The sequence below is a fragment of the Thunnus albacares genome, chromosome 3 (genome assembly GCF_914725855.1).
Source record: "Thunnus albacares chromosome 3, fThuAlb1.1, whole genome shotgun sequence".
Lineage (NCBI taxonomy): Eukaryota > Metazoa > Chordata > Actinopteri > Scombriformes > Scombridae > Thunnus > Thunnus albacares.
The window spans coordinates 27,416,608-27,703,557 of NC_058108.1; the positions used below are offsets into that span (position 1 = coordinate 27,416,608).

Here is a 286,950-nt window from a genome sequence, read left to right on the forward strand (position 1 = left end):
TCAGGGTCAAAATTTTAACCTGAAAAGTGAATTAAAAGGATTAAAAGTGTAATTTTTCTCTCTGAAATGTAGAGGAGTAGACATATACAGTTACTGAAAATGGAATATTCAAGAAGGCTATACAAATTTGTACTTATGTATAGCTTACTTGAGTAATAAATTGTCTTCACTCAATTTATAAGCATATTATAATTAACATGTTTCTTATGAACTTTTATCAGAGAAAATACTTATACGTATATTTTACAGTAGCTGCGGTGATATCCAAGGGCAGAGAGTCAAAAAGGCAGAAAAGATATCCTCAGACTTGAAATAGTGCTGACACTCAACTACTGTTCATTTTTCTTGGGGCCTCATGCAACTCCCTGATGGCCCCGCTGGTGGTCCCTGGATCCCACTTTGGGAAATAATATTAGACTTGCAGTATCGTGTAGGTCTAATCAAACAGCTTACAGTGAGTACTAGTCTTAAATGCTCTCCTGCTAATTTTTAAAATATCTACACATGGCCTCCAAATTTGATGTTTACACTCCATTAGACAGAAAACAAGAGTCCCACAGTAGAGGCTCTGTGAGGCTGTAATGCTCATTAAACACAGGAAAACAGAGTTGCTAAATGGATTAAAAATAGACAGGCAATTTTGCTATTCTTAGATGCTACTAGCAGAGCAAAAGATTTAAATGTTGGCCTACGTATGATACCAGAGGAAAAAAAAAACATGTACATGAGGGTATCTCAGTCTCAGCTTGTGAGGCTCAGCTCTACATTGTCAAGGCACCTGAACATGAGGAGGATTTTAGTGGCTGCATGATTTCATGTTAAGTCAACTTGAGCGCAGAATTTGCACTTATCTCAAGGATGTATGACTTTAAATGAGTGGAGACAAGAAGAAAAAGGAGAAACTAGAGAACAAGACTGAGAGTCTCTGTGAGGCTGTATTTGAGCTAAATGTTCATATCATCATGCTAACACACTCACATGATAATGCTAGCATGTTGATGTTTAGCAGGTGTAATGTTTACCATGTTGACAGTGTTGATTTGTGTGTTCATATGCATTTACCATCGTAATAAACACAACCAACTTTCACAGGAATCCATCCAGTAGTTGTCCAGATATTTCAATAAAGAAGTATAAAGTCAACCTGCTGGTGCCGCTATAGAAACATCAAGGAATCACCGTTCACAGAGTCATTAGAGTACATTGTGAATGTCGATGAATGTCCTTACAAAATTTTGTGCCAATCCACCACATATCACAGCATAAGTGGAAACTTTGACCTGCTGGTGGCACTAGAGATAAATTCAGAGGATCACTAAAGTCGTTAAAATAAATCCTCTACGGATCCCATCTGGTGTAAATTTCATGGTAATCCATCAAATAGTTGTCAAGATTTTTCAGTCTGACCCACAAATGTCAACCTCATGGTGACACTAGAGGAAACATCAGGGGTTCACCAAAGTCAGTGAACGTTATCCTCTGGGGACCATGAATGTCTGTACAAAATTTCATAGAAATCCATCCAATAGTTGTCCAGATATTTAAGTGGCACAACAGATCGACTGTCAGATCAAAATAGCATGGCTAAAAATAGGAAAGAGGAACAGAGTTCTTGGTGAGTTTAGAGATGTTGTTATTTATCATGTTAACATGCTCACAGTTAGCTTGTAATATTATTTAGAATATTTGCTTATTAGAATGCGAACATTATCAAATTTTACTTTTATCATGTTAGCATGTTAACTTGCTAACATTCAGCATGTCATCACACCATACTTAGATCTAGCATGTTAGCATGTTATGTTACCATTAATCTCAAAGTACAACTGATTTTGATGGAAATTTGGTCATTGGTTATAGAGATTAGGACCTTAGGACGGGTGAAAAATGAAAAGGAAACTTGAATAAATTAGTGGAGAAACATGACAAAAAGGATTCGTCCATACAGGGCATGAGGGGTCACTGAATGGTTTAATGACCAACATGATAGAAAGCACACCCCACCACTCTCATTTAAACACCAAATGAGGGAATCTTTTGTAATAATGGTGTTCATCCCTCCAGTTACAGACACTTGGAAAATCTATTTCAAGGAGCACTGAAGCTGTTCTGGAGACTTGTGGTGGACCAACACCTTATTAAGACACTATGATGTTGGGTTTTTTTTTTAATTTGTCGCCCAACTGTATGTTGTCATGGACTAAATGGAAATTGTGGCCTGTTGGTGGCACAAGATGAAAAGTCAGGGGATCCCCAAAGTCAATTGGATTGATCCTCAGGGCACAATCATTTCCCTGCACCAAATTGTTGAGATATTTCACCCTGCATGTTGGACTGCCAAACTAACAGACCAGCACACAAACCGTTTCACCGTTAGTGTGGCTAAAAACTGAGATGAGTTTTTCACTCAGAGTAGGGAAACACCGTGCAATACCCAATCAACACACACAGCAGACAGACTGCTCGCAGCCATCATAATGACTCTAACAGCAGCAGCATACATCAAACATTTAGTGTACCTCAACAACAGAGTTTAAGAATCTAGGACACATTGAACCACACAAAGGCTCACACAGACCTCTTGAACTAATATCTTACTCTCCCTGGGAAGAGAAGCGATGGGCATTGTTGTAAGCCTCTTTGTATGTGTGTGTTTGCGTGTGTGTTGGTAGTAATCAGTTGTTGTAGGTTCTCCCTGGCTGTGTATGTCCACTCCCATTCCCATTTGTTTTCCCTCTCCTTCCAGCTCGTCTCATCCTTCTCACACTTACTGTCTCGTGTAACTCATGCAAGACTCTTTCTGCTCCACAGAATCATTTCATGCATTTTTTACTCCAGCTCTGTCAGTGTGGTGTGTTCAAATGCTGGTTTACATTAGTCACTGAAATGCACACACACACATACACACACACACAAAAATACATTCCCTCTGTTATCAGTTGAGGATGAGTATCTAGGCCAAACATTATTATCAGTGAGTGGTAGGCGCCCCATGGGTGTGTTTCCATGATGACCGTTACATAACATAATATATGGGGAAGTGTTTTATTCCATGCCATTGTCAGCAATACGCACACACACACTGTGGGAATTCGATTACAGATCAATAATCTTGATCGGTCGTTGAAATTGCCATGACAACCACCTGAGGGCACATCCTGATACAGAGCATGAACACACACACACACACACACATACTGTACATGCACACACGTGTGCAGGAACACAGGAGCAGTGTGACACTGAGCCTGCCTATTTTACTTGACCTGGTTACAGTAGTAGTGCATGAAGAGGTGACGGAGTGTGAGCACACACGCACACGCACGCACACACATACACACACACACACACACACACACACACATACACACACACCGTGGTCAGAGGTGTCAGTGTCAACGTCTTAAAGCATCAGTTTTCAGAGTAGGGCGACAAAGAAGACAACAGTAATTATGTGTCTCTGTTGACAGTAAATTTGTTTCTTCTGCCCTTCAGTCTTTGCCTTAATGTTTACTTACACTGTTGTAGGCATTTATGGAAACTCGTTAGATTAAAGCCTGCAAGTCACATTGTTTGTATATACACTACGTATCAATAAAATACTCATAAGATTTATTTAATTGAGGATGATATGCAATAAGAGAGCAATAAATTTGCAAGACCTAGAAATAAATTAAGTACTTTTTTAAAGTAGCTCATTAGAGAAGATGTTAAAGAGTGGTACGAAAGTGTTTCATAGTAACAAATTACAGGTTACATACAAGAGACCAACATGAAGTGTAGGTAAAACAGGGAGACAATACTGATATACTTTTATGTATGAGGGACTCAAAAAGTAGTTATAGTATAAATAAATTAGAAAAATTACAGTATAATCATTAGTTTGACTATATTCATGGTGTGATATAGTAAATGGATGAAAACTACATGATACTTGGGCTAGAAAAATCAGCAAGAAGCATATTCTAAGAAACATTAATGAAATAGGTATTTTTTTAGCCACGTTAGTGTCACTTTTGTCCAGACTGAAATATCCCAACAACTAAGGGACTGCCATGAAATTCATGGCCCCCAGAGGGTGAATCCTATTAGTGATGTCTTAACTTTTCCTCTAGCGCCATCATCAGGTCAAAATCTTAATTTGTCCATATCAGGTTTCTGACCAAATATCCATGGTAAACACTGTACCCGCTGCTAATCACCAGCATGTTAGCTTTGTCATTGTGAGCATATTAAAATGTAAATATTAGCATAAAGTGCTCATGTGCCTTAGTACAGCCTCACTGAGGCACTTCCATGGCTGTAGACTCATAATATTGTTATACAGGGAATACCATTTAGGTTTTTGACTATATTTCATTGATACATTCCTGTGATGTATGTGTTAAATCCTGTTCTGCAAACCAAATTTCCTTCAGGATAATACCTTATAGACCCATATTTATATTCTATACTGTACTATGATACTGTTAGTCCAGGAGAAAAGAGTCCTTGTTGAATTGTTGAATTCTTGTTGTTCAGTTGCCAGTTTATTAGGTCCACCTAGCATAGACTAAAGTGGTCTAATGCAACAACCCTGCAAAAATCCTACCTGAATTAAGGTTTTCATAGATAGGTGTTGATTCAACGTTATGGTCATTTTGGAGACTGTAGTTTTGTGGTGCTGCACAACTGTATGGTAAACTGTCTCACTCATGAAAACAGGGTGCATGTCTTGTTGCCCAGTAACAATATCACCCTGCCTTGTTATTACTGAATCGGTACTCTGTAATTTAAAAAAATATTTGTAACCCTCTTATTCCCTGACCTCCTGTCCTCTCCTACATGTGTCCTTACACCTTGTAAGTGTTTTATTGATTCTCTGTATGCACAAAATATTTACACTGTAATTTGTGGTCTGTAATCTAAAGTATGGCTGCAACTAATGATTATTTTCATTATCGTTTAATCTGTCCTTCATCCTGACAGTCAACAACCCAAAGATATTCAGAGTACTGTCATAGAGGAGTAAAGAAACCAGAAAATATTCACATTTAAGAAGCTGGAATCAGAGAATTTGGATTTTCTGCTTCATCACTTGATTATCAAAATAGTTGGTGATTGATTTGATTGTTGTCAACTAATTGATTCATCAACTAATCATTGCAGCATTTTAAAAAAGCAGTTGCTTTCAGAATCACAAATCAAAGACGTAAGCAACTTTTTCAGCAGCATAATAAACATCTCAACCTCAGATGTCTTGCTGTATTTTAGACAAACAACTGAAGAGATTCACATGCAGCAACATTACTGACTTCTCCTCTTTATTAGTTCTAGGAGTCAGACAATACATCCTCTTTCTCTCACCTTTTATCCTGCTCCGTGTATGCGAGCACAAATGCACACTGGTCCATACAAATGTGAAATCATGCGCACAAAGCCAGCTTCTCCCTTAGACATTACATTTATGACGAGAGGCATAAGAGAGAGTTAGGTTGCGAGCCAGTCAGAGGAGAGAAGCCGGAGAAGCATCTTTTCTGACAATCGGCAGAAATGAAGTTGCTTAGCAACCTTTGGCCTTGATGACAGGAAATGATGTCATGCTTGTAAGACAAAACACAAGCAGACACACAAATGCTCAAGCAGATAACAGGTGCACACATGCGCGCACACGTGTGGACCCGCAGACACACACACACACACACACACACACACACACACACACACATTCAGAGTAAACCTTGCAGGATGGCAGATGAGAGGAATAATGAGTTGTGATGATAATCTGGGGTTAAAACAATATATTAATCTTCTCTAATGGTCTCACTGATCTCTGAGTCCATTAAGGATGACCTTATATATATATATGTGCATGCACGTGGACGCACACACACACACACACACACACACACACACACACACACACACACACACACACACAATGTATGGACTAAGCTGTCAAGCTGTGAGTGTGCTTTTATGTACTGCTGTACTGTTATACATCTGCTGCTCTCTTGTTTCTCAGTGTTCCCTCAACCCGTCTGTGAACCCATCTCCTGCCTTCAGTCTGTTTTCTGTGTGATCCACCAGTCACGCCATCGCACTGACAAGGTACACACACTTACCACATACACACACACACACACGCACACAAACACACACTAACACAATGAAGCTTATTACTGTGTACTCTGGGAGAGAGAGAGAGAGGTAGTGACATGTGGGGTTATATTTTAGAGATGAGGCATATGAGAGAAATTTTTTTATTGTTAATCGGCTTCCCCCTCACGTTATAAGTTGTAGGAGTTACAGCTCCACACAGTGTTCACTTTGTCTCACTGCACTCGTCTCCCTCTGGGACGTTTTATTTTAATTATTCATGTTTGTAAAGGAATGAGCTGCCAAAGACTCTGGAACTCACCATTGTGTCTGAAGAACTGCTTTCGAGGACGTACTCCATCCTCTCTGAAAAATCTAGTTATTTCCAAATATATCTGACACTCAATGTGCTGCAGTACATCTTATTTTGTCACCCGTACTGTATGTGCAGTATGTGTTGTTTGTCTTCCTGTAACAAATATCTGTGGTACATATTTCAGTACTAAAAACAGAAGCACATAATTAAATATTCAAAAAGGTCTAGTCATCATGTCCATGTTGCTGTCGTTGCATGGAAGATCATCATTCACATTAAAAGCAAGTTAATACAGAATAACACATAAAAATCAGTTTTATTGATACATTTTTTTGTATTAGCTTTAAAGTAGGTTTTTATAATCTTGGCTGAAATAATTTTGATTATAATGTTAATGCTTGTAAGTTGATATTACTTAAATATCATCGATATTAATATAATTTTGGTTGAAAGGTCATCAGCCTACCGCTCTACTCAGCTATAATGAACAAAAATCTACTTTCATCTCAAAATGAAGATGTAGATCATTAAAAGAGGATAAATTATCATGCAAAAGAGGAAGGAGGGGGAAAAAAGGAAAAAAGCTGCAACTATAGTAAATTTTAATTACACAGTGTTAGATGGTGGGATCACAGAGGAACAGAATGAGCCCTGGAAAGCACAGGAAACTAATGTGTGATCATGTCATTTTTTATTTATACAGCCCAATATCACACAAATCACACACACCACAAATTTGCCAAAGGGGGCTTTACAGTCTTAAAGCATACGACATCCTCTATCCTGTGACCCTGCATCTATGTAAGTAAAAACTCAGGAGGAGCAACAGAGGAGGACGGATTCCTCTTCCAGGACAGACAGACGTGCAACAGATGTTGAGGGTACAGATAGACCAAGATAGCAAAATTACAGTATGGAAAAAGGACAATTAAAATTATAGATTGATATATATATAGCTACAAAGAAGAAAGAACACACAACTGACAGTCAAACTGATTCAAGTCTCCACTAGAAACATGACTATTTTAATTTGAAGAATATAAAACTGCAATAAACACAAGGAACATGAATACAGAGTAGTCAGCTGTCTTTGGATGAGCACTCAAAATCATTTTATGGTGCTTGTTTTACACTTTCAGATAAGATCAATGAGGGCACTCGTAAAAAAACACGCTGAAATCAAGAGAGTGCATCAAGAATAAAACATTATCGCTTATATATTTAAGCATATTCTCCTTCCTAGTAACACTATTGTAACCTTAGTTACTGTACAAATTACTTTGTGGTTTATTTATAACAACCTTACAGATTTATGTTGTTTAATAAATCTGTATTAGACTGTGGTAAAATACAGTATTTTGGCAGAAATTATTCCACTATATTATTTTGGACTGTTGCAGTTATCTTTAATACTCCAGATATTTTAAGTTAATTTCATTATCACTGACAGCACTATAACTACTGTATTATATTATATAACACTTGAGCTGCTGATGCCCACTGATGAGCGTTGAACAGTGACAGGTTGTCACGTCAAGAGGCTGATGTGATGTTTAAAAACAGGGTTTTACAGTGTGTTGACATCAACAAAAGATTACTGGAAGATAAACCGTTTGCTTTTTATGACCAATCCAGAGCAAAGGTACTACACATCAAGAATTCAGGGTTACACTGTATTTACATTTTTATTTTAACAAATTTTTAAAAATATTTCTTTCTATATCAGTGTGATCATTTTCACTGTTCCTCATAGCCTCATGATTGGGCTTCATGTGAATCACTTATACTTTCTGGTCTGTATAAAATGTAATTATAAAAACCTGAAATATTTCAACGTTGCACTTAAATGTCCAAATGTTTCCACTTTGCCAATTTAGCACAACGCAGTACATTTAACCTTCATATGTGTAGTGATTATACACTAGTAACTCAGTGATTGATAAAATACAACTCAGACATTTTCATGAGGTCAAAACATTTTAATTAAAAAAAAAGGAACAACTCATTTGTAAGAACACCAGTCCTCCCATTTGTCTCATTTCTGTCACATTTCACTTTCACTCCGACACACACACACACACACATTCACTCACACACACACACATTCACTCACACACATTCACTCACACACACACACACACACACACACACAACGTGATAGACAACCACTGCACCTTGGGAACAAAAACATGCAGACTGATTTGTCATTATTAATAAACACATCCTAGATAATACAATCCAGTGTAGCATGAATGCATAAACGTCTGCTTTAACGTCAAAGACCATTACTGTTAATTTTGCAAGTTTTAGCCGATTAATCACAAATAAATTACTGCTGATAATCTCCGAATAATTCCATAATATTTCAGGAAAGTACAAGATTTCCATCATGTTAAACTTGAAAAATGGACTTGCGGTGACTTAACCTCTGTGTAGACAGGTCATCCATCTGAGAGCATTTGTCACCTTCATTTAAAAGTCACATGACGTTTTTCCCAGTGTCTATGTTTGCTTAAATGTTTTCCAAACAAGCTGAGTTTTTAAGTCTTTACATGAAATAGTAACACAACTTAAACCAAAAACTTAAAAAATAATAACTGTACTGACATATCCTGAAACCAATATCTGCCTGAAGATGAGATTATCAAGGTGGAAAATGGTTAGCAGTAATGGAAAGTACACACAATCTGTAGTTAATGTGCTAAAACATGCAAAACCGCTCGTAAGATCCTTCAAAAAGAGCTTACAATGGCCCTCACAGCAATGAAGGTTATTCCGTATTTAAGCCTTGAACAGCACACAGGGATGTGAGCAAAACAAACTGAGGAAAAATTATGTGGAGGAACAGTTCATCTCTATTTACAATGAATCAGAGGCAAAGAAACAGTAATTTCTCCTCTACAAAGAAGCAATCACATCCCTGAGTACAGTGTTTGTTATTCCTATCCGTTTAGATTCACTGCTGTGTGATCAGTTATTATCATCAAGTCCTTTCTGGCTGATGACAACAGTGCAGTACAACAGCACTCTTTCTGTTTTTCTGACCCAGAGTCACCGAAGACGTTCATAAGAACATTAAAGAGACCTCAGCAGCGCTCATAATGCTGCGATTCAGGCACAACAAAAGTACCGTGTAGGTTTGGAAAGCTGCAGTAACAGTAAGTGTTAGAATAACAGCCAGACAGACGGCCCTCCACCAGTGTCCTGCAAGGTCATAGACAGCTAAAGACCTATTCTGTCTATTCCCTGGCACAGAGAGGGGCTTGCAAATGTTAGCAGATTTATCATTTTCTCCTTATTAATACACAAGGTTACAGATTTCAGCCAGCAGGCTTAGTTTAGCCCCTGTTAGCAAGGTGCGCCCTCCTCTGCTTTCTCTTCCTTTTCCTCTCCATCTTTGTCTTTGTTCTTTTTGTGTTTCTTCTTCTTGTGTTTGTGCTTGTGCTCCTTGGGTTCTCCCTCTTTCTCCTGGCTGTTGTGCTTCTTGTGCTTTTTGTGTTTTTTGTGTTTCTTGTGTTTCTTCTTCTTCTTGTCCGCTGTGGTGGTGGAGGTGGTTGCCGAGTCGCTGTGGTTGCTAGGGGAGGGGCTGTGGGATTGTTGGCCGATGGACGGGCTGGGGCTGCCGCTCCTCCCTCTCTCCGTGTCCGAGCCTTCTCCTTCGCTGTAGTCCGGGACGAAGGCGGCCTCGTCGGTCTCACGACCCAGGTCAGAGCACAAACGCTGTCTCCTGGGCTCTGGGCCACGACTCTCCTCTCGTCCTCCTCCTCCGCCGCCTCTGCCTTCTGCTGCTCTCTCCTCCTTTCCAGGCATTCCTCTTCCCTCCTCTCGTCCTCCTCCCCCTCTTCCTTCCTCTCTTGCTCCAGCTCTCCCTTCTTCTCGGACGCCTCTCCCCTCCTCCCTCATGATTTTAGTTTTGGTTGGTTTGTCAGAATTTGCCTGCGCTGCCCTGCCACCTTTACCTTCCTCCCTTGGCGCTCTCCCTTTCTTCTCCTCCCTCACTACTCCTCTCCTCTCCTCCCTTGCAGCATCCCGGCCCTCGCTCCTGACAGGTTTAGGTGCTTCAGTCTGCCCCTCTCTGCCTCGGCCCCTCTGCGGCAACGGTGAGGGCTCCTTAGGTGCACTTAGTCCGTTTTCCTGCCCCTCTTCATCGTCTTCTCTCTCCCACTTGGAGCGAGGGGGAGCTTGAATGAGCGGCTCCTCCCTGGCAGGGCTGGGAGCCGGGCTGATGCTGGGGCTGCGGCTGCGGCTGCGGCCACGGCTGTTCACGGGGCTAGGCAGAGGCTGCTCTGTAGGTTTGGAGGATGCACTCCTCTGGTCTTTTTCCGAGTCCTGTTTCGTCTCTTGACTTGACCTACTGTTTAGAAAAAACAAACAAAAAAAAATGCATATTGAAAATTATTTATGAAAATGCCTGATCATGTCCAATCAATCTTCCTAATACAATATAAGACCTGTGCTTGGTTACAGATACCAAAAACATTCTTGTATTAGACTTAGTCAGCCCAAAAAGTGTTTTGTCAGCCCAGTTGAACCTAAAGGAGTTTCTAATGGCTTGTGAAACACATTTTGCTGCCACAGAGGAAATCAATTTCTGATGAGTTAAAAAGAGTCGAAAAGCATCTCCTTTGTTGCAGAAACGGATCAGAGAGCTCAAAAAGACTTTCAGAAAAACTGAAAAATGCTTATTGTCGGGGGAAATCCTTCCAACGGCTTCAAAAGAGCCTGACTGGAGAGTATATGACTGATGACAGATTAATGGAATGAGCTGTAACTAAAAATCATACATGATCAAGTGAGACGAATGTAAGATTCATGCATTTGAAGTATTTTATGTTTCACTTTTACAAGAGAAAAGGCTGCAAGGTGAAGACTTCTTTTCTCCTTCGACTGAGTGTGGCTGTGTACTCCATCAGACATGCTTATCGAACGGTGGAAAAGCCAATTAAACCCCCTCCTTTGGCTTTGCACAGCCATTTCTGTAACTTTCCGAAACAGACAAGCCAACATTTACACCCACTTCACTATACTAAAACACACTAATGGTATTTTAGTATAGTACAGAATATCTATTTAGGCCAATTATGTATTATCCTGAAGGACATCTGGTGTGCAGCCAGGGATTTAACAAATACATCACAGGAACGCATCCGTGACAACAAACAACACAGTCAGAAACATAAAAGCAACAAACAATATAACAATAATAAGAGTCTACAGCGATTAAAGTGGCTCTGTGATGCTGTATTTAGGCACATCAGTGCTTTGAGCTAAATACGAACATCAGCATGCTAATATGACCAATGAGCAATGACCAGGCCATGTTTACTGTGTACACCTTAGTTTAGCATGTTAGCATGCTAAGAACAGCTAATTCACAGTAAACAAACCACAGCTGAGGCTGTGGGAACAGTTTTTCAAGTATTTAGTCATAAACCAACATATTGGACAAATTGAACCAACTGATCCATGCCTCCAACACATATTAGGAATATAAAATAAAATCCTTGCTTTACAAAATGTACTCACCTGCTGGAGCTCCCACTGTGGCTTGTCAGAGCCTTTCGACTAATCCTGGGTTTGCTCTTCACAGAAGACACCTCAGCATCTTTCACTGCTGAATAGGAGGGGGAAGGAGAAGAGAAACTCAGGTTTAATCTATGCCTAATTACACCGCACAAGACAAAATCAAAGTTATCATCTCTTCACATGGGTGCACACAGTCAGTGATTCAAATTACCTTCTCTGTGAGCAGCAGCTGGTTTCTCTCCTGAGGGGACACTCCTCTCTGTTCTGTCCTTGGACACACTCCTGGGAAATAAAGAGAAAATAATTACATGCTTTAACAACTGTATTTACAGATAAAAGTACTATATCATGCTTTCTTTTGATCATACTATGCATAACAAGCAGCGAGTAAATAAATTAAACAGACCTGTCAGATTTAGCGGCTCTTTCTGACCCCTCTCCTCTCTTAGAGGACACGCTTGGTTTCTCCTCAGGGTCTACTACTTTCTTGGTGCTGGCTGATTTTTCTGCGATGGTCAGTTTATCCAGAGAGACCGACCTCCCGCCTCCACTTCTACCACTGGAGTTCTTTCGTTCCGTCCTCCCTGACCTCTCTCCTTCGGCATCTCTCTCCACTGTAACTGATGCCTTCTGTGAGCCTGACGCTGAGGCTCTGTCCCTCTCTCTTTCAGACCCCAGACCTCTGTCTCTGTCTCTGTCTCGGTCCCTTTCCCTTTCCCTGTCAAGTCCTGAAGCTCTCTCCCGCTCTCTGTCCAGTCCCGAGCTTCTGTCCGACACTCTGTCCGAGCCCAGCAGTCTCTCCCCAGCGCTCCCTGGTCTCTCTCTGGAGACTCCTCTCTCGCCAGAGGTTGACCTCTCTTTTCTTCCTGCACCTTCTGCTGCGCTGCTCGGTCGGTCTCCTTCTGGGATGTTGGCGGCAGTTGATCGGTCTGAGGTAGAGCTCGTCTTCTCGGGGCCTGAGGATGATCTGTCTGAGGGTGCCGTCTCTGTGCTGCCTTTTCTCCCCAGCTCTCTGTTCAACTTGATCCTCCTCTGAGTCTGACTCAGTGGCTTCACCTGGATGTAGACAAAGGATATGTGAAACATTAAAAAAGGGTTGAATCACAGATTAGTCGATTAACCGATTAGCAAATTTATTTATTTAGATTAAAAAAAAAAAAATATTGGCAGGTTCCAGCTATTCAAAGATAAGAATTTGTTGCTTCACTCTCTGCTTTTATATGATTGAAACTTGAATATCATTGGGTTAGGATTAAGACGAAGATTGGTTTTGAACTGTAAAGATATCAAAATGGCATGAAAAAATTTTTTTAAAAAATAATCACATCACAAATTTTCTGGTATAAATTGATACACCATGTAACATGACCCACCTGAAGGTCCATGAGAGGCCTGATGGATCCTCGATCTGTGTCTCCTCGGCCCATCTCACGGCTCCCCGGTAAGGGAAGAAGACCGGGCCTGTCAGAGGGGTGTGGGAGTCTCTGGAGCGGAGGCTGATGAGAGATGTGTGAGTGCGAGAGGACGTCACCTCCGCCCCCCGGCCCGTCTATTCTCCTCAGCTTTCCAGGTGGAGGCCCGAGTAAGGAGCGACTCTCTTCTCCCATCCTTCTCCGACTGTCTCCTGGGGAGGGAGGGAGGTGGAGGAGTGGGTGATGGGGGAGGGGAAGGAGACCACCGCTCGGAGGAAGATCTCTTCTCCCTCGTATGTCGTGGCTGGATCGAGGGCCGTCGTGGAGAGAGGGATGAGGTAGAGGTAGGTTCTGGGAGGACAGTGGAGGGGTCTTAGGCCGGGCAGGTCTCGCTGCGGAGCTTTTACTCTTTTCCTTTTTAGGGGTAGTTGAGTTGGGGGCATCTTCTGGTTTGGCTTTGGTGGTCTTTAATGGTTTTGCGACAGAGGAGGACGAGGATGAGGAGTCTTTCTTTTTGGTCACTACTCCCTCTCCTGTCTTCTTCTTCACCTTGTCACTCTTGACCTTCACACCCTCTGTTTTTACTTTAGCTTTTACCTTCTGACCCTTGTCCTTCTTGGTCTTGTCAGACTGAGTCTTCGATGTTGACTTGGCAGGTGGTTTAACAGGTGCAGCAGTGCTTTTAGAGGCTGGAGCCTTAGTGGTTGCAGTGCCAACTGGAGGCTTTGAGGAGATGGGAGGTGTTTTAGTAAGTGAAGGGATTTCGTCCATTGGTTCGTCTCTGACGGGTGTAGCATCGCCTCTGTCCACTGACTGGTGTGATGGCTCAGGCTCTTCCCCGGTCTTCTTCTTTTTGACTTTCTTTGTCTTTAGGACTTTAGTGCTGGACTTGGTCCCTGATGAGGACGATGATGGAGGATGGTGAGGTGGAGCGCCTCTCTCTTCTCTCCCTCTCCTCCCTCGCCCCTGGGGGGAGTAATCTCTGGATAATGGGGACATTCTGTCTCTCTCCCTGTCTCTGCTGCCACGACCTCTGTGATGCAGCGGCGGATGTTGGTTGTCGTAGTCTTTGTAGTACTTGTTGTACCAGTCTCTGTACTCCTTCTCCCACTGTCGATAGCTATCTCTATCCCAGCGCTCATGGCCTCCAGGGCTCGGACCCTTTAGTTCATATGGTACTACGTCTCGTGGAGGTGGCTTTCGTCCACCGGGACTGCGGCTCCGGTAGCCGCCTGGGGAGCGAGACCGTGACCTAGACCTGTAGGGTCCTGCTGCTTCCGCTCCCTCCCAGCCTCCTCCCCGGAAGGACGGAGGAGACCGTGGTGAGCCAGAGCGCCGATAACCGTAAGACCTGGAACGCGAGCGGGACCTCGTTCGTGAGCGTCCATAACTGCGTCCATTGCGTCGAGAATAAGGAGAACGGGGATAAGACCGGCCATGAGAGCGTGAACGGGATCGGCTGGGGGAATAAGAGTAAGACCGGGATCTTGATCTGGATCTAGATCTTGATCTGGATCTAGATCGAGTGTAAGGAGAGCGGCTGAACGGAGAGCGGCTGTATGACCGGGACCTAGAGATGGAAATGGTTGAGAAGACACGGGAAGAAAGAAGGCAGATTATGTAAAAAAAACTGCAAATGGCATGAAGGATTATGTGTTTGTAATCCATGTAAAAACTAAAACCCTTTAAATGACGTTACCTGGAATAAGACGGTCTTCGCCTCTTTGGTGCATTTCTGTACTTCATAAGCTCTTTGTGGAAGTCTTTAGTAAATTCATCCAGTTTAGATGTAACTCTGCGTATAAAAAGATAAAAAACAATGAAACCTTTAAACTAATCCAGTGTCAAACTTCAATAGTTTTGATGTTAAGTATATTCTATCTGTATAAATGCCACATAATCAGTCAGTAGCTGTTTGAAGACCCGAAATGGAAAAGAAATGACTCACTTGTCCTGACGGTGGTGCCGCTGCCTGTAGAAATCTTCTTTTGAGAGAGGGGGCTGAGTGAGGGAGGGTGGAAGAGGGAGGAGAGGGGGCTGTGCACCAGGGGCAACCCAGGGAGGGTTGAGTCCCGGTGGTCCAGGGGCATAGACAGGCTGGGGCTGGTAACTGATAGGAGGAGGCACAAGGCCGGGGCCAGTGGCGTACGGAGGGGGGTAGGGCTGTGGTGGCGGCGGGTACATGGACGGTGCTGGATAGACTGGAGGAGCAGCTACAGGAGGCGGAGCTGTCTGGAGGTGAGCGGAGGGGTGCTCTCCTCTACTTCTGTAGGGCCTGACACACGGAGTAACAAAGAGAACGATAAAAAGATTTATGATATTGATACATTAAGAGTTCGTATTGTAATATATCAGACAATCCCATAGATAGGTCTCACCTGTCCCAGTGTCTGCTGCCGCCTCCTCTGTGAGAGTGGTGAGGCCGTGACTGGTGACCTAATAGACCACAGACAGCTGGTTAGTTACTGAATGCATTTCCGTCAAGCTCTCTTAATCTCCTGAAATGGCTTGAAGTTAACCTCTTACCTGATGGATGAGGTGGCCTTGGAGGTGGCGGGTGGCCAATAACAGTTAAATGGTAGCCCTGAGGGAGAAATCACAGTGAGAAAAATGTAAGAGTTACAGTTTCTCTTGATCAGGGATGGCGAGTATGGGCTGAGGATAACACATCTAACAGCGTAGGGGGAAATTGTGTCTGCCATTTTATAATTGCCAACATGCATTATTTAACCTGGCTCCAACCTATAATCCCAAATTGGATTAAACACGGGTCTGCACCTGCACAGCTTTGGTATACAAGGCCTAACCAACATTACTAACCAACTACATGATTACTGAAGTGAACATTTAGATTCATTAATACTCAAAATAGTAGGTATGGGTGGAAACGAGAAGCTCTTTCAGTTCAACAGTCTTAATCAGGTCAAGTTGTTGCATTTGATTGGCATAAATTGACTAATGAAATAAATTACAGCGTTATCAAGTTGAATCTCTTGTCGTAGCAACCGCTGTTACAAGTGAGAAACAACAATCTTGATAAAGTGCAAGTAGAGCAAGATCAAAGTTTGGAGCAACTGCTGAAATGATATCAAACCAGTGCAACATTATTCAGGGTCAATAAGGCGAACTCACCTGGGATCCACTTTCAGATGGTCCACGATCAGATGGACCAGATGAGTCTGGTTTCACAGTAGGCTCCGGGTCGGTCTCACTAACACACAAACAAACAGACACATATTGTTACCAATAAATTCCTCTTGACTAGGAGATTCTATTCATTTTCAACCAAACATCCGTTCTGGAGTGTGTGGATTTATTTTGGTGTATATTGTATAGTACGTGGATGGAAATTTGCTCAACCTACCAGCCATGGTGGCCGACATGCTGTAAGATTACGAATCAACAGTGAGTCTCTGCTACGGTTCATATCATTTAGTTTTAGCTTGTGTGTGACTGTGATGTTACAGTCTATGCTGCTGTGTGCGCCATGTGAACCATGGTTTGGCTATGTGCTGCACATGTGTGTAATTTGACCAGCTAAAAATCTGATATACGAGACTGATCAGAGCCAGTACATCTCTACAAACAGCTATTGTGGGCACCAAGAATTTAAAACTGGTGGCTATCAAGGACCACAAAGCCTCCAAATGCCACAAGGAGGTGATCTGCATCTTACAAGGAAAGTCCATAACTTCCAACACTGGTAAATACTCACCCTGGTGGGGGCGGTTCACCCTGGCTGGTCGAGTGCATAGGAGAATGGCGGTCGACGACGGGTGCGGGAGCTGGTGAAGCATCTCGCTCTTCAACAGTAGCAGCATGCGGAGGAGTAGGAGCAGCAGTGGTAGCAGCAGGTGGTGCAGGGGTCGGGGCCTGTACTTGAGGAGCGGTGGTGGGTACGCTTGTAGAAGGAGGGTGAGAGATATTAGCCATCAGCGGGTCCTGCTGTCTGGAGTGCAGAGGCCTGACCAACAGAGGGCGCGGTGGAGGCGGGGCTGTATGTTGGACCTGCTTCCTCACATGTTTGGTGTATCCCGTCTCGTTCTTAAAATTGTTCACAGCCTGCATGATGACAAATGACAAAAAACATAATCAACCTCTTGTGAATTGCTGTCTTTATCTAATCTCATGTATAATGAACCAAACAATGCAAAACATCAAAGTGTAAGAATTTGAGTGGGTTACCTGTCGAAGGAACTTATTGGCTATGAGATTATCAGGTGAAACATCCGACTGTTTGCATGTATAGCAGACGTGCTCCTCTGAGTCCAGCAAGGCCGTCCTGATACCTGAAAACAAATAAGTCCTTAAATTAGCTGAATGCTCACACTGAAAACTTGTTCATCTTTATACTGTTAATACTGTGATAACTTGAAAAAAACCTCCCATCACCCTGCCTCATCTACATCTTCCAAACTTTACATGTTGGAAGTGAAATCTTTCTGACACACTGGAATGTAAGCACATATATTTTTTCCAATAAACAAAAAAGTTTTCTACTTCAAATACAGCATTGCTTGGGGGCGGGGTACTGCTCTAATTAGGCCACATTTGTATAAATCTGCATTTGTATCATGTCCAGTGGTTTCCTGAATGACAAAATGGAGCTCAGAATGATACATATGGGTGGCAGGAAAATGTATTTGTTATCTGTTTTATGGCGACCAAGACACCACATTTTTTATCGTTATCACACTATATGATTATAACAACTCACAATCATCGCAGTAACTGTTTCCACAGCAGGGTATAACTACAGCGTCGGTCATCAGGTCGTTGCAGATGGGACACAGGAGTTCATCAGGGATCGGGTCTGAATCATCCTCAGAGGACGACTGGTCATGAGGAACAAACGGAGGGCGCTCCTTCTTTCCTTGTGCGTACGCCTCCCTGTATTAACACAGATTTGTTTATTTTTTTGTTAATTCTAGAGGACTGTTTGTACCAAAACCAAAAAGAAACAGCAGTTATCTTGAGTGTGTTTGTGAATAGTTAACATTGAGGAGGACACAGATACAAACAGGGCTACGACAAATATGACGCTACTGACAAGTACACTAAACAGAGTGTATTTGTGGATGTCCTTGATGACACGTACGCATCTATAGCAGGTATAGCATATTCTCCGGTGCTGGTTAACATGGCTCCCTTAGTGCCAGGCTCTGCTTTCACCATGAAGCTCTGAGGGATCCCTTTACTAGTCCTTACTGACTTGGGACCCTCCACACTCTTATCCTGGACCTAAGCAGAATAAAACAGAGTCATTACAATTATCATTCAAAAAGCACACATCATCATTACTTACACTGCAATGCAGTTAAAATTAACGCCACAGGCTACAAAAATCAAGTGATACATAATAATTACCATCAGCATGGGACACTGCCGAATGTAGTGACCGGCTTTTCCACAACGATAGCAGGTGTAGTGAGCAGGAGGAGGTCCAACTGCCTTTTTGGAGTAACTATGAAGAAAAGCTCAGTTTTTAAAACTACCTACAGCTGGAGAATAATAATGTTTAGTTCACAGATATTTGTGTGCGTGTACTAACTGTATCGGGTCATATTCATGGTTCGACTGAGTCATCATGGCTTTAATCTTGTCTTCCTCTGATGCATTTGCGTCAACCAGGTTAGCAGTCTAAAGCACATAACGGAGAGATAAAAAGAGGGATATTAACCTCACAAGAAGAAGAAAAGGAAAGTGTTTATCTGTTCAACTTGAGAAATACTATCTGGAAGTGTTAACCAGCATGTTCAGCAACAGTACCTTGGTCAGTTGGGCGAGTGACATAGAAGGAGAAGAATCAGTCTGCAGGAGAATCAGAGTACAGATATTAAAAGTTTTAACATGATATCTTATAGACATACAGTGGAAGATAAGAGCCCAGATAGTTCCCCACCACATCTGTGTCCAGTGCCTTAAGAGTCTCCATCTAATCCTTCGCACCAAAAATTAAGTTCTCAAAGCGCACGAAATAACGCAGGTACACGGGAGTGAGCGTTTAAGCCGAGACATGGATCACTAGGCTTGTGTGTGACGTTCATTCCTCTTCTGACAGCGGTGTGTCATAATCTCGAAAAAGTTAACGGACATGAAAACCTCATCTAGGGTTGTCTTTTCAGAGCTGTTTACATGGAAGAGATCTAAACTGTTTGCAGAGTAAATAGATTAAGAAATTACCCAAACGTTGGAATATAATTACACAAAAGCTGATGTTTAAAAGAAAAGAATAACAAATTCATGTCCAAGGGTTAAAAAAAATCTATCTGTCCTCAAGGTATTGTCTATTCCCTTGCCAGATGATATAAAGTATACAGCTAGTACACAACATGCAACTTTTGTGCATTTAGTTGAACTCATCCTGAAAAAATTTACAGTATAGACACATTTATGATTGTCACTGTATGAAAATCCTAGAGGAAGTCAACGCTGCTGAACATTAAGTTGCAATTACTATCAATAATTAAAGCTGATGTTTACTCCGACAACTCTTCCATATAAACAAGTTTTGTATTCTACACCTTTAAGTTCTATCTGTAACGTCCAAGAGCGTCTGCTTAAACACCTTCCTTGCTATTTGGGTCTGAATTTACACCACTGGAACATCCCTCTATGGAAATCCTACATCTTCTCCTGCTATTAAAAGGGAGAGGGGCCAATTTTCTCAAAGGAATACTTGACATTTAATTTTAGCATGCAGTTTCCCCTTCACCAGGCCACACTGATTGAAGTTTCTGCACCGACCTGTCAAAAGAAGTTGTCATGAGTGCTAGAAACTCTCATCAAAACCAGGCTACTAGTTGTAAACTAATGAGCTAGCTAGGAGTGGTGCCAATAAAAAATGCAAACACTGTAAAGTGTCAAACATGTAGGGCTGATACAACACAATGAAATGCCTAATGAAGAAAAAAAAAGAAAGAAACTAACAAGAGTTGTCAAGAGTTCTTTCAAATTTTTCCCTAAAAACAGCCCCTACACCACTACAGGGTGAAAGCAAGTGGTGGGATGTCTCTAATGCAGGTCAGGAGTCAATGAACTATGAATAAAGTCTCATGCACAGACAAAAAAAAGTAATTTTATAAGAGCAAAAAGGCTGTTCTGCCTGATTCTTGTGAAAAACTACATAAAATAAACAAGCGGGGCAGGGTGGGTTGTCCATCGTGATACGCAGGAAAGACTGGTTATTGCAGAATGCTGCGGAGGGAACACACAGGGATCTGGTGCAAGCGGTTCTGACACTGAACCACTGAACAACTTTATTGACAGGTTCTGCAGCTTACAGCTTACAGGACACACTACACCAGTATTACTTCTCACTGCAGCAACCATGGAAGGCCTCCAGAGATTGACAAGATATTTACTGATAATGTGTCATTGTACTTTGTGATCATGTCACAGCATTATACGTCAGCGGCCAAGTCTAGCTTCTTACTGACCCCCAAACCACAGTTTTAACAATACACTTTGAGCTGGTACCCTCTTCTTTTTAAAAACAGACACTTAGGACTCATTTAACTCAGCAGGATGAAATCTGTGAGCCTTCAAAGACTAAGGGTTATGTGCAGTCCATACTCAATGCAGAATTGACATCTTCATCAACATCTTCAAGATTAAAATTGTACAGGACAAAACAATTGACATTGGCAAATGTTACTGAACAACAGATTTGAGTATATTAAAGTTTAGCAGGGTAAGATTTAAAAATAAAAATCACTGACGAGCCTATTCCATTCACACAACTTTAGTCTGGTAATTGTAATCAAAGTTAATTACAATCAATCCCAGCCATACTTTACTTCATTGGGTTCTTAAACCATATAAAATATTTTCACAGAAAATAAAATGACAATGAATTATCAATACAAAAATAGCATATTTTCCTTTTACAACCCTTTTAAAAAATACATTTGCCTGACCTGAAGCAGGCTACAAAACCCATTTCATTATGAAATACAGTCATAACAGTTTAAATGATTTCTCAACCAGTTATAAAGTGGCAACAGTTCAACATTTGGTCAGTTCAGAGCATTAAAAAACAATGATGGCTAGTCTGTTGTTTCTCTTATCAACCTCATCTCACTCAGCCACAATTAAAACATTTAAATGAGCTAATATTAATAATGTATTAAAAACAGAAAACCAGGGTTTTGAAGAGAAACAACAAACTGCTTTAAACTGTGGTGACTCCAGGAAACCCTCTCAAAAAAGACATCAAATAACACAAATGTAGCCAACACACAGTGAACAGAAGATACACACGACTCGATCATTGTTGACAGAATGTTCTCGAGAAAGGTGACTAAAGCCAGAAAGAGGGGGAGAGAGAGAGAGGTGAGAGGAGGAGGAGAGAGTGTTGATTTTGGGTTTGTTTTACATACGGGTCTAGAAGATCCCACCACAGCTGTGTCAGAACGATCTCTGCAGAAACAAACACAGGACAGAAAGGAATTATCAGTTACTGACTGAACTCGACAGACAAATTAACTCAATGTAGGATGAATTTTTCACCTATAGTTGTTTACAGAAAAATCTCTGATCTATATTTAAAAGAAAACTAGAAGAGATCTGGTGTAAACCTATTCATGGCTTTAACTGGTAAGTTATTGTGCTGTTCACTCATGTTTCCAGTAATAAATTTTAAAATAATACATACACAATGAACGTCCTGCCAGCAGGTTTTACTCCACCAATCGGAGTGCGGCGGACGATCACGGACGAGTGTTTCGGGATGTGGGCTTCATCATCTGTGTATTCTATAAAACAGGAGACAAAGATCATTAGAAAACATAAAACATGACGCCTAAACAACACAACCAAGATTCAATCAACAAAAGAGGTAACATTTATGGGTCAAGATAACAAAAGAGAGGTGTAAAGTATATCAGATGTGTGTAAACAGTATCAAAAAGTCTAAAAATGCAAAAGTTACTCCCACATGAAGATGTAACATCTTTTTGTTAAGTAAGAAAAGAAACATAATGCTCATAATTTATAACCACACCTGTAAAAAAAAATCATAAATAAAAATATAGAGATGAAACAATTAGTCATTGAAGTAATTTTTAGTAGAAATTTAAAACATGATCTGGATCATCTTGAGAGATTTTGCTGCTTTTCTTCATCTTAAACTGTAGTTATTAGAATATATCCAAGTGTTGGTAAGGCAAAAAAACCCAAACAAACAAATAATCTGAAGGTGTCAACAAGTGCTCTGGGAAATTTTAATGGGCATTCATCTCCGTTTTAATGAGCAAACTATTAACTGATCTATGTACAATTTTTTATAAATGGAAAAAAAAATCTAACTATGTAGTTGTTGTGATAGGAAGTCATAGGTAGATAGATAGGGAAAATATGACTTAGGAAATGTTTTGATGTTACTTTCTTCGACTTTATCACCATTTCCTTTATTTGTGTGGTGGTGACTGTGATATAATACAAACATGGTTGTCTTGAAGCTGCTTAATCACATTTCCCACTCATTTTTGCTACAAACTTTTAGAGCTGCAAAAATTAGGTGATTGAGAGAAAATTAATCTTCAACAATTTTGATAATCAAATACTCTTTTGTCATATTTCAAGCAAATATACCAAACACCTGATGGTTCAAACTTCTCAAATGTGGGCAGTTGTTGCTTTTCTTGGTCTTAACTTGTTGTAATCTAGATATATTTTTTGTTTTGGACTGTCGATCAGACAAATCAAGATTTTTTTCAAGATGTCACTGTGAGCTCTGTGAAATTGTGATGAGCAAGAAATATCTTATCTCACTTGATAAAGAGAGTAATGAAGAAAACCACCATTAGTTGCAGCTCTACAAACCTTACTGTTGAGACAACTGAACCTGTCCTATCACTGTAACTATTAAAAGAAAAATAATGTATGACATGTTAGTCACATATAAATGAGAGTGAGTCATGTGTCAGATGATAACTTACCTTCTCGAGTCTGCGCATTGGTGATCTGCAGGTCGCAGTCTGTGGCCTTGAGGCGCTCCCGGCCCATAATCTGCCTTTTAAGCTCACTGAGGGTGATATGCAGCCCATCGAAAGTTACTGTGTTGTAGTCCAGTTTGGAAGAAAACTTATAGTGAACACACGACATTTTTACAGGTCTAAGCACTTAAGTCAATCAAGCACAAGAAGGAAAAAAACACAGGCCTGGTATGATAACAAAATAAAACAGCGTCAACACTGAACACAGGAGGCTAAATCTGGTGACTTTAATGAGTAAACCCTCTTTATATTTCGTTGAAAACACTGTGGACAAAGAAAGGACTAAGATAGGGAAGGGTTCAGCTCGCAGATGACGACAGAGTCCTTGTTTTTGCCAAAGAAAAATATCGAGGTGAGAGGCCAGAGCGCCATTGATCGGCGCTGTGTGCCTCGTCAGTTCTTTAAAGTCCAATAAATCACAACAGGATGCCACCAAATCCAAGACAGTCCATGCAGCACCGTGTAAATCTGTCACATGGATGTAAATGAGGACAGGTCCGTCGTAAATTGTCCTTGGCGGAAAGCCCGGGCGGCCGCGCTGCAAGCCGCTAATGTCGCTAGCAGCGGGCCTGGGATTTCCTGAACATCAGTCCTAGGCAATGTTTTGCTTTTTTTGTTGTTTTGGGGGGGTACAGTTCGTATTCTTCAAGACAAGACAAACAAAATCGAGCTCCACAAAAGAGTCCACAAAACTGCGTGAAAGCTTCCGCACCGAGTCCACCAGTTTCCTCTTTATCGTTGTTTAAGACCTCAAAGGAGATGATTGTGAAACCGCAATCTACCGTTTAACCGTTGAATTAGCTCGTTAGCTAATGCCAAGGCTAACATGCAAGCACCTCGAGATTAGCTAACGTCGCCTCGCCGCAGTTTAACGGAAACAAGAGCTAACAGCTAACGGGGATGCTAACCGTTGCTATGCTAACAATGTTGTTCAACGTAGTTGTCGAATAATCTAACTAAATCCACCAGTTACGCAGACAGGGCGTAGAGTTTCCTCTTCCGTCCACGGTTATTTTCCATCATGCGAAGAAAAGTTGTGTTATCCGGGTGTATTTTTCACAATTTAATTTAATCCATAAAATCCAGAATCGCAGGTCGAAGCTTCTTCTCTCCTCGCTGTTTCATCAAAATGGCGCATGACGGAACCGGAAGTATCCAGGGTTCTTCCAAAGAGTACAAGAAGCAAGAGAATTCCGTTCAATACAAAGAAGGGACTTTTTATTATGGGATTAAGTTTGTGCCACAAGCACGAATAGCATCAAAAATAAATAAATAGATTGAATGTTGAATACAAATAAATTGAAAGCGAACAATTTACCATAAAGGCAAAACTTACAATAAAACTTTTGTGGTCACTTTTTTCAGTTCCAGTTCAGAATTTTTCAGTTTCAGGTCTGATCATAGACTGTATATAAAGATATATATAGTCTATGGTTCTGACACAAAGGGCATGTTGGTACGTGTTACAGGGCTGCGTCCCCATTAATCAGTTAAGTTTGAAGGGGCAGGTCAATGGTAAGTTTGTACTACTTGTTGCACTTCTAGACCATTGAAACTGAAAAATTCTGACCTGAAACTGAAAAGTTTAACAGCGAAACTGAAAAATTAAGCAGCAAAAAGAGACAACAAAAGAAAAATCCTGATCAGTGAAAGAAAAGTGGAAAATATTGTAATCAAATTTTTACTCTTGTATAGCTTTATCAAAACTATCTTTCACTTTCAGATTTTGTTCATACTTGTTTGGCATTGGAAACATATGTTTAATTGCCAAAGCAAGTGTGAAATAAAACAAAAAATGTACATACTATAAGTAAAGAGCAACCAGAATAGAGAAATGTGTAAACAAAATGTGTCACATTGCAAGATTGTAGTCAAATATACAAATAAGAAATAAGTATATACATTCCTTTTATATCTTTCTTAAGATCTTTGTGTTGTGTGTGAATACATTGAGAGCCACTAAACAGGAGTCAAATTACTTGTATGCGTAAACATACTTGGCCAATAAAGATGATTCTGATTTTAAGTAACAAGTAAATATAACTTAAAATAAAATAGAAAAATGTAGAAATTGTAGTTCAAAAACAATAAATACAAACAAGTGGGAACTGTATAAGCACTGCAACATTTTTTTTGAGAAATGTATTTAAAGATATCTACATTCAGTCTTGTTATAATGATTATTTACCTTATTTGTCTCCTGGTTCCTGACCTCTACCCAGGTCGCCAGTGCCCACATTTGCTATTCAAATGGTATGCGTTGAAATTAAACCAAAACTTAAACCTTGAATGTGACCCTCCCTACATAAATACTGTAGACAGGGTCAAACATTTTGTTAGTTGTGAGAGCAGAAACTAGTGCCCAGGAGTTGAGATTTTCCTGTCTGACCTGTCAATATTAGGTCATCTAATTATATCTAACACATATTTTAAACCCAAATAACCTACTCATAACCCTTTAAATTTCTCTATAGTTACATCTATAGAGTCACAGAATCTGATGGGACATGCAGTAGATTTCCTTTGCTAACACTGATGTGCAAGGTGTGAACTATCTTGACTTCCTGGTGTTCTTTGATTGTTCCATGCTGAAAAACAGCTTTTTATGTCTCATTACAACATTCAACAGTCAAACATTACTTTTATAGTCAACCTTTAATGTATTCAACAAAATAATGTACAGTCACTGGAACCGATAGTGTTCTGGGCTGATGCAGAGGTAGCGTGGCCGAGCGGTCTAAGGCGCTGGATTAAGGCTCCAGTCTCTTCGGGGGCGTGGGTTCGAATCCCACCGCTGCCAAGGTTTTGTCCTGAGGAGTATCTGAAATGATATCATCATGAATTAAAATCACATAATAGGGAACATACGTCTGATTTACAAGTCATTCCGTCTTCCTGTGGGACTATAGAAACTGTGGAATAGGAAATAAACGCCAATCCTTCCAAAATGTTCAAAGTCTCCCTCCAATAAGAAAAAATTGGATATTTGAGCAGAATGATGTCGTCTATGTGCAGAGTTTGACACTAGAAGGTGGTTTTCACATTAATTTGCTGGAAGTGGAAAGTTTCTGTAGCTTATTTTGTGTGCCTATGAGCATGATTTGTGACATCACAACAAGTTTGGAGCCAATTGTGATTCTGAGAATCACTGAGAATGGACTTTTCAGTGAAGAAGGAGACATATTATATCCAGCAGTTCAACTTTTTAAATTAACAATATTTGCATATTCATAGATTCTTGATTTTTAACAAGGTAAATTTCTTTTCTTTTTTTCTGTGGAAAAAACATATCAGACACAATTGATTATTCCAAGAAGATTATTTTTCAATATCTTAAAACATGACCAGAGGTGTTAAGTGGTTTGTACTGTTGACATGGCAACTTTAGTATGTGTAATGGTGATGTCAGGTAATTTCTTGTGTGGTCACTGTGAGTTTATTCATGTTCACCTGAGGGACAGTGAATAACCTAGACACACACACACACACACACACACACACATGCATAGGATATACTGTATATATACATATATGATTATGTATATCATATATATATATATATATATATATATATATATATGAATCCTAATGTTGTGTTAATGTTGTTTTGTTTCATTGATTCTTGATGCTTTGGCAATATCATTGTTGTGACATTCATGCCGATAAAGCAAAATTTGATTTGATTTTGGTAACACATCATGTTTCAGTCTGCCTGCTGTTCAGCAGCTGTAGGTCTGTCCTTCCATCATCTGTTCGTGCGTGTTCACACATGAAGGTCACAATATTTTTCAGCACACGGGGTCAGTTATTTTTGAGAAATTGTTTGTGCCTTTGTTTATATATTTGCATTTGGCTTGGACATTTGCTTGTGAGCCCACTCATGCAAGGACACATTTGAATATTCTCTCTCACTTTCTCTTATACACGCACACACCTGAGATGTGTGCGCTGTGCAACACAAGAGCAACAGCACAACACTGCACCTTGAACCACACTTATCCCTCCGAAAAGAACATTTTGTGAAATCCTATCATTTATAAGCTTTATTTGATGTAAACACAGACTCAGTAACATAACCGTCAGGACAGAACCTTTGTTACACTTATGCATGCTCACACACACGCTTACGCAACACACACACACAGACACGTAAAACACACGCAGTGACAGACAGATAGAGAGAGTTCTAATGCATTTAATGGGGTTTCGATTTTGAGCTTAGGTCCACAGAAAGGAGGACAAAAACAGGACATAGTTAGTTATGTCATTTCCCGGATGCCTGTATTTGTGTGTCTTGTATTTCTATACGATAATTTCTTATTTTCATTGACAACTCTCCCTTTCTGTCTCTCTCTGCATGTCTGTCTGTGTCACACACACATTCCTGTTATTATACACACTCATCCGCACACACACTACAGATATACTGTAGATATAGCTACTTTAATAGCATAGCAGTACGACACACAAAGAGCACAAACATGTTAGATGTCAAAATTGTGTTCTTGTTTACTTCATTTCTTCATCTTAGAGCTTGTCAACAGTAAATCATAGATACAGGTTGCTTCAGTCTCCAAACACTTTCCTCTTTCTTCTCTGAGAAAAGGAAACAACCTCCTCTAATTAGATGTTTGAGTTGCTGTTATAACCGTCTCCTCCTCCTGTTCCTCGTCTCTCAGACCGGTGTGGTCCTTCTGTTGGCGGCACAGTTTCCAGGCAGTATCTCTGTGTTGTTGTGAGCTGCTGCAGTGGTTAAATCATCCACAGCCATGTCAATTTTACCGTCTTTCAGAGGCGAGGTCAACGTGTAGAGCATGAAGTCTGAGCCCATTGTCGGCACACCTGGCACGACCTTGGATTCAGCAGAGATGGACGGCTCTCGGTCTCGCATCAAGGATGCTCGAAAGGAGTGTGATGTCGAGTCCCCGGCACTGTGGTTACTCCTGTAACTGCATCGGCGGGAGCGGTTATGGTAGTAACGGTTTCGGTAGTAAGATGAGGTGCGGGAGATGGGCGGCTTAATGAGTGAAGGCCGGCCTTTAGTGCGCAGCTGCCTGTGCTTCTCTATGAACACATGCACTGCCAGGACGCCAACCATCTCAGCCAGCACAAAGGACAGAGCTCCAAAATAAAAAGACCAGCCGTAGGAGTAGCTCTTCTTGTTGTCACTCTGGCTGGGGTCACCTGAGTTGGCTGATATGTACACGATGATGCCAATGATGTTACTGAGACCTGAAGAGGTGAGGGCGATAGGGAGAATCAGGTGTGATGATACACAGTGTAGGAAACGCACATAATGGAGAAATCAGTGTGTGGAGGTTTTGTTTCTGACCTGCAGAGACGAAGAGTATACCCGCACTGAGGATGACGTTGTAGCGCGACTTGTAGAACTCGCTGGCAGCGACGCACACACCTCCGAGAAATAATAAACCCACACTGAGGATGGGGAAGAGGCTGGAGGCTCGCACTGCTCCTGAGAGAGAGGAGAGGAGAATCAGTTATATATTACATTTGAATTCCCGTGACTTGTATTTCTGTTGTTAAGTCTCACAGTCACACGTGTTACTCACGTAGTAAATACTCTGCAGCGTCCTGCTCGTAGTCTGCATCTTCGGGAAAGTGATCGATGTCTTTGCAAACGCCCCGAAATGTTCCTGCAGAGAAACAAAGAAGTTCATCACAAGGTTCCTCCTCATCTCTCTGCTCTGTGTGTCATTTCATTACATGACATATTTACTGCACAATTATTAGAACCCACATCCTCTTTGACCCAGTACACTTTGCATACTCTCTCTAACAATGACTTGCATAATGCTTAATGTGATTCCGACCATTTGATGGGCTGTTTTGTATTGATTTTCAGTTCAATTCAGTTCCAAGCCTAACTGAGAATATTTTGTATGTCTGCCAAGAGGAGGTGGGGAGTTATTTATCTAAACTTGGATCTATTCTACAGAGTTGCCACCGGAAGTGTGTTTTTTCATGTCTCCTGGAAAATATCTTTGTAAATTACTAACATTTATTGATTATGTTGATAAAAAATTAAATTCAGGTGGCTTTGCGTTTCTCTCGAAATGTATTTGCTGTCGTAAATGAGTATAATGTATAATTTCTAGGAAACAGGGTTGCTTCTTTCACTTCCTGTTAGGGCTGCGAGTAACTGTCTAATCTGTCGATTATTTTCTCAATTAATCGATTAGTTGTTTGCTCTTATAAAATGTCAGAAAATGGTGAAAAATATCAATAACTGTTTCCAAAAGCCCAAGGTGATGTCCTCAAATGTCTAGTTTTGTCCTGAGCAACAGTCCACAACCCAAAGATATTCAGTTTACTGTCAAAGAAGACTAAAGAAACCAGAAAATATTCACATTTGAGCAGCTGGAATCAGAGAATTTGGACATTTTCTTCTCAAAAAATGACTGACTGTGATTAACCAACTATCAAAATAGCTGGTGATTAATTTAATAGTTGGCAACTAATTGCTTAATCAACTAATTGGTGCAGCTCTACTTCCTGTGTACATTCTGGACACGTAAAAGTAGCACTGACATATTGTCAAGTTTGATAATGGTTGATTTAAGTTATGCATATTCTTCTATTTTAATAACAATGTTTAAAAAAGTGTATCATTGGCTACATTGTGTGTTTTCTCTGAACATAACAGATTAACAGGGGTGCAGGAGCTAATTGCAAATGGAGTAATTTTTATTTAGCTTGTTTCTTGTTCACATGGATGTTTGCCTGATAAAAACCCTGCAGGTTGAAAAATTGCAATAAATACTTGGGAGTTTGCAAATTTCCTGGTTAGTTTAGTTAAGTCAATGCTAATTTTGACATTTCCTTCATTTAAATGTTGGTTCACTGGAACTCAAATTAAGATTAAGTACAGTTTGTCTTTTTTCTGCAAAACCTGGACAATAAAGCAGATTCACTACACAGCACACAACAACAGTTGCATGCTAGCAACAGTCCAGCATGTCCAAATTGCTGAAGACAAAACATCATAGTGGTCACATAGTAGTTCAGTAGACACCCAGCATGTTCAAGGGTCTGGATATAATGTATGTTGGCTTCACAAAGTCCAGTTCTGCCATAAAACTGGCATTTTAAACATTTTAAACTTAGCAAGCGTCACCAGCTCTTCACATTTCACATTCAAAGCACAGAGGAACCTCAAATTAGCTTTAATGAAGCCTTTGTTTGGTTTTCACGTCATCTATATGTGCACATACATTGCACATTAGCCTACATGTTCTCACTTTTCTGTAGCTCCTGTCCTTTTCTTTCTGTGTAGACGTATCACTGACTGGTTACCGTAAGACCTACAATGATATTCTACATACAGTAAGTAAATGTGACAATGTCACTGGGGTCAAACAGACATGAGTTAACTCACAGATGTTCTGTAGGAGAGGAAACATCCTCTGGCACTATATGTTGGCGAGAATCCAAACCATCGCAAACACTAACTGGTCCCACCAACCATAAAACTTCCAAACAGACAAACCCGTCAAGACGTATTTGAATTTGAACAAATTAGTTGTTTTTGTGAACAACTGAAATCAGCTGCACTTACGTTTCCTGCTCTTACTAACCTTTGGTGCCTTTCAACATTTGCACACACAGAGGATATATATTGATAAATGTGTCCCTATGTGCTGCACTGATTGACCGGTATTGATGATGTGACTCGGTCACCATGGTTACCAAAACAAAACTCATTCAGTGGTTAAAACTCGGCCGCGGTGAACAGGTCAGAGAGAAAATTCACCAGTGAGAAAAGATTTATTTCAAATGATAGAAAACAAAGGGAGACAAGGATTTCCATCAGTTCACACCTTTATACTCTATAGAATTTTTTTCTTGCAGCATGTGTGACTGTCAGCTCTGCATTTCTTTAAGCTCTTATACAAAATCTGGTTGTAGTTTGACATGAATGAAACTACGGCTCTGTGCCCAAACTCTGCACTAGGATACACTAACTGTAATAAATGCAAACAACCAATCAACAAATATAATCCTAAAGAAATCTACTCCGCCTGCCTCATCTTATTATAATTTATTGCACATAATGTACAGACGACCTGCAGCCGTCTGTGTCTGATACAAAGACAGACAGACACACAAGATTGTTGAGGCATTGATGTCCTCTGCATGCTTTGTTACCTCTCCATTAAACCATTTTGGAGCTTAGCGATAGTGGGGCAGCAGAGGGAGGGGGTTTGGGAGGAAGGAGGGATGAGAGAGACGTGTGTGTGTGTGTGTGTGTGTGTGTGTGTGTGTGAGGGAGAAAAGAGAGAGCTGAATATTATAATTATAATATAAGCAAAGCAAACAGAGGATATAGGATAAGAGAATGAGAGATGCTATTTAAAAATTATAAATAATTGATGAATGTCATTTTCATCCATCACCAGATTTAACCCTTTAAGCTTCACGTGATCTGCTGCATTTTCTCTAACAACTAAAGCAGAAATAAAAACTGAAAAAGAGGTAACTTCAATGTGTTTTTAAATGAGCCTTCTTGGTTCAGCAGGCTGGTTAATTAAAGCTGGTTTAGGTCTATTTTACCTCGATCATCAGTATCAGATCAGCTGCCACATTTAAAGAAGCTTTTACAGATTTTTCCGTAGAGACATAAGAAGCATTTCTATAACCCCAAAGATTTGATGTTGTTTTCTTTTCTTTTCTTTTCTTGATATCGCTGCGTTATTTCATGGTACAGTATTTATATGAAGACTTAAAGCACTTTCTAACTTTATGAAAGTTACTGTAGAAATAAACCAGAAACCACAGTAAAACGTTTCTTTTTAACTTTGTTTCAGCCTATCTCTTTTCTTGACAGCTCAGTTTATAGAACATCGTGTCAAAACTGTTTGGGTGCTAAAAATAAAGTTTGCCAATACTCTCATTTAGTCTAGTCAATTCTACAAGATCATGAACTTGGTTGTAATGATTAGCCGCAGAGGCAATGTTCTCTAATGATATCCTAGCCTATTTCCTATCTGTAGCATTTATAAGTCAATACAATGACATGGTGCTTTATAGTACATTTTTACTTCAGTGAAAGTAAAAGGCCTGATAAGAATGTACGCTGTCTTTGAATAAACTGATCTTGTATTTATAATATTATTGCTATAATTTACAGTTTTTCCGTTGAGTGAGTTTTGGTTGCAAATCCTAATAATCCGTGAAAGAGTGAAGCTGTAAAGTGAGTTTTGCCATCACAGACGGGGGCACAGTTCATATGTTTACCCTCAGTGCAGCAGGTCCTCCACAGACCTGAGTGCGTCAGGACCTCCTCGTTCTTGCGGACGGTCTCGTTGTCGTTCTGGCTCTTGGAGCGGCACATCCCGCGGGAGTACAGCCAGTAGTCCGTTCCCACGGCGATGGTCATGAGGCTGAAGGCGCAGAAAGCCCCCGCCGTGGTCAGCAGCATCATCACACCCCGGTTACACAGCCTCATGTCGGCCTCCTCCTCTTCCTCCTCCTCCTCCTCCTCCAGTTGACAGAGACCAGCAAGGTTTAGAAACTCTTAAAAACTTTCCCCCGGTGTCTTATCTTTGTGTGGATCCAGCCGGCTGAATTAAAATCAACTTCTGTGCACATCTTCTGCAACCTGCGCTAAACTCGCATCGTTGGACAACTGTGGAGGTTTTTCCCTCTAAACCAAACATTCACAGGACTTTGTTCACAAAGTTGAGGTGTTTCCATGTCAAGGGCGCAGAAGAGGATCACGGGATGTTTCTGATTTGATTTCAGTTGTGCAATAATAGTAGAAACAGAGCAGAAAGAGCAGCTGAGTGGAGAAAAAGTGGATAAATCTAGAGCCGAGATAAAAAGAAAAAAACAGCAACACCAGCGCCTCTCTGACACGATCTAGTTTGATGTAGCTCAACTCTGCGTGGCACTCACTGCAGTATGACCCCGCCTCCCTTTGTGTGTGTGAGTGTGTGAGTGTGTGTGTAAATGAGTGTGTGACACCTGCTGCCTTCATCTGCATCAGTCCAGCGGTGCAGCCAGTTCAGCACCATGGACAGCAGCTCGTTGGTTCCAGTGACTTATGTTCTTTAATGTAACCCAGTATAACCAGTGGTGGAAGTTTTATAAAACTTCACACACTGGAGAAACACTTTAACCAAGTTTAAGCCCTGAAGCCAGAATTTGACCCCTTGCACTTACAGCTTTACTTAATAAGTCCTATTTATCTAGTAGTCTATTTATTTCTCTGTATTCATCTTTTTAGTGTCATTTTAAAACATGTTTCTAACTTTCTAATTTGCATGTTAATGTTTTATGCTGCTTTTTATATTTTCTAAATGCATTATGTAAAGCACTTTGAAATGCCTTTGTGTATGAGAGGCACTCTGCAAATGAACTTGCCTTGCCTTATTCAAAGATCCCCTCCAGACATGTTTTATGACATCTAAAAATAATCTGCTTTGTATAATAATTTATGTCTGATATGGCTTTTCAACAAACTGTTCAATTGCCTTGTTAGATTAATCCTAAAAAATGACATCTTCTTCTTCTCCCTTATTGAAAAATTCAGAATCTATGAATATGTGAATATTGTTCATTTCAGAAGTTTAACCTTTATATTCTCAAGTAATCAATAAATTGTTTAATGTATAAAATGTCAAATGGGGTGTGATGGGCTTTATCACATTTTTCTGACATTTTATAGACTTAACAATTTATTGAGGAAATAATAAACACATTAATCCATAATGTCTATCTATAATCTATAATTAATCTATAACTGTTAGTTGCAGCCCTAATGTTTTTCCAGTATTTTGCTCCTCCATGTATGTAAATGAAGTGTACAAAATAAGAGCCAGAAATGTTAATTTCCAAAGAGCGTTTTGGCAGATATCACAGCTGTTTACTCATTACACGTCCTTCATATTAATATCCTCATCAGGATTCCATCCAACAGTAAATGGGACAGGAGCTGTCCAAGATACTCGCAGGCCCCCTCATATCAATGAATAAAAAATAAATGAGAATATGAATATTTACAGATTTGAATATAAAGTGGGAGAGCATGTGTGTGGAAAAGCCAAAGCAATCAATGCACAAACCAAAAAATATGGTGCCTCGTCATAAAATAATTTTAAATACATTTTTCACATCTTATGTTGCAGTAAAATATCCGGTTTGCATAGTGTTATTGAAAATATACAGCAGCTCACTTGTGTTTACAGTGCAGTATTTGACACTCAATTTTATATTATATTTTATATTTAAATTAGATATTTTGTACTTTTGGATACTGACATATAATAGAAGTGACAAACATTGCCACCTGGAAGCTGCCAGATACAACCACAGTCTCCTCTGGAGCAGTTAGGGATTGAGGGACTTGCTCAAGGGCATCTCAGCAAGCGCAGCTCTTTCACTTTGTCCTCCTAGATTTATGCTTTCAGTCCATGAATCAACCAAATCAGCTGGCACAGACTGACACTGTCAGGCAGGGACCTTTTCACCATCCTGAGTCCGAGGCAAAATGTCATCATCAGTAAACAAATTTGGTTTTGAAACAGTGTCTTCATAAAGTCGTGATTAAAGTCTATTTTGAAAGAATGAGTCATCACTGAATCACTTTTTGTAGCTGTTGCTAATTGTACAATATATGTGGTTGTACTTCATTTCAAGATAAAAGGATGATCACAATTTTTCAAGTCTGTCTTTAAACAACAGTCAGGTGCCCAAATGTACATTGAAACAGTTTTTTCTTGCTGTAATCATTCTTCCTCTTTATACTGGCCATTAAAATATCCTTTCCTAAAGGAAAATTGGAAAAATGTATGTTTATCTGAAGATAATATGATGCTTCAGGCATCCAAATTAGTCAAATCAATTTAATATCTTCCAAAGTTTCTATCATTTTAGTACGAAATTCCCTATTTTTGTTACTGTTCTTCCACTGCAGCTCAACAGGGAAACACAAAGGGGGGATTGTACTAAAAACACAGTAACTTTATTATTAACTCAGACTGCTGAAGCCTCATATTATCATCATATAAACTTTCAAATACATTTTTGAAACTCAGAACCAGGACTGTAGATTTTGTCTTCCATCACTTACATTGAAAGCACATTAGGAAGAAATATTTTAATAGCTAATATGAACAAGAGGAATAATTACAGCGAGCTAAACCTCCTTCAATCTTCACATGAGCATCTGACTATTGTTTTAAAGACACACACATATATATATATATATATATATATATATATATATATATGAATCTGTCCTTTAAGTGGAGATACATTGATAAAGAGAGTGAAAACACAGGAGCCAGAGTTACTGAAATGGTATTATGATAATTCATTTTAATGAAGGTATCATACTGTAGGTGTCTCTCACGCGCAGGTTAAGACAGCGCATGCAACACAAGATTACTGTCCTGTTACACAATTTCTTTAGGTCACTTTATAAAAGTTGCCTTCCTCTCTCCAACTCTTCTTCTTCTTCTTCTTCTTCTTCTTCTGCCTTTTGCATAGTAAAACGTTTTATTTTCCCCTCCTCTCCTCTCCCTCTTGTCTTTCTTATCTCATTCCCCAGTTCCTTCTCCTCAAAACTTACTTAACGTGAGTGTTAGTTGGGGACCGGAGAGGGAAAAAGAAAAGATATGAAATGGAGATTTTATAGAAAGAGGAGGAGAAAATAGGTCAAACAAAGAAAAAAAAATTGACAGGTGAGGGTGCTGGCAGGGGTAAAATAAAACAGAAAAAGGGGGGATGGGGTGGTGAGGAGTTAAATAGAGAAGTGTACGATAACATGAAAACCACTTCTAGCTCTATATCCCATTCCTATGTACATATACACTGAAACACAAGTCATACAGAATTATTACGACTACTTTATATGTTCATTCCACAGAATCTCATATTTTCTTGTCATGGACAGCCAAAAACAGTCTTTGTTCCGTGCTTTGTACTGTAAAGCAAACTCTTATTGACATTATTAGAGATAGCGTACACAGCATTCGGAGTGGAAACTGAAACTTGATTTGGATATCGGATGAATATTTCAAAACTGACTTGCATCGATTAAATTCAAGACACAAAAGGTTTTTTTTTTTGTTTTGTTTTTAATCTCTGATATGTCAAAAAGTAAATCTTTAAAGAACTACTTGTACCTACAAATATGGCATGCATAGAGGAGCTGCACCACAAAGACTGTATAGGCCTACACAGCACTAACCCACCGCGTACACAGTGCCATAGAGAAGGGAGAGATTAAGCAAGAAGAAAGACAGAGACATTTTTTTAAATATCGCTGCCAAACAGGCATTTTGGGGGATTTCTCTCTTTTTTTTTTTCTCTTTTCTTTTTTTTTTTTTTTGCATCAATTTGGAAGACGAGACGTGCTTAAGACTAAGTTCAGGACTAACTTAGACATGAGGTTATAAATCAGGACTTTCAAAATCCTTCCTTCTCTCAAAACCGCAGCCTGCACAGACACATGTTTGTGTGTGTGTTTGAACACATACATGACACATATTGATCATGGAATGTTCATGACGCAACTTTTACAGGCCGAAGAGAAGGAAATCGAGTAAACAAACACACACACACTGTCGCTGATCGATGGAGCAAATACACACAGTTACACGTTGGCTGTGACTCTTGACCGCTGGCCTCTGTATTGACGAGGTCCCGTGAATACTACACACGCCTGCAGTTTTCCGGAAACTGGTTTGTTACCATGTGGCTACTGGTCAAGCTCAGTCCCACTGTGACCAACCAGCAGCTAAAGCCAGTTTGTTTTATTCTGTTTCTTCTGTGTGTGTGTGTTTTTAGACGTCAGTGGGAGTGTAAATATGTTTAAGGTGCTGATGTGAGTCTGAGGATTTGTATGTATGAGACGTTTTGGCTTCAGGTTCAGTGGTTTGAGTCCAGGTGATGGCGATGAGATGCGGGATGGGTCTTCGATGAAATGTAACCGGTCTGTGCGGGTTTGGAGTTAAATCTTGGCTGGGCTGCGTCTAACCAACAGGAATTCCTCAGACTTGTATGATGAATTCAGGGTTGGTGTAAGAGAAGCCTTGAAACTCGTTCTGGTCCAGATTCATGATGAAGAGCTTGTCTGTTGGCGTCAGCTCCACCGCCATCTTTGTGAACTCCTTGTCGAAGTTGCCCACGTCACGGCGAGATTTCTGCCGCAGAGAGACGGAGACGGAGAGAGAAAGAGTCAGAAAAATGAAGTTGGAATGAATTTTACACAGCGTTAAAAGGCATTTTTAACAAGTTTGACAACAAGCAAAAAGAAACAACTTTCCCATAGAAGCACAATGACGACGGGTAGAGAAGGAGGAAAGGGAAGTCCACTTTTTCAGCACACAGAAAGACATATTTTAATAATAATCTGCAGAGGTGGGACAGAGTCAGTGATTTGCAAGTCACAAGTGAGTCTCAAGTCTATGAAGTGCAGAGTCAAGTCCAAGTAGAGGGACCATGTTGGAAATAAGTGTTTTCACTTTAGCAAACAGATACCCATTTATACATCAGACAGACATAAAGCAACATTTTCATGACAATGGGTATGACATGCAACAAGGGTTCGTGGCTGGAATTGAAGCAGTGATGTTGCAGTTATGTCATATGCACATTCGGCTAGTGGGGAGCTCCAACTAGAGCTCTTTTTTTTTGCTGAAAACAGCTGCCTGGTGCTGCTGGAAACGATGTGTGTGAGAATGGAAAAACAAAACAATGAGCTGAAAGACGCTAAAAGCTGGGGGAATGCTGAAGGAAACTTAGTTAATATTAATTCCCTGTGGGAGTTAAAAACTACACTATTAAAAATCCCATTGACATTACAGGTCGCCATTTGATCCACTTTAAAACAAAGATATTAATAAATGCAGCTTTTGTAAGCTTTTGGACTTATGGTGGTCTTAAGTCTAAAGTCAAAGTGAAGTCACAAGTCATTGGTGTTAAAGTCGTTTGTTAAGTCTATCTTGATTTTGTCAAATCTAAAGTCATCAGATTCACGACTTGAGTCTACACCTCTGATAATCTGTCAATGGGTGGCACCACAAGGATGACTCTGAAGTCTGGACTCAGCACAACACACCAATGACTCCATACAGGACTGGGGGGAGCAAGTCGACAAAAACAAAAACACACCCTGCCAACAAACCCAGAAACACAGTCGAGAGATGGAGAAGACCCCCTGAAACAGTTCAACAGCACAGATGCAGATAGATCCAAGACAAACTTCCAGAGCCAGAGAGAGGAAATGTTCCAGTACAGACAAGGATCGATAAAACAGACCAGCTGCAGACCAAACCACAACCGGAAAAGATTTCACACAGGGAGGAGAAGCAGTGAGCCTCAGGCAAGACACATGTATCAAACACACACAGATCACACAGAGCGTTTAGTTTCCTACCTCCTCCTTTTGTCTCATCACAGGGCTTCCAGCTGAACTGAGGAGGGACCGGAAACTTTCCCATCTCTACCACTGGTCCTCGTACACTAATTCAGCTCATTTTTTGTATGTGAAGCAGATGTGAGCTGCATGTTTTATGTTTACAGTGTGTGTGTTTTGTTTTCTTTGTGGGTAAAATTTTATTTAACCCTCCATATTTAGCATTTTTAAGCACTTTATAACAATTAATAAATGGTTTAAAGCACACTATAATGTAGTTAAAGCAAGAACATTTAGTGTTTGTTAATGTCTTTGACAACTATAACTGTGTATAAATTGTGAATCACCATAACTGGTGTATAAACATTTAATAAATGAACAATATGACACTTCTATTCACATATGTCTTCATATTTTATATTAAGTATTTATTATATTTATTAATGAAGTATTAATCTTTTTATAAAGAAACTGAGCAGTGGACATAAAGTTAAGATTTTTTACTACTACTATTATTATTATTATAATTATGATGATGATGATGATGATGACTATAGTTTGACTATTTCATGAATAAAAGTTTGAAGGTCAACATGTCTTCATAAGTTTTGAACACATTTGTTAAAACATTTGAAACTCGCCTGTGATAAATTGTGTGTATTAGTTAAATGTAATAAATTTATAAAACATTCTAAGGATTTGTTCATGTGTAATTAAATATAATTACAGCTATGTTGTGTTATCAATCATTTATTAAAGAGACACATTATTATTATTTTGCACTGTACACACAGTCACATCAATTCTTGTTTGCATATTATATTAAAACAGGTGATTTTTCCCAACAGTTTTCATAGTAAGTTGCTGCTAAACTTAACTTGCTTTAAAGGTCAGTTAAGATGAATTTTCCCTCTTCAACTGTGACAAAATAGTCAATACTCGCTAGCAGCTGCCGCACTAAGCAGAACATTACCTCACTCGCTCTTTTACATGTAGAATATATATATACTTTAAGTCATTAAGGTAACAGATACCAAAATATTCCTGAAGTGAGTTGAATTGAAAATCATCATCTAAGCTTCAGAGAACTAACGGGAGCTAACGTTAGCTTCCATTAACAACACCAGAAATCAAGGGTTCATAATCTCCAACTGTTGATTGACCCGTTATGAAGTTATAACTGTTAACAAATGCATTAATAAATATTTTGAAATGCCCTTATATCAGCTTACAACTAAACCATAGTGCGTTATGAACTTTTTTTGTTGATATTGCTTATAAATGCTAAATAGGAGAGTTCAAGCAATAGTGAGACATTTTGGATATTATTACACTTATTGACTAAGTAAGATGAGAAGATTGATAAACACTCTCAGTGGCATCAATCTTCTCGTCTAACTCTCAGCAAGAAACCAAATATGTCCCAAAAAGTTGCTCTACTTCTTTTAGTGTTTTTTGGGTGTAACAGCAGTAACAAGGCAGACACAGCAGAAGTAGTCTGGTAGGCACCAGTGAGTATATTATCAGTTTCCAGTCATACAGGACAGTTACACAATCCACAGAAGCATCTCTCTCATCCATAACAATTTATCCAAATATCTCTCTGATGTAGAACTTGATATATATATATATGTATATGTTTTCTCTCATACTATATCTCGTTATATCATAAATGTTTCGTCACCGTTGCCGTCATCACAATAAACGCTCACTTTCTTCACCTGGCAGCATCATCTGTCATCTTTGTATAACATAAATTTTGTCATGACAACAAAAAGTGATGTCATCATGCCGCCACCTCCCCTTTTTGATACAGTACAAGCTCAAAGAACTAGATTTGACACGTTACTACCCTGCATCATTACACAGTTACAAAAAGATAATACAACCAGTCTCACATTGAAACACACTTTGTCTTCTCGGACAGTTTGTTTTATATATGAAAATGACTTTAAAAGGGTTGTATTGTCGGAGAACAGATAAGCTATAATGCATATTCTAATAATCATACATGTACTGTAAAATGGCACAAGATGGCTGCCCTTCATCACAGTTGTTAAGGACATATTTTGACTGCACCCTCATGAAGCTGAACTGTATTTTGGCACTTTTGGACATCGTGTTTCTGTATGCTAACAAACTACCAGCTTCACAAGACTATACAGGGCTTCACGGAAAGTGAAATTCCTCCAAAAATGGTTGTTTACAAGCGAAAAGATATGCCCTCTGTATCGTTAAAAACACAGTGTAATGCTTTGAGTAATGAATCAGGAGAAAAGTGATGAGTTTTCAGTCAAAAAACAGTAACTTGACGTTGACCTACATCCTTGCTGACTGCATGTATAGAGACTTCTATCCTCTGACTGGTTAAAAATGAAAATCAGCAAAATTTTCCGATAAGCTCACCACAACACTGACTGAACAGAAAGTGTAGAAGTATTTGGTCCTATAGACAAAAGTAAAGTCAACATTAGGAAACTGATTAGTACTCAAACAATCAAAGCAAAGCAATTGGTCAGTTTTCACTTACACAGTATGAATATTACCAATATGTGATCATAGTACACTCATCAATATTACTGATAGGTCATAGTCAATATGCAATTATAGGGAGGGTGACACAGAGAGAGAGAGCAGGTTCAGATCGGCCCCGAGGTCGGACTCCGACCTGAACCTGCTGGTGTTGTAAGGAGCCGGGCAGCATTCAGGAGTGAGCAACGTTTGTGCACTGAAGATAGAAATACAGCCAGTAGAGCTGATATGAGAGCAGCAGGATAACATGACGTGCTAATCCACAGTGAACTGAAAACAGAGTGACCGCTAGAAACAAGCCTAGTCTCCTACTGGCAACTTGACACGTGATTATCTGTTTATTTCTCCTGATTGTTAGCGTTTGAGCACCTGTCTGCATTTCCATCTGGATGTTATTTAAAGAAGTAGTTTGACATTTTGGGAAATGTGCTCATTCTTTCTTTCTGAGAGTGAGGTGAAAAGAGAACTCCACAGATTTAGTATCTCTCTACTACGACATTGTCGGACTCACGATGGACAGTTTAAAAAAAAAAAAAAGATCGAAACTGATGCAGCAGAACGTCTTTTATTCCATGAATTCTTACTCCTTGTCCAAACATGGCGCCTACGTTGCCCACAATGCAACTTCACAACCGACAATTCGGTTGGAGATTCAAGTCTATTATGCTAGTAGCAGCTAATGTAACCTCGAGCTGAGATGAGGAGCGAGCTGCAGAGGTCTGATAACCTCACTTCTGTCTAACTCCACAGCCCCAGATTTTATTCATTTTCAAACTTGTAGTCTTCAGCCCAAACTGAAAGTGACATCACTCAAAGCAATTCATCAGACGTCTGGAGCCACAACGAGGCTTCAGAAGACTTTTTTCACATATGCAGTAGACCTGTAAACAGACTTTGATTTGTTAAATTGGTGGAATTCCCCTTTAAGTACAGAACTAGAGCAAGGGGGTGATAATCCTGGCTTAGCATAAAGACTGAAACAGCTGGCTGTCTGCAGAGTTCAAATATTCACCTACCAGCACCTCTAAAGCTCAAAGAGATATTTAATGTGGTTTTCAAAATGTGGTTACCTAGACATCATGTTTGCAAGAATACTTATGAAGGGTATAAAGTCATATTTCTGCGCTACACGTCCATTTATTTTTTTGATTACCTTCGAATCACAGTGGTAAGGTAAAGCTACTGGTTTGTCAAAACTTAATAAAAAAATAAAGAAACACGGCTTTACTGTGTTTTCTCTTCACTGCAGAGAATATTACTCTCCTTGGGCACTTATTGTGTTACGAGCTTCTTCATGGACAACCCTTTCACAGGACCATAAGACTAGCTAGCAAGGCTACTGAAAATTAGACCACTGGCTGTCTCTGATGGTCACGTGACCCTCACCTTGCGGGTCCTGGGCGACCCTCGTGAGTCTGTCGGTTTTAGGGGGAATTACATGGCGTGTATTTGATGACAAGGCTTTGAGAAGTCACTGCACCTGGCTGTTGTTCGCCAAGAAATAGTTAAATCACGTATCTACCCTTAAAACCGCGAATGATCATTTTTACATCTTAAACAAACGAGATACAACATGTTAGCTTTAGAGGTGTTGGTAGGCGTATTTTTGAATTTTGGAGAGATCCAAGCGATCTGTTTCCCCCAGCTTCCAGTCTTTATGCTAAGCCAGGCTAATCTCACATGGGAGTAGTATCAATCTTCTCTTGTAACTCTCAGAAAGAAAGCAAGGGAGCACATTTCCCAAAGTGTTGAACTCTTCCTTTAACCTTTTCACCCTGCCGAATACAGCCTGGATATGATTTTTTTTTTTCTTTTCATTTTTGTGTGTATGTGTCTGAGGTGGGGGGTTTACTAGTGCAGCCCAGTGATATGTGGCATGGTCAGTGAGTTGTGTGAGGGTACTCAGGGTTAACAAATGAGAAGCCTTGGAATTCTTCCTGGTCCAGGTTGGCTATAAGCTCCTGATCTGGGGGGGTCAGCTCTGGGGGGTGGCGTGTGAAAAAACGATCAAAGTTCTCCGCATCACGCCCACACTGCCATGGAAAGGAGAGGAGAGAGAGAGAGAGAGATGTGGGGAGGGGGATGGAGTGAGTATGATGAGGGATGTAAGAAAAAAAGGACAACAACAAACAAAGAGAAAAAAGAGAAATACAACTAAAACATGGCATCAACCAATAAAATCACTCACAGCCGAAACTGTGGATTTCCATTGGTCCATATATGAGCCAGTGATATTTCAGCGTTATCATTGGTGACTACAATCACAAACTCTGCATTTGTCAGAGTAGTGACCAATGGCAGGTGATGGTTGGGTTCGGGGAGGATGAGCGATCTAATCGTTTCTACGACTTACCTCCAGAGTTTGACCTAATCGTATGTGTCATTTCCTTCAGTGTTTGTAACCAATTTCTGTGGCGATCAGTGAGTTTCAGGTTATAATCAACAGCTGAAGAGTGAGAATGTGTAAAATACTCACAGCTTTAGGTTTGAAAGGCGGCTGGACCTCTTTATTCTCCAGTTTTTCCCAGTCTATATAGCGGAAGAAGGCGTGCTCCTTGATGTCTCTCTCCCCCTCTGGACCACAGCCCAGACGCTTACCTGGGTGCTTGGTCATCAGCTAAAATCACACACAGACACCATGTGAGAGGAGTGTGTGTGTGTGTGTGTGTGTGTGTGTGTGTGTGTGTGTGTGTGTGTGTGGGTGTGTGTGTCTGTGTGTATAACGTCTCTTTCCCTACCCACTAGTCCTTCACTACATCTGCATTAAAGCTACAATAAGTGATGTTTTGGGGGCAAGTTGTGACCTTTTAGGTTGATATATTGAACTTGTTAGCTGATAGTTGCTTATTTATACATCCAGCAGTTACGGAGCAACATTATCATCATTCATCTGGAGTTATGTTTCTGTCCACACGGTGAATATAAGTCATATATGTAAATATTAACTCTCTTTTAGCTCTGTTTTTGGTCTCTATCAACTCCTGAGGGAAATATGTGGTTCTTTAGTTGCTAAATGCTTCAATATGTTCACCAGTTAGTCACTAACTGTGTCTGTGTGCCATTTGGTGCCGAGCAGGTAGTGTACAGCAGAGTTTTAGCTCTTTTTCTCTGAAAACAGCTGCCTGCTGTGGCTGAAAATGACATTATGAGAGAAGTGATAGTGAACCACAAAGGTAAATGTGCAGGCAGACAGCTAAACAATGAGCTGGAACTCGCTATAAAGCTCTTTACACCTGCAGAGTTGGGTGATAATTCTCGGCAGGTTCATCACTACAAGCAACGCCTCTCACATTGCGTAGTCATTATAAAAATATCCATTATAGCTGCTTTAAGTCACACTCAGGGGGTAAAGAAGGATGAGATAAATAAAGAGGTAAATAGGATAAACATATCAGAAGGGAGGAAATACATGAACACATTCATAAAAATGCAGTTTGTTAGTTTTTAAGGTAAAGCTGATAATTTATCTTGACAGATTCTTACAATTTATATGCTTTGGCAGAGCTGCTGTATTAGACTGCATTAAGTTGTACAGAACTAGAGCTGCAACATTTAGTAGATTAATCACAACTAGTTTTATAATAGAATGAAAAGTACAGTTATTTTTCAAGCAAAAATGCCAAAAATTTGCTGGTTCAAGGCTCTAAAAAGGGGGGAATTTGTTGCTTTTCTTGTTCTTACATCACTGTAGATTTAATATTTTGGAGTTTTGGACTGTTGGTCGGACAAAATAAGACATTTAAGGACGTCACCTTGAACTCCAGGATGTTGTGATGAGCATTTTATCATTATTTTTCTGATGTGTTATTGACCAAATGAAAAATGGTGAAAATAATCAGCAGATTAATCAATAATAAAAATAATCTTTTCTTGCAGCCATATACAGGTGTAGCTAATAAAGTGGCCAGCAAGTGTACATTTATGTGTTAATTTAAATTTTTAACATTTCCTCCATTATTCGTAACTTGCAGTTTTACAGCAATTAGTGGAGAATCAGCTCTGATGAACGCTGCAGTGTTCAGAGCAGACAGGAGGGATTAGGGGTCAGATTGAGTCTGTATGTATACAGTATGTGCATTTGAGCATGTGTTCTCACCCCCTTGCAGATTGCAACAGCTTCTTTGGACATGGATTTCGGATAAGAGACATGATGCTCCATGATCGACTGGAACAGCTCATCTTCGTCCTCCCCGTCAAAAGGCGGCTGGACACAGAAATATACTTTAGCGTTTTCAGTTCTTGTCACAGTTGTGTGTTTTCAATTATAAAGGAACTATAGTTAATGGATACAAACCTGTCCAGCGAGCATTTCATAGAGCAGTACTCCAAAGGCCCACCAGTCCACAGACTTCCCATAAGGCTGATAGGCGATGATCTACAAAACACAAAGTCAGAAAGGATCAAGTATCAAGTTAAAAAGGATGAAAACAAGACCAGTTACCACACAGCATGTAAACACACCTCAGGGGCGATGTAGTCTGGTGTTCCACAGAAAGTCTTTGTGGTAACTCCATCAAGCATGTTCTCCTTGCACATGCCGAAGTCGGCGATCTTTATATGGCCTTCAGAGTCCAGCATCACGTTGTCCAGCTTCAGATCCCTGCAAACACACACACACACAAGTGATAAACACACAAACTACTCCGAGATGTTTGTGAATAATCACATAGAAGATTTGATTCACAAACGAACTCACCGATACACAATGCCTTTGGAGTGAAGGAAGAAGAGTCCGATGGCAATCTCTGCAGCATAGAACCTGAAATACACAAACACCAGTTTATAGATATGGACACACGATAGAGTGTGTGTTAGATGTGAGACAACAATACAGCTGCATATAGAAAAATACGTAAGTACATACAATATAGGTAGATAATCTACATACACAAATACACTACTGTACCCCTTGAACACAGAGTTTACACTATTCCTAAATGATAAAACACAGTAACCAGTGGTCAGTAAAGTGGGAGAGTATATTTAAATAAAAGGAAAAAAGGTGCGGACAATATGGGTAAAAGATGCTGTAATATCCCAATATAATATCTGATGACACTCATAAATGATGAGAGGTGCTATTGTGAGAGTTATTCAAGATGATGTTATTGTGAACTACTTCATATTGTCGTCACCAACCTACATAATAACATTACTAGAGCTATTTTGATAATCAAATAGTCGTTTTAGTCATTTTTTAACCATAGATGCCAAATGTTCAGTGGTTGCAGCTTCTCAAATGTGAGAATTTGAAGGTTTTCTGTGTCATACATGATAGTAAACTGAATAACGTTGGATTTTGGACGGTTGATTGGACAAAATAGGGTAACTGACGACGTCTCTTTGACCTTTAAGAAATTTTAACAGCCATTTTTCTCTCTTTTCTGACATTTTATAGATAAAATGATGAATCGACTAGTCATGAAAATATTTGTATACATCTTAATAAGCCTTTTAAGAACTTACAACTATCATGCTTTGCTTTTGCATAAAAGTAAATGAGCTGAGTTAAATGCAAAGTGTTCAAATAATGTATTAACTATCAATACAGTAGCTCTTTTACTGTGAAGCAGCTGCAGGCACCTGACACATACTATGTAAATAAAAGGGTTATCTAAATCTAAATTTGTACATCCTTTAAAATGTTTTGTCAGATTAGCCCAAAATATTGCAAAAGAGGAACAGATATCAGTGAAACAGAGCATAACACAGAAAAAACAAATTTTAAAGGCTCAATAAGAACAGGAGATCACACTGTACTGGATAATACATGATACTGTTTTTAGCAGAAAGGCGATATTCATACTATAACATAAAACATGTTGTTGTTTTGGTGTGTTTACTCACACAGCATGAGGCTCTTTGAACTTTCCAACCTGTTGGATCTGGTACATGAGGTCTCCTCCATTAATATACTCCATCACAAAATACAATCGGTCCTGGAGAACAAGGACAAAGGAATAAGGAAGGAGATGAGAATGAAGGATCAGGGATGAATAAGTCATCATCTATCTATAAAATAGTTGTGTGTTCTCATGTTTCTGTTGATGCGAGACGTCGTGTCGTACCATTGTCTGGAAACAGGAGTGCAGCTGAGTGAGGAAAGGCGGTTTCCCAGACAGAGCGAGGACTCTCTTCTCCACCATGGTGCACTCCACGTCATCGTCCTGGATCACCACGTCTTTCTTTAGGATTTTTATGGCGTACAGCTCGTCCGTACCCTTCCTCTCAGCCAGCATCACCTGAGAAGAGTCCGTGAGAAGTAAACAGGTGAGATTCACGCTGCTGATTCAATGTGACTCACAAACGTCTGTGAACGTGCATCACCTTGCCAAAGCTGCCCTTTCCCAGAACCATGATGAAGTTGAAGTCAGAGAGCTTGACGCGGTCCTGATTGCCATTGCTGTCGTATTTGCAGACTGAGGAAGAGGAAGAGGAGTCTGTGGGCTTCCCTGGACCTACCTTCGCCCTCTGAAGAGATGAAGGGAAAGGAAGGAACGGAAGATGATTATAAGGGAAGAAAAAATAATCCTGATATTTAAAAAAAACAAAACAACTGTTGTTATTCTGCGTTGTTAAGCCTGTGTGCATCACCTCAAACTTTTGTCGTAGCTCCTCGTTACCATCCTCTCCATCTGGCTGGACGGGAACGTTAAAGTATTCTCCTTCCTCCTGGGACAGCATCTTAAACCTAAACCCCAGAATAAAAAAAAAGAGCGATGTCAGATAAAGTCCAGGATTAACACCAGACGATGACAATAAAGCCCTTAAATATTCACATCCTTGTTTTGGACACATGTTCAACTTCAACATCTTACCATCCATCTACTCCTTGCTTTTGTAGCTCTGAGATCCCAAAGGACAGAGATCCCATGAAGTCATTCCTGCTGGTCAAATCCCAGTCCCAGACCTCCACCGACAGACGGCGGTCTTTGTCACTTTCTTTTAGGTTGCTGATAAATGAGGAAAGAGGAGGGAGAAAGATCAGATGTAAAAGAAAAAGAGTCACGTTCGTAAAAGAGTAAAAACGAAAATCAGTGAGATCACACTTTTATTTCAAAGCCACATTCTCAGTATCTCTCACTGTCATATTTTTAAACTGGTGAACTCTAACAATAGACAGTTTTCATGCCTACGCAGTCACAGTAACCCAGAATAGCTTCGATGACAACAAGCAAAAACAGGAGAGAGATTGAGGACATGAGCTCCAGTTCACTTTGTGCTCATGTGAGTGAAAATGAGGCCAAGTTTAAAATAAACAGGTTTCCTTCCAACAACGCCAAAAATAAAAATTTTTGTTCTGAATGACAAAATGTCTCACAAGTTGAAGGTCTCGTTCCAGGTGGGGTTGAGGCAGCATTTGATGGTCTTGGTCTTCTGCTTGCTCTCGCTCTTGGGATCTGGGATCAGCTTGAGCTTCACGTAGGGGTCTGACAGGCCGTTGGGGTCCATGGGCACCAGGTTCTTCGCCTCTTTGACTGTGAGGGGATGAGATGAAATAAGTGGTGGAAGTAGAAGAAAGAAGAACATCCAGGATATGCAAACATTTCATTTTCTTGGTGATAAAGGACCAGATTTACTAAGACTTTTGTGGCAGTTTTTCAGGTACAGATGGAACACGTTCTGTTCCAAACACACTTGATTTATCAAAACTGGAACCGCAGTGTCATTTGTGCGAGTGTGTGCGAGGTGCGTCTCTTTTTATTGCACATGCATTTAAGGGAGGATTGCGCAAATAACAAGAGGAGACATGTTAACAGATGATGATTATGTATTACGCTGGATTTAATAAATTCACTCAATTTTGCAAGGAAAATTCCCTCTTTGCCTCTGAAAACCAGACGTAAACATACTTCAACATGTTATGTAATGTTACAGAACAACAAGGAAGGTTAGTGGTGAAAAAGTGCATTAAGTATTGTCTTGTATGTGACTAAAAAAACAATTTGAGACAAAAATGAAGCAGTTAGACTTTTCTTAATGAGCACAATATCTGATTACTGTAAACACAATAGAATAGTGGATTTGAGAGTTTTGGTTTGTGTTTATCAAACCTGAATTTGAACTCCACTGTAGGCTGCAACTAAACTACTCCTTCCTTTCTTAAGTGAGCGAAGCGGCATTTACCTCAGTATTAACATCCATATAAACAGCATCTCCAACTGCTCCTTTTCTCTCTTTCTCCACCTGCTCCAGTAGCTTGAGTATATTTTGTGTGTCTTTGTCTTATTATATCACTTTATCTAGTCTGCTTTTTGTTTCCCATGAACATGTTTATTGCCTTCTAATGTATTAAGTCTTATAATTAGATACAAGCTAAAGATTGTAATCTCAGAGTTTTCAGAGTAATATTGTCCTCCTCCTCGTCTTGTCTTGCTTTATTACTCTAGAGCCGTTGTGGCTCAGGAGGTAGAGCAGGTCGTCCACTAATCACAGGGTCAGTGATTGGCACTGAACCCCCAGTTGCTCCCGATGGTCAGGCTGGGACATTGCATGGTAGCTCGCTGCCGTCAGTGTGTGAGCATGAACGGGTGAATGAGAGGCAAATTGTAAAGTGCTTTGTAAATGCTGAGTCACTCAATGTTTGAGTAACAGTTTTTTTTTCTCAGGTGCATCTGAACTGCATCCAAAGTATATGTTATGTAATGAAAATCACTACGTTGTTATTTCTTTTCTGAGCTTGATGATCTTATAGAAATCCTACAACTGACTTGCACCTGCCGAGCTCTCCTTCCCTCGCAGAATGTGTCCGCGTAATGAGCTGCTGTCTTAGTAAATCTGGCTCTGAATACGCACAGATTGCAGCCACAAACTCAACGTAAATGCCGTTTACTCATTAAATCTGGCCCGGAGTCTGTTATTTGTCCTTTTGCAGAGGACAGCAGGACGTGAACCTGCAACACTCCTACATCTAAAGCTGTGAATCCGGCTCTGGCCTGCCCCAAATAACTCTGGCTACATTTGACAACACTTAACAACAGTTTAGTTTCTGTTCCATAATCAATCCGCAGCTGTCTGAGAGAGAGAGAGCTGGCACGTGGACACATGTCCTAGTGGAGATGTGGGTCAATCGTTGGATCATTGATCGACTAATGGACTTTCCAGTTTTAGTCTTGGGCTGATAGAGCTTTGAGAGGCGCTTTCCCTCTCGGTGGACCAACTGTCTGTGTCTGTGTGTGTGTGGCAGAGAGAAAAAGTGAAAATGAAGGGATGGACGGACAGAGAGAGCACTCACTGGTGACGGTGAGAGTGTCCTTAGTGATTTGGGCAGAGATGTGGATGCGTCCTCTCCTCTCGGTGTGATCTGTCCCACACAGGCTCGGGACGTTGGCCACACACCGCTTGTGGATGTTCATCATACAATCTAAACACACACACACACAAAATGCATTATTACTCTCATTATTACAGCACCATCAGTTACTTATTGTATTATCAAGCACTTGTTCATAAACAACACGTCTGATTATCATTAACTAAATTACTTTTTCAAATCTGGCAGCTTAAAAATCCATTTTAACGTGACAGTAATTTAACGTCGTACACTATTGTGATGATACAATGGTGAGGAGTGTCAAATGAATTTTATTTACATAACCCAAAATCACAAAATGTCTCAGATGCAGCACCCTCCATTCATAAAAAAATACTCCTAAAATACTAAAGAAATACTCCACAAAGAAACCCTCAGAAAGAGAAACAGAGGAGGACAGACAGACATTTAATAGTTATTAGATTTACAGACTAGACAGAAGTGGAATCGGTAGAATAACAGTATAGTCACAGAATAAAGTAAATAAAGGGCATGAAATACACAATAATATAAAGTATATAGTAAGTTTAAGTTAATGTTAAAGTGTTGAACTGACACCATTTGAGGAATATCTTAGATTCTACTTGTAAAAAAATATAATAATATTTCTGTTGGAGGGGAATAGACTCAACCGCTGTGTATGTAATAACTGAGACTGTCCACTAGATGTCAGACTGCTCTGGACAAACAACATTTGAGGTCAATCACTCACATCAGTGGGTGGTGTTGTGGCTCTGCAGAGGTGGAGAATGAGGTAATTTATTGCCTTGTGTGCGTGCGTGTGTGTGTGTGTGTGTGTGTGTGTGTGTGTGTGTTATGTTGCATGAGAGTGACCTTTGAAATGATCATTTCTTTGCATGAATGTTATTCTGTATCTCCATCAAACAGTTCCTCAAACCAGTCATGCACACACGCATCTTTACGTCGCTATTCAGCTTAAACCAGCTACACGTGCTGTTAAAACCTTTACAGAGTCTAAAAACAGCTGCCTCAGAAAAAAAACAAGCATTTAAATGAACAACACATCTTATCTCAGAGGCAAATCTTATTTCTTATAACTTTTTTACGCGCTGATTCAAGTCAAATTGGCGGTTTTGGTTTTAGTGAACTTGTGTTCTTGCTTCCTGCAAAAAAAAATTCAAATATCTGTTTCACAGAGAGAGAAGGTCATCATTGGTTGTATGAGGAATCATGTTTCTGTTTTATTAGATCATATACTGACTAACTGGCTAAGTGGCGTCTGCTGTAGAAGGAACTGCTCTCCTGAGACTGTAAATGTGATTGCTGTTATTACTCTGCTGTTTCTAAACAAACTACGGAAGCCATTAGCCCAGTTTGGCTCATTAATGTGTTTTTAATTGTTTTGGCCAACAACAGAGGTCTACACACAGGGGGATGCGATATATCAGATTTTGGATGCACACACAATACTTGTAAGTAGGGTCAATTCATTGCTGGTTCGGCTCTGCACATGAGATTTATTGACAATAAGAAAACTATAGAATATCACCAGAGACATATCCTTTAACGGTGAATATACTGTATGGAAAAAAAATGTAATTATTACAGAAAACATCAAAAATGCATTCATTCATTCATTCAAAATGCATTCATTCATTTTTAATGCTGTTTGATAATTATGATTTTTACATATTTATTAATGTAACATTAGCAAGTAGAATTCAGGAACAAGTCTATAAAGTGTGCATTTCCACTATTTAGTATATCTTTGATAACATGAATCAAATTTGCAAGAATTGACCTTGAAGTTGTATGTTGACGTGAACGAAAACATATAACCTACAAACATATTTGTAAATTGTGTTAATTAAACTCTCAAACCCAAGAATTTTTCTATTTTCTTTCTTTGTGTACACCTGCTGACTAAAAATAAATGAATAAAAACTGTGGTATTCCCAGGGGCCGAGTCAAAGTCCATCAAACACATACATGACACTGATACAATGAGGAACTGTCTCCCCACTAAATAATGGCGGTGACAGCTGGAGGCAGCACTACAGAGAGTTTACCCACTTCCTGTTTGCGTTGTATTTGCAAACAGCAGGCAAATGGTCAGCGGTAAAAATGGCACAGGAACTACAGGAATGTTAAACTATTCGCTCAGTACTAAGAGAAGCCGATTGTACGGTTTCTGTTCAACCGTCCGTCATTGTGACTCACGAGCAGGTCGATTGTTTTAAATGATGTACGCCATCTCATTTCAATATATCTGGTAATCTGGGGTTTAAATGCTTAAACGCAAAATAGCATAAACTGGTACCAAAACAAAGTCAATTTCGTTTCAATATTTGTTCATTTTCTGAGTAACAGCTTTGACATTTGACCAAATGAAATGTTGCAAGATTTCTGAGAATGTGTTAATCTGGTCTAAGCCAAAGTTTGTATGATGTGTACGTGTTTACGAAAGGTCACGATGCTCTTATGAACATTGAAACAGGTTTTGCTTTTCTCTCTTTCTGTTTACCATCCTTCTACTGCCACTCAACAGGGAAACACAAAGAGGACAGTTTGCAATAATACGACTAACTTTGGAAGAAGATTTGACTTATTCAGACTGCTGAAGTCTCATATTAGCTTCAGATAAACTTTGAAATACATGTTTTGGATTTTGTCACCCATCACTTAAACTGAAAGCATGTTAGGACAAGAGGAACGATAACAACAACAAAAAACTAGCTTCACATGAGCACCTGATCATTGTTTTAAGACAGACTTCAAACCTCTCCTTTAATTTCATAAGTCAGCATGCACATGTTGACCTCAGGTAAATTAGCAGAAACAGAAAGTTTGTCAATATGTGAAAAGGTCAACAGTTAAAGGCCAGAAAGTGATTTGTTTGAAATGTGTACAGGTACTTTTAGGAAGTGTAAAGAGCTTTTATAAACACTACTGAGCAAAGAAAAGCAGATAAACTTTACACTTCAGTAAGCAGGGGTTTGTGGGTAACTGGGGAAGATGTTATTGTAAATCTGCGTGTACATGCCACAGATCAGTAACCAGATTACTCCCCTGTCATCAGCCTTAGTTTGGAAGCACGGCTCACTGATTTTTGACTTCTTTTTTTTTTTTTTTTTTTTGGGTGAGCGCGTCTGTGTCGGAGCAGCCTGACAGTTCGGAGAGAGAGAGTAAACTGTTTAGTGTTGGAAACTGACTCATTTAGACTTCTACAGGCTGCTTTGTTTTAAATCGGACACGTCGCTCTGTGTAATGATCTATCCTTTCATCCAGCTGCTCTGTGTTGTGCTTTCTCTGTCTGCTGTCTTTTGTTATGCACATGCATACTCATAAAAAGCTCATATTTATAAATACTGAGTCTATTTTAAACATATCTGTGACATTTTATTCACCAGAAGTTGTTTAGATTTCTCTAAATCCATCTTTCCTTACAGCCCAAATTCTCCTCTGTCCTCCAGCAGGCTGTTTCTGAAGCCATTTACATAAAATCGGCATATTTTATGACCACCTACTTCCTACTACCTAATGAATAATGCAAGTGCCGTTACGCCATGTCTCAACATGGAGTAACGGCTGCAGCTGAACGGTATACAGCGGTTTATGAACCTGAGTGTGATCATGAATGAAGAGGAAGAACCTGATGTTGCAAAGAGATTTCAACAGGATGTTTCAAAACAGTAAGATTGTGTTTCCCAACAAGTAAGAGTCATTTTTTCAAAGGGCTCCCAACGTCACCCTAATCCATACCAAAGCTATTCTTGTTTTCCACAATATCAGCTCTTTAAGAAATCGGCTCTCTGTAGAAAACCGACTGTAACGCGGTTACTTCAGTGCCTGTAAATACACCAGCTTTAACTTTTTAAACTTAAATTGAGACATCCAACTCATGTTTTCCTGCAGGTATGATGAAATGAGGGGATGAAGAAATAGAAAATGTGGTTTTGATGACAGAATAGTTTAACAGAAATTGAAAATGAAAATTGTATCTGCAGATCTTTAACTTAAGCAATCACAGAAAAAGGAGAAGTTCGTTGATACATAAATAGTTTACAGGAAGAAGGAGAAAGAGAGAAAGAAAATAAGAACTACAAAATGATTAGGGTGAAGGTGCAACTTTTGTAGTTGACCTTCTAATTACTCTTAGATTCAGCTAATATAAAAAGAAAACACCTGAAGATAAGCTCTGACAACAAAGAAAGCATGCACTGAGAGGTACTTTGACCATATCTGTTTAACACACCCTTATATGTGGTATTTTTCTAAAAGGCCATTCATGTTGCCCACAGAGGATTTAGACTTACAAACCAAATAGTAGAGATGCTACCCTTTGGCATACAAAGCAGGTAAACCAACAAGTTCTGCATATGGCCTCAATAACACAAGCCTTTATTTGTGTCACAGCCTCAAACTGTGTTAGCTCACACACACACACACACACACACACACACACACACACACACACACACACACACACACACACACACACACACACACACACACACACACACACACACACACACACACATACACACACACACACACACACACACACACATACACACAGGCGCAGGTGTACATACGGTCACATTTCATTCCCTGGTGTATCAGCCCGTAGAGAAGCGAGCCACAGTGGTCACAGAAGGTGGGACTGGAGTAAGTGTGGACCTTAAACTTGTGTTTACTACGAGGATCCTGCAGAGAAGAAAGAGAGAGAGAGAGAAACATGTGAAGTTCAGGAACAAATTTCAATTTTGTATAAAGTAATCGAGGCATCATCAGTGGTTGGACAACATAAAAAGTGTAAATGACCCTAATACACTATGTGGTTCATGTGTGTACAATTTATATTGCTTAAATTTTGTTGTTTCTCGTGAACACAGAAGACGTAGGTAACAGAAAGAGAGGTAACGAAAAAGGTCAACAGTACAGTAACGTTAACACACGGAGATAAAACTGAAGTTATTGTGCTTGGCCTTAAACACCTTAGAAACACATTATCTAATAATATAACTACTCTAGATGGCATTACCCTGGCCTCCAGCACCACTGTAAGGAATCTGGGAGTTATCTTTGGTCAGGATACGTCCTTTAACTCCCACATAAATCAAATCTCAAGGACTGCCTTTTTTCACTAACGTAATATCACAAAAATCAGGCACATCCTGTCCCAAAAAGATGCAGAAAAACTAGTCCACGCATTTGTTACTTCTAGGCTGGATTATTGCAATTCCTTATTATCAGGCTGCCCCAACAAGTCTCTAAAGACTCTCCAGCTGGTCCAGAATGCAGCTGCATGTGTACTGACTAAAACCAGGAAAAGAGATCATATTTCTCCCATTTTAGCTTCACTACATTGGCTTCCTGTAAAATCTAGAATATAATATAAAATCCTTCTCCTAACTTACAAAGCCCTTAATGGTCAGGCACTATCATATCTTGAAGAGCTCATAGTACCGCATTATCCCACTAGAACATTGCGCTCCCAGTATGCAGGCTTACTGGTGGTTCCTACAGTCTTTAAAAGTAGAATGGGAGGCAGAGCCTTCAGCTATCAGGCTCCTCTCTTGTGGAACCATCTTCCAGATTCGGTCCGGGGTGCAGACACCCTCTCTATGTTTAAGAGTAGGCTTAAAACTTTCCTTTTTGATAAAGCTTATAGTTAGGGCCGACCAGGCTCACCTTGGATCAGCCCTTAGTTATGCTGCTATAGGCCTAGACTGCTGGGGGACTTCCCATGATGCACTGAGCTCCTCTCTCCTCCTCCTCCTCTCCATCTGTATGCATTCATGTAACATCAATGCATGTCACTAACTTTGCTTCTTCCCCAGAGTTTTTTTTTGTTTTTGTGCTTTCTCATCTCACAGGAAACCCTGGGTTCTGGGCCGAGCCATCACGGTCCTTCACAGTCCTGTTGGCATCCTTCCCTGGCTGCTGCTGTTGTCGTTGTTGTTATGATTGTTGTTATGATTGATTGTCCCTCTTTCTCTCTCTCAACCCAATCGGTCAAAGCAGATGGCCGCCCACCAAGAGCCGGGTTCTGCTTGAGGTTTCTACCCGTTAAAGGGGAGTTTGCTCATGGGGGGAATTGTTGGGTCTCTGTAAATTAAAGAGTGCGGTCTTGACCTGCTCTATGTTAAAAGTGCCTTGAGATGACTTTTGTTGTGATTTGGCGCTATATAAATAAAAATAGATTGATTGAAACGTCATAAGAAGGAACAGGGAGAGTATAATGAGAGTAGAAACGAGGTAGTTTAACTGTATTTATTTGTGTTTAATAATTTTCAGTTTATTCTATGTGTCAACTTTCTGGTGCTAACGAGTTTACTAGTTACTGTAATTTCTTTTTTTCGACTGGGACGCTACAGAAAGCTTAAAATCTGGAGGTTTTGATGTTCTCAGTTGTCCTATCAGGTTAAAGGGTCAGTTCGCCCAAAATTACAAAACAATATTTTCTTGATTACCACTAATGTTACCTGGCTGAGCAGATAGTTTTGGATTTTCTTGCCCAGGTTTTCAGAAACACTACGTGGACAATAGTATGTGTACACCTGCACACTGCACCCATATGTGACATATTTTAAATTTCATGGGCATTAATCTGTTGCTGTAACAGCCTCCGCACTCCTGAGAAGGTTTTCGACAAGATATTGGAACCTGGCTGCGTGGATCGGCTCTTACGTCATTTGAATCTGCATGTACGCATGAATCACCCACCTGAAGAGATCCGCAACCATTCACACATTACCTTTATTGCTCAGTGGGATATCTGTAAGTGTGATGATATGGTTACATATTACACTGAGGTAGGCTGGTTTTAAATAAACATTTATTTATAGTAAAATTCTTCCTTTTTGGCGTCGTAGTGTGTACAGGGAAAACAGAGCTTTGCAGAAACGTTGACATATTGGTGACAAAGAAGAAGAAACAACAACGTTGGTGGACGTCTTCATGTGAGTGTTGTTCTCTTTATTGTCTACTAATATTAATATTATTAATATTTTCCTCATTAATGATATATTATTTCGCTCACCCACAACCCATTCGCCATTAATCGCCATTAATCAGTGGCTGCAGCGATTTGCTCCCATAGACCTTTTTCACAGAAGATATTCTGACGTGATCGCAGGAAAAGCAAAGGTGTAAATTATAAAATAAATGATTCACTTTAGCTGCTTCAGTTTCTGGGTCCTGGTATTGTGTAAGAGTGAGAATCACAGATGAACTCACAAAACGAAACTATTACGATATTGTTCCCACGATAACGATATATTATCACAATAAAGGCGATTCTGCAATACACGATATATCACAAAGAAGTAATCTACAATATATTACAATATCTGTAACTGAAGAAATAAAAAGTTATTTCAAATTAATAATACATTAGTTTCACAGAAAAGAAACCTCAGTTTGTGCCTTTCACAAAGGCTGCTGGTAGGTCTGATAAGAGACGGCAGAAAGGTGACGTTGTGCTAACAACCCAAAGATTTATTATTTTTCTGTGGCAGTAAACACAACACGCGACCCACCAATAACTTACTGTGCTACATTCAGAGCTTTACAAGATATTCAGGGCTGACGAGTGACGGCGGTGACGACAGTGTTGTAGTAACTCAGCTACAACAACAGGTATCACACAGAAACTTTCACAAAGCGCCACAGATGTGCTTCTAGTGACTGTCGAAGCTCCGGCGGACTCTCTGTGTTTCCAGCACGGACACGGAGAGTCTGACAGCAGCTGCTCATGGTGCATTTCTTCTTTGTTGTCACCTACAACTGCTGTTCATCTGACCTTCATCAGTCTGTTCAGCACCTCCAGGAGGTGGAGGGTAGTGGCGCTCTGGTAGCGGTGAGCCAAAGTAGTTGAATCTATTCTGAGCGGTTTAAAAAAAAATTTATCGATATATGGCCAGTGTACGGAAAACACAGTGGAAATATCACGATATGTTGCAATATCGGTTTTTGTCCCACCCCTAGTGTTGTGTCACACTATCATGGTTTACTTACTTAATGTTACTGGAAGTGTTTTACACATGACAAGTCAAAATGTCTGCAGTGAGAAAGACGTCTCCTGCAACAACAGTATCAGCGAGATCATTGATCCAAAGGCGTTGGATGAGGTTGAGGTCAGACTAAACTCAGACAATCATTTTTTTATGGACCTCACTTTGTGCACGGGGTCATGTTGAAACAGCAAAGGGTCTTACCTAAACTGTTGCCACAAGAGTTGGAAGCACACTATTGCTTAAAATATCACTGGTAACACTTTACTGTAAGTCCCCATATTTAGCATTTATAAGCAGAACGTACACATTTAATTAATGTTAGATTTGAAGGAATCACATTTTCTTTTGTACCTTTTGTACCGTTTAAGATTACTAATATTAAGTAAAATGTTGCAGTTGTAAAAGTCGTGTGTCCTCAAAAAAGCTGATTTTTGGGTCAGTGGTTACAGTTACAGGTTATGGTTTGACAAGTAGTGGTTACTGTTAGGGTTGAGTCTCCAGGAAATGAATGTAAGCCAATGTAATGTCCCCAAAAGTGAGCATGGTGTGTGTGTGTGTGTGTGTGTGTGTGTGTGTGTGTGTGTGTGTGTGTACACGTCTGAAAGAGATATTGGCTCATTAACCTGGGGCAGCCAGGCAGCACATTCTCTCTTTACTGACACGTCTCAATGTGATTTGGAGCCGACAGGTCAGCGGGAGAGAGGTCAAGTGACTGTGTGTGTGTGTGTGTGTGTGTGTGTGTGTGTGTTTTCATCTAACATCACACACAGGAACTACACAGAGGTACTAAAGCGAGTGCTGACCTGGCTAATTTTATTAATAACCTAAAATCCATCATTCAACAGCAAAACAATCAGTGACCGCGCGCATAATGAATATTTAACTTGAACACAAACACATCGACTGATCTGCTTCACTGTGAATTCACAGACAAACAGGAAACAATCTGCTTTTCTATATGTAAAAAAAATAAAGGAAGAGAGATGTGTGAATCTTTTTCAGGTGTTTGCTTTACTTACGTCGGAGGCGGGCCCCTTGTCGGCCCCCGGACAGGAGAAGGTGACAAATTCATGACAGCGCTTATGGACCACAAAACAGCACACTGTGGAGGGAGAAGAAAGAGCGAATGTCACCTCAGGCTTCCTTGCAATGTCAAAAAAAGGCAACACAACAAAAACAGATGAATCAATACATCAATTATGTGGCATTAGTCATTGCGCAATAGGCTACTCATATTTTAGCAGTTTCCGTTTGCCCCCTTCCTCGCCGTCGACGTCTATATTTAGTTTTTATTGCTTCGGTTTAGATGATTTCAAATTTAACCACAGCATGATGGTGGGACATCTCAAAAAATCACGCCACATAATATTAAAGCTGCCGCGGGAATCTTCACACATTGGCAGCTCCAAATGGCAGCGAGCTCCACACCTGGTGATTTGACTGTGTGATCCCGCTCGCTGCTTGATGTTGTGCTAAAAATCACCCAGTGTAGTGACGGACTGAAATAAATACCCTGAATACTCTCGGCCTAATTTAACACATGGTTGCTGATCCTCTTTATAGGGAAACTAAATGGAGAGAAAAAAAAATGCTAAATATCTTTGGATGGATGGCGGAAGCACTTACATAACAACACCTGTAAGATAGTCGGGTTTTTGGGGGGAAATTTTAGGACATTTTAAGCTCAGTTCATGACTGTCAAGAGAAGCAGCAGCTGTGCTCGAAAACAGGGAAATACAATGAAACTCTCTCACATTAGAAATCCTCTGAAGATAAATAGCTGGTCTAAGTGAAGTGCATGTTTATAAAACTGCTTATTTCTACAGCTGCTTCCATAAAGGCTATGATTTAAATCACTGGTCAGGAACATCTGAATCAGACAGAAAAATGTGGGATAAAAAGACGGTTTAATAGCCAAGTCTTGGCTCAAATGTCTAAAAAAAGTCTAAAAACATCTTGTTGCATTTTGAGCGTCTTAAAGCTCAAGTAAACAGTGAAACACCAGGTAATAAGTGATGAACTCACATGCAGTCACGTATGGCTCTCAGATGTTTCACACAGGAAAAGAAAAACTTTGCATGACATCGCCACATGTGGGTTTAAGACATATTCAAATTTCATTTGAGAAATAGGATTTAAGATTTTTTACAGAAAACATGTTTTTTCAGAATTTTCGAATGCTTTTCATAAGAGGTTTCTGTTTCTATGAGCTGACTTTTACAGGCTGAACGACGGCAAAGACGCACAAGTATCTACACAGGAGTTGAGGAAGAGAGTCGGACTAATTCAGTCTGGAGTGTCTGATATGTCTTTGTCATATTGATTAATTGTTGGACTTTAAAATTGTGAAAAAAGTCTGTCACATTTTCCTAAAGCCCAAGTCGACGTATTCAACTTGCTTGTTTTGTTCAACCAACAGTCGAAAACCCAAATATATCCAGTTTACTATCATACAAGATGAAGAAAAACAGAAAATATTTACATTTGAGAAGCTGGGACGAGTAAATCTTTTGTATTTTTCAGTTAAACTATGACTTGAATCATTACTCGATTAACAAAATTGTTGCCAGTAAAAAGATCGCCGTTTCCAAAAGCCCAAGATGACGTCTTCAAATGTCTCGTTTTGTCCCGACCAACAGTTCACAGCTCAAAGATATTCAGATTACTGTCACAGAAGACTAAAAAAACAGAAAATATTCACATTTAAGAAGCTGGAATCAGAGAAATTTAAAAAACGATTATTTGATGATTAAAATAGTGATTAGCGATACATTTTCTGTCAATCAATTAATCATTGCAGCTCTAATATGAATATGAATTAAGATCATTTCTCAGAACGGCTTTAAGCTGAACACAAGAGTCAAACAGAAACACGTCCCTGAGTTTGTCTCACTGTGGGTCAGATGGAAATATAGTACAATCCATCCCTTTAAATTTTGATCAGTCGCTTCCCCACAGACAAAGACGTGAACATGACCAAACACCAGAACTCCATTTGGATAAATAGGGCAGATCAGTGAAGGACAATCTTCTCTACTGCAGCTCGTCTTCGTATCAGCGCTGTATTTTTACACAGAGCTGATTTAAACTACTTTTACTTCACGATGACTCGCAGCGTCAACAAGAAATGGAATTAAGACATCAATACAGTTAACATTTCTAACAAACTGACAACCATGATTATGAAAATATCAGCACACATGTGGCAACTTTCAGACTAAGAAGGAACAAACACACACACACACACACACACACACACACACACACACACACACACACACACACACACACACACACACACACACACACACACACACACAAGTTGTCCTAGGTCACTTTTGGGGACATTGCTTAGACTTACATTCATTTTCTGGAGACTTTCCCCTAAACTTCAACCACTGACCTAAAAATCAGCTTTTCCCCCAATTAGGGACATAGCTTCCGTCCCCTGGCTGGACAAACCGTCCCCAAATTACTGGTCTTTAGTCTGAAATTTGTCCCTGAAAGTAGCCTATGACAGACCACTCCCCCATTCCCCCCCCAAACACACACACACACACACACACACACACACACACACACACAGTGACATCACGCTCTGGTTTGATCTTAATTATTCACATTCTCATTACATTTTCATGAGTAACCGTGGCGACTGGCGGCATTTTCCGAGGGTTTCTCCCAGTTAAGCAACAGAGCGCTGATGTTTACGTGTGTGAAAGGTCGTGAAGGTGAATCACATCAGCGGTAAAGTAAGATCACCAGTTTAAACCAGGTTTTACTTTAGTGAATCAGACTTATTTTCTTATTAATTAATTAATATTAATCCGATTTTCAGGAAATCCCGTTTCATGAAGTCTGAGCTCAGTTACCATGGAAACGCATCCCTCCAGACTAACGTGGTTAGTTTTCAGACGAAATCACCCCCTACGTTCACCCATTCACTACTCCGTACATCATAAACACCCAACGGTGAGCAGTAAATTGAGATTTCGGACATTAATTCATCAAATCAATTCTTTTGTTCTCTCTTTTTATTCTCTCAATTATTTTCATTATCGATTAATCTGTTGATCATTTCCTCGATTAATCAATTAGTGGTTTGGGCTATAAAATGTCAGAAAATGGTGAAACATGTCGATCACTGTTTTCAAAGGCTAAAGGTGACGTTGTTAAATTTTTTTTTTTTTTTGTCAACAACCCAAAGATATTCAGTTCACTGTCATAAAGGACTAAAGAAACCAGAGAATATTCACGTTTAAGAAGCTGGAATGAGATAATTTGGACATTTTTTTCTTCTTAAAAAACTCACAATGATTCATTGATTATCAAAATGGTTGGCAATTAATTTTAATTATTGTCAACTAATCAATTAACCGACAAGTTGATTAATCGTCACAGCGTTACTTTCTTTAAACGTCACTTCACAAGTTCATTAAAAGGGTCAGACAGCCAATCTGAATGTCTTTAAACAGCATTTCCACCATATGGAGGCTTTTATTCCACTCGTGTAAACCAAAAATGTTCTCAGTTTTAAAGTTAGTGAAGATGTCGGTATCATATGAAACTAGACGACCTGAGGTTTCCACTGCAGACCTGCCAACCCTGGATGAATTTTTACGATGAGTACCACATCAGCGACCTGGACGCGTCAGATGCAAATCACAGCTGTCAGCACAATGAATTATTGTACATAATTTGAATACATACACATAACAGCACATCATTTGCATACATGCAGCAGTCGGACAGACAAAAAAAAAGTGAGGGAAGCACTGATATGAAAATTCTTGATACCAATAAAAGATTGTTTACAGAAATATTTGCAGATATTGTTAGTTGGTCATTAATGCCTGTTTGTTCATTTGTCTTTCACACCCTGAACATAGTTGACTAAGGAACGCAATTTCACTCAGGCGACACACTAAACTACCACTACTGCTGCATTTATATAGTTTCTATTGTTTACACATCTACAATAATCAAACTTTAAGCCAATTTGATTTTTGAAAATATGATTTTCGGCTGATTTGAAAAGACTAAACCAGCCTAAACAGATAGATAGATAAGACATAAATATTTCAGAGCTAATTAATTAACTGTTCTCGTTATAGGAAGGCTCTTACTTAATGGTGACCTAATAACAATACAGGCTGAATATGAACAAGGCTGTTTAAAGTGTAGAAGTCATCACATTCACATCCTTACATATTGGACTTAATTTGCAATGGCAGGTGTTTCCTTTCCTTGAAATTTTCCTGGAGTAGTTATAGACTACAGCGCCAACACACACACGCACGCAAGTTATTTCTGCGGCACATAAACTCACTTTGTTTTCCCATCCTGCCATGATCTGCTCTCCTCAGTACGGTTACGAGTTTGGCTGCGATAACGATTATGAATGAAAAGTCACGTTTAACAATCTGCAACACACGGATAATATAACTTTATTAACGTTATTTTGCCAAATTAAATGCCTGGTGAACAAGCAAGCTGGCTTGCAAACGAGATAACTTTAGGCAAACGTTGTTAACGTTAAATATCTTCCCATGGTTGGCAGGTCTGCGTTAACTCAAGTTAATTCAATTCACAATTTTAACTCTCCACATTCACCGCAGTCTGTTCACCAGGATATTGTTCTTTTTTCATATTTGCCTGATTTATTGTGGACTTTGTTGAAATTCAACTGGCACTTGAACACAGAACACATTTATTGTTTTTAATTACCATTTAGATTAAAGGCACATAAGAAATTATAACCTTCTAAGCTGATATCTAATTTTAATGGCCTTAATGGTTTTGTTATTATTTCTGTTAGTGCATATAAGAAATACAGTCAATAGCATTGATGGTTTTATTGGAAATCTGTCAAAGTTAAAAAGATGCTATTAATCAACAGTATTTGAATTTACTTCCTTGGTGTTGATTCTACATTAATTCAATTTTAATATTCATTATTACAAGCTTCAATATTAAGGAGAAAAATGCTATTAATCGCGTTTAATCACAGCAAATTAGTTAATTTTTTTAATCGATTGACAACCATAAAAATAAATGACCTGTCTGTGGTCCTTTTAGTTGTTTAAAGGTATGTTTCATCTAATAAATGTTCATTTTCAGCACTTATGATACAAAGAAAAGTTCACGCAGCTCAAGTGGGACTTAAACCCACAAAGTTTAAGTTTAAATCACAAGCGGAGCGACACGCAGAGCTGTCAGAGGAGCAAAGTACAACTACTTCTGTCAGAGTCCGGGCTCCCTGCTGACTGACACATGCTGCCCAAAGTTCACTTTGTTAACTGCGGCGGTTTACTCTACAGATCATATATTTAATGTGCGCCGCTCTACGGCCGTGATGTCTTTATGAAACAGATCAATCCTAGTTCAGTTTATTTCGCTCTTTTCACAACATGCCTGCTTCTCTTTACGACACACCCCTCTGGACCTGGATTCTGGTTTGAGCAGTTTTAACTCTGCTTGTGCAACCGAGGCCTCCAAAAACCAACAGATAGCACCAGACCCAACAGATTGTAAAACAGTGTGAATATGAAACTCTGTCCATCTGTGGCACTGAGTGCACAAAGCAAATGAATCCAAGAAACGGTGAAGAGAGTGAATGAAGAGAGGGAAACACGAAGAGAACGAGATAACAAGAGGAAAAGAAGTGAAGACAGATATAGAGAGAGATAGACTGTGTGTGTGTTTATGTGTTTGTGTGTGTGTGTGTGTTTGTGTGTGTGTGTGTGTGTGTGGGCAGGAAGGGATGGGGGCACAGCTGGGTTTGAGGCGATGTGAGGGGGTGGAGGATTCATTTGTGTTTGCAGTGTGTCAGAAAGACAGAAGCGGAGAACTGGAGCAACAGAAAACACAGTAAAAAAAAAAATAAAAATGCTGTCACACTTTAGCTTTTTTTTGCTTGTAAATCTGCTCTGTCACTTACACAAACACACACACACCTGTGCACATACACACACATATACACACACACATACACACACACTACTGAAAGACAGGCCTAGTGACCTGCTGAGGAGGTCTTCGCTCTGTTGCCTAGCAACCAGGCTGAGCCCGACAGTCGAGTCTACAAACGCTGCCCCTTTTTTGTCTTGACTGACGGCGTTAGCGGCAAATCAGAGGCGATCCAAAAAAACATTCCTGCGATGATCTGCCAGGACGACAGCGGGCCGACACTTTCGCATCAACACAAGCTCCACGAAGTTCCTCCATCTTGGATGGAATAATTCTCAATCCAAGATGGGTTAATTTTAATTTTTAAAAAGATTTAATTAATGTTCTTTTATGCCCTCATAATTTTTATACTTTGCACAAATAATAGTGTGTGTGTGTGTGTGTGTGTTTGTGTGTGTTTGCGTGTGTAGAGCGCAGATCTTTTGGCATGCTGCATCTAAACGGGGAGACAAGCAGCAGCAGTAAATAAATAAAAAGATCAATGTTCATTATGAAAATGAGTCAGTCGAGTCTTTGAACATTGTAAAATGGTTCAGGACATCCAAAGGTTAACGACACCTGGTTTAGTCTATAAAATGTCAGATAGTGAAAAATGTCCGTTATAATTTCACACGTCCCAATTTGACGTCTTCAAATGTCTTGTTTTGTCCGACCAACAGTCTTTATTTATTTATTCATTGTACTGAAAAAAAAAAACAAAGATATACAATTCATCCTTATTGTGTTTGTTTCATTTCGTTATTTTTCTTTTTTTAAGCTGTGATGTCTGAGTGTTTGTATTAAGTTTGCTAATAAAGTTAATAAAAATTACGTATGTACATGTTCATACTGTACATAGCAAACTAATCCAGGCTAACACGATGTTAACCAGCTAAAACTTTTAGTTGTTTTTCAGCAGCCTGGGCTGTTCAGTAGCAGCTGGATGATTTATTGATTCGTCCTGAATAAAAATATCTTACATAACAGCGAACTCTTATTTTGAAATGGAGGCACATTAGCAGAGAGTTAAAACCAAGAGGAGCACTCGTGTGATTGGCTGAGTGCTGATGATACGACTGCAGTTAAGGCTGATTTATAAGTATCATCTCCATGGTAACCAGATGCTATTCTCCAGCCAGCTTGTTAAGTTATATCATCCCAAACGGATCTAATTAAACAAGGACGTTACAAGTTATCTAAAGTTACAGACCAAAATATCGATAAGGAAGTTCAATGAAAACTACAATCTCCATGGCGACTATATTAACAATAACCAATCACATTGCGCGACAAAATATGTCAGTGTCCACGACATGAAAGGAAAGTGTTGAGCAACACTTTTTTCTGTCAAAAATACGTCATTTCTGCCAAGCGACGTGCCATAAATCAGCCTTTACAGCTGCACAGTAGTTAAATTAATTGTTTGACATTTTAGGAAATACGCTTATTTGCTTTCTTGTCAGAGTTAGATGAAAAGATTGAGACCACACTCATGTTTCTACAGTAAATATGATGCTACAGCCAGCAGCAGGCAGTTAGCTTAGCTTAGCATGAAGACTGGAAACAGGGGGAAGCAGTTAGCCTGGCTCTGTCATCATACCAGCATCTCCGTATCCTGGAGGTTTCTTGACAGGACCAGTGACGTATTTCCTGGTAACTTAACTGCAACAACAAGACTCAAGGAAGTAACTGGTCCTGCCTGTTGGTTTACAAGGAATACTTCCAGCACACAACTCCCTGTAACACAACATTTATGTTTTTGTATGAATTAAATAACATGTTAATCAGTAGTTAGACCTTTGGACAGAGCCAGACTAGCCGTGTCAAAGTGCTTCCTGTCATTATGCTAAACTAAGCTGTAACCCAATGACCCCAACTACACACTTAGCCTTTAGAAATGAGTGTTATCAATCTTCTTATCTAACGCTCTGCAAGAAAGCACATACCTGTAAGCGTACTTCCTGAAATGTTAATCTATTCCTTTCTGAACTGAAATCACACGAGTCATGCCTGACAAGCAGGCACTGTCACCTTTATACAGATAAGCACTGACAACCCGAGGTTTGAAATACAAATGAAATCACAGGACACGTCATTTCTAGAGCAGATTTGTTTCCTGCTGCAGGAAAAAAAAACATGTTTTTCCATTTCAGTAGGACTTTAAAGATGAGAGGCCTTCTACATTTTACCTGATATAGTGTAAAGTAAACACTGGCTGACTGTACGCTACATAACACCTACAGTGTTTATGGAGCGACCTGAGTCAGTTGCATTCACACTGGGGATTATTGGCAAGTAAATCACTGATACTGATTAATCAATGTAAAGTAAATAGCTGTCAATTTATATTAGAGGAGCTGAAGCGTTTTGTCAATTAGGTAATTAAGTAATTGACTGAAATGAACTGTTCATTCCCTTAAGTCATTTTCAGGTAAAAAACACCAGATATTAACTGGTTTAAACTACTTAAATATAAACGTTTACTGTCTTTTCTGTCTTTATAAATTGAATAAAATGTGTACTATTTATGGACTGTACATTAGGCAAAATATAGAATATTAGGAGATTATTAAGGCTATTACTAGATGATGGGTACCTTAAATTTTTAGAGTTTGAAAAATCTATATATTCATCAATATTGCCAATAATTGTTAGTTTCTCTATTTCTATCGCTCTATCCATAATGCAGTGTGTTTTTACAATACATTAATGTGTTTCTAATCATACTAATCCACAAACGCTGGTTCATATCTAAAATTAAATTGTTCCATTTGTTCATTTCATCCTCATCTTCCACACCGGTTAACATCCTGTGACGCACGCTGACGTCTGACATTTTCAGAGTACTGACACTTGAAAAATGTGTGGACTGAGTTCACCGTGAAGCAGCTTACTGACTAGCAGGCAGAGCGCTGTGTGGCCAGGATAAAAAAAAAAAAAAAAAAAAAGAGGATGTGTGTTTGTTTTCTAAGCCACAACCACGATGTCACAAACGTATCTTGTAATCAATATCTTACACTGGCTTGTCTGTCATCCAATCAATAATTAAGATACTATTTCAACTGCTGATCAGTCAGTGATCAGGATTAAAATTCAACCACTGCCTTAATGCAATCAATAACAATGACAGGGAGGAGGGTACGACATGAAGCAAAAACCAGTATCAAACCAGGTGCAGTTATATGATATGCAGCTTAACAACGAGCCCACCAGGAAGCCCTAAAAATATATTTTAAAATATTTTTCTTACTAAAAAAAGGCCAAAAAAGCTGAAACTAATGACAATAACTTGGTGCAGCTCTGTGTTTCTTTTTAGCGACTGAGATTGTAACTGTTGTATTAGAGACACAGAGGAAAGGATGCTCAACATCTGCACTTTCTTATTTCTGTTGTCAGTACTCTCAAAAACCAAATTATATATCTGTCGACAGTCAGTAAAAACCAGTGGGCCGTATAGTGGCTGTATCAGTGAAAATCACAGGCTTCCTCAGAGAAACAAAAAACAAAATAATGTTTCGCTCCAGTCAACTTTTGGGCGAAACTGTGAAAGCAAACGTCAAACCTGCAAGTGCACAATAAGAAAACCAGTGAGGACACTGACTGTTTTGAGGTCATTAGAAATTGTTCAAGCTAATAACGACGAGCAGGTGATATGGATTAAATCCTCTATCATGGTACCGAACAGTATCCTCAATACCTTTAAAGGTATCAACCGAAATAACCCAGTAGCAAGTAGTAAACTTGGTAAACTTCTCCAAACGATACCTGCATTCGATCCTTTTTGTACTCAGATCTAGAAAAAAAAGACTGTTTTTATGGTTTTGTTCGCAGCCAATCACCACAAGCGTTTTTAATGCGATGTGATTGGCCCACTACCGCAGCAGCTACAACCTATACAGTCTGTGGTGATAATACTTCATCGTACAGTTTTGTACAGTTATTACAGTTAAATATTTCAATAAACTGAACACTTGTAAAATGTATTTGTGTAAAAATCTTTTGGATGTGGAGGAGTGGTGGCATTTTACGCAACTGAATGCTTCCATTCGCATGATGGGTATCGAATGAAGTACTTTATTGGTATCAGTATCACTTTAAGGGTACTGGTATTGTAATTCTTTAAACGCTACCCAGCCCTTGAACCAAATATGTGATTTAATATAATAATACTGATATATGTTGTGATATAACAACATTTCTGAAAAATCAGTTGAGTAATAGATAGAGAATATAGAGAAAAACAGACAAATGTATGTTTTTGACTAATCCAGTGAAGAAATTACTGACAACTCAAAGTACATCGTCACAGTCTGACTCAGTGACTTGTAACATGGCGAGACTTGTAACAGTTATGGCCTCATACACTTAGAAATGTTAAAGGTACGGCTACCACTGTATTAATGGTACAGCAAAATCTCTAACTGTACACAAATTATCACCGTGTCAAATCAACCTACGAGTGGCTGCTTTTTAGAAATCTGTCCAGTCTGTTTGTGTTTTCAGGAATCTTCACATAATCTTTACTTTTTTTTCTTACTTGTACTTCTGTCTGAAAAAATCTAAAGTAGCCTGCATGTTGTTCTATGTTCTGGGCTGCTGTCTTTCAAAAATATAAGACAACTTTTCAAACCTGCCTCGTTTAGTCCAGTTGAATCAGACTCTGGTTTATTTGACCCCTTGGTGCGATTTGTGGTGGGAACGGGATCTGACCTCCATCCAACCCAACTACAAGGCGTACTCCGAAAGTTTAAGCTAAGCTTTTGATCCATTTTGGTTAAATTGCTTTTTTTTCCTGTGTCAAAAGAAACCAAATTTACCAACTCATCCACTGATTCAGACCACAGCGAACCGACTGTAGGTTTGAAAACGCTGTTTCTGCCCTGATGTGAAGACAACATTTTGAAGCAACAGGCGTCATTCAAGGAAGACATTTTGACATGTCACTGTAGTAAAAACACAGGTGTAAATAATGAAATTAATGATGGTTGAACTCCATTTAGCTGCTTCAGTTACAGGATGCTTAACTAGAACAGAAACCTCATTAATGTTAGTGGTAACACCTGTGGTTTTCTTACTATCAGCCAAAAAGTCAGCTGTTTAAAAAGGCTTAAATGCATGTAGAAACGTAACCAGTTCAGCATCAGTTTTACTCTAAAGACAATATTTCTATAAATGTTGGTTGCATTTAAAAAGTGAGTTGTCTTCAATGTGGTAAAAACTAGTTTATACTTTTCAAAATCAGCAACTCTTGTGAAACTTTAACTGACCCTAAATGGCCTCAAAGAGCCTTTATAAACAGCCAGTCCAAACTCTGATGAGATATGTGGATCTGTTTTTAGCAGGAAATTACATGAGGTCGACTTCCTCTTTTTACTGTCAGTGTACACAGGTGTGCACACACAAACAAATGCACAGCAATAAAAGAACAAAAAAAGGTGAAGGCAGGACAGAAAGAAGATACATCTTTACCTGCAGAACAGGTATTCAAACACACCCACAATGCACAGAAGATACTATTGTCACACCAACACACACACACACACACACACACACACACACACACAAAATAGTGTCTGAAACACACACTTCCCCTACACGTCAGAACAAGTCTGCACCAGATGTTTGACATTCCTCCAGACCAAGAAGAGAATTTCAATGATTTGTGCTCCACCCCCGTTCAGTTTCTACGGCATCTACTCCCTTCTTGTTCCTCCATTTTCTTACTTCTGTTCATGCTGTTTTCACCACCTCTTGTTGACTAATCTCCCGCTTTTAAGATAACAAAGATATTAAGGCGTGTACACGTCAAATTAAAATGTTTTCTTCTGGTCAAAAGACATCCGGGTTAAAATTGGTCTACATTTGGTTGAATAGTGACTTTTTAGACTTCTAGGTTGCATTTAACTTTTAATTCAACTACATTTAAATTAGTATATTTGAAATGTGAAGCAGGTCTTTACTATATACGGAAATATAATCACTGAAATACTGTGAAAACAACAGATATATACAGTATGTCACCTGGACATCTAGAAAACTGCCACTTTTCAACAAATGTAGCCCAGTTTTATCCCAAACACGCTCAAACAATCCCAACCATCTGTCTACCTGACTTGAGAGACAGGTCAAATTAAAGAAAAAGAAGAATTACTATGTGTAGGTGTATACGTGTCAAAAATGAACACACTTCTTCTTTAACACTCATGTACACAAATTTGGTGATTTGCAGGTCTAAAAAGGTGTTTAAACAGCATTGAAATTTCAGTACTTTCATGTGAATCAATATAGAAATATAGTCATTTAAAAGCTGTTGAAGCAAGTCACTGGGTTCCTTTTTTTTTAATTTCTGCGTCATGCCAAATACTTGGTCCATCCCACATGACGTTACAGGACACTGCTGTTTGTCAAACATGAAAACAATACAGCGAGCCTTCTCCCGGTGACACATATACAAAGCCAAGAGACAAGCATCAATCATCACATTACATACACAGACACGTAGTGTTTATGTGCACATTTCAAATAAAGTGTACATCAAATAGCAGAAGGCAGAAACGCAATGCTTACACTAGTTTTTGATCTATCTGGTGTCATCTCCGAGGTTTTATCCAAGAAACTGAAAGACTTAGATGTTTCATATGTGAACTTCTGTATTTATTTGACTTGTACGGTTCCCAATAAAAAAGGACAAAACAAAAAACTAGTCTTCATCGTTGAGATGGTTACATTTCTTCTCCCAGGTTGACACAGAGTCCAGTTTCAACATAAAGTGTATTATGTGTAACTTAGACATCTAAAAACTCACATTTGAACCAAATCCAGACAACTTTTAACCTACAGTAGAGGCTTCGACACCTTTTGACCTGCAAATCACCAAAAGCAACTTTTACTGAGAGCCTGAGGTGAAGATTTGTTTGAATATTTCTTTTTGATTTTTTCGATATGAGCACTGCACATCAAAAGCAACCTTATAACCAGTTCAAACAATCCTTATCTTTTCTTGTGTGCTGATCTAAAAACTATACATCACATCTCAAATGAGCCAGACAAACAAGCTGCTCTTAACTGTTTTATATCTGTCATAACCCAGAAAGCCTTGATCTGGACGTCTGCAGGTCAATTTGTCTTGAATGTTTAAACAGCTATTAAGCATCTATATTAATTACATGTTGAAAGACTGTAATTTAAATCCTGTTGAAACAACTGAAATATGTAACGTAGACGTCCAAAACAGCTCACTTTTCTTCTAAATTTAACCCAGTTTTAACCTTTGGCGCCTTGCTCCTCTGATCTACAACATCACAAACAACCTTTTGACCTGTTCACACAATCCTCACAAATTCCTGTTTACTAATCTCTCAAATTAAGATAAAAAAATAGTCCAATAACTGTTCAGATCCACACATGAACATTACTCACAAGCTTCTCTTCATCATTTTCTAACTGTCGTGACCCCGTGAGTTCATTTGCTGATTTTAAGCTTAATTCAGTTGTTTTACCTTCTTATATACTGTCTCTCTCTGGAAAGCTCAAGCAGCTCATAGCTTTAAATGTGCTATATTAGTAGTAGTAGTAGTATAAAAGATATCTGGATGAAAATATGGTCCTCGCTACATGTGGAAATATATTTAAATTCATGTAAATTTCTTTAATGTAGATGTCTAAAAAGTAAATTAACTTTTAACTAAGTTAATCCTAATTAATTGGGATAAAACGTAACCAAACTTTGCCTGATTAATTTAGCTCCATGACAACGGAGCAAACTCTATGCGTGAGAAGTGGTTGAAAGCTCAGCAATAATCCAGTAAGTGGACTTTGAGTTACAATCATCCTGTAACCGACATCTTTCAGCCTCTAAATCAATGTTTTCTTTCTGGGACATTTGTTTGATTGATGGATTCTCATTATATCTTCAGTGTGAATATTGATCAGTGATTAATAACGTCGCAAAGCAATCTTTTGACCCGTTTGTTGTGTAACAGCTCGTCTATAAATTTAACAGTTATCAGTTTCCAGTTAACTGCTGCTAAAACTCGCCACGAAACCTGAGCTGCTGACGACGGCTCCACCTGTGCAAGGCTCTGATTGGTCTGCTCTCTCTAAACTGTGTGTGTGTGTGTGTTATCAGCTCAGGATAATTTCTCACACACACACTAGAACACTGTTGTCCAGGAGGCCGTGCTCACTCCCACACACACACACACACACACTCTACTCCTTGATGCATTTCCTGTATCACCACCAATAATGCTGACGAGCCCGTAGGCTCAGGAGGTGAAGGGACTTTACAATTACACAACTTAACAAAAAAAAAAAAAAAAAAACTCTTCCCAGTCAATGAAATCTGAAGCAAGCGCACACAGATGGGGAAATTCTGGCCATTTTCTTCCATGGGTGGTCACATGACCGGGGCCACATGAGCTGAGGTGGGTGTCTGAGATGGATGGGTGAAGAGGAGGAAGTGATACCGCAAGCAAGAACCACAACAACATTCACTTGCATTTCATGTAGCCTGCATGTGATTGAGGGGTGTCACTATGTTGTTTCAGTAAAAAAAAAAAAAAGGGGGGGGGCCATTTATGAAACTGTTTGATGCAGATGCCTGCGTCTAGACACCCACCTACCAGCCGTCCACCCACGGATGCACATCGCCACCCGCCCACACACCAAACCCACCATTTTACAACTCCAAATCAGATGTCAGGCTTGATGTGCTGAGAAAGAGAGATAGAAAAAAAAAAACAAAAGCACCAAGAAAACTGACTTCCTGGTCTGTCTTTCCTTGGCCAAAACCAGACATCTCAACTTTCACCAGTCCGCAGACTCTTCTTCTCTTACATCCTCACGCTGTCTCTCCTCCTGAGCCTCCCCGGAGTATTCTCACTCTCGTTTATCACTGTTGGCAAAGCACCTGTCCTGCTTTTTTGAGTTTGACACCTGCCTGCCAACACCAACAAGCCCGTCAACGAAAAGAGCCAACAGGTCATTCTGACAGTGAGCAGACCTGCGGGCCCTGAAGACAACAAACACACATACACACACACACACACATAAGACTCCCACAGACAGTGAACATCCGTCCACACACCCACAACCATATGCAGCAGAGGGATTTGTGAATGAGCTCTTACCTTGGCACTGGAATCCCTGTTTCCCAAAGCCCCTGTGGACAGAAGACAGGGATGTGAAATTTAAAGGGGGGGATTCACATGAGATAAATGACGCATGCACACACACAGATCAACACACACAGCAGCAGCAGCAGCAGCAGCAGCAACAGTGGGGCCCTGTGTGTCTGCAACTGCATTCCTCCACCAGACCTCCAGTTTCAGGGATGGGTGTCGGGTCGATGCGGTAAACGCGGAGCAAGCTCTGCGGCTACCGACAACTCATCCCCCCCCACTCCCCAACCTTCCTCCACGAAAGGCCCGCGCGATGCTGTCGCATTGTGGGGGGAAACTGGGGGAATGTCGCATCGCAGTGTGTTTTTTTTTTTGACAATGACAATGAATGAAACACTGCGGTGTGGAAGGAGGCCGAGCAGCAAGTGAAGCACCTGTGTCCTTTAGTTACCCCCCCACTACCACCACCACCACCTCCTCCTCCTCCTCCTCCTCCCCCCCGACTCACACTCACTCACCAGATGAAGTCCGTGCAGTGGCTGCAGAAGGTGGGCTGCTTGAAGAAGCGCGCGATGAACTTGTGGTTCTTCACCTCGTGCACGTTCTTCTGGCGGAGGGCTCCCTGTCGGGCGAAACCGCGCGCGCTCTCCGGTACGTCTCCGTCGCTGTTGGGGTCAGCCATCTTAACGAGGAAGCAGCGGCGGCGGCGGTCCGAGAGGAACGAGGGGGGTGAGGAGAGCGAAGAGAGAGCGAGAAAGAGAGAGAGAGAGAGAGAGACGACGAGAGGCAGCGGGGGAGAACGAGTCGCTGTGCAGGTGCCTCCTCCTCCTCCTCTCCGCCCCGCTGACCGCCTCGGTGTCGCTCGTGCTGCCGGTGTTTTGTCGGTCTGCGTCCAGCTCGCGCTGAAGCTGCTGCTGCTGCTTCTTCCGGCGGGTCCCCGTGCCGCGCGCCTGCTTCCCTGTTCTCACCGATATGTTGCTGCTTACAACTGTCTCTCTCTCTCTCTCTCTCTCTCTCTCTCTCTGCTTGTCTCTCTCTCTATTTGTTTCTCTATTTGTCTGTTTGTTTCTTTATATATTTCTCTCTCTCTCTATTCGTTTTTCTATTTGTTCCTGTGTTTGTCTCTCTATTTGTCTCTCTGTCTCTATTTGTCTCTCTATTTGTCTCTCTGTCTCTATTTGTCTCTATTTGTCTCTCTGTCTCTGTTTGTCTCTATTTGTCTCTCTGTCTCTGTCGCTCTATTTGTCTCTCTGTCTCTATTTGTCTCTCTGTCTCTATTTGTCTCTCTGTCTCTCTCTGTCTTTGTTTCCCTGTCTCTCTCTCTGCGTGTGTCTCTCTGTCTGTGTGTGTGTCTCTCTTTCTGCGTGTGTGTCTCTCTCTCTGCGTGTGTGTCTCTCTGTCTGCGTGTGTGTCTCTCTTTCTGCGTGTGTGTCTCTCTGTCTGCGTGTGTGTCTCTCTCTGCATGTGTGTCTTTCTGTCTATCTGTCTCTGTGTTTCTGTCTCTCTCTCTGCGTGTGTGTCTCTCTGTCTGCGTGTGTGTCTCTCTGTCTGCGTGTGTGTCACTCTCTGCACTATCTGTCTCTGTGTTTCTGTCTCTCTCTCTGCGTGTGTGTCTCTCTGTCTCTCTCTCTGCGTGTGTGTCTTTCTGTCTCTCTGTCTCTGTGTTTCTGTCTCTCTCTCTGCGTGTGTGTCTCTCTCTCTGCGTGTGTGTCTCTCTCTCTGCGTGTGTGTCTCTCTCTCTGCATGTGTGTCTCTCTCTCTGCATGTGTGTCTCTCTGTCTCTCTGTCTGTGTGTGTCTCTCTCTGTCTGTGTGTGTGTCATTCTGTGTCTCTCTCTGTGTGTGTGTCTTTCTCTCTGTGTCTCAGTCCAGTTCAGTTCAGTGAGGCTTTATTGGCACAACCGTATTGAAGTACAGTATCGCCAAAGCACATTGTACAAAGTAGTACAAGCAGGGAGAAGTACAGGTTTTAACATACAAACAGTAAAACAATATTTTGTAATGTGAATTACATTAATTTTGCTTGAAATTTTCTCTCTGTCTCTAATTCAAAGAAGCGTTATTGGCATGGGAAACAGATGTTTACGTTGACAAAGCAAGTGTGAAATAAAAACAACCAAAAAAATGTACATAAACAGAAGAATTGTGATTTTACTGCTAGAAACACACAGTATTTATACAGATAAGTAAAAATCAAACTTAAAATAGAAAAATGTTGACTTGCAGTTACAAAAATATAAATACAAATAAGAACTATATAAACACTGCACCTTTTTTTAAATGAATGTATTTAAAGATATTTGTTCAGTATGTATATGTACAGAGATCAGCACAGTGCAAATGGTCGGTGCAGGTGGTTGTTTTCTATTCTCTGGTCACAACAGCTCACAAATCTTGCCGCTGTGTTTGCACATTTCTGTTTTACACCCAGCAGTTTTTGGGTGGTTGTAGTCTGTGGGTAGTATATGTCTCTTGGTACAGTTGGCAGGTGCTTGAAAAGTGCAGCTCGGTTTCCACCTCCTGCTGTGTGCAGTGGGAGCACAGGCTGTCTTCTCTGGGGAGCCAGGTCTGCCTCTCTCCACAGCAAGGCTGCATTCACTGAGTCTGTACATGCTGAAGGATTTCCTTAGTTTTGGATCAGTCACAGTGGTTAAGTGATCCGCCACTGAGTATTCTCTGTTTAGGGCTAAATAGCATTCCAGTTTGCTCTAATTTTTAATCAGAATAGTTTTATTTTTGTTTTGTTTGTGTCTTTGAACAGAGTCCCAGAACCAGCTGGCTGAGGGGGCTTCTCTCTAGGGTCTCTCTTTAGGTGAGGGCTTTGTTATGGGATGTGTCTGGATCTCTTTCTTTTAGGTGATTATAAATTTTAAATGGTCTATTTAGATTTTTTATAATTAGTGGGTATCGTTCTAAATCTGCTCTGCATGCATTATTTGGACTTTTCCATTGGATGCTGAGAGTGAATTTACAGAATTCTGCATGCAGAGTCAGCTTGGTGTTTGTCCCATTTTGTAAAATCTAGGTTGGCGACTGGACCCCAGACCTCACAACCATAAAGGGAAATAGGTTCAATCACGAAGTCCAAGAGAGCCTCTATCTCTCTCTGTCTCCCTGTGAGCTAGTCGTTGGTCACCCTGTTAAAGCTACCACTCATTTCTACATGTGTGTGCATGCAGTGTGTTAAACCTGTGAAGTAATCCTCCACTGTCAATACGACACAAGTTAAACCGCTAGTACTGCTTACTTTTAGTAGACTAGAGTATAAAAGACACCCTCTCTCACTTATGCAAGGCTGGATTACCAACTAAAAGTGAACAACTGCTCCGGGGCCGTCACAGGTTTACCCAAATGGTTTTGGTAACTTGACTGACTGTTGTTTTAAGACAGACTTAAAAAATTGTGAACCCCTCCTTTAATTTTAAATTTTATAGTGAAATTATGATATCAGCAAAGGAGGGAACCGCATTATCAGCTAATTTTGTGGCCATGTCTTGTGCTCAATTTATGCACAAACACAAATTAAGTTTTATTCCAGCAGTTCACTAAAATTAACCTAAAGTTCGACATTTTGGGAAATACACTTATTCGCTTTCTTGCTGCAAAATATAAGAGAAAATTAATACCAATCTTGATACAGGAGTGGTATCAATCGTCTCATCTAACTCTCAACAAGAAAGACTTTTTGTTTTGACTGTATGTGTTTTCCAAAATGTCAAAGTATTTCTTCAATGACAGGGTACAAACACATTTCACAGAGTCAGGTAGGTGGGGCGTCAGTAGGGGCCCATATAGCAGGTTAATCTACACACACTAGGCTGGATTATCAACTGGGCAAAATTGTGACAAACCCCCAGAGGAGCCAAGGTCTCAAATTCACTGCATGTCAATCAGTTTTGGTAACTTTATTAATCGTTTTTATGTCAGGAAATTTGCACCGCTAAAGACAGGTCCTGCATTAATAGCTACATAATGTTGTTGCCCTCTGATAGAGTAGAGCCTCCCAACATGGGGATTGGGACCCCTGAAGTGGTCACAAGATAAATCTGAAGGGATTAAAAACAATTAAAAAAATGTTTTTCTTTCTTTGTCTTGTGAAAAACTGGATACTTTTACCATTCAGGCCTATAACATCATTAAAATAAAACAACATGAAACATCACTGCTTGGTTGAAATGCTCACAACTCACAACTCAATACTTATATAAAATGCAACGTGTGACAAGATATTTTCAGTAGACATTTCACACAAACCAGAAGAGTGCTTAATATGTGTAAACTTTGGGAGTATGCACCAGTAGCACAATATCAACTGACATGATCAGGGTTTTAAAGTGAACCTTGCTTTATGTTCTGATCTCTGGGTTGTTTTGAAAAGCGTCCTTGAATCAAATGTTGTAAGACCTGCTGTTATTGTACTTAATGTTACATGTTCCTATGTTCATTTATGTTTAATCAAAATAGCACACAGCAAACCAGATAACATGTAATATTTCAGGATATAAAAACTTGTATAGAAAAAGTTTCTTGTTTAAGAACTTGGACCTTATGCTACACATGGTGTATAATCAAAAATAAAATTGACTAAATTACCACAAACATATTGACAGTCAACTTGAGGTCAGGTACATTATTCCAGCACCCAAGCACTGGTCAGACCAACAAATGTCTGCCCAGGCGCCACCTAGCTGTGTGATTCAGCCATGATGCCTAAACGCACCAGGCTGTCCCTGAGTGTCAGAGGGTTGTATCCACTTTGGTTAACTGTGAATTTGTTTAGAAATTTGCAGCACTAAAATATATCATTAACTAAAACAAGCCATGTATTACTTTCTTGTGTTCAGTTCAGTTCAGATCTTTATTGTCCCACAAGAGGAAATTAATTTTGCAGAAAGGCGACATAAAAACACAAAAACCATGAAAACATAAACACAATAAAACCACACCGAGACAATAAAAGGTGACTGTACGATACACACAATTCAGACATAAGGACGTATGTAAAAAGCAAGGAAAACAGCAGCAAGAAGAATAAAGATAAGAAAAATAAAGTGCTAGTGGAAACCTGTATCTCTGACCAGAGGACATGATGTCAAATTCCCTACAGAGAGGATGATCTGGATTTGATAAGATGGATTTAGCTTTCTGTGTGATTTGTGTGTGTGAGACTTGAAAAGACTATTGAGGGATTTGAATGTGAAAGTGGTTCCACTTCTGTCATTTGACAGTGGAGGGATGTCCCTTATGTTTATTGTGGCTTTAATCTGCCTGGAACAGTCATGTTATGTGTAGGAGGTTATGTGTGAATGACAGAAACCACTGCCACATTTCAATAATTGAACCTGCAATGTTACAGCTTTTAAGTGAGAACGGGGTTTTAAAAGGTGTTTTTTTTTTTATTTCACAGGAACCTGCCCACAGCTCTAAGCAATCATACCAGCAATAATACACTTCAGCTTCAGTATAAAACCAATATAAAAACAAATTATTACAATATAAAACCATTGGTATTACATAGATTTGTTTGATCAAAGACTTGAGATGATGGTGTAAGAATATGTAGAGTTGGTGCAACAAACAACCTTTACACCTATAATCAGTGCCGTGATTTTAAAAGGGGAACTCACTGACGGAGGCTACGTCTCTGCCTGCGTCTTCCCACAGGAAGTATAAATCTTATAATAATAATATAAATCTACTTGAATTTCTGACCTTTTTTAGGGATTAAAACATAGACAGTTAAACAAAACATGCAGTGAAGGCATTTTAGAAACACTGATCAGTTCTTAAGTCGTTTTAAGGTGCTGAGTGTGAATCACAATGTCCCTGATTCAAGTCTGGCTGGAGACCTTTGTGAAAGTCATTCTCTATCTGTCATCTTTGTACTGTGAACTCGCTACTTAAGTGGCCAAAAAATACTTTTAAAAAATCACTGATCATCCTCTACCATTATTACATAATGATTGTATACACATTGAAAAACATTAAAGTCCCCCTCCACTCAGAAATGTGTTTCTCTTCTTGTCCCTTAAAGCTGGAGTGCGGGACTTTTGTCTAACCTCTTCTGGCAGAGAGAATAATTACAAAAACACTGTTGACACGTCATAAGCTCTGCAGTAGCCTACTCCATCACTACTGTTGTGGCTGCAAAACAGTGGATTAATTGTTTTGAGTGTCACACAACCCCTGCAAAATGAAATCAGAATTTGGTCCATTCATAACATTTGGAAAGTCTAGAAGAGCTGCATTATTAAATTATTTTATCCCCATTCAAGTTAGCAGAGAGCTAACCGGAAGTTAGCCGCTCGGCCAGCAGAAGCCTCCACTGCACAAGCTCTGCCTGTAGAGCATGCTCAGCACGCATTCATCTGGCTAGCGTGGGAATATCAAACTCAACACCAGATTAAAAAATGTGGTTTACTGGGAAATACAGAGAGATTTATCTGGCAGTGATGGTCTTAATCAGCATTGTGTAACGGACGTTCATTTATATGCAAAAGCTCCTCGCTGCAGGTTTACGTTGGATGTTTGAGCTTCATTGTGCAGAATGATGCATGTGCAGAATTTGACACTCGAAGGCTGTTTTCACTTTCATCTGCTGAAATAGGAAAGTTTTCCTATGCTCACCTTAAATCTTAGTTTATGGCGTGTATCTACGAGCATGATTTGTGACATCACAACCAGTTTGAGGCCAGTCACAGTCCAAAATGCAACTCACACAAGTGTGATGTGGAAACTTGAAGCCTCCAGTGCACAGGCAGTGAGAATGGACTTTACAGTGAAGTAGGAGACATCTTGTGTCCAACAGTTACATTTTTAAAATGAACAATATTTGCACATTTATAGATTCTCAATTTTTTAACGAGGGAGGAGGAATAGGTGTCATTTTAAGGATTTTTAACTAAATAATTGAACTTTGAACATTGAACTCACATTAAATCTGAGTTTAAGACGTGTACCTACGAGCATCACTACAAGTTTGGAGGCAGTCGTGGATCAGGATGCAACTTACACTAATCTGATGTGGAAACTTGAAGCCTCCATTGAGAGCAGATATTTCAGAGAATAAGGAGACATCTTGTGTTTGAGGTGTATTCAAAAATGTGAAAACATAAAGAAATTTAAAAAAAAAATCAAGTGTTATCATAATACCTGTCTCAAACCTCTATACTTAAATTTTTTGTAATTCTCCTTTTTATTGACTATTAAAGACAGAATGCACCTGAACTACATTAATATATTTACAATTTAATCTGAAAAAGAGGCCTAAGATGTAAAAGATTGGTTTGCAAAAGGCAAATTTTGGTTGAGAGCTTGGTTGTTAAATTGTGTGTGTAGGCTTGTACAGTGTTGTAAAAAACAGATCAATAAATAAGCCACAGAAATCAAAGTGTTGTGTTTACAGGTAGAACACAGGTGAAATTATGAGCAGTCTTGTCCAGCTTGTTGTTGTTGTTCACTCCCCCTCTTTTTTTTTCTCTGAATGCACACCTCCTCTCCACTGCTGCCAACACAGAGGTGTTGGTGCCGTTCAGCAGTTCAGCAAAGGTCTGCAGTAGGAAGGTGGAGGAGAGAATTTGCAACTTGCTCACCTGGAGCGTTGCCGGTTTTCATGCTTCTGCACAGTTGACCGAATTCTATGAAAAGTGGGTGTGTTTGCTGGTTTTTCTAGTTGAGTAGGATACAAATATTGACATCCCCCCTCCCAGCCTCAGCCTTTAGACAGTGAAGAAAAGCTTCTCTAAGACAACAAGCCCCTGTAGGTGACCTGTTTCTAACCCCTTATCATAAGACAGTACTGATCTTCACTGATTAGACTGTTACCACATTCTCCTTTGCACTGTTGTGTTCATTTGCATTTCTCACTTGTCATGTAAGTTTGAGTTCGCACTAAAGAAAGAGAGAGAGAAAGACGAGCAGAGAGAGGGGCACGACATGACAGGGAGTGATGAGGGAAATGCAGCTCAGACTGCGCCAAGTTCAAGGTATTTACCCCCAAAAATAGCTTATGATAGCCTACAAAGTTAAAGAATCATATCCCTCACGGCCGGGTAGCAAATGTTCCGAGGCCCGGTACACGGACTATGGCCATAGGCCATGGTTCCTACACTGGGGTTGCAGGTCCCCATGGGGAGGCACAGAGCGGGTGAAAAATTACTAAACTACAGAGATGTAACTAATAACAACATTAACTGCTGCACTGCATTGCAAAACATTAATGTTTGCTGCTCCTATGACAAGTCAAGCATTTTTATATCTTTTTAAAGGACCAATGTGTGGGATTTAGTGGCATCTAGTGATGAGGTTGCAGATTGCAACTAACTGAAAACCCCTCGCCCTCCACTTCCAAGTGTGTAGGACAACCTACAGTGGCCATGAAATGCGCGAAAAACGCAAAAGGCTCTTTCTAGAGCCAGTGCTTGGTTTGTCTGTTCTGGGCTACTGTAGAAACATGGCGGTGCAATGTGGAAGGCCCCCTATCTAGATATAAAGGGCTCATTCTCAGGTACCGAAAACAACAATTCTTATTTTCAGGTGATTATACACTAATTAAAACATACTTATGAATATCGTATTCCATTTCTGACAAGTCTGTGCCACTAGATGCCACTAAATCTTACACACTGTTGCTTTAAAAAATACCCTCAAGACATATTTTAAGACAAATAAAAACACTCTGCTTGGAATAATAATTTGTGTCTAATATAGTTTTTCCACAAAAAAGTTAAATTATGTAGTAAAAAATCTTTAAAATGACATCTACCGTCTGTGATTATGCAAATATCGTTCATTTTAAAAGTTTAACTGTTGGACACAAGATGTCTCCTACTTCACTGTAAAGTCCATTCTCAGTGTCTGTGTGCTGAAGGCTTCAAGTTTCCACATCACACTTGTGTGAGTTGCATTTTGGACTGTGACTGGCCTCAAACTAGTTGTGATGTCACAAATCATGTTCGTACATACATGCCGTAAACTAAGATTTAAGGTGAGCGCAGAGACACTTTCCCCCTTCAACAGATAAATGGAAAACAGCCTTCAAGTGTCAAACTCTGCACATGCATCATTCTGCACAGTGAAGCTCAAACATCCAACTGAAGGAACAAGGAGAAAAACATTTTTTTACTGGAGGGGGGACTCTTAATCCTTCTTCCAACTATGGAAATTATAATGCCCCTTCCAGACAGTTTCCTAAGAATTAATAGTTATAAACCAGCTTCTTATATAGTTGGAAAAGCTCCAGGAAGTTAGTGCAAAACTACGTGACCCGTAAAATAAAGCAACCACAGGCTATCACTGTGCAATAACCCTGTAACACTCAAGCATCCACTGTCCCTTCAAATTATATATATTCACTTAAAACCAAACTGTGCAATAACATGTTTACATATCATCCATTACTGTTAAACCTACTGTATATTTGAGTAGGCTGTATATACTGTACATAACCACCTTCTGTATGTATAGAAACTCATCACTTTTTTACCCATTCAGTATTTATTGCAGCACTCTTGCACTCTTTCACACGTTTCACATGAAACAGTTTCTCTTGTCCACTTGTTCTTTGTATATTTATGTATCTATTTTTTCAACCACTTGCTTGAACATCATAGTGATATGTTTATGTTGAATGATCTTTGCTCTGCTTGTTGTCCATTGTGTATCTTTCTGATGACCGTTGTATATATAATATAAAGTATGAAAATATTATGAATACAATAGATAGATGTGATGGATGTGTGTAAGCACATTAAAAGCCACTAGAAGCAGTTAAATCTCCAGGTGAATTTACCTTGTTGTAAGTTATAAACGTGAATATTGCGCCCTCTTGTGGTTTTATCGAGGAACGACGTGTTCTGGGCTCTCAGCTGTAGTTTGTGTAATATCCAGCAGGCCCCGCCCACCAACCCGCATCCTATTGGTCAGCACTTTGCCAGGAAACACGTTATTGGTCAGACTCTGCTGTCCATCACAGCTCCCGGAAGACAAAGTACACATGAATATGTTGTGTAACTGTCCCGTCCTGCCTCCAAAATAGCAGCAAGTATCAGTCTGAAGCTGCTAAACGTTCATTTTAATAAAGTCTGAGGTTGTTATCGTCTGTGCGACAGGAGAAACAGTGTGACGTTACATTTCTTTTCAAACCGTCTCCAGTAATGCCGACGTCTCCTGTTAAAACCCGGATCCCCATTACCAGCTTTGGTCACCTCATAACAGAGGTGAAGGTAAGAACTGGCGTCAAGAACTGCATGATTCATCTGTGATCAATGGATGTGACTATACTATATGTATTGGTGAAAATATCAGTCTATCTGTAATCAGATTACTAATCTGTTTAATCTATTATCTATTATCTAATCTATTTCTGTGAGGTTATTTTATTAAATGTGGATTTCTTTGCATTTTCCTGTTTAATATGTTAGTTTTTTGACTGTGATTGGCCATTTAAAGATAAAACTTTCTCTTTTTCTCTCTCTTTATTATAAATGTTTTTTCCCTCTGATAATCTAACCCAGTGGTTCTCAAACTTTTTCACATCAAGGACCCCTAAACTGACACAAATTAGACCACAGACCCAGATCTGATAAGATTTTTGCTTTTAGATGTTTTATTACAGAAAGTGTATGAAACTCACGGCCAAAATAATCATACATTCATTATAGTTAAAATAAATGATTCCCCTTTTTGCTGGGGACCCCCAGTAACCCCTTCAAGGACCCCTAGGGGTCCCCGGACCCTACTTTGAGAACCAATGATCTAACCTACACAGATAGAGCACCTTTTACTAACTAAAGAACATCTGTACTTACGCAAATGTTTTTGGTTTGATGATATTAACACCAATGTTTGTTTGTTTTATGAAGACAAAACCTAAAGCTGGGATAAGTCTAGACATTCGTAATCATTTTAAACATATTACCAAAACGATTAATAAAAGATGAATTAATCAACAGAGGAGCATCACTTGTTGGTTGCAGCACAGTGAGATCTGAGTGATTGGAGTGAACGGCTGGTATCCGCCCTCGTAGAGAAGATGATTTATTTCAGGAAGTCATTAAATGTACAGAAATTCAACTTCATATACTGTAATTTTGCTTGTTAAAATATAAATATTAGATTATAACATTTTACAAAAGAAAGAAAGACAAAAGGCAGCACATGATGCAAAGTTACAATTATGTTCATCGTGGCCGCTGCTTTATTGTATCGTGTATATTTCTGGGCTGCATTGTGTTTTCTTTCACATTGAACCTTTGTACATCATGAGCACTGCTGTGTGTGTGTGTGTGTGTGTGTGTGTGTGTGTGTGTGTAAACCATCCCCCTGAGATAATAAAGTTAATCTAATCTAAACCTCATGATCATTATTATCAATTAAGCTGTTTATCGATTAGTCATTTGATGCCATAGAAGACTAAAGAAACCAGAAAATATTCACATTTAAGAGACTGAATCAAAGACTTTGGGCTTTTTACTTTCTTAAAAAATGACAAAATGGAATAATCAGATATTAAAATCGCCTATCGATCGATTAAATGTTGATGCTCTAATCGTCATTACTGATTAATCTGCTGATTACATTCATGATGAATCAATAAATGGTTTTTATCTTTGAAATGTCGTAAAATAATTTAAAAATGTCAGTTTACAGGAGCCCAAAGTGACATTTTCATCTGCTTCAATCTGTCTAACCGACACAAAGATATTAAATTAACTTTCATTAAAAACAAAGAAAAGAAGCAAATCTTCACATCAAGCAATCGATCGATTATAAAAACAGTTGCTGATTAATTTTCTATGGATCGACTAATTTATGAATCAAGCCATTGTTTCAGCTCTACAATGGTGGTAAAAGATTGCAGGAAGCTTTCTAGTTTTCACATCCATCTGCAGCCCAGTTCAGAGGAATGTTTCAAATTAAACACGAAACAATCCGATTTCCTCTTTTTGATTCCTGTTCGAAACAGCACTTTTCATCAAATACAATTCAAGCAAGTCATCCATGAACAGATTGAAAAGTCTTTATTTTTCTAACATTTCTTTAAAAACATGACATGCAGCTTCAGGATCATTCTGAATAAATACATGACTATTAGCACAATGTTTAAACCTTAAGAGTAAATCTTTTTTTTTAATCATTTCACTTAAAATTTAATTTGAACCTACATTTTGATCTTTCATACTTGTGATAATAATTTAGTAACAGGCTTTAAGATCCAGTGATCTCCTCCTAGTGGCAGCTGAAGGGATTATATTTTTTTAAGAGACGTGTCTGATATGCTGCTTTTGGCATTTAGAGCTTCAGATGTCAGGTATATAATGATGTTTAGAGCTGCAACAAACGATTATTTTCATTATCGATTAATCTGTTGATTATATCCTCAGTTAAGTGTTTAGTCCATGATCCAGAGCCCAAAGTGAAGCCCTTATATTGCTTTTTTTTTAACTTGTCCAACAGTCCAAAACCAAAAAATATTTAATTTACTGTCATGTATGAGAACAACAAGCAGCAAATCCTCACAATTGAAAAGCTGGAACCAGCAAATACTTGGCTAATAAAAAAAAAACAAAAACCAAAACAAAACACTGAATCAGAGACAAAAGGCAGCAGATGATAAACAGAGCTCCTAAAGTCTTAAAAGGTGGAAAAGAAAATTATCTTGTACAGACAAGATAATAACTCGTTCCCACATGATATTAACTTGACTAAATTGACTATTCAAATAAAGAAATGAACGCCGCCATGTTTCTAACATACTTGGGAAATCATCAAACTATTAAAAACCATAAATGTAATTTACCCCTGTGGTCTTCAAAGCATAGGCCTATCATGCCTTTGCTGTACGGATATTAACCTGTTCCCACAAGATAAAAAAATATCACCTTTTGGGACTTTAGGGGCTCCGTAGAATCGATTATCAAAATAGTTACAGAATAATTTTCTTTCGATCGACTAATTGTTGCAGTAAAGTCACTCGGTAAATGTAATAGTATTGTAGTCATGGTAACCAGAGAGTCAGATATCTATTTCACTTATTATGTGGTTGTTTTCAGTTCAGCTCACGTTTATCTACAAACATGGGTAATGAAATTGGGAAATTCAAGCAAAAAAACATCAACTGTTCTCGATCAAATCTTAATAGAATCAGGAAAAAAACAAGAGTGCAGCTACTGTTGTAAAAGATTTGAATAGCCATGTTTCAGTCCATTATACTCCAGTTAACTAAGTGGTTTCATTTTAAGCGATGATTTATGAATCTGCATTAGGATTGGAGAAAAAAAATGATTTCCTCTCTACTCTGCAAACAGCAGAGCAGGCTTGTCAGCACTCTGCTGTCGCTCTGTCTCTCCTTCGCCCCCGGCAGTCTTCATGCAAGTCTAATGTTCATAATGGAAATCATTTCTCTCTTCACATGAATCCTTATATCCTGCATTATCCTTCATGTAAATCAGATATTCCAGATGAATGCTTCAGTGCATTAAAGTGAAACAAGGCAGTGAAGGAGACAGTGGTGGCCTAAAGGTTAGAGAAGCAAGTTTGTAACAGGAAGGTCATCAGTTCAATCTCCAGACTGGCAGGATAGTTATGGGTGGGGAAAGTGTTAAAGCAGCGCTCAGATAAACATTGAAATTAAGTGTTGAGAGCAAGTTGAAGTCCCAGCTTTTGAACTTTTAGGGAGCATTTCTACATATGCTCACTTCATATTTTGGAATTTTGACCATATTTAACATAGATATCCGACACAGTATGTAAATAACAGAAAATCACAAAAATCATAATATGTCCCCTTTAAGCATTTATACTGTTGTGTAGCACAGATGCAGACCCCCTTAAAGGAAGAGTTCAACATTTAGGGAAATGCCTTTTCGCTTTCTTGCTGAGAGTTAGATGAGTTGATCGATATCAGTCTTAAATATGAAGATACAGACAGGAGACAGTTAACTTATCTTAGCTTATCTTAGCTTAGTATAAAGACTGGAAACGGGGGACATAGCTAGTTAGCCTGGATAAGAAGTATTTTTATTTGATAGTGACAGTAGAGATACAGACGGGAAATATGGGGATGACATGCAACAAAGGTGCACGGCAGGTATCAAACCAGAGATGTTACATTCAGTGTCTTAACCACTCAGCCACTGTACACCCACAATTTGTCCATTTTATTCCTCAGTTTATGTACATATTAAACAATGAAAATACAGTATATTGTGTTTTAGTGAGCTTTAGAGGTGCTGGTAATTTTGTTGCCTTTGGATGGAGTCACACTTGCTGTTTCCCCCTGTTTCTAGTCTTTATGCCAAGCTAACCAGCTATAAAAATAAGTGTATTTGCCAAAATGTCAGACTATTCTTTAAAATATGAAGCTACAGCTAAGAATTGGTTAACTTAGCTTGGCATGAAGACAGGAAGCAGCGAGGAAGTTGCAATACATAACATTCCATAACAATTTTCCAAGACTGTTTCCGGTCTTTATGTAAAGATAAGCTTATAAGCTCCTGGCTTTAGCTTCACATGTAATGGACAGACATGAGAGTGGTGTTGATTTCCTCCTGCAACTCTCAGCAAGAAAGTAAGGACACATATTTCCCAAAATGTGGAACTATTTCTCCCATGAACGTCCTTCGCAGAGTCTCAGTTTGAAATGCTTGTTGTGAAAAAGGAACAGGCTCTAACTTTCATACATTTAAGCGGCATGATTTGGATAAATATAATGTGTTTAGCATCATAAATAATAATTTTGTCTGTCGGAAAAACCCCTCAATGTTTGGCCAAAGAGAAATCGAGCTTGAAGCTACAGACATAAAGTATCAGAGTCTGTGGATGACTGGCTGGAGTTCAGGCTTATGAATAATTCAGTTTAATATGACATGAACCATGAATCAGTTTGTCATGCTGATGCTACCTTGTTATGCCAATCAAGCACTGCGAGTTTCAACATGTGAAAGTATTCAGCTTCTTCTTTTTTTCAGGGCTCAACTGAAAGTAATTGCTCAATTTCTTATTACTTCAGTTTTCTTCTTTTGTTTGTATTCAGAGGTAGTGTTGTTCGGAGCGTTTTCGCCTCTTTACCAATAAAGTAAAGTCATCGATGTTCCATACTGATTAAATTTAAATGTGATGGTTTCACATTCACTATGATGAGAAGGAGTGCTTTGCATAGCTGATATGCTGGCAGGGCTGGCCGGGTTTATTGATGGTTAGTCTAGTTATGGTTTTTCTTTCCTCCTTCCTTGTGTTATTTGTATTTTTTGTGAGTGTTTTATTTATTATATTTGTTGTAATTATTTCAATGCATTTTAGGTTTAATTGCAAATAAATGTGACATATAAATGACATTGGTCTGTCTGTAAAATCATGAAAAAACGTGCATAGCAAGAGGTCTGACTTCTGTGCCTGCTCTGACAGTGTGAGTACGTGCGTGATTGTGTGTTTATGTATTTCAGAGGCAGCTGTTTGGCATTGAGGCTCCGACTTCTGTGGAACTGACTGGTTTGAGGAAATACTTTAATAGCTACACTCTGCAGGGTCGCAGAAATGTACGTCACACACACACACACACACACACACACACACACACACACACACACACACATATACACGTACATCTTCTGTTAAATATGAATATTTATAAAGTTCACACATATCAAGCTCCCACAGTCACAGAAGTGTCCTCGTCTGCTCTTTTACAGTGTGTCATGGCTACTTATGGGATCCTGGTTGTAACAGCAGCTGCCTACTTGATGCACAGACGGAACAAAAACGAAAACCACACGTCTAGCTCCACAGCCTGAAGTATCAACCTCTTACAATAACGTTTATATTTGCATTATTTATAATGTGAGATATGTGACACTGCCTCTGAGTGAGTGTGACTGCTAAAATCTGTACTTTGTGAATAAACTCACATCTAAACGCTTCATGGGGTCTGATTATTATTCAGTGTTATGATGAGCAGTCACACTGGTTACCATGGTATCATGGCGTGTGCAGTAAAGTTGTTTCCCCACAAGGTGTCAAACTGCCGTTGAAAGTGCAACCAAACTGTTCTGTTTTTATTCGAAATCCTACAAGATTTTGTAAGAGTGTTAGGCTAGTTGTCGTGATCATGACCAAAAAGGCCACATTTATGAATGTTTCAAGGTTTTACTGTTTGAATAATTTGTAAATGTAATCACTTCTGAGCATGTTGTTTGTGTCAGATACAGTATTTATTGTCTCTGAGGGGAAAAAATACAAGGTTCACACAATATAGGTAGATAATCTCCATATGTAAAGACAATAAAATACACTATTGTATCACTGGTACATAAGGTTTACATTATCCCTAAAATAATAAAGAGCAGAGAATGATAAATGGAATAAAAATGTTTAAAAACAGATGTATAAAGGAGGCAGAATCCATATATCAGATATCCAGTTAGATGAAAAGTCATATTGTAGTGGGTAGGCATCCTAGTCCATAAAAATGACCTATAAAAAACTGAACAATAAAAAGATTACAGATCACACAGGGTCTTTGTTTAGCAGGCTCATGGATGTGGGGACAAAGGAGAGCTCAGAATACTTCGTGGATAGATGTGTATGTGCTGTCTGCATCTTTTTATTTTTTTTCATCAGTGGATATGTAAGTCCGAACATTAAGACAAGATATGAAGGTAAGTCTGAAACGTTTTTTAAACTGTCATGAAGGTCTGATAATGCTAGTGTATTGATAATGCTAGTGTGTTGATAATGCTAGTGTATTGATAATGATAGTGTATTTATTATCATTTTTATATTGTTATATGTGCATTCACACGCGCCCAGGGGGGAAAAAAATGGAAATAAGTATTGTATTATATCTGATGCACTACATTTATTGTACACTGTCCTTGTTTTAAATAAACCAATACATGAAATTAAATAAAATCATTATAACGGATTATTTGAAAAACATTAATCTTGCATCAGATTATTTTGCATTTTCAGCATGTGATGATCTGTGCGGTTTTCTTGTTAAATGTGCTTAAATAAGTAAAAATGTGCTACACACACACACATATAACCACACACACACACACACACACACACACACATAACCACACACAAATGCACAACCATTGATGGCAGATCACGTGATTTAAGGGAAATCTACGAGCAAAGTGAAAGCGAAAGTACAACAGCTACCACCTGAACGTTAGTGTGTGTGTGTGTGTGTGTGTGTGTGTGTGTGTGTGTCTGTGTGTGTCTGTGTGTGTGTATGCATATAGCTGCGCGCGTGCACCGATGCCTGTAAATGAACTAAATCCTGCACGCAGCCGGGGAGCATTACTGTCTGCTGAAGCCTAATTTCATCAACAAGCTCTGAAATAACGGCTCCGCCTTCCAACTCACCAAAACTTAAACCGAAAGTACGATGTTACCTCTCAAGTCGAGCTGCGATCTTCTGCAGACACACTGCATTGCATTTCACTCCAGTTTGGACTCAAACACACACCGAGCTGTCAGTTATTAGCATGTAAGTACGCTTTTGAGTTAAATTAATTATGCAATGATCAATTAAACTTACTAAATTACATGTCAATTTTTGTGCTGAATCATTCATCTAGACCCAACAGGTTGCATCATTTTTGATCCAGAAACACACAAATGAGTCAGAGCTGGACTCTCTTACAGTTTTAATTGATGCATTTTGAAAGATTTTTTTTTTTTTAATTAATAAATAAACAGGCATATTTAGATTTCAGCCAGATGTGGGAGGTTATGAAAACTTTAACAGCCACGTCAACTCCTGTTTTTGGATTAAAACCATAACAAAGTCAACGTTATCAGCATGTCATGAGTTTCAGTTTAATTTCATACATTGTAAATGTGTTTTACTACATAAAAATGTGCAGTACAAATGACAGAATGATTTCTGTAACGTAAAGATTAGGTCAAGTTTTGTTTTTTAACACTTTCCTGGCACCTGAACTGCAGTCCATCAACATTTTGACATTTTGACACGTTTTTTTTTTTTGTTGTCATTGTCACTGATGTCCAGCAAACTGGACCTGAAATTAAACAGTGACTGTGTGGCTGAATTTCTGCCCTTAAGCTTTAATTTCAGGGTGTTTTCATCAACTCTGGGTGAACAAAGCAGGGATCGTATTTCTCCGTTATTGTCCTGCTGCTTTGTTTAACAATTTAGGGGACGTATGAAAAGGTTTATACACTGTGAATGTGTAAAAACTCTCAAATCAATCAGTCAATCAATTGAAATTGATTCTTATAGCAGCTTTCATACAGGTTAGTCCAGTTCAAAGTGCCTAAGTGCTTAAGTTAACCCTTAAACCTTAAAGTCATTGTTTCATTTAAAATTCTGGAGAGAACTGGAATACAAAGCTGTAACAACAGAAATGATCCTGTTATAATACTTTCAGACACCGAGGAAAAACATCCCAGAGATACGTAACTGTAAACCAGTAAAACTGGACACAGTCTAGTTTCAATATATTGGGACTAAGTGAGCAGCACAGAGTACAACTTCAGTGACATATTTCCTTGCAATCTTCCTCATTTAAATAAAACTTGAGATCCACAGTTGGTTGTTTTTTTTGTTGTTTTTTTTTTTTTGACGGAGAAAGTGAAAGCTTTCGTGTGTGATTATGTTACATCCGCCCTTCCCAGTCATTGATGAAGAAGTGCTTTATTGTCAGTCACATGAGTTATCACTCTCCAATAGGCAGGCGGGCACACACACACACACGCCCGCACACGCACACACACACCCGCACACACACACACACACACACACACACACACACATATTATGTTCACTGGTGAGGGATTAAAGGATAAGGATGTTTCTTAGTGTTAATAAATCTCATGTGCAGAGCCAAACCAACAATGACAAGTAATGTGTGTGTGAATCCAAAATTTCATATATCTTATTCCTCTGTGCTGTAGACTTCCGCTGTTGGTGAAAATCTATTAAAAGCACATCAATGAGTCACACTGTGGCACAGGGTTCATTTTCCTTCAACACACCAGAGTTTTGTTACAGTAGTTTATTTAGAAAAGACGTATACCAGCGATGTAAGCTGCACCTAATGACTGCTTTCATTATTGGTTAATCTGTTGATTATTTTCTCAATTAATCAATTAGTTGTTCGGTCTATGAAATGTCAGAAAATGGTGAAAAAATGTCAACCACTTTTTCCTAAAGTCCAAGGTGACGTCTTCAGATGTCTTGTTTTGGTCCACAAGCCAAAGATATTCAGTTTACTGTCATAGAAGACTAAAGAAACCAGAAAATATCCACAGTGGAGAAGTTGCAATCGGAGAATTTTATTTCTTAAAAAATGATTCGAAATGATTTATGGATTATCAAGATAGTTGCCTGTTAATTTAATAGTTGGCAACTAATCAGTTGATCGTTGCAGCTGTACAGCGATCACATTTTCAGCGTCAGGAGAACATTTCCTCTTACGCAAGACGCCACTGAGCATGTGTGGGAATGCTGTTCAGTTTACAGAGTATCGCTAGATTCTTGTGCTACATCACAACTGAAGTTATTTGAGAATATTTATAATGTAGCACAAAGTCAAGAGGTTTTTAATAAACAATGGAGGTCTACAGCACAGAGGAATGAGATATATCAGGCATTGGATACACAATATGTTTTGGTTCTGCACATGAGATTTGTTGACAATAAGAAAAACAAATAAAATTTCCAGCATTATGCTTCAAATCTGATTGTTTGTGTTTCAGCTCCCTCAAGGACACATGAGCAGATTGAGCCTCTGCTCTTTTCCGGTACTCTGTGATAATGCTGATGAATCTTGATTAAAGATCATAAGCTGATCTTTAAGCAACATGGAGTCTCAAAGAGGACTGAGCAGCAGGTGACCAGACCCCTGAGAGGATAATGGAGGATCTGCCGATGAACAGAGGAGGAACTGGTGCAACAGGTGGCCACGAAGAGGATTCTCCATTGTAGGATGGTCAGAGACAATATTGATAGAACAGTAGTACAGAACCTAAAACAGAACCGTGCAGCTGAGACACAGAACCAGAGTCAGCCCCCTGAAGAGCCCGCAAGACCCGAACAAGCCCAGAGTCCAGAGAGAGTCAAACCAGAGGGCCAAGAGCAGAAGACGAGGCAGCTAGATCCACTGCACTGGAAGCAACTCCTCACCGAACACGACTCAGAGGAAGAACCTGAAACTTGGCACCAAGTTAGTGTTTCTTTGACTGTTTGTACTTTCTATGAATTTTATTCTTTTTAATTAAACTGTTTTCAGATGTGGATTTTTAAACAGCAGGAAGTCAGATGTCAATCGAGAGATTTCTGTCTTACTGTTTATTTTATGTGAAAAAAACACCATAGATACACTTTCCAGTATTTGGAAACACTATTTTTAAAGATTGGTTACGAGATGACTCATCACTTTTAAGACCCTTGATATATTTTCCATAATTAACTTGTAGTTTAGACAGAGGTGTGGGATGTGTGAACATGTAGGTTTTTTGTTCCAGCCTGTTCCGATAATACTTATACTAATACTAATACTAATACTAGTACTAATGATAATATGAATAATAACAATAATAGTAATAATAATAAATATTCTCATAATTCATAGTATTATTTTGTCATTATGCAGGTGTAGACTTTTATTCCAGCCAACTGCTGTTAACAATAATTGTACTAATACAACTAAAAATGAACCACAAACATGTAATACAAGTGTATGCATGAATTTTAACCACTGACTAACAAGATGTGATGTGTCTGCTATGTTTGGATAGTTTATGATAAAATATGGACTTTGCACATCAGTTTATCTGATGAAGAAAACAAACCCACACACTACATCATCTCTGGGAAACTCAGTCAGCAAAAGTCCATCAGAATTTATTTTTATTTTCCTCATAAATCTGACCTTTAATCTGCAGAAACTTCTATTGCAAATTGATCAACACTGTGAAGAGCATTAGTAGTAGTATTTGTAGTAGGAGTTATGCTATTACATTATTGTTATTGTTACTATTATTGTTACTATTATTATCATTATCATTATCATTATCATTATCATTATCATTATTATTATTATTATTATTAGACATTCTCAGACAACCAGAAGAATTACATAATATGGTCAATAAATGGTCCTAAAGCAAAAACATAAAGTGTTAAAACTAAATGTGAAACTAAAAATGAAGTTGAAGTATCGAAGGTACAACAGTAGATTTAATTTATTCTGGGACGTTCTTCCAGACTTCCTGGTTGCGCTTTTCGTCTTAAGTACTAATTAACTGACAAGAGAAATTCTTAGAATTAATAATTATTAATAAATTAATAATCATAATAATTATTATAATTATTATAATTATTATAATAATAATCTGTTTTCATTCCCACTGGACTTTGGATACACATCTACATCATCAGGATTCTTGACTCACAAACTGTTGTTATTGATTTCCAAAATCTTGATGATATTTTTTTTTTTTTTTTTTTTTTTTTTTTTACATCAAATTGATTTAAAAAAACAAACAAAACACATTCACATAAATAAAGACATTGTGTGTGAAATCCTGGCGGCACAACAAAAACAGAAAAGTTTTAAACATCAAAACAGTTTGAAGTTTTTCAGAGTCACTTTTTCTAAATTGTTTCAAAGTTGGGAATCCTCGATAGGTGTTTTTTGAGGATATTCTCTGGATCTTTGTGAATGTAGCCCAAAGTGATTTCAACATCGGGACAGAAACCAGCCACTCAAATCAACTGTGTTTGTGTTTGATTGGAATAAAAAGAACAGACTGATTTATACATATAACAAGTTTTTAAAGTTTTTATCAAGTACAACACATGTCTTCTCAGTGTTTAAAAAATCATTTCCACTTTTTTTTTTTCCACTGCAGCGAGTGTCCAGAGCTGATGCTGAGAGTTTGCCCACACACCTCCGTCCATTCAGCAGCTCTGCAGAGTATAAACTTGTGAAATACACTTATCAGCAGCTCCAGTACAGTGGCTACTACTGGGGGCCGATGACAATGGAGGAAGCACATGAAATACTCACACACGTACCTCTGGGCACCTTCCTCATCAGGTAATCCGCCACTTTCATTTAAATTTTTTAGGATTGTTTTATTTGTTTTGAATGTTGTTTCTTCCCTAGATACCCAGAAAGTTCTGCTTTTAATTATCTGGTTAAATAAAGTTTCAATTAAATAAAACAAAAAATAAATAAATTACACCCAGTGATTTAAAGTTCACCTGGTACTGTTTACTGTATTTATGATGTAAAACATGTATAACTTACTATAAATTGGAGTTACATTCATCATGACTTTCATTGGTAACACTTTACTTTAACCTCCCCTATTTATCTATAATATAAGCATATAATAAATAGTTTGAAACACATTAAATTTAGTTATAAGCACATATAACGACATTTTAAACTTGTATTACTGTACAGACTTTTCAACTATTATAGCTTCTCCTATGAAAACATATTTTATTTCATTACAACTTATATTATCTATAATTAATGATATTATATTGCGCTTCATTATCTTTTTTTGCATCTCAGAACTTTATTCAAGTGGACAAATCACATGTACAAAACAGAAGTGAAGTAAAGCCACCAGGAGATAAAAAGCAAAGCTAATAAATAAGGCCTAATTAAAAAATAGCTTATAAATAAAATAAAGTGGTGAATAATACAGTTACTTTAAGAAAATATTACGTAAAAGAAAAGTTGGGAGAACAAGTTTAACTGCTTTGTTATTGTTAGAGGGTTTCATTTTTAAAGGAAATGAAGCAGCTTATCTTAATTACATTTGCTCCTATGAACGTAACGTAAGAAGTGTTCGGGTTTATATATAATTTATTTATTTTATTGTCGACATGAAATCTAAGCAGCACATGTTGAAAACACAAAATAAGTACAGGAAGGATATAATCAACAATGAAAGCTCTCATATCAGGCCAAACATTGTGTGACACGAGAGCAGTTACACAACAAGTGAAAAGCACTTTCATTAGCAACTCATAAAAGCTGCAGTTATCAACAATGTCACTTTTAAATCTCGTTCAAATAAAGGTTAGTTTGGTAATATATTAATTTAAAGCTTGAAAGAGATTTCTTTAACTTTATTAGTTATTGTAAATTAATGATGGAAGCTTCAGATCTTCTCCAAGTGAAGGTTTTGAACCAGATTATTCCAATAAGATTCTTCATTATTACACAAAGAGGTGTTGCCGTTTATCATCTGCTTCACTAGGAGGAGTTAACTTATACCTAAGTACATTATAGCGTGTTATAAACCATTTATTAAATGCAGTAGTGGACCGTAGAGTCTCGCACTGGGCCTTCAATAGTCAGATTGATGACCCCGTCACTCACACACACACACAAAGCACACACACGCCAGCAATTAATATCGAAACAATATGCAAACTACGTCATTAATTCCACATTAAAATAAGTCCATTACAGAATTGCCTTCCACCACCTTTTAACTCATGTGCTCAAACCAACGATGCAAACCTGGTTATTTCTCCCACTGAGACAAATGCATCAGCAGAACTGCCAACCCAGCCTTCTGATGCCGTAGACGTTTGCTCATGTTGTTCAGCAAACAAAAGGAAGGATTTTTTGTGTAGTTTTGTGAGCTCACCAAAACCAAACCACCAAACCTATGTTGAAATCAAAACATTTTTTAAAAATAAAATAAATAATTTCAAGAACTTATTCTATTCTATTATTTTAACATAACATTATAATTACTCATTTGGAATATTTTATTAACTAAAAATTACACCTTTCAAAAATGGTCGGGCCCTGAAGGCCCTGACTGACCTCCTCTGATTAAATATTTATACACTGTTTATAAATGTGTAAGTGTCATCTATTGTATTCACTTATATTGGGTTTATTTGAGGTAATGTTTAATTTATCTTATTCTATTTTAATTTCCCTATGTACCTATTTTTGTGGTTTAAAATCGACAAGTCTGTATATTGTCATCCTGTACTAATTTTCATCTCTTGACCAAGTCCAATTATATTTCCTATAAAAAATATTATATATTACATAGAAAGTGACTGTTTATTGCTTTGGTGTTGCAGAGACAGCGGTCAGCCGGATGTTTTCTTCACTCTGAGTTACCAAAGCAATGACGGCCCGACTAGCGTTCGTGTCATGGTGAACAACCTGCTCTTCAGTCTGCATGGCAGCCACAAGACTTTTGCTTCACTCTTCGCTCTGCTCGATTATTACACCGGCTCTTCCTGTAAGCTGACCGAGCCGTATCGCAGGCAGCGGCCGGAGAGCCTGAAGCAGATGTGCAGGAGGGCTTTTATACGCACTTATGGAGCAGACAGTACATGCACCTTACCTGGACTCAGTAATCAAATGAAAGAATATGTTCGTGCCTATCCTTATCATATATAGTATGTAATAGTTAGTCAATCAGTCAGTCAGTCAGTCATCATAAGAAAAATCAACATTACAGTTTACACACATCATTACACAGCGATGAAAGACAGAGATACATGAAGTGCAACACAACAACGACAGGCAAAACAACATGAAAACAAGACTCATAGTTCCATTAGCGAGTCACCCTATTTAGGACTGCTAAATGTAATGTATATTTATGTATAGAGTTCATGTATGACGATGTTTGTGTTACAGCTTGAGTATTTGATCTGCAAGTTATTCACAGCTGGTTTGCACACTTAACAAAACTGTATGTGCAGAGTTATATGTGGCTCATATAGTATTTGTTTGAATAATAACATTTACAAGCACAGATCCTCACTTCTTATCTGTGGATACGAAACCAGTTTCAACAAATCCTGTGTATATGCTGCACTGTTGCCTCTTTAATACATATCAGTACTTAGCATCCATCAAAATGTAAAAATCTGCTGCTGTTTAAAGCTGCATTAATTGATTTGAAAAAATCTGATATATTACCAGTTTATAAAGTTGCGAACAGTTGCCTACTTATTAGGAATGGAGCCGAATCTGAATATGGTATCATAGCTCACATAGTAGGTTTTTACAGATATTTATTTTGTACAAATATTTTAAAATATTTAAAATAAACTCTCAATGAGTCACATCCACCTGCACATTTTCTTATTTAGGCATCACCCCCGGAGTCAGGGGTGTTCCCTAGAGATAAAGCTGAGCTACAGACACATGCAAAGTGCTTAAAAGGGACTCTCCATAACCTGCTGTTTCCCTTCCCCTTTCCACAATGTTAGGTTGTAAAATATAGGCAAAAAACTAAAAGTTCAAAGCAATAATGACTTTTGAAGTTCTTCCCTACAACTTACTCGCTGTGCTGCCTCTGTGTGACGGGTGTATAAATAGGTAAAGATCTGTCTATACAATGGTGCAGAGCTGAGTTTTAGCTCAGTAGTCAGCGCAGTCGTCTATGATCTGAGAGACTTCAATTTGAGACCCAGTTTAGGGACCTCCTTCGCAAGATGATTTATTGATGAACACTTATTTTAACATTTTAATATCCTAAAATCAAAAGTGTAATCAATAATGAGACAAATGCCTTACCACTTGTTTTCTTAATGGATAAAAGAGCCTATACTTTAAATAGTTTGTAATCCAGCTAAACTGCACATTTTTTCCAGTATCCAGTTAACAGTATCAGCAGGATTACTGGAATACACACCTCTGAAGTTGCAGCTATAGCCTTCTCATTAAATGAGAAAGACTGATTTGAATAATTTATTAAAATGATCCTGTTATCTTAAGAAAATAACCTTTTGTTTTCTCAAGATAATCTGTCATCCTGAGAAAACATTTTTATAAAGAGATAAAATAAAATGATTGCAACCATGGCTGCTTTTGGCTGCCGTAGTTTTGGTCTCCACCAACTAGTAAGTCAGGTAATTTTGTCTTTTGCTGAAAACGGCTGTATACAGGGGTTGATGAGAGCAGTTGAGACTCAGTTATACAGTAAATGTGTAAAACCAAAACAACCAAAACAAAACAATCTGGTAATATGAAAGTATTGATTAATGCAGTTTTAAAGTCAGGACTTTGATCCACTATTCTTCAACACTTGAAATAATGGTTTTGTATGTGTAGTTACTGTTTTCAGTTGTGGAATAACAAATATTGTACAAGAGTGAGATGCTTTGCAAAATTGTGTTCAGATTAATAAATGTTTTACTCTAAAAAATGCAATTGTAATGGGTGTGTAGCAGGCAGCAGGACTGAAGACCTAAATGCAGACACTGAGCCAGAACAGATATGAAAAGTGACTTTACCAGAAACAAGCTCACAGTTTGACACGAGAATGCTGTCCAAACAACACATCCAGAGGGGGAGGGCAGATAGCTGATAACAAACAGAACATTAGGAACAGATGGCTGGACAACATGACGATATGTCAAAGAGAAAGAGCTGGAGAGCTGGTTATCTACTGAGGGACTGAGGTGATAATGAACCATAGACTGTTGGGTTTTTTGGGTTTTTTTTTTTTATTGCATCAAAACATCACTTACAGCATGTGACATTAAGTCAAAAACATAGAACATTTAGGCATCATAGTGTGATAAGGATAACATAACAAATATGGCTCCATTCTCAATAAGACAAAAGTAATAGTAATAAAATAAATATAAATATATATAACATAAATAACATGTATGAAGAAGATAATATAAAATATTAACAGAGAAGTTAGGAAATAAAATCAAATTTCTTTAAATAATCCTTAAATCAAACTAATTGTGTGAGCACATTTCTCGTTTATAATTTAAATAGACTCAAAATGTTCCTAAATTCAATCCTGAAAATTTCAAATGATGGGCGAGACCTTGAGAACTTGGCTTTGTGGATATGAAATTTACCCAGTAAAATTAATAAATTGACATAGTATAGTATTACGTTCTTGTCTCTCAACTTAAATAGATGGTTTAAAAAAAAGGATTTTTTCCCCAGAATCCTGATGTGTACTGACATTGATAAGTTCAAAATAAGTGTTTAGTTGTTTTTTCTTCTTCAGTTCATTCCAAATTTATATGGGAGAAGCAATGATGTTTCTCACTGAATATTAGGAAAATAGGAGTAAAAATAATTCCTTATATGTTTATTGGTACATTTTTGAGTTTTTATATTTATTCCGTTAACATGAAAGGCAGGTTCCACTTCCTGTAACTCCTCTTTCCTCTCAGAGCGGCATTTCATTAGCTGAAGGATCCCACGAGGAACAGCATTTATTACCCTTTGATATTCTTTATAAGTGACGGGAAAAGTTTTAGATCTGAGAAATTCTTCATAACTGAAAATTTTAGCTTCATCATTTTGTAAGTCTGCAAGATAAATTATATATAATGTTGTAAATATAGTGATTTATTCTTTCTGGTTATGTATTCATTGTTCCATATAATAGTCTTGTTGGGGCAGAAATTATGGACAAAGCATAATGTTGCTGATTGTTGAAATTTTGTGGTAATTTTGTTTCATCATAATTACATAGTAATATAAATTGTAGGCCTCCCATTTTTACAAAAATATTCTGAGGTATAAAGTACCAAAAGGATTCTGGAGCTTTCAAATATTCTTTAATCCATTTTAATTTCACTGTGTAGTTCACATCCATAAAATCCAGTATCCATAAAATCCAGTATCTCCATGCCACCTTCACCCCTTAAATTGTTATTTGAGTTATTCTAATCTCTCTCTCAAAAATCCTTAAACCTTGAAAATGATGGCAATGCAAAATATGTATTGAAAGCAATTCAACAGCTATAAGAAAAAGAAATGGAGAACTGGGGCAACCTTGGAGATGAATGTTTTACCAAAGCCAAAAGTCTGAAGTGAAGTGAGTAATCTATTAGATCAAGAATCAGCCTTATATTACAACTTATATGTCAACGATGAACCATGGACTGTAAAAAAATATGGAAGTAGCCAGGTATGAACATGGACAGCTCCAGCAGTTGCCATCTTGGCAGCGTACGACTCCGCCTAACTCCCCAGCTAATCCAAAATGGGCAAAGAGGTGGAGCTGAGGGGGGCTGAATAAAGCCTGGTTTTTTAAAACCAGGCTTAATGAAGAGCTATTATAAGAGCTCTTATAATACATCCATGCCTGAAACACGCCCACTTAGCTCGACGCTGCCAAGCTAGCTAAGGCTAACAAGCTAGGCTATGTGGCTAACCTTGTGGTCTCCTTTCTCCCGGTTGGTGCCGTCACTGTTGCAGCTTACGTTACTTGAGGTAAGTTATCCTGAAACTATACAACAAAACTTGAAATAATGATTTGTGTTATTGAAATTATACTACACAAGTTTAAAATGCTTCCATGTTTTTTTAGATATATAATTATGGTAATTTGCAACACTACATTTTGTCGAGACTTGCAGAAATTTGGCCAGTGTTACCGTAAATCAGTGTGAAGCAAACCAATTAACTTGAATTTAGATTCCCTCATTACTTTAGTTTCGAGTTGTTTATTTGGATGTCACTTGATTATACTTTTAAAAAGTTAATGTTAATAAGCTAAGTTGCATGTGAAGGTAGCCATTTCGTATCCTTACAATAAATATTTTATTGATACTGCCTTGCAAAGCCATGATTATTATTGCCACTTTTTTTTTTTTTTTAACATATCAAGGAATTATACCAAACAAGAAATTTGAAAATCTGCAGTTCGATTCTCAGTGTGCATAACAGTTTACATCAAAGATTATAGGTCCCCACACTGGTATTGCAAACTGTGCACATATTTATGGTTTTGACATTGATAGAAATCTGCAGGAGACTGAAACTTATGAGTACTGCTATCGACAGTCCTGTGCAAGATTATTATCTTGAATATGACTGTTGAGAAAGAAAGGCACTTTCATATTTGTTAAAAGATGATTTCTTTCATTATATCAATCCTTGTTGAGGTCATGGCCACCTGTGATGCCTCCACCTGCTACACACAGCATCAACTGTAAGTACCAGTCTTGGCTAGTTGACTTTAGAAAGCTGATATTATATTGTCTGTTGTCAAAGGAAAAAAACATTTATTTAAAGACTGACATCTATATTTTGAGGTGTTGCGCCCTTGTTCCATTTTACATAACAGTATTGTCAACATGAAAAACTGAGCCACCCTTTATAGTTAACTTTATATTTTTCATTACCTGAAGCATTTATTACATTCATTTATTTTCCTCTCATATTCACAGTGTGGATCATTGGTGACAGCTGTGTCCGGCGTGGTGCCCAGAGAGATGCAGAGACTATGGGAAGAAACCTCATTGTGCCAGATGTCCCTCACATTTGACATGACCACCCTGGACTATAATGAAAGATGGAGTTCATTTCACACCTAGAGGAAATTATATGTTTTTAAGTATTAATTAGCTAATTACCTTAAAAACCACCTCCAAACACAGTGAACTGCTTACAGTTGGTAGTGTCACTGCTTTTGAATTTTTCCTGTAGGATCCATTTTGTTTGGCCTAAATATGGCCCTGACTGTCACTGCTAATGTTGAGCTTTTATTTTATTTTATTTTAAGTGTAAATATTGTCTACCTTTTTGCGTTTTATTCCCCTTTATTTAAAACATTATTTGAGGGTTAATCTATGATATCTTCTAGCTCACATTTCAATCAATTCTATTTTGTCTTCAATACTGACTGAAAATGTTAGATTTTTCATTCAAATCTGACTATAAATTGAAAGGCAAGGCAAGGCAAGTTTATTTGTATTGTACATTTCAACAACAAGGCAATTCAAAGTGCTTTACATAGAGCATAAAAGACATCAAGACAGAATATAAAAGCAACACAAGTAAAAAATACATTTAAATACACATAAAAAGTGTTAAATTTGGAAATAAAAAGCTTAAAAAATAATAAGACAGATAAAACAGGGGAATAATAGTTAGTCAAATTTGGTTTAATAAAAGGCAGCGCAAACAGAAAAGTCTTCAGCTGTGATTTAAAAGAACTGAGAGTTTCAGAAGACCTGTAGTTTTCTGGGAGTTTGTTCCAGATATGTGGAGCATAAAAACTGAACGCTGCTCCTCCGTGTTTAGTTTTTACTCTGGGGACAAGTAAATCATACAATACAGATAAAATATTATTAATGCTCAACTCTTTTGCCAAGGCATAGAAGTCTAGCTTGAGTGGAAAGTGAAAATATTCCCACACAACGTTTCAGACTTCTGACCTTTCTCAAGACATTGTCTTGAAATGTCTTTAGAAAGGTCAGAGGACCGAAACATTGATGTATTATTATGCAGAGTCCATTTCTGTGTGTGCGGGAGTATTTTCACTTTCTATTTGAAAATAACTACAGAGCCTTTCACCCGGCAGAGAGCCTAAGAAGGTTCTGGAGATTCCCTTTTGTTTGTTGCTCTCTTAGAAGTCTAGTTTAAACACAGGAGAATGTGACTCATCCAAACAAACCAGATGGTCCAGTGCTGGATTAAAGGGCTCAAAGTGCAAAAACAAAGAATTACCTGCACACTCAATAGTTTCGAAGGCCCCTAGAAGGTATCATTTATTTGCAACATTGCAAACTCTGAGAAGGTGTTACTCAGTTAGTAAAGTAAACTTTATTTATAAAGCGCCTTTCAAAACCAGAGTTACAAGGTGCTGTACAATGCAAACAATTGAGAGAAAAATAAAATTGAATAAAAGAAAGTGAATGAAAACAAGTTTAACAACATGGAATATCAATATAAAAACAATAAAACCATAAAGAGGGTGGGGTCCACAACTGCGAAAGCAGTATTATGTCCTGTGAAACAAGTGATGTTGTTCTGGCTGCTTTTCTTTCCTTTGGAGAAAGAGAAAGCAGTCGGCACAGCAGTGTCCTCCAGGCATGTCCTTCCCTAATAAAAATCACAAGAAACATAAAAATGATTGCAAAGTGGCTGTTATTCATAAAAGAGGTTTGTGTGTTTAAGTTCTGCGGATATTCAACTTTGTACTTGAATGTGGTTTTAGATTTAACAGTGAACCACCAAGACAGTTGGAGTATGAATGTACAGTGTGCAGTTCATCCACATTAAAATTATTGTTGCAGTTAAAAGAATATTTAACTGTTCTCAAAGCTTACTGGTCATAACTTTACAGCTTCATAAAATTTAAACGAGTGAGTTATAAAAAAAATTCACCACCGTACAGTTGTTATGAAGGGGAAAAGTAGCTATAGAGACCAAATCTGTTTTTTGTACCAGGCTGTAAACATGTTTATTTCTGCTGTAAAGTTGGACATTTTAACATGGGTTTCTATGGGGAATGACTCACTCTTGTAAACAGCCTCAAGTGGCCATTCGAGAAACTGCAGTTTTTGACACTTTGGCGTTGGCTTCATTTTTCAGTGCTGGAGGTTGCTGCTTGACACCAACCAACAAATACTGCATAGTATACCTTTAAGTACAATTTTGAGGTGCTTGTACTTTACTTGAGTATTTCCATGTGATGCTACTTTATACTTCCACTCCACTACATTTCAGAGGGAAATACTGTACTTCACTACATTTATCTGACAGCTTTAGTTACTTTTCAGATGAAGATTTGACACAATAGATAAAATAACAAGCTTTTAAAATACAACACATTGTTAAAGATGAAACCAGTGGTTTCCAACCTTTTTGGCTTGTGACATCTTACAAAAAGCAGTGTGTAGTCGGGTTACATTTCAGATGTCTATGACTTGTTAACAGCTCCACCAAATAGTGATTCTTCCCTCTTAACTTCTCACATGGTTTCATTTCAATAAATGTTCAATGATCCAATATTTCACCAAAAATCAAAAGTTAGAGAAAAAGTCCAAAAAATGAAAACAGTTTTGTGTATCAGAACTTTGTTTTTTCTTCTTTCCTCTCCCATTAATCATCTCATGACTCCTCGAATTTATCTGGTGACCCTTTGGAGGGGCCCGACTCCTAGTTTGGGAACCACTGGACTAAACTATCTAACTGTATATGAAGTAGTTCAAACTAGCTCCACCTCCAGCAGCTACAACAGTAACATGCTGCTCTAACACTGATGCTTTAGTATTAATAATCTATTGATGTCATATATAATAATATATCAGTCAGAGGGACCAAACCACTACTTTTACTGCAATACTTCAACTACATTTTACTGCTAATACTTATGTACTGTTACTTACTTTATGCAGGACTTTTACTTGTAATGGAGTATTATTACATTGCTGTACTCTGAATACTTCTTCCACCACCATTTAGTTTAAGCCAGACTAACTTGACTTGGCATGTGACGTGCCAGTGACATATGTCTCTGTGTCACACATATGCACAGAAAAAGCATGTAAACATGGCGCAAAACAGGTTTTTTTTGTAAAACAGTACAAGTCTTCTGTCATCTGTTCCACTTCCTGTCCTAAATCTGACAGGCAGTGGCCCCTTTAGTCTAAATTAGCCCTGCACCAGGGACACACACACACACACACACACACACACACACACACACACACACACACACACACACACACACACACACACACACTTTCCCTGCCCTCAAATTATCTCCGTCTCATTAACCTTAAACATGTTAATGTAAAACCATCACCACGGTGACACATTTAAAAAAAAAAAAACGAGTAAGGCGACACAGGTTTATTTGTAAGTGCTTTACATGAGACATAAAGAGGCATTAAAACTAGACGTTGACACACTATAATAAAAAAACACATATAGTAATTTAAAAGAATAGAATAAAATAGAAGATAAAAATAAGCAAAATTTGAATAACACATCCATCTATCTATCTATCTATCTATCTATCTCATTGCTGTTGATTGTCCTACGGGTCCACGCGCTGCCTCCCGCTGTCCCGCGCGCTGACTGCACTCCATGCACGCGTCTGAGTGCATTATTAATACGATGTCAAACGACCTCTCTTGACTTGTGCAACCGCACGCGCCCAGGCACAAGTTCGCACCCAGCACACACACACACACACACACACACACACACAAACAAACACATGCGCGGACCGGGATTACAACAACTGGAGTAGCGCGCGCACAAGTAGTTCGTGTTTAGGCCCATGTAATGCCATATGTGAGTGTGTACGTGTATTGTGTGTGCGTGTTTGTGTGCGTGTGCGTGTGTGTGTGTGTGTGTGTGTGTGTGTGTGTGTGTGTGTGTGTGTGTGTGTGTGTGTGCGTGCGCGCACTGGCACTGGCGCGAGCTTGTCCACCACCGCGGCAGCGGCGACAGCGGTCACACATTAACATCAGCGGCTCGCGCGTTTCATGCTGCGGATTGAGGGCTCGTGAGATTTCAGCGGTGCGGATTTGACCCAGCATAGAGGAGGGCGCTCGAGCTCCACCGTTTTCACGCACGGCACGCACGCAAACCCGGTGAAATCGTCACGCGGATAGAATCTGTGGAATCTGTCGCGAGTGATCCTGCGCGGCCGGGGGAGCATCCGGACAGAGCGCGAGCGAGGTCCGGTCAGTCGGTGGTGGTCGGTGTGGGTCTGCAGCAGCGCGCGGTGTGGACGCAGAGAAGGACTTGAGCTGGACTCCTGGCCGAATCGGAGCATCCCAGTCCCGGCAGCATCCATCCCTCCGCGCCTCAGCTCCAGCGGGAGGCCCGGAGCGGCGACAGGATGTAGCAGCGGATTAACGGAGGAGAGAGGGGCGCTCAGAGGGACCGAGCGGGACCGAGGCGGGACGGAGGGGACATGGGGAAAGACCAGGAGCTGCTCCAGGCCGTGAAGACCGAGGACTTGCTGACAGCTCAGCGGCTTCTACAGAGACCTCGGCCGGGGAAAGCCAGTCAGTATCCCTCTCCATCCATCCACACACACACACACACACACACACACACACACACACACACACACACACACACACACACGCACACACCCGTCATCACCAGGTCAGGGCAGTGCAGGCTAAATCTGATGTGATGCCTTTTATCCTAAATGGTGCACTGTGTGTGTGTGTGTGTGTGTGTGTGTGTGTGTGTGTGTGTGTGCTTTCCTGCATGCATGTGTGTATTTATGAGCGTATTTGTACTGTGACGTTGAGTGTGATAGTGATGACGTTGCACATGTGTGAGAACAGTCATCATACAGTAGAAATTAGGAGTGTCACCCTGTTTTCCACACATAAATTGACCATTTATGTGTGTGTGTGTGTGTGTGTGTGTGTGTGTGTGTGTGTGTTTGTTTGCATGAATGCTCAAAAAATGTGTGTGCGTGTGCGGGCGCGTGTGAGAGAGGTGGAAGTACACGGAGGTCCTACACTGCTCTCGGGACAGGAGGGATTATTGGTGCGTGAAGACGCCAGATGTTGGTGGTAATAATGTGATGATCGTAAGTGCACACGTGCAGACATTTTTTGCATGCGCGCACATATGTGGCGCTGAAATGTGCATGTGCATGTGTGCGGGTGCCTGACGTGGAGTCAGCTGGGACTTGAGGTGATAATTAGATTTCAATTACAGCCTTGAAACTGCTCTCCTCCTCTTCCATTTCATCACCGGAGCTCCTCTCCATTCTCCTGCTCTCAGTTTGTCGCATCTCCTCTTCCTCCTCTCTCCTCTTCCCTCTTTCATATCTCCTCCTCTCATCTCCTCACCTCCCCGTTTCTTCTCTTCTCTTTCCTATTCCAGCCTCCCTTCCTCGCTCCTCTTCCTACTCTTCTCTCCTATTTTCTCCTCCTTCTTCTTCTTCCTCCTCCTGTTTCCTCTCACATCACTTTCTCCTCTTCCTCCTCCTCCTTTCGTGTTTCCTCCTTTTTTTCCCTACTCTTTCCTCTCCTCATTTTCTCTCCTCCCTTCCTTCCTATCTCCTCTCCCTCCTCTCTTCCTCCCCACCTTTCTCCTCTTCCCTCTTTCATATCTCCTCCTCTCTTCTCCTCACCTCCTCTTTCTTCCCTTCTCTTTCCTCTTCCTCTCCTCTCCGTTCCTATTCTCCCTCCCCTCCTCCTCTCCTCTCTTTCCCTGTTTCCTCTCTTCCTCTCCTCTTCTCCCTTATTCTTCTTCCTCTTCCTCTTCCTCTCCTCCCCTATTCTCCCTTCCCTTCCTCTCTCCTCTTCCTCCTCTCCTCTCTTTCTCCTGTTTCCTCTCTTCCTCTCACCCTTTCCCCTTTTCTTCTCCTCTCCTCTTCCTTTTCCTCCCCTATTTCCCCCTTCATCTCTCCTCCTCTCCTTCCCCTGCTTCCTCTCCTCTTCTCTCTCTTTCCCTTATTCTTCTTCCTGTTCATCTCCTCTCCTCTTCCTCTCCTCTCCTATTCTCCCCTCCCTTCCTCCTCTCCTCTCCTTCCCCATTTCTTCTCTCTCTCTCTCCCACTTTCCCTTCTTCTTCTTCTCCTCTTCTCTTCCTCTCCTCTCGTCCCCTATCCTCCCCTCCTCTCCTCCTCTTCCTCTCTCCCTTTCCCTTTCTCTTCTCCTCCCCTCTTCCTCTCCTATTCTCCCCTCTCTTACTCTCCCCCTTTGCTTTCTCCTCTCATCCTCTCCTCTTCTCTTCCTCTCTCCTCCTGCCCTCTCCTTTTCCTTTTCCTCTTTGTCCCTTCCTCTCTCCTCTCCTCTCCTCCTCCTCCTCCTCTTCCTCTCCTCCTCTTCCTGTCCTCCTCCTCTTCTTCATGAGTGTGTATGTTTGTCTCTGAACATTCCAGCAGTGCCATGGAAAAGAAAAATGCTTCTCTTCAAATGCCAGAACAGATCAGCTCTGAGTGCTCAGTCCACTGCACAACGACAAAGAGAAAGGGGGAGGAGGAGGGGAGGAGGTGAGGGGAGGGGAGCGGGTGAGGGAGATGAGGGTGAGACAGGGGGGTTAGAAAAGGGAGAGGAAAAAGAGTAAGAGGACAGGAGAGAAACATGGAGATATGGATGCAGCTTGGTAAAGAGACAGGAAGTGATAGGAAGAGGTTAAAGGGCGAGTTACGGAAGTTGTGTGTGTGACAGCATGAAACCAAGTTTACGTTTGAATAATTAAACAGGAAGCGGAGTTTCACACACACACACACACACACACCTACACTCTAAACACACACAGGATTACAGGCAGACATGCAAAGAGAGACACTAACGCATCAGGTGTTAGTCATATGACTGACTGTGTTTTGTTTTATTAAGAGTATTCTAATGATGTTCAGAGCAGCAGTGCGGGAACAGCTGGAGCAGCTGTTTGCAGTGTCAAAATGGCAAAAATTGATGTTGGCAATTAAAGGAATTGAAGTGGTAAAAGGGTCGTGTGTGTAGAGCTGCAAAGATTAATCGATAAGTTCACTAATTAGTTGATTAGGTGTATGTGATTTAAAGGTTATTTTTCTTATTGTCAACAAATCCCATGAAAAGACCAAAACCAACAGTGTGTTTAATCCGTCTCTCGAAACTTCTGACTTCTGTTACTTTCAGCCCCAAACTCATTAATAACTACTGGAGACATAAAAAAGTCTTTAAAAACAGCTCACAAACATATAGTTTCATTCAGGGCAGCAACTAAAGATTATTTTCATCATCAATTAATCGATAAAATGCTAAAAAGTTGTGAAAAAATGGCATTCACAGTTTCTTAGAGCCCACAGTGATGTCTTCAGTCAACAGTCAAAAATAACACTGACAGTTTTTTGGCAAAGCTTGTCTGTTACAGACAGAAGTATAAAAGTCTGGTTTTAACATTAGAGGAAGTAAAGTATAAAATCTGACCAGTAAACCAGCAAAAACTAATAAAATGCTGTTGGCAGTAAAGTGCAGTGAGAATATTTCTTCTTTTTTTTGGCTTGTTAACGACAAATGTTGCAAATGAAATGTCAGTCACATGCTCATAGCGCTGTCGTCCAACTCTAAATGCATTTGAGGGGGTTTCAAAATACAGTTAAACCTTGAAACCTCAATGAAGTTATTATTGAGTTATTGAGTGCACACAACTGTCCTGGTTATTATCTGGTTCATGCAGTTCTCTGGTTATGTGTCTGCACATATAAATGTCATATCCCAGTTTCAAAAACCTGAATATGCTCGCTAAATTATCTCCAAAGTCCAATAGAAACTGAGATACTGTTGCATTTAAACATCTTATCCAAGTTTCTGATCACTGTCTGACATGTGTGACAGTGTTTTCTCAACATTTTACATAGTAGTTGGCAGTAAAAAAATAAAAAAAACGTGGTGCAAAACTATGAACTGATTACGCTGAAATGAAAGTAAAAGTGTGATATTGGTAGTTCAGAGGATGTATTGTATCGCTCAGATAAGATGTGAAAGTTAAATCTGGCAGAGCAGATAAATGCAGCAGGAAACCAAACTAAGTTTATTCCACTATTGAGATAACTCAGTCTGCACGGAAATGTCAGCGAGTGTGTGGATATGAACACATGATGTCTGCACCAGTCAGACACCTCAGCACTGTATATGAATCATCAAGTTTCTCAGGTCTCTTAAAACTAGGATATTAGTGAGCATATTTACAGTTACTGAGCTACAACCCCCGTAAACAGCAGCGGATATATTTTGGGACAAATCTTACTAAAGGTGTTTAAGGAAGCAACATAGATAATTTTTTATCTATGTTTTGGAGGGGAAAAGGGAAAAGGGGGGGAGGGGAAAGGGAAATTGACATAAAGGAACAGAGAACTTATCCTAGTCTTGTCCTCTGTAATATATTCAGTTTTTTTATCTTTGAGAAACAAATGAAAAAAAAAGACAATTACAATAAATTTGTCTTTAAAGGGGACATATCATGCTTTTGTGATTTTCTATAATTTTTGTTCTGGTATGATGGATGTCTATGTTAAACATGGTCAAAGGTCCAAAACCTGAGGTGAACATATGTATAAATGCTTCCTGGAAGTCAAAAGTCAGGGCTTCAGCCTACCCTAAACGCTTCATTTGCAGTGTTACCTCTACTTTCCCATCAAACTGAAGTCAAATCGGTCATGCATGCCCACAAAACATCCGACTCTTTTGTAGCCTTTGTTGCTAAGGTTGTTCCACAGGTTGTTCATGTCGTCCACTCACATATTTCAGATCTGCTCGAACATGTATAGATGTATTCGAGGAGTTTCCATTTAGAGTAAAGAACGAGAAAAAGAAGTGAAATCCCACTACTATTATTTGTTTATGAAGCCGGAGCCATGATGCAGCTTCCAGAAGCTAACCAATCAGAACAAGGTGGGCTGAGGGGTCTTAAAGGGACAGGAGCTAAAACGGCCTGTTTCAGACAAAGGCTGAACTGAGGGGCTGTGTAAAGAGCCAGTATAAGATAAATAAGGAGTTTTTTAAAACTGTAAATCATGCAAAGATGTTCCAGTTGAGCCCCAGATTAAAAATATAGACCTAGAAATGTGCATTAATATGTCTCCTTTAAAAACATTGAACAAAGTTATGTATGTCATTAAACAGGGAATCAAAATATAAAGAATATTTGGTGTATTTGCTGCAAAGAAAGCTGAAGATTCTTTTTGTTCTTTGAAACTGTAACTGATCATAAACTGATAATAAACAGACGACTACTGTGTAGCCAAAACACATTGGTTCCCAAAAAATGACTCCACAGTTTACAACAAGGTCTTCATGTTTGTACATGTTTGTCTTAGTCATGTTTGTACAGAAAATTACAGAATAAACTTTGGATAGCTCATCAGTTTAGCTTGTTTTATTCTTCTTGTGAAAATGTCATGCAGTCTTTGGACTGTTAACATATTGTGACCCTAATTCATGTCATTTTAACATATGTGTGTGCAATTGTCTGAACAGAGGGAGGAAAGACATGTCAGCGATGGCCTTTGTTTTAGGCTACTTGTTACACTGAAACTCTGAATGCATGTTGGCAGTTTCCATCACCTCAGATAGAAGTCAGAGGTGATGGAAACAGGACTTCAGAACATTTCTGGTAATGAGAACCCCCGAGAAAAACCCTCCAATTCACCTTTCCTGAGGTCTGTGGAATCTGCCCTGTTCTGTACTTTCCATTGATTAAGAATGAAAGGTTTCATTTCAAATGTGAATGGTGATGAATGATTCCATGTCAAACAAAGTCTAAAATAGGGCTCCAATTTGGAGAGTTTTGATTCAGACGTTGCAAAAAATAATATCATAGTGATCCCTGCCAAGTGATTGACAGTCTATGAGAGTGGCACGTTGAGGGGTTGCCGTGGTAACCGGGGCTCAGTTGCAGTGTTGTGACTAAAATTAACATAAAAAAAGATATGAACCCTGGTCCAAGGACACCATCAGAAAAGCATTACGGTAATGCTCTTAAACATGCAGTAGATCGATGTAAAATTTAAAGGGGACAAATTTATGTAACTGATGCGAGTTGTGAATGAAATTATTTGAAGGCGAAAAGCTATTTTAGCTCTCAAAAAAAAAAAGAAAGGATGAATTGTTTGAGGGCAGAGTGATACTCCATTTTGATTAAATATACATCGTGGCTTTGGGTTAGAGGGCGAACATTATGGAGTAATGCCCTGATCCAGACTTTATGTAATAAAAGAAAGAAGACCTACAGAGAAAAAGACAGTAGAATAATCGTGGGTGTTGGATGCCGTGGCTCTGTCATAAGTTAGTGGTGGGGGGTCATGTGGCTCTCTGATAGTCTGACGGTGACACAGATATCTGCACTCATTGATTCATCTGCTGTAGCAGTGAGGGGGGGAGGAAGGGATGGTTCTTATTTTTAATCCAAGATAGATAGAGGGGGACCCTTCACGTGCACACTAACACACACAAGCACATGCACAAGGATGATGTCAGCTGCAGAGTGTAAACAGAAGCTGCAGAACTACCAATCAGCACGCGCTCTTTAGCAAATTACAGTGAAAATTAGAGTGTGAGAGCAGGATAAAGGGATGAAGTGCAGATATAGCTGTGGAGAGAGGGAGAAGCTTTTCCCCAGATTACAGAACAGCTACAGATTACGGCCTGTGGATTAGGAGGGTTTGACCAAAAAAAAAAAAAAAAGTAGAAGCAGAGGGACAAACAAGCCGCTTTTTCTGTGTCCTTTTAAGAGTGTTTGTGTGTGTTGGTTTTTGTGAGTGTTTGTGTCTGTGTGGTGCTCCTTACTGGATATCCTGCTGTGTGCTGGCTTCATCTTCATCCTTCTCATGCTCTGTCAAAGATCAAGGTTATCAAAAAAAGCACATGTGCACATTCGTATAATCACAAGCACGGACATGCACTGACAGCCAGACATCAGAATATGAACACATATCACCGCAGGAACATGACAACAAGATCATATACCTCGCACACACCCACAATCTGCTTTTCTACTGATAAACACACAGTTACCACACTGATCCATAACGGAACAAACTGTCTTTAAGTGCAGGAATTGAGGTTATTTGCAAAATTAAATTTGGTGAAGTTGTAATATAGTTAAAGAATCTGACTGATAACAAACATAAAACTGGATTTGAAGTTTACATGGTTTGTAATGGTTTTAGATAAACCTCGCTGTACTGGAATGCATCAGTAGTAATTAAAGATACTTTATGTCTTTCTCTAATGATAATTATAGATGCATCTGAGATTAAAATTCAGTGTGAGATCCACATGTAAACAAATGGTGAAGCCATAAATTATACAATCTCCGCTCAAGATTAAACCTGCATTCACTCTCAGACTGATTGACAAATCTTTTTAATGCAAGTTTAACTTATAGGAATAGCTCAACATTGTCACAATTTGTTAAAATCATTCGCTTTTTTTCCCCCGAGAATGAGATGAGAAGATGTTTGTGTGTTATGGACAGAGTATCAGTCAGGAGGCTCTACTCTGCATAAAGCATAAAGACTGGAAGCAGGTGGAAACAGCTAACGTGGTTCTCTCTAAAGTTTATTATTGCTACCAGCATCTTTAAAATTCACTTATTGACATCCAAAATCAAACAGAGATTTAAAAATTAAATTTGTTTTTTTAGGGGGAATTATGTGTTGTAACTATTTCTTAACATACAACAGTTGGGTGCAGTGACTTCCCAGATTTTTGCCATCACTGTGAGGTTGCCAGGTTTGTTACCATCATGCCTGTGCAGAGACTTGAGTTCACACCTGCACTATAGCCAGAGACACTCAGCACAGACGTGCTAGGCGGATGGATAATCTGTGGTTCATCATACAGCACATAACTCACCCTAAAACCACAATTTGTTGTTTTTACATCCCTGTCAGTGTACAAAAGAGATACAACAGGTTAAATTTGTGAGCTTTAGAGTTGCTGCTAAGAGGAGTTTTAAACTTTGTAGAGAGCCAGGCTAGCAGTTTCCCTCTGCTCCCAGTCTTTATGCTAAGCTAGGCTAATCACATCCCGACTCCAGCTCTAATACTTTACACACAAACATGAGAGTGGTATCAATCTTCTCACATAACTTTCGGTAAGAAAGCAAATCAGCTGAGTTCCCAAAATTATTACTTTAAGAACAACTATATCAAATGTGTTAATGTTTTAAGATGATGGCGGGTGTTGTTTTACGTCAGTAATCGATGTTAACATTGGAGTAAATCAAACGTATATTATGATCAGTTGAGAAACACATAATGTGCAGATTTTTCATGTAACATGTGAGCATTCAAAGACCCAGTTTATCCAGAATTATCTTCTCTTTTTAAAGTTTTTCTTGCCTCTTCACTTCTCCTTGACCTCTGTTGTCGTTGTGAAGAAACTGTTACAAGGCAGCGAGTTGTTTTAGAGCAGTCGCAGGTATAAAAAGGGTCGCTGTCTACCTGCAGGGAATATTAGAATATGTAAAGGAGAGAACGCATTAATCACTGAATTCTGAATAGGTTTAAATTTGGACTGTCTCTATAATGAGTATGACACTTCTCTTCTTCACTCTCTCTCACTCTCTCTGTCTCTTTGCTTTATGTATTTCAGAGCTTCTCGGAGCAGCAAAGCGGGTGAATGTCAACATCCAGGATGCAGATGGGTAAGAAACAACAACTCCTCTGTTTCATTGTTATTATTACTCTTTCTTTGCTTCTTTTTCCTCTTCTTTTGTTTTTTTCTCTGCCTATTCGGTCCATTCTTTTCTTAATTTACTTCATTTTTGTCTTTATGGCATCATGTTACGTCATTCCCTTTTCTTACATGACATAGTAGCTTCACAGTTGAATCCTTGAATCAGTATTACACTATTTTGGCTCTGATTTACTCACACTTTTTTATTTATAGCTATTCAAAATACACTCAGTTGCCAGTTTCTTAGGCTCACCTGGCTATAAGTAAAGCAGACTAACACAACAGCCCAGCAGTAAATCCTTCCTTCTTCAAGGTTATAATCGTTTTTTTGTTTAAACTGTTTCACAGATGTGTCGATTCAACTTCACAGTTATTTTATAGGCTGTAGTTGTTGATGCTGTTGAACTGTATTCAGTAGTATACTGAGGGGTGTTTTTCCACTCGTTGATATAACTGGGTTAGATAAAAGATTAGAAACACCTGTCAGTATAAAGGAATACAATTCAACATCACCACAAACACAGCCTCCTATAGGAAGTTGAAACACCTTTAGAAAAGAATTTCAACAAAAGCTGAACATTGTACCCTCTATATTTCTGCAGAGCTGTTGTATTAGACTGCATTTGTTTTAGCTAAGTGTACATGATAACGTGGCTACTGCAACTACAAAGTAAACACATCCTGCGGTGATGTGGGACTACAAGACCTGTTGCAAATACTGTGTGACAAGTGGGCAGTGTAGTGTTTATGGCAGTGGTTGCCGAACCTGGGGGTCAGGACCCCCCCCAAAGGATCCCAAAATAAATCTGAGGGCTCACAAGATGATTAAAGAGTAAGAAAAATATTTTTTCTAGTTTTCCTAGTGAAATACTGCAGACTCTGTTAAGCAGGGCAAGTTATATGAAAAGCCTTTATTAAATCTGCCATATCTGTTTAAAACGCTGACCAGTTTTGACCTCACAGGGTCTTCATCGGGGCGGATATAGTAGTAGTAATTACCGATACGCTCTACAGACTTTTAATATGACTCCTCTCCGTGTTCTGCCTAACAGTGCCTGAAGAGTGTTTTCTGTGATAATTTTTTCATCTTCGAGAGCACCTTAAGGTTCTCTGGACTAACTACATGTGAAACTGATCTGCATTCTTCCTCAAATACTGGATACGTCCACATATCCAGGCCTCTAAAAATCCCTAAAATAAATCAATCTCAAAGAGGCAAAATCTCTTTTTTGCTCATGTCCACACTAAAGCCAGAACCTGTGAGGTTGAGTCACTAATACACATTTAAAGGGTTCACAGGCAACCACAGGAGCACCGTCCTTCAATCAGAAATCTCAGATTCAAACGATGGGACAGGAATACTTAAAGATCCCCTCCAGACATGTTTTAAGATGTACCTTGTTAGAAACCTTGTTAGAAGAGTACTCCTTCTTACTTATTGAAAAAATGGAGCACTGGAGGCCTCAATTTTGCACATCACACTTGTGCAAATTGCATACTGGCCCACGATTAGCTCCAAACTAGCTCTGATGTCACTAATCATGCTCGTACGTACATGGCCTAAACTCAGATACAGAAACTTTTCCACTTTCAGCAGATTAATGTGAAACAGTCGTCTAGTTTCAAACTCTGCACATACGTACATCGTTCTGCACAGTGAAGCTCAAACATCCAAGTGGAAGAACAAAAAGCAAAGCATATTTTTGACCGGAGGGAGGGTGGAGGGTGGGGGGGGGGCTTTAAGTGTCGTTGAGCAGAACACCAAATTCCTGCGAGGCTTTGTTCTGTAGCTGACCCATGTTTTGATTTCCTCACTGATGGAAGAAAGGAAAAAGGAACAAAAAAAATCTCCTTCTGCAATCAATAAATTATCAAATATATCACTTTACACGTTATCACCTGCTTGAATCTGCCTTTGAAACATATATCCAGCTCAAGAGCTCAAATCTAAAGACTGTAATTACCTTAAAGGAAAGCCAGCACTTAATTTGCTCAGAAATGTTCCCTTATCAACTCTGAATGTACAGCTATGGGTTTTGGCTATATTTAGACTCATGATTGGTTAAGCTTTTTATGTGCACATGCTTGGTTTGCGATTGTGTTCCATTTGGCTCCATCACATAACAAAGATCTTTTTATTATGTTGATTGGAATCAGATAATTGGACTCTACTCCTTGTTTAATGACTGATGATTCGTTTTGACTCCAGGGCCAGGCCCTTATATTCACCAGGGACCCATTAGACACACACACACAGAGACGCGCTGTGTGTACGCTCAGCTCCAGGGGTAGAGAGATTGCTTATTAATGGAAGTAGGTCATTTGCCCCCTCCCGTCGCTCACACAGAGCTGAGGGGCGGAGCTGCTCTACGCTGGAGATTATTTCAGCAAAGTTATGCTCTGGTTTTACACGTTACGTGTATAAATGTGTATTTTTACACATAATCTGTGTCTGTGTGAAGGTTGTCGCCGCTGCACCATGCTGCTCTGAGTGGTAACAAGGAGCTGATCTCTCTGCTGTTGGAGGCCCAGGCAGCAGTGGACATTAAAGACCATAAAGGTAAAAAATACACACACAGAATAAGACTGTCACTACAGCTTATTGTGTTACTATGAGGCAGGCACATAACACACAAGGCAGGCCAAAAAACAATAAAAAAAAAAAAACCCAGAAAAACAAATACATATTTCCAGCTTACCCCCTGTGACAAATAATGCCCTCTTATGTAATACAAGGTGATGTTGCAGAAAATGCAATAACATTTTTTTGTGTAAGTATATTTGTGAGAAGTGACAGATTTGTGTGCACAGCAAACAATAGAAAATAAAAGAGGAATGTTTCAAGGCTGCAGGACTGAGAGCCAAGTGGAAGCAGAGCAGTCCAGATTTCACTTTTCCCATCTTCATCCCAGCCTGGCAGATTCCAGAAGAAGGAGGAGAAATCACAGGGCAGATGGGAGATATAATCCCTCCAGGATGTAGGTCTACTGTCTCTGTCTTCCCAGTCAGTCATGCCCAGTATGTCTCTAAATAGAGGCGTACACCTGGCAGACAACCTCACCAGGTGGCCCTACAACCTCGACTGTTTTTTCTTAGTTGAGGTTGTAGGGAAACTCATTCTTTCACTGGCTACCTAAATCTCATGGTGAGCATTGTCGTCACTACATTTCAGTATGTTGCTCACATTACGGTACACAATGCACGAACCTAAGGGTCAGTCTTAAAGCTCGAATCAATTATTTTATCTTAACAATGGATTAAATAAGTATAATGTGAAAAGGGTCACTCATAGTGACAAACCTACAGAGAATTATCACCTCAGCTCTGCGAGTGTGTCAGTGTCTTTCAGCTCATTGTTTTGGTTTTCCAGCCTCCAACTTTACTGTTTTGATTCATTAACCACTCTCAAAAGTATTGATTTCAGCTTCAGCAGACAGCTGTTTTCAGCAAACAAAGCTCTAAAATCTCACTGTACACTACCTGCTCAGCACCAAACTGCAGACAGACAAACTTAGCTGCTGAACATAGTGGAGCATTAAACAGATATTTCCCTCACAAGATGGCCAAGACCAAAGCAGAGCCAGAAGAAGAGTGAATTCCTAGACTTCAGGATGGCGTTTGCTTCATCAGAACTGCTTGTTGGACCATTAAACACCTTTCCCTCATGAGTATTAGGAGGGTTGTGTCTGACCACTTTTGTAACTTTCCAAAAACGATGATCTGACACAGATCACACCCATTGCACGCTGTGGTTGACCTGCTGTGCAGGGTTGAGAAAGTAGCCAGGGTTGTGCTTCTCTCATCTCTTTCTAACTCTCTATCTTTGTCACTGTTCATGTGAACTATGTTGTGCAAAACTATGAATGATTCAGAACACTTTAGATTTCTGACTTGGTTGGACAACACATTGTACAAACTAGTTATTTTATAGTATAACACCTTCATAGATTCACCAGGTGGCCAGAGACACGGCTCCAAATGAATGCTAATGTTGCTCTGTGTCTGCTGAATGTGTAAATAAGCAATTGTTGTCTAACATGTTTGCCCTCTAAACGGTGATAATATGTCAGTGGTGTGTTTGTAGCTTGCTTATGTTGTTCCCAAGTGGCCCAAAAAATCAGTTATCGCAGGTTTAAGATTTATGCCTTAGCTAGTTGGGACAAAGGTGTTCTCAAGTCTCTCTTGAAAAAGAGATCTCATTCTCAATGGACTACCTGATTGAATAAAGTAAAAATAATAACAATAATAATAATAATTTGACTTGGATGATTTGATCCTCATTCAGACCCTCATCATACCCAGCTACAAAATGTTTCTACAAAATGATGCCAGTTTAGGTCACTGACTTGGACATCCTGCAGGTCCTTGCTTGCCTGTTGGCTCGTTGATATCCTGTAAGAAATCATAAGCAGGAAAAGGAGTACGCAACTATGTCAGAAACTCTGCCAAAATACTGCTTGGAACTCATATGGGTATTTCCAAATTCAAAGAGCCCACATCGTTAGAGTTAATGAATTTCTTGCTTCATTATAAGTGCATAGATAAACTGAAGGTTCATTGCTCTATGACCTGGTCATGATTCACACAGCTCTACCTTAATCTGAGGGTGCATTGCTGTCATTATAGTCTTCTCCAGATGGGTTCAGCAATCTAATTAATGGTTGAAAACTGAGAAATGAGGAAAACCAGCACCGCCTGCCAAATCAAACACGCTATTTCCAAAATCCACATGACGTTCGGGAGACATGTCAGCTATAACAATTGCCAGAGCTTTCAGGATTTGAAATACACTACACCGTTGACCCCTGATAAAGAAAAGGGCTGACACCTTTCTAGCAGTCCTCCAAAACCCTCTTCCTAAGTGTCCATTACACCAGGAATTCATCTCCCATCTGCAGACAAGCTCAGTCTCTCTCTTTCCCTGCACAGTCTGGGTTATATCTTACTTTCTCCTCCTGATTTACTGAAATGTTTTCTAGAATATCTTTGGCACTTGCCATCTATTCATATACACAGGCTTTAGCTTCTGTAATTCAGCTGTTGTGTCTCTTTATCCTGCCAGCACCTTACCTCTGAGTCAGGAGTCCTTCATGCCAACCAACTGGGCCTGGAGGGCTTCTTTATTCAGCTCCATGATGTGGCTCATCACTGGTATCAAGACTGGGGGTCTTGGGTTGCTGCCATGAGAAACATGCTCACTGCTCCTTATAGCCACTGCTATAAAGTGGTGTTTAATGTGTTCTGGTTAGAGGCACCGGTAATGTTCCCACGCTGCTTTTGTGCATCATGCTTCAGCTGGACTTTACAGCAACTTGTATTTCCTATGACACTCCGGGTCTTGTTCTCTCGGGTCTCGTCCAGCCACTTATTAGGGTGTTCTTGTCTCGCACTTTGTCTGAAAGCAGTTTGTCTCGGACATCCTGTTCCTACAAACAGAGCTGCCAGGGTCATGAAAGGTCAAAAGCGTGTCAACCACAATAAGATTGCAATTCCAGGAGGGATATAGAGTCTGTGTCTACATCTGCTGCTGCAGTGAGTCAAATATGAATGACACGCCTGCAAAAAATTCCAGAATTTGGGGTTTAATTGTTTTCTACAGCAAAATAAGCACAGTGGAGTAAATTATTGTTGAGAAAAACGTCTCATAATCAAGTTTAGTGATTCTACTTTAAAATTAAATGAAAATCAGAGGTGTTTATGCATATTGAATGGACACTGGTGGTGGTGGAATATAACCAAGTACATTTTTAAGTGGTATACGTAAGTATAAGTTTGAGGTACTTGTACTTTTATTTAATATTTCAAAATAATGTTAATGCTACTATATAGTTCTGTTCCACCACATTTAAGAGGGAAATATTCCACTTTTTACTCCTCTGCATTTATATCACAGCTACAGTTACTAGTTACTTGCAGATTACAGTCAAAAGAAATGATTTGTTTATGAAATATGATGCATTGTTATAGATTTAACTACTCAAATTCTGCAATTAATAGTTATATAGCATCAATAATAATAATAATCTAGTAACATATAATAACTACGATTGTGGGGATAACAAAGTATGATTTTAAATGCATACATTGACATTTACTTGTTGCAGAATTGTTTTTTTTTTAAATTTTAGTATTTATTCTTTGTACTAGAAAAGTAAAAGTTCTGAATACTTCTTCCAACACTGGCTATACTCTCATTTATTTGTCTGTGTCTGTGTACATGTGCTCCTGGGATCCTGGATGTCTGTGTTTTATCATGCTGTCATCTTTGGCTGTGTATTTGTGTGTGTGTGTGTAGGGATGCGTCCTCTGCATTACGCTGCATGGCAGGGGAAGACTGAACCAATGAAAATGCTGCTGAAGGCTGGCTCGTCAGTCAATGGACAGTCAGATGAAGGACAGATCCCTCTCCACCTATCAGCTCAGCATGGACACTATGATGGGGTAACTGTGTGTTTGTGTGTGTTTCAGTGTGTATGTTGGCCTTGTGTGTGTTTTTGTGAGGTGTGTGTATCGGTGCCTCATGATGCATGCATGATTTTGTTTTTTACATGCAAGAAAAGATGTTTCTGTGTGTTACAGTCGGAGATGCTGCTACAACACCAGTCCAACCCGTGTATCTCAGACTCAGCTGGGAAAACGCCGTTGGACCTCGCCTGTGAATTTGGACGTGTTGGAGTGAGTAGATTTGACTGAAAACCAAAAAAACTCATGCACTTACATACATAAACACATTTTTTATTTAATCTAATTTAACCTTTATTCAACCTGAAAGCTTCATTTTTATTAAAAATCTCTTCCTAGCCAAGATAGGCAGCAATAAATGAGTTTACAAGGTATGTTTCCATACACCTGTTTTTATTCACATTCTCAATTTTCAAAAAAATATTGAAATATCGTTAAAAAAAAAAAAAAAAAAAGTATGCTTGGCTGAGGTGGAAAAGTTGGCATATCAATAAAAGCCAAATGCAACAAGCAGCAATGTAAACAGATTTGGAGATTAAATCATGATGTACATGATGCATGTGGCTTAAATGTCCACTCACGTTTCCGCTCAACTGAAGAGACGAAAAATAGCAGCAGATGAAAACATCAGATCTGGACAGATGAGGAAACTATAACACTCCTCAAATTAATATATTAAACAAGCACAAATATCATATTTCCTTCATGTTTTCTATGTTATTTTTCACTGTTTGAGGTTTGACTGGCGCTCTCTTAATTTCGTCATCTTGTTGCACCCGTTTCCTCTGAAATGGTTTAATGGTTCCTACTTGAAAAATAGCACCTCCAGCTCTTTATCTTGAACCAACTCTAAATATTTGCATGAAGTAGAATTTTCTTTTGCCAATATTCTGGAAATGAAGTTAAAATTTGTGCTGCTACAGACAGACAACATGAGACAGTACAAATCATATAAAAGACTGCATCATAGAAACAATCTAAATGGCACCTTATGATGACACCCTTGGTCACCATGGTAACAGCATGGGTAATACTACAGCAAACACTCGTTGAGCAACTCCTTTGTCAGAAATACAAACATATGAGCAACTGGTGTATCTGTTTACAGCAAAACCAAATAAACTCACGAGTGGTTTTCCACACCACAGTTGCACTGTTCCCTCTAATATTTAAAACTGATCAGCTGTCCAAAAATTCTGAAAATAACATGTCTACAAAAGAAGACACTGAACACTTTTAATATCAACTACCAGCAGAAGGAAATATTCAGTTTGCAACAGCGGTAACATAATAGTCAACAATAGTGCTGGATTACATGCATGACTCATTTCCTGTGAATCCTTTGTGCGTTTGAAGGCTGTTTGATTCCCATGCCAGGACTCTGCCTCTAATATACAATGGAAAGTACAACAAAGAGAGGTAATTAATGAATATAAATACATTTAAAAAATGCAAACCAAAATAGTTTAAAAAAAGGGGAGTTTGATTAAATGAAAATCTCAAAACGGCGAACACATCTTGAATCCAAGATATGCCAAAATTTTGGGAGCCAGTAGAGAGAGCATTCAGTTTCTGCTGCAATGATTTTAATTCACAAAAATGTAATTTTAGTTTTGCAGAAGGTGTTTGGCTCAGGAGGTAGAGCAGGTCGTCCACTCATCAAAAGGTCTGTTGCTTAATCCCCGGCTCCTCCAGTCCACATGTCGAAGTGTCCATTGGCAAGATACTGAACCCCAAATTGCTCCTGATTGCTGTGCCACCGGTGTGTGAGTGTGTGTGAATGGGTGACCATAGAAACATTGTGGGGCGCTTTGTGCAGAAAGCGCTGTATCACTCCTGATGAGCAGGTTGGCACCTTGCATGGCAGCCTCTGCCATCAGTATATGAATGTGTGTGTGAATGTTGGCATGTGTTGTAAAGCGCTTTGAGTAGTCGATAAGACTAGAAAGGCGCTATATAAATGCAGTCCATTTACCATTTAGCATTTACATGTATGTATAAGTTATGCTGTATGTGTTTGTCTGTGTTTTTAGGTGGTCCAGCTCCTGCTCAGCAGTAACATGTGTGCAGCCATGCTGGAACCGAAACCGTCCGACCCCAATGGAGTGTCACCTCTCCATCTCGCTGCCAAGAACGGACACATTGATGTCATACGGTCTGAACAACTTGTCCTTTCAGTCTGCCTCTTTCAGCGTGTGTCTGTCGTCATTCCTACTGTATCTACCTGTCATTCAGTCCCTATAGCCTGATGTAATTTAACCTCAAATCCAGGATTAAACATCTGTTACAAGCTAAAGGAAATATAATGCAGGTCCTCATAGTTTTCTGTAGTTAGTCTTTTTAGAAATGCTTTTAAATCACTTTTGTCAACTTCCTTTTATGTATATGCAGATTTTATTTAAAGCACTTTTTAAATTATGTTTTGAAAGGTGTTTTGCAAATAAAAGTTATTATTATCATTATTTTATGCACACAATTTTGCAGGTTGCTGATTCAGGCTGGAATAGATATCAACAGACAGTCTGAGTCTGGCACAGCACTACATCAGGCTGCCCTCTGTGGGAAAACAGAGGTAGTACGCCTGCTGCTGGATGTAAGTCTATCTGCCTGTCTGTCGGTTAGTTGAATGTGTTTACATAAGCAACTGTTGTTAAAGCTGCCTCCCTCTCCTCAGCTGGGCAAGTTTACACCTCAGCACTTGTCATTCACCCCACTGAGCTGTGTGATGAAGTGAGATGTAGGATATGTTAGCTTGTTACATAAAAACCCTCCCAGCCAATTATGTATCTCCAAGTTTGCTCCTCCATTTTAAAACAACCATACGCCCATGCTTGCACGTGTTGTCTTTTTCGTGCGTGTGTGTGTGTGGGTGGTGGGGCAGGCTGACGGATTTCAGTCACTGACCTCACGGATTTTCCCCCCATGGGAACAAATCTGAAGTCAAAAGTTGGCAGCCCTGATAAAACTGTAGCAGACTGGCTAGCATGCTACATGTCATGCGATATTCAAAACAGCTTTGCTTTGTGTTTCAGCTCTTTTATCACCTTCAGATAAAATGATGATAAAATGAAACCTTGCTTACAGGACTTAATTACTTTTCTGCATTTTGCCTCTCTATGTTATTAGTGTGGTGATGTTGACCAAAACATGACAAAAAAGTGAATGAAATGCCAGAAAGAAAGAAACTTTTAAGGCCTGTACACACAGGGTCAAAGCTCCTCAGAAACACAGTGTGTAATACTGTATAACCTTGTTGTTGTTTACTGTTGACAAAAGTAATATGTTTTCTCCTCTACCTCCATCCAGAGTGGCATCAGTGCAGGAGTGAGGAACACTCTCAGTCAAACTGCTCTGGACATCGTTAACCAGTTCACCACCACACAGGCCAGCCGAGAGATCAAACAACTACTGAGAGGTGAGAACATGAGTGCCAACACACAATAGCACAAAATGTAGTTTTGATCTGATACCAAGTAATAAAAGAATCACAAATACTGACACAGATGTTTTTTTATTAGGCCTTATTAGAAGCATCATGTAGGGAAGAGTCATGTGTCATGCTTTATGAAGTGAATTATTAATGGGCTATTTCTAAATGACTTTTCTTTAACTGCTAAGATTTGCAAAACAATAAACATTTCCTCTTTCTAGTATCACTTGACTCTGCAGCTCAGCTGTATGAAGCTGTTCACAACTTTACTGCTTTGGTTCACGCTCACTGCTCATCGTCATTGTTTTTGGCTGCAGCAAGCAGCTGTTTTCAGCGTAAAAGCTCTAAAAATCGACTGTACACTACCTGCTCAGTGCTTAACGGCAGACAAACACAGTTTGAGACTAGCTGATAAATGTAGTGTAGCATTTAGCAGCTTAAGATATTGTAGATAGATACTTTATTTATCCTGAGGGAAATTCATGTACAACCAAGAGAAAATAAGCAACATTGAATAAAGCAATGTAAGGAGAACTTCAAAAATTCAAGTTGCAATGACTTAAGGTGAGGATGCTATCAGTGCAATTAACAGTCAGATATTTCCCTCAGGAGTTGGTGGAGACCAAAAGCAGAGCTAAAAGAGAGTGAATATTGCACTTACTTTCACCAGGCAGAAAGAAACATGACTCCAATTGAATGATAATGTTACTCCCTATCTGCTGGATGTTTAAATAAGCAACTGTTCGCAAAAAAAAATCGTGATCGCTGTGAGCATATTGACTATTGACGCTAATATCAATGCCAAACTAAGACTTTCGACTACCTCCTTCCTGCACTGTTTGACTCTACTCAACTCTACTGGTCATACTATACTTCTGTCTTGCAGATGCTTCGGCTGCGATGCAGGTACGAGCACTGAAGGATTACTGCAACAACTACGACCTTACCAGCCTCAACATCAAAGCTGGAGACATTATCACGGTACTTAACTTAGATTAAACAATGGCACCAAAACTTCAGTAATTATTGAACTTGTCTACTGAAATTCATCAGTCAGTGCAGAACGCAGTGTACTATATCCTTTATGAGCAAAGTTTTTAGCATTGGTAACAACTTTTTATACATATAGCCTATATTTGTATAACTTTCACTTATACAGCGATGCAGGTTACACCAGCTCTTCATATGTTCAATTTTAGCTTAGTTATAACGTGTTAAAGTTTGTATAAAGTGTTTAAAGTGGAAATTTACACATCACCTAATTAAAATGGGTTGCTCCACAAAAACTAGTTCTTATGTAGAGATTAGTTGTTTCTAAATATTTACACCCAGTAACTGCCAGGTGAAATGTACAGTAGCTAACTGAAGTAACTGACAAAACTAACGTTAGCTTGATAATATTTCCCCAATTTAAATTGAAGAGTAAATTAGGTAAACATGGAATATAGTCAACATATCTGAACTGACACTTCATTAAAATACTGGTTAACACTAACTGGAAAAGATTTTAAATAAAACAATACACCTTCTTTTTCAAAACATTATGCCAATAGTGTAAGCTAGACTACAATGACTAGCTAGCTAAGTTGGTTAGGTTAGCATAAACATATTTCCTGCTCATTCTAAACTGTATGAATATTAATGTATGTATGCAAATAAACAAAGTCCCAGTTTCCACATTACTTAAGTAAAACGTTTAATGGTGCAACCCAATTTAGTAAATCATTAGTTTGAAACTAGCTAACATAGTTCCTAAGAACTTAGGAAGAACTTTACACCCACACTTAGTTATGGTTTTACGAATAGCTAGTGCAACCCAATCCAGTTAATGTTTTATAAGTGTACACAAGTTATAACCTTATTACTTAATTGGATTTTGTAAACTGTGAGTGTGTGTGTGTGTGTGTGTGTGTGTGTGTGTCAACAGGTTTTGGAGCAGCACTCTGATGGCCGATGGAAAGGCTGTATTCACGACAACCGCACTGGAAATGACCGGGTGGGGTATTTCCCCTCCAACATGGTGGAAGTCATCAAGAGGGCAGGTGACCACCCACATCACAGCGGTGTGTGTGTGTGTGTGTGTGTTTTGGGTGGGAGGGTGTATGAGTGGCTGTATGTGTGTGAGCTCAGCAGATGTTGTGTAGCTCTAGCTGATCATTAGTTGTAGATAGCTGCAGCATCATCAGCCTCTTTAGGCAGCTCATCTGTTTTTCCCAACCTGTCAATCATTTACCAGTCACCCAAGACTGTCCCTTACTGGCTGTCAACACTCCTCCCCCCTCTCTGCCTCTATTTCTGCTCCTTCTGTCACCCTCCCTAGTTAATAAACCCAGCCTGGGGCCTGTATCACAAGCGAGAATAGTGAGTTAGCCAGTGATCTTTGCATTTGACTCACTTCATTGTATCACAAAGCTGTCTCACTTTTATCCTGGGTTAACTTCAGAGGATCAGATCAAAACCTGTCAATAGCCACACTACTGATCAGTCAGATCACAGCAACAATTCTCTCAGGATCCTGAGAGGGACAAAAGTACATTTACAATAAAGTGTAACCTAATTAACCCCATGCGGTTCACCCATTTTTTGATCTGTTCCATTTCCTGTTTTGTCACCTAACTTTCGGTTGTTGTTGATGACTAATTCAGTTTCTTCCAGGATTTCACAGTTTTTTTGTGATTATTGTGGCCAAAAATGCTTGACTTTGGAGCAGCTATTCTCGAAAATTGCGATACAATTTGCGATATATTGAGTATTGTGGTAAAATTGCGAAGCAAAGGAAAATAATTTGATTGTTTTTAAACTACCAATGAAGAGTTATGTAATCACTTCCTTTGATAAAAAGCATACCACATATCACAGAAACAACTATAATTCACAATCTCCTGGAGGGACTGTGCAGTACATACAAGTCTAAAGTCTCAGTCTTGCTTGACTCTCACAGCCTGCTGCACATTTGTGAAAATTCAGAATGTGAACACATCCACCACAAATATCAGATTAAAAAGTTTGTTCAGCCTCAACTAGCTTACAATAAGCTCAAGTATCAACATGATTTAAACTATTCACCCTAATATAACATGTAATATATATTTTGCCAATAATATAATTTTGAATAATGAGCCAGCTACACACTAATAGGCCACATCATGGGAAACTGGTCTGTGCAGTGTAGCAGTTTATCAAACCTGAATAGTCCTCTTTGTTCTCTTTACGTCTGTTTACACCTGGTATAAACATGCATCTCCACATGCGTCCTGAGTGACCACATGTGATCAGATCTCACTTCCCCGCTCTATATGCAAATAAACACGGACATCATTTCCCTTTTCAAGACGAAATTCGTTCCTTATTCGTCCAAAGCTGTGTTCAGCTTGTTTGATAGATAACAGGATAGGCTAAATATTCAGGATATAAATATATATTCCGCGTTGGGAGAGAGAGAGAGAGAGAGAGAGAGAGAGAGAGATGCAGCGATCTCCCTGCAGCTTCATCTCTCCATTCAGAGACACCGTGTGCATTTAAGCATAAGATACAGCAGCATAACTTCATTGATTATTTAAATCTCCGACACGCCGACAGGATGGGTCAGGATCTAATGTTAATTAACGTTCTGTGTTCTTCTACACATCCAATAGGTCAGCTTTTACAAACACAGTCCAGGTTCATACAGTGAAACTGTTTGGAGTAAAGCAGTCGTCCTCCTGATAAATCTTGAGTTCATTATGTTTAGCAGTGCAGCAAAACTAAAAACTGCAGTTATCAATTTGACAGGACAGAAGAAACTATCCAGCAAAGTTTAGCTTCTGAAATATTTTTTTAGACAGGTGGATTACGTTTTTAATTCACATGAAAAACAAAATAATTTGTTTATCCTGTAATCAAACAAGTTGAACAGCCTTGGACAGAGGGTCCTGTGTCTAATTTGCTGGAAAATAGAGGACGTCAGTTGAGTAAGCGGGCCTTCAATGTGGCCCAGGACGCATTTACATTTACACTACTAAAAGAATGTGGCCACATGCGGCCCAGACCACCTCCGAATGAGGTCTGAGTGATTGGATTTTAATCTGTCCCCAATGCGTCTTGGGTGCGTTTAAACTTGTATTTAGAGCTGTCCACTTGTGATCGGATCACCCGACAGATGTTAATGCCAGGTGTTAACAGGGCCTTTGTTTTTAATAAAAACATCCTGTATTAGCACATGTTTTGAATGGCCAAACACATTCTGACTAGTCACCATGAGTAATATAACCATAACATGATCAGTTGATGCTGGTGCTGTGTGAGCGGATGTTTGTCAGACTGCTGCAGAAGGAAGTTTATGCCAGCAAAGTAATTACAAGCTGATAAAGTAAACCTTCACAATGCAAAACATTCCCACCTCTGCTGTAGACAGCAAGTTAAAAAACTAAACAACAGAGTCGGAGCACTTCTTTGTTGCTTAAACACATAATGTCAGTAAAGAGTAAGATTAATTTTGTCTAGTCCACTCTGAGTTTAAAACTGGACTCCTAACAAACTGATATATTTTCCCACACGCCCAGCCAGATGAATGGCAATTATAGATGCATATTATTAATTGCACACACTGTTAATTAGCTACATGTCAGTCAAATAGACCTTATCAGGCATTTCTTTTCTTCAGGCTTTTTTTGACTATTAGTACTTTTCTTTTTTGCTCTGACAACAGGAAGAGCCTTAACTTTACTTGGAAATGTTTTGTATCACTTATTCATAAAGTAATAGTTTGTCCATCAAAAGACAAAAAAGCACCAAATGTCACTATGGATAATCCGTTTATTCTCCATACTCATTCGACACAATTGAGCATGTTGACCATATTTTTAAAAGTCGTGGGGTTTAAATTTTTACCTCGCTGATTTTCACATTTTACTGCAGCAAACCAAATTTCCCTGCAGTGTTTCATCTCATGTCATATTTAATACTCCACTCATGGTCCTGAGGATGTTATGTATGATTGGCATGTAAATAAAAACTGTACTTTGCTAATGTGAAAGCACCTGTAGCTGGATTAGAAAACTCAAAGTTGGAAATCAGCTTTGTGATACCAGTTATCCAGGATCACAGATGTTAGGCTCAGTGAAGCCAGACTAAGTTGAACTTGCTTCGTGATAAAGGTCCCTGCTCTGCTTGACTGTGATGCTTTTGTTCATATTTCAATTTGCTTTATTGCTGTAGTGGTATTACGTTTTAATTTAAATAAATATATTCCCTGTGGATATATGGATGTATTCTTTTTCTCATATTTTGATTTCAATTAATTATTCTTTTACACATTTTCTGATATGATTAGATTTGTTTTGTTTCAAGTTGACTGATCAGTTGTTGTTGTTGTTGTGTTGTTGTTGTTGTTGTTGTTTTGCACCTCCCTCCTCCTGGCTCGAGTCCAGGTCACTCCCCCTCTCAGCAGTGCCACACCCTCCTGCTCCGCAGGCCCAACCCCTGCCCCATCGCCTCGGTCAACGGACACTCATACCCCCCCACCAAAGTCCTCCCCCTGCATCTGCCTCCCCCTCCATCCCCTCACCCCAACACACAGTCCCTCCCTCGGTTCTCCTCCTTTGGGTATGTTCCACTTCCCATTTCTCCTCCTTCTCTCTCGTCTCCTCCTCTGTCCACTCCTCCTCCTCCTCCTCCTCCTCCTCTCTCCACTTCTCAGGAGCAGCAAAGTCAGACAGGTACATACTGTAGTACACTTTAAATCACAGATAAGCATCATTGTTAGTAGATAAAAACAGTTTTCCACACTGTTTGACAACATCACATATAAAGTTTGTTATCTATCTGCTTGTTTTAATAAAGGATAAGTTCACCCATTTACAAGACAACACATTTTACACAGAACAGTATCTACCTGTGCAGATGTTTTGGGTTTTATTTGCGAAAGTTTTGAGATATTTGCCACTTATAAGTTTTTTCAAAGGAGGTATCGCACATTCAGATATCTCAGATGCGGGTGAGTTGGAAAGTATCACTTCAATCTTGAGAAAAGAGGATCCCGCATTCTACTCTTCATCCATAAATTGTGATGCTGAGCAAGAGCAGAGTGCGGGATCTTCTTTTCTCAAGGTTGAAGAGATATCCGCTGCTGAAACATCTGGTGAAAGTGACAAATTTCATTTGCTTACTCATTGACTGCTCAACAGTCTGTGACTACTCCAAGAGATGCTCCTCAGCTTTTACCAAAACAAATCAATTAAAAGATCAATTACTAGTATTTTTGGGGGAAAAAAAACATGGATTTTTAAAATTTTTTCTATATAGATATCAGCATTGGTCTCAAAAATTGAGGCTCTACTGTGGATTGTCTTGATTATCTGGAAAAAAAAGATGTTCAGTTTTTCAAATGTACCGTTATCCTCAGTGCTGTGGCAACCACAAAATAATGCTTTTGTTATGATGACACATGATGATACAGAAATGTCAGTGACATATCTCAAAACCTTTGCAAATAAAACCGAAACTAGTAAGGGCTAGAGTGAAAAAAAAAAGTTTGACAATTTATGTGAACTGAAATGACCAGTTTTATGGTTTCACTAACAAATCATGTAAAGTTTTCAAGGCATATGCCTCATTTTATATAAATATTCCGGTCAGTTGGCCTGAAATATCTGGTATCATTGGACTTTTTGAAATCGCAACAAAAATTGTAAATAAATATGGTTTGAACAGTGCTTATCTGCACAATATTTGCTTGTAAGAAAGAACCTGCCTAACAGTGTGTGGGGCTTTTACAAGCCTCAAAACTTTTAACAGTTAACAGGTGGCGTGACCACAATGATTAATTCAGATTTCATGAATTTGCAGGTGTGTGAGTGCTTCTTTGTGAGCCTGAGTGTTTGCTTCATTAGTACAGAAAGGTTAAAAACATTTTATATATGAATATATTTTACACTTCATATAGCAGTTGATTAATAGCTGCTTTTGTAGTTAAAGGAACTTTCTCAAAAAATAAAATTAAATGGTGGCGGTAACAAGAGTGTGTGTGTGTGTGTGTGTGTGTGTGTGTGTGTGTGTGTGTGTGTGTGTGTGTGTGTGTGTGTGTGTGTGACAGGTTCGCGGACTGCCGAGTTGAGTCCTCAAGGATCTCCTACTTTGGGCCAGCAGAGTAGCACCAGTGAGGATATCTGGGTGCTACGCAAACCACTGGCAGGTAAACTCAACAGTGTGTGTTTGGTTGACTTCGTGTGAAACTGTGAGTAATGTGGTCTATATAATACCCTAGAATACGTGTTTGTGTTTGAAGGTGGTGACCGCAGTGGCAGCGTAGGCAGCATCGGCAGTGCTCGGTCATCAAGCAGCCTGCAGAGCTCCGGGAACACACATGTTCTGACCACACCTGCACCCAGTCCGCACCCAGCACCTACACCAGGTGTCAACACGCACGGCCTTAACGCTCCAGGCCTGAACGCACAAGCGGAAGGGGTCAAGGTAAGAGACTCCTTTATGTGGGTGTAAGTTTTTTTTGCAGGTGTTTATAGTGTGTTTTGACAGATAGATCACAAAACAACATACACATCATTTCTTGGAAACGGCAAAACATTTTCAGGAAGCAACACTAGTTACCAAGTAAACCACAATTCTGTTTCCTGCTGTTTCTGTTTGTTCTTCTGAGCAGCATCGCTTTTTTTTCTACAATAGACCAAGTGCATGAAGATGATGCCCTCCTTATTCGCCCTTTTATCAATTACAGAGCATTATAAAACCTATAAATACAAACATCAACACTCTTCTTATGTGTATGTACAGTATTTTTGGTAGAGTAACAAAATATGCTAACAACATAGTTTTATTTATTATTATTTGCATGTTTTGAGTCTGAAATTGAAACCTGGCATTTCAGTCTGATAAGCATAAATGTCACTGGAGTTATTTTTTTATCTTTACAGTTTTATTGGAACCACTGAAAATATGACAAACACATACTTTTAAGGCCACATCTGGTCTCACATCCACTGTTGCACCATGAAGTTATACTTTTAAAAAAGTTTTAAGTTAGATTAGGAGAAAGATCAACCAACCATGTAATACTAAATGTATTAGATGGTTAATATCACCTCCACAACAACACAAACTTGCCCACTACAGTCCAGATAGAGAGGTTATAGATACAGGTGTTTGTCTTTGCATTTTATTGTATGTGCATATTTTTTCTCCCACAGTCTAGTTTGCTTTCATTTTATAGTCTTGTGATGTGCAGGTCTGCTCTCTTACACCTTCAGTGCATTCTAAATCTAATTTCATCACCGGATGTAACTTGTCTATTTTTAGTTACTACCTGGAACTTTAGCAACTAGTTAAATTTGATGGTGGTAATGTATTACGCTGGGGGGGGGGCATTGTCTGTTTTATGAAGTATTTATTCCAGGGTTTCAGCTGCACCGGTATTGGTAAATTGCAGGAAATGCATGAGGTGGAGAGTCACAGGTCTTTTATATGAGCACTTAGTCTGCCGAACTGAGTCACAGGCCCCTCTGGGATCTGAATGATTATGCTTGAGTAAACGTTTCATTTTCTGTGAGTGTGTATGAGCGTGTTTGTGTGTTTTAGCTCCTGGCCACCGTGCTGTCCCAGTCAGTAAAAGCCAAGGAGCACCTCTTGGAGCAGTCGCAGTCTGTTGAGCAGTCGACGAGTAAGCACACAAACTCACACAAATATTTTCAGCTTTAGTTGAAGTGATAATTTGTGTCATATTTCATTGAAGTTAAAAGTCAGTTTTGCTGCCACGTTCTACTAATTGATCAAACACAACCAAGATTTAAACAGACAGCACAGTGTAAAGTTTGTCTTCACTTCCTATTACAAATAATGCCAGTGATTCAAAAAAAGGCACTCTGTCAGAAGTAAAGTGATAAAATACTACAATTCAAGATGATCAAAGCAGTGTTCACACATACAAGAAGTAGATCAGGGCTTGTTTGGATTGCTGCCTTTGTGAATCATGTTTTTCTTCATTTCACTTTTAGTCAAACTGGCTCCTTAAAGACCAACTTTCTATTCATATCAGACACAAGAAGCATTTCTTTCTTCCACCCCTGAAGAACTGAAGTTGAACTTATGCCTTATTTATAAAGGCTGTCCAAAAATGTTGCTGTAAACATCCACGGACAGATCGCTCTTTCTTGGGATGAAAAAATTATGGTTCTCAGGAGATTTAAGATTCAGCTGCAACAATGATGGTTTGCATCTAGTAAGCGGAATAATCTTTGTGTAATTAACCTGGACAGTGATAGCCACCATAGCTAAGGAAACAGAAAAATCAAAACTCCTCAGTGTAACATACATACAAGTAAATAGACTGCATTTATATAGCACCTTTCTAGTCTCCAGAGCACTCAGAGTGCTTTACAGTACATGCCAACATTCACCAGTTCACACACACATTCATACACTGATGGCAGAGGCTGCCATGCAAGGTGCCAACCTGCTCATTAGAAGGATTTTCTAACGCTCATTCACACACACACACTCACACACCGATGGCACAGCCTTCAGGAGTAATTTGGGGTTCAGTATCTTGCCTAAGGACACTTTGACATGCAGAACGGAGGGGCCAGGAATCAAATCGCCAATCTCCCGATTAGTGGCTGTGGCTCTACCTCTGAGCCACAGCCGCCCCTTAAAGGAAGCATAAAAACATGTAAACTCTGCTCTAATAAATCAGCAGATGATGTTGAAATGGGCACTCTTTACGTTTTGGACTGGCAAGTTGTCCTATCATTTATTAGCCACAGCCTTTATTGAATAACTATATTATCAACTATATTGGAGCAAGGCCCAGATGTAGCTTGTAAGCTTCAATCCTTTCAAGTGAATTACAAGCTAAATGGTGCTAACAACTATAAGCAGCCACACTCTTGTTATCGGTTGAGTATTTTCCTGGCACTGAAAAATGTAATACATACTGTATACCATGTGTGTAAAAACATTTTTGATGAATTTATATAGATATAAAGTGTATCGTCTCTTTATATTCTGTCTAAGGTTTCATAGTTGTTGAACTCATCCCACTTTGATGATAAATTAGCATATTAAATTTGTCATATGTCCAGTGAATTAAGTGATATGTGGGAAGTGTTGTGCTGAAACATCACCGCAAAGTCTGCCAAGCATCAAAGCTGTTACCAAAATTATTATGAAGGGCTGTATAAGCAATAAAACTACAGGGCCTGAAAACTAAAACACTACCAAGAAGGGCTATTTATAAATAATAAGTTTGAAAAACATATCTACATCAAATAAAACTCTATGTCATATCACAGCACTGACTAGATTCTCTTAGGATCAAACTAAACTTTTTTTTAGATTAAAAATGCATTCATAAAAATTAAATCAAAAGGTCTGTAAAAAGAAATGAACTATGGTAACATATTTTAACTTTTTTCTCTCTTTTTTTTTCTCACTCTCCCCACTGCTCAACCTCCACCCCAAGGCTCCTCCACTTCCACCGTTCATGAACAGCGGTCATTTGAGCGCAAGGCAGAGGAGGATGATGGGAAAGTGAGTTTTTGGATGGCAGATTGGTTCATTCTGGGGGGCTCCTCTTTCTGTTGCTTCTTCTCAACAATCGCTGTGGTTTGGACATCTACGAGGGGTTGGGTGCACTGGGTAAAAGCGAGGTATCCGCTAGGGTGGTTGTGTCTCACCTGAAAAGATGACACTTTGAGGACGGCCACGCCACTGCAGTCTCTGTGACTGAGTGCGTCACCATGGAGACAGGCAGAGTGATAGACACATCGAGGAGTCAGTTGCTGTCTTGCCTTCTGTCCCTCCACCCTCCCCTTGCCCTCGCACCACACTGAGATGCCAGGCACCTGCATGTTACTGCTCTGTTCTAGAACCTGCCAGCACTGTGTGTTCTGTGAGGGTTAAACTGTCCGTGTGTGTTCTAGAAGCAGGCAAGCACCATGTTCTAGAATCAAGCATTTTCTGGTTGCCAGGAAACAGCAACGATCTGTTATAGAAGCATTGGCAGTAGTATTTTTAGTGTGTCGTCATTGGTTGATCTCATTCATCGGGATACAGGCGACTCTGAAGTCATTTACATCATTCAGCATGTACTGTGTATCAATGGTTGTTTAAAGGGTCAGTTCACCCAAATTGCAGAAACATTCATTTGCACTTATCCTTGGTGGTATCTGGTTCCAGGCCTCTGAATAACCACCCACTTTGTTCAGTATTTAAATATTTCTTGGTGTGCACACTGAAAGATATTTTCCACGACTGGAGAAACAATAAACCAATCAGAGCTTTGTAGGCGGGGTTATAAATTGGGACATCATCATCCTACATAGCTAGCAGTATCGTTCTTTGAATTAGTCCTGGTGTTGAAACATTGCAGGATCTACTGTTTTGTATGCTAAAGACAGGTTGTAGTGGTGTGTGTTTTGCGTTCTATTACATACAGCTTGCTAATAAGTTCCCATTCTTTGCTGTTAAAAGAGTTTTCTAGATTTTGTTGTAGGGCAAGTTAACATTATGGGGTTTCAGAGGAGGTTTCTGTGCTGTTTTCTAGAGCAGTCCTCTTTGCAGTACTGTCTTCTCTCCTCTGTTCTAGAACTGTTTTCTCTCCCATGTTCTAGAACTGTCTTCTCTCCTATTTTCTAGAACAGTTTTCTCACCTGAATTCTAGAACAGTTTTCTCTCCTGTGTTCTAGAACTGTCTTTTCTCCTATTTTCTAGAAGTTTTCTCTCCTGTGTTCTAGAACAACCTCTTCTCATAAATTCTAGAACTGTCTTCTCTCCTGTTTTCTAGAACAGTCTATTCTCCTATTTTCTAGAACTTTCTTCTCTCCTGTTCTAGAACTGTCTTTTCTCCTATTTTCTAGAACAGTCTTCTCTCCGTTGTTCTAGAACTGTTTTCTCTCCTACTTCCTAGAACAGTCTTCTCACCTAAATTCTAGAACTGTCTTCTCTCCTATGTTCTAGAAAAGTCTTCTCTGTGTTTCAGAGCAGGCTGCTATGCTGTGTTCTAGAACAGGTCTCAGTTCTGTGCTGTAGAAGAAGCCTGTGCACTCTTCTAGAAGCAGGCAGTAGTGTTCTGTGCTCTAGAAGCAGGCAGTAGTGTTTTGTGTTCTGTGTTCTAGAAGCAGGCAGTAGTGGCGTGGCTGGGTGAGTTTCAGCTGCAGTTCTACACCACCCACTTCCTCACCGCGGGATATGATCTAGACACCATTAGCCGCATGACCCCTGAGGTAAGGTCATGACCCCTGACCCCCTCACGCCCCGCCCCTTGTTTGTCAAGGCTCCGCCCAGCACAGCTCTCAAATCAGCTCCCCACTGACCTGGATGATGTCATCATGACCCTCCTGTCTCTGTCACCTGACCCCCCGGTGTGAGTCCTGAGCCTCAGCCAGTCACTTCTCATACTCTGTCTGCTTCATTTACATACCCGTGTTCACACATGGCTGTGTGCTCCAGTCTGTGCTCGCTGTAAACGCTACTCTGTTTGTCCTTGAGTGTGTTTCAAGTGCCATTGTGTGTATATGTATATGTATATATATATATGTGTGTGTGTGTGTGTGTGTGTGTGTACTGAAGCAGACGCAGTGGTATGACGTAAATCCCCTAAGGGCAGGGGACTCTCATCAGAGATTATCCAAAGCAGAATATTCCTGAAGGCACATCACATGCATCTTATGTAGAAATGTCAGACGTATGCATAAAATTGTTTACATTTAAAAGGAAAAAAAAACATCTACGGTGGTTGTGGTGAATTTCTGATGCGACTAAGTGTGCTTTGCTTTGAAGGACCTGACAGGGATTGGGGTCATGAAGCCTGGACATCGGAAGAAGTTAACATCAGAGATCAGCAAGCTGCCCTCCACAGACTGGCTGCCAGACCACAAGCCTGTAAGGCTCTCACGTGTACTATACAAACCAGAATAAAGGGGATGTATTGAATTTTGGTGGCTGCACACACACAAGCTTAAGTGAACAAGCCTTTTTTTTATTCATCTCTGTGTGTTTGTGTGTTTTTAGGCCAATCTGGCAGACTGGCTGTCTCACCTGGGTCTTAGTCAGTACTACCAGGTTCTGGTGCAGAATGGATATGAAAATATTGACTTCATTTCTGACATCAGCCTTGAGGATCTGCAAGAGATCGGCATTACTAAGCTTGGTAAGCTTAGCACAGCCACACCATTAATATTGGACATGAGATTTAATTGGTGCAGCAGTGGGATACAGTAACATAATTTATGATTTTAGCATTATGAAGTTTGTTGAGATACTTTACATCTAAGTGTGTTCCAACTTAAAGATATTTTGTGAAATGCAATCTTTGCTTCCTCAGTATGATATACTGTATTTCACGTTGGAACAGGATTTTGAGTCATGACAAAAGAAGGAAGTGTCAAAATTAATTTAATTAACAAGGTGTTTCACGCCTACTAGTGCAGGATGAGGTCACTATTAACCACTTATCATATAATTTCCCCCCTTTGTTTCATCTTAAGTAGCTTTAAGGTTTCCTATTATTGTCTTATTCTATACTGTCTGACACTATCATATATATATTTTGTATCACCATGTTCCAATGAAGTTGTGTTGTGATATTTACACTGAGTGAAATTTTTAAATCAGAGACTCCATGTTTTTTTTAAGGCTGCACTATCCATCAAATGGAAATATTCTAGATGTGTTCTGCGTCATTTCATACACATTTTCTCCCAAATTCAGCCTGACATATTTGGTATTTTTGAAAACTGTAGGATCTCCACACAAATTTAAAGTAAGGTTCTTTGGGTTTGAACAATGTTTTGCTACATGGCATGAATACGTATTGACTGGCTCAGCAGTAGGCCACTGCTTAATAAGGGCTTAGAGATTCACTTTGACAGTTTTCCAGGTAATTAAAGTGTCCTTTTCACTGTTAATCTCTTTGCTTTGCAGTCTAAATCTATGTTGTTATTCTCTTGCTACCTCACACTATTTTTCCCTTCTTCTCTCCCACATCCCCGCCTCTTCTCAGGCCATCAGAAGAAGCTGATGTTGGGAGTGAGAAGACTGAAAGAGCTACAGAGAGGAGAGAGTGGCTTGGAGCCTCCTCAGAGCCCCTCTACACCTCCGTCCAGCCCAGGCGGCAGCTCAGAGCCGCGGAGGGAGGCGAGGAAGCAGAGGGACGGCGCCCCCAGCCCCCTGGCCAAACCTCGCCCGGGTCTCACTCATTCACAGACCCCTCCCCACACACCGACGCAAACTCCACCACAAACCCCCCCACACGCTCGCACCCAGCAGGCCTCCCCCAGGGCTCGGCCACGTCCCTCCACTCAGATGGCGGCAGTGGATTCATCGGTGCCGCTGCTCTGCCTGCCCAGTGAGGAGGAAGAGCGACGGAGAACTCACAGTCTAATTGGCTCAGAAACAGACTCTAGATACGCCACTGTGTGCCGCAGCAGCTCCGCGCGTACTGCTGCGCCTAATGATGTCACTGTTAACCGCAGCCAATCATCTGTCACACTCCGTCCTCGCAGAAAAGGTCGGCCCCCAACGCCACCTAAACGGTCCTGTTCTTCCATTACCGGGGGTGACGGGGAGGGAGAAGGACAGGGGGAGGGGCTTCTAGGGCTGCCAACCTATCGAGAGCGCCGAGCCAGTGACTGCGGCAGCCTTGGATCAGCTCTAAGAGCTCAGGACTCAGCGGGCCTGGAGAGATCAGAGGGGGCTTCTGGGAGTGTGCGCAGCCTCGCCGCCATGCTGGAGACATCCATCGTGGGTGGAGCCAAAACCCTGCCGAGGAATCTGGGAAGCAGCACCAACTACCTGCAGGTGTTTGTGTGTGTGTGTGTGTTTAGTGTGGGTTGTGAGCATTGTATTTCAAATAGCATATTAGCAAAGAACGTGTAAGTCTGTAACAGTCCTGTGTTCTCCAGGTGAGTCCACCTTTACTTCGTCGCCAGGCTGGCTCAGGTGGACTTGGATCCGAGGAGGATGATATCTTAAGTCGACGCAGGACCATCAGCGGACCAGAGGGCCTTCCTGGTGATCAGACTGGCCTTTCACCTCGTCAACTAGCCCAGAAACGTCCAGAGCCCCGACCTCGCTCCATTGTCGTCGCCTCAGTAACAGACATCACAGACGGCACCGCAACCCTCCGGAGGAAGCCTCGTCCTCTGGCGACAGACTCTGAAGCGTCTGCGAACGTGGCTACCACTGTTGTTACGATGACAACTGGTTCTGACACCATACACAGGAGACCACGCACATCTGAGCATTCAGAAAGTGTCATTCAAAGCAATAACCAATCAGACTCTCCCAGCGGTCAAACAGATAGCAGCTGGAAAAATGGAGGTGAGCCGCAGCAGAACGGCGGCGTGGTCCTGAGGCGGAGGCCGGTGTCTGAGGTCTCTGATAGGACGGAGACCAGCAGGGAGAGCTGTGAGTGGATGGAGGCCAGGAAGTCTTTGAAGCCACCGGTCTCACCCAAACCATCCACAGTCACCCTGAGGAAGGCACAAGCTGACCCCCCAACCCCGACTCGCAGAGTCCCCATACCAGGTCCTGATAATACTGATACGGCACAGAGTCCAGGTGAAATATACATACACACCTTTGAAGAGATTGTTAAAACAGTGCAGGGGGCTGCATTGATGGGGCGTGTTGTTTAAGATACCGATGAGACAATGAAATATGATCCAGGACCTCCAGTTGGAAAACACCAAAACACTGATCGTTTGTAATATATCATGAGACAGATAAAGTTATAGTGGCAACTATTTTACCTTTGGTTGGAACGATGGTATAATTATATGTATTATACCTTTTATACTTGATTATATTTATTACAAAAATGCAGTTGTTGCCTCTGTATATTTAAATGACTTCACTCCTGAGAGTGTTCAGTACAGCAAACATTAAAAACTTTCATGAATTATTTATGCAGTATGTTAAATCAGTTGTTGATGGTATCAGCAACAGAGTGGCGTTTACTTTATGCATGATAATGTATTACAGATTATTAATTCAAAGTAAGTAGAGATTTAGCAAAACCTTTTCAAATAAATCAGTGTCGTTTGACCTTTTACCACCCACTACCTTTTGGGAATGATCTGCCTCAGGTATAAAACAAATTATTTTTGATCGATTGACCCTCGTGATGAATTTGGACATAATGTTTTTTAAGAATAATGACATTGTTTGGAATGTCAGACAGCTTTGGAGACATCATATGTTCAGGTTTTAGTTGTATGCTCTGCTATGCATTGTGACTGGAGTATATAGAGTATAATCTATTCATGTTTATATTAAATGTTCAGATTCATGTCACTTCTTATAATGCTAGAAGTTTGTGAATGTTCTCCATAGTGCTAGCATTGTACGAACAAACTGTGGGAGGTAAAAGATTTTTAACATCAGATCCTTAAAGATTAGCTTTATTAGTGATCTTCCGACTCTTTCATTCACTTTTGAATGTAGCATCAATCTCACTGTAGGTCTGGTAGGTGTGTATACGACTACATTGGCCAGTTAAATATAAACTGACATCTTTCTGTCTGACTCTCACCAGAGCCGAAGCGTGTCCCTCCTCCTGTATCTCCGAAACCCCGCGGACCTCCGACAGCACCCAAACCAGGCAAAGCAATAGTAGCTTCAGCTACCATGAGCCCTAGTCCAGTTGCTACCAGCCCAGCTGAAGCCAGCCCCACCCTGGCCCCCAAACCCTCCTCTCCGCCGTCTGCCACCCCTCTTCCAGCTCCCGACACCCCCTCTGCTCCCTCCCTCTCTCCGGGACTCCCTCTCACCTCCCCTTCTCCAGCCCAGAGTCCCTCCACCCCCTCGCCACACCCTGTTAAACCCCCTCGCTCCTCCATCGCCGGCCTATCCATTGACCTGCTGGGAGGACAGGAGGAAGAGGAAAGGAGGAGAGAGGAAGAAGAGAGGAGGAGAGAGAGGGAGCAAAAGAAGCACAAAGAGCAGGAGGAGGAGAGGAAGAGAGAAGAGGAAGAGAATCTAAGGAAGGAAGGAGCGAAGGAAGAGGTGGAGAGTCAAGTAGAGGAAGAAGAGGAGGCGCAGCATCGTTTGGAGGAGACCAGTGCCTCCTTGGCTGAAGCTCTGCAAGCTGTAGAACATAAAATGAAACAAGAGGATACACAAAATGAGTGAGTATTTTAAGATTTTAATCAGAAAATATCATTTATATCCAACAACAAATCATGAATAAGTTGTTGTATATGAATGATGATGGCACCCAGGATCAGGGCAAATATTACCTATACCTACCTATAACCCTACAAGGTGTTGTAAGATAAATCTCAGGGGTGATGAGATGATTAATGGGATGTAAAGAAGAAAAATTATACCCCATACTCAAATTTAGATTCTTTTTTCTGACTTTCTTATGTTTTTAATTTTTCTCATGAAATATTAGATATTTTCTTCTCTATAGGCCTTAAACAGTTATTCAGATGAAACAACCTGAGAGGTTTAGGGGGGTAATAATGACTCTTTGGTTAAACTGCTTATGACTAATAGACTTATTCCACCTATGACAAGCGTTCACAAGCAGATGCTGCTTCATTTCATGGGTTTACTAGTCAAAAAGGTTGCATGAAGTGCATGGGGTCATCCAGGGTTCATGAAAGTTAAAGCCATGTTTATTTTCTACTTAGACTATGACAGTGACATCCAAGGCTTGGATGGGTATGAAAATGTCTCAATCATAAATTGCAACCGGGGGTGGCTAAATCATCATTGCAAAATGTGAGCAACTATATAAGAAAATATTTGGTGGTTTGATAAAAAAAAGTACAAATCTATGAACATAAAAACACAAGAAGAGAGTGTTAACATCCATTCACCTTACTTAAAATCTGTTGCATGCACCACTAACATTGAGCTGAATCTAAAGATGATGCTTTGTAGAGACCTGATAGGTTCACTTTCACTGGTTCACTTTCAGATTCTCGGTCAATGTTGGATGAATTAAACAACTAGGGTGCAGTGTTTTGTTCCCATTTGCAAGTGTTCTGAATTGTGCTCTAATTAGCGCCTCCGGCATCTAAACCATAACAAGGCCGGTGAGTCTGATGGGTATTGTAGTATTAAAAGCCACTCTACATAATGAACAGGAAAAGCTTGATGTTGAGGAACATTTAGGATGTCATTAAAAGAAATAATTTATTGACTTCCTGAAGAATCTCATGGTGAAATTGTCTTATCATGGTATCGTTCTACAAATTACTGTTGTCAAAATCAGTGACTCTGAGAAAGTTGTTATCAAAAACATAATTAAGTTTTTGTTTTACACACAGTGATGGATTTGGTTTGATGTAATGCATGATAGTGGAACACAGTTCACGTCTTTGAACAACAGTTTGATTAGTTAATATGTGATTTTGCATATATTTATATATAGTGCTAAAATATATAAAATGTCCTTATTAATATTATACTCATTTTTTCCACTTAGCAACTCTATGATGTATCTTTCACATAATCAGCTAAATTCTTCTTTTCTGCTACCCAACTCCCAGCTCTCTTTCCAGCAAAAAGACAACCGTCTCCATCTTGGACGACATCGGCAGCATGTTTGATGACTTGGCGGACCAACTGGACGCGATGCTCGACTGATCTCCTGTCCAAGTCTCATTTCCAACAAGCCCTTTTCCCCTCTCCCTGATCATGTGTAGGTGTATCCAGAAAACTCTCCCAAGGCTCCATGCTGGCGCTCTAAGCGTGTGCGTTTGTGTTTGAGCGGGCGTGTCCTTCCTGCGCGAGCGCTTCTCATGTAGCCTTGTACAGTGTACTGAGGAGGGGGGTCCTCTCCGTCTGGTGCAGTAGCTCTAGTACGCCTCCCGATGCGAGGAGGCTGCTCCCACACAACCTGTGACCTCTGCAGCCCAGCGAGTCACCGCCCAGCCTCAGACGGCTGTGTGGACCGAGAAGCACAATCATTTTCCTCATTGTTTTATCTCTACAGACTCTGGCTAAGACAGAGACGCTTACTCAGTCAGGCAGGGAGACAGACAGATAAGCATATTGCTTGCAAAAAATAAGCACATACACTGACTGACTGACGGGCAGACAAACATACAGGCAGATAGATAGCTAGATAAGATGCATACAGATGAGATACCAGAGAGAATTTTTAAAAGCACATGGAAAGACAGGCCGCTTTCTGAGTCTGTCTCACTCCTGCGATGTCAAAAGGATGCATTTTTCCAGATGAATCGTAGCCTCTATTTCTCTTCTGTATGAGTGGAGGATTGTGGTTAGCCGGACTTCCTGCTCTGTGTGTTGTCTCTGTTCACGTTGTTGTTGTTTGCTGTTGTTGTGTTATCGTTGCCGTTGTTGTCGTTGCGAGTGCGTGTAGTCCCTGCTGATGCTCATGTCAATGTCCTCCCACTCGTACAGTAGTTATTCTAATGATCAGAACGACGATATAGATGTGTGTCCATGAGTTTTGAGACACAAACAAACATAAAGCACACACACACACACACACACACACACACACACACACACACACACACACACACATTACATTGGTTTTAATCTCGCTGGTGTTCTGCTTTGTTGGTGTTTAGCTCCATCTATGGAGGTTTGCTTGGAAATGAATCTCTACACATCACACACACACATCACAACACACACATACACATGCAAAGACACATATATATACAAGCACACTCATGCGGTGTATCCCTTTTGTCCTGCTGCAGTGAACAGTGTTTTTAAAAGATAATCCTATATTTCAATGCTTTATATAGTATATCCAGTATACATACATAGAGTTTATAATATATCTGGGTATTTGAGCTGTTAGAGCTCCCTCTAGTGTTGGTTAGTGAAACTGCCTCTAATCTGCCCACCTTCCATCCTGTCTCCCTTCTTTTTATCTCCCTCTGTGTCCGTTTTGTTAACTCTGCATCTCTCTGTGCCTTGGTAGTGTTCTTTCATATATTCACAATACTTTTTTGGTTTCTTTTTTTCTTGCTTTCCACTCAAAAAAATGTTTCTGTTTCCTTATGAACTCTCGCTCCTTGTGTGTCCGTGATGTCAAAAGTAGCTTTTTTTGGTTGTGAGTCCTATATGATCCCTAAAATCAGTCGCCCTGTCCGCAGTCCTTCTGTAACCATTGAGAAGCCTTGTACGAGCCCATATAAGCCGCCCCTGTAAGCTGTAATAAATTGGCTCCGCTCCTCCTCGGCTCCCTGGTTTTCAGTGGTCCCCCATGTAGACCAGATAGTGGGTCAACCACAAAGTGTTCATCCCGATGAAGAGTCCACTTTTATTTTTATGCTCTTTGAAAAACAAAGATATATTTGAGACAGATGGTTCTATGTGAATAATGATGATATTAATTATAAACATTGATCTGAGGTGAGCTGATTGAGCCTGTATATTTATGGTTGAGTTCTGGATGTGTTGTGACGGCTGTTGTGCCATGGTTGGGTTTAGGTTGTGTTTCTGCTGTGACGATGCATTCCTGTACAGCTGTGATCAGAATAAATGTATAAATTAAACCTTAAATGGCTCTCAAGTGTGCTTCTTTTAGGTCTCAAACACGGGGGTTCGTCAGAAACAATTTTCCTCTTCAGCAACTCCAGTTTTATATGAATTACACCACAACAAGAAAACAGAACGACTATACACTTTTCTCACTTTGAATCACATACCATCTAAAATATACATATGAATACCTGAACATTACACCCATATGTGATAGCTATTGCTCCTATTTAGCCACAAGAGCATTAACAAGGCACTGAGTGAGGCGTCGCTCACAGTTTGTCTTCTTATTCATACTAGAGGTGTTGAAGTCTGGGATCTGTGCAGGTCAGTCAATTTCCTCCACAAAAACTCAAGAAAATAATTTCTTCATGGATGTGGCTTTGTTTAGTGGCATTGACATGTTGAAACCAACAGGACAGACCTTCCCTGTAACTGTAGCCACTGAGGACACCAAAACCATGTCCATGAAGATTACAGACTTATTACTCGTGGTTTTTTTAGAGGCTAGCTCTCATATATTGAGAGTGTAGAGGCTTTGAAACAACATTTAGACTATAATGTACAAAGATAAAATTTACAGAAGATAGAAACATAACAGTTGTATGAATAAATACATTGTGAAATTTTGTGACTTTTTAAATATTCTAAAAATTGTACAGGGTTTGGTTGGTGGCCAGGCAGAAATATCCGAGTTGGATGAGATTCTCCTGGAGGATTTTGGATTCTCATAGTCTCATAGTTTCTAAAATCTTTGTTCCAGCCCTGCTCACTATCCTCTAAAATATCACTGTATGCTGTGGCAATGAGGTTTCCCTTAATTATAACTAGAGGGACTCGCCTTAAACGGGAGAAAATGGCCCCAAATCAAAAGTACATAAAAGTATGCGTCCATATAATTTTGGCCATATAGCGTACACTGGATGAAATGCAAATAATGATTATAGTCTGTGATTGAGAAATGACTTACTTTGGATAGATTTATAAAGCGCTCCATTATGATATTGCTTATCCAGCAGCAGACAACTGAAATACCCTGCCTGCAGTATCTTTGTCAGAGCTGTGTGATAACCAAAGCTGAGTGTACTTACGAATAACATATACAGGCCAATATGTATGAAGAATGTTATTTTACTCCCAAAAATTGCTAAAGGCATCAGACCCATCCTGATTTGGAGATGCAATCTGATTGTACTGTGCAGTTACCAACCATACACTTTGTTTACTCTGTAATGTTGGACTGAGAACATTTTTTTCACAAAGGGGTTTAGATTTGGAGCTTTTGAAGCAGGAGCTGCTACAACATAGAGAAAATGTTAAAGGGCTGTCTGTACTTATTAGCAGTGTAGCTCCACACAAATGTGAGGAAATTGGTGGAAAATAGTTCTGGGTTTCTAGCAAAGTTATTCATATTGAAGTAAACCTGCTTAATGAGACAGTTCAAACTCTTCATTTTTCTTTCATCAGACTCAATGAAATGCTGAAAAATTATACACTTTATAAGCAAAAAGAATATATATTACTGTAACGTTACTTGCTAAAAACAATTGAACATATCGACATTGTAAGGCAACGCAAATATTACTTTAGAAACTACAACTCCCATGATGCTTTGCCAGCGATTCTGAGCTGTTGTTCGATGCTAACGGGAAAAAACGTTGTTTTATATTTTTTACATTGCAAGTAGCTGAGAAGGAACTGTCCACCACAGTATAAGATGTCTATTTATCTTAGAAAAATGGAGAGCAGATCCCAGGACTAATTTCCGTTATTCAGAAAGGCTGATGAAAGAAACTAGCTAACACATCCATAAGCTAACCTCGCTAGCTAGTAGCATAGAAAGGGGCGGGACTTTGCGTTGGACGGAAGCCGTATAAAGTTACCGGTTCGGGAAGCATTTCGCTCTTTCCCTCTCAGTTGCAGCGTGAAGTGTAGGATGGATCCTCGATGTCCCATTGAAATAGATGTTCAGATTTGTACAATGCCAGCAAAATGGGGCCTAGTTTACCCTCCATCCAGAAGCATAAACCGGTCCAAAGACAGATCTAAAGAGGTGAGTTTGGTGTTTGCACGTGTAGGACTTTGCATGCTACCATGTTGGTTTCAGTAGCAACACGTGGGCAAGGAAGGTTATAATGTTCAGCCTGCAAAATGACCATGAGGCTAAATCAACATACATTTAAACCAGTTCCAACTCTTAACATGATTCCTTGGTAGGATTATGCATTAGTTTTTACTTTGTGTATCTCATAAACGGTGAGTTTTTAGTTCTCCAAATAGTTATGTTGCTTTTTTAAAAGGTGTGCCATCTGAATGGCAGGGCACTTAAGGAAGTTTGAGATCAACGTTACAGTGCATGGAAATGAAATCTTGAAATGGCTACATCACCAACACACGAGGCAAAGCTGGAATTTATTCATAAAGTTTGTGTTTTTTCTATCCCTTGTCTTTTCAGTAACTAATTGGAGGCATGTTGGAGTCAGTGCCTCGATGAAGAAACTGAAGATGACTTTCCTTGAACATGGGATTCACTGGAGAAGAGCAAATGTAAGTCAGAGTGCATTGTATACTAAGTGTGGATAATAAATGATATGATGGGCTGTAAGTAGTTTGGTCTACAATATGTCAGAAAATGGTGAAAAATGTCGCCCAAGGTGACATTTTCAAATGTCTTCTGTCCACAACAGGAAGATATCAGTTTAAAAGAAACCAATCTCAAAACAACTTATCAAAATAGTTGGCAACTAATTGATTAATTGCAGTTCTACTTCCATGGTATGCCTAAAAATTTAACACAGTAAGGAGCATATTGGTGACTCTTAGCTCCCCCCATACTGTCATCTATAAATTAGAAAATGCCAAAAATCCACATTATGTAATGTTTGCAAATATGTGTTTCACAACCAAATGATCCAACATCTCTTGAGAGCTGAACGACATCTCATAATTCTAACTCATGAGGCATATTTGGTCTATTTATCTTTTTCTAATCCTCCATATTTCTTTTACAGTTGTTACGGGTGAGACTGAAGGATGTTGCTGTTTTGTAGCAGACTGAAGACCTCAGAGCTGGCAGCATAAAGATCAACATGTCTGGTGAGTCCACTCCGTGTGTTGGCAGATAAATCAGTTTTAGCCGGTGATGACAAATCAAATAACTTTTCTGACACCTACTATGAGAGCTGTACTTCAGCTCCTGATTCTAACTTTTATCTGAGGCTTCATTATCAGTGTTTTTAAAGAAAGCGAGGTGTGTTGTTGTTGTCTCTAAATTGTCAATGTTTCTCATACAGGTGTGAAACGGGAGACTGGCGACCTCAGAGTTGGCTGGACGAAGATCTAATCCTCGAGGGACGTTGTCTCGGATGGTGCAGAGATCAGAGTTGTGACTGAACAGCACCTCGCCGGGTGTGAGATCTGGTGGGTCTACACAGTGTGTTTGCATTTGAGACACTTTACACTTTTAGCCAGTGATGACAAATCAAACAACTTTTCTGACACCTACTATGAGAGCTGAACTTCAGCTCCTGATTCTAACTTTTCTCTGAGGCTCCTTCAATAGATGCATGAATGATTCCAGTTTTTTTTCTAAATGTGAAGCATAACTGAGCTTTTTTTTCTTACAGTTTGAAAGTGACTCTTAATCCTACTGATGACTGACGGTGATCCATTTATTTCAATGGTAAGTCTGTATTCATGTTTTAACTCAATGACAAAGCCTGTGATGACAAATAAAAACATTTTTCTGACACCTCGTATGAGAGCTTTCAGCTCCTGATTCTAACTTTTATCTGAGGCTACTGTGGATTATTCTCCTTTTTTGCCTGTTTCACAGATTGTTCTAATCAGCATTTTGTTTCTTTCAGGAGACCCAAACGCATCGTGCAGATGTCGTCACTGTTTAGAAAACTGCTGCTCCCAGAACTTGGCAGAAGAAAAGTGAATGAGGCCACGTGATGAGAAGAAGATTCTCAGTTAATCTTTTTAATGGAGAGTCTGCTCTACTCCTCAGTACTCTGTTCCATCCTCTTCACTCATCTCATTATCTACTTTGTTATTGTGTGCTGTGCAGGCCGGCCGCCTCTTCTACCCACAGACGGAGCTAAACAACAGAGTTTGTGCAGCTGTTTAAGAGTAAAATTCAAGAACTTCAAAGGTTTCTAAACCAAAAGTTTCCAGACTGTCAAAACCTTTTTCATCACATCTAAATTGTTACTATAAAGGGAATTGTAAAAAATAAAAAATAAAATAAAAAGTTCACAGAATCAATGTATATCGTCACTTTTTTTTTTTACCAGCTGTTCATATTAACTTTATATGTTTTAATTATTTAATGCTTACTAATTACCTGAGTAAATGATCTACTTGCTCTTTTTGAGTCTTTAATGGTGTCACAGACCAGACGAACTTTAAATCATACATCATACATCAATACATGTTTGCATGTAGCAGCGAGTACAGAAATATCTGTTCAAACAGACATGAACAAAATAATCAGATTATCCTGGAATATTTACATTAGAAAAGTTTAATGCTCAGGGTAACTCATTCAGTTGTTTTACTTTTTCATGTTGGGTTAGGCTCTGTCTGGTGTGAGACAAATATGACAGATCGTTTCATTTCAGATATTAAAAGTTTTTGGTTTACATCAGAGGCTGTCAGCCTTTTTGGTGTCAAGGACCCCCACATTGAAACTGCAGACCTGTATTTAATCAGATGTTGCCTCAGAGATCCACATCTGATTAGATTTAGTTAGTCCACTACTGTCTATACTGTAGATTAACAGTGAAGACTATGAAACCTCTGAACAGAATAGTTCATATATATTCTATCACTGGATTAACTGCTAGTCTATGAAATAATAGTGGAATTAAAATAGTCCCCATCTTTCTAAGGACCCCTGGGGGTCCCTGGACCCCAGATTGAGAACCGCTGGTTTACATGTAGATGATAGTATATTCAAATTCAAGCATATTCTTAACCTTGAAAACATGACAGTTAAAATTAAACATTTTCCAAACTATCAGGACTCTGTATGAATGCTGCTAGTAACAGACTAGTAATCTATTACCTGCAGTGTTGGATCAGTTTCAGCAGCAGTTTACTGTCTGTCCGGCCCAGAACATCTGACGTGGAGGATAATCTGAGGGTGATGACATCACAACCCAGACACACAAACACAACCATAATAGTGGTGCTTTGATATTTGGGGAGCTAAATTACATCATCTCATGTTATTAATTATACACTGAATATTTACTGTTCTGGTGTTTATTTAACCGTCAATTTTAATAAAACATCAAAGCAGATAAAAATTGATCATTTTAAATGATTAAAAAATAACATTTTAGACCAAAATAACAACTTGAATACTGTCTGAACAATTTGGAAGTAAAAGGGTTTCACTCTTGTTTTGAGTTTTGACATGTTTTATCACAAATTGTACCTTTTTCTTTTAAACTGGGGTCTAAACTTATAGTCTGTCAGGTTGTACAGATTTAAACAACAGAATAAAATTTAAAGCTTCCTCCACTCAAAAATGTTCCTCCAGTTGGATGATGAAGGGAAAATTTATCTGTACTCATAAATCTTTGAGTTTGCCACGTGTATGCAAACATGATTTGACATTACAACAATTTGTTTGTCCTCTTTGCTTATTTAAAACCAGCCACCTGTTTCAACTTGTCTGCCAGCTTCCTACCAACGAGGTGCTAAAACTGGTTGGTGAGGTGTGAACTGCAGGCAGCCTCATCTATAATCCTGTTTTGATTGTTGTTTCCCTCCTAACCACAAATGTGGATACTTTTTTTTTTTAATCAAATCATAATTTCTATTTTCTGTCCCCCCCCTGGCAACTACACCAGTATCCTCTGGCTGGGAAACACTGGTCAGTACAGCTCAGTAATAAAACACATATAACAGGATCCTAAACATGTTTTATCCAGCTCAGATTTTTCTGGTTGGATAAAGAACAGAAAATGAGACCCAAAAATTATAATCACATAAACTTGAGGTCTCATTTCCCTAATTCTTAGCTCTTAACCTAACATTTTTAATTTGCTGCGGGTCTCTGAGGGTTCAGCCTTATATTATTAGCAGAGACACCGTCGTCCCCTCCGGCTATCTGAATATAAAACACATTTCCCTTTGGAGCGCGTCCTCATTTGCGTGTTTCCTGCCTCAACTCGGCTCAGCCTGTGTCCACATTTCCATACAAGTGCGTCCTCGGCTCCAGCCCTCGTTTGACAGTCAAACCAGGCGGCGGGGCTCCTTTTCTCCGCCCTGCGCATCCCGCATCCAGTCGCTATCTGAGAGGAGCGCAGGGGAGTGCCCTGCACCGCGAACAGCCGACACACAACCGCCTCCTCCTCCTCCTCCTCTTCTTCCTCCTCTCCTGTAGCCGGACTCTTCAGCCAGAGAAACTCCACCGACTCCAGCGCTCGTTCTCGCCAGCTACAGCCCCGTCTGCATCCCGCATCAGCCGGCTGCACAGAAAATCGACCCGCGGTCCCCCTTTACGGTAGGCCTGACGGTAAGAGCTGTTGTTTGTGTGTGTATGTGTGTGTGGCGCTTTTACGCGTTTCCATCAACCAACAATAACCGTACATCTGCGTGTGAACGGATGTTTTGATGCACAGCAGCCATCGGTATACGTGATTTATCCTCCTGAGCTCTTACATTTATATCAAAAGCGACTTAATCTGCTGTAAATATGGGATAGAAGGATCTGTTGGTTACTGATTGATGGAGACATGAGCTCAGGCTGATGTCACTGCAACACATTTAGATATTATAATTAAATGATGAAGGCCTTTATTTTAAAAAATAAATAAATAAATAAATGGAACAGCTGGCTGTGAGGAGCACACACACACACACACAGCAGGATGGATGCTGGTGGAGGAAACAGGCACCGGACAGCCGACCTACTTAGATCCATTAAAAAGATGAGGAGGATGAGAGAGGAGGAAGAAGAGGAGGAGGAGGAGGGGCAGAGACAGTCTCCAATAGGGAGGGCTGAAGTGATCCATGGTTAGCTGGAACTCTCATCTGGGCCCTCTTCTTCTCTCTCTCTCTCTCTCTCTCTCTCTGTCTGTCTGTCTTTCTTCATGCTGTAATGTGGCCTGTGGCAGGGTGGGGCACAAGTTACAATAAGGAGACATAAAAGCCAGGAGCTGCAGACTATCATGGCCCTACTTTGTTGGATTACATTAAGGGTTGTGTTTTTAAGAAGCAGAGATGTAAAAACAAAGTGCATTTCCTACTCAAGTGCTGTACTGCACTTGAGTACAAATACCTTGAAACTGCAGCGACTTGATACTTTATCTGACAGCTGCAGTAACCTGAGCGTTGTTTTTAAGAGCCACAGATGCAGAAATAGTTCATTTCCTCAACTGCTGTAGTTAAAAAGGACAATTCTGAGGTTTTTCTTTGGCACAACTTTATTTTTACTTGTCATGATTTATCTGACAGATACCAGTTACTCTGCAAAGATTAATTAAATGTATATTTTATGTAAATATTTTACATAGGAAACATGATAAGCTCTTGAAATATGATTCACTGTTATGGTTAAAGCAAAAAAAGATGTTACACTTCAGTATGTAAGGCCTTTTCCTGCTTTATACTTAGCTTATATATGTTTAGTAAGATTTTTTAAGTTACTTTAAGGATAAGGCTGCTGACTCTCTATAAATCCCATGAAAGGACCAAAACAAACAGTGACTAACACGTCTTGCCTGTGTAGCCAAAGCCTAACATATCCAATTCATCTGTTGTTGTCCAGAAACTTTTAAAAACATATAAATGAGCCAGACTGGATGACATGTTTCTCGTCTACAGTGAGCGAAGGCACTTTAGTTTATTTTGAGTCAATCCCACAACCAAATGTGTATTAATCTGCTGCTTAAAATAGTCCCTAACACATGCTCTATTTACTGCTGTTTGAGTAATGTTTGCTAAAAACTACAGTGCACAGCTGTTTTATAAGATTTACATGTTGCAGGCAGATTAAGGGGAGAGACGGACTAACGCGCTGTCGGTTTTAGTCTCTTAATGGGACTTGCTAACAAAAAGCTAAATACAGAATAATATTAGTATCAATTAAGTAAAATTTTGTGCAGGACTGGCACATTTCTACATGGTGTTATTGCTACTTTTACTATTAGTTTCGAGAAAGTCAGGCAGGGAAGAGTGACTGTTTTCACTCGTCTCCAAGTAGAAGCCGTGTTGTTGTTTTGAAAGCTACTCACATATGGTCTCAGTTGAAGGGTCAGTATGACAGTAATCATTATCATATGAATATGTGGAAGTCAACCACTTCCTCTTCAAGTAGTGACCATCTGTTCTTTATAAGGTTTTCTTCAGATATTTTCATACATCTATCAAACAGAGCAGCGGTTCCCAGCGTGGGGGTGACGACTCCCACAAGGGGTCATAAGATATATCTGAGGGGTTTAACAGAAACAACATTTCTACTTCACAGAGCAGCAGATTTATTCTCATACTTTCCTCTAATCTGCTTTTTTTCTTGTGAATAATTTGGTCATTTTACTCCTTAAGGACTCCTAAATATTATTCAAATGAGGCAAAGAAAATCACTCTTTGGCTGTGAATGTCATGTTTGTGACCAGTTCAACCAGTGATGAGGGGCTGGAAAGTAGATGTTGCTCAGTTTAAAGGGGTCACAAGCCAAAAAGACTGGAAACCACTGAAACAGAATGACCTATTCTTGCCTTTCTAAAAGGAAATCTACTAAAGTGAGAGTGAATTATTATCTTCCATGTATACATAAGACAGTGCTAATACAATAATACTGCAGCTGAACTGGTTCAGTTACATTTGATTCATTTTGATTTGCATGCGGATCAACTAGCACAGAAACTAAAGATAAAAATGGGATTCTTGGGATCTAATAAATCACATTTCTGTCTTGAGAACAGGATGATGATTGTAAAACCATCATGTCTATGTTTGACCCTGGAGATTTCCTTTATTCTCATGCTGCTCACTAAAACTTAAACTTGATGCAGTTTGTTTGTGCTTCATTACAGGAGATAAATATTGCACACATCACTGTGTATTATATGAAAAAGTAGGCTGGTTCTCATAAAAAAAAGAAAACTACACAGTTACACTATTTATTTAAAAATGTCCCACAGAAGCTGCCTCAGAAAACCATTTCTCTGTGAAGCACCTGTATGAAAGCTGTTATACCAATAAAGTTTGATTGATTGATCCTCACCAGACCAGATCTCAGGACTGTTTAAAGGATAAGGTGGTGATTTTCTATATTTTTCTTATTGTCAACAAATCTCATGTACAGAGTCAAACCAACAATGAACTGATCTACTTACTTATTGTGTCTGATGTCTTATTCTTCTGAGCTGCAGACCTCCGTTGTTGTCCAAAAACTATTAAAAATACGTCTGTGAACCACACTGCTGCACTGGCTGACATGTTCCTTTAGTTTGCTTAGAAACGGCCACAAAAACTAATAACAACAATCACGTGTTCAGTCTCCAGACAGTAGTTCAGTGTGAGGCAGACACCACTGCACATGAGCGAGAACGCAGCTCTGTTTACAGAGCTTCGCTAGCTTGTTGTGCTACACATCACAACCTCTTGACTTTGTGCTACATTGTAAATTTCTGAAAGAACTTCAGTACAAAACAAAGAAGTTGTGATATATAACACAACAAGCTAGTGAAGCTCTGTAAACAAAAGCAGTGGTCGCTGCCTTACACGGAACAACTCTCGCTGTTTTTAGTCTTTGGAGTCATTTCTAAACAAACTAATGAGCCCAAACTCTTCATAATGAAGGAACATGTCACTCCATGCAACGCTGCGGCTCATTCACCTGTTTTTAATAGTTTTTGGACAACAACAGAGGTCTACGGCACAGAGGAGGCTTTGGATATACTGAGAATACTTGCAAATAGGATCAGTTCACTGTTGGTTTGGATCTGCACATGAGATTTGTTGACAATAAGAAAAATATAGAAAATCACCAGCCTTAACCTTTAACTCTAGTTACCCCTCGGCTAAATACTGAACTTGGGAAGACTGCCTTCCATGACTTTGCACCTTATAAATGGAGTGAATTACAGAGGATCTTAAAAACTTGAGTGACTGGCCGACTTTGAACTTTCAGTCTTGAATCTATTTAGGGACGTCTGATTGTTTCTGATGCTGTACGACGTGCTTTTGCTTGTTTTCTTTCTCTCTCCTGTACTTAGATCTCTCTCTGAGATTACGTGATTAAATAAAGGTTATACAGGTTATATATTTGCACCTAAGTCTTGATGTGACTTCTGTGTTGCTATAGAAATCTCACTATGTGTTTTTTTTCTCTCTGTTGTGTGTTTGTTGTGTGAGCAGCAGAAGCATCATGGAGGAGTTAGACGTTCCACAGATGAGGAGAGAAGTGGAGAGCCTTCAGTATCAGCTGGCAATCAACAGAGAGAAATCCTCCATCACCGTTACTGAGTGAGTGTCCACTTTATACACACACACACACACACACACACACACTTACACACACTCTCTCTCTCTCTCTCTCTCTCTATCTATCTTTAAGTATCAAATATCAGATTTGTGCTGACAGTGTGTGTTTTTCTGTAGGTTGGTGAAGTGGATCGAGGGATGTGTTTGTGAAGATCCATTCCTGAACCCTGAGCTGATGAGAGCCAACCCCTGGGTGGAGAAGGGAAAGTGTGTGATCCTCTAATGATCACACACACGCACACACACACACACATACACAGACACATACACACAATCACGGATGCATCTAAAACTAAAGAATCATGCACTCCCACACACAGTCACGCTGCACTAACTCTCTCTCTTGCGCACACACACACACACACACATTATTGCTACTATTATGTTTATTTATTTGGAGACTCCTGAATGCTCTCAATTTATGTGGAGACTACTGTGTGTGTGAGTGTACAGCACTGAGTAGCTTTCTAGAGGTTTGTTTTGACGGACTGCTGAGAAATGTTTAACAACACGTTTTTATTGGCTCTTTACACTGTCAATCAAAATAAAGACTGTTTTGAATTCATCATGTGTATTATGGTTTGATTGCGAAGCTTTTTTTACAGACAACACAGGAAAAAAAATACAGGTCAGAATAAGGCAGTTATGTGTATATACAGTGTGTGTGTTTGTGTGTTTTACAGTAGTTCTCTGATGTATACATTTCGCCTGACGGCGTTGGACATGCCCTCGTTGAAGCGGAACCACACGTCACTGTTGCCCACTGCTGTTCCCATGGCAAGAACCGCACACTTCTCACCTACAGGCAGAGACAATTATATTTATTTATTACACTGAAGAAAAGAGAAAACAATTCTGCGTAAAGCTCCTTTCATGCGACCTCATGACCAGCGCTGAAAAGATTAGTCAGTTAATCTTTCAGTTATTTGACTGGGAAATTAAAAACAAGTTAAATAATTGTTTCATCTACAGTTGCAACCAACAATTATCTTCATAATCAATTAATCTGGTTGTTTTGTCTGACCAGCATGTGTCCAGTTTTTGAGAACATCGAGGGAAGCCAAATGTCTGTCATAGTTGCTTCACATAAGACTTTAACAAGTAATTGATTATAAAAATTCAGTCAGTTGACACGATTAATTAACTAATCGTTTCAGCTCCAGTTTAATCATATAAAGTGAAGTAATGAATTATTTAAAGGCCTCTCCAGTGTAAGGATTTGCAGCTTTTAGCTTAGCATTAGAAAAACTGAGTCCCTTCAGTATCTTTAACTATTTTTCAGAGAAAATAAGTAAATGAAAACATCACTTCAGGCTCTGTGAACTAGCGATGGGCAATAGTCTGTATTTTTTTGACATTTTATTGGCCTAACAGTTCATTAATTAACTAATAATTAAAATAATCATTAGTTGGAGCCATTTTCATGACACTTAGGCCCAAATTATACTTTTAACATCCGCATAGCCACAAATGTCCCGGTGACTTAAACGTGATAACCTGCTCATGTACACAAGAGTCTGCAAAATTAGGGATGCAACTAAAAACTTTTATATTCCTGATACAGATTGTGACACTTAAACCCAGATCCAGAGAAAAGATCAGATACCAGTGGTTTCTTTTTCCCCAATTTCAAAATATCTCACTATGGGAAACTTATTGGGATCATTTTCAGGTGACATGAGGTCAGGGATTCCTGCAGCTCTTAAAGCTGAGTTAGCAGCTGTGACAGAATGACAGTAACGTACAGCAGAAACACAGATTAAACTGACATTGACAGAAACAGTATTTGAAGAGGACTGGAGGCCTAATGGCAGATATCCGACCCGTTTAATCAGGTCAGTATTGGCACAAAAGTGATTGTGCATCCCTACTGAAGAAAAATGTTGAAGCAGATTGCACATGTGTGGAACATGTCTGCGCTCGCAGACATCCACCACCATCGAGCAGTATATCATGATCTCACATCAGTGTATCTCAGAAAACGATTCACGGTCATCTCTACAGTTCCACTCAAAATGAGGTCCAGGTATTCAACGTGGGGAATGTAGACGAGGATTTAGAGTCGTGGCCGTTTTAGTCGGCAGTTAATGTTCGTGCTTTGACCTACAAACAGCCACAGCTCTGCACTTCCAGCCTGATTACCCCGTCGATCAATTTCCAGGATGCAGAGCTTTCAGGGAGGCTGGAGATTTTAAAAGGGTCCGACATGTAATTGCCTCCGCAAATGAGCCCTGAAAATGGGCTCAAAAGTTACCGCCTGAATAAAAACATAGAGGTGTTTGTACACCATTCTTTGAATAGTTATCATCTACTTGCACACCTGAGATTAGTGCTGAATAATTCATCAAAATATTATCAAAATTGCAAAATTAAAATCACAGGAGCTGCAATTTTTTGATGAATGTAAAATGTGTCACAACATACCATTATAAATGAAGCACTGTGGTGCTACAGAGATGCCCCGGCCTATAAATCATACTCTCCAGATGTAAGTGAACATGTTTGTTTGGTACAGACCCCAGAAAAAAACACATCATCATCATTTTCATGTTTTTTTCAGTTAAAATGAAATGCAAAAATGACCATTCTCACTCACTCAAATCCCAATATCTGTCAAATTAATCGCAATATTATCTTTTTTGCGTATCATTCAACCCTACCTGTGATCCAACCAAAGAAAAGCACTTTGACTCAAACAAGACTATAGATTTTAAATGGTAATTTTACCTGATTTAAACTTGTATGTGTTATAAAAAGTGGGCCCACTCTTGAGAAGAATATTCCAGGTGACCGTGTTGGAGGAAAGACAACAATCTCCACAACGCTGTGACCTCTGTTGTTTATGCAAACTTATGCAAACTACTTCTGGTTTTGAACTGCAGCACGTTTGCACACAGCAGTCACGTATGTTTGTTTCCGATGACACAAATTCACTGGAAACAAATAACAAAATCACCATTTCAGCTCAAACCACAGTAACTCAGCCCAAACTTGTATTAGGTTTTTGGAGCTATATAGAGTTTAAAAATGAGAGACATGTCTAGTCAGTAACGTACAACTCATTAACACTTTATTTGTACGGGTCCCTTAATTTTATATGAAATTCCTGAAAATTTCCTGGAGTAATTAGCAGGTATTTAACAGTTAATTTTTAGGACATTTCACAGAGAGGGTGGTGATATTTGGTACAAATTATAAGAAAAAAAATTGTTAGTTAGTGCCCACTCATTATATTTGGGTCCATACGTAGTTAATTTGCAGAAATCCTTAATAAATTAGACTCTATTCTTCTGTCTTTAACTGACAGAAAATACTTAGTTTTCAGTGTGTATTTTGTGTCAAACGATATATCAGCATATTAGGTTTTTTTCAATAATTTACTATCAGTAGCTGTTTTTTATGTTGCTAATATGGTAAATATGGTATTATCAATGTTATGGTGGAAAAATGCAGGTGTCTGTGTGGTTGACAGTTAGATCTCCTGCCTACAGTCTGCCACTGTGCTTCAGTGGCTAAATTAGGACCGTTACGTAACACACATCAGTTATCACCTCTTGTGTGTTTGGACCTGAAGTGCCTCGAGGCACTTCAGGTCCCTAAACGGCCTCCCTCTCTCAAAGGGTTTGGACAAATGAAGCTGCGCTGATGTCACTTAGCACAAAGTCTCTACAGTACCTGAGTCTGAGGACGGCTGGACTCTCTGAGGTTTGGGGGCAACAGCTCGACCGAAGAAATCCACCTCCGGCTGCAGGACACAAACACACAAACACAGAGTTGAAGGGGAGGCTGAAGTCGATCAGGAAGTTTCTAAAACACTGTCCTCAATAACAAGGTCAATATCAATGAACAATCACATGAATTCACACACACACACTCCACCTCTCATTAGCCTGATTTCCCAGTTTCACCATTAGAGACTGTAACCCAGTGGCTTCTCATTATCCTCATTTCTGCCCTCTGGAGGCTCACTCTCCTCATCACTCTATCACTGGACTATTGTAACAACACGTCCTCATACAGAGGCTGGCGCTCCTCTCTGGCTCCACCTACAGGCAACAACTGAAACATACAACCGTGAAGCTCAAATCTAGTAGAAAAAGGGTGCCCGTGTCTTTTATTTCTTCTGTTATGATGTTTAAAAATGTGAAGTAAAATGTCATTAATGTAAATGTCACCTGGCTTTTTTTTTTGGAATATATGGTGAGACATTATTAAAAATGTACAATAAAAAGATGGAAATCAACAAATCTTTGTGGCACCCTTGGCTCATCCTTCAGGCACCATAAAGGGCCACAACACTCATTTTGTAAACCAGTGAATAATACACTGGTTTTTACTGTATTTACTGTGTCAGCTGTGCTTTAACCAGTTCTATAACACTGGCTCTGAGCCAAAGCCTGCTGATTGAAGAGTGCAAACCTTTCCAGTAACAAGTTATCTTTCACATCGGCCAGATGTGACAAAACACGTCTTCACACAGGCACATCACGGAGATTCAGTTCCCCAAGTGAGAACAAAAAGCTGGTCCCCACAATTTAAACCACTAAATTTTCAGTTAAGACTTTAAGAAGAAGTTTTTTCCTCCAGGTACATCTCCAAGGAATCAATGTAAGTCAATGCAATGTCAAAAATGTGTATGTGTCTCACCCTGGTTTCCACTGTGGTCTGTTTCACTATGTTCTCCAGCCTCTGCTGATGGTTCTTGGTAGTTTTAGGCCCAGTGCCCTTTTTTTCTTCCTCTCTCTGCATCACAGACACAGTAGATTATAAATACATTAGATAATTAACACACGGTGACCTGATTGTCTACAAGCTGCACATAACAAACCCACAATCTGCGGGGTAACTCATGTTGCATGAGTAGAGGCTCACCACTGTGGGGTTTCGTTGCAGCATCAGCTGCTCGGCTCTTCTCATCTTCTCTTGCTCCATCTCTCTGCTGATGGTCTGTTTGGCCTGATAGGTCAGCTGGCGGCGGGGAGGCAGGCCTGGAAACCTGACCACCTCTTCAATACGCCTGCAAACACACACACACGTACACACAAACTAAAGTAAACATCTCTATGCTCACAGCAGGAGACACACATAGTTTACACAAAATAACACGATGCAGCTGACACAGAGGTGAATCTTGTTAAATTAAGTAAATAACAAAAAGCTTCCACTTTTGGTACCATGGTTTATGTTTTCTAGAATAAAAACCAGAATCTGTCACTCTAAAACCATAATCCTCTTACAGCTGATCTCCATCTCTCTCCAACACACACACATACACATACACACACACACACACACACATACACACACACTGTGCCAGTAAACACTCTCACTCCATGCCTGATGCCTATAAATATAACATAACTAAGACGTAACGCTGTGAGCTATTTATTGCGTGTTATCGCTAAATATCAGTGGTGTTATCAGAATCTGGCAAACTGTAGTGAACAATCCATTCGGATGACTCAGTTCCACCTAAAATATGTTGAATAAAACACGCTGCAGCTCATCAGGGCTGCAAGTGAGGATTACTTTCATTGCAGATTATTTTCTCAATGAATCGTTTAGTCTATGAAAAGCCAGAAAACAGTGAAAACAGTTTCCTAAAGCCCAAGATGACGTCATCAAATTAACAGCTTTGTTACAGCAACACTCCAAAATCTAAAGATATTAAATTTATTATCACATAAAAGCAAAAAATAGCATCAAAACCTCACAAACGACTGGCTGGAACATGTTTTTTATTTTAAAAATGACTTAATAGTAATATAAATAAAATATAGCTCATATTGAGTAGTTTAACTTCTTAAATGTTATCCGTTTAGTTATGAGAGCTGAAGACACAGACGGATGCATCATATGTGACATTTGAATCAATCTTTATAATTCACAAACTTCAGTAATTCAGGCTACGTTACGTTAATTACATTTATTTCTGTCTTAGAGTGTGATTAACTGTTAATTTGTTAACCACATTCACAGTTGCTCTATATTAAGGATTTAATGCACTGAGTGACTGAAGTCAAATATTTTTAAGAGCACTGAGAATATTGTACAACAGATCAGAAATAGAGTTCAACATGAAAGCACAGAACAGTTTTAGATGCTTAAAATGTCTTTTGAGTGTGAAAACAAAGAACTCTTTCTCTCCCTGCTCATAACCTCTGAAGGCAGACTAATAATTAATAATTCTGCCACAGTTTAACAAAACAACAACAACAGTTTCCAAAAATTTTTTAAAAAGTAGCTCAATCACAGAGTGCTGAAGGGAGTGGGCGTATCTGCTGCCTGTGATGTTAAATGTTTATACCCACACTTGCGTCCTAAGTCTTTACCGCAAAGTATCACAGAGAGGTGTTGTGGTGTGCTAACGAGGGCAGGTACAGGAAAGTGTAGACCAGTAGAAGCACCAGTAGAGCCAAAACTAGAGGTAAACCCCAGTCATTGGTGACCAGCACCTCGCTGCAGCGAGCTTGCAGGAAGGAGCCACGCTGCTCCTCGTTAGCTGCTTGCATGGCTTAGATGTACCGGCTAATTATCCCATTCTACCAACACCGGTGTCCTCCTTAGCCCAATAAACGAAGGTCCAAGATGAATGAAGGTCTTCGAGTTAAAGCAGAGTCAAAGTTTGAGCCACAATACGCTCAATTCTGCTCGTTCTTCTCTGTTTCTGTCTTTTCTTTTAACATTCCTCAGTATTTTCACTTCACTTCTTTTCTTCTCATTTCAGTCCTGTAATCATTCCAACTTCACTCCATCCATCCCGTCATCTGTTCCTCCATCCACCTGTATCTCACCAGTGAGGCTTTGCAGTTGGCTCCAGCATCACCATCACACACACACACACACATAAGGTGTTAAGGGGATTACTCTCTAAGCCTCCATGCAGAGTTGCATGGTTTGAGAAGCCCAGCAGTGTGCCTGTGTGTGTGTGTGTGTGTGTGTGTGTGTGTGTGTGTGTGTGTGTGTGTGTGTGTGTGTGTGTGTGTGTGTGTACTCACGGCTCCAGGACATATGTGTACTGTCCCTCGGGCGTGCGGTCCTGCCTATATGAAAGGTTATAGGCCAACATGGTGTCAATCAGCTCGCACATCTGCTCCTTCTCTCTGCTGCTGAACAGCTGTGGATTCACCTGGGAGGTAAACACAGGATTGAGATCAGCCACCGTTAAATACTTTGATATTATATGTGAAACATATCCGGTTAATGTCACTCATTCATCTTAATAAATATGTACCCAAAGCAATTAATGTGCATATTCATAAAAACAGAAGTACAAAATGCACATAATCCAACATCAATACAATGAGTTGAATTGTTTCCATAGCAACGAGTACCAAATACCAAATATGTACAGTTAGAAAAACTGTAGGTTAATATGTTTCAACCTTTCATTGACTATTTTAATAAGAGAAAGCCATGACTGGTATCTGATAACACAAGAGTGTTTACGGTGATACCTCTGACGTCCCTTTTTTTGTCTTGTTTGTTGTTTTTTCTTTTTCCTTTGCACTAGTAAATGTACAAAATATACTTATTTTATATATGTAATTGTATTTACATATGCAACAAACCCCCCAATAAACAGAAGTTTGAAAAAAAAATCTATAATAACTATCATTACATTCACATACAGCCAAACATTATTACATTGGATAAAAGTGAGATTCTTATTCCTTTTTAAAAACTTTATACTGTATTTCATTTAGACAATGCTCTATGGTTTTTGTTTAAAAACAATATTAAACAGTTAGTTCACAAATAATCACTTTTCTTACATACACTTCTCACAGGCTTCACTGTAAACAGCTTTCAACGTTTTCTACATTTGGTAAAATAGGTCCCATTAAAACTTTTATCCTGAGTGACCGAGACATTGTCAAAATGCTAAAATGAGGTGCGATAGACAAGAATTAGGATTGTTCTATTGATGTCTAAACAGGCATCTTTTTCCATTAGTTATTCTTTCCTTATTTAATTAAAGGATAGGGGTTTTTTTTTGTCTTTGCAGATTTGATAACTGGAGTCTATGTTTTTGGACACTAATATTGTGGTTAGTCGTTACAACTTTGAGTGTTTCGGTGCGAGTGTGTCATCTCAGAGCCGATCTCTAGCTGTTCTTGTTTTCTTTCAGACACCCCGGATTAGCTCGTTCCTCTGCATCTGACACAGATGTGTAAATAAAGACATATGTGCTTCACGGTGTTTGGCTTCAGCACTTTATACGTACAGGTCGTAGTTTGGGACAGATGATGTCGAGGAGCAGAGTGAGAATGTCAAGGGTCAAGTTGAGCTGGCTGATCCTGGTTCTGATGCATGCTGGGATGTCAGCCAACATCGTGGACAAAGCGTTCCTGCTGCCGAGGAGACGAGAGGAAGCCTGGACAGGACACAACGACAACTCAGTGATCGATATCTGAATTTTTTTGTTTATTATCTAGACTTTTTTTCTCTCCCTAAAACATCTTGTGTGTGATTAATACCTCTTGCTGGCTGTGGGGATAGCTGATGCGGGGCACGTGCGTGTGAGCAAACAGGAAGTGGAATGTGACCGATAGGAAGGGCAGGTATCTCATCAGGGAGAAGTTCTGCCCGTGCAGTATCACGTGATTCAGCCTGTCTGAGAACAACAGCCAATCCAGAGCCTCGCACGTACTCTGCAGGTTGGGATCTCTGACTCGCATAGACAGATAATTTTCATACAGGCCCTGAGGAAGAGATGCAAATATTCAACCTGATATCAGATAAAAGACATAAAATGAAGTATTATACAAACCCTAAGTGTACTAATATTTAAGGAAAATGCTGAGGCAAAGTGCAAATATTACTTTGAGTAGAGTGAGGAGGGTGTTCTGCGTTTATTACCTGAGAAACCTTTTCATACTCTCCGCTAGATGAAGCCAGGTGTAGAATGTGTTGAAACCTCTGCACTCCGCCTCCTGAACCCGGTGTTTCCTCAAACCCCTGACCAATACGTTTCCTAAAAAAAAAAAAACACATTCGGATGTTTAGTCAGCATCTAGTAATAAGGTAAAATTTGTCACATCTTGCCATTTAACTACAAAAATACACAGTCTCTGCCTTTTTATTGTGCCAAGTGTTTTACTCTCTTTTCTGACTGGCTGTGCTGATTTCGTCAAATATATAGTTAATGACCACATGATTGATAACTATTATAATCAAGGAATGTCGACATGCATATATTTGCTTTTGACTTGTATTTATGCTGCACATGCTCACTATTTAAGAGCAATGTTTACACAGCATTCAGCAAATACACCAAATGATTTCTGATTTAAAAACTCCAAGAGAAACAAACTGAAGGCACTTTTACACTTTGCAGTTCTGGGCTGTCTGAGATGATTTTCAGGTCGATTGACGATTGATGATTTTAAGAGTCGCACAGATGGATGACACGAGCCTCTGCTTTCATATTTTTTCTTCTATTTAAATCGCAGCGCTACGATTCACTATGCAGTCAGCGCACAATCTGACCTGCCTCAAATTGATATTGTGCAGTCTGACACAGATTGTGATTGTGTAAAGTCTAAAGGCACCTTTACACAGAACATACTGTACCGTTTTGTACGTGGTAACTGGAAGATCTCCTGCCACAGATGGAAAAAGCCTTTGTTCTGGTCTTTCTGCCCCACAGAGACACACTGGATCGTCTTGGCGTTCAGCTGCTTGTGGCCGCGACTGTGGAGGAACTACACCGAGAAGTACACACATTTTGATACACAGTGTACTACTACTACTGCTGCTCATACAACAGACAGACTTCATAGTGATGCCACTCACCTGTAGTGTGTTGATACAAGACCTGATGTCGTTGTCCGTCTTCTCACAAAGCGACATCAGAGTACCTGTGTCCACCTTCATGCCCTGCCGCAGTGAGACCTGCATACACACAAGAATGCACCATTATTATTGGTGTGTTTTCATGTTTGTCTACTCCTGTGTGTGTGTGTGTGTGTGTGTGAGAGTGTGTCTGAATGTGGGAGCGGACCTCTGCCAGTCTCTGTGCCAGGCGGGAGGGCTGAGTCTGGGGGAAAGTCAGGAGGAAGGCCTGCTGCCTCAGAGGTCTGAGAGCTGGAACATAACTAGAAGGAGAAGGAGTCAATCAGAGAGCAGCAGTAAATAAAACTCAAGATTTACATATTGGGCGATTGAAACGCCCACAGCGCCACAACAAAAAAATTCCACAATTTCCACCTCGATGCTGCTGTTAAACATAAGTCACTCTTACAGGTCGTTACAGATGCAGATGATTGGCCGAAGCAGGATGGACTCCTTCTTCTTTTTCTTCTTCCCAGACTCTGTACCAGCCTCTCCGCTGTCTTTCCTGTTCAGAGTTGCCAGCAGGATGTTGATGGCAGCCTTCAGTGCACCATAGATGAGGAAAAGCGTATTTATAATAAAGATTTAAGTGTATTTTTATATCATTCATAGTTATTTTGCTGGTCTTTACTGATTTAAACAGTCCAGGACATACCGCAGGTGCTCCATCGATCTCATCAATAATGAGGCAGTTAGGTCTCTCATTGGCTCCTAAAACTGACTTCATCTGTGTCGCTGTGTCGATGCGTTTCTGGAAAACCTCTGAGCTGCGGTCATCACTGCAAAAAAAGCAACAATGAGGTCACCGCAGGACGATTACTGTTAACCAAAGCTTTGTGATTTACTGCTGCTCGTCTAACCTGGCATTGATTTCCACCACGTTGTACCCAGCATGCTTTGCTATAACATGAGCCAAGGTGGTTTTCCCCAAACCTGGAGGACCAGACAGCATTGCCACCTTCAAAAAAAAGAAAAAGAAAAGAAATGATCTCTTTTAGAACAACAAAAGGTCATTAAATTGAAACTGTATCATCATGAGTTTGCAGGTGTGTTTACCTTGAATTTGGGTCGTTTGTACTGGTCCAGTTCAGCCTCCAGTAGCTCTTCAGTCATCTCAATCTTGCTCTTGAAGCGATTTGGATTCTGATTGGTTTGATTGGGTTTGGATGAGTTCTGGTTGGGAGCCTGTCTGTCGGATCGGACGGGGCGGGACTTCCTCTCTTTTCCGAAAACAACAGTGTCCCACATTTTCAGCCACTTGAGCAGACAGCGGTTGGTAAACTGCAATGAAACAGTCACAAACAAGTTGCGTCACTGTAGGATACTTAATCAGTTTTCACAAAAGACTTGCATCTATTCATGTGAAAGAGGTTTTATTCACTTAGAGTATGTATGCAGACGTGGGCGTAGAGTTATACAGACTTACATCATCACTGAGAAGCTCTGTGTAGTGTCGCGGAGAAAATCTGTCTACCCAGAGTCGAGAGCATCGCCCCTCTGAGTCTTCAGGATCACCTTCTTCATCCTCTTCTCTGCTTTCAGGCTCAACAAACGCATCGTTCACACTGCTGGAATGTGACACAAACAAAGAAAGACAATTAAGCAACAAGTACTGCATGTGTCAGCGTGTGTGTGTGTGTGTGTGAGAGAGACAGGTAGTGAGTTACCTGGTCAGCAGCTCTGTAAGACGCTGTGATTCCTCCACAACCTGCTGATGACGCTGCATGATTTTTAGAAAGGAAGAGCAGAAATTGATCCAAATTTGCAGTCTCAATGGAATTCACTGGAACTAAATTTAAATACATTCTTTAATTTAAGATGTCTAAAATACATCCTACATATACAAATTTCTGTTTGCTCTTTCTGAACCTGTATTTTTATTTCAGAATCAGACTCTGTTTATGAGGCAAGTATGAAAGCATACAAAGAATGTGTCCCGGCGTTTTTCAGCGTTTAAACTAGTCAAATAATTAAGTCAAATTAGCAATAATAATTTTGAATTGTTTAAGAATACAAACATGTAAAAATATCAAACTATTGCTGGTTATAAAATGGGAATACTCAGATAAGTGTATAAACTGTTTTATATCAGACAATTTGCTTATTTCATGGCACTAGATATCCTCAAATCATTCTGTAATAATCTCTATATTTGGCTCATCATAATTAGATGTTTACAGATAACGATTAAACCTTCAGCACACATGACCAATTAGTGTAAACACTGTGTTAGGTGCAGGTTATTTGGCAGATTATAACCAACAACAGGCGCTCAGACACTCACCCTCTCTGCCTCTTGTTCTCTCAGCACACTTATTGGCACTGCGAGCAGTCCCAGACTACCCTGGGAGTTTGGTACCATTCTGGAGTCCACTACCTGGAGACATTCAGGCAAACACAGAATAATACATTAATATAAAATATATGAGCACTGGACACCACAGCAACTGTACACTAACAGTAAATCAGGGTTTAAAGTTGGTGTTGCCCAAAATATACAAGAGTCGACATCACAGATGTGTAGCTACTGAGGAGTTTAACCTTTGCCCCTGTGTCTTCTTTCTGACGGAGGTAGACCCGACACCCTGATGAGTCTGTCACGCTGATGTAGTCTCCCTCTAAAGGGGGTCTCTTCAGCACATGCAGGGATGTCACCGCTGTGGCAGGTCGTCTGGGAGACTCTGGGATCGTAGCAAAGCCACTGATATCCAACACAGCTGGGATAGACCTAGAACACAAACATGTTCAGGAGTTTATTAAAGTGTATCGAGAGCTGTAATTAACAATAATTTTTGACTGTCATTTTTCAAGGAAAGAGGCTCAATATTTCCTGGTTCCAGCATCTGGACTGTGGGGCTACGCAGCTTTTCTTTGTTTTTGGTGACATTTGACTGAATATCTTTGTCATTTTCATTGTTGGTTGGCCAAAACAAGCTATTTGAAGATGTCATCTTGGATTTCAGGAAATTATTTTCTTTATTTTTTTGATATTTTATACACCAGCAATCAAGAAAATAATCAGTAGATTAATTAGTAATGAAAATAATCATTGGTTGCAGCCAATTCCGATAATCAAAATTGGCATCAATCAACTCTGTCAGTAGACCACTGAATTAATTGAGTAATTGTTTATTATTAAAAAGTTTGCACTAAAATCTCTTCCCATCTCTGACTTTTCCCAAAAGACCTAAAATATTTTAAATATTAAGAGAGCAGTAAGATCTACCACTAAATGCATCTCTCTGTTACCAGTTGCTGTATGTACAGAGTGTAAAATAAACATGAGTAAATACTAAATAAAATGTTTGTCATGTCCAGTCATACACTAGATATAAAACCAAGTATGTTGTGTAAAAATATCTAATGCTAAAAACCTTCACCATACTGTCACCTATCACCCTCTTTCCTGTCCCTCTCTAAGTTCTTACAGTCTCCCCTCTTCCCGTCCATCTCTCCTACCTGACGGTGTGAGGGGGGACATACTGCTCTGGAGATGACGGGGGCGTGATGTCATCACTCTGTGACGGGGCTTTGCTCTCATGAATCTGCGATGAGTTGAAAAGTCGCTTGGCTACGCCTGCATCCTGCTTTTGACGCTTTGCCTTTGGCGCTGTAAGAACCAGATCAGGTTTAAAGTTCAAACTTACAATGACAAATAAACACAACAAGAACAAAACATGACATGTACTCCCAGGGTGAACTCACTGATTGGCTGGTCGGACAACAGGTGCTCGATGTCTGATATATCGTCTCCTGGACCCTGCTTCTGACGCTTTCCAGGCTTGGGAGATTCCACTGAGACAAACAAGCAAAAACACACACATACAATTAATGCTGAAAGTGATCAGTCGAATAATCGGTCAGTAAAAGACTTACCATTAACAGTTTTGATAGTCAATTAATCATTTAAGTTATTCATGAAGCAAACAGTCTTAACATTCTTTGATTCCAGCCTTTCAAATGTGAAGATTCACTGTTATATGACTGTAAATTAAATATGTTTGGGTTTTGGACTGCTGGACGCACAAAAAAAGTTCTTTTGAAGATGCCACCTTGAGACAGTGGCAATTATATTCTGACCAAATGACTAAACGTCATCAAAATCAATCATTGAAATTAAACAGGGTCAGTCACAAGATGATTGAGATTGGAAAGAAGAACAAAATACTTTTCCACAACACAAAATTATGTTTTTTTCTGACCCACAATTTTGTTGTCTATATTAACTATATAAATCAAGTGCCAAAAGAGACTTTTTTCAAAATGTTTTTGTTAAATACTTGTATGACAGAGCTGTGTCAGTTACACAGTCCAGATTTTAGTGCATCATCTAGAAACTAGACACCAACAGATCAAACAGAAACTTCTGAGTGTGTGTTTGAATGTTTATGATGAAGTTAAGTTGGGTTCACAGGTCAGGAGTGAGATGTATGGAGATGAAAAGAAGAGTTAGATCTTAGGTCTTGCTACGCCTGGTATTTGTGAATTATACCTTAAAGTTCAGTGGTGGAAAGTAACTAAATACATTTACTCAAGTACTGTGCTTAAGTACAATTTTGAAGTACTTGTACTTTACTTGAGTATTTCCATTTTAAGCTACTTTATACTTCTACTTCACTACATTTATTTGACAGCTTTAGTTACTAGTTACCCAACAATAGATAATATGACAAGCTTTTAAAATACAACACATTGTTAAAGATGAAACCGGTTGTTTTCAACTTTTTTGCTTTTTGACGTTTTACAAAAAGCAGTGTGTAGTCGGGGTCACATTTCAGATGTCTGAGTTGTTAACAGCTCCACCAAATATTGATTTTTCCCTCTAAATTTCTCATATGGTTTCATTAAAATAAATGTTGTAAGTGAGTCAATATTTCACCAAAAATCAAAGATTAGAAAAAAAGCCCAAAACTGAAAACAGATTTGTGTATCAGAACTTTGTTTTTTCATCTTTCCTCTCCCATTAATCATCTCACAACCCCTCAGATTCATCTGGTGACCCTTTGGAAGGGCTGACCCCTAGGTTGAGAACCACTGGACTAAACTAGCTAACTGTATATGAAGTAGTTCAAACTAACTCCACCTCCAGCAGCTACAACAGTAACATGCTGCTCTAACACTGATGTTTCGGTATTAATAATGCAATGATGTCATATATAATAATATATCAGTCAGAGGGACCAAACCACTATTTTTACTGCAATACTTTAACTACATTTTGGTGCTAATAACTTATGTATGTACTTTGACCTAAGTAGGATTTTTCATGCAGGACTTTTACTTGTAATAGTAGTATGGTCTAGTACTCTGTACTACTCTGTAAAGAGTATGGTCTAGACCTGCTCCATGTGAAAAGTGCTCTGAGATGACTTTTGTTGTGATTTGGCGTATATAAATAAAGTTGAATTGAACTGAATTGTAATAGAGTATTTTTACATTGCCGTCTTGGTACTTTTACCTTAAGTAAAGCATCTGAGTACTTCTTCCACTACTGTTAAAGGTCCTACTTGAGCTTGTTAGCTAACATTAGTTAAACATCAGGTTTCCTCACCCTCCATCTCAGCCAACACTTCCAGCTCGTCGGCGAACTGCTCTTCGAAGTCATCCTGTATGTCGAAAAGTTCATCATATTCATCCATTTCGGTTGTAACACGGTGTAAATTAGACACGCTGAAGTTATTGTAACGAACGGCAAACACACAAGGCTTTTTTAAAATAAATATTTCATTCGCGACTTCAAGCAGCCGCTCTGTCAGAAAAGATTTCCCGGCAATTTTTTGTTGTGAAGTATTACATCCGGGTAACGCGACTGCTCCGTGTTCTGATTGGTTGTTGAAACTTCTCTCTGCGCCTGAACTCCCATCATGCACCACGGAGTCTAATATTCTTAATATTACGGTAAATTTATTCTATCTTTTTAATGTAGAGAAGAATTTAAGTCTGTAGCCTTTACATGAGTTTCAATACATATTATTCACCATGAAGCTTAAAAAAGTGACATTGAATCTAAGACGATAAATGCATTTTTTTCTATTAGCCTGTAAAAATCTAATAACTAGTGGCGCCGTTTGTGACCGTTGACCAGCGGGTGGCGCCACTCGAGAGGCCATGTTGTACAGATCAATTTTAGCACAACTTCATCAAATTTGACTCTTGTTTTTCTTTCATCAGCCTTAGTTGCACTTAGTCTGCCTCAGGTGAGTCCCACTCTTTCTTCTAAATGTTTTGATTTTTTTATGTCTTAATTCCTTGTTGGATAATTACCTTTGTGTAAGCTAGCTAAACTACTTTGAAACTGCCTCAAATTTCCTTTGATATCTCTGTGGGGTATGGGGACCCAAATATGGAAATTAATAAATGTGGAAATGTATAAATGAATACTTAAATGTATAAAAAATATATATATATATGATTTTTTTTTTAAAAAAAGCACATTTATTTCATTTATTAATTTAGTATTTGTAGGGAACATATCAATTTACTTAGTTTTAATCAGTCTTACTTACTTATTTATTTCCTGTATCACTTTTTGGCCGCCACAGCGGAGTTGACACTGATTAATGACATGATTAATGATTTGTTTGACATATTTACAACCCACATTCTGTAGGATTTATTAGAATGTAGGGCTCATTCGTATCCCAGTAAAATCCCCATTAGTGCTGTCCTATAGCAGCTTTCCTGAGTTTGTCTGCAGGGCTTCTTGACAGTCTGTCTGTCTGCTGTTAAACTGACTGTTAAAGTTAAAGATCCCCCTCACACGTTTTAAGACATATAAAGATACTTTGGTTTGAATAATAATTTGTATCTGATATGGTTTTTCCACAAAAAAATGCCTAGTTAGAAATTCTTTTAAAAAATTACATCTACTCCTTCTCTCATTGAAAAATCCTGAATCTATGAATATGCACATATTTTTCATTTCAGAAGTTTAACTGCTGAACACAAGAAATCTCCTCCTTCACTGAAAAGTCCATTCTCAGTGTATGTGCACTGAAGGCATCACACTTGTTTAAGTTGGATACAGGACCACAATTAACTCCCAAACTAGTTGTGATTTCAAGTAACACTTGCTGGTAATGCCGAGTTTAAGATGATATCTGAACAGGTATTACAGACACACAGCAAGTTTCCGACTGTTTTCTTCAGAGAGAGTCTCTGAGGAGTTTTAACCCTCAAACTTTATTTAGCAGTACATTCATTGAGCTCAACGTTTCAAGGCAAAACACTATCTCATGTTTATAAATTGAGAAATGTGTCTTAAAATGGAAATTTAAAGTTTGATAAACTTAAAATTCATAAAACGTCTATATTTATGTTAAGTTAATGACACAAGATAAGTTGATTCTGCTAAGTGATATTTTACAATGACCATACATGAACAATCATAAGGCGTGTATGCAGACACACACATAAACCCTTCTTTGTTCCCTCTTTTCTAATACTTGACATATGACATAAAATTATATAAAAGTTTTTAAAATAGATTTATATTCATTTATTTATTTTAATGGTTTGATTACTGTCCCAGTATTTACCAAGTCTTTGAATAACACAGCAATTAAAATATTCCAAGTCCTTTTACTCGTAAAGTAATAAGAGCAACTGTACTGCACAAAAACATTTGTTCATCTTAAGCTTTTACATTTTGTTGTGTGCATATGTGTGTGTGAGATTAATGATGATGTGTGTGACGTCAGGGTGTCTCCATTGCCACCATCTGCTCCTTATAGCAGACAAACACTGGCCAGCAGTTTGTGTGTGGCACTGAATTAATTTCACATCAGGGAACACGAAAGCAAACTCACCAGACACTCTTCTTTTCCTCTCGGCTTCTCTTTTACTCACGTTGTCTCAGAGTGAAAAATATCCATATTTGAGAGCACACACACAGTTATGTGCAGACCAGTTCTTCTATTGAAACTCGCACTGGTCACACTGTCAAAATTAAACAATTTCTCTCAAATATAGCATGCTTTATTCATCTAATAGTATTAGTATATAGTCGAGTATTGAGCTATTTAGCCCTCATCAGGATGGTGTCTGAGGTTGTATTTAGTTTTTGAAAAGTTGGGATTTTTACATGTTGAAGGATTAAATAGGTTATACTGTAACCTATTTGGTAAAAAAAAAAATAGGAAAACTTGATTGTAATGTCTGTACTTTTCTTGTAACCCTTTATTAACCTAGTATTTATGGTGATCTGACCAAATGATGGACAATATACAGTCCAGACAGTAAGTATTTGGACAGTTAACATATTTTTGGCTACACACCCACAGACCAGCCCTATTACCCCAAGTGTCTGTCCGTCACTGACTGACTCACTGAGTCATCAGAGCCCCGAGTGCAGAGTGAGCACAGTACCAAAATGCTTCAGCACATTCAGTTTGAGATAAAACAATGGATTATATAATACAAATTGCCAAGTCTCAGCTTCAATTTGAGTATGTTTAAATCACTCTCAGGGAGATCTTTTAGAGTATCTTGGAGTTGGGGGAGTGTCTAAACCACACAGCTTATCCACAGGGGTTCCTCAAGGGTCAGTGCTCGGTCCCCTTCTCTTTTCAATATACACTACCTCACTTGGTGCAATCATCTGCTCCCATGGTTTCTCATACCATTGCTATATGGACGCTACCCAATTCTTCTTATCGTTCCCGCCAGAAGACCTCACAGTCTCGGCACAGATCTCGTTATGCCTTGCCAATATCTCGGCATGGATAAAGGAATGCTACCTTCAGCTTAACCTCTGAGTTCCTTGTCATCCCAGCCAGTCCGTCTATACGCCCAATGCATGCCCACAAAGTCTGCCTGAAATTTTGGTGTCATGATTGATTACCAACTAATATTTAAAGTTCATGTGGCCTCAAGTGCGCGGTTGTGTCAATTTGCCCTGTACAACATCAGGAAGATCAGACCCTCCCTGTCTGAGCATGCAGCACAGTTCCTGGTACAGGCTCTCGTAATATCATGTATTGACTACTCCAACTCCTTTCTGGTAGGCCTCTCCCCATGTACATTCAAACATCTGCAGATGATCCAGAACACAGTGGCGCGTCTGGTCTTCCATCAGCAAATTCAAAGTTCCTGGTAGTGGAACAAGTTACCAAACTCCATTTGATCTACAGAGTCCCTCGCAATCTTTTAGAAAAAAGCCAAAGATCCAGCTCTTTCATGAACACCACCACACCTGATGGACTTGTAAAATAATTTTTCTATAAAGTATTATCCACTTCGATGCACTCTATACATTGCCTACATCCTATCGGACCTGCGTGTAGCTTTATGGTACGTCTTACTCGAGTTCCCGACTAGTTCCTTGCTTGTGTTATATTAACTCTCATGTGTACGTCGCTTTGGATAAAAGCGTCTGCTAAATAAAATTGTAACATTGTAACATCAATAAAGAAAGAACTACATAGTGCCCAAAGTTTAGCAGTTTACACATAATTGGACACTTGGGATACTAAATGTGTCTTGGGCAGCTATGTGTCGTTTCGACGTTAGTTCATGCACAAAAGAGCTCACGTGGCTCAGAGTTGATAAAGAGTTATATATATATATATATGATATTAAGATTTATATAGACTAACAGGACACAGGATTTCATTCCAAGACACTATTTGTGTCCATCATCAGTCAATAATGCAAAATCACAGATGAATATGCCCTCACACATCAAACTTTTTGTTGAAAAGTCTTCAAGAAATGACAATAAATTGAAAAAGAAACTGTGTCCAAACTCATTTTGTAAAAGTTGGTGACAGGGTTTTCAAATGTTAGCTGTCTTACTGGAGTGAAAGTGTTTCTCAGACTTATAGGTTACTTCCTGATAATTACTGAATGAAACCGTAAACAGATCAAAAACTCTCTGTTTCTCTCTCACACACTTTCACTGACTCTACTTAGCACTTACCAGCAGATGTTTGTGTGTTTAGACGCTAATGATTATAAACTTGTCATCGGCAATGATTGACCACCTGTGTGTGTGAGTGTGTGTGTGTGCATCAGCGTGGACTCTGGTCCACATGAGCATCTGCTGTACTCCACTCTTCACCCATACCGCACACTCCATTATCCCCTAGCACAGCGTGTGTGTCAGCGCTGCAGGTGCCACATTAAGGTGATGTGTTTAATCATCAATTCAACCAAGGGACTGCCCTCTTCACACGTACATGTAACACCTTGTCTCAGGCTTTTGGTAACAGCGAGGTCAGCTGGTAGTCCAGCCGAGAGGGGACTTTCACCAAGGGCTGCAGTGTGTGTTTGAGTGTGTGTGTGTGTGTGTGTTGGAAGACTGTTTTTTGTAGATGGGCTGGATGGGAAGCATTTAGAAGTTCTTCATTAGACTGTGTAGTTCTGGTTAGTTTGAAAAATTTTTATAGTTTAGGGAGTGTAATGATTTTTTCTTGGTGTTTTTAAAGTAGGTCTACAGTGTGAGATCGTGACAGGTGTGTGTATATGTGTGACTGAAAGGAAAGAACAATACAAGAAGCAAAGTTGTGCAGTTTTGGTGCATTTTTAAGTGTGTGCACATTCTTGTGAACACTGAGGATGCCGAATTCCACCATCAACTTCTACGCCCTGTCGCAGTCATTCAGCTTCTCTGACATTATCGTCATAGCAACCTACTTTCTTCTCAACCTCGCTGTCGGCATCTGGGTAAGAGTCAGAGGTGCATTTGTGTGTGTTTTCTGCTTGTGTGAATGTTTGTGTGGACGGACGCTTGTGTGTAACTCTTGTTTTCTCCGTCAGTCATCATGCCGGGTGAGCAGGAATACTCTGAGTGGATATTTCTTGGCTGGACGGGACATGGCCTGGTGGCCGGTGAGTGTGTATCTTTCATAATCTGTTCTGTAGCATCTCTAATACTCATGATGTTGTTTTTGTATATATAAACGAGAGAAGTTTCTAATTCTTGTTCTGTATTTTTGATCTGTAATGGGATGAAGCTTTATCTGATAAACTTTTAGAAGTGTCTGGTTGTAAATGTCAGTGTGCGTGGATATGAATATAGATTGGTTATTTTTGGCATTATTAGGCATGTCCACAAACAAGCTGTATGTGGATTATGCTTAGAGCTGCAACAATAAGTTTATTAATCATCTGGAAGAAAATGAATCGCCAACTATATAGTGATAATCAATTAGTTTTGAGTGTTTTTTTAAGAAAAAAATACCAAAATCCTCTGGTTCCATTCTCTTAAATGTGAATATTTTCTTGTGATATTTGCTTTGATAGTAAACTGCATTTCTTTGGGTTGTGGGCTTTTGATCCGGACAAAACAAGACATTTTAGGTTGTATCATGGGCTTTGGGAAACAGTGAATGACATTTTCACCATTTTCTGGCATTTTATAGACAAAAAAAACTAATCAGTTAATTGGGAAAATAATTGTCAGATTAATCAATAGTGAAAATAATCATTAGTTGCAGCCCTAGTTATGATTATAAGGGCAAAAAATGTAATTTAAATCAAAAAAATGTTTAATCTCAGCTGTAACGTGGCCTGCCTGTGTGTCAAATCATGTATGGAACGTCTGTAAATATATTGAATCCTGTATTATTAATTAATGTAATCAGTGGATTAAAAAAAAAATTCAAATGTCCGTGTGTTTGTGCAGATTGGAGCGTCTCTGTTTGCCAGTTCAGAGGGCTCAGGTCTGTTTATTGGTTTGGCTGGGACTGGAGCAGCTGGAGGCATCGCTGTCACTGGCTTTGAATGGAACGTGAGTATAGACAAACATCTATTCAACAAAACGTTATGAGACACTATTAAAATTTATCTATTAATAGTACCATAACACAATATAGTCTGGAATGAAGCAGAGCAGGCCTGCTAAACTCTGTACATGCTATTTCTTTTGTGGTGTGTTTTATTAATACGACTGACCAGACAAATGATTTGTGCAAGAAAAACAACACAGAGCTACAATAACTGAAAAGAGAACAACTGACATGTAAAATTTCAAAAGCTATTTTACCAGACTACCTCTTGGAAAATGGCTGTCTAGACTTAAAAAAATGATTAAATTACTGTTTCCTTTTTTTTTGTCTGAACTTCCCCAAATAGCTATAACAGACAGCCAGCAGCAGGGGGCACCAGCAGAACTCTTTAATGCCACAAAGCCAAATTAAGCCTTAGACATGAGGCATGAGTCACTCCATTAAAGACAGCAGCAGCACAAAAGCTCCTGCATACCAAGCACATAATGAGTTAAAACTTTTACCTCAGTTTGATTTTTCTGCCTGAGACGACTGACTGTTGTGGGGAATCTGGTCAAACCTCTCTGTCCTCTTTCCATCTCCTTTCTGTCTTTCTCACAGGCCACCTATGTGCTGCTGGCTCTGGCCTGGGTTTTTGTGCCTGTCTACATCTCCTCAGGGGTTAGTTTGCACACACTCACACACACACACACAAACACAAGTGCGTGTCTGCTTGTTAAGGCTGGCTCTGCGGGTACATTTGGTGCCAGGTGCGGGTACATTTGGTGCCAAGAGACGCTGTCCTCACAAGCACTCCCCACCTATAAAATTCCCAAACAGGGTGTTACACTAGACTGCACATAAATTTAACTGTCTTCGAATAACTAATAATAAATAATTACTCTTCATAATTTTATTCAAAACAGATGAAACTTGCCCACAGTTACTTTCTGCCCATTGGCAGGTTTATTAGTTTGCCTCAGTTGTGTGAGTGTGTTGAAATGTGTGTGTTCAGATCGTGACAATGCCGGAGTACCTGGGCCGTCGTTTCGGGGGAGAGAGGATCCGAACTTACCTGGCTGTCCTCTCACTGCTGTTGTCCGTCTTCACAAAGATATCAGTATGACAAGCAGATAAATCACACTGCCTTTGGTGTTATTTGGCCCCCTAGCAACACTATCTAATCCGAGTCTTCTGTGATGTGTTGTCTTTCTGTCGCCAGACTGACCTGTACTCTGGAGCCTTGTTTGTTCAGGTGTGTCTGGGATGGAACCTCTACCTGTCCACAGTCCTCATGCTGGTGGTCACTGCTCTCTACACTATTGCTGGTACACAAATACTGTGCATCTGTTACTACTGTTTTCATGTATTTTTTAGAGACAATACATAAAAATGTTGTGGGCTGATATTAAAAGATTTGCTCAACACACTTACTTCCTTTCAGGCGGTCTTGCTGCTGTAATCTACACTGACACTCTACAGACATTTATCATGATTGTAGGTGCAATCATCCTAACAATTACTGGTATGCACAATTTCCATCATTTAAACGCAAGGAGGAATTATGCAAACATATTTTCAGTCATAAAATAGCAGTTATTTTAAGGAAATATGTGTTCCTGGTCTGCAGCCTTTAACAAGATTGGTGGCTACAGTAACCTGGAGCGAGTTTACAGTATGGCGGTGCCAAGCAAGATCATTCCCAACAGTACCTGCCACCTGCCACGTCAGGACGCCATGCACCTGTTCAGAGACGCTGTCACTGGAGATCTGCCCTGGCCTGGCATGACCCTGGGGCTCACCATACTGGCCACCTGGTACTGGTGCACTGACCAGGTACATGTACATACTCACACAAACACATGCATGTGCATATACAGGCAAAGCAAGTGGAAACTACCAAAGCTTTGCATGTGAGTTCCTCTAAAGGCCGTTGAGGACTTACTCAGGAAAACCCAACTTCTCTTTCAAAATACAAACCCATTTTCCACATATAAGGTCTAAATAGCCAACTTTCTCTCCCTCATGTGTTCTGATGGCACTTTTTTAAAAATAACTGTACTGTTAAAAAGCTATTAACCATTTTATTTTATGTTGTTTTGCTCTGTAGTTTCTGCCAAATGTAATGATAAGTTTCCAGCACATAGTTTGGGTAATAATCTTAGTGTTTGCCTTTGTTCTCTCCTCCAAATACTCAATCTCTAGAAAAGCTAATAAACAGACATTGTGGTGAGATTTTTCTGTCAACTACAGTTTAAAAAAAAATAGAAATCTAAATTTATGGATCTACATCCGCTGAGGAAAGTCATGCAATATAATCAAAACCTCTAAAATAGCCACTAAATGGACCTTGTGGTGATAAAGTGTTGTCCACTATTGTTTCTAGGGTCAAGAATGAGCTTTCAATCACACTGTAATATTTGTTTGGTTTTGCTCACACTACTTGACCCAGAAGACTCCATTCTACTAATGTGGCTGCTTCCAGAAATCTTAGCAAAAGGAAAGACAGAAAGTTCAGGCTCCACCCTGTTGCCCAGATGAAGATTTTGTGCCAAACCCAAACTCAAGGCTTTAAAAATCCCTTCAGAAAACTAAATGCTACATTTATATTCTGTCTGTGAGTCAAAGACATACTAAAAATACCTTACTGTACACATACACAATCACCTAACTGTTAAAGATTATACCCATTTCAGTTGTGTGGGTGCACGGTCTAGGCTTCATTATGTACTTTCACTTTCAGCATGATAAACTTATGAGATATATACTGCTGCAAGATTCTTCAATCAATGGTGGATTTACCTGAGCAAGTCCAGTCAAAAAAAAACCAAAGCAAGAATATTTCATCAATAATCAATAATAATGTTATTTTATTTATAACATTCACTTTTGGTCCCATATCAGTGTTAAACATCACATATAAACATGTTCTTTACATCTGCATAAGTCATCAATGACATCTTCCAAATATGTGAAAGCCATCACATCACCCTCACACCATCAGTAACCAATCACAGTGGTTATCAACACAAGAGCCACTTGTATATCAGTGGGCTGACATTGTTTGTCACACATACATTGCATCTGCGTGTGTCGGATATGGACACAATATTCCAGTACAATTTTCCGAAAAAGAAAAGCACGAGGTAATTTAGAAATATTTTTTCAGAGAATTGTTACTACATCATAGAGTATCACAGATGACCACCGTTGTGGCATGTAGTAAGAAAATACCCTGCCTCTTGAGGGAATCTTGCTCAAATGTATCTGGTTATGCATTTATGCACATTTGTAAACACACAAATATCAGCTGATATGTCATTATCAAGTTTATTCTCTCACAGATATCACTATCTGCCTCTAAAATTAGTACATTACTCAGGAGCCATTTACCAGGATGCATTTTTGTAAATTCATGTGATTCATTTACAGACAGTGCCTTTCAAAACATATTATCAAATAAACTGTTAAACCCTAGTTAACAGTCAAAAAAATCCCATTTACTTAGCCTCAGAGCAGAGTCATGTATTCTTTAGCAGGAAGTTTATAACATCTTTGTGTACCTGAACTGGCCCACTGTTCTACCTAGCAGGCTTGTTATTTTGAGGCACTTTCTTCTGGGAGGCTCCACTTCGTGCCTTCAAGTGTTTTAAATTGCTCGCTTTTGAGAAAGATACTCCTAGTAACCCTGATTGGTTGGCTGGTGGCTGTGGCGAAGCGTGATCTGCCTTTCTGTAGCCCGGGCTGTGGCGTCGTGGTGACCGACCAGAGCGTGTCTCTGGCTGCAGCGTTTGACCCTGCCAGTAACGGTGGCCTCCAATCACAGGGCCTGCTGCTCGGGTGGGGCGGTGAAAACTTCCTGGTTTGGCAATGATTACTTTAGGTCCTCTCAGTCTTGGATCTCGACCAGGAGATCTAGAGCCCTGGAACAACTAAACAGATAGAAGAAGCAGAGAGAGATGAGTAGAACATCATGAAGTCCAAAAGAGTTACACATAGTGCCTGTAGGGGAAATCCTCCACTACCTATTTCATACATGGAGTACCTCAGGGATCAATCCTCAGTCCTTTACTATTTTCTATCTATAATCTAACTTTAGGTCAGATATTTCAAAAGCATCATATCAGTGAAATTTTTATGCAAATGATTCCCAGATCTACTTTAATTCAAAAGGTCAGGGTTGCAACTAACAATGACTGTCATTACTGATTATTTACTACATTAATCAATTAATTGTTTGGTCTATACAACACCAGAAAACAGTGAAAAATGCCTATCACAGTATCCAGAAGACAAGGTGACATCATTAATGTCTTGTTTTGTCCAACCAACAGTCCAACAACCAAAACTATTCAATTTACTATGATGTAATACCAAGAAAATAAGCCAATTCTCACATTTGAGGACCTGGAGCCATCAAATGTTTGCTTGAAAAATTACTTAAATGATAAATCGATTATCAACATAGTGGTCAATTAGTTTTGTTTCAGTCTACTTATTGTTGCAGCTGTATAAATGATGTCATGCAACGGAGCACTCGACAGATCTGCCTTAGAGAAGTAAAAATCTCAGAACTTTCTTATGTTATCATGGGCTCTGACAATGTGTCACGTTTGTTAAGCTTAATTTTGATCACCATGTGAATTCTGTTGTCCAATCTTGCTTCATGCATCATTGTAACATTACTATATTACTGAGGTTATATGCAATCACCTTTTTTTTGTTATTAGATAAGATCTTTATTCCTACTTGGGTCAATACAACCCACTGTATTGTAGCTTCAACTGGTTCAGAACCCCAAGAATAGATCTAACAGGTGATTGCATCCTCAATTTTAGCACCTTTACATTGGTTGTCTGTATGTTTTAGAGTAGATTTTAATGATTATCTTTAAGGCATGTAAAGGGTTGGATCCTGACTATATTTCTGACCTGCTAACTCTTCTCCTAAAAACACATAATTTCAGAATAGCATTTTCTGAATTCATTCTTTAGTTTCATCTGTTAAATTGGACTTTATTTTAACCACATTTATTTATATTTTATTACACTATATATTTCTTGTTTTTATGTCTTTTGAAAGGTGCTATTTTTCTGTATTTGCAGGTGATTGTGCAACGGTCCCTGTCTGCTAAGAACATGAGCCATGTGAAAGGAGCATCTCTCCTGGCTGCCTATCTGAAGATGCTGCCCTTTATCTTCATCATCCTCCCTGGCATGATCAGCCGTGCTCTCTATCCAGGTGCGTGCACACACATGTTGGCACACACACAAACACATTAAAAAAAAGGGTAAGGTATGTTTACTGTCAGCAGGTAGTGTCTTGCTTTGGACACCACTGGCGAAACACACCCATTTTGATGGTTTTATGCGTGTGTGTGAGTGTGTCAGAGTCTGTGTCTTATCACTGAATCATGCCACCTCCCTATTCATAACGCCTCCCTGTTCATGCCAAGCATTACTCCTGGAAACCTCTGCTCTTTTTTACTCAGTGATTATGCAATAAACATTAAAAAAAGAATTTGACAGCAATGTGTCATTATCTACTTGTGTTATTTAGGGCTGCAAATAACTATTTTTCTTGATTCATCTATTAATCATTTGCAGTGGTGTCTTTATAGTGCTTGTTTTGTCCGTCCAACAGTCAAAAACTCAAAGATGTTCAATTTACAATGGTATGAAAAGGGGAAAACAGTAAGGCCTCACAACTGAAAAGCTGGAACTAAGTACAATTTTGGTATTTATTAATCAATTATTAAAATGGTTGCCAATTAATGTGCTGTTGATTTCATAATAAACTTCAATTCAATAAATTGAATAAAACTGTTTCAGCTCTACAACTAACAATATTTTCTATTAGCAATTTACCATTGATCATTTTTTTCAAATAATCAATTCATGGTTTAGTCTAAAAAAGTTGAAAAAAATAGTGAAAAATTCCCGTCATAATTTCCAAGACCCAATGTTTAGACCAACAGTCCCAAATCCAAAGATTTACAATGAAACAAATCCCCACATTTTAGGAGCTACGACCAGCAAACAGATGAATTGTTGGTCACTGTAGAGAAATGTAGTATTGAAATCATTTCTACTGGGTGCTTACCTGTCCTATATGCCTGTGCGGTGAGGGATGACCATGTCTGCGCAGCTGCTGTGATTGGCGGATGAGGTCAGAGCTGTCCTCTGACTGGCTGGGTTCCCGCAGATCCAGCATGCTCTGAGAGAGGCGGGCCATCATGTTGACCCCGTCACCTTGGCGATGCCCATGGCCTGACCCTGTCGTGACTCTGTTGGTCAACGGGTCGCTCGGCTGCTGCTGGGAACAATCATAAAACTCCTCGTCTGATGCCGTGGAAGCACTTGAAGGTTCGTCATTGGCTGCTCGGTCACACATGACCTTAGTGCTGTCTTGGCTGCCATCGCCATTGCTGCCAGAGTCCCCGCTATCCTTATTTGATGTAAGGCGGCCATGGCCTGGTGTTACATCTTTCTGGGTTCTCTTTTTGCTAGGAGAGCCATCTGGGGTGTCCTGTGGGTCAATTTTTATCAGAGTGACCTTTGCTTCACTAGGCTGCTCTGAGGGTGCGGGTTCAATGACCAACTGCAGTGTGCGGCGTTTAGGAACGGGAGTTGCTGCAATTTGTGCCTCTGGAGTTTGTCTAGCATTGTCTGTTGGCTGTGAATCTGCAGTAACGTTGGATTCACATGTGGGAGTGTGTGCATTTGGTTTGTGAGTGTCCTGTGTTAGAGGAGTGCTGGGCTGCTGAGGGGGGCCTCGGGAATCTGTTGCATCAGTTTGGTCTTTACTTGGAGCTGTGTGTTTCTGCTCTTTGAGCTGTTTATTGGTTGGGCTCACAGGAGTAGAGCCTTCAGCACTTGTATTCCCAGAAGCAGGTTCTGCTGTTTCTGCAGCATTCGCATCCTGACCTGACGCAGGTGCCTCAGGCTGTGCTGGTAGTGTCAGCGGTGACTTGAAGCGTATTGCCTGACTGACCTCAAACCGCTCCGACCTCTGCAAGTGGACCTGATTGGCTCGCTTTTCATCCCTGATGTTGATGAAACCAATCACATCGCTCGGCGGGTCTGGCTCTGGCCAGGTGGGAAGGTACGGAATCAGGTACGCTTTCTCCAGATGGGCCAATCCAGGATGTATGGGTGGCTCTTCTGAAACATTCTTAAGACGTCCTTTCCTAAATTTTAGCCCAGTGGGATTCTGGGAATTTGAGTTCTTGTTGCTGGAGTTCTGGTCTGATGAGGTGGGACTTGTGTGAGTCCCTGTGACAACAAGGGCATATTTGGGATTGATAAGCTTCCTAGCAACAGTAGCTGACACCGGAGCAGGAGCTGCCTGAGGGAGCGGGTCAGGGATTGGTTCGTCTACCATTGGAACCTTGCTGAGAGACACACCTCTGGACATGAGGAAAAGGTCCCGAAACTGCAGGTCAAAGGTCTCCACTGCCTGCCCTGTGATCACTGTGATGAGGTTACGGTCCAACCGAGAGGAGGACCAGGTGAAGCTGGAATAACACAAACATGCAGACATTATTTTACACCAGTGTTCCCTTTTTATCTGCTATTCTGAATGTCACTTAGATGTATCACAGCTTTTCCAGCCTGCTAAATCTGTCCCAGTTTCTGTTTGTCCCAAAAACACTTTCTTCTATGTCATAACACCCATAGAGAAAACCCATGTTACTTTTAATCATTACATCAGACATTTGTACCCTGAAGTCATGCATCACATTATACTCTTTGATCACACGATTCTTGCATGTTTGTCCTCAATTTCCTGGTGGAACAGCACTAGTGAGATACAGTCTAAGACTGCATGCAAAGATGTTGGTAAATAGGTAACTACAAGACCAAAATGACAGAGAACTGAAAAGTCTGTGTGTGTTGAGGTGAAGGTTTACAATGCTGGAAAATCTACATCATTTTCAGAAATTAGCTCTTACAGATACAGTTCGGCATGCTTTCAGTGTCTGCCCAAGGAAAAAATTATTAGTGGGTAGAATTTTTATGTAATTATAGCATCTTGCAAATTATTTTGATGGTATAAGTAATTTTTTGTAAAAAAAGGAGACATTACTGGTGAAAACTGGCGGTGTCACTGTGTTGCTTTGAGCCCATTCATTTCAGTACTTCTGGATTGGATGGTGGGAGGCGGGGTTGTATATTTGCATGCATTGCTGTCCGACCCAGTGTTTTTGTCTGATACTACCACTGGGAGGTACCAAAGTTATAAATTTTATAATTCAACTCAACACTGACATATTATCATCTTATTAGGTTGTTGTGGCAAACGTGTTAGCTAACAGTTGTCTATTAACACATCCAGCATTGGAATCATGTCATTATTCAGACTCGCATTAGCTTCGTTTTGGTCTCCGCCAACTCCTGATGAAAATATCTGTCTATTTGGCTGCTAAATGCCACACTATCTCACCAGCTAGTCATTAGCTTTGTTGGTCTGCCGTTTGGTGCAGGGCAGGTAGTGTAGATTGGGTAGAGTGAGTTTATCAGAGCTTTTTGCTGTAAACAGCTGCCTGCTGCAACTGGAAACTGAAGTGGACTGGATGAGATGCGGATGTGGGCCAGAAAACCAAAATACTGAACTGAAAGACACCAAAACACTCCACAGAGTGAAGAGGAACTGCAGAGTTGGCCGATTAATATCTGTGGGTTTTTCTTAGAGTGATCCCTTTTCACACACACAGTCATTTGATCGATTTGTAATACAAAAATATTGATTAGTGCAGCTTTAACTACATGAGTAAAGTATATTGTATAAAGAAATGCACTGTGTAGATGCATAATAGTGCACACTCATAACACTGCTCACCTGTATGAACCAGAGATGGCTCTGTCTCCATCTACCAGGAGAAACTTCTGGCTCAGAGAACCACGCAACTTCTGTGCCGACCGTGTAAAGAACTCCACGCCTCCGCAGCAGCGCACACGCAGATTCTGCACAAACACACACACACACACACACACACACACACACACACACACACAAAGGTTTAATGCTACATAGAAAGAGGCTCTTGGGATTTGTTGTTGACAAAAGGAAGGATTTTAGTGAACAAAAGAGAAATCAGGGTGAGACAAGAGAATGGGGAAACAGTAAAAAACAAGTTTTCATGTTGCTTAATTACAGCGTTTCTCTATTAATACCATCATAACCTCGTGTTTGCTGACTCTACAGGTTAGAGCATGGACTGTATCAATGTGTGTACATGCTTGTATGGCACACCCTGCAGTGTTTGTCTTCAGCCCTGTGATAAGGGTGTGGCTCCTGGCCGAGTGTTACCTCATAAGTAAATCTTCTGTGTGAAATCTCACAGGAGACACTAACCATAGATGTCGTAAATACTCATCATAACAACAGAGATGGCATATGACAAAGAAGTTGAAAGAGAGGGGGTCTTGTGGTTAAAGCTATGAGGAAGAAAGAAGGAGAAACGAAAGAGAAAACTTTACAGAAAGTAAAGTGAGCCTGTGTGTGGTTTGTCTAATTGCCTTCAGCACAGACGGGAATGTGCCTAATATCTCTATGACTTCCAGTCTAAAATATTTACAAAATTCCCCATGAAACACTAAGTGTTTTCTGTTACTGCCTAGACCAGTTTAACTCAGAGAGACAAAGAATGACAAAGAAATTCAGCCTATAGAGACCAACAAGCTGCTGCATGAACCTTATCAAGGCCTGCAGGCAAAACCTGTTACACCTATGTCAATCATACGCCATACATTCAAACAGTTTTTTACGTTAAATTATACTTTGGAAAATGTATCTTTAACTAAACATTTTATTTAAAATGCTGGCAATGGAACTTTTTCAAATAAACTATTTTATTTTATGCTGTACTTATCAAGAGTAGCCATCTATCCAACTAGCTCATCTCCCAGCTTATCAAAACTTCATCTGGGCGTGTTCATCTGTGTGTGCGTGTGTTCATCTGTGTGTGTGTGTGTGTGTGTGTGTGTGTGTGTGTGTGTGTGTGTGTGTGTGTGTGTATACCTTTAGGTGTCCACGGTGCATATCAGCTCTTCCACACATGGAAAGGAAACAGGGGACCGCAGCCATGTCAATGATTATGTATACAGGAACTTTACGTTTGTAGGCTGCATCCAGCAGGTCTCGAAAGATATCCACATCTGTAAACACATCCATCACCACAGCTATCACCTACACAGACACACACACACACACGCACACACACACAAAACATCACACACAGACACACACACAAAAACATCACATACACAGGAAACCACAAATGGTGTTAGTGTTTCCTGGTCTGTGAGGGTGGGTTCGATTTAAGCTGCTCTTATCAACAATATTAAACCCATTAAAAATCTCAAAGGAAGTTGGGCACTTATGAGAACTGCATTCAAACAATAAATAACCTCCCCCCAAAGACAGAGAATATTTTAATTGTGATGAACCTAGAAGTTGCATAAAGAGACTGCTAGAAACACAGAATGTTTTGCAGAGTGGTGATAAAAAGTGAAGTGACAGGACAGTGTTTGTTCTGCAGGTTCATCAACTTGCCAACAATAGTGCCAGCATTGTACTCTTCACACAGCGCTGTCTATTCACTTCTCATCTGCCACATAGTGATACATTTAAAACAAGGCAGCAGCCCCAAAGATTGAACACTTGGTGAATAAACTGAACAAGAAAACAATAAATTGCTGTTAATAAATGAAGCTTGAAGTTTTAATTATTACGACAGGTTTCAACTCAACTTCATTGTCATTATACTTGCGGACAATAAAAAAATATTTTGTGGATAAAGTTATAAAAACTAGAAGGAAGATTTAATAACAACCTTGGGGCACATATAACACCGACCGCACAGTGAAAAGATATCTAACGTTAAGTCAATTAAATTTGGCCTTTAAGTTTTTTTCTTTAGCTCTGGGGTGATATTTGACTATGATGTGTACATGCATGTGCCAGCATTCATGTATGTGAGAGGTAAAAGTGATGCGTAGGGCGCTGGCATTTAACGCATTCATTGACGTCAGGGCTTCTTTTTTTTTTCCCGCAGGCGTGTCAAGACCAGGCTTGTTTCATTAAAACTTTGCTGGGTGCATGTGTGAGAGTGGTTGAGGCCAGACAGGACAAAAGGAAACAATGAGAAATGAAGAAGTGAGCAGAACCCTAAACAGATAGAAAAGAACTGCTGAGGATCAGATTCAATTAAAAAAGCCAATTTCATGTTATGTTTGATAGATATGACTTTGTTAGCCCAGAATATAACTGCATAGCTATAAGTACTGAATGGAGAAAACAGCTGAGGAAGTCAAATCTGTGATCAAAACAATCATTCTCACTCTGTCAGTGCTTCACATGTAGTAAGTGTTACTGAATTATAAATGGTGGACAAACATCCGGACCATAAAATGCAATCTAACACAAAAGCCCTGCAATGCCTTTGTCAGACAAGCACTGATTTGTAGATTGTGGTGTTGTGGTGCTGAACTGCAAATGATTATTCATTCATTATTTACACTGAGCAGCCAGAAAAATATTAAAACCACAGTCCTTTAGTTGTTGAGAATACTTCTGTAATTTTATATCAGTCTGAAATCATAGGATATTTTATGATATCAATAAGGAAAATGCAGGCAAAATCATATAAATAATCAAACTCATGTTTCACTGTCATCTATCAAATAATACCAAACTCTTCATATGTGCGAAAATAATACATCAATAACTGCTTTTGTGAGTGCAATTGCTCGGAAATATTAGTGTGGAAAACAGAAGTGAGTACAACAATGACATTTTATATCATTGTTATTATGTCTGCTGGAAGTCTATAAATGATAATATTGAATTACTGCACAGATACAGTGTTGACTCAGTTCTCTGGTTTGAGTCTCTGTGTTGGAGTGCTATTGCATTGGACTTTAACATGTTAAAAGGTGTTTTGGCCATGCAGCTTGTATGGATACAATATGATATGCAATATATGATACAATATAATGAAATCCAATACAACAGCACAACTATAATCTAAAAAAAGAAGTGAGTTGTACCAATTTATCTCTGACACACTGTCAGTAATGCTTAAAAATTCTAGGTTGCATAAAGGGAGCAGGTTATTTACTCTGTTGTATTAGATTTCATTAAATGTACAAGGGTTTTTATTCTTTTTTAACTCAGGATATGATGAGTTTTTGTAACTTTGTATATCTGATTTTGCTGGAGTCTCGTGGAACTTTTTCAATCACTGCATTATAACATAGCATCAGCATCATCATCATCATCATCATCATCATCTTCATGTCTACCTTCTGGGCTGATGCAATGCTCTTGCGCACCACCTCCTTGATGTGCGTGTTCCCCTCAGTTGGAGGTTGGGTGTACACGGTCACGCGCGTGACCCCCCGGTAAGAGATGGCCTCGGGCCAACCGAGGTCCAGCTCCGCCACTGAGGCCTCAGACCGGTCTGGCCAGTACTGGAGTGACACCTCGCCGTCTCCCCCTTCTTCCCCGGATCCTGGGGTGATGGGACCCGGTCCTGGTGTCTCTGGTTTCGGGTGATGCTCGTACCCGGGCCGGTAGGCCTCCGCTATGTGAACAATCCGCTCCAGCTCCGGTCCAGACAGGAACTCCCGGACGCCATTCTTGCTGATGTAGTCCCTGAATGCGTCTCGGCCCCCGGTGATGAGAGACTCGAGCGCCAACCTTTGGTCCTCGCTGTAGAAAAACTCTGGTTTACTCTCACTCACGCGTAAGTTGACGTGGTGGTCGTCCAAACACTGGATCTGAGACAACGCCATGACTTCAAAATATCCACCGGTCAATAAATAGTTAAGTAATGAAACCGCTCTGACCCAGTTTCCACTCGCAGGTCCGCAGGGTCAAACCACGAAAAAGTGCGATCTGACATTCCGGTCCATAATGTGTCCGCGTGACCTGGACCCAGCGAGGAGGTAAACAGATCCCTCCGGTCGGGAAAGATTTTAATCTGATGGCAGTAAACCGCTACAGCTGCTCTTCAACCCAGATCTCAGATTACTCTCACGAACTCAGGTGTTGTGAGAACAAAGCACCCCCCCGCCCAGCGCCACGCCCTCCACCTGACAGGGGCCGGGCAGCCGCTGCAGCGACCCGGTTCAGCTGCTCCAGCCGCGGGGCCCGGCAGACATGGAGACAGAGGCAGAGGGAGACAGGCAGATGTCTGGGTGGATGAGTGTGTCAGTGTGTGTGCCAGTGAGTCAATCCAAAGCGGAACGCAGACTTGAGATAGAGAAAGAAAAGATCTAATCCTCCTTTAAAATGTGTTGAAACTCTGCGTGACTCAGTCTAACTGTTACGCTGACGAGTCAGTTTTCCTCTTTTTTTGTTGGAGCGCTGAAGTCTGACGGACACGCTTCACAGATGTTCAATGAATGCTCAGAAAAACCAACTGTAGAGTTCCCGAAAGACAAAAAAAAGTCGTAGATTTCACCAACGTGGCGGGTTCGAGTCTCAGCTTTCACTAGTTTAACATCCAAGGCGGGTTGTTTTCTTCAGTTTTCTGTGTCCCTCCAGACGGAAAGTTCATCGAGGTTCAGTGAACAGTGAAGAGCTGCCGGTGTGTGTCTGACCCTGGAATTCAGCAACGGAAGCTCGGTTACCGGGGGCTGAAAGGCGGAGTGTCCGGTAGTTGGTTGGGAAAGAGAGGGATTTTAACTCCACCCTCTTGCTTGGACAGAGGGAGAAAAATCTAGTTTTTCATCCCATGTCTGAACACTTACAAACAGACCAGTATCAAATAGCCTGCTCCCTTTGTGTAACCTATAATTTTTAAGCATTACTGACAGTGTGTCAGAGAGAAATTGGTACAACTCACTCGTTTTTTAAAAAAGATTATAGTTGTGTTGTATCCATACAAACTGGGTGGACAAACACTTTTAAACATAAAGTCCAGTTTAACAACACCCCAACATAAAGGCAAACAGCGTAATAGCTAGTCCATTACTATTATAAGTTTTACTGACATTATGGGAACTTTAATGTTTTGTGGTTTGATGACTGTACTTTTTAACCTCTAAAACTTCCTGTAATAGGCTATTAGCTTATCAGCATTTAAAAAAATAATCTTCTCAAGAAAAACTGTAATAACATCAGAGAGGAGTGTCATCTGGGGCAATGCCCTATTTAGGTAATTCAATGTAGATACCAAGTTTATTTCTAACCGGTGTAACTGCTGGTTAGTGATGTGTCACTGATAAAAACACTGTGAGAAATGACTAATGAATGTCTGAATCTGGGGTTTAGACTGAAATAAGTTCCTACATGTAGGAATTCAACCAACAGACAAGTGACATAACAGATCATTAAACATTACGCTGGTGTGATAAACATGTCGGAGATCCTCATTACGCCAAGCACAGAATGGAGGTCAGAGATTAACTGTAGTGACATCAGAGAAAATCATTGAAGGCTGCTTTTCTTTGTATTTCTGATGTCCCATGTTAGTATTATGTTACAGAGCAGGGAGGTATTTCACGTGCGATCATATGTTGTTTACAGCCATCCGTGTGTGTTTGTGAATTAATGTGCATTTAGAGTACATGTATGCTTACTGTGTGAGCCAACAAGGGATAAATATAATAACTACAACTGCTACATTTACTGTTATTCAGCAGGATTTTGTGTAATTATACATGTGCAGGTTACATAATTTGGAATCAGTAATTTTACTTTATTTAAACCAAAGTGTACATGTAATTTTCTTTTATATACTATACAGACAAGTGACAAATTTCCTTAAGTGTCTTAGTAAGGTTTTGGGCCCCCATGTGCTGCCAGAACAGCTTCAATACAGCTTGGCATTGATTCTACAAGTCTCTGAACTCTCCTGGAGGGATGAACGTGATTCTTCCAAAAGATATTCCCTCATTTGGTGTTTTGATGATGGTGGTGGAGAGCGCTGTCTAACATGTCGGTCCAAAATCTCCCATAGCTGGGTTGAGATCTGGTGATTGCGAAGGCCATAGCATCCCAGATCGCAAAATTGCTCTGGCCCAGATCCGGCCCACACCCGACACTTTCGGCATTTTCATCCGGCCCACATGCCACATGGAATGATGGCACTTGGGCGGTCCGCTCCTGTTTCCCAGATCTGGGCCACAAGCAAGCTGTATGTCAACCAGGAACAAACCAGATAAACCAGAACTGGCCCACATCCAGAATACACATACCTGAGAGCACCGCATCTTTACCAAAAAAGGCCCACATTTGATTTGGGATATTTGGGCCATATTTGCTATTTTACATGCGGGCCATTTCAGGCTTACATCCATTTTGTCCGGGCCAGAAGAAGGCCATCAGTGCTGCATCATTGCCTGAAGTGGCCTACTTCCGTATGCAATCTGGGATATGATTCACATCATTTTCATACTCATCAAACCAGTCAGTGACCCCTCGTGCCCTTTTGACGGAGGCATTGTCATCCTGGAAGAGACCGCTCCCATTAGGATAGAAATATTTCATCATAGGATAAAAGTGATGACTCAGAACAACTTTGTATTGATTTGCAGTGACCCTTTCCTCTAAGGAGACAAATGGACCCAAACCATGTTAGCAAAGTGCCCCCCACAGGATAACAGAGACACCGGATCCACTCACTGTAGGGGTCAAGCATTCAGACCTGTACCGTTCTCTTGGTGAACGTTACACATGCACTCGTTCACTTTTGAGAATATGGTGGTTATGACTCATCTGACCATATCACTTTCTTCCACATCTCTGTAGACCAGTGCTTGTGGTTCATGCACCGCTGAACTCTCAAATGTGCTTTCATCTCTATAATAAGGGGTTTATACACTGTAACCCTACTATAACATCCCTCTCTCTGTAATTGTCAACAGACTATTCTTGCTGACTCAGTCTGATCACATCCTGCATTGACATTCGCAGTCACCTGAGGACGAGTTGATCTTCTGTTTTTCCTTGCATATCACGCTAATGCTCGAGCATCACGGTCATTAAATGTGCGCTGTCGACCACAGTTTCTGACCCTGTTTACTGACGTCTTCCCCACAGATCTAAATGCAGATGTCACTTTAGTCACTGTTCCTATTGAAACACCAGCCAGTTGAACAGTCTTTGTGACTGAAGCTCCTGCCGTCTGTACCCCAACAATGAACCTTCTTTCAAAGTCACTTAGATCTTTTCCTCTCGCCATCTTGATACAAAATCTGAATCAACTGGGCCTGCTCAGCATTTTTATACACGCCACAGAGCATGATTAGATGTTAATTGCTTAATTGTACCATGCAGTGCACTTGTGTGGAAGCATCTGCATTCATTATGTTTCTCCACTCATTTATTCCTTTAATTTGTATTTCGTCTGTATATATAAATAGTATTTGTTAGTCATTTGTCACTGCCCATGAAGAGCAATTCTCAGCTGAGATTAGAATAATAGAATTGAATAGACAGTGTTTACTGCAAAATAAAGATCAAGTCTAACATTATTGTCTTCTGTAAAATGTCACAAACCATTTCTTGCTGGATTAAATTAACTATTTTTGTTCTTAAGCTGAATTTTATAACAGTTTGTGCAGTTCCTCATGAGTAGAAATTAGTGCAAAGGAACATGAATTCTGCATGAGTAGAATATTTTGTTACTGCTTCCGCTCCTGTGTGTAAATGACCTTTGACTGTGTCTTCATGTTTCAGACACTGTAGGATGTGTTGACCCTGAGGAGTGCGTGCGAGTGTGTGGAGCCGAGGTTGGATGCTCCAACATCGCCTTTCCCAAACTTGTCATTGAGCTCATGCCAAGTGGTGAGAATACTGCGATAACTTCAAATATCTCATAGTATATAGTAGAATACAAAGGTTTTTACTTGTATATGCATCCGTGCGTGTGTGTGTGACAGGCCTGCGGGGGCTTATGATAGCGGTGATGATGGCTGCTCTGATGTCATCACTGACCTCCATCTTCAACAGCAGCTCCACACTGTTCACCATGGACATCTGGAAGAAGCACCGCCCCCGAGCCTCAGAGAAAGAGCTTCTACTGGTCGGCAGGTATGAAACCCACACGAGGAAGTGACTCAGCAGGGTTGCCCAATGGTTAAAGAGGCGTTCAGCCTCATGCAGATTTTGCAAGCAAGAGGGTGCAAGCATCAATAAAGAAAAGAAAAGTTTACAGTATGTGTTCGGCTTGTGTGTACACGAGAAACTGAAAGATGTGTTGTTTGTTCCAGGATCGTGACTGTGATCTTGGTGGTGGTGAGTGTGGTGTGGATCCCCATCCTGCAGTCGGCCAACAGCGGCCAGCTGTACGTTTACATCCAGTCAGTGACGAGCTACCTCGCTCCGCCCGTCACTGCTGTCTTCACTCTGGCTGTCTTCTGGAAGAGGACCAATGAGCAGGTAACACACACACACATGCAAGTCTTCCAAGAGCCCTTATATTACAATCAAGGTTGCAACTAACGAGTATTTGATCATTTTTATTTAAACACAATTTTACGGTGTAGGGATGGAGTTAAAAGTTTGGTATCCACAAAGAAACAAAACAAGCAGATAGAAATCACATGACTCCACCCTACTAGCTCCCAAATTAAATATTTATAGAATATTGGGAACAATGATTACTTTGAACTTAATTTGAACACAGTGTCCCAGAGTGTGAGCTGATGTCTTCATATTGCTTGTGTGGTCTGATTAACAGCCCAAGACCTAAAGAAATGGAAATTTAAAGTAACATACTGCAACAAAAAACAGCAAATCCTTATATATTAGAGGCTAGAACCGGCAAATGTTTGGCATTTATCCTTCATAAACAATTAATCAGTTGTGAAAATTGTTGATTCTTTTTCTGCAGATCAACCAAATGATTAGTCGACATTTCTGCTCTATCTACAATCAGAGACATAGTTGCACATAAGTGCACCAGTATTTCCCAAAGAAAATGAGCAGAATAAAGTAAAGAAGTCTCATTTTAAGAACAAAACAACTTTAAGACCTTAAAACAACAAAGTCGCAAGATATGACTATTTAGCATACAGAGGAAGCACACACAATTCAAAGTTTAATCCTTTCTGGACACCAAACTACACAAGAGTTTCTTTTTTGAAAGAGAGTTTTGAGGTTTTCCTCTGTGCACTGTTTGTCCTCTCTCCTACAGTACACTGTACTAGTTTGCAGTTTTATTAGTCTCACATGGGTTCCCGCTGAGTGGAAACATGCCTCACTCATTGCTTTGTAATGTGTTGAGCCCATGTGTGAGTGTTGGTGCACACATGAATGTTTGTGTGTGTTACTCACTCAGTTTTTGAAATGTATTGTTTATTATTTCCGGTGTAGGAATCAGCCTGAGCTACCGTTCTGCTCTCTCACGTTAATAAATGAAAGCGATTGTGTCCGTCTGATAACAGCGAGTTCAAGTGAGGGGAAGAGCGATTATGAGAAGATAACGATTACAGAGTGTGACAGAGGAGATAACAATGCAGCAGAGAACAAAGTGTGTATCAGCCCAGAGCTAATAATGCATGTGTTTAAACATCTTTCAACTGCAAGTAAAGACCAGCCCACTGAATAGTTGAGATTCAATCCCTGTTTTAATGGAGCAGTTCCTGGGTGTGTCTGCTCTCTGCTGGCATGCTGTTAAACTATTAAAATGAAGAGGATTTTCTCAAGGGGGGGTTCTTCAGAATGAAAGGGTTTTCCCCTTTTATTATAATGTCAATCTTACCTTTTTAAAACTCTGAATGAAACCACAAACAGACCATACTTAAAATGTGTTCCAATGAATTTGCCTGGGGTTACATCATGTGCTGGCAGTAGTCCAGCAAACACGATTCGCAGGTCAAAAGACATCTCTGTGACACGTAATCATTTTCTTAACAGTATAACTAGCTACAGGCACTGGAATGCTTATATGTAACCTAGATGTCTAAAAATGTTCACAAGCCCATTTTATTTGACTAAAATCATCCCTACTGGGAGGGGTTATAAAATGTCACAGTCATACATTTCTTTTAGATGTTACCATTTCAGTTTAGACCTATAAAACGTTGTTAAGAGGGGTCAATAACACTGTTACACAAAATGTATTAGCTATTTATTTGTTCAGATAAACACAGTGAGCATGTTGCTTTAAGAATATTACTGGTGCTGATTCATGGGGTCAAAGGGTACACGCTACCGCACAGGATGTGTCAAACGCTGATTAGTCTGACACTGTAGACTCAGTAGAGAGCAAAGACTATAGACTTATTTACACAGGATAAGGACGTGTATGTTCTTTGAGCCAGGGTGTAATTCATAAAAACAGTAATTAACCCTGTAATTAGTGTCATTATAGTCTCTGTCTCCTTTTGTATGACTGCAAGTACATTTGGGGGATTTTAGGGATTTTATTCCAAATTAGTACATATATTTTGGTGTTTTAAGATTTATCTAACTAAAAACCAGAAAAACAGACTATGCTTATCAACTTAACAACAATAATAACTATTAATTTAAATGTTTTTTTTTTCCAAAAGTACTACTTTCACAATAGAAAGAAAGATAAACAGATCAAAGACAGAAATGGTTTGATTGAAAAGATAGATAACTTTATCAATCCCCAGATGGGAAACTAGTTTGGTCATCCATGCACAATAACAAAATATAAACAAGTCAGACAGCTGACACTCATAGACTGCTAGGTGTGTCGGTGCACTGTTAGACAGAGAGTTAAACACACTTTCAATAAAGGTTGAAGACAGCGGTGAAAACAGTACTGGACAACAAATTCAACTACAATAATGCTGATTACAAATCAGAAAAAGACACTGTGAACATTATGAAGAATATCAGATAGTAAAACTTTAAAGTGTCTCTTCTGCAGTTCATCCCAGTAGTAAAGTGCATAGTACCAGAAAATAGTCTTCCCCACTGCAGCGTTCATATGAGTTCAATACAGTTTGTCAAATAAAGAACTGAAACTGGATTCACAAAACTATAAACTATCTGTCAAATTAGTTACATTATTCATGGAGGAAGAAACAAAGAATTATCAATAAAAATCAATAGAGGATCAAGAAGTATAACACTGTAATTACTAGTAAACATACACTAGATTAAAAGTAAAAAGAGTAAAATATTTAACTTTTAGCCCAACAGTAATTCAACACTTATAAAATGAGTAGTTAAATCTTGCAATCTGATTGGTAGATAGCCATGGTATAATTAGCGTATACTACAGCTATGAGGTTTAATGTTCTTTTACAGTTATATATTTAATTATCACTCCACTAATAAAATGTTGCCTGCAATCTGTAAGCAAGCAGGGACAATGCGGACCTACACCAACAACTGTCTCCGTAGCACCATGGTGCAAAAACTTTCAGATGTCCGTAAGCGGACACAGATGTGAGAGCTCTCTCCTGAGTTATTGGTGACTGAAACTCAGTGTCTGGAGAAGGTGGAGTAGCATCCTCGCTGCACCAAGCAATGAATCTCCCAACAAAATGAGTAGACCGCGTAACGTTATTGCAAACACTTTGCAGTGTGACCCCAGTGACATTGGACAGTATATTCATGGGTGTATAATTAATGGGAACGTTCAAATGAATGTGAATAAATAAACTCTGGTTAGATCGCTGATTAGCTTAAACATTAGTTTAGCAGTTTACTAGCTGGGAACTACTTTCTTGTAATTGAGTCTTGTAATGTAATTGTTATTTAATAAAAAAGTTTTTATTGGATTGTGTCCATAATTTCTAAATTATAATATTTGGTAACCGTTTTATAAAAGCAATATCTCACTCCTCGCGGTGGTATATTGTGATTATAGTGAAGGGGGTCGTCAGTCCTCTGCAATGCCCTTCGTGAGATAATGCTTAATTAGTCACTTAGAATATTGAATCAGCTAAACATTAGCTAAGATAGCTAGTAAAGTGGCTACGTTGGTTAGCGGTAAACTGATCATAGGAAAATTGTATTCCACTAAATCACAAATCAACAATCATAAAACAGCTGTAATGAAAGCGTATGTTCAGATAACACTCTAACAAGGGGATTTGTGGAGTACATAAAAGATAGATAAAAGATCTAAAAAGGTCTGTCAATATTTGCCTGAACACAGATCAGACAAAATGGTGGATGTAACAATGTCAGTTACGTTGTAACTGTCAGTAAGCCGTACTGCAGGCCGAACACATTGTGCCATAACAATAGTATCAAAATCTAAACACACCTAAAAACAGGACCAGTAACACAAGCAATAAATATGAAATAAAACCTTTAAAATGAACAAATGCAAATAAAACAGTTGAGAGTGTTAGGAGGGGGAACAGAGAAAAGAGGAAAAGTGAAAAAATGTGATGAGAAGTAAAACAAAGGTACAGATGTTTGCTTTGTGTGCGTGTTGTTTCAAGCATGATTCAGTCCGACTGCACAGATCACATTCTTCGCCAACGTTTGAAAGAGAAGGAGACAGAGAGTTATTTGTGTCACAGCACGTGAGTGTACTTAAGAGAGAAGTGACACAGTGATGACAGATTGTCATGGTGGGAAAGTGAGAGTGTTGTGAGCCGAACACACCCAAGTGTGACCCAGAACTTCTCCAGGAATTAAACGGACACCTTCAGCAACAGGAAGTTCAGCATGTTAGTTCAACAAGGCATGCAGTGTAACCTGTACGCGTTTATGTGTGTGCTTGTGTGTCTTCAGGGTGCGTTCTGGGGCCTGATGGTGGGTTTGGTGGTGGGTGTGTGTAGGATGGTGCTGGAGTTTGCTTTCCCGCCTCCCAGATGCGGCGTTGTGGACTCGGCACCCGCGGTGCTGCGCAGCGTCCACTACCTCCACTTCGCCATTCTGCTCTGCGGCCTCACTGCTATTGTGGTTACCATAGTATCACTGCTCACGCCACCGCCCAGCCATGAACAGGTGTGTACACATAGATATAGTAAATAACAGAACGTTAAAGGGAAGTAAGCTTATGTAAGTGGTTTTGTTGATACACCTGTAATGTTATCAATTAGAAAAGAGAGGTATCTGAACTGACGGCTGCACAACTGTGAGCTGATTATGTGACGGCTGGCCTCTGTTACAGGACGGTGAAAGAGACCATGCCTACCTAAATCCATAAGATCAACAATCCACCAAAGAGAGCAGAGTTTTAGTTCAGTTCAGCTATTGTTGCACAGCATAGAATGACACATGTAATGCTTCATGTTTCAAGTCTCATTCACGCCGGAGATCATTTGGCACGACTTTGGCCTGTATATGAACTCAAAATGCTTTAAACAGTCAGTCTTAATGATTAATAACACACACACACACACACACACACACACACACACACCACACTGTTATACACTCATTCATCATGTTGATCCATAACCCAGTGATGGAAGAAGTATTCAGCTCCGACAGTACCACAAATACCACAGTATAACGCATAACCACAAGTAAATGTCCTGCATTCAAGATTTCACTTAAAGGTGACATGTTATGCATATTTCCTGGTTCATAATTGTATTTTGGGGGTCTGCTAATTAATGTTTGCATACTTCAATGTTCAAAAAACTCAATATTTGTCTCATACTGGCCTGTGCTGCAGCATCCCCTTTCACCCTCAGGAACACATATTTATGTGTCTAAGCAATAAAAAAGGAAATGTTGCATAATAGGTGACCTTAAGTAAACGTATTAAGGGCAAAATGTACTTAAAGTATCGAAAGTAAAAGTACTAATAATGGAAAATGCATTCAGGGTGTTATATTGTTCATATATATATGAATATATATTGTTGGGTTATTATTACTTATGTATAAGCAAATATGACTAATGTAAGAGCAGCATTTTAATTTAACAATTGTATATATTGTTGGGTAGTTTCATTTGTATCAATGCATCATATTTTCAAAACTGATCATATGCCTTACATGCAAAATCTTAATCTGAAGTAATAGTAACTATAGCTGTAATGTAAATATAATGCAGTATAAAGTACAATATTACTAGAAGTAGTATAAAATGGAAAAGTACAAGTACGTCAAAACTCGTACTGAAGTACAGAACTTTAGTAAATGTGCTTGGTTATTTTTTACCACTGCCATGCCTGTAACCTCTTATATACACAAATACTCAGATTTGCCATCTATCAGACAAAGTTTGAGATGACGGATGTCTCTGTGTCGTCTAAGGTGAAGAACTATTGATCAGAATTAATCCTAAGAATCAACTATTGACTGATAGAAAAGAAACTCAACAACTTTGAATGGAAATAATACATGTTTATACAAAACTGTACACATGCTTGAATGATGTAACAGTTTTACTCAGATGAAGACCCACTGCACTCCACCCTGTAAACGTATGAATACAGTATATATCATTAACTATATATCATCATGTCTGGATATTATCAATGTATAAACACACAGTCAGCTTCTCTGGAGGCAGTATAAGTTGTATTGATGCCCAATTTGAATCGCTACTCAGGATATAAAGTTTTTTTTCACGTCCTCTCTCTTCTCTCTCAGGTGTGTAACCTGACCTGGTGGACTCTGACTGAAGAGCCTCAAAGAGAAATTCCTCTACAGAAAGTGTCGTCTGTAAGCCAACGTACTTCCCAAGGTAAGAGTCTGAATGTTCAAGCTTCCTTGGAATAAAACCAGTCATCATGTGATAAAAAAAAAGTCATCTACACACACACACACTGTCAGAGGATTGTTGTGAGTAACTTCCTGTGTCCGCTCTGTGTGATGTTGCAGGCTCTGAGCTGGCGCGGCGGGGGGGGGCATGTGGTCGGGGGGCGGGATTGTGTATCGCAGCAATGCGGCGATCAGAGGAGACTCCAGCTCCCAGGGTTCCTAGCGTCAGAGAGAGTGTATTCTGGTCTAGATTCTGCTGTGTTAACGCGCTCCTGCTGGTCAGCATTAACATTTTTCTCTATGCATACTTTGCCTGAGTGGAGGCGCAGATTTGAACATCCTGCCTCACCCAAATCCTGCTGAACACCAGCCAATACCCCCAAAGGAAGTAGAAACTCTGCCCACCTGCCAAACAGCCGCTGATTTCCCCACATCCGATAGGGGGGCGGGGGCAAGACTTTATCTGAATCCTTCAGAAATCAAGGGAATATATTCCATAAAGTGAAGCCTGCAAATGTGAATTCAGGTGCATTTAAGTAAAAAAAAACACTTGTCTCGTCTGTATAATCCTATAAAATGTGTTTTAATGATAGAAAATGTTAAAAAACTTTAATTATGCATCAGAATCAACATCAAAATACACATAATTAGAGCTGCAACTAATGATCATTGTCATTATCCATTAATCTGCCTTATTTTTATCAATTAATCAATTAATCATTTTGTCTAGAAAATGTCAGAAAATAGTGAAAATGACCTTTATAATATCTCAGTCAGTCAAAGGTGATGTCTTCAAATGTCTTTTTTTTTGTCCGACCAACAGTCCAAAACACAAATATACTCAGTTTACTATCAAGAATGACAAAGAAAAGCATTACATCATCTCATCTAAGAAGCTGAACCAACACATTTTTGGCATATTTGCTTAAAAATTACTAAAACAATATTTTGATTATCAAAATAATTGCAGATTAATTTCTGTAAATGGACTAATCATTCAGTCCTCTAATCGTTGTAGCTCTACTTGTAATGATTGACAATCACAGGATACATCAAAAATGCTGCGTTTCACAATGTTTTGAAATCCTGAGCAGCTCCAGCTGGCAGAGTCAGTGTTGTCTTTAAAATTTATTAGGCATGCAGTATTTCAACAGATGTGCTTTGATGTTTATCTGTTTTTACTATTTCTACAGTGCAGACTATTGTTTTTCCCCGACCACAATATGTTTCCCATCCCACCCGTTTCATTGTATAATCTTGTTTACACATTTTTCTGTCTTGATTTTGGAGCAATATGTAAACTTATGTCACTACTTTGACCAATATGGTTCCCTGATTTGATTTGTGGAATCAAATTACACAAAACTTTTAACAAGCAAATACAAATGTGCAGTTTATACTTGACGCAATATCAACAGTAACAGAAACGGTATCAGACTTCATCCTGCACTTAATGTTAACAAATGTTTGTGTAAATGATATAGTAGAACACTTAAAGTTGTTGTGGTGTGTGATTTAGATCATTTTGAAGCTACTTTGTAATATGTTAATGTTAATTACAGTTTTATGTTCAAGACCTTGTATGTTTGTTAGTGTTTGCAAATTTAATTTTTGCTCAAGCAAAAGTTTTTGAGAAGCAGACTTTTTCCTCTCGTGTTTATTTGTGTGATTTTGCTTGTTTTATGAATGTCTTTCGGCCTTTTCCTGGACTCTGTTTTAGGTCCCAACATTCTCAGACATAGAAATGAGTATGGAAAGACTCTTTTGTTCTGTATTCAAGAGCACAGTGGATGCTCCAAATGGATTATATAGAAATAGAAATTAGAGGGATGTAAAAATATATGTTTCATTAAAAGATATATGAGACTAATTACAGTTTAATAGTCTTAGAAATCTCCTTTTCTGCATATCATCAGACCCCACAAGGGGTCTCCACCACTAGGTTGAGAGACACTGATATATTGACTGTTTTATTAGAAGTATTGTAGAAGGATATATTGGATGGACAAAATAACTTGACATCTTGTCCATCAAAATGTCTATTTTTCTTTTTACATCTCAACTAAATTTAAAGATCCGTGTATGACGAGATAATTTCACTTTTTATTTGGCTTCTGTATAATTTACTTACATTTACAATAGATGAAAGTAAAGTCAAGTCAAGTCAGTTTATTTATAGAGCACATTTAAAAACAACAGACGTGCTTTACAGAGAGAATAAAATTATGGGATTATTTGATTGATGGTTACAATTAAACAAAAACACATAATCAAAAATAAACAGCACAGTCACAGATAAGATAGAAAATCAGATAAAATTACAACACAAACATTGCACAAACAACAAATAAATACAAACAAATAAAAGCCAGAGTGTGACTTCATGAAGATAATTAACAGTCTAAAGAGAAGAGACGGGTCTTTAGACGGGTTTTAAACATATCAATGGAGGGAGAAGATCTAATCGTTTTTATTAGGGCCGACAACTGAAAATGCTTGATCAGCTTTCGTTTTTAACTGTGTGTGATCTAAGATGGATGAAGCCAATACTGACAACTGAGTTGATTTGTTTGTCAAATTTTAAACCAGAATCAAAAATAACACTACGATTGTTTGCATGGGACCTGAATTCAGTGACGGAGGCCCGAGGGACAAGACAGACAAGATGGTAAATAAAAGTATACAAATGTTCTTTCATTTACGTTTTCAATACAAGCAGTTGGTAAAAGCAGGATAGCAGGGCTCAAAAGACTAGTTGAACACTTCACTTCAGGGCTGCAACATTTATTTTCATTATTGATTACTCAACTCAAGTCAATTATTTTTTCTGATTAATAAGTCAGTCTGTGAAATGTCAGAAAAATATAAAACACACAGTTTTTGAAAAGCTTGTTTTGTCTGACCAAGGTATTCAGTTTATAAAGATCTAAAACAGAGAAAATACCTCTTTCCTGACCTGCTTGTGGATAAAACAGAGAAAAGCAGCAAATCTTCGCATTTAAGCAGCAAGAACCAACAAATATTTGGAATCTTTGCTTGAGAACTGACTGAAATCATGAAAGTCCCTGAAAACTAGTAGTATTTCTCTATAACGATAATATTTATTAATTTATTTGACAGGGACAATGCATTCTGATCAACAGAAAAAAGAAAAAAAGAACTCAAACGTTAGCTTAGGAGGCTAATTTTCATCTGTTGTATTTATAACTAAATAAACACACAAAAATATATATTTATGTAGGATTTATTCAGAGTTTATTACTCAAAAACTCATGATTTTGTGGGTGAGGTTTGATAAAATTTGACTGACAGCGACCAAACAACCCACCAACTGTCACACGATTACGATTTAAATGTTGCCGAATCCTGATTGGTGCACTGAATCATGTGACATCATCTTTTCCAACTGAGCCCCGCCCACTTCAAAACAGTAAGAAGAGCAAAGAGAAAAACAACAAAAAAACAGAAATCTCTCAACTTTGGGAACTTTGATCTTTAACCGATTATCAAAATTGCTTTATTGATTAATTATCTGTAGATGGATTAATCGAATAATGGAATTGAATCGAATAATTGAGTAATTGTTTCAACACTACTTCACTCACTGGATAAAAGCGAGGTCAGTCTCTACAGCCTGACAGATACGTTTCAGTGATTGGAGTGACGGTCGGTGGTTTGATATGGTGTCAGTGGTACAGCGGTTGGACGTAGTCTGGCGGAAAGACTCCGACTCGTCCATGACAGCGCCCTCTCCAGCTCAGCGAACCGGAGCAGTCCAGCAGGTCGATGATGTCACCACGCAGGAAGTGGAGGTGGGCGGTTTGAGCTGGGGTGTAGTCACAGAGGGCGTGAGCCAGGCGAGGTTTCTACGTAAAGACAAAGACGACAGATCAGACACAGGTGTTTATTTATTCTGCATAAACAGTAAGAAACACATTTTAAATGTCCTACATCGAATGTTTTTGTGAACTGTACTTTTTGTAAGAAAAGAAACTGAATCACTCATTAATTGTAAACTTTATGGCCAAATTTTGGTCAGATTTCTTGTTGTTTTGAATATTATAAACACAATTTTAAACTTTGTTAACTCTTACATTCTGTTACATAATATTCTGACAGTGATTAATCTCTATTCCAAACATCTGAACCACAAATATATTTTTCACTCATAAACACCTCATCAATCATTAATATGAGAGTGACTGATCCTTAATGAAGCTTTCAGAGAGCAGAGAGAGTGTAATCTGTAGGGATTACACTATTTGTTTATGGAAAAAAAAACAATGGCAATCTCACTATATTATGGTCCGATGTTACATAAATAACAGCCATCATGATTTCAAAGATTCAATATGACGAATGTAACATTTCCGAATAGTGATTTTTTGATTTTCTATATACTTTTTTTTTTAAATAAATTGGTTAAATTTAATCTTGTCGCACATTTTCTATGTACAAACATGTATCAGTACCACAAAAATAAAAAAAGAAAGAAATATTTCCATTTTTGCATATTCTGGGTCACCTTAGGAAATGTCATACATTTAAGGCTAAAAGACAGATGTTTAGTGTGTTTTTACTGCTCTCAAATGTAAAAATGGGTCAAATTTGGTCTGAAAAGTATGTAAAGGTTAAAGATATAACTGTTCCTCTTATTTGTTTGTTATTCTTATTTGTTTTTCTGCTATGTATGAAGTGTTTTATCCATTTGCAAATTAGCTGTTGAGATAACCCCTGCACATTGACACTGATGTTGTAAAAATGTCAGTGTTGATTAATGTGCACTGTCCCCTATAAATAAACAAATGAATCATTAACTATAAGATTGATTTTATTGTAAATTGTGATGACTATCATGGGCAAATTCTTGATTCACAAATGTTGATTTTCTGAAAGATTGACAATATTTTTCCTTTTTTTCATGATTTTACATATTTTATAAACTCTAAAATGTCTTCAAAATAAAAAGAATCAATGCACAATTAATTATTATAACCACATTTTTGACTAAAAAACTAAAATTGTGCTTATTGTTGTTGTCCTTTATATTTCCCTTATTGTAATTTCCTTTTCCATTGGTTTGTGCTGAAATGGGAATTTTGTCAGCAGCACTTTGATCACATCTGTTTACAAAGAATAGTGACACTTGATGATTTGTCGTACCCCCGAAACTGGTTCCTGCAGACGTGGGGAGGACTCTCTCGGCGGGTGAGAGGGGTGAGAGGGGTGAGAGCAGAGGCGGGTTGAGCGGAGCGACTCCTGAGAGCTGCTTATGTAGGGGTTGGGATAAGGGTTACGTCCAGAGTGGGACAGCAGGCGAGGGGACGTGTCTGAGGGAGGGTCTCTGAGGCAGACCACTTTCTCCACGGCGATGCTGTGAGTCCTGTAGAAATCCACCAACCGGTTGAGGGAGCAGAAGGACTCGTCCCAGATGCAGTACTGACCGCCACCCTCGAGAACTCGGAAATGTTCCACCCGGTCACCATAGCTGCAAAGAAAAAAGGTGGTGGATTAGGACAAATGAGGAAGGTGAAGGGAATAAACGGAGGTATGCACGCTCCTTTATGCTCCATGCCTGTTTCTTTGTGTAGGCATTAAACACAAGATATGTGCATTCCTCTGTCACTGTAGGAAATGAGACCACAAGTCTCTGCATGTGTAGGTATATCTCCTAAATCATCACAGTAGGTATCTCATATGTCAACACCCACACACACGTGATCAAACACACATCAATCTGCTGTGAACAAGTCTGTAAAGCTCATAGTTAAGTAGTTAGAAGGTAGTTTGTCTCATACTGACACTGGAATAGAGAGATGTCTGTGGATTTAATATATAGAGCTGAAACAATTAGTCGATTAATCAATCAGTCAATCGATAGAAAAATACTTGTCAACTATTCTGATAATTGATTGTTTCTGTATTTTTTATGCAGAAATAGAGTTTCCAAATGAAACAATGCACCAGCAAAGGCAATGAATAAGAGGACTGCAAGCTAGTAAACATGTCTGTAAACAATGCAGAATTTAAAATACTTTAATAAATGTTTCATGATTGTATTCAACACATTTGTGAGGCCTCAAGCACACAGACAATGAATGAATGATTGTCTGTCTATACTGTATGTGTTACTGTGACAGACTGGCAGCCCAATGCATGCTGGAACAAGCTCTAGCCACCTGTGACCTGGCAAAGGATGTGCCCATACAGATAAAAGATGGATAATTAATTTGTTGCAGTGATCAGATCAGAGGTGGTTCAACTCTTTTGCACTGTAAAATGCACTGAAATGTTCTCTGTGAGATTATCAGAGGAAATATGGATCGATACAAACCGTTTCAGTGGGTTATTGCTGCAGTTTACAAACAATATAACATGTCTTATGAGTTGTTGTGAACTTTGCTTGAACATTATCTCCCTCTGCTGATCATTCTGAGGATTACACTGTGTGTCTGTGTGTGTATGGACATAAATAAAGCACACGTCTAACCTCTCAGCCCTTACAGGCAGACAGATGTTGTGCCGTAAAACATTAATATGTGCACATTGTGTACATGCTTGTCTGTGGCGTGTGTCAATTACATAATGTACCTGTGTTTAATTAAAGACTGTGTGGTGTTACGTAAAGCCCCGATTATTGAACACATTCAATTTACACTTAATGATTAAATGTGTCCCACGTCACTTTGGTGACCCAAATTACACCTCCTCCTCCTCCTCCTCCTCCTCCTCCTCCTCCTCCTCACACACATCCTGACTGTCTGTGCGGCTGTGATATTTTTAGTGTAATGGGTTCTTGCAGAACACATTTAAATAGTCTGCCTCCACCCTCTGCTGACCCTGACACACACTCAAAGACACGTGGATGCTGTAACTTGCTAATGTGCTCAGTGTGATGGAAAACAAACACAGTGTACACATAATATAACAAGGAGATACCGCTGCCTGTGTGCTTCCTGCAACTCTTCTGCTGGTACAGTGTGTAATCCATCACAGCCTACATTAAGGTGTTATTTGGCTTTTTAGATCAGACCCAGGAGCAGATGCTTACCTCTCCTGTCATAAAGACACTATCTGGCAAAGCTAAACAGCTGCTGCTGATGGAGAGGTGCATGAATGGGAAATCACAGCCAGACAGCAGATTTAACACATGCAAATATAGCTGGTGCACTGCAGCACGCAAACATTTTGGGACTTAATAACACACAATATATGAATAGACTATAGAAGAATGAAGTCTGCAGCATCAGATTTAAGCAGGCCATGTATCAGGTGTGTCACACTCGATGTGTGTGTGTGTGTGTGTGGTGCATGTGTGGTGCGTTTACTGACCTAACGGAGACAGAAAACTCTCCTGGAGCTGACTCGCTTTCCCTGACCAGGAACACTCCGGTGTCCTGCCAGCGCAGACGCTGCTCAGCCTCAAGTCTCGACACCGGTCCTGCAAACCACCTACGACAACACACACACAGTTATCTTAATGATTTCCTCCTCTTTAACACAAATATATCGTTAATGTTATTCTTTAATCTGGCATTAGCATGAGTACCTTTTGAATGAAAAATCAACTCAGTTAATGAGTATATAAGTGGTTCTCAGAATGACTCTGAGGGCTCACAAGAAGATTAAAGAAAGAAAAATAACATCACTGATGTACATAATTAGGTATATTTTATGTATATATTGACTTTTCTCTTTTTTTTCTTGTGAAATACAAAATATTTTCACTCGTATGTGTCTCTAAAAATCATCCAAATGAAACAGTCTAAGAGGGACAATAACCTGTGATGATGTTGCTTTTTTTTTAAAGGGTCACAAAGCCAAAAAGGTTGAGCAATCACTGCTGTAAAGGATGGTAGTTAAAGGATAAGTTTACAGTTTTTTCAAGTCTTAAAACAACAGTCAGGTGCCCGTATGAACATTTAAAGGGGTTTTTCTCACTGTAATAATTCCTCCTGTTCATACTGGCCATTTAAAGATCCCAATCCCATTTGATGTGGGATAAAATCCACAGTCCTCGTTCTAAATGTATTTTAAAGTTTATCTGAAGTTAACATGAGCAGTCTGTGTCAAATCAAGGGTATCGTCCAGAGTTGCAGTGTATTTAGTACATAATTCCCTTTTCGTGTTTCCCCACTGAGCTGCAGTGGGGGGATAGTGACAAAAAGAAGGAAATTTGCACTAAAAAGTCTGTAACTTAAGAAGATATTGACCTGAGTTGTCTAATCCTGATGACTGAAGCCTCAAATAAGCTTCAGTTAAACATTTGAATACATCACTTGCATTGAAAGCACATTATAAAAATTATCTTTTCACTTTTAACAGGAGGAATAATTACATCTGAATGGCAATTATATCAATAATATAAGGTTGGCAGTGATGAATGCCAGTTTTACATCCTCAAACGAGTTGTTGCTTGTCATGAGTATAAAATATGTAGACAAATGTGTTTTTTCTTACGGATGAGGAAGGAGGGAAATGTAGTTCTCTGGCACGTAGCCACGTTTCCCCTGGATCTCTGCTGTGAACCAGCAAGAATCATCCTCCATTTCTGTCACCTATAACACACATGCACACATTATTCTTACTATGTAAACATGCAGAGTTTGTATTACTTTGGTTAAAACCTCTAAAATGTATTAACATACCTTGATAACGTCCCCTTTGTGAAAGCTGATCTCGTCCGCTTCTGATGCTGTGAAAGAGAAAAGTGCCACCGCTTCCATGCTGGAGAGAAAGAGAGGAGTCAGCCACGAAAATAGTTTCACTTCATGAATGAAGAGAGAGGATACAGCTGTGTGAGAAGAGCACAGTGGGGCGATGACACTCGATTACAGGATGAGATAATCAGTATGTGTGTGTGTGTGTGTGTGTGTGTGTGTGTGTGTGCAGGCAGTCGCTGACATTCTGCTCATTAGTTAATGAGGGGAGTTTTCTGTGTGTGTGTGTGTGTGTGTGTGTGTCCCTCTGTTCTTCCATGTGACCGAGTTAGTGAGTGTGTGAACACGTGGAGGTAGCGACTGCCCTCTCCATCTCCATCTGCTGTCCAAACACTCAGAACTCTGGGGCTTTAATAAAGCATTGCCACCAGGGAAATCAAAGGAAGTGAAGGGTAGAAATGAGAGAGAGAAAAAGGAATGAAAATAACCTAGAAAAGAGTGTCATGACCTCAAGTGTTAACGACCTTTTCTTATCATTATGAAAAGTCTCTGCAAAGGTTAACAAAGAGCTTTCAGCTGATTCACTTACTGATTTTCAAATTTGAAAAGGTTTAAAGGACAGGTTTACAATTTTTCTTGCTTTAATTATTAGAAGATCCCCTAAAATGTGCTTACAATGTAAGCAATGTAGGAAAGGGTTAGTCCTCGTTTTGAGCAAAAATGTATTTAAAAGTTTATCTGAAGATAATATGAGGCTTCAGCAGTCTGAGCTAGTCAAACAAAGCGTTTACCAATCTTCCAATGTTAGTGTTTTTAGTAAAAACTTCCCTCTTTGTGTCTTGACAGACGCCTGTTCAGCTGCAGCGGAAGGATTGTAATAAAAAGACTTCAACGTTGAAACATGTCAATTAGGCTGACTGAAGCTTCAAATTAGCTTCAGATAAACTTTTAAATACATTTTTGTGTAGATGGAGGGATTTTGTCTCCCATCACTTACATTGTAAGTGTATTATGAAGGATCTCTTAATGGTCAGTATAAACAGGAGGAATGATTACAGCAAGAAAAACATGCGTTAATGTTCATTTGGGCTCCTGAATATTGTTTTAGGACAATTAGAAAAATGGTGAACCCGTCCTTTAAAGACATTAAATTGACTATGAAAGTGATGGGGAAAACCTGATTCAGAGTCTACACCATTTATTGAAACTGCAAATCCAAAACTTTGGAATTGCATCATACCTACAGAGAAAAGATTCTGCCTTGTTGTTCGTGTTGAGATCTTTGTTTTATGCATTTAAATATGGAGGTTTGAATGTTATGGTCTGTATTGTAATTATTGTATCTGTATTGTGTTTGTGTTTCAGGGATGGGGTGGTGGGGGAGATGTAGGACAATAAGGTGAGAAATATATTGTTAATAGTGTTATTTAAGTTGCATGATTTGAAATAACATAAATATGATGAATTTATTATCAAATCCAAATAAAAAATACATATACAAAAAAGGTTTATTGCAATTCTGTCTTAAAAGTGACAAAATGGAAACAAACCAAAATCTAGACAGGTAAAAAATTCAAAACAATTTCATTTAAATTGTATATTTATTCATAACAATTAATTTATGTATAGAGAAACAGATAGACAAAGTTTTAGATCTCAGTAGAAATGAACAACAACGTTGCTACTGGTCAGGACATGATCATGTGAGAAAGAGTTTGTCAGGAATTGTGTCGAGTAGCAGAACCTTTACTCACAAACCAAAGAATGTGGTTTTGGTTGAGTTCAGTTTTGGTGAATTTCAAATGTAATTTATACATTTTTTGAAGAAAAAAAGTCTATTTTTCTCCGTCTCGAGAGGCTGTTGACATGTTTCAGCTGCATTTGTCAGTTTGTCCGTCTCATCTGCATCTGACAGAACAGATGTGTTTGGGTTTTACTGAATACACCAGCTACACCTGCTGATCAGACAAAAGCTGCTGCTGCTGCTATTGTGCTGCTATTGCTTTGCGTGCCAGTGTGTAACTGTGCCAAACGTCCGCATCCATGCGTGGAAGCCCAGTAGAAAGAGCCAATAAGCTGCATTAGTCTGGCAAGCTAACGGTCAGTAATGGAGAAATACAGCTTTGGGTTTCCAGTTGGATTCAGTGCTGGATCAGGTCGGGTCAGTATGGTCAGATTCCAGTTTTAGAACACAGCAGAACTCGACTGTCGAGTTGTGGCTGCCCTCTGCTGGAAGTAAAGACAACTGGAGTATAACTGGTCTTGATCATTTAATCATCCTCAGTATATTGTTTGCTTTTTCTTCATTATATCATGAAAAAGCAAACAAACATCTTGCTTTTTAATTTTATTTAATGATGAGGTTTTAATCAGATGGCCTTTTCATTGATTAATTTCTTTCAGCCAATAAATGGTGATCATATTGTGTGTTCACAGTGCAAAAATGTTGACATCACTCAGCCCCAGAGTCCAGATCATGTGGCTTCCCAAAACAACACAGACAGAACTATCCATCACCACATACGAGGGCGGATCTAAAAGTTCCCAGAATTGTTAAATAAAACATTATAAATCATGTCTCAGCACATCTCCCACTCTCAGAAACATTTCCTGTAGTCATATTTCGTAACTGTGTCCAGAGCCGGCTGCAATTCTTCATGGATTTCTTCCCAATTTTAGTTTCAGCAAGCTGTAGGAACATGCTGCAACAGCAAAACCCATAACTACAACCTACTCCAGTGCCGTTGATGACTTCTGCAGATTTTAGGGTACCCCCTCGCACATGTATGTATCAAAAATACCAAAATAGCATAAAGTCGTATAGTATGAACCCTGATTGAACAGTGTAGTGTTTGTTACTGATGACAAACAAACATGTTGCTCTACTCACAGAATAGTTTTGTGAGGCAGAAACCGCTTTTCACTGCATATCGATTTACAGTAAATTACCTGAGAAACAAAAGATTTTTCTTATAAAAAAGTGTGTGTGTGTGTGTCAGTAACAGTCCACTATGACCTCTTGCCCTTCTTCTGTGTCTGGATGTGTGTGAGCGGCACTAGCGGTCAGTATGTCCTGCAGCAGAGAGAGGAGGGAGTTGTGGACGTGGTCACTGCTTTGAGTGAGAACGTCCAGCCTCTCGTCTAACCCCAGAGACCTCAACACCTCACACACACTGACACACACACCATTGCCTCTATCGCTCTCACCCTCCTCTTCTGCCTCTCCAGAGTCAACTTCGCCTGTGCAGGCAGCGATGTCTGCCTCTTTTGTCTGATTGTACTTCTTTCTCTCCAGTATCTTTCTGATCTCCTGGCCCCAACCCCATCCAGGAAGCTCACATGACACTCTGGCGACTGTTGCCATGGGAGAAGTTGCATCCTCGGCCCCTTGCGACAGGGGGCAGACTGTCTCTCTGAGTGTTATCAGGAGTCGACAGGCCTTCAGACCCACAGGTCTATCGCAGTCAACCAGACCGCTCAACAACGCTGAGAGGACTCCCTGCTCGACCAGATTGCTCAACACGCCGGCTGAATCTGAACCCTCCATGTTTGTCCGTTGAAGACTGTGTGTGTGAAGTGTGTAGGCCTGGTCAGACACCACAGCATAGGGGTGTAGAGAAGCAAGATCTGTGTCTGAACTCTTCTTGTAACCCCGGTGACCGGAGAAGGCTTCGTCCAGCAGCAGCTCAGCAAGCTGCAGCGTGTGAACCTTGACCTCCCAGTCCAGATCGACGCTGCCTTTCGAGAGGACGGAGCGCACAGAGTTCATGAGGAGAGACGACGACGGAGGCGTGTGTGAGGAGCGTGAAGAGAACCAGGCGATGAAGTACTGTACGACCGCCCGCCTGGCGAAGCCCTCTGTGTCCTCAGAGAGAATTTCCAGCAGCCGGCTCACGATTTCAGTCTGACAGAGAAACAGACAAAAATGATTATTAATGAATAAAAGTCAACATTAATTTATGTAGCAGCCGAAAACATTGTGCCGCCATTTTATCTTTAAAGGCCCAACACAAACACTGAATTCCTCACTTCATTCTGTCTGATTTGTCCTCTGCACAGGTTGAAGTTGGGTAGAGTACACTGGGAATTACATGACAACACCTTCCTCTCCGTACCAATTACAATCATAATGGTTTAAGTTTGTTCCATCTTAATATGTGCAAGAGGAAGATGTCAATCAAGCTCAGTCTACAAATTCCCACACAGTCTTGAGAAGAGGTCTAATCAGGTAAAATAACACCTGTGGGGGTGTAGAGCCTTTAAATTGAACTTGTAGGTTGGATATGTTCAAATCCAGCAAATCAAAACCCACTTTATAACTATTACAAGACATGATACATTGAATATATAGATAAAGTAGTGTATCTAATTTCCTCAAAATTGGACTTAAATGAAGCTATGGATCAGCAATACCTATGACTACATGGAAAATATGAAAACCCAGTATGTACGGAAGGTTGGACACGACAAAAACATATGAAAAAGTAGAAAGGAAGAAGCAGTTTATGTAAAATCATCCAAAATCTAACACAAGTGGAAGCAGAGGAACCAAACTCAGATATTGTCTATATGACAGCAAAGTTCTTCCCCTGCAGAGACGCCAACGGTTTTTTTCTGCCTACCTGCTCCTGAGTGAGCGCTGCCCCCTGCTGCCAGCTGTGTGCCAGCGTCTGTGCCAGTGCAGAGGTGGCGCTGGCTCTCACATAACTCTCAGGATCCTGCAGCGCCTCTTTGAGGAGAGGATTGGTACAGCAGCCACCCAGCAGCGCCTCAGATGCCCTGCATGACTCCTCCTCAGCTGACTTCAAGAAGACATGCACACCTGCCAGCTGTCCCAAAAACTCCAAGGTTGAGTCTCTCACCTCCCAACGCATGTCACACACACGTTTCTGCACAACCCTGATGAGATCTAGTAAGGGTTTAGATACAGTATAATGTTATTAACACAGCAGGGTGTGTTCACTATGTGGATTCATCACACAGAAGAGTATTTATGAGCTTCTATAAGGAGGCTGTCGGTGTACATTACCTTGCCTGAGCTGGTCTGTTATAGAGGAGACGTCTGCGCAAACACTCATCCACTTTATTAAGGCCTTGTAGGACTTGTGAATCACCTGAGAAACAGAAACATGTTCAAAGATTTAAAAAAACAAACACACAATATATATCATGAGTCACAGTTCTTTTAGCTAACGTTTCTAAACCCACTAGGCTAGTAATCAGACTGTAATCACTTCATCGCTGTGACTGTGTGACTTTATGTGGAGCAGGCAAAGTGAGACACTGAGACAGTTTGATACACACAGTGAAAAATCCAAAGCATGGTGACACACATAGTGAGACACTTCACCACTTCCTGCCACAGGACGAGGGCAAGGGGAGTTTATTTGTATCACACTGTTCAAGCAACAAGGCAATTCAAAGTGCTTCACATGAAATATAAAAGGCATTAAGACAAAATGTAAAATCATTTAAATATTTGATTTTATTACATTTAAATAGAATTTAAGAGTTAAATGTAAAAAAGCTAAAATAGAATAAGACTAGAATAAGAATGAGAGTTGCAGCAGACCTGAAGTTTTCTGGGAGATATGTGAGAAATAAAAACTGATTGCTGAATACTAGTTCTATACTAGCAAAACTTATTTTCATTATCAATTAGTCGTTAATGTCTGTGTAATGTCAGAAATTTCAAAACAATGTCTGTCACAATTTTTCAGCCCCCAAAGTGACATCAAGAGATTCATAATTATATCAAACTGAGAAAAGTAGTAAATTCTTATGTTACAGAAGCTTAAACCAGCAAATTTTTGGTATTGTTTCGTTAAAAAAAGACATTAATTGATTATCAAAATGTTGATTCATTTTCTGTCAATCATTAATGGACTAACTGTTTCAGCTCTTGTATATACAGTATGTACAGTCTTTAGGTAACATGATGACAACTGAGCAGACTACATTCACTGATGGAGGCCGTGAGATGTGGTTGAAAGGTCTGGAAGAGGCTGGTAAGTGGACCTTTAGTAAAGATTATTTTGTTGTATCACTGTTCCACTCTCAAATATACAGTAGAGCCTCTTCACATGAGAGTATGTATCTCTAAAAAGGTCTAAAACTAAAGATAAAGAAGTTTTTTCTAATAATATTATGACTTTTTCTCAAAACCTTTTTTCCTCAAAATTTTTAGTTTTACTTTTTCCTGCAATATTATAATTTTTTTTCCTAAAAATATTACGATTCCTCAAAATATTTGACTTTTTCTTTTGTAATACTACGTTTTTTTCTCTCAGACTATTTCGACTTAAAACCCTTAAAAATCTCTTTGAACATGAAGAGAAGGACAATCAGTGAGTGATGGCGTCTTCTGCTAGAATGTCAGTGACAAAATAAAATAAAATAAAATAAAATATATTGTATTCAAGTATTCATGGACACAAACACACACATAACTTACAGTGGGGTCAGAATCAGGATTGTCCAGATATTGTATCAGAACCATGAACACCTCTTTCATCTTGTCCTTCGCTCCTGAAACAAACACAAGATGGAAGCTACGTGTTTCATCCTGTTACACCTTTACAACAGTCACCCAAATATATAAAATAATATTCATTTTTTAATTTTACTTACTTTCTTCTATTTTGTTGGAGTGGCTTACACATCATTTAGGCCTATTAATATTTTATTTAATTATGATAAATTTACTTTAATACTTGTATTCAGTACCACAGAAGTGTCTTTTAATCTTTGATAATGCCCTGATGAAGCAAACAATGTCACATATAATTCACCATCTACTTTATTTGCAAGTACTGTTTTTTCCATTCTGTTCTCCATCAAAGTTCAGGAGAAGTGCTTTGGGAAGGAAAGAGGACTTCTCTTTCTATTTATATCATCCCACATGAACACACAGGTTTACCTGGGCTGCTGCCGAGAGCTGTCAAAGCCTCTAGAGCACATTTCTGAACCTTGCCGCTGCCTATCACATTCCTGTAAACTTCTCTGCAGCCGGTGGATGAAGAGGAAGAGTCACCGCTGCAAATCCTTAACAGTGACAGAACTGCAAGGACGACAGAAACTGGAGGACACGTGAGGAGGACGTCAGGAGGCTGAAGGAAAGAGAGAAGGAGAGAGAGAGAGAGAAGGAGAGGTTCATGTTTGACCATTCATAAGAAATACACCTCATTTCTGTTTTCCTTACTTTCTTACCATGAGTGTGATCTGTGGTGTGTTTGTCAGACAGATACAGATCATGGAGATGCAGGAAGTTTTATTCTTCAGCTGCTCCACCATTAAAAACCGATGTTCATCTGCTGTAGGAACAAAGAATATATTTACTTATAAAAGATGCTAAATAAGAGATTTCTTACTTTTTCAATGTGTAGATCTGTGTGTGTTACCTGCAGTGTCTGTGCCCAGTAGAGTCTGACCAGTAATAATGTTGAGGGGTAACAGCAGCATCCTCACAGCCTGAGCTGTGTGGACAGTGTCCCTGAACAGAGGAAGAAGAAGAAATGAGCACACATGGGAATTTGTAAATAAATACTAGTTTGCTAAAACTTCCTGTTAACAGAAAACAAAATCTCTGCAGACAGAACTTGCAGTGGTGAAGGGATGCTTACAGACGGCCTCTGCGGAGAAAAGCAGCTGCAGCGTGAATGAGGTCGGCAGGTTTGTTGATGTTCAACATGGACGAGAGAAGATGGGCGACACGTTCATCGGTGCCGGAGCTGCTAACATGGAGAGAGTTTTAACACTGAAAATGCTCATTATAAGGACCGAGGGTGTCTTATGTTGTACAGATTGTGAGATACGGCGTACCTGTTTGCAGCCAGAATGACGTCCATCAGCGGTAGTGTGAGCTGACTGTAGCCTGCTGTCGCCAGTTGCTCCAGAGAGTCGGCGACTGTCTGGAGCAGCGTGTCCCGGAGGGGAGGCCTGGCCTGGGCGAGGAGCAGAGCCAGCAGTTTGAGGATCTGCAGACTCTGATGGAGCTGTGTGTTTTCTTTGGGCACCAGTGACTCCTTTAGGTATTCTGAAATCGCCATGACAACAGCAGTGTACTTGGTGCTGGTTTCCATGGTGAGGGCTGGGTGTTCTGGGTCCAGAGTAATGGGTTCTTTGATACCACCATATGTCCGTTCTGCATACTCGTCTTTTTTATCAATCCCGTTACATCGTGCAGGTGAGACAGGTTGAAAGAAGAGCAGGATGTGGGCGAGCATTTGATTGGCGGCTGACGCAACAAACAGACTTGTGTCTGTCTGAAGTTGTAGAAGAGGCTTAATGAAATCTGGAAAGATAAAAACAAAAGACAGATGTGAATCAGAATTAAAATCATGAAAATGGGAATGACACAGGGTTTTCTGGGTGTGTTTGTTAGTTTTCGTTTTGTATTTATATTGCATATTGTGTAATGTTGAAAATCATTTGTTAATAAAGGTTTAAAGTGAGACTATGTAACTTTTGCTGAACACTAAAAACAGCGACACCTGCTGCCACAAGTGGTAATTACAGGACGCTGGCGCATTTAATTATGTTGATATCTGAGCAGCGAGAGTACCGCACTTATATAACGGGAGGGAAACGCTATTTGAAGGGGAACAAACTTTAACACAAGACCAGGACAGAGAGGATGGAAATATGTCTTCAAATAAGATGAAATTAATTTACTTTTGGTTCTACTGTTGTGACGTTCCTCGACAGGCTTATGGCAACATCTTTATTTACAAAAAGTAGGATTTAGCAGCCAAAACAAAAGCATGTGTGGGTTTGGTATATTATTTTACTGCTTAGAAATCTAACTTTTGTTTTTTATGAGAAAGAATTTACTTTTTGTAAAAGTTACATAGTTTTGTTTTAAGTGGAAAAAAGTCATGAAATGGTAAAATTCCCAGTTTGAACTATGAATTAGGACCTATAATACATCTTTATTCCTTGATATTTGTTGCCTCCCTCTCATCAAATTTTCTTTTTAATGATACAAAGTGTTAGTAGAGTTGGTCTCATTTCCTAAATGAAAAGGTCACCTGATTCTACAAAGAAACTGAGAGCCTTTGGGTGCTGCAGCGTGCTCCTTAAGCCCAAGATCCAGCCAATCCGTATACAAGGATCCTCCCAGAGCCCTGCTTCCTGCCAGCGCTGAACATTGAAGACCAGATCCAGAACTGAGCACTCCTGCAGGAGGACATCACCACAGTCGGGTTATGTACTCAGTGCTTAACAATTGATAGTCAGCGTTGGTTGGCTTTCGGATGTTTAGTGATTGAAATTTAGTAAAGGTGCAGTACAAGGTGTCATGAGCTCTACCTGAAGCATTTTGAAGCCGTCCTCAGCGGCAGCCATTAAGCCGGAGAGTCTGAGAGTGAAGGAGAGGACGCTGGGGTCTGAATCTGTGTTGTTGATCACAGTGGATATGAAGTCAAACAGACATGGGCAGGTCTCCAGCAAAGATCCCCCTTCAAGAGGAGAGAAGATATATGAGAGAGTGGTACAGATTAACTCGCAACGATAAACAGCGGCAAGATTGAGCTGTGCATTATCTCATATATCATTCAACTGGCAGAAATGTGTCTCAAGAGCAATTCAACTAATCCATTAATCGACTAATCATCGCCATGCTAGTAACTTTTCAAGCAAAAATGCCAAATATTAATTTGTTACAGTTTCTCAAATGTCTGTCTTATATGTCTTATATGATACCATACTTAATATGTTAGGTTTTTTTGGACTGTTGTAGCAATTTGAATATGAGCTCTGGGAAACTGTGATGGGCATTTCCCACTGTTTTATGACATTTTATGGACAAACTGATTAATCAAGGAAATAATCAGCAGGTAAACTAGTTTAGGGCTGCAACTAATGATTATTTTCTCATAATTTTCCAGAGTCAAAGGTGACGTCTTCAGATGTCTTGTTTTGTCGGATCAACAGTCCATAACCAAAAGATTTTCTGTTTACTGTCATGTCTAACAAAGGCAAGGCAAGTTTATTTGTATAGCACATTTCAACAACAAGGCAATTCAAAGTGCTTTACAAGGCTCTAATAATTAAAACCGCAAAGCATTAAATCATCACAGCTGAGAAGCTGACACCAGCAAACGTTTGGCACTTTCGCTTAGAGAAATAACTAAACCGATTCATCAGTTATCAAAACAGTGACAGATAAATTTTCTATTCTATCAATTGACTAATCTTTGCAGTTCTAAATTAGTTACGCACATAATTGTTAGTTGCAGCCCTATTTCACTTTAGTGGCTTTTATTCCCAAACAAAGCAGCAAATAATTAAAGTATTTGCTGCATCATGAAACTTGAGCCTTTGGAGCCTATAAAAGTCTAAGATTTTGCATTTATCTGCTTTACCCAGTTAGTGATCTAACTATTATCTAGTTTAGAGTTTACAGTTCACCTGATCGACTGTAGCTACAGTTGGTCTCTGAAGAAATATGGAAAACAAAAGCTCACACTTGTAAACTCTTGAGAAGTCAGAGAGAGAGAGAGAGAGGAGGGAGAAGAGCAGCCAGAGGAGGATGAAGGACGGATGAAAGCTGACCAAACTATCCCACCAGGTTCAGTACTAACCAGCCTCGGTGAACCAGTCCAGCAGCTTCTCCAGGCTGGTGTCATCGGGCAGAGACTTCCCGGAGTCCGCCAGCACCTCACAGACACGGGGCAGCAGCGACACACACTCTCGGTCCATGCTGTTAACGTGTGTGTGTCAATGAGCTCTCAGGCTGGTTTACAGCAGATATGTCACTGATAACTTTACTACTAAAGTGTTACATTGAAGCCTACATGGCTAACACTAACTTACATTTAAGGACATTTAGCTACAAACCAAATGATGTGTAACTGACGTACATGATTTGGCTAGCTGTAAAACAAAATGTATTTTTTTCCTTGTAGTTTTTCTAAACGTCAATCTCGCGGGAAATTGTTTCGCATCTACCGGCGTCTGACTTCCCTCGTCTTTCTTCTTTCAGTGAAACATTTGGGGGTCATAAAAAGGCGGCTGCACCGTTTACTGATCTACAACTGCTTGGATAAGATAAACTGTACGTGCAGACCCAGTGTACTTCCGGTCCCTATGTTCTACAACTTTAACGTTCCGCCGCAGCGCTTCACTCGTCTGCGAGCAGGTTCCGGTGTTACGTTTCCGTTGCATCGTCCATTTTTCACGTAATCGCACATGGTGCCGCACCGGCCGAGGACCGTCAGCCTCTCAATTTTTTCAATTTTGCTCCGTTGTAGCGAGAAATCCGTCTCGTAGTCCTGTTAAATGCAAGATACGGTGGATATGGTGGATGACCCCGAGTACGAAGAGGAGGAGCCCTCCTTCAGCGACCCGGAGGACTTCGTGGATGACATCGAGGATGAGGGTGAGCGGCAGCAGGAAAACCGCCGGCTTTCAAGGCCTGCAGCTAACGGGCGGCGGTACCACGGATGCTATAAAGCTAGCCAGCTAGCTAGCTTGTCATTTTGCCCTCCGGAACTTAGTAATTAATAGTTGTTAGGCACACATATCTAGATGTCAAGGTGTAATTTGTAGAAATTTAACAATAACACGACAATTTTCCTTCTAAGTATCCCTAACATCAGATCATATTAACGGTTTTATCATCACGCCTCCTGAAGCCTCACCCAGACAGACACTCACGGTGGCCTTGTCGCTGTCATTTAGACAGTTTCAACAGCTAACCAGAGAGGATCAGCTAACAGAAAACATTTTCATGGTTCTGTTTGGATTATTAGAGCCGGTGAAACCTGCAGTCTGTGGTTTTGCATGAAGCAGCTGTTAACCAGAGTTAAGAAGGGGAGTTGGCTGCATAAAGCTCTCAGCTCTGCAGATAAAACGTGTAACAGTTACAAATGGCACGACTTTCACTATAATGCTCCACTTTAATAGGCTGCTTTGTTGATATTTTGTATCAGTACTCTCCTAAACAGACATCTAGGATTTCTGGAAATTTCCCAGCAGGAGGAGTAAATGCTTAATGATCCCCTCAGGACATGATTTTAGGATATACAAAAATAATCTGCTGTTAAAAAAAGAAAAAAAAAGGTTGATATGTTTTGGGGGGGGTTTTCCCACAGAAAAGTTAAATACATCTAGTTAAAATCCTTAAAGGACGGGTTCACAGTTTTTCAAACTAGTCTTAACACAACAGCCAGGAGCCCAAACGAAACATTGAAATAGGTTTTTCTTGGTGTAATCATTCCTCCTCTCATACTGATCAGTAGAAGATCCCTTGATAATGCACTTAACAGTTTATGTTAAGCTAATATGAAGCTTCAGCTGTCCAAATAAGTCAAATCAAATAGATATCTTTCAACATTACAGTCTTTTTAGTGCCAAAGTCCCTCTTTTTGTTATTATACTTCCACTGCAGCTCAACAGGGAAACACAAACAGGGAATTTGAAACTAAAAATATTTTAAATGTGGTAGATATCAACTTGATGAGACTATTTTGTCCCCTTCACTCACATTGAAAACACATTTAAAAGGGATCTTTTAATTGCCGGTATGAACAGGAGGAATGATTACAGCGAGGAAACCCCTCTTTCAGTGTTCATTTGGGCACCTGACTGTTGTTTTAAGACAGACTTGAAAAATTGTGAACTTGTCCTTTAATTTCCTTTCTGGACCACAATTGGCAGACTAGTTATGATGTCACATATGCTCGTAGGTACACACCTTTAACTCAGATTTAAGGTGAGCGCAGAGAAACTTTCCTCCTTCAGCAGATGAATGTGAAAACAGCTTTCTAGTGTCAAACTCTGCACATGCGTCATTCTGCACAGTGAAGCTCAAACATTCAACTGAAGGAACAAAAAGCAACACTCATTTTTGAGTTGAGGTGGACTTTAATACTCCGCTGGCAGTTTATTAGGTCATTTAGCTAAAAATGAATGCAGTCTTACACATCAGCCCTGCAACAAATCCTGCCTTCATGGTTATAATGTGCAGTTTTTGTTGAGACTGTTTTTATTGGGGTGTTGAGTCAACTTTATGGTCATTTTGGCGGCTGTATTTTATGGTGCTGTTGAACTGAATTATATTACACTGAGATGTATTTCTGCTTTTTTGTCAATCCCATTTTTATCAGAGAGGCAGGACTAAACATTAGAAACACCTCTCTCTATAATGTAGAACATTTCAACGGCACCACAATCTACAGCCTCCGAAATCACTATAAAGTTGAATCAGTTCCTCTCTAAAATAGTTTCAACAAAACCTGAACATTTTAACCTTATTAAAGTAAGGAGTTCATGTATTAAACTGCATTATTATCAGCCAGGTGTACCTTTATAAACTGGTGATTGGGTACAAATTATCATTCACTTTTTAAATTTGAGCTAATTTAGCTATGAGTGACTATTTTTATCATAGTGTACCACTGCTGGGATGAGATTTTGACAGAAAAAATGCGATACCTTCCATTAAAATCATTCAAATCCTGAAGACAGTAAGAATTGGGAGTCATAGGGACATGAAAATGTATAAGGAATTACAGGCTAACATACATATCAGATAAGTGACCAATGTTGCTGTTGGCCTTTCTGATTTTTTCCTGCCCTCCTTTCTCCTCTTTGCAGAGCTTCTGGATGACATCCTGAGGGAGAAGCCCCAGGAGGCTGACGGCATAGACTCGGTGGTGGTGGTGGACAACGTCCCCCAGGTGGGACCAGAACGTTTGGAAAAGCTCAAGAACGTCATACACAAGATCTTTTCCAAGTTCGGCAAAATCACCACTGAGTTCTATCCCGAGGCTGATGGCCTGACCAAAGGGTATGATCCTGTTGTATCACAGACGCATTTTGTCTCTTTCGTGTCTGCTTACTCCTTTTTATTGTTTAATTTAAGATGTAAAACAAACTAAATTTTTAATGCAGATACATCTTCTTGGAGTATGCTGCTCCCACCCAGGCCCTGGAGGCAGTGAAAAACGCAGATGGGTACAAACTCGACAAACAGCATACTTTCAGGGTCAACCTCTTCACCGACTTTGACAAGTAAGTGTGCAATATCTAACAAACGTGACAGATGCGAAGATTGTATGTTTGTGAGACAGGAAGAGTCATTTTTTTTGCTAATTTTTCGCAGGTACATGAACATCAGTGATGAGTGGGAAACTCCAGAGAAGCAGCCTTTCAAAGACTTTGTGAGTGTTCATGGTCACCACCCCTGTTATCGTCATCTTAAATAGTTACTAAACATGCTGATTGTGCTCCATGAATTTGGTTTCGACCCCATATAACCCCACAAAATTCACTATCAGTTATCAGCAGTACAACTCATATGTTGTAGCCTCTATTAACTCTGTATGTTTGTCTGTCCAGGGTAATATGCGCCATTGGATCGAGGATCCAGACTGTCGTGACCAGTACAGTGTGATCTACGAAGCTGGAGAGAGGACAGCCATTTTCTCCAATGATGCTAAAGAGCCAATCACAGCTGAAGAGAGAGCAGTAAGACATTGGACTTATAGGTCTTTATTAAATATAATTGAACAGTATTGGTTGCAGACTAACTAAGTTTCTGTGTTTTCCCTGCAGCGCTGGACAGAGACATACGTGCGCTGGTCTCCCAAAGGCACCTACCTGGCCACCTTCCATCAGCGTGGCATCGCGTTGTGGGGTGGCGAGAAGTTCAAGCAGATTCAGAGGTTCAGCCATCAGGGAGTGTCACTCATCGACTTCTCACCATGTGAGAGGTAATCAATGATGCTGTAACTGCTACAACAATCCATTAATCTGTCAGTTATTCTCTGGATTAGTTGTTTGGTCTACAGAATGTCAGAAATTGTTTCCCAAAGCCCAAGATGCAACCTGAAATGTTGACATTTACAGTTTACTTTCATAGAAAACTAAAGAAACCAGAATATGGTCATATTTCAGAAGCTGGAAACAAATAATTTAAGCATTTTTTCTTTAAAAATGACTCAATGATTAATCCATTATGAAAATAGTTGGCGATTAATTTTCTAACGATAAATAATTGATTAATCAACAAATTGTTGCAGCTCTTGTCCACTTTAGAAACATTTATTAGCTATTTGATAGAAATAAATAACATTGCATTATATCTTCTTGTATTTTGTGTTTTTATGGGCATGACAAGGGTATTACATGTACAGAAAAAGTATCCTGAAGACATACAGAAGTGGTCTAAGTGACGGATATCGTTAGATGAAATGTGCATTATCTGAACTGTCGTGATGTCTTCCAGGTATGTTGTGACCTTCAGCCCACTGATGGACACCAAGGAGGACCCACAGGCCATCATCATCTGGGACATTCTGACCGGACAGAAGAAGAGAGGCTTCCACTGCGAGAGCTCCGCACACTGGCCCATATTCAAGTCAGTACACTTTGTTCGTCGTCTAAAATCTCTTTCACTGCAATGTCGTTTTCACGTTCGTTTCTCCTGCGGTGTTTGAATGTGTTTATAATGGTTCAAATTTGTTTTCAGATGGAGCCACGATGGGAAGTTCTTTGCTAGGATGACTCCAGACACGCTGAGCATCTACGAGACTCCAGTAAGATGATTTAACCAAAAAAAAAAAAACATGCAATTATATTTATATAAAGTGTTCAAGTGACACTAAAACTGTGCTTTTGCTGCTTTTAGTCTATGGGCCTGCTCGACAAGAAGAGTCTCAAGATTACTGGAATCAAGTAAGAGTCCTTTGTGGTTTTCTCTTCATTATATGTCTTCTGTAGTGTCACTGCTCAGTATGGAGATTTTGACCAGTATCTCTTTGTGTCTACAGGGACTTCTCATGGTCTCCTGGTGACAACATCATAGCATTCTGGGTACCTGAGGACAAAGACATCCCAGCCAGAGTGACTCTGATGCAGTTGCCTTCCCGCCAAGAGATCCGGGTCCGCAATCTGTTCAACGTTGTTGACTGCAAACTGCACTGGCAGAGAAATGGAGATTATCTCTGCGTGAAAGTGGACAGGACTCCTAAAGGAACGCAGGTACGCCGAGGGAGATGAAGACGGGGAAACTAGCAGAGACCTGCTGTGGCAAAAAAAAATCAAATGCTAAATGTAGTTTTCTGTCTTTTTCAGGGTGTGGTCACCAACTTTGAAATCTTCCGCATGAGAGAGAAGCAGGTTCCTGTTGATGTGGTGGAGATGAAGGGTAAGAACATATATATGCACATACACACAAAGTAACTGATTGTTTCCCATAGAAACAAGAAAGAAACTCATCTATTATCTGTTGTCTTTGTTTTTCCAGAAAGCATCATTGCGTTTGCATGGGAACCCAACGGCAGCAAGTTTGCTGTCCTCCACGGAGAGTCTCCCCGAATCAACGCCTCCTTCTATCATGTCAAAAACAACGGCAAGATCGAGCTCATCAGTAAGTCGATCAGACAGACGTATTCTCTAATTAATACATCTTGTGTCTCTCAAACCATCTTGGCATCTGTATACCTCAACTGAATGTGACACTTTGTCTTCTACAGAGATGTTTGACAAGCAGCAGGCCAACAGCATCTTCTGGAGCCCCCAGGGACAGTTCTTAGTGCTGGCTGGACTCAGGAGGTCAGTTTTATTTATCTGTGTATGTGTGTGTGAGAGAGTGAAGGACACAAGAAGCCACTGATGACAAACTAAATAACTTTTCTGACACCTCGTATGAGAGCTTAGCTCCTGATTCTAACTCTGATCTGAGGCTCACAGTGTTACACATTTGCAGTTGTGTGTGTGTCTGAACGCCTTCATGTGTGTATAACCTTCTCCTTTTTTTCCTCTCTCTCTCCCTGTGTGCAGTATGAACGGAGCTCTTGCCTTTGTGGACACATCAGACTGCACCATGATGAACATAGCCGAGCACTACATGGCCTCTGACGTGGAGTGGGATCCGACCGGTCGCTACGTCGTCACCTCCGTCTCCTGGTGGAGCCACAAGGTTCGTGCCGCGCCGCGATACCGGCGATACTCGACTGTTCCATGTGCAAATTCATGCTGAGCTCGTCCTGTCCTTCGCTCACATCTTTCCTCCACTTTTATTTTATGTGTGTAGGTGGACAATGCATACTGGCTGTGGACATTCCAAGGCCGTCTTCTTCAGAAGAACAACAGGGATCGCTTCTGTCAGCTGCTCTGGAGGCCAAGACCTCCAACCCTGCTCAGCGTAGATCAGATCAAGGTACCATTTTATATATATATATATATATATATATGTGTGTGTGTGGAGCCAGTGATGACAAACTAAATAACTTTTCTGACACCTCGTATGAGAGCTGCACTGCAGTTCCTGATTCTAACTCTGATCTGAGGCTCACAGCTGCAACAATCATGTGTGTTCATACAACACATACTTGATATTGTTCTTTGTTATTTGATTTGTGGCTGTGCAACCTTCCTTTCCAATAACTATCCCTCCATCTTTTGCAGATGATCAAGAAGGACCTTAAGAAATACTCAAAGATCTTTGAGCAGAAGGATCGTCTGAGCCAGTCAAAGGCTTCTAAGGTTAGACTAATATTTTTTTTAACTCATCCAGGCTGTTCACATCTATATTTGACCTGAATATAGTGGAGTTTTTGAGGAATGGTGTTCTCACAACTATTTAGGCTCTTTCTGCTACCTCATTTGTGTGCGTTTTAGTGCAATTTTTTTGCTAATTGTCCTCAGGCTTATCAAACAAGCTAGCAACACAGTTTAATTTGTGAGTGCAGTCATCTTAATGTCTCTTGTGAAGAGATTTACAAGCTCTCAAATCACTTTGTAGCATAATTGCAGTGTCCATAGAGACAGTTTTTTTTTTATAATTTATTGAGACTTGATGATTAATATATTTCAGTAATAAAAATGCAACAAGCTGTATATCAGAAGCATAATTAGTCTGTTACGAAGCTGAACATTTTTTATCTGTGTGAGTAGGAGCTGGTGGACAAGCGCAGGGCCATGATGGAGGAGTACCGCCTCTACAGGGAGGCAGCGCAGCAGACCTATTTGGAACAGAAGGACCTCCGCCTCGAGCTCAGAGGAGGTGAGACTCCCCTCCTCTTTTGTATCCCCCCCCCCCCCACAGTCTTTATCTTGAATTAAGAACACCACTGACATTATCTTTCTGTCATCCAGGAGTGGACACTGATGATCTGGACAGCAATGTGGACGACTGGGAGGAGGAGACCATTGAGTTTTTTATCAACGAAGAAATCATTCCCCTTGGAGATCTGTAGTCCCCTACGCAGGTGACGCTCACACGCAGACAGTCTGATAGCTCCAGCACACAATTAGGATTGATTGTAACAACTTTGTGTAGTGTTTTATTGTGTAGTCTGCCGCCAGTTTGATCCTCTCTGTGCTCTATTATGAGATCCTGTAACACTCGGGTCGTCCTTTACAAGCCAAATTCATTGTATAACATCTGAATTTATTCTTGTGTGTGTGTATAAAAATACACAATTATTAGCGATTCCGCATAATCTGCATCATCTTTTGGCATCATTAAAGCAACATGAGGGGAAAATGAGAAGGTTTCAACCAGCATCTGTCTTGTATTGTGAATTGGAAACCTGACAACCACTGTTGGTGCGTCAGTGCCTCTTGCTGATGATTAGGACAGCCGCTTTTTCAGAAAAAAAGTTTAAATTAATGATAACCAACTCAAATTTTTCAGCCCACGTAGCCTAATCCTAAACTATGTTGTGGAATTAATGTTCAGTTTCCTGCCCGGCTGCCTGACTGACTGATAAGCTGTGTTTTTCTGTAAGGCAGCAAACAGACTCACCTTTATCCACAGTTCTTCCATCTATGGTGCCAAATCCAAAGTGCTTCCACACATCACTTCTCCAGTCAGCACAGCTCACTAGTTTCCTCCATTTTGTTTTAACAATAGATTAGTTTACAGCACTGAGGGCAACAATAGATCAGAGTGACGGTGCATTTTTAGGAGACACCTGCTGGAGCACAAAGCTCAGCTTGTTGCACTTATACACTGTAAATCATTCAGTCAGATCATTGCCAATCAAATGTTTAAATTTTTCCAACATTCAAACAGTAGTTTAATTCAAATAAAAAGTGATAAATGAAGGTTGGGTCATATGGCTGAAATCAATAATCCCCTTTTCAGATCTTTACATACAAAGATTTGGCAAACATCTGCAAAATTTCATATGAATAATAAATGTCCAATGTAATGCATTAAAGTAGGTTTAAGGTTCATTATTAACCTTTGACAAAAAATTCTTAATTTTTCCACTCACTGGACATTTTTCTGGAGGTTTCATCTACTTTGAACAAATTATGTTGGTTTTTAATAACAATGTGGTTTGAAAGTTATTTGATACAAAACAATATTCAACATGATTTTACACAATATAAAGGTACAAATCATTTAAATTTTATACATTCGTCTCATTATAGAACAATGTACATTCAAGTTGACTTGTATGTCGTGGCTCATAGTTGGACTGAATAATTATCTCTTCCCATATTTTGTGTGAAAAAGGTTAAAAATGTGTTATTAGCACTCAGACGACACACACACACACACACATCCTCAATCTGTATTTAACTCGTCCTCTCTCTCTCTCTTTCAGTCCATCCGTTTTTGTGTGGAAGGAGGAGAGAAGAACTGTGTCATTGATTGGAGGACGACGACCACGCTGTGAATCTTGGGGTTCATCTCGAGCCTCAACATTCAACCCTAGTGACATCATCAAAGCACGCCTTGCGGATCAGCGGCCACATTGAGGAACAAGAGACGATACTTTCAATTAAATATTTTCTCTTTGTCTCTCATTACCATCCGCCCCATTTTTATTTCTCTGTGGAACTTGATATTTAGTAAAACTGCCTCCTTTTTTTCTATTGATTAATTGGAGTCACTCGGTTTCTAATCTGAGCCCCATCTCTTATTGGAACTGTATCCGGGGGTTGTTTCTCAAATAGCCTCACCATGCTAGTGTGTTATCACAGGGCAGCACAGAGTGCCATACCAGTGGTGGGCAAAGGTGTTGTGATGAAACAAGTAGCCTTGTTAGTAAATGTGCTGATGTGGCGCTATAGTGGCCTGTATCCTCCTCCTTTCAGACTAGGCTTTCACACAGGGAGGGGGTGCGCAGTGGGAATAACTTTAAATAAACATTCAAAGTCAGTACTACCTGGATCTGTCTTAGTGTTTGGTTCTTTATCATAGAGGGAAGCATCTCTTCTGCTGTCCCTGACTGATCAATGATGAGATGATTACAGCCATGTAGCGAAATACACAGACGCACACATCGATGATCTCTTCAGCATTCAATAGTTGCCGTATCTCTTGACCATACTGGACCACGTTTGTCATCTACATTTATGCATTGAAAGCACCTTGTTCCAGTCTAACAATAGAAAAAATCCACATAATTCAACAAAATTATGCTTTTGTATCTTATAAGTTTGCTGAGTAGAAGTCAAGGTAGATGCAGACTATGCACAAGCATGAAAAAGTCATTTATGTTTTTATATACTTCATTGAACATTATTTGAATTCATCAGGAATTACATATAATGACCAAACAGCGTTCACATCTCTTAGTTAATCATGTTTCAGGTCTTTTAGGTGCAATAGTGATAACTCTCAATCATTAAAAATATAAGTAATTGTGATCCAAAAGAAAACATTTATTTTATTAACCTTTTATTTTACCAGGCAAAACTCATTGAGATCAAAATGATCTTTTTTTAAGTGTTGTAGCCAAAATAGGCAACAACATCAAGTACAGACAAACATAAAACACACAACATAAAATATGTCTCAACTTACATCACAATGTGAGAGTGAAACACTGCAGTTATAAGTCATAAATAAAATTTATAACAGTCATATGAAATATTACATCCAAAGGACAAATGAAGACTCTTAAAAACAGCCTAACAGCTGTCTAGATCCAAAAAATAAGTGAAAATGTGCAAATTTGCACTTTGAGTGAGCAAGAAAAACCTGTAGACATTGGAGGTGGATTTTAAGGGGTTATATGTGAAATTCCATCAGTCTTTGGCAGTCTGGCAGTGAACAAAATAACAAATACCTTTATAGAGTGTAATAAAAACATGTCAAACTACAGCCCAAAAAGTAACAGCTGAGTTTGTGTGTCTGACATACTCTTAATAAACATTGAACATTAGAAGCCAACAGGATTAGATGACGTTATATTGTAAACGTGTGTATAAATACACATCCAGGTCTGAACAAGTACCTGACCTGGCAAGTAAATAAGCAATGAGCATTTATTGGTGTGAATTTGAATTAACCTACATTTTTTTGAAGTCCATTTCTAACTGCCAGTTAGGGCTGCTATCCTGCTCATATAATACTGTCAAGATCATTTGCTAAAAATGGAAAATGATTTACAGTGTGAAATTCTGCAGGATATAATAAATAGCACAATAATGATCTACAATACATCATAATATCTGTAAATGGAGAGCATAATGTACCCCAAAATGGGAAAATAATTTGTACTGACAATGTGTATTAGCACTTTCGTAGATCAGGTTTTTTGATGTTTGATCATGTGGAAGCATTTTTATCATGCAGCAAAAAGTAAAACATGGTACACCAGCTCTATCCAAGACACACGTGCCTGTTAATATTTACAAATGCAACTATGAAGGAAAGTGCACACTCATGGGATTCTATACAAGGGGCAGCCAGGAATGTTTGATCAAACAAGTATTTGATTCATTTTTGTTTTGCTTGGTCTTGTATTATCAAAACTCACCAATCAGGATTTATTCAAAGTTGTCAATTAAATTAAGTAGACTGGTGTTACTGAAATCACCTTCACATTTTGCTCCTAGAGTCTAATAAGTTTGTTAATTAGCCTCATTCCTCATTTACCTTCTATACACTTTGAGGCTGTTTTGTCTTAAGAGAAGTTCATCTCTGTCATCTAACTGCTACTAGAGGTCATTGTGAGGTTTAAAGCAGCATTTATGGTGAAACTGAGATTTAAAGGGAAACTTCACTGCTGTGAATATGATGATTTCTTAAAACTAGGTCACCTATGTAGTAGAAATATGCAATTATTTTTGAAATTGGTGCCCTATGACTAGAGAAAACTGAGAAAAAGGCTGTAGATTCCCCATATTGTTCTTATAGGGGAATCCTACAACAACCAGAATGCATTGCACAAATCCCGTCCAATCAGCTACTGGCAGTGTGTTTGCTGAATGCAGAAGGTGAGAATGTTTCGCAGCAGAGCGGCTGGTAAGCAGAGACAAAGTTAGTGAACAGTGTTATATCTCTTTACTGAGGCTTATTTTCATTCAGAAGTCTGGATGTATCGTATCGGTGTGCACAGATCATAATACAAATGGCGCGCTGGAGTCAGTTATGTGGATCAATGCAAACTTACTGACACACGAGCCAGAGCCAGAGCTGCCAGAGTTCATTTCAGTCTGGTTTGGAAAACAATTGTAGATGAAGGGGTTAAAAACTGTCAAAAAACAGTCAGGTTTACCAACACACAGCGTTCAATGGTCACCAGTCGATGCTGCAAAGCTTCTCCTGCTGCAGCGCTTCTCTTTTCACTGCCACTGTGACGTAGCTCTGGTGGTCACTTCCTCCTCCGCTCTCTGTTTCATCTGATTCCACAGCACAATATTCAGCTGTGTATCATGCTGTGTCATCACTAGTTAGTAATATAATATTTCAATGTCTGCTTTTCCCTGACGTAACATGATAGGCAGAGTGTTTAGGAGACCCACCTTTGACCGTCCTTGAAAGCACCACTTGAAGGCCTGTAGTACTTCCTTCCCCCCACTACGTCACTGTACATGTCAAACGACGGCACTGGTGCTCTGCGCCCCAGAGACACAGAGAACATCGGCAACAACTGCAGGTGTTTTTCACATTATATCCCTAATTTGGATAGCTAGAGATAAAATCGGCAAAATGGTCCTTTAAGGCTATAAACTGTTAGAAAAAAATATGCTTTAGGAGAATTTACTCTGCTTAGATCGTTGTGAAATCTCTTGAGGTGAAGAGCTTTCACCATAGTTAAAAATGAGGTTTGTGGTCCTTAAAGAGTTTACGCAAACCATGATTATGATGATCATGGGTTTCTTCCTCTATTCTTGTGGATAGCTGGTCTATCATTAACGCAACTACAAGGAGTTTTTTACTGGTTATGAAACAGTGTCATGATGCCTCTATACGATCTACATCAGCAAACGAGACCCTCAGTGAGTAGATTGGCTATTTCTATATAGTTATCCTAAATGCCTGTTCCCAGGTCAGATTCGCCGCAAAATCAGAAGAAACGCAGACCGGAAGAGCCTTCAATTACATGTAGCATTGTAGCATGAGGGAGTACAAAGACGTTACTAGGACGAGGAGAGGAGATTTTTCTTTGTTTGATAACGTTAAAAGTAAAATTAGACTTGTCTTGGCTTTCCGAGAGAAAAAGAGAGACAGCACGAGTGAGCTGAGTGAGCACGAGAGAGAGAGTGAATGAAGAGAGGGAGCAGCGGTAGCGAGAACAAAGCAGTGAATCACAGAAATAAAACGTTATTTTCTGGTTACGTTCTAAAACACAAATAAACACGCCCACACCTCCAAACAACCCTGCTGGAAGGTGCGACATTGCCAGATTTGGTGTGAATGCAGCCTTACATGTAACCGAGGTGTATGAATGCTACTAAAAGTTAACTTTACTTCACCACCGTCATATTACAATTATTAATCTTACATAGCCACAAACAGATATGTTACCTCATCACTATGCATCCTGCAAACAGCTGTGTTTAAAAAAGAAAATAGTATTGCGTCTTTCTTTCACTCGCTTCCAAAACAAAGCTAGCACACGCCAGCCAAGATCTTTATAACACCAGGCAGTGGTGCTCATGGGAAATGCAGTCTTCATTCCAGGAAACACTACTGCTTTTGTCCACAAGGGGCGCCAAAATCAACACAAAATGAAAGTTCCTTGCTCCTTTAAGGTGAATGTCTTGTTTGACTTTTGTCATACATTTATCGAGTCATCTTTATCCTTATCCTACTTTTTCAGAGAGTAAAATACAGTATAATTTCTTTTGTCAGAAATAAATAAACTGCTCTGAAGACTTAAGAAGTCAAAGTTTTCTAGCAGGTTGACCAAAGTCAATAATTACATTACAATTGTGAATTTCACATCCGACAGTTGCTTCTCTGACAAATTGGTTTTAAGACATACCAGTTCTGCAGAGACTCAACATGCAGGGAACAGTTAGTTCTCGATGCGCCAGTGTCATTTAGGTTCATTAGTCTGCATGGTTAATCCCTAATGGAAATGTGAGCACAGACACAGTGAGAATATTGACACTACAGATTGCAAAGAGATTGTTAACCTCATTAACCCCCTAATGTGTGTCCTCTCTCTTGTACAGACTCGTCCTGTGTTGTTTGTCGAAATGAACTGAACAGTCAAATAATGACTTATTCATAGAGGACATTATGCTCACGTTTGTCCCCAAATGTGTTTTGACGGTCACATGCCGTCTGAACCAAGATTCAAATTTAAAATGCTGCAGCAATAGACGTCTGTGATTCTGTGGGCTGCCTTTTGGTTTTAAAAACTTATAAATGTTGTGGATTTGTCACATGCAGTAAATCATCCTTGTGAGTTAAAGGACCAGTGTGTAAGATTTAGTGGCATCTAGCAGCACAGATTTGGCAGAAATAGAGTATAATATCCATAAGTATGTTTTAATTGGTGTTTAATCACCTGAAAATTAGAGTCATTGTGTTTTTGTTACCTTAGAATGAGCCTTTTATGTCTACGTAGGGAGCGGCTCCTCTTCCAGGGAGGCCGCCATGTTGCACCGGCATGTTTCTACAGTAGCCCAGAACGGACAAACCAAACACCGGTGATGACACCAAATCCTACACACTGCACCTTTAAAAACAACTTGGTGAGACTGAGATGACGGTGATTTATCCAGATGTTGATCCACCAGGTCCTCAATCTTGTTGAGGAGGTCACACTGTAAATCTGATGCAGTTGTGGCACCATCCAATACTTTCTACTTTCTGGGCAAAATACATTCTCTCAAATGTGCGACTTTTTGAGCAACACAGCCAGTGTGATCCTAACCTTCACTGCTGGTAACCTTCACTCCTGGTTCTTATGATGTGGAGACAGCCACCACCCTGTCATTTTCCCATCAGCTCACAGATGTTATAAATACTCATTAAGAGGCCCTCATTCAAACATGGATAATGCCCTGCTTAGAGTTTTATGATTGAAAAAAAATAAGAGGAGAGCATATACACTTTGATTTGAGTTACCAGAAGAATAGAAACACCTGTGATGCAGAAGACAACAGCAATAAATACTACCTTACTTAAAATGTTGAGGGTGTGAGGCTGTAGTTTATGGTGGTGTTGAGTTGGGCTATATAAATAAATTTGCCTTGCCTTATCTTTTTTAATTTTATCTTACAATTTTGATCTAATTAGCCTATTTTTATTTTTGACATAGACAGAAAAAACTATGATGCATAGTTTTCATCTATTTTTTATTTTTCTGGCATAAATGAGCTTCCACAGAGTCCTAATATGTGTTAATAAACACTGCTGTTTATCAACACTGACCTTACTTCATTCCTAATTCTGCAGGAGCCACCTCAGGGACCGCCTGGAGGTCCCGGAGCTTCACTTTGGGAACCACAGGACTAATGTCATAGTCATAGGCGTGGGCGGGTCTATGGTTTCACAGCCTAAATCCAGGCAATGTGTGTGTGTGTGTGTGTGTGTGGTATTCCTCATGTTGTGGGGACGTAAATCTGTTTACACAGTCATGTTGTGGGGACTTGCCTCCCTTATGGGGACAAACAGCAAGTCCCCTCAACGTAAATCATTAATTTTGAGGTGAAGACTTGCTTTAAAGTTATGGTAAGATTAGGGTTATGTTAAGGTTATGTTAAGGTTTAGGGTTAGGCATGTAATGGTTATGGTTAAGGTCAGGATAAGTCTCCAGGAAATTAATGTAAGTCAATGTAATGTCCCCAAAAGTGACCTAAATAAACGTGTGTGTGTGTGTAAAACGGGGGTATGGCTGGGTGGGTGGTATGGGTGGCTGCTATCCCCCAAATCTCGCGAGAATTTGCTCCAGTCTGTGTAGAGTGCAGACCGCTACAGTCAGTCCCGTCGTGCCCACCCGGTCTCATCACCGGGCTGACGGACACACAGACAGAGAGAGAGAGAGAGAGAGAGAGGAGGGGGACACCGCACCAGGCAGCCGACAAAGAGGAGCTGACCGCCCGGCACCATGGAGCTCATCAGCCGGGTAAGATAAAACACACAAGAATCAGATTTATGGTAACATTTTTTTTTATACACCGAGAGACCAGACAGGCTTTGATCTAAGTGTCGCCGTGATGCTCCCGGTGTGAGGCGCATAAAGGGAACAGAACCGGGCTTTCTTCCACCTCAAAAGAGAACCAGATGAAAAGGTTCGTGAGAGGAAGAAGAGGGAGTCTGTGGAGGAAAATTACTCCAAGCTTTTCTCTCGGCTGCTGCAGTGGAGGTGAAGGAAAGTGTCCTCTTGCATGAGAGAGAGAGAGAGAGAGAGAGGGACAGTGAAAGGGCACATTGTAACCTGTGTACTGTATAAATTAAGGCTGTTTTCCGACCGACGATCAGAAGGAGGTGGCGGTTGTTAGTTTACGAGAAATAATTTAAAAAAGAAAAAAAAAAGGAAAAAAAAAACGAAAACAGCCCCTTTTATAAACAAAATTGAAACCGTATTGAAAACAAAAACAGTGCTAAAACCTGCTCTGCAAACTTATTATTGACACATTTTAAGTTCATATGGGAATATTTATAATAGTTTTTTTTCCCTTTTGCGCGTGTTTGTGCGCACGTGTAAGGCGTGTGCCAAGAGTTTGTGGATGTCCTGCTTTCTCAAAATAGCCCCATGCAGTCAACGTGGAGTTTAGAGTTAAAACGTGGAAAGACATACCACAGAGAAAAGACAACAATTTTCTCTGTCAACATATGAGCTGATGGATTTTTTTTTTCCTGCGTTTCTCTTCCTCCCTCCTCAGACTTTCTTTTTCTCACTTATTTTATCGGGGGCCGTCATTTTTTCCAGGATTTTTCCCCAACAGCAGATGTTTTTATGGGGTAGACAATAAGGGGGTGTAAACCCTCCAGCAGGCTCTGAAGTGAAGCTGCTTCCACCCCCACAGCCCCGTTTGTTCACATCTCTGTGACAGCTGAGCGCCCAGAGAGGAGCCCGAGGTTCCCACGGCCCCTGGACCATTTCACACTCAAAAACACAAACATACCATATAGCATGTAACAGTTACAGCAAGTTACACTTTAAAAGGTGAGAAAAAAGACTAATGTTCATCACGAGTTGAAGTTAACCCTCACATACTGTTCATATTCTGACTCATCATTAATCTCCTTCTGAACCACAAATCTTATTTCACATTCATAAATACCTCATTAATAAATGTTTGATTAGTCCTTAACGAAGCTGTCAGAGAGCCAACAGAGTGTATTATATTCCTTTATGGAGGAAAGACATTCACAGTCTCACTATATTATGGTCCAGGAGAATATAAAGAATACAACATGTTTGAATGGTGATTTTTGATTTTTCTTTATAAATACGAGTCACATTTGTACATCAGCTGCACAAAATTTTTTAAAAATTCATACATTTTATTTCCATTTTTGTATATTCTGGGTTGCATTAGGAAAAGTCCGGCTAAAAGAAATGTGTACAGCATGTTTTTACAGCTATAATATGTAAAAATGGGTAAAACCCTGAACAGTATGTAAAGGTTAAAGTCTTAAATGTATATTTTCCCAGTCGTGAATGATATTGAAATTGGAGCTACAATGATAATCGATTAATTGTCAACTATTAAATTAATCCCCAACTATTTTGATAATTGTTTGGAGTCATATTTTGAGAAAAAAAAAAATCCAAATTCTCTGCTTCCAGCATCTCAAATGTGAATAATTTCAGTTTTCTTTTGTCCTATATGACAGTAAACTGAATATCTTTGGGTTGTGGACTATTATCAGGACAAAACAAGAGATTTTAAGTTGCATCTTGAGCTTTTAGAAACTGTGATGGACATGTTTCATCATTTTCTGACATTTTATGGACGAAACAACTAATCGATTAATCGAGAAAATAATCGTTAGTTTGAGCCCTAATTGAGATCTTTTAACAGAAGTAAAAGCAATAGGCCTATCATAAAGTAAAAAAACATTCAATTACAAGTAAAAGTCCTGTGTATTATAAGAGTGTAATTAAAATATCAAAAGTAAAAGTACTTATGAACAGAATGGTGCTAGTCTAAGTGTTAGTAGTGATGGTATAGTGCAGGCTACTACTTTGCATTTTAAGGTTTTAGATCGCCTAAAAAAACATACAGTATATGATATAATATGATATGACATGATATTACTGACTTCAGCTCATCCAGCCACAACATTTTAAAATGTAAAATCTGAATCTGAAGTAACTAGGGACTATCTCAAATAATATTCTCTCAAATTAATGTTGCAGAATAAAGAGTACAATATTTATCTCTGAAATAAAGACGTATAAAGTAGCATATAATGGAAATACTCTCAAGTAAAGCTCAAGTACCTGAATATTGTGTTTAGGTGCATGAGTACTTATAGTTACATCCTACCACTGCTATACGTTGGCTAAAAAGAAAATAAAGTCTTCATATAAAACAGGAGATGAGGAAATCTTAGCTGTTGTGAAGCTGTAACTATTAAAGTTGTATTTGAGAGTTACAGTTTACTTAAGCTTGATTGGCTAAACTAATTTACCAATTTAAGTGATTAGAAAAGTATTATTTTTTGTTTCTTTGGTTGTTATTATCTTCCTATAATCAATATGAGTTTATTTATAGATTAATAGGGTTGAAATCATTATAATATGATATATATTTCCATCAATATATATCATGATATGGCAAATATATGCAAAGGTTTATTTAGACACTTGAATTAATGGAGCCATTGTTTAACACCTGTGTTTTTTTCTACAAAGACACAAGTCAAAATGTCTGCTGTGAAAAATGATTATTGGCATGTTGGAGGTTCAGTTAAAACATACTGTATGTGCAGGTTATAATGTCAGTATGTTATATTTAGTTTTTTCCGTCTTAATGTTTTTTTGTGTCACTCAACCATTGATTTTAGCACAATGGCTTGTTGTTGCCATGGTAACCTGGCAGTATCTGTGTGTAACCAAAGAACATGTAGGATAGATCTGTTATAGTTAACTGTTGTGTTAAGGTCATCCACTAATCGGAAGATCTGCATGTCGAAGTGTTCTTGGGCAAGATCCTGAACCCCACATTGAAAAAGTACAATACTTCTCTCTTAAATGCAGTGGAGTTGTAGTATAAAGTAGGATGAAATTAATTTAATAAACACAATTGTACTTAAATGAATGTGCCCTCCTCCACTGGTGAAGTATATGACACCACTTCCTGTTTTTTTTAAAGAATAAATCCGAAATCTCACTCTACTTCTGTTTTTGCTCATACCCAATATTTTAACACCAGTCCGTACTTCCTTTTACTTCATTTAGTGCTAAATCGCATTTCCTGTTTCTTTCAGTTGCAGCTGGCAAGCAGGAAGTGGGTCCTTCCGTGATAGATGGTGACCATGGAGCTGAGATAACCTCTTGTCTTCACCAATCACGGCTCTGGATCTAGTATAACCATGGGAACCTGGCGGGGTCTACGAGTAGCGTTCATCGTGGGGTCTTTGTTTATGATCCTGGTGATCATCGTTTACTGGGATGACGTCAGGGGCTTCAACCTCTACCCGCTGCAGGACCCCAAACACTCTAATTTTTACCCTCAGACGACGACTGCAGACCCTTCACATTCTCCCTCCACCAGCAGAGCCAGGACCACTTCCTCCTCCGTAGTCCCCACCACCACCAGCATATCCAGCACGACACGTGTCCCCGAGGACACAGGAGGAACAGCTGAAAAGGAGGAGGAGAAAGACAAGAAGAAGGGAAAGGAAACACAAGAGAAGAGGAAGGAGGAAACAAGGGAGGATGAGGAGAAGGAGACGAGTCGTGCTTCAGTCGACAAGAGGGAGCAGGAGGCGAGGAAGCAGAGCATCATGGATGTGTGTTCAGGAAAGGACACGATGGAATTTCCTGGAAGAACTCGGGCGTTTGAGCAGATCCCCAACAGGGAGCTGGATCACCTGATAGTGGATGACACACACCAGATTATCTACTGCTACGTTCCCAAGGTACAGCTGTCTTCTGTGTGTGTATTTGTGTGGGAGGCTGTTTAGTTTTCTTTGTGTGAGAAAAATAGCAAGAATGTAAACCACAGTTCTCCATTTTCCCACCAGCAATTTGCAGCCGGTGAATACACACATCCACACTGACACACGTTCATAGTCCCTCATCTCGTCTGTCTGAACATCTCACTTTTTCTTTCTTTCTATTATTGTTCTCCGTTCAGGTAGCGTGCACCAACTGGAAGAGAGTGATGGTGGTTCTGTCTCAGTCTCTGATCTCGCCCTCCTCAGGAAAACCTTACACTGACCCAGAGGCTGTACCTCCTGACCTCGTACACAACTCCTCTCTGCACCTCACCTTTGCCAAGTATGAAACACATACACATTAAGTACATATAAATACTCACAGATGTATTGTGGAGTCAAGTAAAGTTGATAATAATTGATCAAAACCATCAAATAGGTTTTGATATAAAGACTTTTAGGCACGGATTTAAGAAAAAAATCACCCCTGAAGAAATGTTTGATTAGCCACCAAAAAAACTTATCTTAATTATTTTCTGGTTATTATTTTAACCTTATTCATCATTTTAACCGCTCAGTAATATTAAATGTAAATTCTAACTCCCTAAATCCTGTTTCAAATCTTTCTCCACGTTGCCTGAATATAATTCTGGTGGGAGAAATACAAAAATCACATTTTAAGATATTAAGAACTAAAAAAACATGTGAAAAATCCCTCAAAATCTACCATGTGTGTAATTTTATACAATATAAAATCCTCTTCAGGACATTGAAATCCCCAAATTTCCAGATACTGTACTGAGGACATGACTTCTGTACCCTAACAGGACTTTTTCAAAATGAACATTTTGACTTCTCATAGCAGGAAATCACCAAAAGTGACTGTGTGCGGGATTTTTTGATCTTTTCACAATCACAGGGGATGTGAACTTTGTGTGTTACTCGTCATAGTGGAAAAAGCACAGATGTTACTAATAACACTAACGATGGCTCCATTGTATTTGACAGTGAGTCAGCGTGCACAGTACCAGGATTCTGAAACTGAAGCAGCTAAATGGGTTTAATATTTTCAACAGTTGCACAGTTTAGAAAGATGGGAGCGCTTACACAAAATATTATCATTTTTACTTAATGAGTAGCAGAAAGAAGAACATCTATGTATTACATTAAGTCTTTGACAGCACTGGACCAAAATACACGACTGACGCCTATATCAAGACTAATCTCAAACGTTTTTGATTAATAAGAGCACTTTACCCTGTATATTTAGGCAACAGATCCAAAATTAGACAAACTCTCTTTCTTTAGAAAACATAAAGCTTACACACAAACCACATTCCTACAAATACACAGAGAAGCCAAGTCTGAACTAAAAATGTTTTAACAGCTCAGTAAAAAAAACATCTGGCCAACAAATCAACATGCAAAACAGGCAGACCAAAAAATGTGTCTAAACAGGAAAACTGGACAGCCACAAACACAGCACATAACTCACTCCCACAATAATAAGATAGACAAATGAACCCATAAATCGGGGTGTTAAACCAGAGGCATGAGATAACTTAACAATTCTGTAATGAACGTGAGGTTCACTTCTAAAAATTCCAGTTTAACAATTACAAGAAACGTCCCAGTAATCATTTATTTATTTAAAACTTAACAAAGCTTAGTTTCTAAAACTCATGCATGTATCTAGAAGGTCTCTGCAGCAGTGTATTGTCTTTTGTTTTAACTGCTTTTCAAAGGGAATTATTTAATGAAAAGTTGCATAACACTTCGATATTGAGTTATACTAAAGCTGTGAGTTGAACTATGTGCAAGCGAAAGGAGTTATTTACTGAGTTGACACTTGGAAGAGGAGAGTGGAAACGACAGGCGGAGCTTGGTGCTGCAGTACAGGCAGATCTTTCTCTGCCCCTCGGGAGCTGTCTGTGTTTGGATATGAGTTTCCGATCCAGTGTTATTCCTATCTGCGTCGTTGTACAAGACACATATTTTTCACGTTTTAGACAGATCTGGCTCTGTTCTCGAGTCATTTAGTGAAATGTTTTCACTCCTGTATGAAACTGAACAGACTGAACTAAGCAAACTGAACATACGGATTTTGATCCTGCAAACATCACAATCACAACTGAGGTTGCAATCCAATAACACTAACAGATGATCCTTCATGATTTTTTTGCGTATGTGTGTTTGTGTTTGTGTGTGTTTGTGTATGCGTCTATGTGTCTTTTACCAGGTTTTGGCGCCATTATGGTTCTTTGTCCCGCCACCTGATGGCACTCAAGCTCCAGCACTACACCAAGTTTCTGTTTGTACGAGACCCTTTTGTACGTCTCATCTCTGCCTTCAGGAACAAGTTTGGAAGGTGTGTGTCTGTTAATGGATGGGTAGAAAGAGAGTGTGTGTGTTTGTGTGTTTGTGTGCTGGGTCGAGGCAGAGGAACGTGCTTCACTTTTGATGAAACAGCAGTTCTATGATTCTTAAATTATTAAAGTTTGTGTTATCTGTGTTTGTCTTGGATTGTAAGACCCAACGAGGACTTCTACCGGCAGTTTGGTTCAGTCATGCTGCGTCGTTATGGTAACGTGTCTGGGAGTTTGCCAGAAACTGCAGCAGAGGCGTTTGCAGCAGGAATCAAACCGACCTTTCAGCAGTTTATCACGTATCTGCTGGATCCAGAGACTGAGAAGGAGAGTATCTTCAATGAACACTGGCGGCAGGTATCTGTCTCACAAAGGCACATGACACACATGCAAGACTACATTTAAAATTTTGACTTCATTTATAAAATGTAATTGAATTTAATGAGATCCCAGATCAAAATCTGTCTCTATTACAGTAAACCCACCACCTCTACATTTATTTTCAAAAGACCATACTAGTGTAATGAACTGAACTGAATTGAACTCTTTATTTACATGAGGTTGCTCCTGTCCCCCTTTAATTCCATACTACATACTACTGCTATGAAGTAAACACTCTGTACTAATGTTGACTCTATTTTTGCAGTTTGTGTACAAGAAATCTTAATTTCTTTGTGTCAGCTGCAACTAGAGCGACCACAACACTGTTCGAATCTTATGCAGTTTTTTTCAGACTGTGAGCAGCTCTTCCTTTTCTGTCATGTGCTGCATTATGGGGCAATTGCATCCATCAGCAGCACACTCAAAACATTCAGTGGTGTGTCTGTCTGCATGCAGGTATTTTTCAGTATAGACTTAATTGAAGAGAAATCCTATCTTCTTTTATTTTTATTTTTATTTTTTCATGTTTTGTTTCTGTTTTTTTGTGTTATTTCTGCTTTGTAGATTAGATACAGTGTGTTAGATTAGAAGTTGGGACACACCTTCCCATTCACTTGAATATATATAAATAGAGTTGTATATACAGAGGGCGTTAAGGTTAATGATTTGTGGATGTACAGATAATGTAATACAGCATCTAAATGATGGTGATTTCAGAGAGGTCACACACACACACACACACACACACACACACACACACACACACACACACATACTGTGGTGTAGACCTGTGGAGCCATAAGAAATTGAAGTCTGTTAAAGTAATAAAAATTAGATTAGGTGCACACCGAGGAAGGCAACGTTTGGGTTAATAAAACACAGAACAGAAGTAGAGTTGTGCAACCTGTTTTTCATCTATGCTAGTACACAGTACGTACACACACAATGTACACACACACACACGGTAGAAACAGTCATGGCAGACACACAAAATCACAAATGCACAAACAGATGCAGTTTTAAAAGTTTAGACCTTGTTTTTTGTGTGTTTCAGGTTTACCGCCTGTGCCATCCATGCCAGGTGAAGTATGACTTCATTGGGCGATTAGAAACCCTGGAAACAGATGCTGAGCACCTGCTGAAGCTTCTGAAAGTGGATCATCTCCTCCGCTTCCCGTCTGGGGCTCGAAACCGAACTGCAGCCAGCTGGGAAAGGGACTGGTTTGCACAGATTCCCATTACAATGAGGAAAGAACTGTATGAGCTGTATAAACCAGACTTTGAGCTGTTTGGTTATCCCAAACCTGACAGCGTGCTCCACCAGTAGATCTAAAAGAGCCAAAGGCCTGGGCGCTGCACTGTGTGTAGAGCCCACACCTCACCTACCTACGCACAGCCAGTATATGCCTTTAAAAGATGTTGCTGTCTGTTTCATTTGTTTGTGCATACCTCAAACGACAGAAGTGCCTGCCAGTATTATTTTATTCTGTGCTTCAACCTGTCTCTGTTTGTCATCCTTTCATTTCTGAAGCACACTCATGTACAAGGTACTTAATCACAGTCTCTTTGCCTCATGTTAAAGCACTTTGAGCAGTATTTTGACAAGTCATGGGGGAAGGACTGGAGCTAAGTGTTGGCTGACATTTCTGAAGGGACATATTTTGCAGAGGAATAAAATGTTTTTATAAGTGTTTGACTTTCTTTTTCTGACTTTACTGTTGTTTTAATCAATGGTGGAAGAAGTAAAGAAGTATTCAGATAATTTTTTTGAAGTAAAAGAAGTTGCAATACCAAAATGTAAAAGAAGTCCATTTCAAACAGAAGTCCTTCATTCAAAATTTTATTTAAAGGGACATTGCACCAATTTTACACATGAAAGTCAGTTTACTAGTCGTTGGGAGAACTATTCAGTGTGTGAAAACAACAATATTTAATAGAAAGCCTACATTACAAACTGAAAAGACACAAGACAAAGGCATTTATCAGGCTGGAAGGGTTTAAAGAAAAATGGCTACTAGTTGCATGATGGGATACGTATGATAGTGTTTCTTGAGCTTGACTAGGGACTAAAAGATAGAATATCCATATAACTTTATAGAACTCTAATACTTAATTGTTTTAAGTAGAAATACGTGTCCTGCCCTCTCTCCACTTCCTCTGTCTGATAAAGGGAAGAAGTACAACAGTATTTTCACCAAAATCATAATGAAACTAAAAGTGCTTTAATAACATAGAACACAACATAAAGAAAACAGTAATAAGAGTTAAGATAGAAAAAGCCTTCCTATATGAATAAACCATCTAATAATCCACATTTGAGTAAATGTACCATAATTGACGTGGTGTGTGTGTGTGTATGTGGCAGATAATGACGTTCTCCACCACTTTCTATTGCACAAAACATCGTTCTTGTTGCAATCACAACTGCCCTGCTGTCTGTTTCCACGTGGTTCCAGGCGTTTCTTTACTCCTCCCACTTCTGCCCCTCATCCGCCATCTTATTGGCTGAGCCTCCTGTCACTCAAAGCCTAGCGCGGGAGCAGCCCCGCCCTCTGCTGCTTGACAGCCTGTTTTTTGACGTCACCGGTTCCGTCCCAACACGGAAATATGGAATAGCGACAAGAACGGTTTGCGTTGCTGTTGTTATGGATTTAAAGCGGCAACGGTAGTTTAACGTTTACCGCGTTTGTCCGCCGCTCCTCGGGCTTTAACGACGTCAAACGGCCGGTGTTAACCGTCTGACAGATGGACGGCCGCGCTGGAAATGGACAGAGAGTTCGACCTCTGTTGTTAGTTCAATAGCTTCAGTCCTCCGTTTGTTCACAGCCATGAAACAAAGTGTTTTGGGGGTCATGGGGGCTCTGGGTCGGCTGCTGCTGTCTCTTCTCCTGCTGTCCTGGGAGGGCAAACTATTTCAGGTGAACTTTTTTTTTTTTTTTTTTTTTTTTTTAACTTGTTGCCGTTTCGGTTGTTGTTGTTGTTAATATGTTTGCGTCTTCAGCTATTTATGCGCAGTTGAGACAACAACTGCCTTCCCACTGCGCTTCTGTGTCTATTTCAGGCTCGGAAGTTGCCATGACATGATAGCATGTTGAAAGTGTTCAGTTAGCTGGCTGGGTAACGTTAGTCCAAATTGCCCGAAGAAAGTTAATACAGTGTGTGTGTGTGTGTATGTGTGTGTGTGTGTCTGCCTCGCTTTCCTTTTGGGGACGCAAAGAAAGTCCCCACGAGGGTTATGTTAAGGTTAGGTTAGGGTTAGGGTTAGACCAGTAGTGGTTATGGGTTAAGGTTAGGATAAGTCTCCGGAAAATTAATGTAAGTCAATGTAATGTCCTCTGAAGTGACTCTGTGTGTGTGTTTGTGTGTGTGTAAATGCCTCCGAGCACATCTTGTTTGCCTTTACCTCAGTCTGTGTTACCAGTTACCAAGCCTTGGTGGGTAAATAAGGGAGCGGTGAACACACACACACGCACGTACACACTGAGACAAACACACACAACTTCTCAGCACACGGTTTGTAATCTTGGGAAGGAGGAGGGACAATAAGGATATCCTGCTACATGAAGGAACACGGTGTAATTATTAGAGCAGAAATGTACTGCGGGGCTGGACTGTCAACTCCAGCCAGGCAGATGTGACACACCCACTCACACACCCACTTTCTCTCTCTTACACACACACACACACAGACACACACACACACACATGCTGTGCTAAAATCTCTGATACATGACACTGTGACTGAACAGTGTCAGACAGCTGGTCTAAAGTTTCTCTCTCTCTCTGTTTTAGGTTGGAGGAGTCAGATCAGTCACTCTCCCAGAATCCCTCCTGTTCGTCTCGACGCTGGACGGCAGTCTGCATGCCGTCTCTAAACAGTCAGGAGACATCAAATGGACCCTACGAGAAGGTTTATATATATACACTTTGACATTATATCCTATTTTTATTTAATTTCAAAAAGTTTTTTTCATATAATTTCTGTCCTGTTTGTTTCAGACCCCATTATTCAAGTACCTGTCTACCTCACAGAGTAAGTAACACATACACATTCACTCATGCACACTACATTTAGATTTCTTGACTTATTTTTGGATCAGATAGTTTCCTGCTTTAAATCATAATTTTGTAGGGCTGCAACTAACGATTATTTTCATTATTGATTAATCTGTCAATTATTTTCTCGATTAATCGTTTAGCCGTTTCGTCTATAAAATGTCAATAGAAGGTGAAACATGTTGATTACTGTTTCCCAAAGCTCAAGGTGACATCCTCACATGTCTTTTTTTGTCCCGAACAACAGTCAGCAACCCAAATATATTCCATTTGTTATTCACATTTAAGAATCTGGAACCAGAGAATTTTGACGTTTTTTGTTAAAAAAAATTACTCAAAACAATGAATTGATCATCAAAATAATAGATTTATTTTCTGTCAATCAACTAGTTGTTGCAGCTCTAATTTTGCTAATTTTTGTATTTTATTCAGGTCACATTCTTGCATGGCTGTTTTGTGTTTAGACAACATTTTGGGGCATTTTATGCGCAAAATAGTAAATTTTATTTCCTGGAATCGAACCACTGATGTTGCGGATATATAGCACACGTCTTAACCAGTAGGTTATTGTTGTGTGCCTAGACAACACTTAACATCTGAGAAGTTTGACTCCTTTTTTAAATAAAAACAAGTTTTTGTAGCAAACAAGTCAAGGTAAGGTATTGAAAAAGTATTAGTACTGATATTCGGGTATAATATTGACAACAGGCTTAAAAATGTTCAAATGACACCCATACACACACCTAATCTAATTAATGTATGTATTATGGGGTTTTTGTTTGTTTTGTTGTAGGCCAGGTTTTCTTCCAGACCCCAACGATGGCAGTTTGTATGTACTTGGTGGAAAGCACAAGGAAGGCCTGATGGTGAGGAATACAGTGTGTGTGTGCGTGTGTGTGTGCGTGTGTGTGTGCGTGTGTGTGTGCGTGTGTGTGTGCGTGTGTGTGTGCGTGTGTGTGTGTGTGTGTGTGTGCGTGTGTGTGCGCGTGTGCGTGTGTGTGTGTGTGTGTGTTTGTCTTTGTGTGTCAGGTTTCATTTTTTGACCCCATTGTTTTGATTTATCTGCAGAAACTGCCCTTCACCATCCCAGAGCTGGTCCAGTCAGCTCCCTGCAGGAGCTCTGATGGTATCCTCTATACAGGTGAGACCTGTATGTGTGTATGAGACTGTGACATATGTAGAGACATGTACAGTGTCCAAAAGTAACTTTTTGACTCACCTGTCAAGGGGACTGGTAGATGAAAAAATCCAACGGCCAAGCATAATTTTTACCTTTTTGTGTCACATATACTCACTCCTTGTAAATGTTATGGTATTTAATTAATGGTAGCAAGCAGCAGTGACAGTTTAGCAGAGAGCTGTGATGTCAAGTAGCTGATGTCTCATATGGTAAACAGTCCCACAAAACTAGGAGCACTTGAGACGGTCTGTGGCTGGCGTTCCTTCAGACTGTCTCAAGTGCTCCTACAGTTTCGCGGCACTGTTTAGATGCATGTGGTGCGTGTGTCTACACTGTAGAGGGACAAACATGAGTAATTTCCTCTGAGCCATCATGCCAGATATTTTATTACATGATCATGTTGTTACAAACATTTATCTGCCAGTGTGGCGGATAACCTTCTAAAATCTACCCGCATTTGGCGCTTGGCAGTTGCTCATTTCAAAACCTCGACATGTATGACCTACTCAACCTACTGTGAGTGACACAGTTGTGAGATTATGAAAGACAAGACACATAAATTGTTAATATACATAAATTGTTGGTTTAATAGTTGTGTGTGTGTGTGTGTGTGTGTGTGCGCGCACACAGGTAAAAAGCAGGATGTGTGGTTTGTGGTGGATCCTGAGACAGGCGAGAAGCAAACCAGTTTAACCACCTCGTCTTCTGAATCCATCTGCCCCAACACTCCTCTGCTCTACATAGGACGCACAGGTATGTCACACAGGTGCACACTTGCATGCACACTTGCGTGCACACACTGCTGAGGTGTTTTCATATATCTTAGCTCAATATTTGGGAACTTTGTTTTCCAGAATACATGGTTACCATGTTTGACACCAAGACACAGGAGCTACGATGGAACGCTACGTACAATGACTACTCTGCTCCACCTTATGATGAGAAACAAGACTACAGTACGTTTCTGACACACATGTCCCTGCACATACTCTCAGTTACAGAGACTGACATGGCAGGTTAAATATTAACTGATAACACTCTTGCAGAACCAGCTTTGTCACATGTTAGAGCATTTACCAAAATTATAAAAACGTGTTTGGATGCCTGTTTGTCAAGTACGGGTGCATCTGAAGAGAATGGATATAAAATGAAAGAAACAAAACCCTGTGCACCTCCCTCAGTCATAGTACTACAGCTTGTACTGGAATGAACAAATCATATTCATATATGTTATAGTTGTCAGTTTCTATGTATATAGTTTAAGGTTGAGATGTAGATTTAAAAATGTAACTTTTTAAATGTATTTTTCTAATAACTCACTACCACCACCCCAGACTTGGGATGGACATTTTTCTTACTTTTTAAACATTAAAAACAACACAAAAACATCACAGGACATTACAACATTTGACAAATGACACCTAATATTTGCACAAGAATAACCAGATAAAGTGGTCCAAGAATTACCTGCAGTGACCAAGGGCTTCACTTCTGATACCTGAAACATGAAAAAAAGTGTTAAACCTCTTGAAAAAACTCAACGCTGTCACATTCCACCTCGTCCAAAACTGACCTGTCCTACCTGCTTCCCCTCCAGAGATGGCCCATCTTGTGTCGAGTGGGGATGGTCTTGTTGTGACAGTTGACAGAGAGTCAGGTAAGGAGAGATGTAAGATTACTTTTACTGTACTGTTTACTGTAAGATTTTCTCTTGTAGTTGTGAGAGTGTGTGAGGTGTTGAGTGTGTCGTTATTTCCATCTCTGCCTTCTGGTAAAACTGTAAGTGCTCCATTTTTGTCTTCCAGGTGACGTTCTGTGGAGTCAGAACTACGGGTCGCCCGTTGTGGGGGTCTATCTGTACTCTGGGGACTCGCTTAGACATGCCCCCCACCTGTCCCTCGCTATGGAAACGCTACAATTCCTCACCTTCTCCTCTGCCAACGACCAGGCAGACACGCACTCCACTTTGAAGTGGAGCTATCAGTTTGTGAAGGAGCAAGCCAGCGCACAAACACAACTTGTGTAAGAGAAACTGTACACACACGCATATGCAAATGAAAGAATAGAAACTTGTTCAGTCATGCAGTCATAACCTCTGTTTGGGTTCCTGATGATAGTTATTCATCTAAGTTGTAAGTAGAAGCTCACAGGAAGCACAACAAAAGAACAGTTTCCCAACCTGCTGTTATACCCACTATTTGTTGCAAGTGTTTTAAAATTTAAAGTGATAATACTCAATAACATCTCCTCATATCTGAAAATAACAAACAAGGCAGTCTGTTATTTTCTGTATCAGGATACCTCAGGATATATTATCACACTTCCACGTTTGCTTACCACAAGCAAAAAGATAAGCTGTGTTCAAAGTATTATCATTTTTCAAAGATTTCTTGTAGTCAGTTTAACCCATGGTTAGGTCTGTTGTTGTGCACTGATGTACAACAATTATTAAACTGTTGACTTGAAGCATGTTTGAGGAGTCCTGATCCATGATTTTAAGGAATCAATGTCCTGTAAACATACAAGTGTGAACTGAGAATCAAGTCTGTATCTCCATTTCATAGTTATGGTTGAAAATTGATAATTGCTTTACTGTGGAAATCCCAAAATCTAAAAACACAATTTATCCAGACCATTTGGGGAAAAAAAAAGTTTTTGAGTCGTTCTGCTGACAGACACACAAACAAGCAAACATGAAAACATAACTTCTTTGGCTGAGGGAATGTTTTTTATGTTTCTTTAAGACCGACTCTCTACGTAGGAAAACTGGACTCCCACCTCTATGCCTCCACCTCCCTTGTTCACCAGGGAGTCTCGTTAGTGGTGAGTTCCATTATTAATCGATTTTGATCACATACCCAGTTTCCTCTAACATCCAAGTCATGTGTTTGTGGTGCTACTCCCCCTTGGTTTAACAGAACAGTAACAATATATCAGATCAGGTGTAGATAATAAGATAGTTGTTGTGATTGATTTGTGCCTCTTGTTTCCATGGCAGCCTCGGGGCCTTACCCTGGCACGGATCGAGGGACCACTGACGACTGGAGTGACGGAAAGAGAAAGAGGCGAATGTGAGATCACACCTTCCACTGATGTGCGCTATCCACCAGGAAGCACGAACAGCCGGAAAAACCACTGGCTGCTGATAGGTAAAATGCACCCACGTGCGCGCACACACACACACACACACACACACAAACACACGTCTGCGCAGGTATCCTTGGTAGGACATTGCATGCCATTGACTTCCATTCATTGCGGACAGCCTAACCTCCACCATAACCCTAAAATTAACCATAACCAATTCATGCCTTCCCTAACCTTAACCTAACCGTAAATTCACACGTTACCCCTAACCTGAATCAGGACCTCAGAAATGACGTTTTGCCTCATTAGGACCGGGCTTTGGTCCCCATGAGGATTACTGGTCCCGACAAGGTCGGTGTTTATACCGGAAAAGGTTCCAATGACGTAACAGAAACATACACACACACACACACACACATAAACACACACAGCCAGCTTACCTCCATTACTGGATGTTCCTTAGATTAGTTTGTTGGTACGTAGTAAGTTAGTCAGCAACAATTATTCCAGGGAGGGAAATATACATCAACAACTCTAGAAAGTTGGATGGCTTGTGTGACCAAACTATATTTTATGTATTAATAAAGTAGTTTATTTCACTATTAAAGGGAAACGTCACAGATTTTACACATCAAAGTCTATTTACAATCTTAGGGAGTACAGATGCCTACTTGAAAAAAGTTGCATAAAGCCTTTTTGTGGTTCCACTCTGGAGAAAGAAGTGAGGTTACCAGACCTCTGCAGACTTGCTCCTCATCTCTATTAAAGCTAGCAGCTCAAGGCTGCATTAGCCACCACCAGCATAACACACCCGAATCTCTGACCAAGCTCTTGGCAGACGAGTTGCATTGTGGCTAATGTAGGCACCGTGTTTTGACAAGGAAGAAGAAAGCAAACATGTTCCCTCAGCCACAGGAAACCAGTATTAATATGTGTTTTTCATACCTTTTGGGCAGAGAAGCTCCAGGTCACATTAATAACCTTGGTTTTGAGCAAAAACAAACTAATATGGCAATAATTTTAGATTAGAAAACCTCACTGTATGTTTAGCATCTCTTAAAACTGCATGCAGAGGCATAGAGAGGCATCCCTAATTTTATTTATTGGTGAGGAAATAGGAAAAATGTAAAATTCTACAAAAAATATTACTCAAGTTTACAAATCTGAACATTTTGTACAAAATCAAGCTATGGTAAAAGACACCATAGCTTTATGTTATAAAGGCAGCTTAGGGAGAAAGTTTGCAAATTTCCTACATCAAAAATGTATTGACGAGGCAAGAAGGAAACCCCAAGCTTGACAGAAACACAGACACTGTAAATGTACTGTATCTGTGTGTTTATGTGTTTAGGTCATCATGAGCTCCCTCCAGTGGCCCACACCACCATGCTGCGGGATTTCCCAGTCACCCTGCAGCGTTCTGGTGAGGCAGTCATCCCTCCTCGACCGCCCGGCTCCTCTGCCTCTCCAGTCTCCTCGGCCTCCTACTACCACCAGCGCTATGTGAGTCACAACTTTAAACTACTTCTGTGTCAGCACTGCAGTGGTTGGTTAAAATTGCTAAACGCCCCTTTAATAACCACTTTCATCATAAACTGACTTACAGAAAACAAAGAAAAACTCAGATAAACAAAAGTGAATCCTCACAGTAATCTTATTGTTCCTGTTCCCCTAATTATATTGTGTCCTTCAGTTTCAGACAGATGCTGGTAGCCATAGCGACAGTGATGCTAATAGAGGAGGTGCGGATGGGAGGACATCAGGACAGGCCCAGAGGCCGGCTGCTGTGCTGCCTGTTTATTTGACTCAGGACCGTCTGACTCTGGCTGTTCTGACCCTGCTGCTGGGAGGATGGCTGGCCTTCGCACTCACCTACCCCGCTGTGAGTTTGTGTGCTGTTAAGATGCAGTTTTTCAAATTTTATTCTTGAGTAAATAATGACAAGCTGCATGCCCCTAAAGAAGAGTGGTGTATTCAGTTTGGTCTGTTGAGGCTGCTTTCAGGGGAGTAGTTTGCGTGGAAACCTTCAAAGTGTCTTTTTTTTTTAAATGGATTTCTGGATGTATGATGGAAGTAGCTCCATGTGAAGTCATGTGATTTACATTTGGCTAAACTTCAACGAGGAAAAGAAAGATATGCCCTCAAATGGACCCTGAAATGCAAGATACATTCACTAATACTAAAGCTGCTATAGTTTCCTTTATATTTACACCAAAGCTTATCACTACACTCACTACATTTTTTCCCTTGCTGCTTAAATTGCTTAATTATAATAAGGTCAAGTTTATTTGTAGAGCACAATTTTATACAAATGCAATTAAATTGGCTTCACACAGTGATGAAATCAGTCTAATGATAAACTTACTAATAGTGCCTTGTGTGATATGAACCTTGTCAGCAGAGAAATATTTCCAAATTAATGCATTTATCATCTGAACTAATGGTTCATAATTTGTTATGAAAAATTGTGATTATTGAGGGACATGCACCTCAAATGCCTAACATGTTATTGTGTTGAATAATGTAATTTAACAGTTCAATGTTTTTTCCTTCACAAGCTTTGAGCTGAATGTTAGTTGCTCTGTTTATATAGACACTGTTGCAAAGGAGAGTTTTATAATCTTATAATCTTTCTCAAAGACTTGTATTTATTTATCCTCCACAATATTTTCAATACTGATCTCAAACTTGATCAAGAGCATCAAATGTGATTTATATCTGTGTGATTTTCTCCAGCGTGCAGCCCAGCAGCTGAAAACTCAACAGCAGCTGGAAGAGGCTTTTGAATCTCGTCTCCAGCGCATTCAGACCAACATGCAGGCACCTGTCTCTTCAGAAGTAACCCTTTCTACCGACACAAACCTCTCAAGTGGTAAGTAACTGATAGAAGAAGTTCTCTCTTAATCCTCTCCCACCATTTAACGACCCAGTGATTTAACATTTTTCTTTGCATTGCACCAGAGAAATAAAGGATTATTCAAATGCACAGTATAGTGTTGAAGCTGCAGTTTTCTCATATTTTCTATGTAATAAATGGATTGCATTTACATAACGCCTTTCTAGTCTTCTGACCCCTCAAAGTGCTTTACACTACATGCCAACATTCACACATTCATACACTGATGGCAGAGGCTGCCATGCAAGTTCCCAACCTGCTTCCTGAGACTACCTGCGGTTCAGTATCTTGCCCAAGGACACTTCGACATGCAGACTGGAGGACCCGGGAATCGAACCACCGATTGGAATAAATATAAAAAATACAAAAAAAAAAATGCATAAATACTGTACATCCTCACTTTTCTGTGTCCAGACTCCCAGCCTGCACCCGCTGACCCTCCACCGAGTCCTCACACTCACAACAGTAGCACCTCAGATGTCGATAAAAACGGCACCAGTGGGCAAAAACCTGCAGCAGGTAACACAACAAACTGTGTTTGTGATAAACTGTATATTATTTCCTTCTGTTCCTCACTGTTCAGGTGATACTTAATTTCTTGCTGCTTCTTTCTTCCTTCCGGTCACTGTCAGAAGGAAACAGTGAGGAGGTGCAGGTGGGTAAAATCTCCTTCACTCCATCTGACGTCCTTGGACATGGCACAGCGGGAACTTTTGTCTTCAGGTATTGTGCATCAGTTCATGGATGTGTGTGTGTTTTTAATTGTGTGTCATACGTTGTTCCATTAGTTACCTTCCCTGCTCAAAGGACCATATTAGTGGATTTGCATATTTTTATATGATGAACTACAAAAAAAGCGCTCTTTATAACTTTATATTGCTTTATATATTTGATTTTTGTTTACATTAAATTTATTGCAGAATAACCATCAATTCATTATTGCAGTGTGGTAATGCAGGGACCATTTTGAAAACTATCCTTATTGATGTATTCAACTGTTGAAGCTAATCAATGCAAACCAGTGCCTTCCTCAAAATAAAAATGCAGGATATGCAGTGGAAAATGATCAGTCATAGCATAAAGCATGCATGACTCTTGAGTTAATGAGCTAAAATATACAAAATCTCTGTTATTTAAGCATGCAGTTTCTATAAAACTGCCAACAAACTTCACAATTTCTCAGACAAACTACTTTTGTTGATGTTGATGTGTTTTCAATGCCCTTTATCGTGAACGTAGGGGTCAGTTCGATGGACGTCACGTAGCGGTGAAGCGAATCCTGCCAGAGTGTTTTGAAGTTGCCGAGCGGGAAGTGCAGCTCCTCCGAGAGTCTGACACACACCCCAATGTCATCAGATACTTCTGCACGGAGAGAGACCGCCTCTTCACGTACATCGCCATCGAGCTGTGCGCCGCAACCCTGCAACAGGTCAGTGTTTGTCAAAGAACAAAGTACTGTAAGACCTCATTAGTGCACTTTTTACAGCTGTTAAGCAGTTTATATTCAGCATCTGGTCCTTAAATGTTATTAAAATGACAATTTTTTTTTTTCCTTTTTTTGGACCAAACTAACATATACATTTTTGTGTGTTTTTTATGTCTGCAGTATGTGGAGGATCCATCTTGCTTTCCTAAACTGAATCCTATAACGCTGTTGGAACAGACTATGTGTGGCCTCTCACACCTCCACTCACTCAACATAGGTACGAGATAAACGCATACACAAATTTTTTTCTGAATTACTTCCTCCAGAAACATGGTATATCAGTTCTGCATACAGCTAACAAATGTTTCCTCTTCCTCTCTCTCCACCCACCTGCCTCTCTGAAATCACAACTTCCACTTCGCCCTCCATCATCTCTTCCTCTAGTCCATCGTGACCTGAAGCCTAGAAACATCCTCCTCTCTGGTCCCAGTGCGTTGGGTCGGGTCCGAGCTCTCATTTCTGACTTTGGGCTCTGTAAAAAGATCCCAGATGGTCGGTGCAGCTTCTCTTTGCGGTCCGGAATACCGGGAACTGAAGGTTGGATAGCTCCCGAAGTGCTGCGAGATACTCCGGGCAACAAACCGGTAGGATGCACACATGTATAAAACACAGCAAATGAAACTATACGTTGTTATTTTTTTCTGAAGTACAGCATAGACGTCTATATTGAGTCTGTATCTGAGCGTTCCTCTCTCCTCTCTTCAGACAGCAGCAGTGGACGTGTTCTCAGCAGGCTGTGTGTTCTACTACGTGGTCAGCAGAGGGCAGCACCCTTTTGGCGATGCACTGAGACGTCAGGTCAACATCCTGTCAGGAGAATATTCACTTGCACATTTTATGGAGGATATACACGGTGAGGGCTGGTTTGTTAACACCAGAGATATAACGGTTATAGTGTTTATTCCTGCACAAATAATTAGCTTAGATGTGGATTTGTCCCTCCAGGAATCTGCATCTTTGCAGTTTAATCAACGTCTCGTACAAAATCACCTCGCTTATTTGCGTTACATGATAGAAACCAGAGCCATCGTCTTGAATGCAGGTCAAATCAGACGTCAGTGAAACAAGCTTATATGCTTGGGCCCTAAATATATTCTTACCCTCAGTTGAGCCTCTCAGGCAGCGCTGTCTACCCAGATGAGTCCTTCAAAAAATTCAAATGTATTCTTGCTTACTTGCAATTTTCAAACATTTCTGTAATGCAAAATTTACACAAGAATAAGGTCTCAGGCTGCATTTTGAATAATAACAATCACAACAAACTGCACAATTGTGATGAGAAATGCCTGAAAACAATATCTATCTCTCTCTGGTTTATTTCCAAATCAGATGACGTCATAGCGCAGGATCTAATTGAGAAGATGATCAGTGCTGAGGAGGAGTCACGTCCCTCCACTGCCTGTGTGCTCAAACATCCGTTCTTCTGGAGCCCTGAGAAGCAGCTGCTCTTTTTCCAGGTGAGTTAAATGAGCTCCCTGTGTTCATTTGGTTTGTAGATACATTCACAAAGCCTGTGCAACTACAGGTCTCATGCATTTTTAAAAGTCATTTCTTGCTGTTTTAGAAAAAAAATCAAATTTTTGTTTTGTTTTGTGATAGTCAACACTGAGCAGGTATGAGTATATACCTGGGTTGTGTATTTTTCCTTCTTTACTGGCCTTTGTTAGCTTTTCTGTCTTTTCGTCGAGCCTCAAGTGTCTGTGTGTAGACTCTAGAAAGTATTTTTTTCTGTATGTGTATGTATTTAGGATGTGAGTGACCGTATAGAGAAGGAACCAGCAGACAGTCCAATTGTGGTCAAACTGGAGACTGCAGGAAGAGCAGTGGTCCGAACCAACTGGAGGATGCACATCTCTGTGCCTCTGCAGACAGGTACACACGCAAACATGCCCACATAGTGTAAGCAGGATAACAAAGTCATAAGTGTTTTTTTTTATACATTTTTTCATGTATATTTTCCAGACTTGAGGCGGTTCAGGACATATAAAGGAAACTCAGTCAGAGACCTGCTGAGAGCCATGAGAAATAAGGTCAGTCTGCGTGCTTTTGTTGGTTTTGAAACAAGCAGAAACATCTTGACACATTCGGTATGTTTCTGACCTTTTTGCACTCTGCATGTTACAGAAGCATCACTACCACGAGTTGCCACCGGAAGTGCAGCAGACTCTCGGCGAGCTGCCCGAAGGGTTTGTCAGCTACTTCACCTCACGCTTTCCACGGTTACTGATGCACACTCATGCTGCTCTGCACATCTGTGCCCACGAGAGACTGTTTCACCCCTATTATCTGTCCCCCAACGCCAAATAGCAGTCACATGACTCTGCACACAAACACACACACATACTGTACACACACAAGTCCTCTTTGTGTTAGCAGAGGAAATCCCTGACAGTGCCTTGTTACTGCTTTTGTAAAGCCCAAACTGGTTTTTAGGGGAAGATACAGTGCTGTGGAAAAGTTTGTGTATCTCTTGAGTTGTTTTATATATTTATTTAATTTTGTTTTTTTACAAATTTATTATCAAAAATTATTTTACATTTAAACAAGAAAGCACAAGTGCATACCTCTGTACAAAGGCTGCATACATTGAAAGGGCGAAACCAAGTTTGTTCCTCCAAGTTTTTCCAAATGGAAACACCCACTTAGCCGTTAGCAAAAAGCAGTGACGTGGGTTAGAGTGCTGATGACCCTCCACCCCACACACACATACACGCAGCTCACTGACAGCGTCTTCCTAACATACTCGCTCACTGTAAGTTAGATCACAAAAAAATTGTCCAGATATACTACAGGCGATGTGTGTGAGATGTTTATTAATACACCGGACGGAGCGGAGGGACAGACAGCTGCTGAGTGCCGGGAGCTCTGGAGGAGAGAGCTGGGAGTAGAGCCAGAGCTTCAGGACAAATAACAACCGCAAGTCACACCGGATTCTGCTCTGATCCGGAGCCATTTACTGGCAGGAGAAGAGCTCTGAGTTTATTTTTTAAACTTTGAGCAGCAGTAACAGTGCGTGCTCCGTCTGTGTGTGTGTTAACACGTTTAGCAGAGCAGCAGTAACAGGGATCACTCAGTCTGTCTCTGTAGCTACTGGCTAGGCGGGTTAGCAGGTTTATATCGGTTTATATGTAGCAGCGTCATCATGCAGAAACCTACGTCAGGTCACATGGAAAAAAGTTTTTAGAAGAGTTTAAGAAAATAACATTTTGACACTAAAACATACGTACTTTGACTAAAATTTGAATTTTCTGATTTGAATACATATTGAACAATAATGTGAAGCTACAGAATGATATAAAAACCTCAAAAACTCAAAAAATAATGTACCCGCCCTTTAAAATAAATCTTAATTTGGGTCCTCATCAGAATACACATAATGAATGACAATCATGAGATTCAAGTGTCAGATTATTTTCAGCATGTGTCCTCCACCAAATTCATTTTTACACATCATGACAACACATGAGCTCTTTGACAGATTTTACTTTTTAAAAAAGATTTCACTTTTACCAAAAGTTAGTCTAAAGAAATCTGAAATTTAAATGTTTTTTGTTACTATTAAAATAATAACAAATTGTCCTTTAATTTTATGGATTTATAAATTTCAATAAAATGAAAAAGTGAATTCAAAAGTACTGTACACATCATGTGTCAACACCAGTGTAGCTCAAATTTCACATTTAGTGAGTTTACCTTTTTAGCCAATAAAACCAGATGACATGTCTGGTGTTTCAGAATTCTGATTTAGAAAATAGCAACATATTGGAAGGTGACATACTGGAGTGTCAAAGCTCATCGAACTGCATGTGAGGTGCACAAACTTTGTCACAGCACTGTGACCAACACAGACACTGGACAACAGGTTTCCTAAACAACGTGTCTTGCTCTTACAGGTACAGTGTTACAAGGCTGCATTGTCATAGAAGAAATATTTGTTATCCATTTTAACAGTTTACTTTCCCCTTTGTTGCTGCTGTGTTTCTCACAGTTCTTCTGTATGAAGTGCAAAAGACTCCACAATATTTTCTTTGCTGTTTTTATATATTTGATGTGTGTGTATGTGTTTACGTTACTGCTTTACTGAAAGTAGCTACACTGACTGAAATGTATTTTCCACTGAAAGCAATATATGGAGTATAATAGTAAAATATTCATTTACACTGTTCAAATGTGGGGAATGTGCACATGCTGTGAAAATCCGATTGATCACCAGTGTGTTCAGGCAATAATGCAAAAAGATGTATTGACATCTTTGTGATGTTTACCCTTTTTTAACTGAAATGCAGTATGTTTCATAGGTTCACCTCTCCTGAGTGTTATTGGCATTGCCTGAACTTTTGAAATTCATTAAAATACCACAAAATGCTCCATGAAATCTCCTCCTGTAACCACTGGATGACGGTTTGTTCATAGTTCTGCAGTAGAGTGAATGATGAAGAACCAAACTTTTGTACTTTTTTTTGAATGAGTGAATTAAATTGATACTTTGAGTGTGCCAAAGAACGAAATAAATCGAGTCCTGTCTTCAGTTTTTACACCCAAGATGGAGAAGAGTAAACAGTACTATCAATTCTTACTTGTTTTGTTCTCATCTGTGGTTCTCTGCTCTCAGTTTTTCCCCAATGCAAACAGGATGATTTTAATAGAAGAATAAACTCAAAATAACCATTTTGTTGACCTCATTATTACTGCGAACACTGTAGACAAAGTGAGTATGAGACAGTAGTGAAGGTAAGAGTAAATAGTAAATGGACTATACATGTATAGCACCTTTCTAGTCTTCCAACCACTCAAAGTGCTTTTGCACTGTGTCACATTCACATGCTGAATGGATACAGGAGCTACCATGCAAGGTCCCAGCCTGCCCATCAGAGGGAACTAATCATTTACACACATTCACACACTGATGGGACAGCCATCCGGAGCAATGTGGGGTTAAGTATCTTGTCATCCGCCGATCTTCAGATTAGCGGAGGACCTGCTCTACCTCCTGAGCCACAGCCGCTCACAGTGGAGAGAATAAGACTCACTGCTACTATTACATGAAATAAAAATTTAAAAACTAAATGTGTAAATGTTGAAAGTTCGGGGAATTTATTGGGGAGATCAGCTTCATTTTAGATGAGTTGGGTTTTACTTTTGCTCTCCACTACCTGTATCAACTATATGATTTAGCAGGTTTGTAAAACATTTAAACAGAAATTTATCTTCATCCCAAACGTATATTATCAAAACAGGACCAACAGCGAAGGTCTCAGTGTAAAAATCAGTTATTAAGAGGCCTTGCCTTCCTCTGCATTCATTCAACACTGTTAGACGACTTACAGTCACAATAATAGTAAAAGACTTCATTGTGTTTCTTTTATAATTAATGACAAATAGAAAACTTGAAGATAATTAAGACATAACTGTTCATCTTCACCAGCTTTATCTTCAGTTACCTCAGCTGATATCGTTGAGAAAGATACATAATGTGAGTATTACACCTGTAATAAAGAATCTAGATGTCTCAGGCTTTATTACAGCGGGAATTACTTCAGGCCATATATGATGAACATCAACATTTTCAATGTTCAACAGGCGCCATAAGGGATAAAATTAACAGAGACTCGTTAAGAGTCTACAGACACACAAACGGTTCTGAGGCTACATCATGGATGTATAAAGTGGATTGGATACAGCGTTGGAGGCGGGGCTCCATTCATTTCTATGAAAGTTGCTCAGTGGCACATGAAGCCAAAAAAGTTAGACTTCCAGGTATAAAATTACCTGCATCTTCCAGGATCATGTGGCCCATAGAGCCGGTGCACCAAATACTTCTGCCGGCCAAGCTGGCTAACTTCCGGTTTAGCCCTCTGCTAACTTGAATGGGGTTAAAATAATTCAATCGTGTGGCTCTTCTAGTCTTTTCAAATTTTATTGGACTAAATGGATTAAATTCTGATTTTGCAGGGTTGTGACACTCAAAAAAATGTATCTGCTGATTTACAGACAGGGAAAAGGTCTTTTGGGGCCAGTGTGCATCATCATCCATGTGTTTACAATGTTCACCATCTTAGTTTAGCATGTTAGCATGCTAACTTTTGCTAATTAACACTAAACACAGAGTACTGATGGAAATGTCATTAGGTTTGCAGGTATTAAGTCATAAATCAAAGTATTGGACAAAGTGAATATTTACCTGATGGTGGCACTAGATGAAAAAGATTAAAGATTAGACATAATTAGACATAAAAGATAGAACATAATAAAAAGATCAGATAAAGCATTCCTCAACAAGGACAAGGTAAGACCTATGGAGCATTAGTTGAATTGCAGAGGGATTGAACAATTTAGACTAGCAGTTAGTTTTACAAGCAGGTAAAACAGGCAACAGAGAAAATTCACTTGGAAGAACATGACCAGAAGAAGCCAAGATATTTTTGGCTTTCTGGAGGATTTATTGGTTGTAAAAATAAATCAGCGCTCTTTGTTTCACTCCGGTGAAACTTTGAACAGATTTTAACAATGCTGTTCAGGCTGTTTCTGTCTTTTACTTTTGGGCTGTAAAACCAGCAGATAAAAGAAAAGCTCAAAAGACTCAATAAAAGATTGATAAAAAATGACAGAGGATGACGAGACTGACAGGAAAGGAATTTAGTTTGCCGAAAAGGTGAAATCTCTGTTGCTTCACTATAACGTCAGTGTTCACATCAAATTTAAGGTGATCATCTAATTAGTAGCCAAATATTTGTATGATTTAACCAATTCCACACTTTCATTATGTATTATGCACTCTTTGGTTACATCTCTCTTACATCTAAAATCAATAATCAGTTCCTTCAAGTCCAAGAAATTGTTATTGCACCAAATAAAATCAGTGAGAGCATTGTGGTTTGATTGTGAACCTCAGAGAAGCGACAGCAATGCAGTGTCCTCGGAAAATTTCACCAAATAGCTGCCCTTCTGAGTGCTCCTGCATCAGTCCGCATACATAATAAAGAGTAAGGGCCTGTGGACGTAGTTATAGTGTCTGAGAAACCCTCTGCTCTCTGTCAGTCAGGCTGGAGAGGGACATTAAAATCACATAACAACCTTTCAATTAAAAGATGCAGCTGCGTTAGCAACCTAGAGAGGACCAGGAGGTTTAGATCTATCATAAAAGAGACTGTCTTACTCATGATGACAGGTCACACATTCACAGATGGTATCAGAAGATCAGAGGAAGTAAAGTTTATGTCTGAATGTGTCAGACACAACACGTCATGTTGAGTCATATTGTGTAATTGACTCACACAACATCTGGCAAAAATGTAGATTCTGGAAAACTAGTTAAGGAAAAAATATTGACACTTGGAAAACAAAAGTTAGTGTTTGAGTTAATACAAAACAACATAAATCACTTTGTTAGCAGACAATCCAATAGATGGATTCTCTTTTGTTTTTGTTTTGCTCTTTTGTTCTTCTGTTTAATCAATTGAAAAAGTCTCAATGAAATTAAAATCTCTTTTTCTAGAGAGGCCAGAGGACTGTACCACGAAGCAAGTTCAACATACTCAGGATATCTTTTCGTTAGCTGGCTTCAGTGAGCCTAACAGCCATCCAGATAGCCAGAACTACGAAGCTGGTTATCAACCAGCTCAGTCAACTCTGGGTTTTCCAGCTACGAGCACGTTCATGTGAAAGAGGAGGGTTGTTAATTACGAGCGACATCATCAGAACCGTGAATGACGTACTTCATATGATGAGAGATGAAACGGTGATACCAAGTACCTGTAGAAAACTTCTGCTTTAGGAACATATTCAAGGTTCATATTCAACGATATGAAATGTAAACAACAGCCTGTAATCACACAACAGAGTAAGAAGATATAGAAACACTAGAAATCATTTCCACATATTAAAAGTAGGTTTAGGCTTAAAATACATGTATGTTAGAAGCTGTGTTTTAAAACCAGAGTGGAAATAGAAAGCCTGGAACAATAAAATATTTCTACTGATATATAAAAATATATATTGGTCTTTTTTTACTTTTTTGTGAGAGTTCATTGTTGAAATCAGCTAAATATTCAGCTATGAATTTGAAAATCTTTTAGAAAACACTAAGCTAACTAAGCTAGGCGCAATTGCCCCAAAGGATTACACTGCAGCCTGTTTCACGGCCGCCGGCTGAAGCGCTCTTGCTCAATACTGGACCAATTTCAAAAATTGTTTTCCCCATTAGTCACTTAAACACAAAAGATGGGAAAATAGGGTCCAGGTTGAAAAATCCAAAGTTTCCCTTTAATTTACCTCTCTTTCTGGAACTGAAAACTCTAGAGTTTCCCTCATCTCAGGGTTAGCAAACAAAACGGTTCTTTCTGGAATACCACCTAGGTCAAAACCTGGTATATGGCTGTATGAAACGCTAGATAAAAACACTAATTTCAACCTACAGATACAGGAAGTGGCGACACCCGGCCAAGTCCAGTGATGAAGCTCATCAATCAGTCATTTAGTCACAGATATGTGTGTTTATAGGGCTGGCCCCCCTGTTGCGGTCCAGCCAAAAAAAAAGTAAGAATGCAAACATTTAAAAATGACCACATTTGGTCAAGAGTAATATTTTCTCCTCATGCCAATACCACTAAACTGTTATTCATCCGAAGGAAAAATGCACTTCCTCTGATGAGTTTTATAACAGTATTTTCAGTATAATATCTTGAGACCTTGTGAATGTGCTGAATATGTGAATGAATGTATCTGATAAGTACTAACTCTCCATGAGTGACTGGAAAAGACTAAAGGCTGCTTTAGATTCATTCTAGGTCCAAGATTTTAAAAAAACAAAAGAGCCTAAGTGCAGCATCAGTAAGGTAAAATGTTGCATTACTCCTTTTATACCAGTGGGGGGAGACATCTGACTTGTTAATGTCTCTTTTATTCTTACAAACTACAGTATGTTTTGAAGATTTATGAATTGTTCAGAGATATAAAGTAAAAGTTTTAAGGTTATATGTATGCAGATGTGTTAATCATCATCTATCCATGTGCATCTGCTATACATCTTCCCTGATTAATAAACAATCTGTCCTCAAGGCTTTACGCAAAAAGGGACCCCAAATAAGATGCCAGGCATCACCAAGTTAATTCCACTGTCACTTTGAACTAAAACAGAAGTGTTTTAATGATGTGACAGCCTGCGTCATGTCCAGATCATCAGCTAATGACCCAGTGGTTGTTTATATTTCACTCACTGTATGATTCAATCTTATTGTCAGCTCCTGTGTGTGTGTGTGTGTGTGTGTGTATGTGTGTGTATGTGTGTGTATGTCTGAGGGGCAGAGACAGAAACAGAGGGAGTACTTGGCTCATTATTAAATATCAGAGTTCAGCTGTAGGTCCAATCAAAACGGCCTTAGGGAAACATCAGCTTAACCAGAGTCATGAGACCAAATTCACTCACACACATGCAGGCGTATACAAACTCAAACCACACACACACACACACACACACACACACACACACACACACACACACACACACACACACACACACACACACTCATTCACACACAGAGCTATTCAGATAAATGTGTGTGGTGTCACTCAGGTCTGTGTATACTAGACTACAATTTCACTATTGTTTATATCTAACATCTATTATATTGAATAATTCAGTGATATAATATTATTTTAATAATTACTGATCCATAACCTTTAAATCTTAGATTACAACTAGAAAATGGCTACATTTTCTTAGTTTATAGGAGTTTGCTGACCAAACAACTCACTCGACCTTATATTACAGTGGGGTGTTGCTCGATGTTTGGTAGGTGGTTGCTGATGTGTTGCTCTCAGATGTACGTCGCTTTGGATAAAAGCATCTGCTAAATGAAATTGTAAATTGTAAAATTGTAAATTGCTATGATATTTAGAATTAGTGTGAGTTGCTGGGGGTGTTGCTAAGGATTTGCTAGGTGGTTGCCATGGTGTTCTGGGTGGTTGGTAGGACATACAAGGTGGTTGATATGTTGTTTTGGGTGGTTTTTAGGTGATTTATATGGTCTTTGGGGTGTTGTAGGGTGTTAATAGGCAGTTACTTGGATGCAGGGTGGTTGCTAGGCGATTGCTAGCGTGTTCTGATTGGTCTCCGTGGTATTACTAGGTGGTTACCATTGTTGTCTGGGCAGTACTAGGTGGTTGCTTCTTCTAGTGTCGTTAGCCACAGTTTAAAGATTAGAAGTCATGTCTCTGATCACAGATGTGGACATTTTGAGTGAAAGGAAGTTTAGCTTGACATGTCTTCTATTATGTGTCTCTGTGTCGTGTGTTGTAATTAGTACCTGATTAATGTTCGGTATGATTTTTTTTTTTTTATTACTATTGGTCTGCATGCTTATAAATTATCTCAATAACTTTGTTATTTAAAATCTTGTATTATTTTTAGGGGGCCTTTGTAACATCTGTTCAGGGATTACAGATGTAAAAACAGCCTCTTGACTAACTTTGGCACATTCACAGCAATGTTTATTAATGTGCTCCGTCCCTCTTACATACACCAATAAATAAATAAATATAATAAAATTAACTTAACTTTTTGATATTTAGCTTGTGTTGTGAAAATAGGTGGATTGACAGTATCCTTGTTTTGTTTTGTTCAGAAACCACAGCAGCATGTACAACCAGTCTGTAGCAGTAGAATAACATCTGAAAACCTCGGGATGGGTAAAAGTTAACCGTGAGGAGCAACTGCCAACTTTCCATGTGCTCAACTACAATGACCAGCACAGAGGTGATATGGCATGTGACAGCATGTCCAAACACACTTACTGCTTTTTGTTTACATACCTGCAGGAAGCACAAAGGAAACAAAAAAATCTATATATATAAAACGGAGGGTGTGGTGGCAACTTATCTTTTCAGGCACATGACTCATGAACAAAATTTACTGGCCTGGAGAGAAAAGAATGGCACAGTGAAGGTAAAAAAACATGAGCAGGTTGTGTTAAAGGAGATATTAAATATATTTGGTTACTGTGTGTACACGGTGCACAGTTTATATCCAAAGGCTCCACACAGAAACAATATCTCCAGTTAATGACTCAGAAGCACAAGAAAATTTGTACAATTAAAGTATAAAAATGTTTAAAATGTTTTTCAATCAGTAACATGCACATTTACATGCTACAATTGAATATAATAATCTATAAATGATCAATCATTTCAGTGACAAAAGTATTATTTAAGTCAAATGTGTGTCGTTGTCAGGAAAGCACAAGGAATTCAAATATCCTGCACTGATTCTGACCAGGGCTGCAACTAACGATTAGTTTCCTTATCAATTACTCTGCTGATTATTTTCTTGATTAATCTATTAATTGTTTCTTCTAAAAAGTCAGAAAATAGTGAAAAATGCCTGTTATAACTTTGTGGAGCTCATGGTGACGTCTTCAAATGTCTTTTTTCCCATCAACAGTCCAAAATCAAAACATCTTCAGTTTAGTGTCATAAAGAAAAGTCTCAAATCCTCTAATCTGAGAAGCTGCGACCAGCTGATGTTGCAGTAACGATTATTCGATTATACACTGAGTTGCTAGTTAATTTTCTGTTGATCGACTAATCGGCTAATCTTTGTCGCTCTAATTCTGACAACAGTATATACTTTAACATAATTCAACATACACACAGACAACTACAGGCTGCACACAACACACACATGCTGCGGTGCAACTTGAGGACAAAATGTCCTTTGCCTCTCTGCCTCAATAAACGAAGGCTTCCTTATGTTTCAGAGACCACTGGGGATATATTTTTCTGCTCCCTGCTTTTTCCTCTCATCTCCTTTGTAGGATACCGCGGGAGGTTGGTTTGGGTTTCTCTGATGTGTGTGTGTGTGTGTGTGTGTGTGTGTGTGTGTGTGTGTGTGAGGGAGGAGAGGGAGGAGAGGGGGGAGGAGAGGGGATCGAAACAGGCAGAGGGATGTCGTTCTTACAGTCACTCCATTTTAGGATCAGGACAGGAAGTGGGCCCAACAGAGGAAACATGACCTCCCCCACCCCCCACCCCCTCCCTCCCTCCCTCTCTCCCCCCCTCTTCTCCTCCCTCCCTCCCTCCCTCCCTCCCTCTATCCTCTTACTTTTTCTTGTATTCCCTCTTCCTCCCTTTGTCTGTCCCTCCCCCCAGTCTGTGCCTACCCATTCACAGGGTCATTTCTGTCTCTCTTTCAGTTCCAGAGATGCAGCCCCCTCTATGCTGGTCTCACGTGTTTGTACGACTTTAAACTTGCATTCTACTCACTTCCTATGTAAATAAATCTATGTTAACCAGTGATTTCTAAAAACACAGCTAAAACTCTGCTCTAGTTGTTTCTGGGCTCCCCTCCCTCTCTCTTGAGACTTGCAGTCTGTTATGTATCAGAGCTCCTCTGATTAAAAGCCAAAGCAAAGGTCAGACTCTGCTGGGTAACGGAGATATCGCCCAACTTCAGCTTTACTCTCATGCCCAGCGGTCTGATAGCTCAAACTGATGAGCTTCATATTACATTATGTGGAATGAGAGCCTACGGTAAGCCTCCAGGCTGTACATCAGTATAACATTACTTATCAGGAGCCTCAACTCTAAGCTTTCTGGCTTTGTAAGAGAGCTCCTCGTGTTCATAAATACTGATTAAACTGCCCCAGGACATATGAAGAACATACTTGGATTTATTTTCTACCCTCCCTCTCTCCCTCATGAACTCAAAAAACATTTTTTAAACTCCCCTGCCATCTCTCTCTACTTTCTGCCACTTTTCACTTTTCGACTCAGAAGGTCTTGACCCGTTGCTTTGCCATATACACACTAAAACACACACACAGACGCCCACACTGAGAAAATAAAGAAACAGCATGTCAGCAAACGGCAGTGTATTTCACCACAGAGCACAGAGCCAAGGCACTGGGAAACAAAAAAACAAAAGCAGACCAAAAAAAAAAAAAAAAAAAAGACCAAACGGGTAAAGCGAGTGAGAGACCTCCCTCCCTCTCTTCATCCTCTGCCTCCATCCTGTTCGCCTTTCAAAGTCTGCCGTCTGTTTGTTTGTTTCATTGCCTTTTTTTTTTTTTTTTCTTTTTTCTCCAGACGTTCTCCTTGCTGGTCGTTTTCTCGCAGACACATCCAGTGCAATGACGACGTGTAGAAAAACTCGTGTGAGTGGAAAAGGTAGGTTAGTTAACAACGACAAAATGCTACAGCAACGTTACAGTTACAGTGATACTGTTAGACAGAGTGGTGTTTGTATTGTAAGGTTTTACACACAGTGTCGGTCAAACACAGTATTCTATGTACAGGAAGTATGAACATGCACAAAATGTCGCTATGCAAACACACACAAACACATATAAATTACACAGTTTAATACAGTATTATAATAAAGGCGTGTGGAAGTGCTCATAATTAGCCTCATTCCCCTCAAGGCCATTTGGACTTAATACTCAGGGTGGGAAGAGCAGCAGCATTGTCCTACTGCTGCGTACCAAAATCTACATCATGTGAATGCTGGGAATCAAATCTCATTTCATAGATTCATAGACATATTAGAGAGAAACTGATTAAGATTAAGAATCCAAAGGCTCGACGATATGGGTTCAAATTGTGACTTATTTTAAAAAATACATATTTTTGATGTGCTTGCAGTTATCCATTAAAGTCATGTAGCAGGAAACCTCAAACATAGTTGTGGTTAACAGTTTACCACAGATCTAAATCAGTGCACAAGGAATATTTAGCTGCAAGTCACCATAGCAACAGTACTTCATGCAACATTAACTCTCACTGGTCAAACAGGCATAAATAGTGCTTTCATTAGTGAATTATCAGTAGATTATTATTTTTGATTGATTCATTGGTCATTTGGTCTTTTAACCTGCATTTACTGATTTTCTGGTATTTTGGAGGCTTTGTAACAAGTAAACTGACATATTATCACCAAATAAAGTCGAAATGGCGGACGTGTTAGCAACCAGTCATTTATTTACACATCTAACATGAGTCATAATTTGGAATGTTTTTGGCCACCTCGTGAACAAAAGTCAAATATTAACTCTCCTTTTAGTTTTAGTTTTGATCTCTATCAACTCCTGAGGGGAATATCCGGCTCTTTAGCTGCTAAATGCTCCACTAAGTTAGCAAGTTGCTAACTGTCTGTCGTTTGGTGCTGGACAGGTAGTGTACAGTGCGTTTATAAGAGCTTTTTTTTGCTGAAAACAGCTGCCTGCTGCAAATGGAAACCAGGTTAATGAAAGCTGTGAGAGTGAACCAAAACAGAAAACTTGTTGGGGTAAAACCGAAACACTGAGCTGAAAGACACCGTAGAGCCGAGAACCGCAGAGTTGAGTCATAATTCTCTGTAAATTAATCACTACAAGGGGCCCCTTTACATTACGCTGTCATTTTTCCTATTGTTAATATAAATATATTGATTAGTGCACCTTTGAAATGTCCAAAAATAGTGAACACAATCCCTCAGAGCCCAAAATGACATTTTCAAATTACTAGCTTTGTCTGACGAACAGTCCGTGTTCATTTTATAACCAAACACAGAGAAAACCAGCAAGTTGAGCACATTTGAGAAGCTGGAACCAAATAATAAACTGATTAATAGTTGATACATTTTTTTTTGGCCAATTGACCAATCGGTTCATCAACAAATTTTTTAAAATTTTTTCAGCACTAGACCTAACTAAGAGTTTAACCATCTCCAACAAAGTTAAAATAATTCATGGGGGACTATTTATTGTCTGTATAGTCTATTGTATTACTCGGTGTTCTTCTTAGCAACACACTCAGAAGAGTTGATAGAAAATACCAGACAACTTGGGTAATCCTTTATTTTACGAGTCTGTAATGTCCTAAAATAATTCTAAGAAGTGAACGTGAAAAATGTATTTTTATTTGGTGCTAACTGTAGGTCATAAAAAAAGGAAAGAGGTCAATTTGTACATTTTATTAATTACTTGCTAGCGTAACCTTGCTAGAGTTTTTAGTCAAAGTCAGCTGTGAATATGCTAAATGGGAAATTTGTCTTTAGGGAAGCAATTCAACATATATATAGAGAGAACTACATTTCCAATAATGAATGAATAATGAATGATTATTTACTTATTATTAATTTGAGTTTTAATGAAGCTGGTATTTCAAGGAAATTCATACTTTCCCGTGTACTTACAGAGACTTACAAGGAGATTACAGACCCGTAAAATGAAGCATCACCAACACTGGTATAAGTTTGCTAACTTCACTCTGTTTTTGTTCAGTGTGGCTTGTTTCGGTCACTTGTTGCTGTTTTGTGCCCACCCTTCCCACCCTGACTGCTACAGAAGTCCAAAATGGGACATGCAATATGGGAATAAGGTCATTTACAGTTCAACCCTGTCATTCTCTGCTGTTCCCTTCACGTTCACAGGACAAAAGCTCAGGACCAAATAGTGTAACCGAACCCCTAAGCCTTCTTGTAAAAGGGGATACTTATAATATGCCTCAGGTTGAGTCTGGGGTAATGTGGTACATCTACTAGGATGTTGGTGAGAAGAGAAGAAAACCATAAGAAGAGAGATGAACCATGAATTCATGCAAGACCAGGAGCTGTGTGTTTCCGCATGTGCGTATTTTCCCAAGAAGAGTCTCTAATTTAACCGTCTACTGTTTCTGCTGGAGAGGAACAATCTCTCAATTGTGCCGGGGAGGAGAGGAGAGGAGAGGATAAGTCTTACTATCTGCAGCTGTTCATCTCTCCTATGATGGTGGGACGAGGGGAATAAATACAAGCAGGGGAGGAGAGAGAAACAGAGAGAAGACAGTACAGGAGAGAACGAGGAGTGTAAGAGAGATAATCTCTTTCCTCTGTTAAAGTTCATTGACAGGAACACTTGTGCAACCTTATCACATAACACAGCATATGACCAGTACGGGCCCAAACCCTCACCCCTCTCCCTCTGTCACGTGTATATTAGGACAAGACATTCTTCAGCTCTCTCTAAACTTTCTTTCTTTTCACTCTCTTTCCCTCCTGCTTCTTGCTCTCGCAGCTCGAACTTACTGCATTTCAGCCGGCAGCAGTCTGACTTGGTTTAGTGACAGGGTTGTCATAAGTCTTATATACATCCGAGAAAAAAACACTTTCAGTGCTTGTGTCATGTAGTGGGTGCTTTTCTCTATTTTTTTTCCTTTTTTTTTTCAACATTTCTTAACCTGTGTACGAAGGCGAGTTGTACAAGAAGAAGAAGGTGACTGTCTTTCCAGCATACACACATTTATACAGGTTAAATGCAGGGTCTTGTCCTTGTAGACCCTTGCAGTTTCCACAGGGGCCGACATGGGCCAACTGATCCAGAGTCACTTCATGGCTCCACAGGTTCAGAGTTCAAAGTTCAGTTAGATCCACTCGGTGGGTCAACTGACTGCTCCACAGGTCAGTGTTAAAAATGCTCCCAGGCCTTCTCTGGCCTGGATTCATGGCTGGTTTCACAGTTTACAGTCAGAGAAGCCGTCGTCTGCAGCGTGAAGGTCACTGCAGCATGATATCTTTGAGGTTTTCCTGCAGGATGGTGTCCTTCACGGCGTGGAAGACAAAGCGGATATTTTCTGTGTCCACTGCAGTTGTGAAGTGGTGGAACAGCGGCTTCCCTCGGTTTCTCCTCTTACGGCTAAACGACTGCACCAGGAACGCCTGGAAGAGTAAGACAACCCTTATTATAAGACGACCACCCACCCCCTTTTCCTGTTTTAGTTAAAATACTTTTTGAAACACTTTTAGACTTGTCCTGTTGGGAACATTTCCCCAATAAACTATTAAGCCAAAGATAATATAGTCCCCATCCTTCTCAAAACCTTCTCTGGAAGCAATTCATGGCAGCTTGACAGATGATTCAGTCTATGATCTGTTTCTCCTTAGATTTATTTACTCCAAAACAAGTTAGACGAGCCATTGGAAACTCCCATAAATTACACTTGGCTAACTAAACTCTAAGAGGACTGACTGACTCTAACAGACACGCTATAAACTGACATAAAGAAACTCGCTACCCTGGCATCACCAAAGCTACTAATGACCCATAATGCAACACTCTCTGTAGGAGCCAGTGCTGCATCAATACTCTCTTCATTTAAAAAAAGAATATGTGATGATGTGCTGATGTATGGTCTGCTCATGAGAATTTAATCACTGTCCTAAAAGGTTTGACTGTATTTTCCAGTTCTTGCTTTACCGAAGGTCAGAGGTCAGACTTTAGAGCGGCCACCTCACAATGTATCTGTCTTTCGGAGGAGTAAAGGACATGGCTGCTTCAAAAGTGCAAAAAGAGGGCCGAACTTGTGTTAAGCCAAAAAAACAAAAAACAAAAAAACAACTAGTATCTATTTTTTTAGTAACTAGTATCTTCAAATAAATAATGCTCATAATCTCAGTTTTGTCACAACCTCTCAGAGCAACGAAGAAACACGTCTCACCTGATGAATATGTGATGCTGTGAATACGTAACTGTCAAGTTTCTATAATATAACACCCACTTTTTCAAATTTGATGAAAGAAAACTGGGTGAAAACTAGACCAGGGTAAAAATCAGCAGAGTTGAAGATGTTCAGTTCAAATTGGAATAACTGTACACAATTTTTTGTTTATCTCTCCTCAAAGGAACAAATGGTGTTGCACTACTTTGTATACATGAAAATAAAAGAAGAACAGGTGTAAAGATAAAAAAAAGAGCTGAGTTCATACTCATATTAGTTCAGACATTAGTGAGGTGAGAGGGAGGGGGTTTCTTTTTAAAGGCCTCAATATGCTTCAAAAAAGTGCTGAAGCATAATGAAGCCTTTAAAAACATTCAAGAAGAACTTATAGCGGAAATTTGTTGATAACAAAGAACAGGTGCCTCATAATGCTCACAACATTAAAACCTGTGTGTGTGTGTGTGTGTGTGTGTTTGTACCTGTACGTCCTCTAGCCGGCGCGGGTCTCCTCTGAACTCTGGGAAGTGCTTGCGGATGTCTGCTATTCGAATCTTTTCCACCAGCAGGTCTGTTTTGTTGAGGAAGAGGATGATGGACACGTTGAGGAAGAGCTTGTTGTTTACAATCGTCTCGAAGATGTTCATACTCTCAACCAAACGGTTTGTCCTGCGGTCCTCCATCAAGACCTGGAATCACACACACACACACACACACACACATAAAATCCTTTGGTTTCTTCAGGTTTTATCTGCACACCAATTAAGGATTCAGTTGTCATCATATGACTGTTTATTTGAACCGGAGCCACAGCTGAGGGAACAATCAAGTTTGCGCAACCAACCACAAAGAGAGCTTTGTGTAAACCTCAAATGTTGCATCTCTCTGATGTTTCTGGTCCATTTTGTAATTTGAAAAGTCAAGGGAATAATGATCAGACTGTCTGACTAATCTCAAAACATCTCCAGATCAGCGTTTCATGATCAGAAATGTGTCTTGAACGTGCGAGTACCTGGTCATACTCTGACGATGAAACCATGAAGAGTATTGATGTGATCCCGTCGAAACACTGAAACCACTTCTGCCTCTGGGACCTCTGTCCTCCAACGTCCACCATCTTGAAAGGAATCTTCTTGATGACAAAGTCATGCTCGACGATACCCTTCGTCGCCTTCCTCGCAAACAAAATATCCTGTCTGCTTGGGATGTAGTTCTGAAAGAGGGGGGGAAAGGGGGCGATGTTTTTTTAACAATTTGGAGGAGGAGGTGAAGAAATACAGAGTGTACTTAAAGCATGAACAAGTCCTTGTGACTCACCAGTTGACCGATGCGATCCAAGTTATCCAGGAAGTATTTGACCGACTCACTCTGCAGACAGGAAAAAGAAAAGAATCCATTACAGCCACAAAATGGAACTGAGTCATCCTATTACACATTACCAGATTTAAAAGATACAGATGATCAAATTAAAGCTCGTAATCCGATTATTGAAACAATTCCATTTCTTGTATTTCTTCCTTATTTCATTCCCATGGAAACTGTCATACTGTGGTTATTGATTTAATAATACATCAATCGATGCTTTCTCCCGATCTGCGACAAAGGACAAGAACCATGTGATCCACCATAGTTAAACTGGTCTCATCATATTTTCACAAGACATTTACTAAGGCTTGAAACACTTTTAAGTACAGCGGCGTGTGAAACAACTCTTAAGGACAGGACTCACCAACAGTGCAGCATTATGAATGTATCACTACATTAACATGACATGCTAGATTACAACTGAATCGAAGCCACACAGAAACTTTAAGGGTTTAAACTGGGAACACAAACCTACAAAGACCAGATAGTCCACACATAAAGACGGTTAGAACAGGGCTCAAAGAATAAAAACATCGGACAACTAAGAAATGAGTCGAACGCTGTTTTGTGTGTTTCTGTGTGGAATTTGGATGAGATGGTTGATGAAGAAACGAGGGAAACAAAAACCGCAGAGAGGGCTGGAGATGAGTAAAAATCCATATGAGTCAGGTGAGCTGCGGCGCTGACCTGAAACCTGATGAACATGATTATAAAATAATTGTTACTCATGGCACAGTTTTTACCATTTGTGGAGAGTTTATTTAAGTATTATTCCTCCTTAATTTTATTTATAATAGTCCAATATCACAAATCACAAATTTGCCTCAAAGGGCTTTACAATCTGGACAACATATGACAGACTCTATCCTTGGAACCTCGGTTTGGATAAAGAAAATCCCACAAAAAGCCCCTTTAATTGGGGGGGAAAAAAAACCTCAGGAAGAGCAAGAGAGGAGGGATCCCTCTTCCAGGAAAGGACAGACAGATACAACAGAAGCTGTGTGGTCCAGATTCTAGTCGTAAAAAATCAAACATGTTTAAAGTCAGATCAAAGGATGAAAGCACTGATATTCTCCTTTGTTGTTATTGTTAACAAATCCCATGAAAAGATCAAACTATTAGTATTCAACGCTGACTTCTCTCTGTGTGTGTGTAACACTCAGCTCCAACTGTGTAAATCTTTAAAAAAAAATGATGATAAATATATTGAATATTTTTTTTATAGGCTCATAATTTCCTAAAACAGCTGTGCAAACGTAACTCAAAGAGAAGAGTAAATAGTGCATTTGTTGGGGACTATTTACAACCACAGATTAATTTAATACACAATTGGTGTGCTACAGTAGTGACTATTTATAGTAGCATGATGGTGTATGTAGGATTGACTCAAGTTATAGTATAAGCAACATGTCACTTGTGACCTTTAAGTTGTGGTTTTTGGACAACAATACAACTCTACGGCACAGAATAACAAGCTACATCAGGTTTTGGATACATACACACAACACTTTATCAGAAGGCAAACAGTTATAATAATCAGACAACATACACTGTTAGATTTTATCTCCTGGCTGTCGACACAAAACTGAACCAGGCTGGAACAGACTCGGTCGATCTCGGTCTGATCGATGTACACTGTAACTTACACGTTTTAGATGTCCGTGTGTATTTTCCCATTTGAGTTGACTTCATTTCCGTACGGTATGAAAATCAATTAACAGACTCTTGAAACTTGAGTTGTGTAATCCAGTCTGTATTAATTTCTGTCAGCGCTATATCACATCTGAGTGTAGACTGACCTTCGCTCTAATGGATTACACAGCTCAGGCTAGTTTTAAGAGCCTAATTGATTGTCATACTGCACGGAAACAGATGGACACCAGTGGATCACAGTTTTCTAAAGCAAAGCAGCATTATATGTAAAAGGATTTGTTGTGATGTTTAGTATATATGATTTGTTGTAGATGGGCGAAAACTTGGAAAAACCACAACTTTAATATAAACATACTAGACGTAGGACACACGTTTTAAGCTGAAACAGTAGTTTTATCATGTTGAAATCATACTCAAAGCTAAAAATTGTTCCCATGATTCCCGACAATAGTTTAAAACTGAACCTCTGTTCTTCTTCTTCCTCCCTCTCTCTCTTAAACACACACACATTCAACAGGAAACAGCTGTGTGTGTGAAAACAGTGGGGAGAGACATGGGGGAGGGAGGGATTAGCGAGTCAGACTGAACCGAGTTACAGAGTCATTTTAACTCTCCCATCACACACACACACACTCACACACACACACACACACACACAAGCATACACACTTGGGCCCAACTACAATATGGCATTATTCCTCTTTAAACCCCTTGTCAAAAGCAACTTTTTTCTAACTTTGCACATGTTCGGCTTCTGTCCCACCGGCCGAACAGAATCTCTTCATGTGGCAGTTAAATTCATCTCTGTCAGCCCCGAACATGTCGCGTAACAACCAGGAAACGTGACCCCTGCGCGGGTGAGACGTGACCCTGTGACTCCGCCGCTGACCTGCGATGTCACAGCAATAGGAAACACAAAGCCAGGGGGCTCTGATTGGTTCAACAGGACATGAGCAATAGGAGGGGTTGGTCGGAGGGAAAAGCACGGAGAGGGGAATTCCCAGAGATGAAGGGATACGCAAACACAGACAGAGACACAGACACACACATGAGCACACACACACACACACACACACACACACACACATTGATCATTTCCACAGACACTTTAACTGCCATCAGCAGAAATGAAACAGCCTGATAAGTGATGCAGTGGAAGCATTACAGCTAAATATCAAAATAAATGAATTTTATTAGGTCGAGGATGAGTTTTAGCACCTTGTAATGCAGAGCTATAGGTAGTAAAACTGGAAAATATAGCTGTGTATGTGTGTGTGTCTGGATTTGTGTGTGTGTGTGTGTGTGGTTGAGTAAGGCGGGAGGAATGTCTCCATTCATGGCGTGTATGGGCAGATTAGGGGCTTTATTACAGCAAAGACCTGAATAGGCTCACATTCTGCAATGTGTGTGTGTGTGTGTGTGTGTGTGTGTGTGTGTGTGTGTGTGTGGACAGGTATATGTGTGCCACTTTTGCAATGTGTATGCGACTGGGTGTGACACTATTGTCTGACCAATGCACTGCTTTCCCTACAAACTACAATGATGTATTAACTCGCAGTTGATCTATTTAGTCTGTTAAATGCCACAAAATAGTGCGAAATGCACATCACGGCTTCCAAGGTGACATCTTTAAGTGATTTGTTTTGCACATTCCTGTTTACGTGGGAAACAACTTGAGAATGTAAAGTAAAAGCAAACATTAGTGCCTTATTACATCTGCATTTGCTGGCAGTAAACCAAACAATCTTAATGACCTGGAAAATACAGAAAAAGGACTGTTACATTGTGGATTTCTGCCTCAAAGAATATATTTTATTAGCAATCAAGCAAGCAGCTCCAACATAAACATATGGACATTATAACCCCCCCCCCCCTCAAAATGTCTTTCATTGTATTGTATATGTATTGTGTCAGTTCAAGTCAATTTCTATTTATATGGCCCAATCACAAACTCGCCTCGGGGGGCTCGACAACATGCAACATCCTCCATCGTTAGACCCTCAATCTGAGTAAGGAAAAACTCCCCAAATGAACGGTATGTACTATCATTGTTTGTCACTTATTGTTTGTGAAAATCATGAACTATAATAAAAAAAAGCAAAAAACAAATGACTTGTTTTGTCTGCTCAACAGTCCAAAGCCAAAAGATTCATTTTCTGTAGATCTGCTATTGATTTAGGTGTACTGGTGTGATACTTTAACTTTTAACAAAGGAGCCTTTGTTAAAATATCCTGATTCATTAAGCTCTGATTCTAATCAATTTATTATTGAATCTTTTATCTCTTGCGTCTTTTCATTGAATCGTAAGAGTGTATAAATGACAGAAAATCACAAAAAGCATACAGTGTGTCCCCTTTACACAGAACCTCAGTCGGAAAAAACGTATTAAGAAGAGAAAGAAACAAAAGTGAGATTACAAAACAAAAACTTTTGTAAGCATCTATCACAGTTTACAGGCTGACTTCCTGGTTCAACTTTGACCTACTGTATTATTGTTTTACAGGGAGGGATTTCGGATGAGCTCTCTTTCGGTTTCACAATGAAATTAACCTGATTTATATAATCTGATGGTCTGACCGTCTGTGTTTCTTATCACGCTGAACTTTGTTGTGGCAACTTAAACTGTAATAAGTTTCATTGAATTCTTAAATCACAACAACGACAACAAAAAAAAGTTCATCAATATTAAAGATTTTACTTCTGTGGTTGTTGTGGGAACAATGTTTGGTCCTTCGCACACTCACACAGGAAGATATTAGCAAGGAGAAGAAGATACACCAAGAAACAGTTACAGTTATATATATATACAGCAAACATTAAAGCAGAAAGAGCAGCTCCTCAGTGACGCAGCCGCAGAGGGACGTCCAGGTTGAAATCTCATTTAGTCAACCATATGGAGAGTGTGTGTGTGTGTGTGTGTGTGTGTGTGTGTGCCTGTTCATGCACTTAAGTATTTATAGCTTCTTTACGTCTCTACGAGGCTTCAAAGTTCCCCTACGAGCCTCACACATACTGTATATAGTCTAAACTCCAACCTTCTATACTCACGCTGTGTGCACTACTAAAGACAACAGCAACCGTTTACAATCCCAGCATGATGTACAGCCGTGTTCTGGTCAAGCAAAAGGAGGTTTCGGTGTTTATATCCTATATCAAACGTGTGTGTTATCTGGGTGTGGTGGGAACACAAGAAAAGCCTGCGAGTAAACAAAATCCTTGCATGTGCTCGCATTGGGTTTGTTTTTTTCTCACTATCTGCACTCCTTCACTCTGTTTTCTCTTTCTCTCTCTCTCTCTCTCTGTCAGCCTCCCCATCCCCCCTGCTCTTCTCCACTTTCCACTCCCTTTCTTTCTCCCCTCTCAGCGGACTCTCTCTCTCTCTCTCTCTCTATCTCTCTTTCCTCCCTCTGCCCTGTCTGCCTGTGGCCCAGCTCCAGCCGTGCCTGGGAAAAGCTGACTGTGGTATCCCCGGAAAACCTCTCAGAGAGTGGAGAGAGAGGCGGGTGGAGAGTATCTAACTCAGCACATTTACTCCGCGGTAGACATTTTGGTTTTTCTTACAGTGAAAGGATAAGGCTGGCGTTATTTTATATTTTTATTTATTTTTCACCAAATCACATAAAAACACCAAAAGCAACAATATGTTAATCCGTCTCCGTTTTTTCTGAAGATCTTTAAAGCAGCTGTAATCGATACTTATAATGATAACTATTTATTAGATAACAGGTCAGGTTTTTAATGAGTTTCAGCTCATTGTTTAGCTGTCTGGCTGCAACGTTACTGTTTTGGTTCAGTCTCAGTGCTCTCATGGTGTCATTTTTGGCAGCAACAGGCTGCTGTTTCCAGAAAAAAATGTCTAAAAAGCCACTGTACACTACCTGCTCAGCAACAAACAGCAAACAGACACAGTTAGCAACTAGCTGGTGAACATAGTGGAGCATATATATTTCCCTCAGGAGTTGATAGAAAGCAAAAACAGAACTGAAAGAGAGTGAATATTGGACACCAGGTGGACAGAAACACCACTCCAAATGAATGATGATGTTGCACCGTAACTGCAGGATGTGTAAACTCTTCAAACACAACAAAAGTTCAACATATAGAAGGTGATGACAGTGCAGTGTTGTGTTCACAGCTTGCTCACAGTTGCGCCCCAAGTGGCCAAAATAATTAGTTAATGCAGGTTTAAACCTGCAGTAACTGATTTTTTTGGCCACCTGTTCAGTTGATTTGGTGAACTTGTTCATCTGTTTTGGTCTCCTCCAACTCCTGAAGCAAATATCTGGCTCCTTAGTGGCTAAATGCTCCACTGTGTTCACTGCCTAGTTGCTAACTGTGTCTGTCTGCTGTTTAGTTCTGGGTAGCGTACGGAGGGTTTATGAGAGATTTTTTTGCTGAAAACAGTTGTGAAACGATGAGAGCAGAGAGAGTTAATCAAAACAGTAAAGTTGCAGGTCATAAAACCAAAACAATGAGTTAAAAGAAGCTAACACATACCTCTCTGGGTTCATCACTTTTAGCAACATCTTTCACATACACAGAGTTATTTGATTTTATTATTTGTATAAAATATTGATTATAGCAGCTTTAAAAAGGAGTCACAAAAACAACAACAACTCTAACAATTGCTCACTGTAGTTTTTAGCAAATGTTACTCAAATAAGAGTAAATTGCATTAATATGCGTTTGTTGTGGACTGTTTTCAACAGAGATCAACTCAAAATAAACTAATGTGGTGTGTGTGAAGGAACACAGTGAAACATGTGGCTCATGTGTTTTTAATCGTTTTAACAATGGAGCTCTATGGAACAGAGGAATGAGCTAATAAGCTATTTTGGCGAAACAGAAAATAGCTGTTAGTTGGATCAATTTATTGCTGGTGTTTGTCTTCTCATGGGATTTGTTAACAAAAAGAAAAAAAAAAAAATATAACCAGTCTTATCCTTGAAGCCAGAGTGATGTGTGCAGGCCTGTGCAGCTGTAGCATACTAGCTTTATCATACATGGACTCCAGATAAGACAAGGCAGTCTGACCCAAAGCTGTGCACTGACATCTCACACACACACAAACACACACACACACACACACACACACACACACAGTATGCTAAGTGAGAGAGAGAGAGAGACGGAAGTGGCTTCTGTCTGAGTCCAGATTGTTTTGTCACTGATAAATGTGTAACAAGGTAAAAGGTCAAACTCGCAGCTCTGAGCAGACAGCACAGCTGCAGCGTCACTTACAATAAAATACAAACAAACTAGCTGCCACAGCAAATACAAAGTGTACTAACAACAACAAAAACAGCTGGTGGTGCCGATGCTGTGAGACAGTCGCCATGTTGACAATACGGTTGGTGATCATTTATGACTTTCTGCTCAACCGTTAAGTGTCATTAACCGTCTGTCCGGCTCTTCGCAGCATATTTGTGGACAGTCTTGTAGAGCTACGTGCTAAACCAAATAATTCATAATCTCTTCAACTACGTATATTGGCTGCTTTAAGAGTCTTGTTTTTTTTAGTTCTCGCTCCTCAGACGGCAGAGAAATGATGAACTTTGAGACTTGGAAAAAGTCAAGTCTGACTAGAGATGATTTATAAACTCGGATATAAAGTACATCTCTATATTATCTCACTCTTTCTAAATATTTACTTATATAGGGAATAATTAAACACATTTCTTTACAGCTGCTTTAATCAATCGATTTTTTGGGCCACTGGGGGTTGCGCAACAAGCTGTAAGCACAACACTGGCGTATTATCACCTCATGAAGTTGAGGAAACAGTTGCTTACGTACACATCAAGAACACGCAGAACAACTGTTTTTTAGATTAATTTGGTGTCGTGTTTCTCTCTACCTGATGAATAATTTCACCACTCTTATCGCTAACTTTGTCTGCCTGTTGCGGCCGGAAACGAGGTCAATGAGAACAGTGAGAGTGAACTAAAACATTAAAGCTGTGGGTTGGAAAATCGAAACAATGAGCTGAAAGATACTTAAAAACTTTGTGGAGCACAGGAGATTATTCTCAATGAGTTTGTTCCTTTCACGTACACACAGTAATGTGATTTATTGTTAATATAAAATGATTGATTAAAACAACTTTGAAGCTACACTAAAATTTACATGTCAATACATGTCAAATATGCTCGTCTTATTGGCCTAAATTACAAATTGGCACAACAACAGAGAGAAGCTCTCATCCTCAAAAGAAATTATATAAATTTGACCTATTTGACAATAAATTGTCCTAAATTTTGTGCAAATTTTGTGATTAATGAGAACTCAAGAAACACTAACTTCACCCCACTACTCACTGAAAACAAAACACTCGGTTCAAAAGATGCAAAGGTTTGTAATTGTGACATTGTGATGTCTTCCAAGTCAACAAAATTAAACAAAATGTTACCAACCTGTCTTTAACATTTGGGTAAGTAAAGGTGCCATTTTACTAAACCCTCCTTTAACCTTCTTTGCAGCATTTTCAATAAAAAAAATCCTGCTTTATTTTCCATCAATTCAATTTGACTACTTACACACTAGAAAGAGAAAAATCCACATATCAGTGAGTGCAAACCGCTGGTTTTGATCAGCGGGTGTTTAATATATTAGGACTAAAGAGGAAAAGAATTACACTGCAATCTACGAGCTATTTCAGATTGTGCTCAGTGCAGTGTAGCGTGGCAGATGAAACTCCACAGGGCTCCACTTCACTGACTCCAATTCCAGTCAAGAGAAAAACAATTACATCTTTGGAAAGTCTCCACACACACACACACACACAAAATGAGAGAGGTAAGTTACACACGCACAATAAATACTTCCACAGGCTTCACTCAGTGGGTTCTCCATCACTGTGACTTCTTTTTTTTGGTTGACATTCACGATATTATCCAGTTACTTCCTCTGAAGTTCGGAGTGTATCAGAGATCTTTGGCTCTGTGAGAGCAGGCTGTGGTTCATCAGTGACCACGCAGATTTCTTCTTCTCTATACTGTCACTGAAGGGAAATATTTATGCAACTGAAGGCAAAAACGTGCGGTTTACAGCAGCAGGGAATATAGAAAATGGAAAACATATATTTATTAAAGGTTATTTTTTGGAATTATGCGCTAACTTTACATTATGTGCTGTGTGCTTTAAAGACAAAAGGGTTGATTTCCTACTTTTAAACTGTGACTGTTAAGGAAATTTCTGTTCGCGACCGCATTGATGCACAAGAGATACGTTACAATTTCATACTTTGACAAATCAGTGAAGTCTTGCTCAGTCATAGGTCACTCACCGGATACTCGTCGGCTGCTGTGCCAAACGTGATGAGAAGCATGAGGTCAGCTGGTGAGTAACCTGTGACTGAACATGACTCCTGGTCAATGAATGAACTGAAGGCGGGTCTTTAATGTCCACGTTTATGTTAGGATTAGTGGTTCACTTTCAAATTTTTCCACCATAAATGACTGTTTGGGACCTGTTAAGCTTTCTAATTAGATACCTCAGACTGCCTTGAAAGTAAATCAAGACATTTTTACAGATGTTTTGATACATTTTTCTTCTGTTTAGGGCTGCAACAATTAATTGATCAGTTGCCTGACTGGAGAAATAATTGGGAACTACCAGTTAAGTCATTGTTTAGGCAAAAATCCCAAATATTTCCTGGTTCCAGTGTCTGGTTTATGTGAATTTGTCTTATTTTAGTATTATTGTGACATTTTATAGACCAAACAATTAATCGATTAATTGGGAAAATAACTGGCAGATTGATCGGTAATGAAAATAATTGTCAGCTGCAGCGCTACCAGACTTGCCAACACTCCTGTTTTCCCGGGTTTCTCATACGTTTTGTATGTTTGTCTGACGTTACTTGAGTTTCCAGATCGTCTATGAAACACAATCCACACACGACATACAGTTTCAACCCATCTGTCCCCACAACCCGATTCAAGGGGCGTGTGCACAGCTGCTCTCTGTCCTCCTCCCTCTGCTGCTGGTGTGATTCACTGCCTGCAGGTACTGCTGGTAGAGAAGAGGGGCTGGTTTGTCTCAGCCAGCAGCTAAGTTTACAAGAATTTGCCAAATTTTAAGATACGTGGCAAACTCAGATAAACAGTTAACATTCTACATGTTTATGCTTGTTGAACAGCTGGTTTGATAATGTATTAATTGGCTTTTAACTCGCGAAGGTTTTACTGCACTTATAGTAATGAGCGTAGTTGTTGTCAATTCAAGTAAAAGATTATCTCACTTCACTTTGACTTCATCCCCCCCACCCCCCAACTGATAAACTTAATCGGAAACCAACTACTTCCTTTATGTGACTGAATATGATGATTCATGTATTTTTTTCCTACATCGTTCCAGGCTGTAGGAGTAAACAAATAAAATGTTTGTGTGTCCTCATTTAAACTGTCGTAAAGAGCTTCACATTCACAGTCATCCATCTATTTACTGCGTCCTACATCCTCTAATCCAGTGATTCCCGACAACGAGCACTTTTACCCCTGAGGACACTTTTCCAGTTGCCACAGACAGCAGATTGTGAGATTGTGGTGTAGCTCAGCTAATCTGAAAAATTACAAATTATGATGTGGTAAAAAAAAAAAAAATCTATCCAAATATATGTATTCAAAAGTAAAAATAAACACAATTAGGATTACAAACTGGGTAAGGCTGTCTGTTTATCTATTGTCAGCTTAACCAGTAGATTACCAGCTTAAACACCACACACCACCAACTTGTAACACTAATACCACATGTTGCAACTGAGAGTGCAAGTAGAAATCAATCGCTAAAAGAAGCAGAACGAATGCAAACTTGACCAAAGCTACAAAAAAGAGACACCAAACATCAACAGCTCCTGGATCACTTTGTCTTGTGTGAAAAAAAATTAAATAACAATCTCCACTTCTATAGAATATATAATGTTCAATAATATTGAGTTTAAAGTCCAACTGAAATCACATTTAATCATCCCACTTTTATAGTCAAAAATAATGTCAACATGTTTTTTAAATGCACTGTTAATAGTTCTGTACACCGTACACAACAGAGACAACATAAACAAACAGCTTCAAGTCATGGACAGACATCGTGTCGCTAACAGGGATTTAGCAACAATCACACCAGCATCCAACAGGTCGGAAGTGACATTTTCAGGTATGTTTACATACTGTTTAATGTGATGCAGTTGACGTTAGCAGTGCACTTTCCCCGATGAATGTTTGTTTGGTGGCTCGTTCAACAAGCTAAGGTGCAGGACAAGTTGTGTGTTAATGTTTATGAGTTAGATAAGAAGGAGACTTTAGCAGGAAAGCTGTGTTGATCGGAGTCTGTGGCGTTGTGTAGCCGGATGCTATCAGGCTCAGTGTGACCGTCTGCTCTATATTTGATTTACTGTTGAGATAAGGACTCCAGCTACGTAAATGGATGATGGAACAGTATTTAATTGAAATAATGCAAAACTAGTGGGCACAATCATGAAATTAAAGATTTTAAAACATATTTTTTTCCTTTTTGTTTTTGATTTTTCTCAAACGAGAACATGAGTGTTTTACAGAGCAGATACGATGTTTGCTGTG

General features: G+C 39.6%; 15 protein-coding genes, 1 long non-coding RNA gene and 6 other non-coding genes across 37 annotated transcripts in view; 14 read left to right on the forward strand and 8 right to left on the reverse strand.

Moving 5' to 3' along the window:
• Positions 1-8,897: 8,897 nt before the first annotated feature.
• On the reverse strand, positions 8,898-24,486 carry LOC122979714 (E3 ubiquitin-protein ligase RBBP6-like). Of its 2 annotated transcripts, none has more exons than XM_044347407.1 (20): positions 23,274-24,486; positions 21,989-22,088; positions 21,714-21,753; positions 19,102-19,143; positions 18,884-18,972; positions 18,700-18,796; positions 18,431-18,573; positions 18,050-18,222; positions 17,518-17,621; positions 17,048-17,394; positions 16,465-16,543; positions 15,859-15,916; positions 15,711-15,768; positions 15,281-15,607; positions 15,032-15,127; positions 13,294-14,902; positions 12,327-12,976; positions 12,132-12,202; positions 11,921-12,005; positions 8,898-10,748 (listed from the first exon to the last, which is right to left on the reverse strand). In XM_044347407.1, the coding sequence occupies exons 1-20, from the start codon at positions 23,437-23,439 to the stop codon at positions 9,743-9,745; spliced, it is 5,340 nt and encodes a 1,779-aa protein (XP_044203342.1). In that variant the 5' UTR covers positions 23,440-24,486; the 3' UTR covers positions 8,898-9,742. The 2 variants fall into 2 exon arrangements, with proteins under 2 accessions (XP_044203342.1, XP_044203341.1); XM_044347406.1 differs by having other exon boundaries at positions 11,921-12,008; positions 23,274-24,485.
• A 1,562-nt stretch (positions 24,487-26,048) lies between these two features.
• trnal-aag lies at positions 26,049-26,130 on the forward strand. The gene has a single exon. It is a non-coding gene; the product is annotated as a tRNA-Leu (tRNA).
• A 1,188-nt stretch (positions 26,131-27,318) lies between these two features.
• On the reverse strand, positions 27,319-33,316 carry cacng3a (calcium channel, voltage-dependent, gamma subunit 3a). Its single transcript, XM_044345615.1, has 4 exons — positions 32,586-33,316; positions 28,901-28,984; positions 28,663-28,803; positions 27,319-28,562 (listed from the first exon to the last, which is right to left on the reverse strand). The coding sequence occupies exons 1-4, from the start codon at positions 32,794-32,796 to the stop codon at positions 28,006-28,008; spliced, it is 993 nt and encodes a 330-aa protein (XP_044201550.1). The 5' UTR covers positions 32,797-33,316; the 3' UTR covers positions 27,319-28,005.
• A 2,328-nt stretch (positions 33,317-35,644) lies between these two features.
• LOC122979717 (protein kinase C beta type-like) lies at positions 35,645-75,584 on the reverse strand. 4 transcript variants are annotated; one of them, XM_044347411.1, is made up of 17 exons: positions 75,128-75,584; positions 74,619-74,650; positions 59,559-59,641; positions 55,114-55,225; positions 50,480-50,608; positions 48,566-48,722; positions 48,063-48,197; positions 47,839-47,935; positions 47,572-47,715; positions 47,313-47,486; positions 47,092-47,183; positions 45,941-46,003; positions 45,706-45,844; positions 45,539-45,619; positions 45,341-45,448; positions 43,721-43,861; positions 35,645-37,498 (listed from the first exon to the last, which is right to left on the reverse strand). In XM_044347411.1, the coding sequence occupies exons 1-17, from the start codon at positions 75,289-75,291 to the stop codon at positions 37,346-37,348; spliced, it is 2,004 nt and encodes a 667-aa protein (XP_044203346.1). In that variant the 5' UTR covers positions 75,292-75,584; the 3' UTR covers positions 35,645-37,345. The 4 variants fall into 4 exon arrangements, with proteins under 4 accessions (XP_044203346.1, XP_044203344.1, XP_044203345.1 ...); XM_044347409.1 differs by lacking the exon at positions 35,645-37,498 and adding an exon at positions 40,207-43,277 and having other exon boundaries at positions 75,128-75,582; XM_044347410.1 differs by lacking the exon at positions 35,645-37,498 and adding an exon at positions 40,207-43,277 and having other exon boundaries at positions 74,619-74,634; positions 75,128-75,277.
• A 16,272-nt stretch (positions 75,585-91,856) lies between these two features.
• LOC122976854 (suppressor of cytokine signaling 1-like) lies at positions 91,857-99,142 on the forward strand. The gene is made up of 4 exons (XM_044345493.1): positions 91,857-92,105; positions 94,340-94,806; positions 96,497-96,684; positions 98,712-99,142. The coding sequence occupies exons 2-4, from the start codon at positions 94,570-94,572 to the stop codon at positions 99,034-99,036; spliced, it is 750 nt and encodes a 249-aa protein (XP_044201428.1). The 5' UTR covers positions 91,857-92,105; positions 94,340-94,569; the 3' UTR covers positions 99,037-99,142.
• An 8,798-nt stretch (positions 99,143-107,940) lies between these two features.
• Positions 107,941-146,892, forward strand: LOC122979721 (caskin-1-like). 3 transcript variants are annotated; one of them, XM_044347412.1, is made up of 21 exons: positions 107,941-108,380; positions 116,427-116,478; positions 118,973-119,070; positions 122,806-122,951; positions 123,090-123,185; positions 125,006-125,127; positions 125,457-125,565; positions 126,279-126,387; positions 127,289-127,383; positions 128,330-128,444; positions 133,475-133,573; positions 133,667-133,851; positions 134,971-135,052; positions 136,853-136,920; positions 138,507-138,614; positions 139,171-139,272; positions 139,402-139,540; positions 140,393-141,189; positions 141,294-141,951; positions 142,928-143,519; positions 144,894-146,892. In XM_044347412.1, the coding sequence occupies exons 1-21, from the start codon at positions 108,287-108,289 to the stop codon at positions 144,988-144,990; spliced, it is 3,963 nt and encodes a 1,320-aa protein (XP_044203347.1). In that variant the 5' UTR covers positions 107,941-108,286; the 3' UTR covers positions 144,991-146,892. The 3 variants fall into 3 exon arrangements, with proteins under 3 accessions (XP_044203347.1, XP_044203348.1, XP_044203350.1); XM_044347413.1 differs by lacking the exons at positions 107,941-108,380; positions 116,427-116,478; positions 118,973-119,070; ... (3 more) ...; positions 125,457-125,565; positions 126,279-126,387 and adding an exon at positions 131,811-131,985 and having other exon boundaries at positions 127,291-127,383; positions 128,330-128,465; XM_044347415.1 differs by lacking the exons at positions 107,941-108,380; positions 116,427-116,478; positions 118,973-119,070; ... (3 more) ...; positions 125,457-125,565; positions 126,279-126,387 and adding an exon at positions 131,811-131,985 and having other exon boundaries at positions 127,291-127,383.
• A 1,854-nt stretch (positions 146,893-148,746) lies between these two features.
• LOC122979722 lies at positions 148,747-150,810 on the forward strand. The gene is made up of 6 exons (XR_006402909.1): positions 148,747-148,924; positions 149,327-149,418; positions 149,883-149,967; positions 150,165-150,291; positions 150,498-150,553; positions 150,738-150,810. It is a non-coding gene; the product is annotated as an uncharacterized LOC122979722 (long non-coding RNA).
• LOC122979869 lies at positions 150,006-150,093 on the forward strand. The gene has a single exon (XR_006402947.1). It is a non-coding gene; the product is annotated as a small nucleolar RNA SNORD60 (small nucleolar RNA).
• Positions 150,337-150,424, forward strand: LOC122979871. The gene has a single exon (XR_006402949.1). It is a non-coding gene; the product is annotated as a small nucleolar RNA SNORD60 (small nucleolar RNA).
• Positions 150,588-150,671, forward strand: LOC122979872. The gene has a single exon (XR_006402950.1). It is a non-coding gene; the product is annotated as a small nucleolar RNA SNORD60 (small nucleolar RNA).
• A 2,249-nt stretch (positions 150,811-153,059) lies between the features above and the next one.
• On the forward strand, positions 153,060-157,942 carry LOC122979727 (guanine nucleotide-binding protein G(I)/G(S)/G(O) subunit gamma-13-like). Of its 2 annotated transcripts, none has more exons than XM_044347425.1 (3): positions 153,060-153,391; positions 157,252-157,359; positions 157,495-157,942. In XM_044347425.1, the coding sequence occupies exons 2-3, from the start codon at positions 157,262-157,264 to the stop codon at positions 157,598-157,600; spliced, it is 204 nt and encodes a 67-aa protein (XP_044203360.1). In that variant the 5' UTR covers positions 153,060-153,391; positions 157,252-157,261; the 3' UTR covers positions 157,601-157,942. The 2 variants fall into 2 exon arrangements, with proteins under 2 accessions (XP_044203360.1, XP_044203359.1); XM_044347424.1 differs by having other exon boundaries at positions 153,273-153,403.
• chtf18 (CTF18, chromosome transmission fidelity factor 18 homolog (S. cerevisiae)) lies at positions 157,874-173,001 on the reverse strand. The gene is made up of 22 exons (XM_044347416.1): positions 172,766-173,001; positions 170,920-171,009; positions 170,674-170,824; positions 169,756-169,942; positions 169,499-169,591; positions 168,882-168,934; positions 168,641-168,782; positions 168,271-168,495; positions 168,075-168,172; positions 167,870-167,993; positions 167,624-167,754; positions 167,384-167,477; positions 167,176-167,274; positions 166,954-167,084; positions 166,240-166,354; positions 165,858-166,082; positions 165,605-165,754; positions 164,376-164,506; positions 162,250-162,394; positions 162,025-162,120; positions 161,053-161,122; positions 157,874-158,176 (listed from the first exon to the last, which is right to left on the reverse strand). Exons 1-22 carry the CDS (start codon positions 172,851-172,853, stop codon positions 158,055-158,057), a joined length of 2,760 nt encoding a protein of 919 aa, XP_044203351.1. The 5' UTR covers positions 172,854-173,001; the 3' UTR covers positions 157,874-158,054.
• slc5a10 (solute carrier family 5 member 10) lies at positions 172,916-204,173 on the forward strand. Of its 4 annotated transcripts, XM_044347420.1 has the most exons (16): positions 173,060-173,112; positions 173,386-173,411; positions 177,973-178,044; positions 178,841-178,945; positions 179,544-179,603; positions 179,938-180,042; positions 180,145-180,250; positions 180,367-180,447; positions 180,553-180,758; positions 184,028-184,163; positions 195,615-195,722; positions 195,818-195,968; positions 196,148-196,316; positions 200,607-200,822; positions 202,424-202,517; positions 202,655-204,173. In XM_044347420.1, exons 3-16 carry the CDS (start codon positions 178,030-178,032, stop codon positions 202,849-202,851), a joined length of 1,749 nt encoding a protein of 582 aa, XP_044203355.1. In that variant the 5' UTR covers positions 173,060-173,112; positions 173,386-173,411; positions 177,973-178,029; the 3' UTR covers positions 202,852-204,173. The 4 variants fall into 4 exon arrangements, with proteins under 4 accessions (XP_044203356.1, XP_044203355.1, XP_044203354.1 ...); XM_044347421.1 differs by lacking the exon at positions 173,386-173,411 and having other exon boundaries at positions 172,916-173,112; XM_044347419.1 differs by lacking the exon at positions 173,060-173,112 and having other exon boundaries at positions 173,122-173,411.
• LOC122979724 (protein FAM83G) lies at positions 181,776-192,518 on the reverse strand. Its single transcript, XM_044347417.1, has 5 exons — positions 191,231-192,518; positions 188,946-189,113; positions 187,764-187,888; positions 185,025-186,438; positions 181,776-182,854 (listed from the first exon to the last, which is right to left on the reverse strand). The coding sequence occupies exons 1-5, from the start codon at positions 191,720-191,722 to the stop codon at positions 182,504-182,506; spliced, it is 2,550 nt and encodes an 849-aa protein (XP_044203352.1). The 5' UTR covers positions 191,723-192,518; the 3' UTR covers positions 181,776-182,503.
• Positions 204,174-204,688: 515 nt separating the features above from the next.
• Positions 204,689-211,514, reverse strand: LOC122979726 (GRB2-related adapter protein-like). Its single transcript, XM_044347423.1, has 5 exons — positions 211,183-211,514; positions 210,995-211,092; positions 209,867-209,986; positions 207,698-208,022; positions 204,689-206,400 (listed from the first exon to the last, which is right to left on the reverse strand). Exons 1-5 carry the CDS (start codon positions 211,258-211,260, stop codon positions 206,221-206,223), a joined length of 801 nt encoding a protein of 266 aa, XP_044203358.1. The 5' UTR covers positions 211,261-211,514; the 3' UTR covers positions 204,689-206,220.
• A 1,262-nt stretch (positions 211,515-212,776) lies between these two features.
• Positions 212,777-222,246, reverse strand: brat1 (BRCA1-associated ATM activator 1). 3 transcript variants are annotated; one of them, XM_044347428.1, is made up of 12 exons: positions 221,778-222,246; positions 220,504-220,652; positions 220,224-220,371; positions 219,016-219,487; positions 218,817-218,924; positions 218,595-218,686; positions 218,404-218,507; positions 218,114-218,303; positions 217,649-217,722; positions 216,224-216,308; positions 215,817-216,103; positions 212,777-215,098 (listed from the first exon to the last, which is right to left on the reverse strand). In XM_044347428.1, exons 1-12 carry the CDS (start codon positions 221,893-221,895, stop codon positions 214,190-214,192), a joined length of 2,736 nt encoding a protein of 911 aa, XP_044203363.1. In that variant the 5' UTR covers positions 221,896-222,246; the 3' UTR covers positions 212,777-214,189. The 3 variants fall into 3 exon arrangements, with proteins under 3 accessions (XP_044203363.1, XP_044203362.1, XP_044203361.1); XM_044347427.1 differs by having other exon boundaries at positions 218,404-218,504; positions 218,817-218,927; XM_044347426.1 differs by having other exon boundaries at positions 218,817-218,927.
• A 109-nt stretch (positions 222,247-222,355) lies between these two features.
• Positions 222,356-231,331, forward strand: eif3ba (eukaryotic translation initiation factor 3, subunit Ba). Its single transcript, XM_044347429.1, has 19 exons — positions 222,356-222,574; positions 224,794-224,986; positions 225,091-225,210; positions 225,302-225,359; positions 225,538-225,666; positions 225,754-225,911; positions 226,427-226,558; positions 226,670-226,736; positions 226,829-226,875; positions 226,971-227,181; positions 227,275-227,347; positions 227,447-227,569; positions 227,676-227,754; positions 227,983-228,121; positions 228,236-228,361; positions 228,610-228,687; positions 229,099-229,207; positions 229,300-229,412; positions 230,763-231,331. The coding sequence occupies exons 1-18, from the start codon at positions 222,475-222,477 to the stop codon at positions 229,398-229,400; spliced, it is 2,043 nt and encodes a 680-aa protein (XP_044203364.1). The 5' UTR covers positions 222,356-222,474; the 3' UTR covers positions 229,401-229,412; positions 230,763-231,331.
• Positions 227,807-227,888, forward strand: LOC122979870. The gene has a single exon (XR_006402948.1). It is a non-coding gene; the product is annotated as a small nucleolar RNA SNORD60 (small nucleolar RNA).
• LOC122979868 lies at positions 228,408-228,495 on the forward strand. Its single transcript, XR_006402946.1, has one exon. It is a non-coding gene; the product is annotated as a small nucleolar RNA SNORD60 (small nucleolar RNA).
• Positions 231,332-237,262: 5,931 nt separating the features above from the next.
• Positions 237,263-245,902, forward strand: LOC122979732 (carbohydrate sulfotransferase 12-like). Of its 2 annotated transcripts, XM_044347432.1 has the most exons (6): positions 237,268-237,473; positions 240,791-241,444; positions 241,663-241,805; positions 243,702-243,830; positions 243,993-244,185; positions 245,264-245,902. In XM_044347432.1, exons 2-6 carry the CDS (start codon positions 240,896-240,898, stop codon positions 245,534-245,536), a joined length of 1,287 nt encoding a protein of 428 aa, XP_044203367.1. In that variant the 5' UTR covers positions 237,268-237,473; positions 240,791-240,895; the 3' UTR covers positions 245,537-245,902. The 2 variants fall into 2 exon arrangements, with proteins under 2 accessions (XP_044203368.1, XP_044203367.1); XM_044347433.1 differs by lacking the exon at positions 243,702-243,830 and having other exon boundaries at positions 237,263-237,473.
• Positions 245,903-246,105: 203 nt separating this feature from the next.
• On the forward strand, positions 246,106-261,582 carry ern2 (endoplasmic reticulum to nucleus signaling 2). Of its 2 annotated transcripts, none has more exons than XM_044347431.1 (24): positions 246,106-247,127; positions 248,002-248,119; positions 248,209-248,242; positions 249,059-249,131; positions 249,334-249,406; positions 250,076-250,198; positions 250,300-250,401; positions 251,043-251,102; positions 251,251-251,467; positions 252,190-252,268; positions 252,444-252,594; positions 253,884-254,035; positions 254,226-254,414; positions 255,269-255,404; positions 255,843-255,947; positions 256,064-256,151; positions 256,668-256,857; positions 257,035-257,131; positions 257,299-257,498; positions 257,620-257,767; positions 258,244-258,371; positions 258,663-258,786; positions 258,877-258,944; positions 259,039-261,582. In XM_044347431.1, exons 1-24 carry the CDS (start codon positions 247,038-247,040, stop codon positions 259,219-259,221), a joined length of 2,928 nt encoding a protein of 975 aa, XP_044203366.1. In that variant the 5' UTR covers positions 246,106-247,037; the 3' UTR covers positions 259,222-261,582. The 2 variants fall into 2 exon arrangements, with proteins under 2 accessions (XP_044203366.1, XP_044203365.1); XM_044347430.1 differs by having other exon boundaries at positions 246,108-247,127; positions 256,061-256,151.
• Positions 261,583-269,960: 8,378 nt separating this feature from the next.
• gna12a (guanine nucleotide binding protein (G protein) alpha 12a) overlaps positions 269,961-286,950 on the reverse strand; it is a 23,707-nt gene continuing 6,717 nt past the window's right edge. For both annotated transcript variants that reach the window (XM_044347434.1, XM_044347436.1), the window contains 4 exons: positions 275,674-275,724; positions 275,369-275,569; positions 274,839-275,045; positions 269,961-273,580 (listed from right to left, as the gene is read on the reverse strand). In XM_044347434.1, the coding sequence (XP_044203369.1) occupies positions 273,419-273,580; positions 274,839-275,045; positions 275,369-275,569; positions 275,674-275,724 (621 nt within the window). In that variant the 3' untranslated portion in view covers positions 269,961-273,418. The remainder of the gene's footprint in view (positions 273,581-274,838; positions 275,046-275,368; positions 275,570-275,673; positions 275,725-286,950) is intronic.

What these genes read in the sequence shown, in the direction of transcription:
- LOC122979714 (XM_044347406.1), bottom strand. Translation starts at nt 23,439, where the DNA reads ATGTCGTGTGTTCACTATAAGTTTTCTTCCAAACTGGACTACAACACA. An exon ending in CATGAATATGACCCGATACA is followed by an intron (nt 18,797 to 18,883) that starts GTTAGTACACGC and finishes TTTTCTTCATAG; the next exon opens with TTACTCCAAAAAGGCAGTTG. An exon ending in AGAGCCGCTAAATCTGACAG is followed by an intron (nt 12,203 to 12,326) that starts GTCTGTTTAATT and finishes TTTATTTCCCAG; the next exon opens with GAGTGTGTCCAAGGACAGAA.
- cacng3a (XM_044345615.1), bottom strand. Translation starts at nt 32,796, where the DNA reads ATGAGGCTGTGTAACCGGGGTGTGATGATGCTGCTGACCACGGCGGGG. An exon ending in GAGGACCTGCTGCACTGAGG is followed by an intron (nt 28,985 to 32,585) that starts GTAAACATATGA and finishes GTTTCTCTGCAG; the next exon opens with GAACATTTCGGGGCGTTTGC. An exon ending in CGCTGCAGAGTATTTACTAC is followed by an intron (nt 28,804 to 28,900) that starts GTGAGTAACACG and finishes CCTCTCTCTCAG; the next exon opens with GAGCAGTGCGAGCCTCCAGC.
- LOC122979717 (XM_044347408.1), bottom strand. Translation starts at nt 75,291, where the DNA reads ATGGCTGACCCCAACAGCGACGGAGACGTACCGGAGAGCGCGCGCGGT. An exon ending in GGACACTCTCACCGTCACCA is followed by an intron (nt 48,723 to 50,479) that starts GTGAGTGCTCTC and finishes ATCCCCTCACAG; the next exon opens with TCAAAGAGGCGAAGAACCTG. An exon ending in CGCCTTTCAAACCTAAAGCT is followed by an intron (nt 43,278 to 43,720) that starts GTGAGTATTTTA and finishes TTTCCATGGCAG; the next exon opens with TGTGGGCGTGATGCGGAGAA.
- LOC122976854 (XM_044345493.1), top strand. Translation starts at nt 94,570, where the DNA reads ATGGTCAGAGACAATATTGATAGAACAGTAGTACAGAACCTAAAACAG. An exon ending in AACCTGAAACTTGGCACCAA is followed by an intron (nt 94,807 to 96,496) that starts GTTAGTGTTTCT and finishes TTTCCACTGCAG; the next exon opens with CGAGTGTCCAGAGCTGATGC. An exon ending in CTGGGCACCTTCCTCATCAG is followed by an intron (nt 96,685 to 98,711) that starts GTAATCCGCCAC and finishes TTGGTGTTGCAG; the next exon opens with AGACAGCGGTCAGCCGGATG.
- LOC122979721 (XM_044347412.1), top strand. Translation starts at nt 108,287, where the DNA reads ATGGGGAAAGACCAGGAGCTGCTCCAGGCCGTGAAGACCGAGGACTTG. An exon ending in ACCTCGGCCGGGGAAAGCCA is followed by an intron (nt 108,381 to 116,426) that starts GTCAGTATCCCT and finishes TATGTATTTCAG; the next exon opens with AGCTTCTCGGAGCAGCAAAG. An exon ending in GATCAAACAACTACTGAGAG is followed by an intron (nt 126,388 to 127,288) that starts GTGAGAACATGA and finishes TCTGTCTTGCAG; the next exon opens with ATGCTTCGGCTGCGATGCAG.
- LOC122979727 (XM_044347425.1), top strand. Translation starts at nt 157,262, where the DNA reads ATGGAGGAGTTAGACGTTCCACAGATGAGGAGAGAAGTGGAGAGCCTT. An exon ending in TCCTCCATCACCGTTACTGA is followed by an intron (nt 157,360 to 157,494) that starts GTGAGTGTCCAC and finishes GTTTTTCTGTAG; the next exon opens with GTTGGTGAAGTGGATCGAGG.
- chtf18 (XM_044347416.1), bottom strand. Translation starts at nt 172,853, where the DNA reads ATGGATGAATATGATGAACTTTTCGACATACAGGATGACTTCGAAGAG. An exon ending in ACAAACGACCCAAATTCAAG is followed by an intron (nt 168,173 to 168,270) that starts GTAAACACACCT and finishes TTTTTTTTGAAG; the next exon opens with GTGGCAATGCTGTCTGGTCC. An exon ending in AGTATGAAAAGGTTTCTCAG is followed by an intron (nt 166,083 to 166,239) that starts GTAATAAACGCA and finishes TCTCTTCCTCAG; the next exon opens with GGCCTGTATGAAAATTATCT.
- slc5a10 (XM_044347418.1), top strand. Translation starts at nt 177,772, where the DNA reads ATGCCGAATTCCACCATCAACTTCTACGCCCTGTCGCAGTCATTCAGC. An exon ending in CTGTCTACATCTCCTCAGGG is followed by an intron (nt 179,604 to 179,937) that starts GTTAGTTTGCAC and finishes GTGTGTGTTCAG; the next exon opens with ATCGTGACAATGCCGGAGTA. An exon ending in TGCTCTCTACACTATTGCTG is followed by an intron (nt 180,251 to 180,366) that starts GTACACAAATAC and finishes ACTTCCTTTCAG; the next exon opens with GCGGTCTTGCTGCTGTAATC.
- LOC122979724 (XM_044347417.1), bottom strand. Translation starts at nt 191,722, where the DNA reads ATGGCGTTGTCTCAGATCCAGTGTTTGGACGACCACCACGTCAACTTA. An exon ending in GCCATCTCTGGTTCATACAG is followed by an intron (nt 186,439 to 187,763) that starts GTGAGCAGTGTT and finishes GTGTTATTCCAG; the next exon opens with CTTCACCTGGTCCTCCTCTC. An exon ending in CGCACAGGCATATAGGACAG is followed by an intron (nt 182,855 to 185,024) that starts GTAAGCACCCAG and finishes CTATCTGTTTAG; the next exon opens with TTGTTCCAGGGCTCTAGATC.
- LOC122979726 (XM_044347423.1), bottom strand. Translation starts at nt 211,260, where the DNA reads ATGGAAGCGGTGGCACTTTTCTCTTTCACAGCATCAGAAGCGGACGAG. An exon ending in GAGTTTTCTGTCTCCGTTAG is followed by an intron (nt 208,023 to 209,866) that starts GTCAGTAAACGC and finishes TTTTCTTTGCAG; the next exon opens with CTATGGTGACCGGGTGGAAC. An exon ending in TGCAGGAACCAGTTTCGGGG is followed by an intron (nt 206,401 to 207,697) that starts GTACGACAAATC and finishes GTCTTTACGTAG; the next exon opens with AAACCTCGCCTGGCTCACGC.
- brat1 (XM_044347426.1), bottom strand. Translation starts at nt 221,895, where the DNA reads ATGGACCGAGAGTGTGTGTCGCTGCTGCCCCGTGTCTGTGAGGTGCTG. An exon ending in GTCATTCTGGCTGCAAACAG is followed by an intron (nt 218,928 to 219,015) that starts GTACGCCGTATC and finishes TCTCCATGTTAG; the next exon opens with CAGCTCCGGCACCGATGAAC. An exon ending in AGCTCTCGGCAGCAGCCCAG is followed by an intron (nt 217,723 to 218,113) that starts GTAAACCTGTGT and finishes TGTTTGTTTCAG; the next exon opens with GAGCGAAGGACAAGATGAAA.
- eif3ba (XM_044347429.1), top strand. Translation starts at nt 222,475, where the DNA reads ATGCAAGATACGGTGGATATGGTGGATGACCCCGAGTACGAAGAGGAG. An exon ending in GCACACTGGCCCATATTCAA is followed by an intron (nt 226,559 to 226,669) that starts GTCAGTACACTT and finishes ATTTGTTTTCAG; the next exon opens with ATGGAGCCACGATGGGAAGT. An exon ending in TGAGCATCTACGAGACTCCA is followed by an intron (nt 226,737 to 226,828) that starts GTAAGATGATTT and finishes TGCTGCTTTTAG; the next exon opens with TCTATGGGCCTGCTCGACAA.
- LOC122979732 (XM_044347432.1), top strand. Translation starts at nt 240,896, where the DNA reads ATGGGAACCTGGCGGGGTCTACGAGTAGCGTTCATCGTGGGGTCTTTG. An exon ending in CTGCACCTCACCTTTGCCAA is followed by an intron (nt 241,806 to 243,701) that starts GTATGAAACACA and finishes GTCTTTTACCAG; the next exon opens with GTTTTGGCGCCATTATGGTT. An exon ending in TCAATGAACACTGGCGGCAG is followed by an intron (nt 244,186 to 245,263) that starts GTATCTGTCTCA and finishes TGTGTGTTTCAG; the next exon opens with GTTTACCGCCTGTGCCATCC.
- ern2 (XM_044347430.1), top strand. Translation starts at nt 247,038, where the DNA reads ATGAAACAAAGTGTTTTGGGGGTCATGGGGGCTCTGGGTCGGCTGCTG. An exon ending in TGATGGTATCCTCTATACAG is followed by an intron (nt 249,407 to 250,075) that starts GTGAGACCTGTA and finishes GCGCGCACACAG; the next exon opens with GTAAAAAGCAGGATGTGTGG. An exon ending in ACCAGGGAGTCTCGTTAGTG is followed by an intron (nt 252,269 to 252,443) that starts GTGAGTTCCATT and finishes TTTCCATGGCAG; the next exon opens with CCTCGGGGCCTTACCCTGGC.